Genomic DNA, 288,358 nt, shown 5'->3' with positions numbered 1-288,358 from the left:
TCTTCTCCTCCTCCTCTTTCTCCTTCTCCAGAATGAGATGGATATTTGAATGCAGTTTGCTATGACCCTAATCCAGGGAAGAATCTTCATTCAGGAAATCACTTAAAACACACAGTTAAGCACTTTCCTGAATCAGGGCCTATATCTTCATTTTAATAGTGCTTTCATGCAGGTATATGTTGTTGAAAAATAAAAATCTGAAGAATGTAGTTTGTTTCTAACCTGCTGGAATTTTGCAGCAGTATTCTGTTAAGAAGGATTTCATAAGTCTTTATTCTTTAAAAAGGAAACTGCATAGACCATTAGATTATGAACCTTTTACTCCCATTGGAAATGGGACTAACTGCTGTCAGGGGACTGCTCACCCATGGGCGAGAGGAATTATCCATCCGGCCTTCTATTGTTAAAATAAAACACTCTCTGCTATATTTCTTGTCTGGTGCACTATGTGTTCTACTGAATGGTAAAAAAAAAGAAGTTATTTTATATAATTCCTGCAATCTACCTTATTTCAAAACTAACTAGGCATTTGTGTGCTAGGGGAAAAAAAAAGCAAAGTGCACAAATAGATTAAAAAATAAACGCACTATGTACACAATGTTTTAACTGACATCTGAAGGTATTTTCTTTATCAGGGTAATTGAATGATCTTCTGGCTGTGTAGTCCCTCAGCAGCAAGCCTTTAAGTAATCTAATTGTGTAAAATAATATAGCTTTCCCGAATAAGTTTGGCATTCTGCCATACTCAATCTGCCAGTCAGTTGTTCAGTATGCAGTACGTGAAGCCCTCGAATGTGATCAGATGAATCCTCTTCTTTTGTCTTAAATTCACCTTTCTGTTCACCATTTATAAGTGCAAATAAAGGAATTGAGCCAAATTCTGCTCTTAGTTACACCTGTGCAATCCCACTCAAGTCAGAACAGAAGAGCAGAAATTGGCCCGGTTTGTTCAGTCCTGCTTTGATAAACATGCAATACAATCAAGCAAGATAGTAGCTTCTTGTCTAAATTGAGTATAGTGTATATTACTATTAATATATAGTAAGTGCCAGCAGTGTGCAAAGTGCTGCAGAGATGCAGAAGAGTACAATCCCTTCTCTACATACAAACTTGCACTGGTTGAAAGAAAGAGGTGTAGTTACATTGGTGCAAATCTGTGGGCACATTCTTATTTCAGTTTGACAGTGATTTATTGCAGTGTGGTTTAAATCTGTTCCTAATTAACTTAAACTAAACCCAAATAAGGCTGGTTTAAACCAAAAGTGTCCACACATCCAATTTAACTAAATCAATTTATAAATCACATCTTCAGTGAAACCCATGCAACATGGAATGTAAACAAGCCCCAAGAAAGAATGAGGATTAGATTCTGCTGTCACCTGTAATATAGTCACTCCACTTTGGTGGAATTATTGCAGATTGACATCAGTATATGATGGAAAAATTTGGTCCAGAAAGTACAATCGAGATATAGTTGTATACATACAGTAAAGCACTGTGGACTTGTGGGTAAAACTTTCACTCTTGATGGAGTATTATTAATTTATAAATTTATGTTCAGTATTTGATGGATCATTAAAAGGCCTCATGGACAAAAAGTTTCTTGAAGGAGGGGTCCAGGGAGAGAGGAATTTCATAGAAACCAAGAGCCATGTGAAGTATCATACTGTCATCTCTTTACCAGGCGACCAGCTTGGCTAAACAGTGAAATGCTTGCTGATCTTAAATACAAAAAAGAAGCTTACAAGAAGTGGAAGATTGGACAAATGACCAGGGAAGAGTAGAAAAATATTGTTCAGGCATGCAGGAGTGAAATCAGGAAGGCCAAATCACACTTGGAGTTGCAGCTAGCAAGAGATGTTAAGAGTAACAAGAAGGGTTTCTTCAGGTATGTTAGCAACAAGAAGAAAGTCAAGGAAAGTGTGGGCCCCTTACTGAATGAGGGAGGCAACCTAGTGACAGAGGATGTGGAAAAAGCTAATGTATTCAATGCTTTTTTTGCCTCTGTCTTCATGAACAAGGTCAGCTCCCAGACTACTGTACTGGGCAGCACAGCATGGGGAGGAGGTGACCAGCCTTCTGTGGAGAAAGAAGTGGTTCGGGACTATTTAGAAAAGCTGGACGAGCATAAGTCCGAGAGTGCTAAAGGAGTTGGCAGATGTGAGCCATTGGCCATTATCTTTGAAAACTCATGGCGATCGGGGGAGGTCCCGGATGACTAGAAAAAGATGAATGTAGTGCCCATCTTTAAAAAAGGGAAGGAGGAGGATCTGGGGAACTACAGGCTAGTCAGCCTCACCTCAGTCCCTGGAAAAATCATGCAGCAGGTCCTCAAGGAATCAATTCTGAAGCACTTAGAGGAGAGGAAAGTGATCAGGAATAGTCAGCATGGATTCACCAAGGGCAAGTCATGCCTGACTAATCTAATTGCCTTCTATGACGAGGTAACTGGCTCTGTGGATGAGGGGAGAGCAGTAGACATCTTATTCCTTGACTTTAGCAAAGCTTTTGACACGGTCTCCCACAGTATTCTTGCCAGCAAGTTAAAGAAGTATGGGCTGGATGAATGGACTATAAGGTGGATAGAAAGCAGGCTAGATTGTTGGGCTCAATGGGTAGTGATCAATGGCCCCATGTCTAGTTGGCAGCCGGTATCAAGCAGAGTGCCCCAACGGTCGGTCCTGCGGCTGGTTTTGTTCAATATCTTCATTAATGATCTGGAGGATGGCGTGGATTGGACCCTCAGAAAGTTTGCAGATGACATTAAACTGGGAGGAGAGGTAGATATGTTGGAGGGTAGGGATAGGATACAGAGGGCCCTAGACAAATTAGAGGATTGGGCCAAAAGAAATCTGATGAGGTTCAACAAGGACAAGTGCAGAGTCCTGCACTTAGGACGGAAGAATCCCATGCACCGCTACAGACTAGGGACCGAATGGCTAGGCAGCAGTTCTGCAGAAAAGGACCTAGGGGTTACAGTGGATGAGAAGCTAGATATGAGTCAACAGTGTGCCGTTGTTCCCAAAAGAGCCAGTGGCATTTTGGGATGTATAAGTAGGGGCATTGCCAGCAGATTGAGGGGTGTGATCATTCCCCTCTAATCAACATTGGTGAGGCCTCATCTGGAGTACTGTGTCCAGTTTTGGGCCCCACACTACAAGAAGGATGTGGAAAAATTGGAAAACGTCCAGCGGAGGGCAACAAAAATGATTAGGGGATTGGAACACATGACTTATGAGGAGAGGCTGAGGGAACTGGGATTGTTTAGTCTGCGGAAGAGAAGAATGAGGGGGGATTTGATAGCTGCTTTCAACTACCTGAAAGGAGGTTCCAAAGAGGATGGATCTAGACTGTTCTCAGTGGTAGCAGATGACAGAATGAGGAGTAATGGTCTCAAGTTGCAGTGGGAGAGGTTTAGGTTGGATATTAGGAAAAACTTTTTCACTAGGAGGGTGGTGAAGCACTGGAATGTGTTACCTAGGGAGGTGGTGGAATCTCCTTCCTTTGAAGTTTTTAAGGTCAGGCTTGACAAAGCCCTGGCTGGGATGATTTAGTTGGGGATTGGTCCTGCTTTGAGCAGGGGGTTGGACTAGATGACCTCCTGAGGTCCCTTCCAACCCTGATATTCTATGATACCACTCTATCATTCTATGATACCAAGAGGAGAGAAGATCCTGTCTCCTAGCTCAAATGGAGAGAAAAGAAGCACAGGGTTCCAGTCAGGCATGGCATAGTCCCTTGACCCAGATAGAGATGGATGAAGACAATGCACATACAAGATCCTGTATATCCCTTCTGCTTGGCCCTGGGAGCAAACAAAGTGGAGTACCTCACTCTTTATCTGCAATCCTGCACTCCTTGGACCAAGGTGTAGAACAAGGAAGAACCCCCAACTTGATAAATACCATTTCCTTGGTCCAACTGGGTCAGAAAGATGAGGACATTCCCATCCTGCCCCACCCACCCCCACACCTTTTCCAGCAGGTTGTTAATTTTCACTCTCTTGACTCAAAGGTGGAGGAGGGGAATGGGTAAGAGAACCCCCGATGGCCCAGAAACCCCATTCTACTGCTTTAAGTGTCTCAAATCACTATGAGCCCAATTGTGGCACCCTTATGAGCATCAGTGGGACTAGCCAGAAGAGGAACTGCTCACCATTGTTTAAAGTTTCCTGTTATATTCAGCCTTGTATGTGAAAGTACATTACCTACCTGTAGCGGGGTGAACGCCCGATCAGGCCCAGAGGGGTTTAAGATAGCCCTGGGAGAGGGCTGGGGCAGGGGAAGAGCTGGGCTGATTGGCAGAGCAGCCGTAGCTGAGAGCCGCGCCCCAAACAGACCCAGTGGGCCTTATAAAAGCCAGGGAAGCCAAGAGCAGAAGAGCACTCTTGCTCCTGAGAGGGAAGGACCTAAGTACAGTACCTAGATTGGAGCAGGGCTGGAGATCTCCATCCAGGAAAGCCCCAGGCTGGGGCCTAGCATTAGGTCTAACAGGTACTGGGGTTGCAGGGGACAGCCCAAGGTTAGACAGGGGCAGCAGGTCCCAACCGAACCTTGCCTGTGATGAGTGGCTCATACTGCAGTCTGCCCCAGGGCGTGGAGGGGGGCTAGCTGGTGACTGGCAGGAGCTATGACTGAAGCAAGGTAGGGATAGTGGGTTGGGGGTTCCCCTGGGAGGGGGAGACCCAGAACTGTGGGGTACTGCCAGGGGGCTGCGCCCAGTGAAAGGGGCACTGGGGTCCTGGGACAGACACAGGAGCCAGCAGAAAGGTGAGATACCAGCCTGAAGAGGGCGCTCTGGAGGCTGGAATGCTAATTCCCTGAGATGACCAGCGGGAGGTGTTGCTGGTGAGTCTGCGCCCCATGACACTACACATAGCTGCATGAGGAAGTGATTCATTTTTACAAACAAAAATAAAATTAAAGAACAAGAACCTAAATCTATGGAAAATAAAAAAAAATAAGATCTCTCCCTGCCCCCCCCCCCAGACCCTGGATAATGAGGGACTCTTGTTTGATGGATTCTCATTATCGTACCTGAGGCAAAACTACATCTGTGACCCTCAGAACATGCTTTGCATAAGCCGAAGTAAAATACTACTTCAAAAGCACACAGTCTGAAGAGGCAGTTATTGTATATTACTGTCCAAGGACTTTTTCTTTTTCCAATTTCTGAGTGTGAAAAGGATTCGGATCACATCCAACTACTTATATATTGGATTCCTTGCCGAGTTGGCTTCTGGTGTATTAGATATTTTGCAAACAGCTATTGCTTAGGATCATCTTTGCCCCCTGCACTATTTGTTAATTAAAAATAGTTAAATCCCAAACACTAAGAAACCTGACCTTCCTATTTTCAGTTTCTAAATTCCTGTTTTTAATAAAATTTATTGAAAACTAAACATTGAAGTGATTGAAAACATTCAGCTTCTGATTCAATTTAAACACATTGGGCCAAGTTAATCTCTCCTGTAACTCTCTTGGAGTCACTGGAATTACACAAAGGACATTAAATTACACAAAGAGCATTAAAAATACAAGTCCTGCCCTAAATTGCTGGCAGACAACAAAGACCAGCAGAAAGGGTGTTACTTTTTTCATTATTGCTTATAGGGTATTATCAGACAATTATTGTTTGATGTACTGGAGAAAAAAGGTAAGTTTTAAGGAGGGATTTGGAGGAGGAAGGAGAGGCTGGGTGAAATACAGGTTCAGGGAGGGTATTCTAGTAATAGGGGAGAGAATGGCATGAGGTGGAGGAAAGGTTGAATTGGCACAACAGAATCTGAATGGAGAGTAGGGGGTGGACTGGTGAGTGGCAAGATGTAGGTGGGGAAGAACTGCTCAGAGCATTGAATGTGAGGATAAGGAGTTTGAAATGGATACAGAAGGAGATGTGGAGCTAGGGAAAGTTGAAAAAGGATTGTAATGGTATGTGGGAAGATGGCTGGAACAACGGGAAAGGGGAGATGAGTTTGATGGCAGCATTTGATACAGAAAAAGAGACTCAGATGTTGAGAATTTGGTCCATGATTTAGACTATTAATTCTAGTCTGCTTCCTGTCTAGTTCTTAACACTAAGAAAACCTTGCATACATTTGCAGTGACAATAGCAAATCTTTGTTCCTCCCATTTAACTTGCAGAATTTCAACATTTCTGACCGTTAACTCTTGTTACAACACCAGCATCTTTAGATTGCTTATCAGGCACTGATTGGTACAGTTGAAATGTTAGCTTTTGACAGCTCACAATAAGTCATCATTGGTCTTCATATATCTAACATTTTTGGACGCTTTAGTGATCCTCAGGGATTTATCTTGAATCCCATTTTGTTTTACTTTTCCTGCTCTTACTGTGTGGTATCATTCAGGCCCAAGGTCTCAGTGCCAATAAAGTATGATGATGATACATAGTTTTTCTTCTCTGTCTAGACTTCACAAAAGTGCTCTCAGTGCTATATGATTGTTTGTGTGACACCAGGGCTTTGAAGTCTTTACATTTCCTGAAGTTAAATGTCAGGCAGTTTGAATTATTATCTATTGGTCCCCTGCAGCATCCAACTGATTTGTCATCTTTGACAATAAGTCTAAAAGTAGAGTGCTCAAAACCTTTGGGTTGCATTTGAATTGTCTTGCTGAAAGATTCAACAGTGTCCTCTTCAGTCTTTACTTGGATTCAGTTTTATTGAGTGAAGCCTGCGAGGCATCCAATTTACTCAAAAGGGTAACTTCTAGCCTTTCCATTGCCCTAGACAGAATGGTCAATGGACAATTAGCTTCCACCTCCAAAGCAGCAGATTCCACTGCTTTATTTCTAAGAACAAAACTATGGTGACACTACAGTCCCACTGGCTTAAAATGCAGAAATAACTGGATCTGGGGGCAGAGGCTTAGCTATCTATAGTGATCAGACATCAGGTCACACATGCTTTCATTGCCCTTTATCTTGTTGACTCAGTTTCCCCCTCCTCAGGTATTTGGATGCTCAGGCACATTAGTGATTGTAGCATCTTGACCCTCAGGCCAAAGCAAAAGAGTCCTCCCCTTCCAGGATCAAAGCCCAGTTAAAATTCCAAACAAAATGAAAAACCCACAGTCTTCTCATCAGTCTCTTCACTGGGTCAGAGCCCTCCCACAAGGGCCTAACCTGCCGTCGCTCATCTCTGGCCTGTAACAACACTTCTGGACTACAGTTTCCTCTCCTAGTCCTTCCTTTGTTGCCATGGGCTTCCACATCACTTCCTGGTGGCACTGAAGTGGAGCCTGGGGCCTCCATCTACTCCAAGGTCTAACCCTCAAACTCCAAACCCAGCATTACTCTTTCCAGTGCAGCTTCTTAGTGTCTTTTTCTAGGCCATCTATCCAGTCTCTTTTCTGTAGTCCTCTGCCAAACTGCTGCTGTTCCCCAAGTCTCTCCAGGCCTCTCTTTGGCCACTGGGGGGAACACCACACCAGATCTTGTCCCAAATATGGCTGGGGGTGGGGAGAATGGGGATCCAGGTTAAGTTCCAAGCTGGGAATTGGGCCTTGGAGGGTTCAGCTCACCCTGTTACAGAATCTCTGAGGACTCAGTGTGGGGAGTTGACTTGGAAAAGGCAGAAAAGATTTTCTTTTGCTGCTGCTCACTTGTCCTCTTCCAATAATACAGGGAATAAGTGACAAGAAAATGGTAAGAGTAGGGCCAGCTAGGAAGAGCACAGTAGCAGCACAGCTCATGGGTAGCCCAGTGTTGAGCAGAATCTGTTGGATCCATTATACCCCCAACTCTTACATGGTCTATATTTAACACACAGCACTTAGATACTAACGGAATGGAATAACAATTATGCAATTAGAGTAATTCTGTATTGCTGTAAATTCTAACTAGTGTAACTCTGCCACTCCCCTGTTATTCATGAGTGGATCTGCTCTCACACTCAAAACTTTAATTTTCCTCTTTCAGACACTCTCAGCACCAACCCTACCAACTCCAGTTTATCCAACATGCAGTGGCCAGGTCTCCCACCTGCACCTGAAAGCACCAGCTATGTCCTGAGAAATCTTGACTAGCTTCTTGTTCATTGTAGGATAAAGCACTAAATATACATCCTAACCTTCAAAATCTTTCATGGTTATAATCCCCACTTCCCTAAACGTCCTTCTATTCTCTGCCCGTTGCATGTACTACTGGAAGGCTACACCTTTCTGCTGCTCTCCCCCCGCGCCCCACCTTCCTTGTAAAGAGCTGATGTAAAGAGCTACCCAAAAGAAGCCATTTGCAGCCCACAACAAGTAATTTTATTGATCAAAACCCAGGAGCTATGCTACATATTCTTAAACACCACTTACGGGCACCTTATCTATTTACATATATACGAACACAGAGCATTCTCATGGCATTCTTGTTTCTCCACAGCAAGCACAGTTCCTTCTCCAACTATTTTCCTTCCTACATAGAAAAGCTGTCTTGCACCTAACTAAACTACTCTTCCAATTCCAACTCAGGATCCATCTTTCCCCTGCCCCGTGACTCCTAAAATTATCTGTAACAAAACAATCACATCTTATATTATTATTCCTGTGCTTGCCTCTTTCTCTTCAACTTGGCCTTTCTATTACCTGCAATTGACTTATAAGGGCTAAGTATTTTTCTTATGTTATTGTTATGACACAAACATACAGTATCTTCTAACCTACACATGATTCTTGTAATTATGTGTATGGATTGCGGTCAGCTGGGAAGAAGCTTTTGATATTTCTCAGTGAAAGCAGTTCTTCAAAAGTAAATAGAATTGTAGTATGTTTCTCATAGATGTACAATTATTTTACTTAACACTGTTTGCTTGTGAAAGCACACAAATGATAAATGTAAAATTTCATTATAATAAATATATTTGTATTATGCTTATATTCTCAGGGTGAAGTATTTTCTATGCTTCTGGTAGAGTAATAATTTCATTTTTAGCCATTATGTGCTCCCCAACTAAGGCCCACTGTCAAAGTTATGGTACAGACTTCTGTCCAAGAAGGAATGTCTGTGGCTCCCATCCCAGTTCATCATGGCCTCTCCTTAACGAATGCCCAAAGCACTCTGACTACCATGAACTGAGTGCACTGCATACATAATACTTACACAATTTCTGCTTGGTTTAAGAAAGAGAGAGACCAGAAGTGGGTCCTCTTGCATGTGAGTACAGAACTGTATCATTGCACCACCTGTACAGCCTCTCTTCCTTTTATCTATTTGTTACTGTTTTATATTTTCTAATTTAAAATCTGTAACTCCCTGATTTTCCCAGTTCAACAAAACACAGTGTCGCTGCTAATCTCTTCCTCATCCCTGAACAGCACTCAGAGTACATGAAAATGTATAATCCCTGCAACCATACTACCTTAAACTGTGATCTTGTCAAAATTCATAAGAGCGACTGGATTTGTATTTGAATGGCAGGTCTCTACAAGAAACCCAAGTGAGGCTAGAAGTTATGTTGGTAAATCAGTAGGTGGCACTCTACTTTCAGAGGGACAAATTCTGCTCTGATGCACACTCCTCTCAGCCCAATTGAACTCAACAGGTGAAATTCAACCCTGCTGTAAGAGGCTACAATTTGGCCAAATAAGATCACATAGTATGTAAAGAGGGCAGAAAGTGGCCCAATGGCAATGCTAAATCAGTATCCCAGCTTTGTGTAGGGAATCACTCTAGGGGGAAGTGCTGTCTTTTGCATGAGATGTAAAACTAACATCCTTGAATGTTTGTGCCATCAAAGATCCCATAAGACTATTAGCAAGAAAAGGGCTGTTAATCCAGGAGTCCTGTCTGAATTCTAATTTGGACAGTTCTTCCTCTATAAATTCCTTCTGTAATTCCAAGTGGCTATGTTACTATTCTTGAGATCATTAACTACTAAGCTGTTAATTTATGTTTTCCCCAGAAATGGCTAAGTGATTTCTAGACACTACATATAGTTTGTACAATCTGTTAGGTTAAAGTTTGTAAAGCACTTTGCGATCCAGTTGGATGAAAGCTGCTATGAAAATGTAAAATTATTATTAATATTCATTTAGTGGGTCAAAATATGAATTTAGAAAGAGCTACTAAAATAAAATCTGTGTAACAGTAATATTCAATATTATAGATTTAAACAGATTTTTCACCTATCACTACAGCAATGGGGGGCATGGATCAGTGTTCATGTTGCACTCCCCGTTGGTACCCAGCTCAAGCCAGGGAAGCTAATGATCCAAACAGTGGACCGAATTCAGTGATATGTGCTGGTCACATGCCACCTGAGGCATGTTGCGCATATGCTAAGATGACTACTACAGCTACAGATAGAACACAGTGTCTCCTCTGGTGTAATCATGTATTTAATCAAGTCCTCTGGAGGCATTAAAAAGGGCTTAAGTCAAAGCAGGTGCTAAGATAAAAAGTTCTCTCAAAAATGAGGTTTTCAAATTCTACTTGCAACATCTCACATTTCACACAGCTCTGATCTAATGGACCATATTTAGAGTTTATTTTTGCATCCCAGATATCATCCCCAATCCTCTTTCTGCTCAATAGTGCTTGGCAAAACTTCGGGGATGGGGGCGGGCAAAGATAGCTTTAAATCCCCACTTCCCTCAGCCAATTCTTGGATCGTGCCTCACTGGATCATCAAAGCAGAGCAACCTGCACTGACGGCCAATGGCCACACGGGGCTGCTACAGCAGCCAGGGATCTGCAAGACAAATGTCAGTCATGGACATGCCTTTTTTTCTTGGCCACATTGGATAAAAGCCAGGAGCCGCATAGGAGCTGCAATGGCAGCTCTCCACCTTCCACAGATCTTCTCTTCACTACATTGGGATGATTCTCCCATGGCTGTGTGGCACAAAGCTGCCCTTATACTGGAGAGAATCAAGCCCAACATATGTCGCTCTGACTCTGTGTGGTAGCAAGACATCTAAAATGGTTTGAAAAAACATAATGAGGCCCCTGGGCACTGTACAGCAAACCCAGTAGTAAAGAAAACATATCAGTCATTTATTTTTAAATACCCAATAGCATTAACTCCTTTTAGGGACAAAAAACTCTCTTAAAATACAAAAAAATCAATGGCAGTTTTGAAACTCAAAAAGCAGATTCATTAAAGAAGATGTGATACCCAAGATGAGTTCTCATGCAAGATTTCAGTCTGGAATATTTTAGGGCAAAATGATAAATCTATGAAAATAGAAATTTAAAATGGAAGCTCTGGCTACTAGAGTCGTGTTAAGAAGGCTTCCTCCATAATAACTATTAATTTCTGAGCCAGTAGTCATGTATCAAAGCAATTAATATTTATAATCATTACTCAGTGGATTTCATAGATACAATGGAAATTACATTTCATATTTTAAAGATGCATGTCATTGGGTCAAATTTATGTCAGGTGTAATAAAGGACATCTGGAAATCAGTGTAAACCCTAGGATGTATTTGGCCCATAAGGTTAACAGTCTGATTAAATAATATCCTTCGCAAGTGCCTGCTTGCTATTTATTCACACACCCCTCATTTTTAGAACATCCTGAGGATGGCTGTGCACATGAGGTTAGGTTAATATGGACTACATCAACTTTTTTTTTTTTTAAATACTCTACCTCTTTTCATTCAAGGGTCTTAGAACATGTTACAAAGATTCATGTACAAAGTATCACAATGCTCCCGGGAGGTATGAATTAGAGACTTAAAAACGAAGTGGTTAGCATCGTTGAAAAGGCTTCTGGAGTCTGTAGAATTGTAATTAATTCTAGGCTTGGGTATTTCATAGGCCCCCTATTCTGGACCCAATCTAAAGCCCACTGAAGTTTATGCAGCACAGCAGTTTGTTTAGTTCAATAGGCTGGGATTTTCAAAGGACAACAGATGCTGAAAGCCCATTGAAATTGGTCACCTAACTCCCGTAGACCTCTTTGGAAGTACCACCCATGATGACTAATTTGTCTCCATTTTTATATATTTCCTGGGAAGCATCTATATTTTATATTAACTGGCTCTAGTGTCAAATTCTGTATGGCCAAGTAGTTCATTTTATCATCCATGTATCATTGTATTATGTGGTGCTATGATAAATTCATATGCTATTTCATACATATATTTAGCATACATTGATTATATAAGTTGTAGAATTATAGAAGTATAGGACTGATACATATTTAGGAGTGATGAGTGTGTGTTTGCTAGAAAGTAAAGCATGTCTGGAATGCAAAGCATACAGGCTGAGAACTGTAAGGCTGTTTGTTTAGCCATATTAGGCCATAGAATTAAGGATGCTTGACATGAGTGAGTGACTAGGAATAACCCTATGCCATCAAGATCACTGCATCTGGTCTGCCAATAGGTGAGATTCCAGAAAAATGGATTGTAATAGACCAATGTATTATCCAAGACCACGAGATGCCCAATTGTAGCATCTTCGAGTGTTGTGTGTAGATGCTGATGAGACTAAGAGGAACTAAGAACAAACTATGAAAAATGGGGTATCCCAATATTAATGGGGTTTGGAAGTATAAATATGCATAAGGTGTTAGGTGTGGTCACAATTACAATATAAAAGTGGGTTCCATGGTTGGATAAAAGTGGGAAGACCCAAGGGATGACCCCATGGGAAACCGCAGCAGGAACCATCCCTCCAGCAGTGATTGTCTATTGGGAGGTCCATCAGACCCTAGAATATCTTTGAGAATGTCAGTATGACTACAGTTATAATTATTGTATAGGTTTTTGTAGGATTTTTATATGCATGGGTAATTGTAACTTATTGCTTTAATAAAACTTGTAGTACAGATAAGACTTTGTACTTGTGATTGTGTCTGTGGTCACTATCCTTGGACTTCATGTGTTCATATAGTCTCCAAACTAAGATCAGTACCAGAGGTTATTTTCACTCTGAGCTTGAAACTGTAGCAATCAGAGCTGAACCCATGGTGGTGTAATACGTCACTAAATTCACTTTAAGCAAAATAAAAGGCTGGCCATTGGGTCCTGTTGTTCCTTAGCTGGAAAGGAGCATTGCCTGGTAGGGCACACAGTGTTAGTCCTCTGGTGGTGAACAATGTTTGTAACCTACTAGCACTTGCTTCTGCTCACAACATATACACTAGCTGGCTGGAGACCAGATCACACCACCTTACCTGCTGACTACACGCCCATGGTGATATGTGGTGTAATCCTGTACCGATACAAGTCAATGGAGTTATGTCATTAACTTCAGCAGAAGCGCGATGAAACCCATGAGGCCCAGGCTAATGTATTCATCCTTTCTCCAATGGCTTTCAGGTGCTATGAACAGCTCCTTCTCTTCTGGTAGCATGGGAATAAGAGGCTCTGCTTTCCATCTTCCTCCTGTAAGTGCAGCAGGATTTTGCTTAGTGTTTCAGGACACAAATTTGGGTAGTACAGATTGTTAACCTTATCACTGAGTTCCCCAGAGCAGGATGTGTGTTTAGTCTGTCATTTTGTTTTCTGAGCTGAAGCTAAGTTAGGGCATGCTCATTGATCTCTGTCTCTCCGGGTACTTCTAAAATGCTTATCAGCATGGTACCAGAGCTGCTGCTGCTATTGGCCTAAGATTCCGTCATAACTGGGACAATGCTATATTTTGCTTGTGATTATAGATGACCATCCTAGAAAATATTTACAAACAGAAATATGTAATATATTCATAAATACAGTGCCATGCAGTGCAAAATGTGACAGCCATGCAGAACACACCACTGATATTTGCTGTCTCTCCCAGAATTTCCTTTTCCTACATGCAGGAAGTCAATGATGTCAACCTGCATGACAAGTGAGAAGGACTTAGTTGTCCTGTGATGATTATATAACTTTTGCAGGATTATCAAGTCCCCCAGACTTTTACAGTGACAGCACTATAGTTTTGTTATGTATGTGCTATATCTTATTTATACTGTCCATGTTTGGAGTTCTTCCAAATGCTTCTGGTTTGATGCACAATTATTTAATACCGGTTACTGATAATAACAAACAAATATGCTGATCTTGGTGAGAGGCAGAAAAAAATGTACAGTACAAAGATATACAAATTTAAACAAGGATTTTGTTTCTGTACCAAAGAGACCTAAGTTAGGGACCTTTGTCCTTGGATTTATTAGTTTTCAGCATCACTCCTGTTTTAATATTCTTTTAGACTCAAATTCAAATGCGCAGGAATTTGATAAACAAAATGTAAAATACTGTAAGCTACACCAGAGGATACCGTTGAGGCCAGACGAGCACATTCACATTTCATTTCTGCTTTTGTCCAGATTGTTGACTGGAACGTGAATGATTTTTTTTAAAACTTCTTTCAAGATAAAAACATGAGTGGATCTTAATTTTTAAACCAAAGGGGTTTATTATTAACGTAACTGGATTTGTCTAAAGAGCTGCTCCTTCAAATCTGCCTTCATAATCAGATGAGTCATTTGTTTACTTCATTCCTTTTTCAAACCTGCAAGGGGGTTTCCAAGCTGTCCCTTTTTCAGCAGATGGAATACTCCTATGATTCCATCCCCATAGCAACCACAGCTGCACCAGGCAACCAGAGCTCTGTTGATTTCTACACCACACGTGAGGTCACTGGAGCCTGCAAAATCTTCTTTATACCGACCGGTGTCCTCTTTGATTTAATACAGTTTAACATTTGATTTGACCCATATCCCAGAAAATATAACACACATCTTAAAAAATATGGCTGCATATTTAATCCTAGAAAGTGTAAGGATGAATGATTTTTTAAAGCAAATAAATGTATAGCCAATAATAATTAATATAGTAGCAATTATATTGAACTTTCCATTTACAAAGCAATTTATAAACAGTATTTAAAGGAAGAAATTTTATTTCAGTCTTGTACAAAAGTAGTAGAGGCATCACATTACCTTGTTTCAAATGAAATTAAATCAAAATCTGATGACCATTATGTAAATATACAGTACTGCTGTTCTGCTCAACTAAATTTATTTATATTTTTCTGAAAAAGATAGCTAGTCTTAAACAGACTATGAACTAGAACACTAAAGATTATGTGTTTTTGGGGGTTGGTTTGTTTAGGTCAGTTGTATTTTCCTTTTATAAACATAAAATTGCAGTCTGTGACACCTTTCTATGGCTTTATTTAACGTTGTTGTAACATGTCAGTTACCATTTATATTAAAAATGAACCATTATCCTCAAGTGAAATGTTCTCTTCTGGTCAGATAATTCCCGGATAGAGTGATTGTAAATATTCTATACCAATGACAGCATTTGTTAATGCATTACATCACCTTAACACCCTCTCTTTGTTATAAATTGTTACCAAATCCTCTTCAAGTGACAAATTGTAATATTTTTAAAAATCATGTGTAAGACATAGATTTTACAGAATGCAGATTGGGTGAAGCCCTGACCCCACTGAAGTCAATGACAAAACACCCATTAACTTCAGTGAGGCTTGGATTTTACCCATAATTCCTTGCGGAAGGAGCGCTTACATAGTAATGAAGCTGTGATAACTTTTTTCCCCTGTGTACTACAACTTTTAGTTCTAGACACCATTCCTGTATATGGAGTCCAGCAAAACTCAGTGCAGGCTGTCAGAGGAAGCATTATGTCCAATCCTATGTCCCTATGTAAAATACAGATGTGAAAAAAAAGGCGAGAATTCTGTAGGATTTGAAAATTTACAAAATATTATCACCATATTTCTATTGGGCCTGGACAGATGTGTCAGTTCTTTGAATTGTGTAACACAAGGTATTCATGATAACACCAGATACTATTAAAAGGCATTCTAGATTGACAGTATTTCCCTAGGCATCATGCTGATTGTTTATGGCTAACTGTAGGGTCCATTGACTTTTGTATTGATAATTTTAGATATGCTAAGGTTAGTATTACACAAAATGATGTGTGTGCAGCAGATGTGCACACAGTTGCACTAGATTAAAGTATGATAGATTTAGATTTCACATCTGTTTCCAGCCTAACAGTGTCTGGAAGATTGTAAATGTGTGCACTATTTAAAAAAAAAAGAAAAAAAAAAGACCAGTGTTTAGATGACACAGGTTTCTAAAGTGTAGATGAAAATTGTTAAAGAGAAGCAATAATGGCACTTTGTGAATTCCAAAGAGATAACAACAACTGGAACTATGCTAGATTATGTCATTAAGTCTTCACAAGTCATTTTAATAAATACTTAAAAAGGAAATGATTTTATTAATAATCCTTGGACTCACACATGCACACAAAGGTCAGCAATTAGATACATACACTGTCAGGATTATAACACACACAGCATTTGCATATTAAACATTGCACATGAGTCCTTCGATTTAGGTTTGTGTTTGGATGAGGCTTGGGAAAGTCTGGCAGTTGAATGAGTGAGGTTATTATTTGCATTATAGCAGTGTCTAGAGACTCCAGCCAACATCGGGGCCACACTGGAATAAGCACTGTGCAAACACAGAGTAAAAGACAATCCCTATCCCAAAGAACTTCCAGTCTAATCAGAAATAAACAGACAAACAATTGTCAACCCACATCTATATAATACAGCACTGGCCACTGTCAGAAGACAGGAAACTGGGCTAGATGGGTCTTTGGTCTGACCCAGTATGGCCGTTCTTATGTTCTAACATATCAGAAATAGAGATTTTGTTATTTGCATGTTCCCCCCGCCCTTTTAAAATTTTCCTGAACCAAATCCTCCACATCCACCTGCTTCAGCAAACCCCAAGAGCCCTCCATTCACCCTGCTCACACCACAGAAACAGCATTCTGGTGCGTGTGTGTGTGCGGGGGGCGCGCAGGTGGCAACCAAAAAACCTACCAATCTAGTCAGAAGTGTCTAAAGGCATGTTCACTGGCTGCTTCTCTTCCCCCAACCCCCTTGCAGGAATGGGTTGTGCCCACTGGAAGGGGACCTAGGATAATAGGCAATAGGTTAGCTAAGACCTGAGTCAGCTGAACTTCGAACAAATTGAGTTGTACTTCAATAAGAAGCTTTATTAACTGAAGCACTTAACAGAATTCCCCAGGGCAGCAGTGCCTGGGGGTTCCCTGGCAGCACTGTTCCAATTATCATTTATATAGTGGTATCACCTAGAAGCTGCAGTTAGGGACCAGGACCCCACCGTGCTAGGCACTGTACAAACGCAGAACAAAATAAATGTTCTTTGTCACAAAGAGCTCCAGTGGAGTACTGATGCTCGGGCAGGAGTGAGCCCAGGCACCAGAGCTGTTACGGAAACACTGAGTCTCTGCCTGGATAGCTCTGGCCTCTTGCTGACAATACAGGGAGTTCTGGGCAAACCCCGACCCACGGTAGAGCTAAGTGAGGAAATCTCAGAGGGTTTGTTTTTTTAATTGCAGGAGGAAAGTAATCCAACTCATGGAGTTTGGGGGGATTTGTGAATATTTTCACAAATACCGGGGACCTGCATGAATACCCACGAAAAAACAAATATGACCTGGCAGCTTTATTCACGAATCACTGTGCATTACATTCAACCCACTATACCAAATGTAATGGCATGTGCCTCCCACATTTAAGATTCCTATTCACCTCTTCTTTCTGAAGCTTACTGCTTGAATTATTATAAAACAAGTCTCCCAGACAGTCCTTTGATGTGATTAGAGAGGAGATATGGATAGAGCTGAGTCTGAAAGAATGACCATAGACCATGCTATTTATTTAGTATTGTTACTTTAAGAGATTGTTTGGACACACTGTCAGAACTGATCCAGGAAAATCTATCTCAAGCATTTTAGGAATCGGCTAAGTGGTGATCAGCAAACATTAGAAAAAAAAAGCTTTCAAAGAAAGCAAGGTGTGTAACTACAAAATAAATGAATGAATGAACACATACCACCAATCTCAGGGCCTCTCCATACAGAGGTATTAGTACCCAGAATGATATAAAAATATCCCCTGTATAGACAGACACCCCTCCACTAACTTGGAAGGCCCCTATGAGACCTTTAAAGAAAAAAACATGTCAATTATATTTGAACTTTTCATTGCTGTTTATTATCCAAGGCCCTCATGACATTGCAGTCAGACCCGGAAAATGAAGATTTGAACACAGAAATTATATATGTATATAGATAGATATAGGAGGCAGTACAATCAGGTAAGTACAGTATGTTGGAATGAGTTCAATTAGAAATCAAAAAGAAGATAGACACTCCCTTGCAATTAATGTCACTTACTGAAGTACAGCCAGTAGATTGATGGCTCAGGAGATGTTGGAGCTTTTCACCTTTATTTTGCCAGTTCAAATCTACCTCAACTCACTATTGGCCCAAAAGTTGTTGGATACAGGTTCTACATTCCCAGCCCACTCACCCTTTGTACAAGATAGTGTGTGAAATGAGTAGACACAAAACAAAAAACAAACAGAAAAACTCAGTGCAGGACTCCTTTAAACATTTTGTTTTGTCAAAATCAAAGTGTTTCCTGTGAACACGTCAATTCAATGAAATTTTAATATTTAATATTCTATTATACTGTCCAGAGACTGTTGAAAACAAAATGTGTATCATCTTATAGAAATGAAATGTTTTTACCTTATCAAAACAAAATATTGAAATGGTCCTGAATTGAATATATTTTTTTTTTTGAAATTGTGTGTCATGGAAAATTATGGCTTTTCGTTCTGATTCAAAATTCCAGTTTCTGACCAGCTCCACACAAAGGAGTTTGGAAGATTCATTCTTTTTCAGAGTGGGTAATTTCTCCACATCACTATACCACCATTAGCACTAATTGGTATCTTTGTTGGCAGTCTCTTCTGAGAGACCAAGAACTAACACTCTTAGAGAGAGTATACTGTTCTTTTATTTCTTAGCAGGTCTCTTAGCGTGTCAGGATTGAAGCTTGCATTGTTATTTCACAGGAAGTTACCTAGTCTGTGATTGAACAGAAGACTTTATAGGGCTGTCAGTTTGGCACCTTCCATCAGCACAAAAGAAAACAAAAACAGAGAACAGCATTGGATAACTGAACACAGAGTGCTGTGTTAAGTGTGACATGACTAATAAAATACAGTTGTCAAAATGGCCAATTTTTGGACCAGTCAAAATCTAGCTAGATTTTGACTGATACTCCTGCAGCTCAGATCTGCCTTTAAGGCATTGGCCTGCCCCAGTAGGGGTTCTGGGAGGCACTGTACCCACAAGCACTGGGGCTTGGGAAAGCCAGCCTCTGATCCCCTCTCCCCAAGAGGGTTAGCATTCCAAGGAGAGCAAGTAAAACAACTGAAGCCAGCCTCTGCACAGGTGCCTCTGTGACCTACCTTTACTTACGAATCCACACGCAAGGGCTGACCATGATTCGGCCCAAAAATCCCTGTATGTGAAGAAAAAATGAAAGGCCTCACATAATGAATTGATATAGATTTTCATGTCTGCAAAAAACTTAGGGCCTGATCCAAAGTCCATTGACACAAAACAGGAGTCTTTCATTGACATTGATTGGACTTTCAATTAGGCCCACCGCAGAGCCAGTTGTCTTAACCATATAGAGCAACCGTGGAGAGGAACTGAGAAACTCAGAAAGAATCTGTATTCAGATAGCTATATTTGTAATCATGCATTATCATTTATAAAACACCAACAGTCTACAAGGATCCTCCAAGCTAATACCATAAAAGACTGCCACAACTAAGTCAAAATGGGGAAAATTTGGTGGTATTTTTCCACCCACCAAATAAGTTCCACCCATATGAGTAGTAAAATAAAATGCTGCTCAAAGTAGATTGTGCAGATGTTCAAAATACAGTTGTGCAAATAGCCTAGTGGAACTCAGAGAGCTGATCTGAGCTTCCCCTCAGTGGGGCTTGAACCTGCCAGGGGCTTTGGTAATCTGCTTGGACTTGGCTCTTTCTCAATTAGGCAAAATTAAAAAGTAGTAGTATGTACTTCCCAAACACCATCCACTAGTGGCACCAAAATGAGGTCTCATAAACATCTGTAAGCCTCCCTCTTGTCTCTTGTATGAGAAATGAAATAGATAACAATAGTTGACATTTAAATCATCATCACTAGGAATCTGAGCTAATGTCCTCATTGAGAAGAATGGGGCAGTTCTTGCCTCTCTGAGCTGTTGTTCCAGGCTCTTAGCAGACTCATCCAGATACATCTAATTTAGTTTTGCTCAGTGAACAGTTCTGATTTTTTCTGCACAACCGTAACAGCTAAAGACTTTTTTTAAAAAAAAAAAAACTTCAAAGCTGAGGTTCTGGAGAGTAAGATAAATTGCTTCCATGCAGTGCAGGTACGCTGTACCACTTTGCACCAGCCGTATCTGAGCCCTGCCCAAATGCATTGGAGTAGGGTCTTCATAAATAAAATGTATTAATATTAAACAAATATATCTAAATTTGACAGTTTTTTAATTTTGGGTTTGATATATAAAATCCCAGACCCACACAGTGTGGTACTCTGTCCTCCTCTACTTGTGGCTGGGCCACATATGGAAGTTGAAGTGTCAGTTACAGCCTTGGCTAACAGAGTTGGGAGTGGGACTCATGTTTTCAGTTCAGAGGTCCCATCTTCAGTCTCTGCAGCAGATGACCCACCCAGACAGCTTTTCTTTATATATATTTCAGTCTTTTAAAGAGGCATCTCATTCCAAAATTATAAGATTTAAGCATGCTTTTGCAGTTAACTTAAAAGGCTATGACAGCAAATTTTGATGCTTTTATTTTTTATTGTAGAAAACCTCTTATAGTAATAATTTTTTCTTAATTCCACAACACATTTTTTAAAGAATATGTCGTGTTTACTGCTGCACAGACAGAAATGCTAGCTGATAGTACAGTGATGTCTCCTTCAGACAAATTGGCATTCATCATTCGAGCAGAAAAATAAATTAAGTGCAACATTTAGATTCTCTACATGATGCTGTTAAAAAGCAACAAAAAGACAACAAATCTTATGTCAACTATTGAATATAGAAATGGGATAATTGAGGAAAATGAATTGCCTACATTTGTACAGTCATATAATTCAGTATGTACGTAGAAGTACGAGAGTTTAATAGTTTTTGTGGGGATTAGCATTATGCTTTAAAAAAATTGGGATCTGCTTTATAAAAGACAATTTTAATGAGAGTACCAGCCAATTTAAATAATTTAATTAAATAATGTAATAAATTAGAGTAACAGTGTTATTAGCACTGAAAATTTAATGACGATTAATTTTGTTTTGCTTCAAACTGTTAAATTATAATAAAGCTATATCTCACATTTCTATAATGTCATCAACACTTCAACCTCTGCAACAGCAAAGTACAGGAATTGAAGAGTATTGTATCCATCTGAAATGGGAGGGGGGAATTATTTCACAATGCACTCCATTACTGAGTTTTCACGTATTCGGTCTTGATCTTGCAAACACTTACTATGGAGCATAGTGCTTATTATCACAAGTAGTCTCACTAACTACAGTCATCATCATCAGATATTTTACATCACCCCAAATGTATGCTAGTTACCTATCAAAAAATAGAAAAATATACAATTTTGAGTAGTTCAAATGATTTCTTCTGATGTGCACTGCTGTGTCAATACTAAATTTCATTTATCACCGTGCTGCCCATTCACTTAGCTACGTTTAGAAGTTCCTCACTCCGGCCTATCCTAATTAATTTTGTGTCATTTTGTAAGTTTTGTCACTGTTCAGCCTCTTTTCCAGATCACTGATAAATATATTCCACACTGATCCTAGTACAGAACCATGGGCCAGCCCCACAATTAACCTCTATCTCTCTGAAAACCCATCACTTATTCCTACCCTGTGTGGTTGTGGTGGTGGCCATATGTCCTTGACCAGGGGTTCTCAAACTCCATTGCACCGCAACCACCTTCTGATAACAAAAATTACTACATGACTCCAGAGAAGGGATTGGAGCCTGAGCCTGCCCAAGACCACCTCCCTGGGTGAGGGGCCAAAGCCAAAACCCGAGCCCCAGGCCAGCAGCGCAAAGCTGAAGCCTGAGGGCTTCAGCCTCAGGCAGAGGGCCTGTAATTTGAGCCCTGCTGCCCAGGGCTGAAGCCAAAGCCTGAGCCCCACCACCCAGGGCTGAAGCCAGCCCTGACAACCCCATTAAAACAGGGTTGCAACTCACAGTTTGAGAACTGCTATCCGAGACATAACTCTGACCCATGATAGTGAGAAGCAGCCAACTCGCACCCAGCCTCTGATAGGACTGACAATTTTAACAGGCAGAAACTGCTTTCATAACTTTGGGAGGGCTGTGGAAAATTTGTTTCACCTGCTCCCCCACCAACTTCATCCATTCCTGTCCACCATAATCGCACCACTCCTCAAAACACCAGCCTCATGGTTTTGGGCAGGGTTAAGCCACATGATTTTTGGAATAAATCCCAAACTTAATTGACTTATTTTATCTAAGGAGTATGTGATCCCACTGCGGAATTTGAGCCCAGTTGCTCCTTCCTTTCCATCCTAGCAATCAGCTCACGGGGTTTGCACTGGGGTGCATCGCTTTCTGTTTTCAAGGCTTTTGGCAGCACAGGCTGGGGCATGTAATCATCAGTGCTCTGCATGGCTACAGCTATAGTATAACACTTATTGAGTGCACTAACAAAGCTGATATAGTTGCCAACATCTGAAAAGTGTGCAGGGACAATTGTCCAAATAAGCCAGAGGTCTGGGAGATGCCAAGCCCCTAGCCACTGGAGGGTTGTATGTGTATCCTAGTGAATTTTAGGTTATTTGGATGTGAATATCGTAATTATATAAAGGTTGAGGTTCACAATTATCAGAATTTGTGGAGCATATACAATGGACAGAAGCTCACAATGCGTACAACATTCTGTTCCCAATGATATGGTCTCTCATCTGCAGCGTTCTAGGGAGGAAGGACAGAGAACCTCAGTGACGCGTTTGATCCCCTTCCATTGGCATCTTCCACGTGAGGCTGGAAATCCTATTACTCCCCTCTGCCACCTTTAAAAGACATCTCTCCTCTTCTCTCATCCCAGGGGATAGGCACTTCTCCTGTACTGTTTCTCCACTGGGGGCTTTGGACTTTTCACCTCTTTATCTATCCTGTGGGATTGAGGAACTGGCATTTGCACTGTCTCCATCTACCCACTTTCCCCTTGTCAAATTCTACATCTTTGTCCTCTTACCTCCTGTATCCGTCTATTTCTTCCCCTATCTCTCCATGCCCTTTTACTTTCCCTTTAGCCTCATCTCCGTGGCTCTTGATAGTCCCACCCTCAATATTTCAGGTGCAGTACAGCTCAAAACAATCTATTTATGTAGCTCCTGACATTTTCACATGTGGCATATACAGGTGGCATAAATCCACAGTTGATGCCTGTGTTCCAAATGTTCTCAACAGAGAAACTCAAACCTAAGAAAGTTCAAGTTAACACTCTTTTGGACTGGCAAGTGACTCTGACAGTGTACTCCCTCCTTTGCCACCAAGAACCAGTCATTTTATGAGCAGGAAAGAAGGTGACAAATGTAGTAAGTGGCAAAGGTAAGTAACATGATGCATTATCACTACTTAGCAGTAGTACATTCAGTCAGAAGTGGAAGCACAACAAACTTGATAGGGAGGAGAAAGGTTGTACTAGCAAGGTAAGTGTGACAGAATAAGTGGATCACAGAGGCTGAAATTGGGAAGCTCCAACCAGAGACAGACACCCATACACACAGACACAAAGATAGAGGTAGGACAACCAAACGTGGGGGCCTCAAAGACATAGGACTCAGAAAATAGAGAGACCATGCTTTGGTGGGTCTAGAAGGCAGAAAAAAATAACCCTGGAAGCATGTGTATGAAAATTTTCCTTCATAACTGTAGTTTATCATACGCTACATAAACTCCTTTCAACACCACTATGGAAAGGTTAGCCTTACAAAGTTTATTCTGTTTTGAAACGTTCTACCAGTTCAGTAATGTTCTCTATATTTAAAATTCTTTCTGAAAATTGAAGAGATGATTTCATAAGTGTGATCACCATAGCTATAGTGTTTGGCAAAGCTGACACCTTCTAAATATATTAACAGAATGCAGGATTTCTGGCTTTTACATACACCTATTAATTTGACATACATACAGAAGCCTACGTTAGCCATCTCACTGCCTATGTCCGGGGCAATGCCTTAGTGAAAAGCCCTGCCAATCTGCCACCCTCAAGGGCTAGGACTATCACAGGAACTTTTTTCTATAAGCTCCACCTTGCATATTAGTTTCTGACTAGCAATTGTCTCAAACTTGATGCTGTTTTACTTGTTGGAGTGGAGGAGGAACTCCTGTTTCTTCATCCTTTTCTAGAGCTGCTCAGTTGCTATGTTGGGTAATTCTCTGCTCAGCTCTACAGATGGCTGAATGATATTTTGGTAATAACTGATTCAATGACTTTTTTCTGTCAACGTTGAATGATTCAATTTTTTTCCTTCTTATTTGACCAGCTCCACTATGCACAAATTGCCCTGCGACTGTGCCTTTTATTAGGCTGTGCTGGACATCACTCCTGTTTGCCTACCTCATCCTAGAGAGTATACATAAACCACCTCTTGCCAACACCTGCCCACTACGAGTTCCATAGCCACTTGCCTGATGCACTGTGTGACTGGGGTGGAGATTAGAACTGCTGCTTGCTTCCTATGTGTATTTTCTCCTTGTTCACAGGCACATTTCCAGCCGTTGCCAGCAGGTACAAGATTGTCCCCACAGTGCACTGTTTATTCTTCTAACTCTTAGTCAGACAGCCTGACTAAAAGCCTAACGCATCTCCCATTAAAGTCAATGAAAAGACTCCTATTGACCTCAATGGGAGAGTAGCTGTCCATGAATTTTGTTACATAGTTTTAAATGAATAACACTGTAGTTTTCCTTGCTTGAAGTTGGTCATCATATTGTAATTTAATTTATTGTGAATGAAAAATAATTGGCTGGTAAATTTGAACATTTTCCTTAGCATGTAAAACTGACTTTTGTAGTGCAGAGAACTGTGTTGAGAAGCTTCTATATAACTGGAATACAGCACAGCCAACAGCTGTTGTTCGAAAGGCCTGAGGAAAAAATCCCAGACACTTATAATAATTCATCTGACCTACATATTTTTGTTACATGATATAAAATATATTTAGCAGCCAATTTGCCAACTTTCTTTTGCCTTAATATAACACTGATTATTAACAAAAATATATCACATATGCAATTCTTATGTTTAACATTGTAATTAACTGCTGTTCTTTAATAGTCTGTATATATCATTCACCATATATTTGAACTCTAGATGTTGAAGACAGATGGACCAGCAGATGGACCTTGGACAGGATTGGGTAAAATGTCAGTGATAAAATAACAAAATGAAACACAGTAGATTGAAGAGGGCATTCAGCTGAAAAGCTTGTCTGCAGAAATGGGTTTTATTCAGATTCATTAAAGTACACATCAACTAAACAGTTTTGACATTTTCTGTTTAGCAAATCTTGAACTCATGCAGCCTTCGCTAACTCTTTTGCAGATTCTTTTGGTTGAATTTTCAAAAAAGTGACCTCTATTATTATGTTTGCACCTATTAGCTTGCACAAAAAAATCTTAAAACATTTGCACATGCAAATAGGTAATTGTATGCCCAGGCACCAGATTTGCACTTGTGATTTGCATACACATATTCAGATTTTGAGTATACAAGTCAATGTGTGTGCAAAATTTAGGGGCTGGCTAAAAAAAATAGCACTCAAGGATAAGCATGAAAGCGGACAGCCTGTTAATTTCTGAGTGATCCTAAGGTGACTTAGGCCTCTGATTCTGCAAAGACTTTGTATGTACTCAACTTTACTCATGAGAGCAATTGTATTGACTTTAATTGGACTAGTCTTGTGAGTAAAGTTAAGTGCATGTGAAAATCTTTGCAGGATCATACCTGTGGCGTGATATGTATTTTTTTTTTCATTAAACGTGCATCAGGAAGCAAGGCAGGATGGGGCTAAGGTAGATTCTAAGTAGATGCCCAGCAATGACATACAGAGAGTTAACTTACACGGTAATACCACCAGGATAATATTTTCCTGATTTTATAAAGTTGTTAGTCTATTCTTTGAGAAAAATGACTTTCAGCATGATTCTTTACCATTGTCAAATGACTGAGATTTAGGTACACACAGAAATATTTATGATCTCAAGCACAAGTAACAAATCTTTGGAGATACAAGGAAAGATCATTTTTCACAAGGCTACTAGTTGCCATGCATTTAACAGGTGAAGAGACAACAAATACTTTCTTCTAGGGGGCTGGGAAATAGAAAACAATTTTTGTGGAAAATTTGGCAAATTTGAAATCATTTTCCATTTTATGGAGTTTTTAAATGATTGTTTCATTTCCCAAATATTCTTCCCTTCAATTTGGACATTTGAGATCAGGAAATATTTGAAATAAAAATGTTTTACTATTTGACACGATTTTATTTTACTATTTAGAAGCTTTGTGTCCTTAGGATTGCACCCTAAATAAATAGCATAAACTCTTTATTTTTATACATTTGCAATCACTCGGTCAATATTTTTGTCACCATTTTGTTAGCACCCTGTAAATCAAACTTCTGAGACCAAATTAACTGAAATCACTAGTGTTACACTGGTATGAGCTCAGAATCAAGAACCTTTTTCAGTCTTTGGGGTATCCTTGGGTCACGTTTTCAAGCTTTTCTCTACAACCATGAGGGCTAGAAACTTACCTTTTTTAAAAAAATGAATTCTCACATTCACAGGACTGCAGGTGGCTTTAAGAAAACCACCAAATAATGTGAGACTCAGGATAATATTATGAGTTGGCAACACTATTAACTCTAGCAGCTTGTATGTAAACATTACAATACAGTTTTTTTAGTACCTGTATATGGAAGAATTGGCAATATCTCACTTTTATAAGGTGATGCTTAGACTAAGAGAACCTATGATGTTCTACAGGGGGAGAAGAGAAGACTTTTTATAATTAAATCTCCATTTTGGCTGCATGTTGCATTCGGAGCTGAATGTTACTATCCCAAAACTGGCTTCACTCCACAACCCTAGCAACCCTAGTCACCACCTTGAGCTTTCTGCATGAGGTACCCAATGATTGGATTAAAAATGACTCAAGCGGCCTGTCCAGATTTCTTATTGAATAGCTGGACCAGATACAGAAGCCAGATCTACAGGGTTCTACAGCAGGGAAGAATATCATTTCCACCGAATATAGCTACGAGTTATTAGCTTCCTCCCGTAAAAAGTTCTGGCACCTCATATCATTCTAAATTAAATGAGAATGCAAACAACAGTAGGATTTTCAATCTGTAAATCACAGAACCATACTAGAGGAACTAATAGGATTTGAACATGACTCATGAGTTGCATTTTGAAGTTCCTGATTATTATTTTGAAATGTCACATTTCTTTGCAGCATGGAAGGAATTACAATCTTAAAGACCTTTAGCTTTAGGTAACAGCCCAATTTAGGAAAATACCCACTGAAACTTTAACATGATGTAGAGAGACTTAAAACAATGCAGGAATGTAATAAGCCAAAGTAATAACTTTTTTTTGAAAATTTTTATAAAAAATGTAGATTTATAGTAAAAATATAGCCATGTTTATTTACAATGTAGATTAATAGTAATATAGCATATACTTAAAATGTAGATTTATGGTAATGAATAAGGCTGTCACATTACTATGATTTATATAAGGAATTTTTTTTATAAACCGTGTAACTATCATACAATGTGTGTGTCCATTGTGTATTTGTGTGATGGTTCTCATGGTCCTCAAGGGACTGTGAGTCACCTTGTTACCCCATGCCCCCAAGACTTGCTTGAGGTAACTGGGTGAATGGATACAAAATGCTTCTCCTCACCCTGTTATACTGAAACAATCTTTTGTCTTTATTCATCAACACCACCATCTCATCTCTGACATAATGTTCCTTTCATACCTCAAGGAGCTTTGCCTGTCTACAGTTGCCTCTGATGAGTTTCCATTGGCTGTTCTGTGATGGGACAATGGTAGATAACTGAGCCTTGCATACGCTAGCTAGCCAGGGAGGGGTAGCAATTCCCTCCTGCATGACTAGGCTGTCACCAATTAATATCACTTTCTAGTGAATCCCGTTAATCTTAAGGGCATACACTTCAATATAGTTACATTATTCCTTAAATATTACCCATGCACACATCACACCACAGCTATAAACATCGATAAATTGCAAGTTTTCAGTGGAGATCTTGCATGTTGCCCTTTATGGACAAATACCCTGTAAGAAATGTATTTGATGCAGTGAGTTTATCAGGTCTGAGATGAGAGTTGTTTGCAAAGAACAGTGGACCCTTTGTTGTTTGCAAAGAACAGTGGGCTTGTGTGTCACAATCTGTCACACAATCTCAATCGTGTCTCTGATTTCCTATATTTGATAATGAAAATGGTTAATAATTTTTGGTAATCACTGTTAATGGGACTCAATATTAGAACTATGGAACGTTGTCTAGCAGTGCCAGCAGTTCTCAAGTGAGTAGAATAATAGATTCTTGGACATTAATAACCAAGTAGTCTTAGCTATTAGCTATAAAGCAGAAAGGCTGTCCCCTCAGCCATCCACGGAGTGTGCACACCTACTGCACGTTTTGAAAATAGAAAATCCTCTGGTTAGCTTGCCTCATGGAATTAGCATAGAAAATCATGGCTCTAGCTTTCAGACCACAGAAACCTCATATAGATATAAAATTATGCTAATTTGATATTTTAATCCCAACAGGTTTTTATATAAATTGTAGGGATTAATATATCAAATTAGCATAATTTTATTCTTCATTGTTTAGTGAAAGGCCCCGCTGGTTTGTTTGGGGTTGTTTCTTACAGTGAGCATTACACCCCATAGTAATAAGCAAATGGCACTACTAATCAAACCCATAAGGTAATTCTGACATAGAGATGGTAAATGCTGATTATCAAATTCATTTTATTAGTGAAGGTACCACATTATCTCTGCTGGCTTAGCAGTGAGGCCGAACACACTTCCATTGCTTAAACAACAATTCGAAAGCACCTAATTGATTTGGAGGCTAAGTTCCATTGACCTTCAAAGAAACTTAAGTGCCTAGATCCCTTTTGAAAAATGGGATTTAGGCCTCATCTAGACAGGGCGTCAAGCCAGGATGTGAATGAATCTACAGCATACCAGCTTGCTGTGAACCAACATCCTGCATAGACACTGCTACAGTGCAGTGGAAGTCCTGGAATGTGGCCCAGGACAGTCAGTGAACCGCAGCAGTGTCCACATAAGGACATTATTATGTAGCAAACTAGTGCACTGTAGATTCATACCTTGGCATGTTACTCAGTAACTTGCCATGTAGAAAAGCACTAGCAAAGGTTTTCAGGCGTAGCTATACAGCTTTAATTCTCCTAGTGGAGGTGCAGTTTACACTGGCAAAAAGGTGCACTCAGGGCCGGCTCTACCTTTTTTGCTGCCCCAAGCGGCGAAGCAAAGAAAAAATAAAACAAAACAGACACTGAAGTGCCACCGAAGAGGAAAAAGTGAAGAAGCTGCCGCCGAAGTGCTGCAGAGAATCCAAGCGCCACCCCAAGAGCGGCCGGAGCGCCGCCCCTTCGGATTTGCCGCCCCAGGCACCTGCTTCCTTAGCTGGTACCTAGAGCCGGCCCTGGGTGTGCTCATTTGCCAGTATAATTGCATCTACACTAGAAATTTTGCTGGTATAAAAATGTCTTAAAAACCATCACACCACAAACCAACATTACAATACCAGCAAAAGGGAAAAATCTGGCTTCAGGCACTTCTGAAAATTTTACCCTAGCTGTAATTTCTAGTATAAAAACAGAAATGGACCATGTTTTGGTAGGGTTTAGAGACAGCTCCAGATTCAGATCTGAATCTGGAGCTGAACTCTGCATCTTGAGCCAATTAACATTGTATACAGCCTTTTTTCTTCCTACAGAATTCTTTACACCCTTTATGCAGGAATTACAAACTACCTAGCGGTAACTCCTCATCACCACTGAAACGTCTGCCTAAGGTTGAATAGTGAAACTGTTCAACAGCACCCAGAAACATTATACAGTTATTTAGGTCAGGGAGAGAAGTAGAACACAACACACAGCTGAAAGTGTAGGAGTAATTTAGATAGGCATGGTAATAATTACTCAATTTGGAAGGCAGCCAGGAGAATGGGATTAACACACTACTTGTAGGAAAGGGCAATGAGATCTTTAATTACCATAAGAGCCGAACATTAGTGATGTGAGAATATTCTATTATTTGGATCTTCATATATGGGGATGTTAGCACTAGGGAAATATTCAGACCCCCAAATATGAACAGCATCCAACTGATTTGAGTCCCATTTCTCTCCAGCAGACCTTCCCTTCTTCCCACACTCCACTCCAAAACCCCAAGAAAGGTCAATCTGGAGAGCCAGTGGCAGGAAGGACCATCACGTGTGGATACACAAGCACCCACCCTTTGCCCGCCTTTGTATCCCCATCTGAGCGTGCACCTACTACCCTCCCATCTGCTATCCTACTGTGATCTCACCGTGCATACCTCAAATGATTAATTGAGGGTCAATCACTGCTTGCCATCTAGTGACTTATATATAACATCTCCCCCCTCCCCACCAGCTTCGGAAACCCTACCTGCCAGTGACAAACCTGGTGATTCTTCTACCTACAGAACAAAACATTCTCACGTGCCCCTTATGTCAGTTGCCTCTAACTCAAGTGGTTTCCATCATATACAGGGTTTAGTTTGGTTCAATGGCTCTCAGCACCCCCACTATACAAATTGTTCCAGCACCCCTGGTCAGCAGTTCACTCTGCTTATGGTTGGAGGAACAACAAAGTACATTCAACAGCATGTTCCACCATTGCTATCAGGATTCTTGTAGCAGAGCGTACACTGTACCATGTCTCTCTTTTCTATCAGTGCTGGAGGGAGAGTTGAACTTGGCCTACAGTGCATAAGGCAGCACTGCAGAGGTTAAGTAAAACAAAAACACACAGGGACAGATTCTGTTCAGTAACACCCGTGTCATAAGTATAAAGGGAAGGGGAAACCCCTTTGAAATCCCTCCTGGCCAGGGGAAAGCTCCTCTCACCTGTAAAGGGTTAAGAAGCTAAAGGTAACCTCGCTGGCACCTGACCAAAATGACCAATGAGGAGACAAGATACTTTCAAAAGCTGGGAGGAGGGAGAGAAACAAAGGGTCTGTGGGTCTGTCTATATTCTGTCTTTGCCAGGGATAGACCAGGAATGGAGTCTTAGAACTTTTAGTAAGTAATCTAGCTAGGTACGTGTTAGATTATGATTTCTTTAAATGGCTGAGAAAAGAATTGTGCTGAATAGAAAAACTATTTCTGTCTGTGTATCTTTTTTGTAACTTAAGGTTTTGCCTAGAGGGGTTCTGTTTTGAATCTGATTACCCTGTAAGGTATCTACCATCCTGATTTTACAGGGGGGATTTCTTTATTTCTATTTACTTCTATTTTTATTAAAAGTCTTCTTGTAAGAAAACTGAATGCTTTTTCATTGTTCTCAGATCCAAGGGTTTGGGTCTGTGGTCACCTATGCAAATTGGTGAGGCTTTTTATCCAACATTTCCTAGGAAAGGGGGGGTGCAAATGTTGGGAGGATTGTTCATTGTTCTTAAGATCCAAGGGTCTGGGTCTGTAGTCACCTAGGCAAATTGGTGAGGCTTTTTACCAAACCTTGTCCAGGAAGTGGGGTGCAAGGTTTTGGGAAGTATTTTGGGGGGAAAGACGTGTCCAAACAGCTCTTCCCCAGTAACCACTATTAGTTTGGTGGTGGTAGCGACCAATCCAAGGGCAAAGGGTGGAATATTTTGTACCTTGGGGAAGTTTTGACCTAAGCTGGTAAAGATAAGCTTAGGAGGTTTTTCATGCAGGTCCCCACATCTGTACCCTAGAGTTCAGAGTGGGGGAGGAACCTTGACAACCCATGAGACCCCTCTGAAGTCAATAGGGTACCAAGGATTGAATGGGGCTGCTAATTGTAGGTGCTCATTGACAGGAAGGCATAAAAGTCATTAGTATTAGTCACACAACTATACTGAGGGAGGAATATACCCATAGTGTCATTCATAGAATTCCTCTGATGTTTGATAACATCTCTAAAAATTTATGAGAACTGTAGGCTGTTTCCCTAAAAATAGCATCTTCTGCTTTGCTATCTTCCGCAGTAGCTGACAGGATTAAATATATGATAATTCCAAGGAGACCTCTTCATTTGCATTTAGTCTAATTCTTAGAATGGAAATTTGGTCAGGTTTTTAGAAAGTCTGATCCAAAAAGGATGATGAAGTTAGTGTATTATGTAGCAATCTCTCCCTGTGGACACAGAAATAATCAAATTGGTAGTTGTGTAAAGAGAGGCAGTGACCTTTCTTTTATAAATGTGAATTATTCTTTATTTTTATATACTACAGTTACACCTGGAGGCTCCAACCAAGATAGGGCCTCACTGGGCAAGGGACTGTACAAATATGTAATGAGAGACTCTGTCCCAAAGAGCTTGCAACCTAAGTAGAAAACACAGACAAACTGGAGGAAACAGAGGAGCAAAATAACCTATCCAAAGTCTCACAGAAGGTCAAATGATGGAGCCAGGCTCAGAACTCACTTCTTCTGAGTAACAATCCAGTGCTCAATCAACTGGACTACACAGGCTCTCCATTAGTCAGAACTGTGTACTCGTGTACCCTATATTTCTCTCATGGGTAACACTCCCAGTGAAGTCTGACACCTGTGAAAGTTAACTGGAATTTAATCCTCAGCAAGGAGTGCAGGATCAAACCCTGAGAACATTATATCATTTGAATTCATTACCTCTGGCTAATATCTTGGATCAGATATCTGCTTCTTTAAATGATTAAAGTTCAATTGTCATAGTTGCCATGTGTGAAAGCATTTGTTGGGATTTTGTCATGCAAGAAACATTTGCAAGGATTTTTAATATCCTTGGCCAGATTGCTCTCTGTGCATATTTGTTATTCCCACATCTTGACTTTTAATAAAAATGGCTAAGCCACTACATCTGCATAAGACAGAGACAACCTGTTTTTGACTTTCATTCATTATTAATGAATAGGATGTCCAGTTATTTATTAGAACTTTATCCTTTTCACTTGTACACATCTCTCTTTTCCTTTTATACACACAAAATGAACCACCCTCACACAATGAGAATTATGGAATAATCTTACTTTTAGTTCTGTGTACCCATGTGTTCTGAAATGGCTTTTTCTTAGTAGAGGATTTAGGATACTCACATACATTTTGAAACCATATTAAGTTTTTGTTGTCCTCCAGCCCAGTTATTTACTTACAAGCCGGGAACAGGATTCATAAATAAGATTAGAATTCTGTTAGTACTGAGAATATGATCAATCATAGCACTTGTCTTTGCTACAGTACTCAAGCACTGGCTGCTTCATCTCATTTTCATACACATTATGCACTCATTTAAATGTAGGACACGTTGATGCCTGGCACACATGAAGGGACTCAAGATTTTTATATTTTGTAGGGCCAGCTCCTCAGGGGGTGTAAATCAGAGTAGTGCTGTTGATTTCATTGAAACTCTGCTGATTTACACCAGCTGAGGATGTGGCTCAATATTTTTGTTTTTAAAGACATTTAAGGATATACATTGTTCTATAGTGGTCACAATGTATTTTGGACATTTTCTGATATACAAATCAAGGCCCTAAACCTGCAGTAAGCTCTATGCCCCTCAGTGCCTGCTCAGAGTCCCATTGCCTTTCTTCAGGCTCCATGTGGGAACAAGAGTCTGACTGCGGGGAGCTGCTCCATGTGGACATGGCAGGGCCAGATTCATCCATTATTGGACCCTGGGCAAACCCCTGACCTGTCCATTCCACGAGGGCTCCCTACCTCCCCTCTTCTGGCCAGCTTTCCTATGCCACAAATCCCCATACTTGTAGCTGGTCTTAATGCTGATGCTGAGCAAGTCCTGCAGGCAGAGCAGAAGGGACACAAGCTGTTGGAACCAGGTGAAAGCCAGGGCAGGCCCTTACAGGGCCTAATTTGAGTGAGTGGCATTATGACATGGTACCTCGGGTCAGAGCAGCACTCAGGTTGACCCCCTCCCCACAAACTGGGCCCTAGGCATGTACCTAGGCTGCCTATGCCTTAATCCAGCCTGCCACGTGAAGAAACAGATCTCATCCTGCAGGATTGTTCACCCAGAAACTACAGAGGAAGGATGGTCCAGGTTAGGGTGCTAGCCGAGGCTGTGGGAGACTTGCAATCCGAGCTCTGCCCTAGTCTTCTTGCATGGCCCTGGGCAAGTCACTTCATCTCTTTGCGCCTCAGTTCCCCATCTCTAACAGCACTGCCCCACCTCCCTGTGGGGTTATGTGGCTAAATACATTACAGACTGTGAAATGCTGAAGTACTATAGTGATGGGAGCCGTAAGTTCTTCTGATAAAGAGATGGCAATTTTCACAAGGCTAAATTCGCTTATAATTCTAAAAATAAGAAAACCTAAAGTGTTGTGCATATTGCTGAAAACAAGTTACATTGTTACCTTCCCTCCTTCCTTCCTATTCCCAGCCTGATGTCACCCCACCCTGTGCCTTGTATCTAAAATATGTGATAAATCAGGACCATTATGAAGAGAGAGGAATAAAAAACTATTTGGATCCTAAAAAAAGAGTAAATGTAGTGTGATTTGGTGTCTTATAAATCAATCTAATCTTCCTGAAGAAGGGCAGTCTAGCAGATAAAGTACAGGACCAGGAGTCAGAAGAGCTGGCTGTTTCTGGCTTGAGCACATACCTTTGTGTGGTCTTAGGTAAGTTGCTTCAGGCTGTTCTAACCACAGATTTTGTACCAACTTTAACTACATTGATTTCAAAAACAATATAGTAAATATGGTGCAACCACCTAGTGTGGACACAATTATACCAGTATAATGGGGCTTTTATTACCATAACTTATTTCTGTACATTTACTGGTTCTAAACTGATACAGTTATAGACATACAAAAATTGTGTGTAGACGAGCCCTTAGTCTCTGTGCATCAGTTCCTCACCTGTGAAACGGGGATAAAAATACTTAACTATTTGTATAGAGAGCTGTGAAGCTTTCTAGACATTAATGAACTATGACTATTTAGTCATCAGATGGCAGATGCTTTGAGAGTGCAAATTATTATTATTCAGATGAGAAGTTAGTAAGCCAGATCCTCAGCTGGTGTAACTCTGAATAGATGCACTGAAGCTACATTGATTTATATCAGGTGATGATCAGAGGAATTTTTTTAAATAAATTATTTTTAATAGGAATTAGTTTATTACAGTTACATATAGTTTATTATAGTTATATCTCTAAAGTATCTACAGTTGCTAGGATATGAATCTTTGAGGCATAAACACTGATTTTGGAAGTAATTTCACAAAATGCTAAAGGAACCGCCTCAGAAATCTAAGTAAAGAATAAATGCTACTGTTAAACCAAAAAATTATCTTTTGTTGCTATTTCAATGACTTATTTAAGAAGTTCCTATTTCATTTAGAAAGTGCTTCATTTGGTTTCTGTGCTATCAAATCTATATGCAATTTTGTGTGCAAATGACATTCTGGATAATACTGTCTTACAAACTTGGGAGACAACCCTGCCATACACCCTCTGCATTTTCAGGATCAAGCACACAATTATCTATTAAAGATATACGAGCTGTTTGCAGTGCAACCAGTTTATTTGAAGTTAGGGGGGAAAAAAGATGTAAATAGTTCCATGAGAAACATTCACAATGAACTTCACACTTACTCCAGGGCAGCCTGGGCTGGAGGTCTGAAATATACTGCAACTAATGATGAAAGATCTTCATACAGTGCAAAATGTGTGAACTGTCCAAAGATTGAGGAAGAAGTCAACTGGCAACATGAAGAAGTAAGGAGGAGACTACTAGGCATTTCCTCCCTAATCACAATCTTCCTCTACCAAGTTAAATAGTGGATCTAAGTTAAATAGTGGATTCCTGGAGCCTTTTTGGAGAGAAGGGGATCAATTGATGAATACCAAGGCCTCCTCCACATATGCAGGGAGACATAGAGGTTCCTTTTGGATGCTAGAATTTGAATTCAGGCCTCCAAGCAGCAAACTCTCCTGGACTGATTTGTTTTCAACGTAATGCAAATTGAAGTGGAGGGTTCACATAGTGAAATCCATAATGAACTCCGTCCTGCAGGATATGCTTAGTTCACTTCATAAGACTGCTTTGTTCTCGGACTTTGTCTAAACAATTTTGGGCTCTTATTCAGAGTTGCCTCCTGGGATGCAGAGAGTACTCTGAACACCCATTGCGGTCAACTGGAATTGAAGGTACTCAGCTCCACACTGAAACAGGCTGGTAGACATTAAAGTCTGTTCTTATTTCAAGGCATGAGGGAGTTATGTACTTAATTCACCTGCATATTGATGCAGAGGATAGACCATTAAGTAAAAGGCAGCTAAAGGCAATTATTCTGATCATTAAAAATTATAATCAGAATATCTTTGAATTTAGTGTTATGCTACAGATACCAAGAGAGATGCGAATAATCATAGGCTTAGTCACCTTTCCAGTTTCAAGGAGACTTGTATTAGACTTTGGAGTATTGAGTAAACCACCTCCAATGACTTTGTAGTATTTAAACAAGAAAGGTTTTGCTAAGGAATGTGACTTGCTTTCACAAACAAACAGAAAATGGATTCCAAAAATCTTGGGAAAGTTTGCACTAGTATTACAGCTGCATTTCTTGCATTATTAATTATGTTTTAGGAATGAAACTTTCACAGAAAAATAATAACACCCTTTCAGCAAAAGACAATGGCTGCAGTTTTAATTAGATGAGTCTGAATTAGAACCCTGGATCCAAACATACTCCTCTAGCAGGGGCCTTAAGTACATCACAGTAAACCACATTACCAGGTGCTTTCCTTATGTTAGACTGATTCACATATAAATCTGAAACAGATAAACAAACAAAACAAGGAAAAAAAAAGTGTGCTACTCCTTACATGAACTGAAACACTGTTAAAAACCAAACTATATTGTGGGACAGGATTCTAATTGATTTAAAAGTCACCTTTCAATTCAGATTCTGATAGCTTTTCATACACAGACAGTGTTGCAGTCTCTTATTTCTCTTACATTTTTAGAAGCTTTTCTTTTCTTGTTTGACAGAAAGAAAATATCATGCAAATTATCTTTCTAAATCACTCTCTTTAAACATTTGCCTTCTTTTTCATGTTTGTCACTGACCTACTGTAGACCCTCTTTACATGAAAAATTACTCAAGCACTTCTTCCACATCAGCATTCATTAGCAGCTAAGGGTTCCTGGCACACAACGGGGGTTTTGCCTATTATGCAGTTTGGGAATGTTCTAGTCAGAAAAAGGGGCAGATAATGAGGACGAGAAATACAAATCTATACAATTTATATCACCATGCTCTCTTTTCCCTAGGCAAGCAGTAATGGGGAAATTTTTCATAAATCTGGCTTCTTTTTGTACACTTTTTATTGTCTTAAAGATAAATATCTTTGAGTCCTACTTCATGAGCTGTTATTCTATTTCCCATTTTCTTATATGGGCTCTGGTTCATTAAGGTACTTGTTGCACATATTTAACTTTAAGCATTGATTTCACCAAGGCTCAGTATGCACATAAATGTTTGCAAGATTGGATTATTCATTAAAAATTATTTGCTTACTTCAGTTTGAGCAAAAGAAAACATCCACATTTGTAAAAAGAGTCAAAATGCAGTAAAATAATCACTGCAGAAAACAGTCTTCCAAGATTTCGGAAAAATGGGTTCCAACAAAAAGGATTTCATCTCAAGCCCCCCTGTCAGTGCTGAGGTGGATAAAAAGTGGATGTCCCTCAGAGCTGAAGCTGGCACTGGATAGAGGCAAGTACACAAAGTCAGGATAGAAGGTGAATACCTTGATCCGGAAACATCATGTGAACTGGTCTGAAACAGAACTACAAGGAAGTCAGTGGTGCAAGTGTCCTATGCTAGATAATCACGTTTTTAACCAGGAGGATTATATTACTTTTGTAACCGGTCTGCTAGGTGGAGCAGGCAGCAACCGGGTCCAGGTTCAATGTCTAGGGGTTCCTTTTCAACAGTACAACAGAGAACTGACTCAAGCCACGACCCAGTAACCTTGGAAAATTACACATCACCCCCGGGGAACTTCTGAAAGCAATACTTCCCCACTCGCAAGCACAAAGTCTGAGTGTAGAAAAGAAACTTTTAATGAAAGGAGGGAAGTCACCTGACATTAATTAGGGAAAATGCCACACGTGGGATTCATAATCATAACACTGTGAGCAGGACACCCACTCCAGAGAGCGTGGGGGAGTGCCTTCCGCCTTAGGTTCTTGAGTTCTACAACCAAAAGTTCATTTTCTGTACCCTTCTCTGCTCCCTCACCATACCCCACTCACAGTGGTTTTCCTTGGTCAGTGAGGACCCAGAGTTCAGAGGTGCATATATGTGAGTTCACCTCCCACCTGGGGAATAAGGTACCTTGCTTGTGCCTGCACTAGCTGGCCGCCCCGCCAGCTGCAGTTCCTATCTGCTGGCCATCCTGCCAACCACTCGTTGCCTCACCAGCCACTAGGTCGCTGGCTGGCTGTCAGTCACCCTCTGATGCCACCTGCCTCTCTGCTGTGACCTCTGCACATCAGTCTCTTAGTAATTTTCAGCTCTTTGCAGGCTGGGTAGAAACACTGCCCCATCCCAAGTGATTTCAGCTCTCATTTGAGCACTTTAACATAATAGAGATGCTCCTAATAAAGCCTATTTAGCTCTTTCTTTGAACAGTGGGGAAGAACAGATTAAACCAAAGTGGTGACCTTAGAGAGAGTCCACACTTCCTGGCTGGCACACCAGTCTCCACCCCCTCTTAGTGTCACAGGGGTCTGGATTTGAGTCCCTGGCTTATTGAGGTTCTTTCAACTGAGGGTGACCCCCTCATTTGGGACAGGTTAAGTACAGTTCTGCTCCCCTTTATTCATACAATAATGACAACAACATTAGTAACAGCATTTCAGTACCCCTGCATTCAATACTAACATGATTTGTAACCCAACACCTGCCAAAGTTGATTACTTTGAGCAACACCTCTCTATCTACTGGATATCTAAACAAAGTAGGTGTGTTCATATAAATACAGTTTGCTCCTGAAGTCTCTTCCCCTCCCAGCTAGCTGTCGGGGAGAAGTCATTCAGACCCTGCTTACACTTACAGTGAAACCTCTTCAGTGACTGCCCTTATTAGCAACCTAATTTCTTTAGAGACTTCCCCAAACCTATTGAGTGAAACTATATTCCATTTTTATTGGAAGGCAAATTCTTTCAAGAAACTGATTTTTGTTGCTTCATGGAGAGGTGCTGATACCCAGGGCTTCTATATGAATGAACCTTTGTTCCCAAATCTGGCAGAAATATGGGTGATGGCACCTAAACTTCTACCAAGGGGAAGTAAACCCTGCTCCCCCACCCCCAGCATGTTTTGGGGTAATCTCTGCAATGGAAAATATCCCATCCTGTGACTTTTCATGCAGGGGCCAGAAGGCAACAATCCAGCCTCTTGTTTAAAGAGCAGCTAATAAAGGGAAAATGTACACTAAGTGCTGGGAAACGGCAAGGTGAAGGAGAAAGGTTAGTGCAATACACTCCAAAGTTTGGGTAAGAAGGTGAACTGTGGTTCTAAGAGTGACAGTGGTGGTAAACACAGGAAGGGAATACCCAGAATGAAGAGATGGGCTTTCAAAGCCACTTCAGTCATATTGTTTTGCATTACCAGGCTTATTGGTCTTGATGAAGTCAATGGGAGTTCACCGAATGTTGATGAAGTCAATGGGAGTGATACAGATTATCAGGTCCTTAACAGAATCTCAGCCATACTACACCTAAAGGGCACAAACCCTTGAGAATCCCATAACACCACCCATTGTTTCTTTCTTCCTTGCTTTGCCCATGTACAATGCACATTGGTAACTTTTAAAATTATTTCCTCCTATCACTTTACAAGCACTCTGTTCTTAAATGTCCTGAGTCCCCCCCCACCCTTTTCTTGCTATTTTGTTTCTAGAACACAGCAAGAATGTCAGATGACATGCTTAAGAAATTTCCCCAATCAAATTGTTCTTTTAATACAAATCAGCTTAACATTTCCCATATTCCTTCAGAATAGCATATTCTTTACATTTTGCAGACTTATTCCAACATGCTAAAACTGTTTTCAAAAGTGACTTGTCAGTTTGAAAAATTAGCCTTACTTACCATGCTCTCTATACTGGAAAGGAAAGCTGACTGGTGTATCAGCAGCAAGTAGCCGAGCGTTTCTATGATTAAGCCTTTGAGTTCACGTCAGAGCAGATGAAAAGATTAAAAGGCTTAAATCCTTAATTTTTTTTTTTATTCCTAACTGAACTTTAAATATTTAATGATTCTTAGAAGACTTTAGGTTTTTATATCTTTTTCAATGGGTATCCAAACCCATTGAAATCAATGGAAGGACTCAGTGAGCTTTTGATTGGGGCCTTATCTTGTTGTCTTCTTCTGAAGTATCGAGTATTGCTGTTGGAGGTAGAATACCAGACTAGATGGACTAATTGTTTCCTCTGTATGAAAACATTGCTACTTGCACTTGGCCTTGGCATTGTCAACCAGGAATAATAGTATTCTAATTAAACAATATTTTTCTACACAATCTAAGATACCGGCTAGTATTTTTATGCAAAGTGCTATTGAAAAAACAAACAAAGAAGGCATGTGCCATTCTCATTTTAATGAAACTCAGTTTCATAAAATAATCCATAATAATAAAAAAATCACATAATGAAACTGATGTCCAAATTGCTCAGAGAATGAAGTTCTTATCAGATAAGATACTCCACTAACCACAGATTCCTTTACTAAAAAAGTCCCTTTGAAATCAACGATGTGGTCACTCTCCTGATTTGTAAAGGAACTTGCATAGTAAAAATGTTATGTGATAATATTTTATAAAAGAACCATACAAAAAGGGAAAACATGTTGTGAAAACTAACCACTCTGCCTACGTGTTACCAATTAACCTCTGGAACATAAATCACTCAGCAAATTCATTTTTCATAAATGCTTTTATTTAATTCTCTTTAAAAAAATCAAAATAAACCAGGCAGAGGGAAAAGTGGTTAGAAAGGGAAAGAATCATAATGTGCTGAGCATAGACTGTGGCATGGGTAGGTTGGGGGAGGGTAGGTAAGAGGGTAGGTAGGAATACCAAGGTGACATGCCTACACTTAATTATGTTCTAGCTATTTTTACTATCTATAAGGATCCATAGGAGGCTCTGACTTATGCTGGTCAGCCCCAGAATCTTTACGTCACCTTCGCCTGCTACCTTCTTTCCTGTGACTAGCTCAGCCTCAGACAAAACAGAGAATTGGGGCCAAGATATATAATGGAAAGCATGAGCAAGCGTTAAAAGAAGTGGCTTCCCCAGCAATGTGATATTTAGCATATTTTTTCCAACAATTACTTTTGTATTTTTTCCCTTTTTTCAATTAAAAAATGAAAAGCGGTCAGTCAAAAAGGTAAAAAGAAAACAAAACCCAGACGCCTTATATTTTTCTGAAGTCTCTTTCAGCAACCATGGTATATCATATTAGGAATCTTGCATCAGCCTGATTGCTACATCCCCCACCACATACAATATTATCATCTACTGGTCTCAAGTTTGTGTCTATTAAACAAACAGATTTAGAGGAGTTGCACTTAGCCTAGCTCCCCAAAAGTGAGACAAAAGTTCAAAGACAAAGAAATCGCATGTCACATATGAACAGCCTATCTAATTATCTGGCTGAGGCAATAATGTTACATTCCAGCAACAAAACAGCATTTAATTACATGGGCATGAATATTACAACCAGAACGATACTTAGAATACACACAAACCAAATGCTGGCATAATCTTTTCATAATGTACTTAACAGTCACAGTAACAAAATTGATTTGTTAAAATGTTATCTCACAAAATAAAAAATATTCACTAAAAATACCAGGCCACATGTTCCCTCCCTGGAGGAAAGCCCATGGGAAGGGGAATTATACTCAAGAAACATTGCGGTTTACCTACCAGAGTTTCTTTTGCATTTTTCTCTCAAAGAAAGGGGCTCAGGGAAACCAAATAAATGGCAAGACCAGGGCAGGGGGGCAGAAATCTATGGAATGCTAGGCTATGGAGATATGGTGAAATCCTCTACTCTCACAGTGAAATCTATAACAAAATGCCCATAGACTTCCATGAGGCCAGGATTTTCACAAAGTGGTCATATGAGAGACCTGGCACCTTCATAGTACTCCCAGACATTCTGTTCACTTGGCAGTATGGCTCTCTCAGATCCTCTTAATTATGCTCTGGGGCCTATTTTTAGTTTGTACCTTCTTCCATCCTCTAATGTTCTGCAATATTCCATGTCTTGCCCCTCTAGTTACATGCTTGCAGGACCCATTTCAGACATTTAGAAAGGAGGTGTCATTCAGCATGAGTTCTAATGGGTCAACTAAGAGGAAAGCCCACACAGGATGAATTCACACAAAAAAGGTAAATTGCTCAAAGTGGGAGTTAGGCACAGAATGGTAACCTACTAACAGAGATAAGTGGTACTAAGTACAGATAACTGAAAATGTTAGTTAGACAATGGACAGGAGATTGCAAACAGAGGAGTTACAAAAAATACTGGCCTTGTTTCTCTTTTCACTTGCCTTACCCTGGTTTAACAGCCATGTAGCACTACTGGCTTAAATTAAGCTATTCTTGATTTGCACAGGTGCAGTGAGAAGAGAATCAGGCCCCTGGAAACTGATAGGTTCCAACAAGTAACAAGAGATTCTGAATTAAGGAAGCAATAGCACTTGTAAAGAATAGCATTGAAGAACCTCAACAGCTTGATGTGCTATGTTTCTCTTTATGCACAAAGACTACAAGGGGACAAAATAAAAGTTGAAGGGAAAAGGTGGAGATGCTGGACTGTTAGGTGAAGTTAGAGGTAGAAACAAAGGAAGCTAAACTACAGAGAATGAGGTGTTTCACCTTTGTTAAAATGGAGGAGGCTAGATGGTAAAGAACCCAAAGAAGGTCAATAGTCCAGCCAGTGAAAAAGAAGCAGGGGCTGAAAGGGAGTCATCAGCAAACAAAGAGGTAAGCAAACCTAATTAGTCACTCATATTTGCTTAAAGGCAGGCTGGGTGGAGGTGTGGGGAGTGGAAAAAGACAGGCATGATGAGTCAAGGAGTGCCCAGACTAAAAAGTAGCCTCCAGTTTTAATTCATCTGGAGCAAAGGGCAGATTTTGCAGCAAATGATTTGGCCAGAGAATATAGGCTCCAGGCTGCATGTCTCAGACACCAGGTGCCATTTTGCACATGTTACAAGCAAGCAGAGTACTTCCAAGTTAAACCCAGTGAGGCTCCAGAAACCAAACAATAGGGGGTATTAACATAACAAGAACTCTGGATCTTTACGTTGCCCACAGAGACCAAACATTTCATCTCCATCATCATGATCTCTCTCTATTAGTGCAGGACCACTTGTCTATTCCTATATTGCTTTTCTCATCTCTCTGTTATTTGTGCTGCTGCTGCATATTCACCAATGTCCACAGCATGGTTTGTATAGGGGGAAAAAATGGCTAACTGATGCGTCCTAGATGCTAAAAAATCTAATGTTAATTAGGTATTGCTTTTTAAAACTACATATAATATTACTTTACACAAGTGTCTTTAGGTTCTTAACGGTGAATAAGAAATGTGGAGATATGCACTCTTCTAGGCCCTTTTCTCTCTTAAAATATATAGTACTTTACCACTGCAGGAGCACAAGTCTGTCATTTCCCTTAAATCATCCTGTGCTTTTAGTGTCAATTCTAATTCTGCGGGGCTGCAAATGACTCAGTTGTCATAGGAGACCGATTTAGGCATGATATTGCTTGCAAATGATTTATTTCCATAAAATACACAAGTCATTTTCAAACACATAAGTTTAATATGCTGGGTGGGGGAAGCTATCGAATAAAGAGAAAAAAATCTTAATTTGTATGAGGGATGCTGAGAGAAAATCTCTTGTATTAAAAGAACTACTGATAAACTGGGTCAAGGCATTTTCAAATTTTAAAAGGCCCATATGATTAAATAATTGGAGTGGGTGGAGGAACAAAATAATGCTACACCACACTGGACCTGCAGTCCATGAAGTCTAATGTCTTACCTGTCAGAGCAGCCAACACTTTATCAATCAAAAGAAGACATTTTCCCCATCCCATCAAAACCCTCACTGAACCTGGGCAGTTGTGAAAAGTGATATAATCCACCTTTGATATGATAGAGAATCAGACTATGAAAGACCAGCTTAACTCCCTAACCTTCTTTCCTGTCCCCTGTGAGATAATTTTGGATTCCCTCATTTTCCCCTTTTATCCTCCACATCCTCAAAGGCACTTCAGAGAGATGACTTAATTTCCTGCCTCAGAAGGAGGGCAGGAGGCAGCTGTCTCTGTGGTGTATCAATATTACAACTGAATCAGAGAAAAGAGGTCACTTGAGAACAATACAGAATGCTCCCATTCCCCCTGGACTGAATGAATTTCATCTGCATACTTCCAGCTTCTGCCAACCCAGGAAACTCAGGCCCTGAGCTCCGACCTTTGAGAACTATAATAGTACATTGCATTGCTGTTAGACTGCTAAGCTGGGCCATCAGGTTTAGTTTTGGAGCTTGTTATTTTTTAAATCCATGAAGCCTACCATGTTGTTTTTCTTATTAATTTAATGGGTTATTGTAGGGAAATTGGTAATTACTGGAGATCAGTTCTGCCAAAAGCTGATGGTGAGGCCTGGTAAATTTCACACTGTTAGAAGCTAAAACAAAAGCATTACCCCGTATAATAGCCCAGGAGCATTTGCCTCCAATTCTCATTGTTTCCCTGGGAAATAATGGTTTCTACTAATTATCATGTGCAGATGTAACATGGCATACAAATTTGCAAGTATCTAGAATGAAAGGTAACAGTTATGCCCTCAGGAGACAAGATGTATGCAGGTTAGAGCTGATAGCGGGGAAGTCATGTGACGTAGGCTCTTCTCCTGACTACCTCAATAAGATTTGGAAACCTTTTGATTCAAGGCCTCTCGCTTACTGACCAACTACCGTGCCGCAAACACTGCCCTTTCTTTCCTGTGGTTTCAGGTTATCTTGGCAGACTGACAGCTTATTGTCCTATCTCCTCAACCCATCAGCCACTAAGAAGGTTTCCTTTTTCAAGGGTCAGCTCAGAGGCCTCTTCCATCCCTCGCACTGCTCTGTGTCGTCTTTACTTTGAGTACCTTATTGCTCCCATTCTCCGCTGTGGGTAAGGCTCTCTGACCAGACTACATCTCCTAAGATGCACAATGACCAGAGACTTCTATGACACTCACCACTCCCACATCAAGCAGGGAGAAAGTGATTGTTGTCATCATGGTGCGTTCTCACAATCCCCTTGTGGATCCCCAGTACCCTCTTCACCCCTCTGGCTCTCCAGTGTCTTTCTCCTGCCTTCCCAGGTGAACAGTGTTATGTTTTTATGCATATAAAGAGCATATTCAGTCACTGGCGGGGAAAGTTGAAACAACTGGGTATTCCAGAGCCCAGAGGAAGCTGCCTCAAATATGAGGAGGGCTTCTTTGGGCTCTGGGAAACCATGCCTAGTGAGAGAATTCCTAATGTGATCTGGAAAACTGCTCAATTCTGTAAGAGAAAGGGCATATGGTTACTTCCATGAAGATTCCAGTTTTAAGCATGGAATAAAATCTACACAAAATGGGAGACATCTGGTGAGAACAGCTAATCTCAACAGATTTCTATCATTTTGGAATGTGAGTAAGAACAGAATGCAAGACTTCAATGACATTGAATCCCAGCTCCATCCTTTATATTACATCAGCTTTGAACCTGAACTTTGATCCTTTGTGTAAATTTAACACAGATCCAGATTACTGTCCATCTCCAGTCTCTATTTATGTATGGCTCCCGACCCTTCCCAGGAGATAATGTTCCAGTCATTTTCCTGAGAGGTTGTCAAAATTTTTCTTCTACCTTTGCATGTTTGGAGCATCATAAACAATTCATCTCCCTCCTTGGCAGTCACACCTTTCAACTGCTTGTTGACAGTTGTCATATCCTCTTCTTTGACACTATTTAGCTATTTTATACATATTTGATTCTTTAGATCTTACCCCTTAAATCAGTCCCTCCATATCTTTAATCATTGGTGTTGAATTCCATTTAAAATGGATGGAATGTTAAGATGTGACAAGCACACTCCATCACATTGTATAAACACCTCAAATGGGATGTTTCCGGATAACAATATGTAGCTGGTAAGGATAATAATAGGATTTCACACTGAGAACCCCATGGAAATAACATTTCTGTTATGGAGATTGCCCCTCACCATTGCACAGGTGTATGGGCTGGGGGTAACCTCCCCAGTTGGCCCCCACCCTCCCTACAAAAGGGCTACAGACGACAGCAATTCCTGTTCTCTGGCGAGTGCAGGGCTGTCTCCCAGTGGAGCAATCCACCCCAGATTGGACAGGGAGGAGGGTCCCTTCCCTGCTTCACACCACAGACTGGGCATGCCAGGGGAAAGACATCATTCTCACTCCTGTTCTACATGCTGTCGAGGAAATTATGCTTTCCCCTGGGGTGGCTCCTCACCACACCCGGAATGAGTAAGTGGCTAAATGACACAACCTGGCCTTTTGTGTTCTTATTTCAATCTGATGGAGCACTTCTATTCCGATGTGCACTCATCTGACAGCAGAATTTGTCGATTAATACGTAAATGGTCAAGTCCCAAAATTCAGATCTGGCCTTTGAATCCCGAATTTCAGGAGTATTTGAATCCGCAATTTGGTTTTGCCCTTTATAAGGATAGGAGGCATTTGCAAATCTGCGCTTCAGATCCAGGTTTGGATTTCAGCCCCTCCTGTAAAATATGAAGCTTGATTTGGATTAATTTCTATGCATTAGAAATACAGTATTTTAAAACACCCAAAAGCTTAAATTCTAGAGAAAAATGCCATCTAAAGAAAGCCTGTAGGGAGCATCCTAAATGCTCAGATTTTGTGCACTTTTCATATCTCTGTGTTGCTATAATCCTTTTCCATCATCCTTGATTGTGATGCCACAGAAGTTGTGGGAGGATGTTTTTGTCTGTCTTTCGATGGCTCTAGAAATTCATATGCCTTCAAGAGAACCAATTCAAGGTGTTCATGTATATGTTACAACTACAAGGCAACTGACCAAAATAATTGGGAGGTTCCCAGAATCCATGAATGAGAACACTTCATTGCCCGCCTTCATTTTTAAGTGCCTTAAAAAAAATGAGAGAGAGAGAAATAGGGGATCAGAAATGTATAGTGGAGCAAGTCTGTTCTTACTATCAACAGGAAAAACCTCAAACTGAAACTGCTTTGTTGAAGAAAAATTACGTGTTACCACTCACTTGGGGATAGGGGGTGGGGAGGGAAGAGTTCCATTGTTTACATTTTGCTGCATGTACAGCATGAGGGGCTGTGACATTTCATTCACAGTTGCATAGAAACAGACTTTGTGATGATGAGGTCTTTTGAGTACACACTGCTTAAGAATCTAAAAAAAAAAAAAATACACAAGGAATGTCTGTTTCTTTATCAGAAATAAATGACCACGTGAGAAACATTTTGCATACATCCAAGAATATTTTTGACTAGTTAACAGCTGAAATCCATAGGAATTATTTTAAAATAATATTGAAAGCTTTATCCCCTGGAAAATGCTGTGGCTTTCAATTTTTCATAGCTCCCTCTTGATAGACTAAAGGTAAATGAAAAGTATTCCCCCAGCTGCATTAAGGTAAAGTAGGATTCATTCTGCTCCAGTTACTGGAAAGACCAGAGTAGTGGAAATAACTGAACTCAAAAATCCTACGTAATATACAACTTCTTCAGCTTCTGTAACCTAGGATGCTTTTCTGAAATCAGGATCTTCAAAAGCTCCTAAAAAATCCTAACCAGACCAGCAAACAGTGTTCCTGTGACTGCATAAAGCTGCAGTGGAATTATTAAGCATAAATCCTTTTCAGGATTAACTATTTATTTGACAGGCAAATTGCTACTGGTTATCTAAAGGAACCATTTTACTGAACACAAACATCAAAGAAACCAAATCCACAGTTAAGGAGAGTGCAATGAAAACTTAGTATTTATAAGAATTGTTGTTATCCACTAAGAGAACATTCACCCTCTCTGAACATGGCTCAGGTAAACAAACATTGTACAGTAAACTAAGCATAGGTTTGGGGGACAGAATGCCCCTCCCCCACCAAATGGCCTTAGACTGCAGCATAGCTTGTTTCATGCAGCTATTCAATCTATGAATTGTTTTCCATCATCCACTCTAAGGAGAATGCCAGTCAACAATACTGAACATTAAATGTTTAGTGTTCATTGGTCAGCTGTCACAGGGGCAGGTTAAAACATAACTAAAAGCAGTACTTATAAAGTGAAGCATAGCCCAGATATACCATGGAGTGTAGCAAAGAGGAAAAGAGTTATATGAGGTGGAGCTGCAAAGGTCAGTCAGGCAGAAAAATACTACAAGGGGACTTAAAGGTATCAGATGTCCGAGTAGAAATAAAATTTGATTCACCTTGAAAAACTGCCAGTCAGTATATTGAGAGGAAAATTATCCAAAACATGTACTTAATTGGTGTTAGAAGCCTGGAAAGTGGTAAGGTTGAAAGAGACCTAAGTGTAAGAATAGGCGATAAATCAGGCATGAGCATGAAATGTGATATAGAGGCAAATGCAAGCAAAAGTCAATATGATTTTGCGTTACATACAGAAAGGGATCACCTCACAAGGCAAACAAAGTCCCCCTCTATATAGCTCAGGAATGACTGTGCCTGGAATATGGTATTCATTTATGGACACTATTTTACCAGCATAATATTGAGAAATTGGAGGCAGTTCAGAGAAGAGCAACAGAAATGAATCAGGGACTGACGGAACTAATATGTAATGTCAAAATGTGCTCCCTCTCTTTGGGAATAAGAAAGGGAAAACATACCAGAAATTAGTACTCACCTGCTGAAAGAATGGAAACTGTAGCAAACAGTAACCATTTAGAAAATGGCTGCTTTAGGGCCACAGCTGCTCAGCTCTTCTGAATGTAAAGGGACAGTCCCTGCAATGGCAACTGGGAGGTGAAGTGCGGGGAGGTGAAACCTATAAAAAGGTTAACCTGAACTAGAAGGGTGTTGTTAGTGAGAAGGTAGTCACCTAAAGTAGGTGTAAAAAGAAAAGGAGTACTTGTGGCACCTTAGAGACTAACCAATTTATTTGAGCATGAGCTTTCGTGAGCTACAGCTCACTTCATTGGATGCATACCGTGGAAACTGCAGCAGACTTTATATATGTGTATATAAAGACTTTATATATGTGTATATATATGTGTATATAAAGTCTGCTGCAGTTTCCACGGTATGCATCCGATGAAGTGAGCTGTAGCTCACGAAAGCTCATGCTCAAATAAATTGGTTAGTCTCTAAGGTGCCACAAGTACTCCTTTTCTTTTTGCGAATACAGACTAACACGGCTGTTACTCTGAAACCTAAAGTAGGTGTGTCTCTTGTGTTGCATACCATTCCTGTATCACATGGAAAGAAAGGTTGAGTTAAATATGCATAGTTTAGCTAATTGAAGGCAAAAGAGCAGCACAATAACCTACAGATACAACATATTTAAAGGTAATAAACATCACTGAGAACGAGGAATTTTTAGTATAATACACATGTATATCTAGGTCTAATGAGAGGAAAGGAAAAATATATTCTCAATATCAGGAAAAACCTTGAGAGTAACATTCATTAGGCTGTAGAATACAGCCTCTAGGGAAGTGGTAGAAACACAATCACTTAACTCTTAGAAAACCAGATTGAACAAAACTGTAGGGAACAATGATATACTGGCAAAGGAATATTCAAAAAGGTCTTCTCTATCCTAAATGTCTCTAATTCTGTGCTTATTATTTTGAGTGAAATAAAAAGTGCATGACATACTCAGACTACATGCATAAAATTAAAAAGGAATCATTTTTAAAATCTATCTTCATTAATATATGAGCCTTGGTGATTTCCAGGTTCGATTTAAATCTGTGTTTATTTTAGCCACGTTGTATTGTGAGTGTGTAGTTAAGGTAAGATACTCCAAGGACCGTGTATTTATTTAGCTGATATTTTTTGCGTGTGTAGTGTCTGGAGTTAATAAAAAGGATATCTGGAAGAGCCTGGGAAAGAATCCAACAATTTCTTATACTCCCAGTTGCCTACTCTAAGCACTAGATAATATTTTCCCTAGTGATACACCAAGATGCAATAGCAATAATGATAAACATCGACTCCTACTAATATGCCATCAGTGAGGTTGAGCAAAAATATCTTGGCTTAAACAAATAAAATGTATAATACTATATAGTTGCCTTTGTATGTCATGAAACTCTACAAGAACTCAAAAACCAGCAGTAAGATCTTTTGGTTTCTAAAGCTGGTTGGTGACTTGCTGTTTGCAAAATGAGCTGGTAGTGCAAGTTCACTCCGGGTATATGTCACTAGCACCACTGAATCTAGTTGGCACTCAATACGTAGTTCCTACATAGCCCTTTTCATAAGTAGTGCTCAAAGTGCTTTAGAAATAAGATAAATATCATTATTTCCATTTTACAGAGGGGGAAATTGGGGCACAAGGACATGCGCATCATCAGCCAGCATGATAGCAGAAAAGCCAAGAATAGACTTCCAGTCCAGGGCTCCATCTACTAGGCCACACTGTTGATAGTCTCAGCAGAGAGGTTAAGGATTGAACTGGTACAAAGTTGTGGGGTGAAGCACATTAGCTGAAGCATGGGGGAAGCTTGCCTTGTTGCTTTCTATAGTGTGTCTGTTCCATGGTCAGAGAACTTTAGACTGAGGCTGCCTAATGGATATGGGTACCCAATTCCCACTAAATGAATGGAACGAAATCCTCCAGGTAGCTCTGAAAATCCTACGCTTGGTTTCCAGTGCTATCAATCTGTCACCTTTCACAAGCACTACATTCATGGAAATAAAATAAACAGTTATAAGGAATGCTGACACAAGACACGAAGCAATATGTCCCAGAGGTCGTTAAGACTGATAAGCCAATTTTTAAGCAGCGTGGAAGGGGTTGAAACAAAACATCGTATAAAAACGTTCTCTAGAGGTTCCCAGGATAAAACACTGCCTCTTGTGTAGTGTGAGATCCCTCACCCCAGAAGTCTTTGCATAGTAAAATCTTCCACTGAAGTCCTTGAGCAATTGTCTCACACAAGGAGCACTGAATTGGACCCTTTCTATGTTCTCTTACATATTAGGACATCCATGATCACTTTATTGCAAAAGAAAGGGTTATGGTACAAGAGAGTGCACTCTAAGGCTAATATAATAATTTCTGTAATTGCATTTTCCTCTGTACTTGATATGATTGTGTTCTTTATGCTCATGCCTTCCATTAAGAGGCATTTCTGTAGGAATGAGTAACAACTGGGAACGCTAATGGCATTCATCTCGTTTATCTGCTAAGTGTGTTGTACGCATGGATGTCTGAGAGAGGGTTATGTTTTAATGGCTATTTGAATATAGTGGATCTTAGCAGTATATTTAGACAATGTAATATCTTATGTATCATATGCTTTGAGAAGTAAACCATGCTTTTCATCATCAGGTAATTAATATCATAGTTACATTCCTCAGCTCTCCATTCAGCAGCACCCACTGTTTAACAATGAGGACGTTAAGACCATGAAAAAAGCATCATTGGGGGGAAATAAAGTAGATTTCTCTGACTGAATCTGCTACAGCCCAAACTATCATCACTCTAATGTCCCAGGGATTCATTTCCTTTGTCCCCTGGGAAGATTCCTTTTAGCATATCAAGAATATTATTTCTTTGGAGTTCCCGCGATGCTGTATCTGTCATTTATACCCAGTCACTTTAGTTACTGTTGTGGGACGAAAATTTGCTTTTAAAAATAATCAAAAGCTATTCCAAATATTGTTACTAAAACTACAGCTCCCCACCTTACATTTCACCAAGGAATTCCTTTGGGACAGAACAAACTAACAAACACGCTCCTTTTCATAATTACCAAACTTTTCAATTGCAGCTTCTGCATGTTTAAACACATTGAAATATTGACCCTGCAGTCTACCTCACAGCAGCTTGCAATCAAGTGCCATTGCCTCTGAAGTAGAAAGCAAGGTTAATTTTCTCCTCTTAACCTCTGTGGAGAAGCTAGAGGCAAGTAATGTTCTCAACAAAAGGCGGCCAGAGAAAACTGTTATCCCACCACAAGTAAACAAAATGCTTCAAAGAGCTGTTACTGTAACTGAAACAACAGGAAAAGAGGAAAACTGTTCAAAATGCAGTTCTAGATTTTATCCATTCTTCACTGAACACCCTAAAATGGTTCAAGAAATGAAGCAGAAAAACTCCTTAGAGAAATATAACACTCATAAAACAACTCCATTTCCAGGAGCAAGTGAAGAGTTGTCACAAGTGAATTGTTCCTTATACTCGCTCTTGGGACATTCACCACCTGTTTATTTTCTTCCTCCTTAGACCAAAGAAACACTGAGAGTAAATATAAAGGCAGGAGCTTCTTGGATTATAGCCTGTAGCCATACAATCTCAAGCTGTGATCTCATCAGCTCTCATAAATTAAGCAGGGGATGCTGTGCCAGAGCTTGGATGGGCAGCAGCTAGGGAAATCCCGCATACTATAGTAAATGCTGCTTGTAATTCAGACGGGGGCACTCTCTTCTCTGAGGCAGAACTGAACTGGTGCCTGGCTATAGTGTTTAGGGAGAATGTGCTGCTGGAGTTTGGTTCTGACTCCTGACCATTTGTGGTCCATAAAAGACAGATTTTTCAGCTCCGTGCCTGCAAAAACACATGGACATTTGGATACACAATTACCATGGTTGTTTAGATGTAAAATTGAGATAATAATAGTAACTAGTTGCTAATAACTGCTTCTTTGTGCAGGCATTGCCAAAATAGTATGTGCAATCATGGCAAATGTGCACACAGCTGTATGCACATGGTTCTGAAAATCTGGCCATAAATATCTCATGGCAATATTCAGAAGGAAGAGTATTAGTCCTAATGATTTGGCCATATATCAACTTGTATAACTGCATTCTGCCTAACTACACGTCCTGCTACAGTTTCAGGGCAGTTTTCTTCATTTCCCAAACTATGACCTGCTGTTGCTTTGTATTGTGAAATAGTTGTTGCAGAGCCCCACATAGGTAGGTAGTAGAAAAACCAAGTCCTATATACAATTGTTGCTACTAAAGTTTGTGTTGCACTTTGGGATTCCTTTGGATGTGGAACACTATATAAATGTCTAACAGTAACTATTGGAATTCAGCGAGTACTATTGACCTCTATCATCTGAAAGATTGGTTGAAAATTTTCAACTGAAATAGCTTTTTGATGGAAAACTTCCACAAAAAGTGTCTGCTTTCCATGGAAAATGTTAAGTTTTCATAGAAAATTTTGACTGAAAACTTTTGGTCTTCATTTTTTAAATGACAAGTCACAAATTTTCACCCAGCTCTAGTATTAACCTTTTTTAATCCTGATCCTGGTCTGGTGATTGAACCCAGGAAGTTCAGTCTCTCACCCTTTCAGCTCTTCTGCCTGCTGCATCTTTATTACAAAGTTTAAGTTCACAGGACAGTGTTTCTAAAATTGTGGTGCAATGCAGACCATAGTGCAGATGGAGTGTGTTGGGAAAGTAATTCATAAGAAAAGGGGTCTTATAAAGGGGTCCAAAGAGTGAAAAAAGAAACTTCAGTGGGCCTACTCAGCTGTGAAATTAAGCATGTGTGTAAGTGTTGACGGGATGGGGATCTAAGTCTCTTCTGTGCAGAGTTGCCCTCTTATGGGAACTATTTCTTTGCAGGCCTTTCTGAGGTGTCCTTTTGAGTTTGGCAGAGCCAAGGAGCTCTGATCCTAAGTAGTCATGTTGTACCTGGATATTGCATCTCTCAGCTGGTAAGTGTTCTTAACATTTGTAATATTTCCCCTTTCTTTTCTCTGATGGTACATGCTTACACAAAGTGACTCCAAGTTCATTAAAATTAATAATTAAATTAAAGGCGGAATTGTTCCCCATCTTCTGCAGATTGTCTGGAGGTGGGAGAAATACAAGGCGCAGGTTCTGCTTGTCCCTTGCCTTGTGCCTTTATGCAGCAGCTGAGTAATATTACAACCCCAGGTTCCCTTGAGCCCTCTGGAGGGCCAGGGGTACAAGCTGCCCTCCACAGCCCCAAAAGGAGGTCAGCTGAGCATTTGCGGTGTGGTTGTGACTTTTGGATGTATAATAGTGACATAGATGCTTGAGGTTCTTTACTACTCAGCCATGGCTGCAGCCTTCAAATAAGCAACAGGGAACCTTGTCCATCACTAATTATTCTCACACAAAGAGTTTCTATACTATTGGGTTCCAGGAACATCTGATCCTCTATAGGCATATATATCAAGTCATAAGTCATATATATATATACACACATGACATACATGCCTATTTACTTTTATCAGATATGTTAGTGGGGCAAAGGCAGGGACAGGGATTTAACCATGTGGAACAGCTTGCAGGATCGGAGCCTAAGTTCCACAGTATATTATTGCTTAGTTTGTTTTTTCTTGCAAGTGCTTTACTATTTGAAGTCCTAAGGCATACAGTGAGAAATCAAAGCCTAACGGGCTTTGTCCTGAAGCTGTACTCAAGATTGTATTAAACCCTAAGAGGCAGTGATATAAAGAGTGGTGGTGTTTAATACTGCTCGAGATATATTAGAAGTTGAGGTTTCAAAGTAACATTCTGAACAGATCTTCCTCTTCTGTTCTGTGTGTGTGGGTTTCCCTCCATTTACTTTTAATTATTACTGTTCTAGATTCCTGTGCCTTGCAGATTAGCTTCATGGAGTGTTTTTTCTTTTTGAAAAAAGATTGATTAATTGGTGCTACTGTATTCTGTTGTGGATTTGTGTCTGTAGATTATGCATTTTCACTCACATGTTTATCAAAAGTTAATACATTGTGTAAATAAATTAGCATGCACCTTTTATTTATTGTATTCCAGTTGACACATCCATTTTATTTGGTAAAATAATATTTTGTTGTGGGGGAAAGAGGGACATGATTAGTTGGCAATTAAAAAACAAATTCACAGTATGAATCCTGACTGTGTTGCCTACATAAATTGGGATATCTTCTCTAGTTGAAGTACGATTGATAACGACATAAGAGGAATGAGTCAGAGGAGAAAAATGTTTTCTATAAAAGTGAGGGAAACAAGGTAGACAAAGTAATACCTTTTACTGGACCAATTTTGGTTGTTTGAAGGGACAAGCTTGAGGAAGAGCTCTGTGAAGTTCAAAAACTTGTCCCTTCCAACAACAGAAGTTGGTCCAATAAAAGTTATTACCACACCTATGTCTCTCTCATAACCTGGGACTAACGCTGCAAACATTCTATAAAAGTGTAACTTTTTGGCTACAGCCTACACTTTATGGTAGTTATCAGTGATGAGCAATTTGTGTTCATAAGTTCTTTGTCCTAGAAAAGATTGTTAAATGAGTTCTCATAAAAGGAAGATTTCAGCTGATCAGCATCCAAAAATAAATATACCACTGTGGTTTCACCACCATCTTATGGTGAGTATGGCGTATCACCCTTTCTTACCAGCTACCCAGGTGTCTCCCAGAATCCGTTGTGTGACTGAAGAACAAATAAAAGCAGGCCTGGACTAGAGTAGGAGCAGGGGTCGTTATTTGTGGGGGCTGGGACAGCAATGAGAAACTGCAATGCAAACCTGGTACTTTAATGAATGTTATGAAAGGCCTCTATTTCCCCTTTATTAGACACACTCTTTTTCCAGGTCTCTTCATTGTAAAATTTTAACAGTTTTAGGACTCATCTACACAGAGGTGTAATGCACACTAAGGGGTTGTGATTCGTAAAGTGCACTCGCATGTTGTGCATTAAGTGGTCCGTGTAGACCCTGCTGGTACATATTAAAGGTTCCCTAGTGTGCATTAACATAGTGCAGACTAGCCAGTCTATATGGGCCAACTAATGCGCAACCCACTTGTGAGCTTTAGAAATCACACCCCCATAGTGTGGATGGCCCCACTGTGTAGACAAGCCCTTTTTTTAGATTGAAAGGGTATCTGTGCTGTTGTAGTAATTTTATCTCCTTGTGTGTCTGAGCTATCTGTGTAGCATCTAGGAGGCTACACCAGACATGGACTGTCTGATTTATTATTGCTACCACATCATTGCCCCAACTGTCTTGCTTTGGTGACAGTATGGTAACCCTGTATGACAATATTGTCCCCGCTGCTCCCACCTGGTCTTGTGTCCCTGCAATTCATTTGTCAGGCATTTGCAAACACAATGTATCCATCCCAAGGTGCACATGGGTGGAAAGGCATAGTCAATAATAAATCAATAATAAAGTCAATAATAAAAATTACTAGTAACTCCTTGAGAAAAAGGAGCTGTGTTTGGGGCTACAGATTTAGATAGTCTGCAGTCCCTCCCTGGAAGGAGGGACTTTGGGCTAGTAAACCCAGAGAGCTGGGGGTGTACTAGAAGACCTAGGAGGGAGTCCTGTGAAATTGCAACAGGGGCTGGGAGAAATCAGCCACAGTTGCTAGTCAAAGGGTCTCTGGACTGGAATCTCGAGGAGTGGGAAGGCCCAGGTTCCCCTACCAGCCCCTGAGGAAGTGGCAAAGACTGGGCAGTGGAGTAGAAGACTGCCTGCGACAGTTGTCCAATAGGACTTGACTACCCTACAAAGAGATAGCACCCTGCATAGAGAGGCTGTGGGGTGTGAGAATGAGCAGCAGATGGGGTATCAGAGCTGGAAGGAGATAATCCCCATAGCAACCAGCAGAAGGCTACTTAACAGTGAGTGAACCCCATGATAGGGCCTTAGGGAAGATACTTACTATTTTAATTATTACAAGTTTTCTACACTACAGCTGTTCTCCAGTAAATCTGAACATCTTGCTATTGTCTCACACAGTGTCTGCAAACTTTTTTTTCAGCGTAACAGCCATGTTAGTCTGTATTCGCAAAAAGAAAAGGAGTACTTGTGGCACCTTAGAGACAAACCAATTTATTTGAGCATAAGCTTTCGTGAGCTACAGCTCACTTCATCGGATGCATACTGTGGAAAGTACAGAAGATCTTTTTATACATACAAACCATGAAAACTTTTTTTTAAATCAAACATAAGGTATTACAGTCAGAGTTTATGATTTCTGATTGAACCTCTAGTTAAGTTTTATGAGGGTGGGTAGAGAGGAGAGGAGAATCTTGACATGGGCAACATAATGAATTACTTTTCTGTAGATCATCAGAACACGTTTAGTGAGGAAATTATATATGGTGAGCAGTCATTTATGCATTACATTCACATATGAGCATGGGGAAAATCACCGCATTCACTATGTAGAAAATAATATGGCGGCCACATCCTCTATATGTAGAACTTCCTTGGGGTTAGGGTGACCAGACATCCTGATAAAATTGGGACTATCCTGATTTTTAGTTCTTTGTCCCGTGTCCCAACCGATGTACGGTCTGGACGCCATTTGTCCCGATATTGCGGCTTTGGCTGCTCCGGTGTTTTTTTTTTGTTGCTTCCCCCATGTGTCTTGATATTTTGTCCGTTTCATCTGGTCACCCTACCTGAAAACAGTGTGAGGACTGGAAGAAGGGACTTAAAAAAAGAGGGGCTTAGGTCAGTTGGCAGCAGCCTTGTGAGGAGGAAAGACCTCCAAACTTCAGCCACTCTCTAGTCCAGAAGCTGGAAATAGGGGCTACTCATGTGACCATTGCTTGTCTGAATACCTTGAGTGAAAGGGGACTCAACTGATAATCCAGAACTCTTACCAATAATTCTCCAGTGGATGTTTAACTGTAATGGGGCCTGCTGAGAGTCCCTAGAAGGAAGAGAGGTCCACAATGGGCTGGGGGTGGTGGTTCATATTTTCAATGACAATAACCCTAGAAAGGGTAGACTCCTGTGGGACTTAGCCAGAGAGCTGAATCTCCCGTGGCTGGACCTTTGTCTTTTGACTGCTGGATGCTGAGGACTGGAGTCTGGAAGAGTTCAAGCCCTTGACTCACCCCAAAGGGGGGGGGGGTGCATGTTAAGCCAATCACATGATAGCTTGCCTCAGTGCAAAATCATGAGGTGTTTTCAGTGTTCTATTTGCATTTTGTTGGTTCTTCTGAGAATATTGCTATTCCTTCTTTAAATCGGAAGCATGAAGCCAGGCAGAATAGGGTTGGGGAAGCTCCTAAGCAAATATTTTCTAATGAAAAAGAGAGAGATGGACTTTGCAGATAACTGTTCCATTATTCTAATGAAGGTAGAACGTTAGAAAGAGATTCTGTGATTCTTTATATTGTCACATAACATGTACGCTGTCAAGTTTTTAATTTTCAAATTCATTATTAAAATGTGCTTTTCCTGCTTCACACGAAGACCAATACACGATATGGGAGCATGGTCCAAGTGTAAAGGGTAGCATGGGAAGGTTGGAGTTGCCTCTGGAAGAAGGGGCAAAGGGATTAGCTATGAGAGATAAATTGGCTGTGACTATAAGGTTGTGATTGGGGAAATAATGAGATGAGAGACTAGTTGAAGAAATGCAGGAGGTATGTAGGGCTTTGAACATGATAGGGAAGGAGTTCAGAAGTCAGTCCAGGATTTTAAGAAGAGGGTAACATGGTCAGAGCAGCAGGTAACTTAACTTTAACAGCAGCATATTGGATAGTCTGGAGAGACTGGATAGTCTGTTTGAGTGGAGGAGCACATAGTAGTTATAGGGATGGAGAGGAAAGGAGGGATTTGGGAAATACAACAGAAGCTACACAATTGTTTACTTAATTTGTTTGGTAAATGGCACATGCTGCCATGGGGACACAAAGATATAGAATCAGTCTGGTGGATATGCTCAGATGGAATGCTAGAGAGGAAGAATGAGGAGGTCCTGACCCAAGGATTCCCAAGGAGGATTGCCACGGCTGGGAGCAGATTGTTGAACTAGTCAGAGCCCCTATGGCAACACAATCATTAACTGAAGTAGAGAATTTGTTAAGAGAGCCTTTTCAACCAGGTGAAGCATGAGGTTGGTTGGTTGTTTTCCCAAGTTAATTACAATTGTTAATTGACTCTTACAGTCACCCAGCTAAATATATTTTCTATGCATGTAGATTTCTTGCTTCTATTCTTTCATTTTTCATTCTTTTTTGTACTTTTTTTCAAACAAGAGAATGTGCATACTGCAAGAATAAAATTCTACAAAGGTCTTCTGATTAATAAGTGACTAACTATATCACTTTACCATCCATAAATTGTACTTTTAAGGATGATATATTAATGCAACATATTGTAATAGTCAGATGGATCAATACATCCAGTGAGTCTTATGGTGTACAACACCATATTTGTCATTCGAAAAATATTCTTTAATATTACACAGACTTTCTGAAGTTCAAACAAGGAATATATTATAACTACATTAAATAGCCTGACACTGTTCATACCGTATATTTTGCTGTTCATATGTACCACTGCCTCCTAAAAGCATGATTAAGAGCTTGAAGGACACAAGTACATGATAACAGCAAGTTTACAATTTAAACATCTTCTTTTGGGCCTTTCCATCATTTAATAGCTCTGTGGGTACATCAAGTTCTTGAAGTTTTACTAGAGCTTTTCTGCATTTTACTGAGTGATTGAGTGATTTAATTGTTCTCATTCTTGCACTTCACCAAGCAGGAGACAAATTGTGAAGTGAAACTCCTGGAGTCCTTCAGATCATTGAACTCTCCCCTCTGCCCACATTGGCATATTTCAGAGTCCCTTGGGTCACTGAATGGAATCTCCATTCCCTTTACAGCTTATTCAAGCTGTGCTTTCATTTCTGAATTGATCTTCTCAGAGTTCCTATGGAAAGAAGCATCTGGGCTTGCCAGTGGTAACCCCTAGCTCTAGTCTTCGCATCCAGTCCCAGTTATCTTCCATAAAAACACAAGTGTTATTGATGGAGCACAGAAAACAGAAAGATATGCTTCCAATGAAAGGTGATTAAAAAATGCCATGGTAACTCAGCAGGGCACTGCAAAATGCATCCTTCATTAGATCCCAGGACACTCTGACAAAGTTTTCCTTTTTAGCTAAGCAGTGTGGTTGATCTGTCTAGTTCCTAAGAAACCAGATATTATCTGTTGCTTACTTCACCCAGCCCCTGTCTGCAACCTCTCTTTCCTGGATTTTCATTTCATCCATTGTACCCCCAACCTACTTGTGCCCAACCATTACTGCAGAATTTTTCCCTGTTAAGGCAACAAATGGGATGTAGTATCCTCAGAGGGTCCATGAGCTGACACGAATAGAGTTTTGTAAGAGCTGTGCAATTGGCATCTTCCCTCCAGCGACATAAATGACACCTGTGTCACAACTGATCACCACCAGAGCAGAGAGCAAAGTTACCCAGATCTCGCTTGCCCTGTCTCTTACAGCTGATACGGGGGGTGTGGGGGGGAAGACACAGATGGTGTAGACTTGATGCTTCTTTTTTTTTTAATATGAAGGACCAGATGAGTGTGGAAGCATTAGAGTGAAATTGGTATAGTGTGAATAATCCTCTACATGGTGAAAGTTTTCTTGTAGTGTATTTTAAAGAGATACGCATATCAGACAAAGCTCTTTCTGAGTTATGCAACCAATAAGCCTGTGAGAAACATTCCTGTCAAAATCTTCCTGTTTGTTTGTTTTTAAGATCTATTAGGAATGTCATGTGTAGATCTGCACTATTTCTGAAGTAAAGCACTCAAGTATCCTGCATACATCATGTGTAGGTTGTTGGGTTTTTTATGAAAATGGCCCAAAGGCTGGAATTCAGACTCAGGCTTATGCTCATCTCTTCATTAACTGCTTGAATTGCACTGTCATTGTTACTAATAGACAATAATACTCAAAATGACACTATTCCAAAACTCCAAACAACTCTGCATTCTGCAATTGTTAGCTTTAAATAACAATGCTTTGCTTCATCATAGCTGTCCAGCATGGCAATAGGGGTATCACTGTTGATATTATAGTAATGAGAGTGGGTTATGAAATAGTAGGCAACCAATATCTGAGATTGTCCATTTATCAGCTTTAAAAACCAATTTGTGGTGAGATAATCAGATAGCACTTCTCTGTTCTGACCAGCTAAGGAAGTCAGATTGGGGGATAATGCACAAAAGAAGCATTTCGAAAAAAAGACTTAAAATCAAATGCATTTGAAAAAGCTGCCAAGAAGAAACTCACGTTAATTACCTTTCATCTAGAAAGTTTAAAGCAAGCTCTAAGTTGACCTCTAGGTCAGTCATTTTGCAATAATACAAATGCCTTACTTAAGGAATATTTTAATATTGCAAGATGGGAAAATATCTAGAAATTTTTACTGTAAGCGTATTTCTACAGCTACATTATTGAAGAGCTAGAAACTCAAAACACATTAATCTCAAGAATCAAAATTAGATCTAAAGAAGGTTTCTACAGAAGTCTTCAGAATAGAACAGCAGAAAATTTGCCTGCTTCACTGCTGCGGCCACATGGAGCTACTCTAACTAGCTAAGCTGTCTTACCTCAAGCAATTTAATCAGTCCTTACGATCATTATCAAATGCAATGCTTTCAATGTGGGTGTAAAAGGAGGCTCTCTGAGGTGCCTCCCTAGCTGACTTGAGGCCCCTTGCCACACCCAGTTAGCACCAACAAGTCCCCCAGTCCAGGCTCCAGCCTCTCTGGCTAGGTCTACACTACAGACCTACATCAGTATAATTATGTCACTCAGGGTGTGAAAAATCCACACTCCTGATCAACGTAGTCATACCAACCCAAACCCCCATGTAGACAGCTATGCTAATGGGAGAAGCTCTCCCGTCCGAGTGTCCTCACTTACGTGCTATAGCAACACCGCTGCAGGATTTTAAGTGTAACTGCTCTTGATCTTTGCAGTGGGCCCCACCCTTGCAGGCCTACTTACTTTATTTACAGGTGGGAGTTCAGACTCAACACAAAACATGCCCCTCTCCAGGTGAACACCCTTACTTCAGGGGTGCCTGGGATCACCTTTACTGGAGTCCTTACAGCCAGGTAGCCAAGCCAGTCTCTCCCTACCAGACTTACCCCTTGGGTTTGCTGGACTCCTCACAGAACTGAGAAGTCTCTGGCATGGGGAGTTCCTCCTGCTGCTTCAGGAACCATTCCCTTCTCAGAGCTTAACCCTTGAAAACTGCAACGTCCTCCTTTTAAAGCTCTCCTCCCTACCATGCGTGACTCTCAGGCCAGAGGGCAGGGCTACCTTAGTACAGAGAGCATCCCCAGCCCTGTCCCTATCGGTGTGGGGTTTATACATCCTGTCACAGGGGCAACACAGCAGCAAAGATCCTGCGCTGACAAGCAATTGCCTCTGGGATGATGAGGCATACATTTAATAAGTATAAGAGGGAGGTTATGGCTGGGACTAAAAATTTATGTCTTAAGTGTCTCAGGTGAGTGCTTTGTCCATTCAGCTAAGCTAGCAGAAACTCTTTTAATACCTGACCCAGAGTCCTTTAAATTGCATTTATAAAGAGAAATACCTAAAATGCTATTCTGTCCCATTTCAGACATTAGAACATTAGAAAGGGGCTCTGAAATTAGGTATCCCCAAAATGGCACTAACCCTGAGATAAATGTGTGTTGGATGTTCAAAGCTAAGTGTGTGTTATACAACATTTTGGCACCTGAGGCGGGGAGCTCAAATGACGCCCCCATGCCCCCTCTCTTGAGCCAAAACTTTGAAAGGTCTCAATTCTGCCTTCTTTCTGTTTTACTCCTCTCATGGTACTGCTCTGCTACCTACCCCAATAAAGGAGAACTAACAACTTAAAATGCCTTGTTCAAAAATTTTAAGTAATACTTACATTTGCTGTTCAGGCATTTGAAAGTTAACTTTTCTTGTCTGCATAGTAAACACTGGCATTTTTATCTGTTTGAATAATCAAAGTGGTGCTTTCTGTGTCTTCTTGGTTGCAAAGATTTGAACTGCTTCCTAAAGGTCCACAGTCTGGGCCAGCTCATGCTCTGTTGAGATGGTTGCAAGGCCAACCAGCCTCTCCTGTGTCCTCTCCTGTGGATCTGGATATAGATACACACAGAGCAACCAGTAACCAGGTTATCATTTTCACAATATTTTTACAGCATATATGAAGAAAGCTGTGACACGAGTGAAATATGACCCAGAAAAATTTGAAAAATTTACAACCTGCCATTTCTGAAAATACAACTATAAGTCATCACCATAAGTCTATCTAGGTTTGACACAGAAGTTTACTCACTGAGCTATATACCTTACATTGGAAAATGTAATATCGAAAACACAACAAATGTTTGTACTTCTGCTGTGCCATCTACCTAATCAGCAACCAGATCATCCTGTTTCACAGTTCTTTGACTTAATGTACTGTAGTAATATCATCACTGTGCTAATTGATGGGGGCTCTTTCAAAGTCCACTATGATGCTATGGGGATGTATAATTTACTGGCTATGGCTAAATGTAAGATGCATTCTGCATTTTTCTGTAGGCCTGGCCTCTTTTCTGAATATGGATTTGAATTATAATGCCAGATTGTAACTCCTGTGACCCTTGGGGAATTTTGGATCCAGATTTGAATTTAGCATCTGTGTTTAACTCTTTAAAGGGCTGAATCAAAATCCTAAATCTGAACACCTCCTAATGTTAGGCTAGATCAAACTATATACAAACTGTGTGACTCCAGACAAATTGTGTTTTTTGGGGAGGAATAAATAACCCTTCTTCAGGACCTGAGTGCAACAATATTAAGCCATTATGTGGTATGAACAAGTAGAGCTGGCCGAGCAGATTTTTCAATTCATTTGCAATTTTGATGAGTCAAATAACACTGCATTTTGGGTTAAACTAAATCTTTTGTTTAAAAAAACCCAAATATTTTGATCATTTTAACACCCTTGATTTTTTTAAAATTAAATGAAAGGAAACTTTGAAGTGAAGTAATTTCAAACAGAAACATCAAACTATCTTGTCTGGAACATGTTGAAATGAAACTGATTTTTTTGGGCTTTTTCCAAAACAGACAGTTAGATGAAATCAGCATGATTTAGTCTTGCTGAATCTGAACAGCTTGCCCCCCCAAAAAAGTTGATCAAAAATGTCACCTAGCTCTATGAATGAGCCAAGCATCTTGCACCATAAATTCCCCGTGTCCCTTTGGTAATACTTCTATTCCCTGCCCACTGGAAAAAATGAAAGCCTTTCCTAAACCTGTGGCTTCCACATAATTCTCTGCTGTGCAGCCAGCCAAACCACTCACATTTGGTCTCAAATGTACATTTGTATCCAGACAGTTTAATTGACCTTACATTTTAATGGCATATAAACAACTCAGGAACACAGTGACAGAGTCTGCTCTCATTTGCACCACTGTAATCCCAGAGTAACTCTACTGTGTCAGTTTGAAAAAGAAATTGAATATTTCATGTTTATAATTAACCTGAAACATAGCTTACAAATCGAAAGAGAGAAACTCAGGACATGCTTTAACATTTACACCCTGTAATTTGGTTAGGGTTGTGCTGTTGAAGATATGAAAGTAATCTGTGCTTAATATCAGCAGAATAGTAACAGTAGAACAACAGTCATTACCAAGCTTGAAGTGAATTAGTAGTGAAACTATTGTGGCAGAAGCAATATTATTGTTTACCAGATTGTGTAAATGATTGGCTCTTGATATTAAAGTGACCTATGATATGAAAGAGCTCTTTACAAAAACTTTCATTTTCTTACACAACATTAAAAAGGGGAGAGCCAGCACAGTACCCAACGTCACTATAGAAAAGCTGACTCAAACCAGTAGTGGGGCGATAAACATACACACAATCCCAAGAAGCTTCACCATAAATGTGTTACATAGTGGATGCAGGTTGCAGCTGGTGTGGGGTGGATAATGTCCTTGTTTTTCCTTAGGGTTTGGCCAACATCTTCATACTTGGGTTCCTAAAGTTAGGTTCCTAAATTTAAACTTAGGCACTGTAATAAGAGTGGCCTGATTTTTCAGAGGTGCCGATCATCACCTTCACCTTTCATTGCTATCAAAGGGAATTGATCTTTTGGAGGAAATGAGGAATGGAAGGGATTAAGGGATATGTGCATGTGCATATGTGCACACATAGCAAATCTCCACCATAATTTTATTAAAGATGGTCTTAAACCACAAATTTCAGAGTTAGAGCCACATCAAGATTAATCCCAAAGTTTAGGCTGTTTGGGCTCAAAGTATGAGAGCAGCAAAATTTGGATCTGATTTCAAGCTCAAATTTCAAATACTCCTAAGGTTTATGGATATAGGGATCTAAGGGTTTGGTTTGAACCCATCTCAACATAGTGTAAAAAGTATAATGGTGATTAAAAATCTCTGTTAAGATAGCTGTGTAAGAAAAAATGCCTTGATGAATAGGGTTAAATTGGATTTTCCAAAATGTCAGTAACAATTTGTGCATATTATTCTTTATCTGCAATATTTTTTTTAAAAAAGTTTTGATCTTAAAAACAAGGAAACTTGGTCATCCTAACATTGTTTTTCTCTGAAACTCAGAAATTTTGGATTAAAGATAAATATTTCACTCAGGATGAAATCCTGCCCTATTGAAATCAATGAAAGTGCTCTTATTGACTTTGGTAGGGCCAGGATTTCACCTCTTTTCCCTTTCCCCCAATTTGAAATCCTGTGGGCTAAATTTAGCCGAAAGCATGAACATGCATATAATGTTTTTTTAAAAAATCCTGAAAATTGGTCTGTATAATGGAAGCACATCAACATGATAGCAGCAGTTATTAGGATTAGTTGTTATAAGAACTAAGACTTCAATAGGAAAGTTCTAGCAATTTAAAAAGTATCTGTTGTATGAATTAGATTCATACAAATGATAAGACAGTGTGGTGAGTTCAGCCTGATCAAATGAAGTAAACCATTTTTATCATCTTTCTGCACAAGGGCAGTCAATATAAATCCCACCAATACTGGGAAAGCCACTATACAAAAGAGACAAAAAGGAATAAAAAAATACATTGTGCTAAGTGTTAAAAGAACTGAACAGCTGGCAAAAGGCTAAAAACATCTGTTTGGCCTGAAAATGATTGTCGATCTGGCAGGCATGGATCTAGGCCAAGAGCACTGACAAAGGTAGCACACAACTAGAGCCATTTGATTAATTCAATGCAGCCAAAAATGGGTGGAGAATGACATTAAATATATATTTCTTGGAATTTTGTATGCACATGGGACCTGTCTTGTTCATTGCTAGATGAGATAAAGTTAAATTGTTGGCAAGTAAAGTAATATGCACCAAGAATGAGTTCATTAATCCGGATTAGTTGTTAAAATCAGTGGGAGGTAGCATTAGGAAGAGGAAGACCTTTAAGTTTCTGGGATGTATCTTCTGAGGAAAATAGAACCATGTAGTAACATGCTATAGCCTCAATCCTTCAAACTATGGGGCCGTGAAGGGTTAAGAGTTAAGGATGTCCATCTACGTGTGTAGGACAGGGGTGTATATTTGGTAATCTGGCAGAAGAATACATTTAGAAAACTGTACAAGCAAAGCCCAGACATGAGATGTATTTTATTTATATTTTTAAAAAGTAGGAGTCTCCACCTTGTTAACAGTTCAAGATATTGGATTTTATTTAACATAACAACTTACAATTACCATTCCCCAGAGGACTAGTTACCAGGTTTATGGATCTCATGATGTACAGCAGAGTTGCAATAGCAAACCATGCACACATTTCATATAGCATGATCACATTCTCTAAACTGTAGGTGATAAAGAGTAAACCCCTATAGAATTCTGACTTGGCTTCATAATGATAAAGATGTCATGCTTCATTATAATTATGTTCCATTAGTGGAAATCCTGCTTCATCTTCCAGAGGTCTCCAGATACAGTGGAACCAGTGTTGTGTGGGCTGCCCACACAGGAGGTACACATTCCCTTTCGCATGCGGGCTCCTAGTATGCTTTCGTGCACAGAGGATAGCTGTAGAGCAAGGGGGGCAAAGCTGATAGATTTATTGCTACAGAGATTAACAGACACTGCCACCCGTGGAACAGGACTGTGGGAACTATAGTAGTTTGAAGCAGTGGCATAGCCAGGACGGGACATTTGGGTAGGTCCCTACTTCAGCTGGGTGGGCAAGCTCCCGCTTCCGGACCCTGCTCCTAGGGTGACCATGTGTCCCGATTTTTATAGGGACAGTCCCAATATTCAGAGTTTTTTGTTAAATAGGTGCCTATTACCCCCCCCACACACACACACACACCTCCTGTCCCGATTTTTCACACTTACTATCTGGTCACCCGACCTGCTCCTCAGCTGGAGTGCTGGGCAGGTGGACAGAGCAGGGTGAGCCCCTGACCCCGCTCCCCAGCTGGAGGGCCGGGCGGAGTGGCGTAAGCCCCCGCACCCTGACCCCACTCCCTGGCAGGACCGCTGGGCGGGCGGAGTGGGGCTAGCTCTGGACCCCACTCCCTGTCTGGAGCGTGGGGTGGGTGGGCATAGCGGGGCAAGTGCTGGGGCTGGAGCAGAGTTAGGGCTAGGGGGTGGGCCTGGATGCTAAGTGGGTGGGCTGTGGCCCACCTGTGGCTATGCCCCAGCCCACCTGTGGCTATGTCCCTGGCTTCAAGACTACAAGTAGGTGCCATGGAGTAGGTGGGATTCTAAAGTACAGATTCTATTGGATTCCTTTCTTTCCCACCCCTCATTGTCATGACCCAATGTCTCAACCCGGCTCTTCAGTTTGGGTGATCATCACGCTCCAACCCTCCACCACCAGGCTTATTGGCATCACCTAGAACTAAGACTCCTTGAAGTGCAGCTCAGATAGGAGACTCCACCCTTGGACTCTGCTTGGTTGAATCCCAGAGATCCTGATTGGCTCGTTCCCCCTACTTAAGCCAGAAGGAGGAACAGGAAGTTGTCTGTATAACTGGGTCTCACCCTGCTTTGGAATGTTCACCCAGTGCTACCTGCTCTTGTCTCCTGGTCCTGACCTCCTGGTTTCCTGACTCAGCCTGTTTCCCGATATCTTACTCTCAGTTTCTGGCCTTCTGATTCTGAACCCGGACTGGTGTGGGGTGCCAGCCCTATGCTAACCACTAGGCCTGGCCACCGATTTCCCAATCCTACCGTTCATAGAGAAACCCAGACCACTGCACCGCCACTCAGGCTGTCTTATAAGTCAATGATTTGTCCTTCAGGCATTAAGGCCCCAGTTCAGCAAAGCACTTTGAATCAGGACCTAAATAACAAGCACTGAGTATTCTATCAATATTCCCACAGTCACCCACAATAAACTGTATTATGATGTGTGTTGATTTGGTTACTTGTTTAGGTTACTTGAAGAAGAGAAGTGGAAAGAAGAATGTAAGCTCTTTTGGACCATCTTGGCTGTGTTTTGTGCAGTACTGGTCCCAGTGGTGTGCTACTACAACATACCTAGTAAATAATAATGGCTTGCATGCCAAATGGTTTTAATTTCTTCTAAAAATATATGTCAAGTTGTCATACATAAAGAAATATATATCTTATAGCTATGTGAGCCTATAGACAAAGTTGCATGTGTAAATATTCACAAAAAGAGAATTTCACCTATGTACTTGTGTTTGCACCAGACATCCTTGTGCACTCCTCCTTCAGTGACCAGGAACAACATTAGGTGACTTTCTTGACCGATTGTAGCCAGCTAGGACATTATGAATAATGAACACCACACTACCATAGAAAGCTCTTTGTGCGTAATCAGCTGAGTAAAATAGATAGAATTGAATAATAAATAAATAAATAAAGTGGTCATAACTTTTGGTCACTATTGACCAGGGCTTGATTGGAACTAATAGGTTAGCTGTGAAAGGATCTGAAGCTCATTGTTAGTCCCTGGAGCCATCCAATCTTCCTGCTGTCAGGATTTCACATAAGCAGCCCTTCCTTTCTCTCTCCCCACCCCCAACCAGCTGACAAGCTAATATAAATGGTATGAAACAGAAGGGCTGGGGGGTGGAGAGACTGATTCAACGTAAACAAATTAGAGCTGTTGACAGTGTGGGTGATTTTGAGAAGTGCATTTCCATTAAATTCACAGATACAAATCCTGACAGATAACAAGCCACGGTAATTTATATAAACAAGGAAAGAGGATTAAAAATGAATGGATGTTAAAATCTGACAAGAATTGGGTTGTTAGTCCAGCACAAACCATTCTGGCTATACGGGTAGAGAACGTTAGAAAACACCTGCCATTATAAGGCCCTCTAAGATTCCCATATGAAAACATGTTCACAGCATGTCACCACTACCCAGTCCTAGAAATGTTTCCTTCTATTGAACATGTTAAATTGCTATGCACCCATACAATTATTCCCTATAATATCTGAAATACATAAGAGAGACATTTGAGTCCCCATAGATTAGATTGTAAGGTCTTGAGGGAATTTGACAGCCTCTTGTTGCGACTACAATAAAAATAATCTATAGTACAGTAGATATGTTCCACTGTTCCATTAATTCAGCAAGCAGAAATGGTGTAAAAAAAACAAAATTAACCATCTTCTCTTGTCTCCCCTTCCCTGCAAAAAACAACAACATTCCTATATGACATTTCTTAGTCTTTCGGAGCAGAGCCTGCAACTCTTACTTGTGTAAATATAGACTGCGGGATCAGTTCTTCAGGCCAAGATTTCCAGAAGTGACTAATGAATTTGGGGGTCTCAATTTCTGAGGGTCTAACTGAAGTTGCCTTAAAAGGAACCTGATTTTTCAGCAAATGCTGAGCACCTCCCTTTGAAAATCAAACCCCTTTATGATGTCCCAGCTGGAACCATAAAAATGGAGGCATCCAAAATACCTGGTCACTTTGGAAATCTTGACTTGTTTTTGATAATGCTGTGTAAGGGCACAATCCTGTTCTGTGCTGGAGGCAAAGGGAGTTGTGGGTGCTTAGGACTGCATAGGCTTGAGCTAGTAGTGATTACGGGAAGTAGGCTGGTGCTTCATCACTTGGAAACTTTTTAATCATCCAGTGTTTCATACAACTCAAGTTGAATTTTAATGTTTGCATGCTGTAGGTTCAAAGGTGATCCACTGATAATAAATTCAAAATTACTCCCTGCCCCTGGGCATGTCACAAGGTGAATATCCATCTGTTTTATCAAAAATTCTAACTTTTCATTGAGACTGAAAGAAATGGACACATCTATTCAAAAATTCAAGTTCCTGTATTTCTTTTTAATGAATACTATTAATTATAAATTTCTAGCCATCTGGTGGTTGGGATGAGCAGTAGTGGGAACAAAAGGAAGACTTAAGAGGGATAACAAAGAATTCTTTGGGAAATAGTCTCTGGTACAGAAATTTTATTTGCCAAATGATTCATCTTGGTTTAACAATGGCACAGCAGTTTGTAGCCTGCAGTGGTTTTTATTAAGAATGGATTCACTCTTCTTTCTGTATCCTATGCAATTGAAGAACATTTATTTAAAAAAAAAAAAGCCACAAGGAAAGCCAGATGGCTGAATATCAGCACCTGAAATGAAAACAAAATACTCAGCAATGCATGTGTTAAATACACTTTTTAACTGCAGCGTGTCCTAGCCAGACTGCTTTCTGTATTGCTTTGCAATTTGACTTTTTATACTTGTTTTGCATGTAGTGATCAATCTAAAACAGAAATATGGCTATTTGCTTTCAGCCCTCAAATCACAGATATGGAATTCAGATTCTGGTGAGGAGTCATGTTCTAGGATAGTGGAGGTCTTTGCAGATAAGGGAAGAAACAGGTTTGTTTTGTTGTTCTTGCAATCTGAAATTATACTTTTAAAGCTTTGGAGCTGGTCAATGAGTTTACAGGTAACGTTTGACAGTGTTAAAACATATTCTAATGATGGTTTTACTATTATTTACGTCTTTCATCATTAGTACAGAAAGCCTTTCATCTTCAACTGTATCTATGGCATCCTCGTTATCTGGTGTCCTGTTTTGAAAGACAAAGAACAATTCTGGAAAACACATGTACAGATAAGTGTATGATGCCATCAGCTGAAAAGCATAGTGACTATATATAAAAGCATCAATGTGTTTCTATAGAAACCCAGCCAAATCCTTCAGCAACTTACAAAACACCCAGCAGGGATCCAACACTTCTTATCTGACATATCCTGTTCTGGAGACTCCAGTATAGCCTAACTTCCTCTTTGGTGGAATAGCTTTTTCCATTTCATTTTCCCTTTAATTTTAGACCTGAAGAGTTTTGGAGGGATATTCATCGGTGATGTTTAACGGGGCATAACATAGATTCGTATGCTCTGTTATACCCTCCTCAGAATTCCTTCAACTCCCTTATATTCACAGACTGATGAGTGAGTATAAGGGAATCTAAGCTGGTGTCACCTGCAGGCCAAAGTGCTGAAAGAAAGCATAGTAAGATGTACATTACAATAGGGTGCGGACTATTACAATTTATGCCTTGTTACACATGCCTTTCTTTTGGCCCTGCAGTGCATACCCTTATGACAACTTTGATGTGCAAGATGGAGTGGTAAATTACACCCTTGTAAGTTGCTGTGTGTCTGTCTGATTCTCTAGTAGGATGCACCTTATCTGGTCAATTACCTATGCACATGCATCTGTGGATGTGAAGAATTTAGGACAGAAAGGTGTTAACCAGGACTCAGATCTTACCTGTGGTTAACTGGATGTGCTGTAGGTTCCACACCTCAGAGTCCCCACACAGCAGACTCGTTCCCCCAACCACATCTATCAATGGAGAGAAAATTAAGGGAAGGATTAACTATAAAGCAAACTGGTTTATTAAACAGTGACTCAAACAGGAAACAGTAACTTATTGGACCCCCAGCAAAACAATACACAAAGGGCATACAGGTACAGGTTGGCACAACAAACTGACATAAAGTCAAGGTCCCAAACCCATAAGGACAAAGGAGAATTTACTACAGCTAAGGTACAGAGGTACACAGTATACTACACCAGGTTCAGAGGAATGGACCAACGACAGAGGACATCACGGATGGAATACATCAGGACATCAAGGTGAGGACACAGGAGTTCAGGATACAGATAAGATAGGAATCAATCAGGAACTGATAGATGGAACTATGGAGTTTGGATCTTCTTCTTTGGTCTTCTGTAGATCCCTTGAAGTCTTGGCTAGGACATCTACTGCGCTGCCACCAGGAAGGACAGCCTCTCCTCTCGGGTGCAGCAGTCTTTTATGCTTTCCTATTACTAGGCAGATCACAGGCCATGTGATCCTTGCTCTTTCCTGCCTTAGAGAAAAAAAGGCACCAACTGTCTCAGGAAGAAGCTTACCAACATGGTGGACAAACAACAGCTCCTTACAAACAAAATGGCGAAGTGCCTAAACAAAATGGAATTTGCAGTTTTTTCTCTACAAAGGGACCTCCCCAGTCATGGAGTCCAGTCCCCTTTCACAGGCAGCATCATTAAATACCATTCATAAAATAATCAAACATTGGCTGCCCCAGGATCAGGAGAACAGAAAGATAGGTCAGAGTTCCCCTCCCCCATTCAGACATTCAGCCTACAGTCTCTAACTTGAGTCTAGAAAGAGATTAGGTAGGCATAATATATACACTGACGGAGCTAGAATGGTGTATTATACCTTGGAAAGATCCTACAGAATTTCCCTGGAGTGAATCCTGATTTATACTGGTATGAGAGGAGGATCAGGCCCTTTGTGACTGTCTGAGGGATAGTGACTCCCAGAATACATGTAGAGTCCCAGTTCTGACAGGCCTGGTTAGTAACTCTCAGTGCTCTACAATTAAAACAGAATATATAATAAAGTCAGGGCTTAGTAGAAAAATACTATTGATGTTGATATTAATGTTAAAATGCATGAATGGTTTGTTACAGATTTTTTTGTCAAACACAATATTTTATTAACTGAACTAAAACTGGGACTTTCAATCTTCTTTTGCAAAGTATTAGAATTTCACAAGAGGGTTAAAATTTTTACTTGAAACCCTTCCTGATCACTGCTTATTGGTAGTTTCAGATTGGTGTTATCAAACTAAGTTTTCATAATAGAGAAAATTATAGGCAGGCAGCAAATATGTAACAGCTGTTTCATGATATTTATAGACTTTACAGCATTGTCTAAAGTAATTTGTTCTAAATTTTCAGGTCAGCTACAGCTAGCTCCATCTAACTCATGCATGTGAACATATAGGGCACGATTCGCCCCTGGCCTCAGTAGAGTTAGTCCTGATTTATGTGCCTGATTCAAAGTCCTTATAAATCAATGGAAAATCTCCTGCTCATTTCTGTGGGCTTTGGATCAGGCCCTCTAGGGGAGAGGATCTCCACTCCAGCTCCAACCCAAATGTCTACATTGCAATTGTATAGCACCACAGCCAGAGCCCCACAAGCCCGAGTCAGCTAATGCTGGCTAGGCACAGGTGTTTTATTGCAATGCAGGCATACCCTGAAAGTCCTTTCTACAGTGTAGGCACACCTCTAAAGTCCTTGATTGAAAGAAAGCGGGGGGGGGGGGGGGAGATTTTCACGGACTGCTTTTAAACCAACATGAATTTAAGGTTTGTATTTGTTCCCCAACACCTTAGATAAAGGTGACCAGAAACCTGGGAGAAGGCAAGAAGGAGCTCAGGGCACAGCCAGAGTTGACGGACCCTGATCCAGCTTGAGGGCCCCGAGCTGGAACCCAATGGTGTGGACAAGGCTGGGTTCCCCTACCACCACCACCCTGGACAGCCATAAGAGCAGAGAGGGTTTTCAAACCCCTGGGCACCAATAGATTAACAGCCCCGCCAGGCTGAGTGAGTTCAGGTGTACATCACGCCTGGCCAAGAGGGAGCACCATTGCACCGAAGCACCAATTTACACATACACTGAACTGGTCAGGCCAGCTGGCACTTACTGTCAGATATCAGTGAGCCCCTTGCATTGGGATACTGGTAGGGTTCCCCTTACAAAACTGCAGGAGAGTTAGCCACTGGCTGACCCAGAGGCAGCAGGTCAGAGCCCTCTTTCCTGGACAGAGTGTCTGCCACCATATTTTCATTTTTAAAAGAATTTTGTTTCTATCCCTCAAGTATGTGGGGGAGAAAAGGTTTGAAAATGTGAACTGAGCATAAACCTCTCTGCTTAAGTCTTCAAACCACCTCCAGAAGCCATATAAAACCAAGGAGGAAATCACCTGGTTCCAAATCAAACTCCTGAGAACAGCAGATCCCTAGCCATGCTTCTGTCACTGCCAGGTGGGTGTAGGAGCCACCACCATCAATCTACCCTCTGATGTGGTTGTGGCTGTTGGGTGGCCCGCATGGCACTATCATAAATATAAAGGGAAGGGTAAACACCTTTAAAATCTCTCCTGGCCAGAGGAAAAACCCTTTCACCTGTAAAGGGTTAAGAAGCTAGGATAACCTCGCTAGCACCTGACCACAATGACCAATGGGGAGACAAGATACTTTCAAAGCTGGAGGGGGGAGAAACAAAGGGTCTGGGTCTGTCTGTGTGATGCTTTTGCCGGGGACAGAACAGGAATGGAGTCTTAGAATTTAGTAAGTAATCTAGCTAGATATGCGTTAGATTATGATTTCTTTAAATAGCTGAGAAAATAAGCTGTGCTGAATGGAATGGAATGGATATTCCTGTCTTTGTGTCTTTTTGTAACTTAAGGTTTTGCCTAGAGGGATTCTCTATGTTTTGAATCGAATTACCCTGTAAGGTATTTACCATCCTGATTTTACAGAGGTGATTCTTTTTACTTTTTCTTCTATTAAAATTCTTCTTGTAAGAAACTGAATGCTTTTTTCATTGTTCTTAAGATCCAAGGGTTTGGGTCTGTGGTCACCTAATTGGTGAGGATTTTTATCATACCTTCCCCAGGAAGCGGGGGTGCAAGGTTTTGGTGAGGACTTTGGGGGGAAAGATGTTTCCAGACGACTCTTTCCCAATAATAAACCCAGTTAGACGTTTGGTGGTGGCAGCGAAAAGTCCAAGGGCAAAAAGTAAAATAGTTTGTACCTTGGGGAAGTTTTAACCTAAGCTGGTAAAAGTAAGCTTAGAAGGTTTTCATGCAGGTCCCCACATATGTACCCTAGCATTCAGAGTGGGGAAGGAACCTTGACAGGCATTATGCCCATAGTCCCAGATTTCCTTAGAACCTGACCCAGACTATCAGGATGAAGTAAGACACTCATCCTTGATACTCAGTAATAGATACTCATCCTTGCTTGTCACTAGACAAAATGCCAGTGCTCAAAATGTGAGTTTGAGGAGGGAGAGATTGGCATGAAATGTTTGTCATGTTTTCTTGATTTGCATGAAGGAATATTATTAATGCAATACCTTTATTAACCATCCTTTCTCTAAAAGTTTTTTCTAACTCAGCTAGTTATATTTTTTCCCTGCATGTTTGACTGATTCCCTTCTTGTTTTTTTTATTTTTTTATTTTAGCCTACTGTTCTTGGGCTTCACCCAGTGGTTTACTTTTGTCATTTTATTAAGCACGTATTCAGTAGATTAACATCTTGACATACTTTCTAACCATCTACTATCAGAAGGTGATATTTAGTGCAACTGTCTGAGCTGAGACAAATTCAGAGTGGATGATTTCTGTAGCCATAGTATTAGCAGTGACCATGTTACTTCAGTAGTATAGTGAGATTGTGGGGCCATGATACTCACATCCCCTCCTTTGCTGGCTCTTTGGAGCAAGATCGTCATGGAGAGACCCCTGATAGAACAATTCCTCCAAGACAGTGTGTCCTGGAAAAAAAAATGGCCAAAGGTTGTGGCTGTTGGGTGGCCCGCATGGCACCCAATCAGATGAAGGAATCAGATGAAGAAACTCTCTTTTCCCAAATCACAGACCTCCTTTCCTCAGATCTGTTTCTCTTTACTCCTCCTTTGACAGTAGAGGCAAATTCATAGGAAATTGGAAGTAGCTAGCAGTGACCTTCTAGTTTCCCTCCAGTTTCTATTACTCAGGCCTGGTCTACATGGTGGGTGGGGGAGGTGGGATCGATCTAAGTTGCGCAACTTCAGCTACGTCAATAAGGTAGCTGAAGTCGACGTACTTAGATCTACTAACTGCTGTGTCTTCACTGCAGTAGGTTGACTGCTGATGATCCCCCATCGACTCTTCCTATGCTTCTCGCTCCGGTGGAGTACCGGAGTTGACGGGAGAACGCTCGGCTGTCGATTTATCACGTCTTCACTAGATGCGATAAATCAACCCCCTCTGGATTGATCGCTCCGGAGGTAAGTGTAAACATGGCCTGGGTGTCAGCTGGGGATCCAGGTAAAGGAAACTTGAAAGATATTCAGGAGGAGACCAGAGATGGATGATAGAGTGGAGTCAGCATCCCAAACTGACCACACCACTCCTAAAGTGTGTGTGTGTGTGGGGGGGGGGGGGCAGTGTAAGACATTGTCCAGGCTTGCCAGAGGAAGGCAGTTGTGCTTTATGGCGGGGGTGAGAGGCAGGAGACTAGGTCAGAAACTACCGCAAAAAGGTGGGTGGTGGTCAGCTTTGCAGCACTGACCCACCCCCTGGACATGTAATGGGTGGAGGGCTTTAAAGGTGCAAGCCCTGGTCTTGGAAATCCCCTTCTTCTCACAGCAGGCAAGAAGGAAGCACCCAGCCCCCCTCCCCTTGAGGTGTGATTATCAGGTGGGGTTTGAACCTGCTGTGGGTTTGAAAGTGGTTTCTGTTATATAGAAGGTTTACAGTTTGGTTCAATGGCTCTCAGCACCCTCACTATATAAATTGTTCCAGCACCCCTGGCACTAGTTGCTCTTTTTTTAGTGGGGCTGGGAAGGAATTTTCCCCTCACTACCATATTGTCTTCGGTGGAGTGGGGTTTTTTTCTCCTTTCCCATGGTGGGTGTCAGGGAAGACTTTTTATGGTGAGCACAAAAGGTGGTAGGCTAGATGTTGCAACTTATTTTGTAAGCAGGGGGCTGGACATCCAGTGCAGGTACTGCATAAAATCAAAGACTATCAGGGTTGGAAGGGACCTCAGGAGGTCATCTAGTCCAACCCCCTGCTCAAAGCAGGGCCAATCCCCAATTTTTGCTCCAGATCCCTAAATGGCCCCCTCAAGGATGGAACTCACAACCCTGGGTTTAGCTGGCCAATGCTCAAACCACTGAGCTATCGCTCCCTCCTTGAGACCATTACTCCTTGTTCTGTCATCTGCTACCACTGAGAACAGTCTAGATCCATCCTCTTTGGAACCTCCTTTCAGGTAGTTGAAAGCAGCTATCAAATCCTCCCTCATTTTTGTCTTCCGCAGACTAAACAATCCCACTTCCCTCAGCCTCTCCTCATAAGTCATGTGTTCCAATCCCCTAATCATTTTTGTTGCCCTCCGCTGGACGCTTTCCAATTTTTTCACATCCTTCTTGTAGTGTGGGGCCCAAAACTGGACACAATACTCCAGATGAGGCCTCATCAATGTCGAATAGAGGGGAATGATCACGTCCCTCAATCTGCTGGCAATGCCCCTACTTATACATCCCAAAATGCCATTGGCCTCCTTGGCACACTGTTGACTCCAGTGTCTCGTCCACTGTCACCCCTAGGTCCTTTTCTGCAGAACTGCTCCCTAGCTATTTGGTCCCTAGTCTGTAGCGGTGCATGGGATTCTTCCGTCCTAAGTGCAGGACTCTGCACTTGTCTCTGTTGAACCTCATCAGATTTCTTTTGGCCCAATCCTCCAATTTGTCTAGCTTCCTCTGTATCCTTTCCCTACCCTCCAGAGTATCTACCTCTCCTCCCAGTTTAGTGTCCTCTGCAAACTTGCTGAGGGTGCAATCCATGCCATCCTCCAGATCATTAATGAAGATATTGAACAAAACCAGCCACAGGACTGACCCTTGGGGCACTGCCAACTAGATATGGAGCCATCGATCACTACCTGTTGAGCCCGATGATCTAGCCAGTTTTCTATTCACCTTACAGTCCATTCATCCAGCCCATACTTCTTTAAATAGCTGGCAAGAATACTGTGGGAGACCGTGTCAAAAGCTTTGCTAAAGTCAAGGAATAACACGTCCACTGCTTTCCCCTCACCCATAGAGCCAGTTATCTCGTCATAGAAGGCATAGGAAGGCATGACCAGATAAATGGCCTGGTAAAGGACTTAAAATGGGTGTGCTGGTTAAAGGAATGGAATAGTAGGGGGTTTGGGGATCCTATGATTGGAATGGAAAGGAGACAACCTCCCCCCCCCTTTCTTGTAGCCCACCTTAACCCTCCTATGAGGAGGGGTGGATAGTAAGGTCCTGGCAATGGATGTGCTGAAGGGACCTGGATGGAAAAAGAGGGGGAGCTGATGAAAGCCCCCCAGGTAGTTATGGAATAAATACTGTACACTTTTATCTGCCGGGTAGTCCCAGACATCTAATAATAAAGTTGCAGCCTGATTAAATCCATATCAAGTGTCTCCTGTCCTTCTTTCGATATAGCTGGACAACACATAGTTAACTGATACGAGAAGGGAATGGAATTGATCAAGTATGTAGCGGGGTATTGCCCTGGCTGTATTGCCCCAAAATTATACTCAGAGGTGAGTTGGATGCTCATATGATGGAAGTATTTTCCCCAGTACTTCTGTTAGCTTTCATGCATAGGGTGCCTAGGGCCTCCTAAGGTGTTGCTTTAGTTTTTGAAGGAGTTTGCTGTGGCAGAAGGTTTGCTTCGATTGCTGTGTATGGAAATTCTTAGTTTCATGGCTCTCTGAAATTATCATAATTGGTGCCTACGCTTTTCCTGCAGAGATCTCACTGCCATTTACAAAGGTGAGACGGCATCATTAACCACAGGTTTTGATCATGTGATGTTAAGAGCAAGATATGGTGGCCAAGATTTTCAAAAATGGATGCACAAAATGAGGCTCCTAAATTCATATTTGGGCAGCTACATTAGCAGCTCCCATTGAAGTCAACAGTATATTTGTGACTTGTACTGGTCATTCATAACTGGTCATTGTAACAAGTGTTAGAGGTACTTGTATGCAATTGATAGTTTTTGATATACATGATGTAACTATGGTATATAGTTAAGTCTTAGAAAATGTGCTCCCTCCTTGTAGACAGTGTGTACAGAAACATACATTTCTTTGAGTTCATGCAAGACAGTTGCTGACATGCTTGTGTTACTGGTGCAGCAAAGGGGTTAAAGAAGTCATAAAGGATGCTAACATCTTAGGTTACTGCTCAGAGAAAGTTAGTGGAAAATCTATATCAGGGAAAGGATTCCTGTACTCTTCCAAGTGGGTCAATGCTGTCATGATTTATATACTTTGATTAGTGCCAATCATGTGAGATTGTCTCAAGAGTGCAATGAGTTCTGCACATCAAATGTGAGAAACGTGTTCATTGTCTTTTACTCACTTACAACCTTTTGCAAACAACTGGTAGCTGGTATTGTCATATATCAGCCAGGAGAAGAGGATGAAAGGTTCTTTCTAAGGCTGCTGTCAGTGTCGCTGCTTGAATTACCAATGGTTTCTGATAGGAAAAATGAATGTGTAAGAAATCTGTGACAATTATACAAGTGATATGTACGTGGGGAGCGGGGACAAGAATGCTGTTGCCAAAACTCTATCCCTTGAACTAAAGAAGAAGCTGGTGGTGCGGTGGCAGCAGAACCCTCATTCCCTGGGTGTACCAAACTCTAGAGGACAACATTGCTCTCTCATGTATACAGGGCCAGTGTATTTGGCAGAGTAGGGAGCGCTCAAAATATTTTTAAAATTGAGGCCATAGGTACCAACTCTGTGGGTGCTCCGTGGCTCAAGCACCCATCAAAAAAAAATTAGGGGCTGCTTAGAACTGCAGGTCCAGATTAGTCTTTTGTGGGCCCCGGCGTCCAAACTGTGGCCCCGCTCTGCCTTCTGCTCAGCCCAGAGGCCCCGCCCCTGCTCAGCCTCTTCCCACCAAGGCCCCACCCTCACTCGGCCTCTTCCCACCGAGGCCCCACTTGCACAGGGGGAGGGTGCAGAGAGGAGCACCCCCTGGCAAAAACAAAAGTCAGCCCCTGTAATTGGAGCTAAGTCCTAACCCCCTTACTCCACTAAGATGACTCATGTGTAAACCTTTCAGCCAATGCTCATTTTAATCTAGAATGGATGTGTGCTTTGAAATAAACTAATTTTCATAATTCGGGATTGTAGGGCTTGTAAGAGAAACCAAGCACAGTCAGTGGACCTTTGGTATTGTGTGCCCGTTATGTTGCTCTTTGTAACTGTGACCTCGGTCAGGTGACGGGGACCAAGAAATAAAGTTCCGTTTGTTCTCAGCACTCCTAAGTGTCACACCCTTATCAAGTACCCTTTGAGTTAAATCATTTAAAATTGTGTAGTAACAACATTTTGCTCTTTCGAAATTAAATACAAATCCCATAGTCTGTGTTTTGCATTATTGTCTCTTCTTTAATCCCTTGCAGATATTTGTAATTAAAATAGTAAAATATCTGACATCAGGAATGTTAAACTATCTCAGCAATGAAGTGGAATGAAACAGATGAATAATGAGAAGCAACAGATAAGAAGTAATAATGCCCCTTTCATTCTGGAGTTGATGTATGCTCACAAAAAGTTCAAGTTGCCTTTACTATTTCATATCTTCTCTCTGAATCATTGCCATGATTAAAAAGAAAAGCCCCACAAAAAGAACATTGGTTCTTAGATTTCTGTTTAAATTATGGAAAGTTTAAACTTCAAGGCCTGCTTTGCTGAAGATTAGGGAGTACTTGTGTGTGTTCTGTGGAATTAAATTTAGAAAAAAAAAGTGCATGGATAATAGACGAAAAAGAGAACTTTATGTATCTTTCTTGGAATTGTTCATTTTGAGGAGTGAATCTACGCAGCTGGAACAATATCAGAGACTGTTTCTTTTTTCATTTATTCAAGTGCTGGCATCAGATGCCATTTGGCTGATGGATAGGGGTTGGGGTGTGTGAGTATGTGTGTGTGGTAAATGTAGAAACTATGATTGTTGAACAAAGAACATCGAAGAGGAGGTTTAGAGGGGTTTCCAAGATAGTTTCCTTGGGCTGCATGCTTCTCTACATGAGAAACACTTGTTGGATCTATAAGTCTTTGTGAACCAGATTCCCCTCTCACACCAATTTTACAATATTAGTCCACTGACTTCAGTGAAGTTACTCTTAATTTATCCTAGTGTGAGACGTCACTCAAATGCTATATTATTTAGCATTGCTGGCCTCTATAAGATCTCCCCAAATTCTGCCCCCCCTTTAGTGGGGCAAACATTACTGCCCTATGTCCAAGGCACTTGTCACTGTTGGGCATGTTGGGGAGGCTTCGGGATTTACCCCCTAGGTATATGAGAACTGACTTTGATATTAATATTGTAATATTTATTTAGCATTGTTCTTAATTAACTGGAAGCAGGGATAACCAGCCCATTATATAGCTTTGCACTGGATGCTAAAGTGGGAGGTTTTGCAAGTGAGACACAGGATCAATGCAAATGGACCTTCAGGAAGAAATAAAAACACTGGGCTTCTCAACATCCGAAAGATGTCAACAAATGGGGGATTTCAGAAAAGTACAGCCTGAGTGTCTGCAGAGAAAGATCTAGAGGTAAGATTATAGAGACTAAAGGTGAGTAGCTTGGCTAGACAATAGCTGAGGTTGTGTGGAGGGGAGTATTTCAGTAAACTAAACTAAAAGTACTTCAGATATTTGATAGGCATAAACGCCAAGGAAGTGAGAAATTATGTAGAGTGTTGCAGGGAGTTATAACCTGGAGTGATGGGATAAAACCAAGCTTAGGAAAATGTAGGTGTAACTGTTGTCTTTTCAATCCTCAGTGCAATGAAAGCAAAACCTTTTTGAACATTGTCACAAAATGGAATTGTCAAAACATCAATTTTTTAAATCAAAAAGTTCAGGTTTTCAATTTCTCTCTGCCTCTCTCTCTCTCATCACTTCTGACCAGATAGCTCTGGGGGGAAAAATCCTCCCCAACTAAAAACTTCATCAAAACTGATATGGCTCAGCAAAACGTTTTGGCTTTAATGGAATTTCATTTCACTGAAAACATCCAGCTAACTCTAATTATACCCTTTCCCTTGCTTTGTCTACTTTGGTCTGCTTTGGTCTTTCAGATTGTATGCTCTTTCAGGAAGAGAACGTGTCTCCCTCTCAGCTAGCACATTTTGGAGATGACTGTAATCTAAATAATAAACAGGAATAAGCATAATTTTCTTTTCTAGGCCTGTGATACTCATTTTGGGTCTTCAGATTGATTAAATCTGTGAACAGTTTAGAATACTAAATTTAAGGTTGCTTGAAGATATGATTGTATCTGTGCTACTGTGTGACTTTTGCCAATTAATCCAGAGTCATTAGTATTATCTTGGATAAATAACTGAATGTCAATGGTTTATGAAGCAGCAGGTTAGAAACAGGATACTGCATTTACCATTGACTGTGCACTGTGATAGCCAAAATACTCATTTCTTTTCTTCTTCTGTATCACCTGGTTTACATGTTGGAAATAATTATTAAAAGCAGAATCCTACAAACAAAACAAAAAGGTAACTGATGTTTGATATACAAACTCAAGGCAAGCAAGAAGCACATTATTATAGGCTGGTCTATTGCTCCTCTTTCCCCTACATCCTCTTAGAACAACAGAAGTCAACTGAATTATTATGTTTGTAAGCAGTTTAAATGCACAGTTATTGCAGCGGTATATGCACACAGTCATCATGTGCACGCTTGCTAGTGGAGTTCAGTTGCTTAGACTCTTCTAGGCATGGGTTTTGTCTTCATGTGTCTCTAAATGCCATTCACACCAGTGATGCTATATAATTTATAATGATAAATAATTATGGACAATTCTACTTGAGCAGCAAATACTGAGCCTTGGCCTTGTGGACCTTAATCTGTTAAAGTTACTAAAGGGTGGACAACGACCATGGGTGCCATTGCTGGATCTTCTGTGCCCCACTAGTAGGTCATTTTATCCCCTGTGCTAGATGTTTGGCCATTCACCTGCTTGAATCAGCAATGGGTCCAGCAAGAGCTACATGGTTTTTTCACATTGTTGGTTCTATAGACAGGCACGGTTTGGAATTACATAAATGAAAGCAGTTGACATGTTGAGAATTTACTTTTTTTTTTAAAAGAAAAGGTTACATGGATAGCAATACTAGTTGAATAATGTAGTTTCTTTCAGGCCTGGAATGGGGTATGTGAAATCCTTAACTGCTTCAGGTATATTCTATTGGTTAACTCTTTTTGACCTGAGTAGTTGGCCAAAATTCAGAGTCTTGCCGTTTTTCAGTTAGAAGGAGAAGTTGATGCTGGAACCAGATATTTCTCTGATGCAATCATGTTTATTTTCAAAGCATGACAAAGTCCTATTTCTCTAAACACAGCAAGAATCAAACAGCAGGAGACCATTTCTTTGCTGACAGGTCCAAACCCCTTTCTAGCCAGCACTCAGTCCCAAAAGCTCTCTTAGCTTTTTCTCAGGACCATGTTCCCAGTGCTTTTTCTGGCTCTCTGGTGCTTCCTTATTGCCTTCTCTCTCTTTTTCTCTGATTTTCATTCCTCTATCTCAGTCACAAAAACCTTCATAAAATAATACCCTGAGAAATCCCTCTGCCTACATGTGCCTTGCATGTGCCTACGTTTTGGGTGGCAGCTGCTTTTGCTTCAGCTATCTGATTCCATAAAGGAGCTTAACTGCTTCTTACGTTTATCCCAAATGAAGGGCAGCTGTTACACCCACTGGTTTCAACAAGGTTTAACCCACCCCATAACACCAGTTTACAGGATTCTGGACTGGAGTGGCTGTACTTTCACTCTGTCACCATTATACATTTCCTGTAAGAAGTTTTGGGGATTTTTTTTGGTTTGTTTTTACTATGCATTCAGTTTTCCTATTTAAGGCATACACCTGCTTGTTATAGCTTCATGATAAAGAAAAGCTTGTCAGTGTTAGAAAGCAGGTACAACACAACTGGTAAACTAGAAAATTAGGCTCAGCATATTTGGTGTCATGTAATCACACAAAGCCCCCAATCTTGCAAAACCCTGTGTATGTTCTGAACTTTATGAAAGGGAGTAGTCCTATTGAATTCAATGGAACTACTCCCAGGGTTCAAAGTTAAGCACATCTATGCAGGATCAGAACCTCTGTTTTCTGCTTCTAAAGTTTGTGGATTCTGTGCACAAAAACTGGGCATCAAACTACAACTTAGTTCTTTTAATTGATAATTCAATATGCATAATGTACATAAAATGTGTTGGGATTTTCAGTTTATCCAAATACATCTGGTAAAAAACTCTAGCCTCCCCAAAAGTCAATCATTCTTTATTCAACACATTACAACTCTTTTAAACCAGTGAGCATCTTACAGCTTTTTGTTGCTGAGTGGTAGTCCATTTACATGGCCCAGATTTAATTAGTTCACATCAAAGCTACATAGCCTCCGAGTGAGAATAAAGTTGACAGACGAATAAGTTCAACAATTAGGTGGAAGTTAAATACTCAGAATGTTGCCAATACAAGCACTAGTCAATACCATTGTGAACATATTGAGAAATATAATGGTGAAACCAAGAGTTAAATTGTAGATTAGGCTTTAGCTCATATGGCTTTTTTCCTGTCTGTATAACCAGTGCTTTTTGTTTTTCTTTTCCCTAGTTCTCCATAAAATGTTTAAATATGTCTTTAATGTTTCAAGGACTGACATGCAATATACATGAACATGTTAAATTTGTAATGAATTTGACATGCAAAAGTCTGCATTACAATAATGAGGAGAGTGTGGCTTAACCATAAAGATGTCAGGGGATTCTGAGCTATTAAGGCTGAACCCTTGTCCTTAATTGACCCTGCAGTGTCTAGGAATTATAGCACATAGCACAAAACATAACCCACTGTCCCAAATCTCCAGAAAAGACAATCCTATCATGTAAAACATGTTGGTTGAAAGGAGTCAGTTATGGACAAAGCTTCAAACTGCAACTTTCACCATATTAGTTTGAGACAGACCTCCACAATTATTTAGGGATTTTTGTTTTGTTTTGTTTTTTGTAGATGAAATAACTGTACTAATGTTGAGAGAGAAAAACATCTTGCAAAATCACTCAGTATATTTTAATGTACATTAGCAGATGTGTACGTACTTAGAATATAATGGCTCAAAGTAATGTGTATCCATATTTTACCTCATTTGAACCATGTATGTGGTGCCATGTAAATCCACGGATAAGTTTTCAAGGTGATTAGCCAGGATTTAGCTCTGTGTGGGTGCAGGGGGAAAAGGTCTAATGGAAATGTTAACAGACCATTAACTAGAGTATCGCTAATGGGTGGTATAATAGATAGGGACATTTTTAATTGTAAAGAGGTTAATTGGTATTCCACATTTGCATTCTTTAATTCCTTCATGGGGGCATTTTCAGCACATCCATTGATAGGAGTAGCTATTATACCAAGACAGTACAAAGGATCACAATATTTTAATGAAATGGGGGGGAGGGGGCTGCAGGAATATGTTAAACTGTCATTATCCAATTATTAGTTGTCTGTGGTCATGGAGATCTGACTTTCTTAATTGTTTATCTAGAGACTGACCAGGAAATGAATGTTTCCTTGGTGGTTTCCATAGTAATCAGAAGAATGTAAACTATTCACAAAAAAAGTGAAATGTGAGTTTTTTACATTTTACTCTGAACTTGAAAATGGCTCCATTTTGCCAAAATGGGTGCCATAATTTGTAGGTGTTGGTGCTAAAAAGGAGCTCCCTTTTATAGTGAAAAATAGCCTTTTCTCATGTGGGAAAGGACAAGTTTAAAGAACGAGAGGGGCTATTAAGTTTGTACAAATTTCTATGCAAAATCAGATAGTTTCTTATTTTACATAATAGCAAAATTTGATGGATGCAAAATCTTTTAATTTGCCGCTTCACTGCACCAAGTAGACCATCCTCCACTGCCTCTTCAAATCCACTGCTTAGACCACTCCTTTCTCTCCAAATCCAGCTCCCTGGACTCCTAACATCCTTCCCTCATCAAAAAATATAGGAGCAAAAATAAACGATGCTAATTGTAATGCCTTGTGTGTCTTCCTGTCTTGAAAGCGTTCTCTTTGTCTCTTATCTCCCACTTTCCTCCTTTTCTTTCAGCTCCATTCCATTCTCCTTATGTTTCTTCTTGTGGGTTTCCGGACTTTTTTTCTCTAATCCCCAATGTGTTTTGTATTCTCTTTTCTCAGGTGTCTCCCATCTTTTCCTTCTTCTGTTTCTCATCTCTTTCCTCCCTGTCTCGCTCTGATCCATTTCCTTTTGGGTTATTTCTACTAACTAAAAATTCCATGATGTTTAAAGAAATTTGCCTACAAGTCTCATTGGTGTCTCTGGGATGTCCACAGCTGACCCTATAATATGGTCCTAAGTATAAAACTGGTATAGAGTTCCAAAGAGATCACAAAACTGCTGTGCTCCAGCAAAAGTGTGACTGGATGCTAGGCATGGGATCAAGTAAAATTAAGTATTGTCCCTTGTCCTCTATAATAAATGAAAGTGATTCTCAAGTACCTAGTGCTCTTCCCCTTTTATTCTCAAGGGTTCAGGGAGAATGTGTGTCTGAGAGGACATAAGCTTAAATGTGATGGCTCACAGCATGCAAATCAGGTGCTTAGTTATGTGCTTCTCTCTTTGGCTTCAGGCCTGCTACTAGGACAAAGTAACTTGATGACTGCTCGTCACAGTTTCCGTTGTGCTCATACATGAAACCCTCAATGCCTGTGCTCTACACTCAGCATCAATGAACCTTCCTTTGCCATGTTAACCACTGTTTCGCGAAGTGTAGCATTTCCCTCTGGCAGGGAGAGCATAAAGGACTAGCTGGTGCGTGAGGGGTGTGTGGACCATCTTCTAAATTGTTCTCTAGTTTTTCAGCTTTCATTTTTAAATGAAAGCAAGTCTTTCACTGTTATGGTTGTGAAGAAAGCCCTGAAAATGTGAAGTGAGGTTAACTGATTCTGAGCTGTCTGCCTGAGTTTGCAGAAAGCCTGAAACAATAGCTCCAAGATTTGAACTTTTCTATTCATTTCAATGGAGTCTAACTTCCAATTATGATTATTTAATTGTCAGCATGGTTAACTATGCCATTTCTCATCAGTCTGGAAGAGAGGAGAGGCCATACCTGAGAGGCAAGGACATATATTATGAAGATTTACACAAGCACATAACTAAGATGGGTAGTCCTTTAACAACACATGGCGAGGTTGCAGCTGAGATTCAATTAGTTTAATTTTCCAGGAGTGGGGTTCAGCTTTCAAGAGCTTGGATAGCACCAACATAAACAGGTTTGTAGCAACAAATATTTTATACTAATTTTATTGTATACTTCTGAAAACCAATATTATGCTCTAGCTTTTTTAAAAGGTAAGGTAAATTAGATTGAACAAAGTCTAATAAATAGCCTCTGTTTTAATTTCATTATAAAGCTAAATGCCTATTAAAAATAAATGAAAAGTGGAGTTTAGCCAGAAGCAACAATTTCCTTTTAAATATCTTTAAAATGTAGCAAAATTGATCAATTATTTACTTAGTCAATGCATCTCTTATTTTTGTCTGTGTCTAGAGAACATTAGTACAAGATGCTGTCTCTTCCTTGAGCTCTTTCATTCCTTTATAATCCTACCATGTTTGTGTTTATCTAGCAGCCTGATACTTTGAGGTATTGAGCAACCACAAATCCCATTGAAGTCGCAATGGATGCTGGATACTGTACAAAAACTCTAGCTAGACAGGACTTAGTTTTCTACAGAGCTGCACAAAATATTTGTAGATTGTATTAAGATCATAAGATTTCAAGTTTGAATACTTTTTTTATGAAGGCATATTCAGGGGTCAAACGGGAAAAAAGAAAGTGGTATTCTTCTAAACTCCAGCCACAAATCCATCTCCACCAATGTGAGACAGCAAAATGGGATTTCATTCACAGTAGACAATGCAGGTGTTCAAAATATGATTGTGTGATCTGTTGGGTTTCTCAGATTTGCTTTTCCCTCTGGGGTTCAGAATATGGCTATTTCTCCCTGGGGCTTGGGTGCCTCTGAGCACTCTGGATGATTGGCTCTCCTTTGAGACTCTGGCTATGCGTACACTCTGGAGCCTGTGTTGGTATAGCATGCTGGTACAGCCCCCTAGAGTAGAAGCCACTAACACAGACAAGAAGTTTTTCTGTCACCTCTCCCAATGACATTAGCTATACTGACAGAAACACTGTTCTGATGGCATAGCTGCATCTACACTAGGGTTTTTGTCAGAATAACTATGTAAGCCAGGGATGTATGTTTTGTTTTGTCCTGTCCTCCCCCGCCCCCCACTCCTAGCTATGCTAGAGTAAGTTTTAAGTGTAGCGAAAGTCTCAGTTGTTCACCTTGGCTCCCCTCCTTTTCTGTGGTTCAGTAGCGGCATGTTACAGACTGAGGAAAATAGACAAGGTTGTCCTCTCATGAGCACCAATGAATCTGTGGTGCCGAAAGAGATTGTGCAGATTTTCATAATATGATCACACACCTCTCCTTCCTTACATGCTTTGGTCATCAGGGAAATGGTTAACAGTGTTGACAATTAAATTACCATCTTTTATCCACATTAATAACTAACAGAGAGGAATGTGGTAGATCATACTTCTCAGAGCTATTGTTCCGGGCTCTCTGAAAACTCAGGCAGGCTTGACATTTTCAAGGCTTTATTTGCAACCATAAGCGCTGGCGGCTTAGTCTGATCATGCAATGACTTAAGCATACAAGTAATTTGGTCAAGAATATTACATATACACATAAAGTTAAGCATGAGTGAAAGTGTCTGTAGGATTAGGATTTTACACTTCTTTAAAACAAAAACTGAGATTCTGGAGAACTGTTGTGGTGAGCTGGCCTAATTGAAATCCTGTGTTAAAATTTACTTTTTTGATACATGTTTCAGGATCCTATATAGAAATGTGTCTTTTCCAGCTTTAATAGATTTTTGGCAGGAGCTCATGGGGTCTGTAAGTGCTACTTAAAGCATTGAACATACACTGTCCAATAATTAAAGGGTTTGGATAGCAACCTTGAATTGAATCTAGTTTAAGAAAGAAATCCATTGTCATTGAAATCCATTAGAAGAAATTAAAATGGTCAAAACAATGAAATATTTTACAGCACAGTTCAGTTTACAAACAGCCCCACTGCCCCAGATGTCATGTAGAATAAATTGTCTTAATCAGGACACGATCTTTGTGGTGTATGCAAATACATGTAGGGCCTTGTTCTTCACTCCTTAATCAGGCAAAGCTCCCCATCGATTTTAATGGAAGGTTTGCCTAAACAATAAATCCAAGATCAGAACAACATGGAAAACTTGATCACTGAGGGACAATGGGACAGATTTTGAAAGGCACAAATGGCAGTTACGTTCCTAACTCTCCTTGACTTCCTAGGTGAATTAGGTGCCTAACTGCTATTTGTGTCTTTGAAACTACTCCCAGTGCACTGAATAGTGTCTTGCTGGGATGTGATAACAGTGTGATATCTTGCACACCCTAAACTCCTATTGACTCATTGGATGTTGAGGATAGTCAGCCTCTTGCAGGGACAGGCCTGACATGTAGCCAAGGCTAGTTTAATTTTCCAAATATCAGAAAGACGGAAGAGATGCAGTTCTGCTCCCATGCAATGCAAAGTTTGCCATTGCCTTCAATTGGAGCAACACAGGGCCCAAGTAAGATGAGCTTATTCACATTTACTGCAGGTTTTCTCATTGAAAGGTAGAAAGAAACTGTTTTTTAATTTGTACTTGTACATGAGCCTGCAAGCTCTTACAAGAGTAGTTCCAACTGACTTCATATGGCCTACTGCTATAGGTAATGACTATTCAAGTGAATTAAGCTTTATAGAAAGAAAAGGAGGACTTGTGGCACCTTAGAGACTAACCAATTTATTTGAGCATAAGCTTTCGTGAGCTACAGCTCACTTCATCGGATGCATCGCATCCGATGAAGTGAGCTGTAGCTCTCGGATGCATTGCATCCGATGAAGCTCACGAAAGCTTATGCTCAAATAAATTGGTTAGTCTCTAAGGTGCCACAAGTACTCCTTTTCTTTTTGCGAATACAGACTAACACGGCTGCTACTCTGAAACCAAGCTTTATAGAATTGGATCCTCTACCTCCAGAAAAGCTTCTCTTCCATTCTAATTGTATTTAATAAAATGCAAGTAGAAGCATATAATAAATATACTCTTCGTGTCTGTCTGTCTGTCTGTATGTACAGCAATAAAGTCTGAACATTGCATCGGATAATTCCATAATTCCTAGTGTTGCAGGCAGAGGAATTTCTCTGGCGCCCCCTGCTGCTGCGTACACATCACAGGCAGCAGTTTCACATGCTGCTTTCTCTGAGTGTACAGCTCAGCATACAGAAGCAACACTGTGGGACCCTCTAGTAATATAGTTTGAAAGTCAATATCTCAGTTAGTGAGCTTTTATATCATCTCATCAGAGCAAAGAGGAGGGTAGGAATGGATATTCTGGGACTACTTTGACACTAAAATATTTAATATCTATATACTGTAGTACGTAGCATTTACAAATGATAATATTTTCCTTCGATCTTACGTCACAGTGTAAACATGATTACAATGTTGATGTCAAGTTTCCTCTTACCTTTTTGGTACATTGTGTAGTAAAATTCAGTGCAGAATGGAGTTATTAGGTTTTCACTGAACTATATCATTTGCTTAGCATGGTCAGAGACTGGTAGCAACTGCCCAATACAAAATCAAAACTCAGCATAATTTACATTCAGACAGCTAGCACTGACTTTTGTGCGTGTATGTTCATAAAAGGTTGTTGCAGGTTTTTTAAATGTGATTATGCAAATTAAGATTTAGAAATGCCTGACAATCAGTAATTATATTTCTCTTTTCACTGAGTAAAGTCCCTTTCGGGATTCTGTCTTCTTCCTTAACCCTGCAGCTTAGCTGCATTTGCCCACCTAAAAACCTCAGACAGCCTTGCTGTGATTAACTAAAGAAAGGTGATGTAACAGAACGGAATGGTCCATAATATAGACTGAAGCTTTCATTTGTTTCCTATGCTTTCCCCTCTAATTAGCCTACTGGTGTTCTTAAATACTTATTAACTCAGTTTGAGCTTAAATAAACTATAATAGCCTTCTTCAGTAGAAACAATATGCAGCTTTCTGCATCCCAGGGGCTGTGTGGAGATGCAAATCTTTATCCTACATCTGAAGATGACATTTGCGGACAGCAAAGGAATGGTGATACATGATTATTATTATTTATAGTGTTGTAGCTGCTAGGAGCCCCAGGCATGGACCAGGCCCCATTGTGCTAGGTGTTGTACTTACACAGAACCAAAAGACAGTTCTTGCCCCAAACAGCTTACAATCGAAGCATAAGACAAAACATGAATACAGACAAGGGGGAGTACAAGGAAACAGACATTATTGATCAGCATGATAAGCTTTGGCCTCAACACACAGCAGTCTAACCATTGTCATGGTTTTTTTTTTTTAATAAGTATTATGGCATAAGAGAGTTGGAAGGATTTGAAGGAGGATGAGATAGTTTTATTGATTAGATGGTGCCAATATTATGCAAATTCATTTTTGTAGAACATTTTTCACATTGCAATTGCCCTTGTATTATACGTTTTGTTTGAGAAAGGGTTGGGAATTATACATTGAATTCTATTTTCACACTAACAATGACCCTGACATATGTTTTTGGTATGATTGTTAATTCAATACATTGTTCTGATAAGTTCATTGTGAAAAAAATATGTTATGGATGGTTTCTAAGTTGCAAGATGGTGTTGTTGTCCACAGAGAAAGTAGGTGGTGGGAGGGTTTGGAGGGGAAGATTAAGAGCTGGTTTAGCTATGCTGACTTTGAGCTGATGCTGAGATGTCAGAGAGAGAGGCTGAGATTTTAGTTTGAACAGAAGAAGATAGGTCTGGAGTAGGGAGAGATCTGTGAATTGTCCACCCAGAGAAGGTAGTTGAATTGGTGTTTGCAGATGAGATTGCTGGCAGCAAAGGAAAGGGGAGACTTAGGAATCTTGGGTTCCATTCCAGTCTCTGGAGGGGCGTGTGTCCTAGCGAACACAGACTCTTCTGCCCATTCCCCTCAAACCTGACCTCATCTGCTCCATCCTCTCCAACCTGTCTCTTCCCTGCCTCTGTCTCCTTGTCAAAGTTCCATTCTCCTTGACTACCCAGTCTCCAGGCTTTTCACACTCCAGTCCCAGTCTCCTGGCCCAACCAGTTCCAGTTTTCATTCTCCTGGTGCCTCAGCTGATCTGTCTCTTCCCCCTCCCCACAACTGACTTCCAGTCCTCATCCACCTCCCTGGACTAAACAAGCACTTCAGTCCCCCTTCTCCAATCCCTTCCTGGCTCCTTGCCCTAGTCTCTCTCCTTCCAGGCTGCTTGCCACAGTCTCTTTGCCCAGCCAGTCACATTTCTGCCTCTGCACTGCAGCTCCTTGTTGTACCTGTCTTCCCTCCCTGTCCTCTCCACTGGTTCTAGTCCCAGTCTCCTTGTCTCACCAGTCCCAGATTCCTTGTCCCTCCAGCTCCTTGTCTGACCTCAGTGGTTTCCCACTTCTCACCCCCATTTCCCTCACTGGCTCCTGGTCCCAATCTCCTTGCCCAGTGTGTTCCAGAGAGTTTCTCACTCCCTCTCCAGTCCCAGTTTAAAAGTCTTTCTCCAATCTACTCCTTTCCCTCCCTGCTGGTCTAGTTTTTGACCTCTCAGCATTAGACTTAGTTGCTTTTCTCCTCCATGATGCCTAGGCCTGGGTGTGTGTGGGGGGTCACTAAGAGCACATTAGAGACAGGCTCATTGCTCTTATTTCCAGTGCCTGGTCCCAAGTAGCTGGGAGCAGCCATTACGGGTGAAGTCTAGCTTTGCTTCTGTTTCCCTGGGCTAGAGCATGCTTGGTCACTGTGTAGGGATGGCATGTTTGGCATGGTCTCTCTCAGCTAGCAGCTGTGAGGGGATGAAGCATGCTTAGTTGCTCTGTAGGGGTGCACATGTGCAGCCCGGTCAGCGCTAGGAGCTGAGAGAGGCTTGAGTATGCTCATTGAGGATGGAATCTTCTGAGTTTTTTTGCTGCTAAAACCTTAGAAGTTTTTACTGAGCATGTGCAGATGGCAGTTTTTCAAATATGTCTCGCTTGGCCAAGTTTGGAGAGTGAGTCAGAACCACAAAAACCTGTAAGCAGTTTGTCCTTAGCTTTCCCCTTATGTCAGGGAGAGCTGGACAGTCTGCCCCACTCTGAGTGGTCAAATAGCCTGTAAAATGAGCCTTCCCTTCCCCAGAGAAGCCCTTTGCTTGATCTGCTGGCTGCAGACTTCGGGCTTCTCTTGGAGTCTGGAAGGAAGGTCAGCCCTTTGGCAGAGCAGCCCGCTGCTGAGGCCAGTCCTGTTCCCTTTATACTCTGAGACCTTCCTTACTCACGGCAGCTCTTCCTCTGGGCTTGCAGTTTCTGGCAGGTATTGCAAAGGGGAGCTGATCTCAGTCCCCATTTCCATGGCAGATTATTAACCCCTTCGTGCCCTGGCCTACTGTGGGGTTTTCACACCCGGTGGCATGTCCTTAGTCTAACACAGAGTACGCTCAGAATGCTGTATAGTGGAGACTGTGGGCTTTTGGTAGGTGGAAGCTCAGTGCATATAGATCAAATTAATTTTAAAGTGTGATATTCAGGTAAGATGCTGTACAATAAGTGACCACCAGAAATGTGGCACACAGCAACATCATGAGGGGAGTATTACACTTCAGAACTGACTGATGTGATGCCCATATGCATACCGTTTTCCACAGGAGATCTGGCCATTGAAATGTTGAGCAAATATGGTTTTGTGTATGCTCCAGTCTTGACCATAGTCCCTGTCATCACTAAGGAGTGGCAGCTAACCACTGCATGATCCAGGTTGCAGTTCAGTTTCTTTTTAAAGCTGATTATTGTATCTCCCTGTGAGAGAAACACACAAAAGAAGTCAGATGGGCCTGAAATTTTTTAGGTCAGGTGTGCAGCCAGGGTAGAATTTGGAAGGGGGGTGGGGGGGATATGAAGTCATTTGAACTAGGGATTCTTGAGCTGTTAATATTTCAGAAGTCTTCTCACATATTTTTGCCTACATCTCACTTAAAAATAGTGAGCAGGAGAGAAAAAATACATCCCTAGTTTCTCTGTGGTGGGAACAAGGGCATACTACCAAGAAAGGTGCACAACTTGGAATATTAAAACATTGAGTGACTCGTTTTTTGTACTCCACGCTACTGCCCGCTCTGTGGAACACGGGCAACTACTACAGCTTGGAGTCTATGGCTGAGTTGTCAGCTGATGTCCTGACAGTTTCAGCACCAGCTCTCCCTGTCTCTGTCCCCTCCATGGTCCCTGTTATGCTCAGACTGAGGAAGTGGTGTGGAAGCTCTATCAGGAGGACAGCTAATGCTCAACTCCACCAGCAGCTGTCCCCAGCTAGCCAACCATAGATGGTCCACCAGACTGGGACTTGGTTCTTGAAGCCAGACCAGATCCTCCAGAGCTGGGGGAGTATTTCCTGAAAAGGGGAGCGGGGGGCAAACAGGCTCCCTTCTCCGCCCTTTGAACCAACACAAACAGGCTGGATGCTTTCCAGGTTTATAAGCAGCAGTGTGTTATTTACTAGTTCCCCTCCAACAGTTCAAGAGTGTACAACCTTGTGCAGCAACATATAAATGGACATAAACTTCCCCCTTAGCCGACACTCCAGGGAGGGAGAAGAAATATCTCCTCATCCTGAGATCCTGTATCTCCTGGCCCTGGCCAGCTTCCCCCTTGCACTTCCTTCTGACTTTTAACTGTTCCCATCTGATAGGTTGATTGCTCTCATTAGCTTGTTAGTCCCCTGCCTAATTTAGCCACTGAGCACCCATCTCCACTTAAGTCTACTCCAGGGGGAAAGAGTTAGTACCAGAGTGCTGGGTCAGCTCTAGGCTCCTAGCTCTCTGTCACAGGTGTCATGGATGGAAGTGGCAGAGATGCAGGGATAGAGACGTCCCTCTACCCTGGCAGCATACTTCTCTCGCTGCCTCACTCCCCACACCCACGCATAATCACAGGACCTCCCTGATTGTCCCTCAGTTATGCCCTTCCTCCAGCCTTGGGGAACGTATTCCCTTTCCCCTAGCCATTCCATTCCAAGGCTCTCCATCACAACTCTGCTCTCCCAGTTGAAGCTCACGCTCTGACGTGGGCAGAAGCTGATTCAAGGAGGGAGCTGCTAGTTCTGCTCCCGAGTCAGCTTGAGGGACATCTCTTCTCTCCTGCCTTTGGGGACAGAGTTAAGGTTGATCGAGATACTGGGTTGTAAGCATTCCCTTGGCTGTGCAGTCCCTGGTTTTCTCGGGTTTTAATAAGTTTACAGTGAGGTTCTCTTAGAGGTACATGGAAGGATCTTAAATGAGCATGTCCTAGTTCTCAAGTGCAGAGTTTGAGGGCTCTGAAATTCTGGAAGAACATGCAGAGCACAAGGCACTATGATCTGGCAGCGATCTTAACTCCACTGTAAGCGAGTGGACTGATCCACCACCAGAGGAAGGGGAAATAATGCTCCAAACAGCACAATCCCAATTCCTCTTCTCGGGAAGTTTCTTTATGAAGTTAAAAGCAAAAACACAGCAACCCAAACACTCACTGCCCCTCAGGTTCTTGTCCTAGTCCCTTTCTCCGGATGCTCATGGTCCTTACAGCCCTCTCCAGCTGGCTCTTGCTTCCTGCAGGTGTGTCGTTTCCAGGCCTTCCACCTGACAGGTGCAGGGTCTCTCCCAGTCCTCTTCTCCCCCCAGGTCCCTCCAGCCTGCTCCCTTGCCTGACAGCATTATATGAAATTTCCTGTTGGGCACATGACTAAGAGGCAAGCACATGACCTAGAAACTATAGCTCCCAGTTTTAAAGGATCCATAAACTGTAACAGGTGCAGTGGGATGCGGGCGTGCACCCCAAACCTGAGTGTCCTGGCACAGCCACCTTCACAAAGTACATTGTAACTGAATTATTTATTATTACTGTTTAAACAATTTTTAGTAGCATGTGCTTCTCAGGCTGCAGCTCACATATCAAGTTATTCCACTATTCAGGAAGCTTACAGTTAGCTTTTGCTCCAGTTAAAGCTTCTGGGTGCATATCAGAAGTGCCTAAACAGAGCACACTCCAATGTTCCAGCAAAGACATAATGAATCTGCACAAATTATTCCTACCAGTAAGGTATGTGTGTGTCCTGTCTAAGGGGCTGCTTATTGCTAGTATTTAGGTGTGTAGTAATATTGCTTTTGCAGTGTATATGCACCAATTTGATGGGAGTTTATCCAGTGAGCCTCACTTCTTATTTTTTTCTAAAATTACTCAAACATTAGTATACTATTAGATTTAAAATTCACACAAGGTAAAGAAGTGACTGATTCAGTGTGCGGGGGGGGGGTGCAGGAAAGGGGGGAAGGAATTGAAGTTAGACAACGGTGTAACTTACATTCTTGTGTACATTTTGACATCTCCATTTTCACTGGCTTCACGGTTTAGGACTGAGCGCCTTTGCTTTGTGTCTGATCTAGCAGCTTTGAGTGACAAAGATGAGCTGCATTAATTCAAGGAAGAGCAAATAGAAGATGAGCAAATAAAATTATATGGTGAAAAATTAAGAAACACAAATAAAAGTCTTCCTTGAGAAAGTAAGTTTGCAAATTTAGGGAGATATAAAACTGCATAGTTATGTTCTGGATATTGATAATGCAGCATGCTGGATTCGAGTGCGTCTCTCATGGGGGAAAAAAAAAAAAAAGCAAGCAGCATACAGATCACGCTTATTCTGTCCAAGCAGGATAGTTTTGTTCTCATGCAATGGGAGCAGGTGGTGGAAGGTTGTTTTGATGAGGTTAAAAAGCTCCTCCCATCTTTCCCCAAGCAGCAGCCTAATCTGCGTCAGCAGTAATTGTGTGCCTTGCACTGCTTTACAGTGAGGGTGAGTGCAAAAGATATATCAATATGAGGTATCAAACTGAGACCTAGATGTTCCGTTGAAGTGGCTGCTCATTTCCTTGAGCCATAACATGGGCTAAAGGTTAACTTACACATTCTCCGAGGAAGAACAGGTTTTTTTCTTTTTTTCTTTTAAGGTGTGTGTGTTTCATATTCTTTCCTACCTACAGAGGCTAAATATGATGTACGGTGTTGTTCATGCAGATTTTTTTTCCACTGGATTATTTGCTAATCAGACTACAGTACAGTGGAGATAAGAGAGAGATCTGTTGCCTAGATAGGAGGCTTTAATGAACAACTGAACCCCCGGGAGCTGAAATCTGAAGTAGAATGATGCTGTTTTCTGGTCTCTTGTCATTTCTTCACTTGCTTCTTCTCAACCGTTTTCCAATGGGCCTAGTGAGCAGGAACTATCCAAGGTACTAGAATGCTGGCTGCTTGGCTGCTGAATACAAGCGGATTGCAGAAAGAGAGGAGAACCAGATTACTACTTATATCAGAAGGTAGGCTTGCTCTTTGTTTGAGAATCCCTGATTAATCAACAGCAGCATCAACAGACTAAGGCAGCTGGAGAGAGCAAGCCTGCCTGTAAGTCACGGGGGAGAGAGACGATGCCACAAGCTAGACTGCTTCAAACCTTCTGTATCTGAGTGGCAATGAGAGAGAGAGCATCTTTTCTGCTGCAAGAAGCCATTTGGATAGGATGTTTTCTATTCCTTTCTTTCATTTATTTTTGTCTCCACAGAATACATTCAAATGAGGCACCTTAGCAATCTCTGTGTTATTGCATATGACGGTGGTGTAATCTTCTACGTTGTAAAGTGGGTAAACATCATCCAGTTTCTTCTCAGCTGGACCGAAAGCAGGGTGCTATTTGTACCCTCCCATTATCTATGCCCTCTGTTCTCTGAATGTGGATTTAAAGAAGCAAGCACCTGTCTTCTCTTGCCACTGCATTTTTAAAAGCCAAACTTTAAAGGCCATTTTAATCCTATACCAAGAAGATCTTTAACATACCCACTGACTTCTAGTGATGCAGAATTCTACAATCTGGGCATCTTTGCCAACAAGATTTAATGCACTTTAACTGAAGAAAAACTGAGCCTAATTGCAAGTCTGTTTCTTATGGTGCTGAAATATTCCTTCAGACTGCACTGAGATAACCACAGGAAAGGGCTTTTACAGACAAAAGTCACCTTTGATTATTGCACTTAGCAGTCCCCGTGGACTTAAATTTTGGTATGTACATGTTTTTAAAAATTCTCTGAGCATGTTAATAGAATACAGTGCTAATTAGAGAAGGTTAAAAAAAATTATACTTACAAAACTGGAATAATTTGTAGTCAGGGATGTCTAATGCCAAAGTTTGCTTATCTTTTTTGGCAGATTAATCAAACTATTCCTCAACTAAACAATGCTGTAAATGTATCTCAGACTCTTTTATGTACCTACACACATTAGCTATGTTTATAATAGGAACATTTTGAGCTGGATTTTTCATTTGTAAAAAGCAGAGCTAAATTATTAAAAACATTCTTTGCTATATTCTGATGTATTAATTGATATGATTCATAACATCTGTGTTAGTTACTTATCAGACATGCCACACTATTAATATTTTACAACATTTTAATACATTACTCTTAGTAGTAAAATCTCCATTTCATTTTCTTAAGGGAGGAAAAAAATCACATACAAAAGAAGCTCTTTCTTTCTTTCTTTCTTTCTTTCTTTCTTTCTTCTGAGTTCAAATACACATATATGTTTGCCCGTAATGTTTTTCTAATTCTCCCCAGTAGTATAAGGATAATCTAAATCTCATAATTACACCGAATGCTTGCTGTTACGAATGCAGATTTGTTACATTTTAATACATGTATTTTGGATGAAACATATTCTATCTTTTTGAAAAGGCACCTTGATCAAAGTGTCTTATTGCAAAGTAAACAACAGCTCTCTAAATTCTAAAGCAGAGAGGAGACATTGTAGGCAATGATCTTTCTGCTGCCCAAAATGCAGCATGAAGTGACTCAAATTCCAAGGTTTTTGTTTTTTTTTTGTTTTTTTTTTAAACTCTTGATCAAATGACCTTTACACTTGAAAGGTGAAAGTTTATAGCCACAGGATACTTTCTTAAATATACATAGCAGTTTTTTTTTATTCTTCCCAAAGAGCCAGTTTTAACCTCTTCAAGTGAAGGTTTTAGCATCACTTAGCTTCTGTGTCTTTCACTCAGGTGCTGGTGCATATCACTCATATTGTGCAGTGTAATGATGCAAGATGGATAGTATGTAATCTTAGCAAAGATAACTTGTAAAAATTATTTGCATTTAAGACTAAATTAGCTTCTATTTAATAAAAAAAAATGATCAAACTACATGGTACGACTTAGGAAAGCCTGAGTGCCTAATTCATAGAGACTTTGCTCTCTATTTGACATTAGAATCTAGTGTAATACTACTTAGGCAAACAACATGCCTGTTCATTATTTGCCTTTTATTGATGCATTGCTTGTTCATGCTTCTCCTTTAAACAATTAATCAGATCAAATATTTAACATATGGAAGCTTGCCTGGCACAGGGGTAGAAATATTATGAGAGGTATAGAAGCGATTTCATGGAAGGCAGCGTCTCTTTCCATTTGCTGATGTATTTGCAGTTGCTTCTTTTGGTGAGGGAAAAGTATACTGTCTACCCCCTAATACCATGAAGCCTTTATTAATGGGGCTGTAGTCAGCAGTTTGTGAAAATCAGATGTGGTCTGTTTACTTTGCACTTATTGCCTGGCAAGCTACTGGAACACTGCAGCACAAACTCAAAGGGCAGGGTGGCAATTTAGCATTCTTGATCTGTGCAAAATGCTTTTGAAATGTTGCATTTTGCTGAGATAGCTGACAAGTAACACTAGAGTGAATGGGGTGTAAAAGAGAGGAGCGTGAGTATGCAGGGAGTAAAGCAGGAATGAAGTGGAATACATATCCCCCACGAATCCAGGGTTGGATTCATGACATGTACTACATCACTGTTGAGTTCTGTCAGCCTTAGTCCTCCTATGTTTAAAAAAACAAAATGCCTCCCATTGATTTGAGAAGAAAGCAATCAGCGCCTTTGTCACTATTTAAACAAGCTCTTTCAGTTTAACATCAACATTGCCATTTTTCAATGTAGCACAGCTGCATTTTGAGGCTATCAGGCAGGGTGAAAAGCAACTGTGAAGATTCTTGGGGTGGCCTAACCATGAATAAAGGTGGAGCCACTTCTCTGAATTTTACAACATAGCAACAGCATGATATTACACGCAATCACTGCACTTAGTAGTCTGACTTTAGCATTCCTCACACATAGATTGTGCATTTTCTGGATGGTGTTAGTTTTTTAATACTAGGATTCTGTATATTATGCATCAGATCAAATAGAAATTGTATTTCAAATGTATAAAGATATACTAGAGTATGTCATAGCAGCTTTGTGAAACACCGTGCATTATTTACCCACATTTTCAGAAATCACATCTGAAGTATTACAATTCTCTTATATTCAGTCCTGTTAATAGGCAAAAATCAGTCAGGGAACTGCTTGCACTTGCCAGTAAACTGTATGCATTTGTAGAAGAGTTGGCAAAAATCTAATTTAATTTCTTTCATGCGGACAGCTGATTGCATGGGCAGTGTCACTGTAAGCTTCTCCATGTTGCCCTCATAATGTCTCTCAACTTTGACTTGGAGGAGAGAAGAAGGTGATGAGACTTTCAGATCTTGATGTTTTTTGAAGAAGGGGTTATCCTGCCCGAACTGCAAAAAACTGTCCTGCTAATGTACAGCGATTAACTTCCAAGGCCCTCCCCAGAATGCTTACTCATTGATATTATGGAACATCAATTTGTTACATTTTTGCATTCTATTCTATTGTGTACATTAATAAATATAATGGTATTCACAGTAGCATAGCACATTTATGGGGATAAATATTGGACCAGTCTTTATAGGCTTGCCAAATCATCCAGCATATACAGCTACACTTGAGAAAATGACCAGATTTATTGTAATTGACACATTTGCCTTTCATGTAATTTTTATGAAATGAAGTGTATGCCTTGGATACCTTTTTAGTTATGTCCTCACTGTAGGATGGATTGCCAAAAGTGCTCAATGAAATCAGTGGCATTGACTTATTACCATTCCATACCACTGACTTCACTGGGAGCAGAATTAGGCTGACATTTAGGTGTTTTTGAAACAGCCCCCTCCCCATGTATATATATCCACACAGAGAGGGGTGGAAAGTGGTATAAGAGAATTTTCCAAATTACGCGATCTCCATGTCACAATTAGCCAGTATTTTCCGGATTCAGAAATCAAATGCACTGAAAGCAAGTTGATTATGCAAGTGGCCCTGTGAGTCTCCTCCCCTCATCACCAGCTAATTAAAACTCCAGGAGCACTATATGCACAACAGGGGTGACAAAATGTTGCCTCACCTCAGGCTTACATTACATATTTAGTGATTTACAGATGTGTAATCAAATGTAAATGTACTCAAACAGAATACTTGCTTGACTTTTCTCTCCTCTGATAGATGGCTGGAAATGGTTTGTTGTCTGAGTTTACCAGAAATTAAAACCTTTGGTCAGCAGTTGATCAGGGTTGTCCACAACCTACCTTACCAAGAGAGAGTGACAGACCATGTATATTATGACTCAAAGGGCCACATGTATTGGTTACACATTCTCACCAGTCTGGATATTCAAGTAATAAAATGTCTGAAGCGCCACAATTGTGCATTAACAAAAATCAGTCTGTCTTATTACACTGGATAGATTAATAAAGTAACAATGTTTACAGTAATACGTACTCTAAGCTTTGACTGGTCCCAGCTGTTTGAAGTTTATGCCCTATTTAAGCATGGCAGATAGAAGTTTCAAATACTGGCAAATGCCATGAGATTGCAAAATTCAAAAATTATACCAGATACTGAGGATCTGATCCAGCAAACACTTGCTACTGATCTCACAACTTATTTTAATATGTAGTGCCACGGATGTCAATACAACACACTGAATCCTTTGGGACTAAGCAGACAGTGATTTGCTTAGTATAAAGTGATTGCAGGAGTGGGCTTCAATGGGACTATGACAGTAGTTAGAACTGTGATCAGTAGTGTTTGCAAAATTGCATCCTTAAATTGTAAACTGTTTGTGGCAGGGAATGTGTCTTATTCTATGTTTCTAAAACACCAAAGAAATGTACAGTGCTATCTACATGATCAGTAATAAATAGTGACTAATACAATAACATAATATAATAAAATATCTGGCCACTGCATACAGCAAAACAGAGACTCATCTCTATTGAGCACATGTATGTTTGCCTTCCCCATATTGCTTTGACCTCGGGCTTAATATAAATAAAAAATAAAATTCTTCGTACCATGAGCCTTAGCTAAGCAGCTCTTTTATATTGTTTAATGCCTGCATATTTTAAGCCTCAGAAAAAGAGAACACGGAATAAGATGCAGTAACCAAGTCGTGTGGAGGACATGTAATAAATAAATTAAGTTCTGCATGCCTCAGTGAAAAAGATCAGAATAATTCTCCATTTAATAATTCTTTAGGGCCTGATCCAAAGTCAACTGAGGTCATTGGGAGTATTTCTATTGACCAATGAACTTTGGATCAGCCCCCAAAACCTCATCAACATATAGTAAATATATTCTTCAAGGGTGAAATTCTGTCCCCAGTGAAACCAATGGCAAAACTTCCTTTAACTTAATGGAGTCAGGATTTCGTGGTTGAATGAACCTTACCTTAAAGGAACTCTATTACTACCCCATGTGCTATTGTTTTATGTACGCTGAAAGGGTACATGTATGCAGCATTTTGGACCGAATAGGAGCAAGCCTTCCAGCCCAGGTCAACAGACTCAGGCTAGGGGGCCGAGTGTTAGTGCTCTAAGAATAGCTGTATAGACAGCACTTTGAAGTTGCAATCTGGCCTGGAGTTTGGGCTCTGAAGTCCATCTCCCTTCCTAGGCTTCAGAACTTGAACCGCAGCTTCCAAGCGCTCTCTATACAGCTATAGTTAGAGTGCTAGCTTGAGCCCTACTACCCCAAGTCTGTTGACCCAGGCTGGGAGGCTCACTCCCACTTGTTCCAAAATGCTGTGTAGACGTACCCAGAAAGTGTTTGGCTAAATGAAAATGACCTTAAAATAAGGGAAGGGACTAGATTCTAAATCTCTAGTTAAAAGAAAACGAACTCTGGAGACGGAACAATTCTGAGTCTAGTCCTGTGTTCCATAATCAAGCAGAATTTAAATTGAAGGCAAAAGGAGGTTTGTCGGAGTAAGGGCTGCCATCTCATGCCCTATAGTTCCATAACTCACAATATTATGAACGTAGCCATGTTGGTCCAAGTTCACTTCTGTTGAAACACCAATGAAATTACACAAAAACAAGGCTGCCAAGTTGACTCTGCTCTTAGATCCTTAAAACAGGTGCTGATCCTGCATATTGTTCTATGCAGAGAGACTCCTGTGCCCACACAGAGCCCCAGTGGATTTAAAAGGGAGACTTCTGCATGGGTGCAGAGAGCTTGCCTGCAGGAAATAGATTGCATGACTGGGGCCTTAGTCCTTTCTGACTTTTAAGATTTTAACTGCCCAACTTTAATGTTACTCTAAAGTAATTTTTACATTTATATTTTTTGTTTTGTAAAAAAAGGGAAGTAAAGGCAATGAAATTGTATTTAATGGGACACCAAAAATATTTCCATCTGAAACCTGACTTACTTTTGCTACCAGTAACAGCTAAAATTACTAAACAGAAAAGAATATTCTTTTTGGTTGGTGGGGAGGGGAGGACCTCTACCTTTCCCAGTTTGGTTTCCTTTGTGAATTTGTCTCATGGTCTGGGCTGTGCCCACAGGTGCACAGTGATTATTGGAATCTATTAGAGATTTTCATTTTGGGTTTAAAACTAATAACTGTCCACATCAGAATTTTACTTATCCAGGAGCATGAAACAATGCTGAAATGGGCCTGGAAACATAACACTGTATAACAATGAGAGGAAATATTTTGATGCTAGTTAAACAGTGGATCCTATGCTACAGTCCACGTTCAGACAGAACTCCCATTGCCTGCTCAGTAAGATCAGTTAAGGTGTTCTCACTGTCCTGGCATTGTTCTTATGCTGCATTATGGTTACATAGACTCAGTCCTTGTCTGAGAAATGATACCATCCTTCCTCCTCATACAACCCAGACCCTGCATGACTTTGACAAGTTACTTTAGTTTTTCTGTGCCTCAATTCTCCCTCTGTGAAATGGGGATAATAGTACTTCTCTCATTGGGCATTGTGAGGATAGATACATTAAAAGACTGTGAGGTGATGGAGACTATATGAAAACCTCAGACAGAAAAAATGTTCACACTTTATATGAAGATTCTATTTATAAAGGATTGACAAATGGTTAATATATATGAATAAATAACCAATTGTTATAGAGTCCAATAAATTGCTTGAAACTATGGCTTACAACCCCCTTATGTTTATAGCCATATACAATGCATGCTACTTATGATTAATATGTTACAGTCATTTATTAACTCTTTTTATAAATGGCAATTCAAAGTGTGATTTAAAAACATTAGAAAATAATAATAGTAAAAAAATAATAATACTGACCTAAAGTAAGCTCCTTACTCCACTGTGCTGAGCACTGTACAAACACAAAGGGACCCAGAGTCCTTGCCTTGAAGAGTTTACAATCAACTCAAGGACTCAAGATACAATTTAGCGAATGTAATAAACAATTGGAAGGGGAGGAGGGAAAGGGGAGCAGAGAAACAGTATTAAGATCACACGATAACACAAACTTACAATGTCCATAACCTGATGGTTCTGGGTAACTTAAATGAAAAGAGGTTTTTTTTTGTTTTGCCTTGTTTGCTATAAATTTAGGTAGGAGGCTGGCCTCAAAAATATTTCCTGCCAAGCGCTGCAAATTGCTGGTGACAACATATTATCTGTAATAAATTGTAAGCTATTTGCTCACTGATTAAGGTATCATGTGTCTTTCAACCTGCAGGAAGTGTTGCTTTCCTTCGTCCATTATCTCCTGCAAGATGATGAGTTCTAATCAGGAGGAGGTCACGTTGGGCACTTTTCTCCAGTATATTGAAGATATGGGGATGAAGGCCTATGATGGCTTGGTTATACAGAATGCATCAGACATTGCTCGAGAGAATGATCGCATGAGGAATGAAACAAACCTGGCTTACTTGAAAGAAAAGAATGAAAAACGCCGAAAACAAGAAGAAGCAATAAAACGGTAAATATATCAATAAAAAGAACATGGTTTGCCAGGAAGTGGCCATGAGAAAATAATCCCATTGACTATTGGCTTCAGCTGTATGGTCCATAAAACTGATTGAAAAGTAAGGGGCCAGACCTTGAGCTGGTACAAATCAGCACAGCTCTAGTAACATCTCTGTAGCTAATGCTGATTTACACCAGCTGAGGATCTGGCCCCACACTGAGCTGTTCATCTCATATGTTTTACAGTATGCATGAATGACAGAGTGGCTCTGTCCTCAGAAATCTGAGAAAGACGATACTCTAAACTAACAGAATATATCTCTAACCAAAGGTATGAGTTTGGGACCCTCACCAGTGTGATTTCTAAATAAAAGTTAGATTGATGTGAATTAAATTGCATTTCTTGGGAGAGTTAGGAATTGATCCTACAACCACTTTCAAATATGTAATTTATGCATATGAGTAATCCCTCCAGTGGAACATCTTGTGTAAAGTTAAATACATTCCTATGTGTTTGCAGGATTGGGACATTAGGGAATATTCCTTGTGGCTCAAAATAGATTATTCTTGATTTGATGCTTTTATATAAAAAATTTACTTTAATAATATCAGAGAACTCAGATAATTTATTTGCTATTTATGGCATCTCTTCATCATCCTGCTCTCTCTGAAGCCATCAGAAGCTTTATCATTCATTTCAATGGAAATGGATTAGACTCCATATATGCACAAAAGGTCTGATTCTGTAAATATTCTATATACCGAACTCCCATAGATTTTAATGTGCAGTTTAAGAACAGAGTGCTTACTGGATCTAGCCTCAAATTCCCATGGATGTCAATGAGAACTATGAACTTTCACGGACAGGAAAAAAGGATGAGCAAAAGACATATTTACATATGCAAATCTGCCATTGATTTGAGGGAAAGGACAAATTGTATAAATACAAAACACGCATCTAAGTGCTAAACTTGCATATGCAAATGAAGGATTTGAACACACACACAGATAGGAGGCCCTTTGACTATTTCCCCCAGTGTGAATCTTCAGCATAGTAATATAAGTGATTAAATGTTGCAAAAAGTACCTTGCAGTGTACAGGTAAAGCAGACCTGCTGTGCTGCTGAACGTTCCAGGGACACCTTAATAGTCCATTAATTCTGATGGAATGTTAATAGAGCAATAGAAGTAGATCTGGCGCTCCGGGGGGAAAAGCAACAAAAGCCAAAATTGCGACGGCCATGTTTGCTGATGTCTTTGGATTTTCTGTTTGAATGCTCCTTTTGTTTTTGGGGAAGGGGGAAAAGACAGTGTGACATGGTAGGCGAACAGCGATCCATAATCAAACATGTGCATTTTGGAATCTTTTGAGGGTAGGATATCCTGACAGGGATTTGTGGGACATACTGTATTTAGAGTGCTTCAGAATGTTTGGGAGTGGAGACCGTAGTTTTTTTGGTGGTTCAGCTGTAATACATATGACGTTATAAGGTTACATTAACTGGCCATAAGGAAAGCAGGTTAGTTTTCTGTTTTGGTTTATGCTGGTTGTGCTTTTGTTTAATTTGTGCCATCTTGGTTTCCTTTCTGTTTTCTCTATGTAAGCAAACAAGCTATATAATGTATATATTTGTTCTTTCCCTCTCTCGTACACTCACTCACTCACACACACACACAACTTACCCACTGTTGGATTTTAACAGGTAAATATCTGTGCAACATATTAACACAGACAGTTCCACAGACCTCACACTTGGGAAGGAAGAAAAGACACAGAAGCCACATCTGCCCGAGAGGAATATTGCCAGAAATGGCCTGTTGCTGCTAATGCTGGCTGATCTCCTATGTTGGGTGCCCTGGAGCTCTAGTGTAGATGAGTTATTAGTTACTAGCACCCCTATTCACTGTCACCTACATGCCATGGCAGCAGGCAGCCTGTCGAAAATAAAATGGCCCAGGTGGAGCTGATCCTAGCAATAGGGGAAATTTGTTGATAAACTTCCCTGGTGTAAACAAAGAAACAAGGAAACCACAAGAAAGGTGTTAATGTCTTGGTTTTGTTTTTAGTTAGTGGATGGCAAATAGAGCATTTGGCAAATTGTTTCAGCTGGGGAAAAAAGGATTTTTTTTTTTAAAATGTCAAAGTCATTCAAACCATTTGGACACTTTGTTTCGGTGATAAAAAAAATAAAATCACCAGAGTCAAAATGAGCCAATCGTTGGGGTTGTTTTATTTATTTATTTAGTTAGTTTTTAATTTTTCAATTCAGCCACCAAACAATCAAACTGTGCCCAGAACGACGTGGGTGTGGAAATGAGTCCATCCTGGGCTGAGGAAACAGGCCAACCACCCACAGCCAGACCATCCTTCCCAGATTTGTGTGCCAGGCATGGGTCGGTGGGGTAAAAATCTCTCCTTTCTCAGGCAGAAAGGAGTCAGGGGTGTGTTGCGTGGAGGTAGATATGGGGATGGATTTGCATCATGCCACCCAGCGGTCTTTCAGGAAGGATAATAAAACCTGAGGCTACAGTACCATTCTGATGGAGCCCTCCTTAACAGCAGGGATCCTCCTCGGGGCTGTTGCTGGCTTCAGAAGTGCTTGCAGTGGAGAGACACACCCAGGGAGCTGGTATGTCTGAGGGGCACCACATCTGCATGGAGGCATAAAAACTCTTTGAAAATGGCCCTGGCCTCTTTCTGAATGTTCCATGGGCTGGGAAACAAGTTATAACAATTTCCTCAAAGGAATCCTGATGGAGTTTTCCTTTCCTTTAGCTCCCTCCCACAGGCTTCCCTGCACAGAGTCTGGGGTGGGAAAGGGGGAGGGGCTATTCTCCCCTTTTATTAGGAGAACTGAAAACTGTGATAATCTAGAAGAAATCTGACTTGTCTAAAAGAGCAATGACATCAAAAGCCACTTAAGTTGATTGCTAGCAAGTCTGCTCCCTGTTGAGACATCAAGGGATTTATCCAGTGCCATGTTCCCTGTTGACAAGTGGCAGGCATAAAATATGGCATGGGATTATTAGTTTCCCTCTTTGTTTCATGCCACTATTCTTAAGTATTTGCACTATTAACTCTTTGGACTTTTAGATTACTTTTGGTTCCTGCACATGTGATCTAGAGAGCGACAGAGGTTGTTAGGGAACACATGCAGGCATAAAATCATGAAAAGACCAGAGACTACATGAGGAAGTGTGCCAAGGTAAAAAACTCAAAACAAATATTATGGTTTGGTTGAGAGGTGTTCATGACTGAGGATACAATTTTCAAAATAATCCCTGGAATTCATAATACCATTTTTGGGAGCCATTCATTTTGAGTATAAAATGATTCTTTTTAGAAAAAGGTTGATCATGGTTGTTAACAAAATAGGATGGAGTAACTTATTTATTTTCTCAGTTCCATGGGTAGAACCTTTTAAGATAAGTAAAATAGTTCAGTGAAATGCATTAGATGGTGCCAGTGTTCTGCAAATACAATGTGAAAAATGACCTACAAAAAATTAAAATGCTCTTGTATTATACATTTTTCTTGAGAAAGGGTTGGGAGTGCTACATCACATTGTATTTGTGCGCTAACAGTGGCATTGATGTACCTTTTGGTATGATTGTTAATTCAACACATGTTGATACGTTAATTATGGAAGAAATATTTTATGGATAATTTTGTAATTATCAAGAAATAAAGAAATAAAACATGCCTCATACTGAACTGAGCAAAAATTTAGTCTCTCTCTCATTTTGCTGGACCGAGTCAGCTGATCTGATCGGAATTTTTGACCTAATTTTAGCCCAGTATTTAATGGTTATGTAAAGAAAACAAGGATAATGTGCTGAGAAAGGACTGCGATTAAACAGTAAATATGTGTTCATACAAAGTTAGCACCTACTTTCTGGACATACTGATTTCTTGTATCTTATTTTTCTGGTCTTACTATTTTATGGTAGAGACAACGTGGATGAGGTAATATTTTTTATTGGACCAACTTCTGTTGGTGAGAGAGGCAAGCTTTCGAGCTTACACAGAGCTCTTCTTCAAGTTTGAAGGCTGGTCTATCCAGCATGACATGAAACTATTAGCGGTACATTGCCAGATTGCCTACAGAGTTTATGTGTTATGAATACAACGTTAAGAAGCATTACGGCTTCCATTAGGAATCGAGTTGCAATGCCGGAACATGTGTCTTAGCCACTCTTAATAGAAAACAGTGCACCACCTACTGGAGGCAGCACTTCTGTGACTAAAACACCTGGTTGCCTCTTCTATTCAGGGTGCCCGGGGGGAAGGTTGAGTATTTTGGGTTTATCCTCAGGCACCCATGATGGCAGGCATTTGCCTGCCAGCTCCTCCATAGTTGAAACATAAATTCAAAAGGCTTTAAGCCTGTTAAACTTCCATACCCTTGTCCATGCTACCTTGCCCTATATAAAAACTCAACTGGAAAGCATTTTTTTAAAAACATGCATGAATTCAAATTCTCATGTGAAAACTGAAATAACAGTCACATCAGCCATATGAAGTCTCTGGGGTTGCATGACATATAAATTAGGGTAAAAATGATGTCTGTACATTCAACAGTTTTGTCCTACAGTCTTCCACGCCTCAGCTGCCAATTCTATAGAGAATATTTTTATCTTGATGCACATGTAAAAATGTAACTCCCCTCATGCTAATCTGATGGTGTGAGTGACCACGAATCTCCACCCATCAAGAGTTGGACATAGCTGTAAGAGTATTTCTTCCTGTTTCAAGCAGTTAACCTTGCTCGCAGACCATTTCTAGCACTGTGAAATGGCATTGTGGAAAGCTTTGTTTTTGCTTGTTATTGGAAGTAAATAAACAGATGCCGACATGAAGGAGGAGCTTTTAGTAGTGCTGTTTTGAGTTAGAGCTAACAGATATGGGCCAGCCAGCCAAAAGCAGAATTAAGCTCTTCTAATAAAGAAGGAATTGTAATGAACAGCTGTCATCCTAACCTCTCTTCCCCATGGCAGATCACATATTGAAGACTAACCCATCAGCAAAATGTAAGATAATATTCTCTCTCTCTCTCTCTCTCTCTCTCTCTTTCAATATGTATTTTTAAGGGTGTGGAGGCCCTGTCTGTAGTTTTCAATGGTTATGTCCTCAGGTTTCTTTCTAAATAGGACATAGGACATCCTTCAGCTAAAAGGTAGACATTTGTAAATGTATGTAACTGCAAACAAGGATGAAAAATATTTTGGTCCATGGGTTTATTTACTGCTAAACGCTCTATTTAGCAGAGAAAATGTGTAATCTTAGAGTAACAAAATAGTGTGCATGGACATGTTAAAGTGCTTCTACCAAAATGTTTATATCAGAATAAAAATAGCCTAAGGAAAGTCTTTTCATTACCAACTTACAGTTCACAATGAACTTAATTTCAGTAATATGTTGATATTGAGAAAATACTTTAGGCAAAAGAATGCATACACTTGTTTTTTTTTAAATAGTAAAAATATTTGCCAGTCATTGAAATTGTGCTCAGTCAACTACACATTTCAAAATACATGTTAGAATATTCATGCTCAGCAGATAACGTTTGCAGCCAGACCTCAAGAAAAAACACAAAAGTGGAATAAATGCAGCCATTGTGGGTGATAGGCTCAGTGAAAACATCTGCAAGTGCAGATATGAGGTTCTGTTGAGAGGTTGTTAATTATGAGCTCATCAGTTTATTGCTTTACAATACAAGGTTTACCATTCAGTGACAAAGGAGATTTTCTGACATAACCTGATGTTTTAATCAAGAGGCATGTGCTGTTGAGGAACTTAATCAGTAAAAGTTCTGATTTCTTCATGATTCTCCATTACATGCTGTATAGTAACTCTGTGGAATTTATACAGGGATACAAGTCATATTATGGTGGAGCTGGTCCCAACACTGTAGTTAAGGTTCTGTTAGAGATTTCAGTTTAACACAGGACTTTAAAAACTTTATTTTGTGAAAATCTCAAATCATTTTATGATCCCATGTAGTTCAGTTAGTGTAGCAACATCTTTTCTACCCATAGCAAGTAAAATATTTTCCCTGTTGACCTCTGCATGTATTTTCTTACATTTATAAGTAAATAGATGAGATGATCCAGCTGACAAATCCTCCTTCCCAAATACTCAGACCCATATGGCTACCCACATTAGTACAATACAAAATAAACAACCCCCAAAGCAAATGTATTACTATTGTCATTCCTGAAATATTACTTTAGGGCAATCTTGCAAAACAAGTCAATATTTACCAGCTGAGGCAAACAGCTACTTGCTGTCCGTTACTGTGACAGCACTGCCAACCCCAAGTGATCAAAATCAGAAAACAGAGAAAAATAATCACGAGATTGGTAGAAAAATAACGAGATTCATTTCAAGTAAATCTTATACAGTTTTGAGGGTCTCTTTCTTCTGATATTTAACTTGTAATGTGAACAGGTGAGCTCCCCCAGTGCTCGCCACCCCACAAAGCCTAGTTGTTTCGATTTGGCTTCCATTAGCCATATTTAAAAGGACAAAAGAGGAATGGACATAGATGGCTCAGAGGACTGGTAATGGGATACAGGGCCCTTCCTCTTGAAGTCACTAGTTCAAATACAGCCCAAGTCCATAATGGTTGAAAGTCATTGCTACCTGTTTGCTGTGTGGTAACCGGTGTGACATGGACTGCTGGCCTCATTCCAGTTTCTGTGGCTAGATGTTCTAGTGGCCAGATGTTCACATTATAACTTACAGCCTGGCTAGCACTCTTGGCAGGCTGAATTATCATGGAGACTTCCTGGCTCCATCATTCTTTATGGTACCCTACACATCATGACTGAGGCATATTGACAAGTCTCTCAAGAATTTTCCACGGCCACTTTTAATCCCTTGTTTTTCTGCTCCTTTCTTTCTACATTTCCTTGCTATCTCTTGCTTACATTTTTAAAAAATATAGCCAGGGTGTTTCTAATCTAATGCAGAAAATGCAGAAATGTTTTAAACAAGTGGTAGTGTCCCTTATGGAGAGGGCTATAGAACTTAATAGAAATGAAACCACTATAGAGCAATAGAAATGTTATAGGGTTGTATACAAAGTATTCTAAACACGTGCAGAATTTATTAGAAAATTAATGAATTTTTAACCATTGTACAGAATTCTACAGACAGGAGATTATAAAGTGAAGAAATTATATGGGTCAAAAATAGGATAGAAAGGTTATCATTATCTATTAAATTCCATAGGACTTTTCCAGAAGGGGATTTAATGTTATCAAATAGAGACTGGGCAGGAAAAGAAGGAAAGCATATTTTCAAGGCTGCCCACTTATAGCCTTTGTAGTGAATTCAGAATGGATCTCATTAATAAAGAAATACCTTCAGTAAAACAGCAGAATCACATACATTAGCAATTAGTCCAGTTCAGCTGGAAAAATTGCTTTGTAAGTGTTGATCTGCTACCATTAAAAATAAATTCACAATTTCAGTAATATATTCTATGGTGAAGTTCCACTGACTCCTGACACACAGAGTCATTGCATGTGGCTTGAACTATAATGGTTATGGGAAAGGATGACGCTGCCCAAGGAAGTAACAGTTGCGGAAGAGAGGCCAAAAAGAACTCTCTGAATCCATAAGCCGTAAAATGCAGTCAGTAGTGAAGCACACAAACACACACTTATGAGCTGCTGACAAACCGGTCGCTTGTACATACAACTGGGAAAGTGCCACTCAACACAGGGCAGGGGGAAGAAACAGAACCAAAGATGTCTGATAACAAGGATAATATGAGTGGATCGTTTTTATGCCTTATGAAAATCCATCATTTATAAACACCTAGATGTAAGCCTGAACAAAACTGAAGCAGGCAAATTGTTTTTGAAACACATTTCAGGTCATTCCCTTTTTCAGGGCTGTAAATTCCAGCTGTACTTTGCACTCATTAATAATAGAGGGGATTATGTCACATCCCACCCAACTGGCTGATAACTGTGCTCTCTCCTCTCTCTAGACATTAGCACCCCTCAGATATTTCAGGTTATAAATATTTTCATTACGATTTATTTTTAAGAGGAATTGGCTTGAGTACACACTATGGTGCCTTGATAATCTAATCAGTGAGTTTATTTACTTGTGACAAGGAGAAGGGGGCCCTGTTTGGACATGCATCAGAAAAGAAATTATTGTAGCACATGCCTGCTCTGCAACAAAAGCCAACATATGTCAATGGGTGTTACTTGTGTGCTGTGTGCTAGGTGGAGGACTGAAATTATATGAAAACATTAATGTAGGGGAAGGTTCATTTTTGTTGTGCATATTAGATTTGTATGTGATTGGATTAAAATTTGAGAAATGAGAGATTAAAGCAGAAGCAGATTTTGGAGGGGGCGGGACTGCATGGTTTAGAAGCTAACCTTTTCTTCCTCTGAGGTTTTCCATTCCAATTTGGCTTGAAGTCCTAAGTAAACTCAGTTTAAAGGTGTCAACAAAATTCCCTGTTGAAAATTGTCCTCGGCACAAACCTTCATTCATAATTTAGTGCCAATGACAGTCTCCTCTTCGGAGAGGCCACAACTCAGCTAACATGAAAACAGGATGACTTCTCACCTCCACAGAGTCAGAGAGGTTCAGTACAGGGTTGAAAGTGCTGGTGGACTGTTGTAGGAGAGCTCACACTGCAACTCCCTACCCAGGGTGCTGCATAGCCTGTGAAATGAATAAATGAAATGACTTCAGCTTCCATAGCAGAAGTCCAGTCAAAAGCAGAGAGTTGTTGCTATTTATTTCTATTGCAGCAGTGCCTAAAGACCCCAAATAGAAATTAGGGGCCCATTATATGAGGCACTGTACAAACATATAATGCAAAGACAGTCCTGGCCAGAGACAGCTCACAATTTAACATTTAGACAATACACAACAGGTAAAAAAACCTTATGATTTAGGGGTTAAACGACTGCTCATTTCCAGTTGTATTGTAGTGCAGCATTGGATAAGTTAAAACAGTTCCCTAGTTGCTGGGATATACTGAGGAGTTCCATCTAACAGCTATTGTTTGAATAGCTTGAAATCTTAATAGAAAGAGTTAATAGGCACCTCTAGAATGTGTCCATAGTGAAAGAGCTATAAATATCTAAAACCAACACTGCTATTCTTGGCTGGAAATGAGTTACATTAGGCAATCATAATTTTAAAAGATTGAAAATATGAACAATTGTATGGCTTGCTACTAATTAATAAAATTTACCTACATTTAATCCATTCCCTCTTCTGGTGGATTATACAGGACATATCTCACCAGTAGATTCTCTGCTAACTGAGGGCACTTCAGTTATTAAGTTGAGATCACATGTGCTATTAAGTGAATTGCTTGGTGCAGCCTTTCCCTGAATGCAGTATTTCATACTTTGGCTAATTTTATACTATAATTTAATTTCTGAAACATGCTTTTACTTGAATTTTTAAAGACAAAAGGAAATGAAGGTGCAGTGTCTCTTACTATTGGAGTAGGATCATTTAAAAATGCAGTTCATCAAGAGAACACTCTTCTATATTAAACGTAAAGATTATTGTGCTTCTCTGCATGCTGTTGAGGGACAGAAAATTCCTGCTATATGCAAAAAGCTCAGGGCTGAAAATGTGGTGTTGGTATACATCAGAAGTTATTTTTCTCACGCTCAGCATTATAACACCAGCAGGGACAATATCGCAGTAGTCCCAGATTATGTAAATCAGAAAAATCAGTAAACAAAGAGACTAATTTAAATACATCTGCTGATACCAAAATCACATTAGTGCAAACTAACTGCGATTTAATTTTCCCAACTTTTGGAAGTGATATGAACTAGAGGGAAGTGTCAGCAATTTTGTAATAAGCTAAAAGTTGCTGTTTTGCAGGGGAAAATTTGCTATTTACTTCCAGAAACAGTTCTCTGTACTTTAGAGATGAAGATGAATATCAAGGTCTAAATACTATATGGTTTGAAGTTTATCTTCGTTTCAGCTCAAATCCGCACAATCAGCTCTTAGTTTCATGATCAGCGAGCCATCTAGATTAGAAAAGTGACAGGGGTGTCAGTTGGGTGGACATCAAATTTTTTAAAAACAAAACAAAAAACCAGAAGACACTAAAATTCACTGTGAATAGAATGCTATATTGTGTAGTGTGCTGTATTTTAGTGTTGTGATCCTTTTAAATCAGGACACTGAATGTAATGATTATTTTCCCTTTTATTGCTATGGGAGAGAAGGTAGATTGCACTCCATGAAAAGGAAACAAAAAAATATGAATGGTAGGAAGAGCAGAGTTTATCCTTTTTTAACACTAATTGAGAAAAAGGAAGGGGGCTAGAAGTACCCAAATTCCCAAAGTATGTCTAATAAAAGGAAAAAAAAACCAGCAGCAGCTTCTCATTCCCTTACTGGGTTGGGGAGGCGTCTGCTCATTCTTTTGCCTCATGAGTCAGTAATGTGCTCACCTCCGCTCAATGCAGTGAGTTCTTGTGCAGCTGGCCAGAAGAAAAGAGTAGTTGTCTCTTTAAGGGCTCCGCTTACAACAAGTGTTAAAAGAGGACAAGTGGGGAAAGTTTACAGGGATAGAGAGTACAGAAGGGCAGGAAGTAGCTGGACAGACAGGATGGGGATTGTGTCCTTCCTGTTGACCATCAGTAGGGGTATTTCTATCCCCATGCAGGCCTGGAGAAGCCTCCTTCACCTGGATTGGGCTGGCAGCACCCACCTACACACCCATGAAATTTGCAGAAGGACCAGGTTTCCTCAGGACCTGCTGTGGACATTATGCTAATCACCCTTACAGAGGTCTGCTCAGGAACAAACATTTTACTGCTTTTGGCGGGGCCTGCTTTCCTCCCTTCCCCCGCATGACCTGAGGGGCCCGCTGCAGCCAGAGGAACTGCAGCCAGAGGAACTGTCAGCTCCTGCTCTGGCCCCAGGGCCAGAGGAGTTCTGTGCCCCTGCCAATTATTGGAGGGGTCTGTGCCCCTGCTTCCTCCCTCCCCCCTCCCCCCCCCGTGCACTCCTCAGCACCATTTTTTCCTGGGCGACGGGGGCGGGGGGGGGGGGGGAATTTTTCCTCATCACAAGAATGGCTGAAGCAGGGTGACAGGCTTATTTTTTGTTTTGTATTCCTGACAGCAGGTCGAGGACCCAGTAGAATGAGACAGGAGGTTAGGTTATAATTAAGCAACTTAGTACATAAACCTCGGGGTAGATGTCCAGTGCAGGTACTCATTATGATCATTGGATAAAATAGATTAGAAAAGGATTGGAAGGAAAGCATCCCTTAATGGATCTGAGAAAGAGAGTTTTGGGCTCCTATATCTGGTACAGTGAGGAGACCCCACTCCTGTTGCTGGAATACTAGTCCAGTTGTAGTATCCACTGGAATACTAGTATTCAAGAAGGATATTGATAAATTGGAGGGTTCAGAGAAGAGCCATGAGAATGAATACAGGATTAGAAAACATGCCTTGAACTCCTTACATCTAACAAAGAATAGGTTAAGGTGTGACTTGAGTATAGTCAATAAGTCCCTTCATTGGGTAATATGATAATGAGCTCTTTAAACTATCAGAGAAAGGTATATAATATGATCTAATGGCTTGAAATAGAAGCTAGACAAATTTAGACTGGAAATAAGGCATGTTTGTTTTTAAAAAGTGAGGGTTATTAACCACTGGAATAATTTACTGGAGTCGTGGTGGATTCTCCATCATTGAGAATTTTTAAATCAAGATTGGATGTTTTTCTAAAAGATCTGCTCTAGGAATTATTTGGGGGAAGTTCTATCGTCTGTTTCATGGGAGGTCAGATTAGATTATCACAATGGTCCCTTTTAGCCTTGGAATCCATGAATCTCTCCACTTGCAGCTGGACTAAAACCGCCAGCTCATTTTGCACTGACAGCTGAAGATAAATTAGATGGTAAAGCTTTTGGAGCCAGATTTACAGAGGTATATAGGTGCATATAGATGCAAATAGGCACCTAACTCCTATTGAAAGTTCAGTTCAACATGAGTTAAGCATGTAACTCATTTAGGATTTTCAGAAGTGACGAACCTTCTGTTTGCATCTTTGGATGCGTAAATACCTTTGTAAATCTGGCCCTCTGTTACTAATGATTTAGGCCATGTTCAACCAGTCAGCTAGAAGTGAAAGGCTATGTAGTCCATTATCAACCAACTGAATTAGCCAGTCTCCTAACTTTAGCATCAGATGTTAATGAAATTCCATGATGTCTCTTAGCTACATTTCACACAAGTTTCTCAGAGCTGACAGGCAGTCAGTGGATTACAATGGTTAAAAAAGCTCCTGTTGAACTTTAATTTTTTAAGATATGTTTTGGTCTTGTTATAGTACTGAGAAATTTGTGTTTTCTCCCAGTACTAATTAGAACCATGTTTTGGTAGCTAGAATATTATATTTTAGTGTGCACTTGAAATGGGAAAACACATTGATATTCATGTATTGTAAGGTGTATGTGTCAAAATTACATTATTTTTGATCAAACTGGTAACTTATAATTTAAATGGCTTCAGTTGGAAATTAAAAACTGGCTTTATCTGTATTACACTGATTATTACTGAACAGATATTTTACTTAAAATTCCATCAGATTCATATCCAAACTTAAGCCCGGACTAGAAATGCTTTTTCATACAATCATATTCTTGCAATGTTAATTTGAATTCTGAGGCATCTGTCATGGAGCAGATCAGAAAATTGCATATGTATTTACCATGGCTACCCTTGCATCACATGATACATGTGCTAGTTCAGAGCCAAAGAACAGAGTAGCTTCTTAAACACACAGATGCCATTTTGTCATGTGATCTTTGCTATATTTGGCAGATTTTTTAAAGGGGAAAAATGTCAGTAAACTGACAGACCACCAGGGTTTTGCTTCTATTCCATGCTTTTTTACTTGGAGATCTCAGTAAAGCAACATTTTGCAGTAAAGCAACACCCCCCACTCGACTTTATTTCTTAAATTAAAACCTGGAGGACAGAGGTGGATGGAGTCCTCTCTTTCGGCATTTTCTTCACTTCCATTTCACTAATACAATGGTATTTCAGCAACATTTCTTCAATAGGATAAAACACTGACCATACAAAGGTTAATAGATTCCATAACAGGCAACATTGTGCCATTGCTTTTTAAGTAGAAAGGCCCTTTGATTTCAATGGCACTGCAAAGGGCTTCACTCACCACAGGAGCACCCCTTGTGGCCAGGCATGGTATAGCAGCTGTCTTTCAGTCTGCCACCCCCTGCTGACAGTCATTCTGGTGGTCTCTCTTCCCATAACTCAGCCCTCTGGCCAGGTCATGATCCAATGTAACAGAAAGCCCAACATAAAATAGTCCAATATCCTCACAAAAGAGGGCCTTTGACCTCAACTCCAAGTCCTTGGTCCTCATACCCTTGTCCCCTCCTCCAGACTCAAGCCACCTTGTCAATGGCTGGTAGCAGAACCCAAGCCCTCCCACTACAGTTCCAACCCAGGGATCTATAACCTGCAGCCAAAGTCTGTACAGTCCCACTCCTTGCTGCTGTTTCCCTGGAGTCCTTCCTATCCAGCCTTTCTCAGACCTTCTTCCCTCCAACTTTTCTAGGTTGACCCTTCTTTCAGAGACCTCCCCTCAAATCCCATAACAAAATTCCAGTATAAAAGTATATATATATATATAAAAACAACAATTTCAGCCCTCCTCAGGCTTGCCCCTACAAGCTTCTTAAGTTCCCCTTACTCTGTTCCTCCACAGAACCCCTCCCAAGGTTCTCTCTATCTGGCAGTTCAAATCCTGCCCTTCTTTCAAGGTGTGCAACCAGAGCATGCTCCAGCCCAGTAGCTGCTTTATACCTCCCCAACTGCTTGCCAGCCTTCTCTACTCCAGCTAGACTCCACGGGCTTATTCTTTCCCTGTGGGTTTCTTTTTCTCCACCTCTATATTCGCAGAGAGTGACTGCAGACTGTCTCCCCTGACAGTCCCTTCTGCTCTCAACTATCTGGCTTCATAATCACCACCAGTCCCTCCCTAGCTGGGCTTCATCATCAATGAAACCTGGCTGTCTCTCTTTGGAAGGTGCTCTCGGGTATGTTAATTGGCCTCTCAGGCCCACATTAACTCAGTCAGGGCCTGTGTGGGGTACACCCCATCACAGGCACTTATACTGCACAACACTTTTCAGGCCAATTTTCTGCCTTCAGTTTCACATGTAAAACCCTATAGATTTCAAGAGTATAAACGAGGTCAGAATTTGGGCCTTTACTTAAGAGCACTTTAGGAACATTAAGGAGTCATTATCAGTGCCAGGTCATGTGCTAACCTGCCAGGACAAACTTCAGAAACCCCCACAGGCTTCTGCTCAGAGCACCTGCATACTTCCCTTAAAATATCTGTGAGGACAGCAGAGAGTGACTTTGCAAGTCCCCAGCCATTCTTTTGGAGCATTTGAACCTCCATGGTGCTCCTGTCCTTGCCCTTCTTTAGAAGTTATGCTGCTATTGTTTACTTCCCTTTCCCCATCTGCAGCTATGCTTACCCATCGGAAAGAGCAGGCTGGCAGATTCAGAGGGGGAGTTACTGCTGGTCTGAGAACTGGTAACTTATGAAGGAAGCATGCTGCAAAGACAGTCTGCTCTTCCTTACTGTCTCTGCTCCCCCAAAGGCCCCGAGCCCCTAGAATGTACACCTGAGGGCCTTTGTGATGTGTAAAAGGTCAGCAGGTGGTATGCTGTTGAGCTACTAGTCTCCTGCCTCTGCAGGGACAGAGTCTTTACTGCTGCATTTGTCATGCTACACGTTGCATAGTGGAAGGAAGCACATGGCCTATAATTGGTATTTATGGCCACTTAAAACCTGCCCCCTATTTGACACAGATTTTTTCTGTACTGCCTATACAATCTACACGGGGAAAAAAGTCAGTGAAGAGAATGAGATCTGACTGAAATAGTGTGCATTTTTTATTCCCGGTTTAATGAGGACTTTAATTTGTTTGGCCAACACTTTGTTAGTATAAAAATATATCTCAAAGTGTGTACATTTGACTAAAATGAAGAAGTGGGACTTAGATCAGACATGCATCTGCACTTGAAGCAGTATATTATTAAACAGTAAAATACGAGTAAAAGCAAAAAGTTGCCTGCCTTTGGCTTTATCAATTTAGTGCATTATATACAAAACAATACAGTGTATGATTGTCCTTTTTGATTAAAGTTACAGTCACTACATATGACCCCATAGTTACAGTGGAGGAGTTAAGTGGAGCAATGTGCTGCATCAACAAAATGAGGGAGGAAATTTGGCAGAGTGACAAGAAGGTATAAAGAGTTTGTTAGTTTAATTAATAAAAAAATCAATTATTTGGCCTTTTGCTTCAGCTATGCAGCTGTCATTTAGCTCCAGTTATATAAAGGCAACCCATTTTACAAAGAGGACACCTTTCAAGTCCCTGTATGCTGGAATTAATGATTCTGGTGATTTGTAGTGTAGCTTTTGAACTTGAGGAAAGCCTGTTTTCGATTTTCAATTCAAGTCAATCACACTTTCATCTTTATTTCTCAAGCAGTCACATTTATGTGGAAATGTTTTTAGTTAACACCAGTGCATAGGAAGCTGCTTAAACCCTGGTTTCCTTTTTTGTTTTTCGGTAATCATTTTGAAAGTGATCCACAATGCAATAGCATGAGCTTGGTCTAGGAATTAATTTGCAAGTGTACTTGTACATTAACACGGTCACTTAAAGGGCAAGCAAATGTTGTATTCATTATCATGGAAAAGTTGAAGATCCTGACACTGACACACACATTTTTGCTAGGGCTCAGAAGCAAAACCAACATTTCACTAAGGAGACATTCTTTAGATACACCAGAATAAGATAGTGCCTTGTTATTGAGTAAGGTGATATACTTTAGAATGCTGCTTTCATAACACCATGGGGTGATTATGTCATTATTTATTGTCTCCTTCAGGTGTTTCCTTATTAATATCAACCTTGTAGGGAGACAATTTGCAGGATCATTTCTTGATTTGAGGCATTAAATAAAGCCAAGAGTCATTCACTGCCCAGATTGTCGTTAGCAGAAATTCATCAAAGATTTTGGACAAGCCAATTCTATCAATAAAGACACCACTGAAGTTGAATCCTCGTATTATTAGCTGAATTAGCATGGGGAAGAGATATTGAGTCTTTTACTTCTAATCAAAGGGCCAGATTTTCCAAAGTGCTCAGCACCCATAAGTGGTGCTGGATTTTCAAAGGAGATCACCTACCCCTTATCCACTTCCATTAAAGCATTCATGCACATGCATATGCCCCTTTTTCCTATTCCAGAATTCAGAACCTCTTTTCCTTGGATTTTTTTTCCTCATCAAAAGAATTATACTATAAAGGTTACTATAAGGTTACTGTCTCTTTTTGTCTGAAATTAAAACTATGTGAAAGGTTATGTAGTCCCATGACAAAATATTCTGAGTAGTTGTTTCCTACTCGTTCACTCATTTGTCCTCAATCTGTTTTTCAGTATATTGTTTTTCCCGAAAGTTTACAAGCCAGACAGTATCTGTCATCAATAGCTCCTTTCTGTGACTTAAAGGGCCTCATCCTAGGAGTTCTGTGCAAGAAGGGCTTGTAAGATTGGGCCTAACATTTGCAGATAAATGTTACCAACAGAATATATTTTTATAAATCCTTCATTTCAAAACATTGAAGGCTGCTAAGAGACAGTTATGTAATTATCCACCACATAGTTTACTATGAAAGCAGGAAAATTAATGGTTAAGGATTAGGACCTTACCTCATCTCCAGAAAAACAGAAACCTATTTTTCTTACCAAATATAATATAAATACCTCAACCACTTAACTCTGATCTCCACCCCTTGGCTTTGTTTATCTTGATTCTGCTATCTACGTATTTCTTTTAGGTGTTGTGATGGGATAAGTTTATGGGTAGTATGCCTATTGGTGAGGTACCTGAGTCACAACACTCCCCCAGTCTTTAGTATCACACAACCAGTGGTCACGCCAGTGTGGTGGCAGTTTCCTTTCTAGTAAATAGTACTCAGCCCTCCAGCCAGGTTACTAGCTGAGTCCATCCGCTTTCACCATAACAGAATCCAACCAAATATACAAGTCCAATATCCCTTACAAAGGAAGAGAATCTTCAGCCCATGTCTATAGTCCCCTATGGGCTGTGACCCCTTGCCTCATGTCTTACAATGCCTCTGTCACCCACCCACCCACATCTCCAGGTGGGAAAGGGTTTGTGTCCCCTTCTTATGAAGCCCACATCCTCTCTCTCCACCAGGCTCTGGCCCAGGGCCCTACAAGAGGCAGTGATATCAAACATACACAAGTGCTTAATTCCTACCACTAACCCACCCAGTCCAGAACATGGTCAGAAAGCCTCAGGAGTCACAAATAATCCACTAGATGATGGAGTGAAGGGTTCCCTATGACTAGGGGAGAGTTAGTTCCTGGGGTAGTTGCTAATGCTGCTATACAGACTTCTCCCGTGCAGCCAGGGCTTCAGGTGTGCCCTTACTCAAGAGCTCCCAGGGTAGCTCTCTCCTCTTATCATATCTGCTCCTTTCTGACCAGTCTGGCTCTCTTTTAAGCTCTTCCATCAGCTGCACCCAGAACGGCTCCTTCTACCGCACTGTGGGGTTTGTATACCCCATCACAGATGTACTCTGGTAAATATAATTTAATACCACTGATGGACTGTGGAATGTTTTGGTAAAGTACTTATAGTTGCTCTTTCCTCAGAATAACATATTCTTAGTTTAAGAGTAATAGTGTGTAATATTCTTGTTATGAAAATATTACTGACGTCTGCAGACTTGCATGTAAGCCTGATCACCATGAGTCATTGCTGTGTGTGCATATATAACATCTGTTTCTTTCTCCAAAGGATGTTGTGTTGAGTTCATACTTTGAGACTACCACTGATATTTATTTTGAGTCAGAGTTAAGGTTGTATTGCAATGAAATATACATTGCTCAGTAAGAAAAATGTGCTTGTGCTTATTATCTAAGTAGTGTAAGATTTATGCTATCCTAAACTATTCATTTTCTTGGATTTAAGTGCACGAGTTTTGTAAATGAGGTAACTTTTTTGTTTCTTTCTGAAACTTTTTTCAACATTTTCCATTCTTTTTTCTTTTGTGGAGATAAGATGCATCTTTAAAAAACATTAAATGCACAGGATTGAGGCGTTCATCAGATTATTAAAGGAATAAGCAGCTCTGGCCAACCTAATAACGTCTTGAAATCGGGTGACTATATGTCCCGTTTTGACGGGGACAGTCCCTTTTTTAACCCCTGTTCTAGTTGGCAAGAGCAAATGGGACAAATGCCCTGTTTTGCCAAAAAAGTAGGGTGTGACCCTGAGTGGGGCGCAGAGAAATGTACGGGGGGAGGGGGATGGATGAGCAGCAACATCAACCCTGCATGGGAGGGAGTGCTTGGGACAGTGGCTGGGGCCTGGCCAGCCCTGTGCTGGCAGGTGGCAGGGGGTCTTGGGCCAGCCACAAGTGCAGGAGTTAGAGGTAGACATGGCGACAGGTAGGGGTGGGGTGGGGGGTCTCAGGCTGGCTGGGGGCCTTGAGCTGGCCCCATGCGGGGGCGTGGGGACTCATGCCAGCCCCACTTGTAACGGAGAGAGGGGAGACCTTGGGCCGGCCCGGCATGGGGTGGAGGGAGACAAGGGCCGCGTGGGACTTGGGCCAGCCCTGGGCAGTGTTCCATTTTCAACTTTGGGAAAATATGGTCATCCTATCTTAAAAATAATATTCATATTGCCTTAGTAGTTTTGGAATTGTGGCAAGCATCTGTCAGTGACCATGCAGTACATCATTCCAGAATCTTTGTAAGGATCATGGAAAGCACTCAGTGATGACAGAGTGCTGTGTAACAGTAGCATATTGCCCAGTATCTTTGATTTTGCCATAGAAAGAATCTACTGAGGACAGAATATATTCTCTGGTTTCAGAGTAGCACCCGTGTTAGTCTGTATTCACAAAAAGAAAAGGAGGACTTGTGGCACCTTAGAGACTAACAAATTTATTTGAGCATAAGCTTTTGTGAGCTACAGCTCACTTCATCGCATGCATTCCGATGAAGTGAACTGTAGCTCACGAAAGCTTATGCTCAAATAAATTTGTTAGTCTCTAAGGTGCCACAAGTCCTCCTTTTCTTTTTGCGAATATATTCTCTGTTAGCCTTTGTTTTCCACTTGTTGGCCCAATGTATTGTCTAGAGCAGGCCAGAAAATGGAAAACATTTTCATGAAAAACTTGTCCTTGGTTTTCATTGAAAATTTTCAAATTTAGATATTTTTCAGCCAGCTCTTCTATTACCAAGCCACTTAGGACAGCTCCTTTGTGAAAGCCAATCTGCTCTGCTTTTAGGATGATCCAATGTGTATCCAAGTAACATCTGCCCTCCCAGCTCTTTTGGAGGAGTCATCCTCATCTCCCTTCAATATCAAACTTGTTTTCTGATTCTTTTGCTTTAGGAGGTAGCTAGGTTAAATTCTAATTAAATCCATCTTTTGAAATCTGCATCGCAAACGAGAAAGCTGCAGCCAGAATGGTCCATTTCACATGTAATCATCTTTTTAACTTACACTGATAGCAGCCCCAAGGCAGCGCTCAGCATAAATAGCCAAAGGATTAAGTCCCAGTAGTCGTATTATGAATGATATCCACCAAGCAAGTGTCTTGTGGCAAACTGTCTGCTAGATCACAGGAGCTCAAAGGGGACTTCCTGGTGGTTGGTTACTTTCTCTTTTGGGACTGTTTTCACTTGCTCCTATGTGTGAGCTAGCCCACAGACAAAACAGCCTGCTGCAGTAAAGGAAGAAGAATGTCAGCTAATGAAGGCTAGGGAAAAAGTGGTAAGTTTGATTGCTTTGAAAAACACACATGTTGTGTTTGAACACAAAAAGAGGTGAAACTAGGGAGACTGAAAACACAGTTATTTTCTTCATGCGTTTTTTTTCATTGTAGTTTACCTGTGCTGTAAACAATTACGTTCCTTCTCGCTACACTGTCAGCAAAAACTCACCGCTTCAGGGAAATCATATCCCCTTCCCTACTTTGAATTAGAGATGTGCAGTTATTCAAAAGAAATAGGAACCTACTTGGAACTTAACTCTAAATTTGAACAGCCATGAGCCTATCCTCCTTCTACTGACTTGTTTGATAAAATCATTTTCATTTTCTGTGTGTGTCTACAGTTCTAGCAATCCATTCAGCTCGCATTTGGCTCTTGAAGAGCATTTACAATGCAAAATGCTTATTTCACAGAATTTCCATGGGAAATGTCCATTTTCATTATTGGTGGGGGCGGGAGGGAAGGGAGTTGTTGAAAAGTCAGAAACTTGAAAATCAGCTGTTTCTCAAGATTTGCTCATTGCTGAAAACTAATAAAAACATTTTGGGGTTTTCTATTTTTTAATGAAAAAATGTTGATGAACAAGAATTTTTGTTTTTATTATCATCAGTTGTTCATGTGGGGTGGTGGAAAAAAGCACTTCTCAGATAGCTCTACTGTTAAGTGCATCAAGAGCATACCTATCATTATAGACACCAAACATACAAACTCCTTTGTTAAAGAAAAATATACACACTGAATATCAATTTTGTAGATGCTATATATAAACAAATATTGTATATATATATAAATTTACAGTTCTTTCAGCATGCAGTACTTCCAAGACACTTCTTATTGTGTAACCACCAACTGCTTTCCCACAGCATTTAACATAAAAAGAACACAAACAAAACCCAGATGATGAGATCACAATGAGTGATTCAAAGGTTGTCTTTCCTTTTGCACATATTCTCTGTTTTGAGATGTTTGGGATATTTCTGTCTTCCATTGTTTATTATGAGGTCCAGCCATTTTACATGGTGTTTATCTGCAACAGAGAGCCAATAAACTTTGATGGGATCTTTGGCTCCAGGAGGCTGTTTATGTTTTTATTGAATTCAAAGAGGCTAAATCACCATTCCATACACACACACACATAGGGAATTAGCAGTGTCCTGAGCATACAGGTTTGCTGCAATAGGCTATTTGATTAGATCTTGCACAACTTGAATGGTATTTTCTTATGATGTGTCCTCTAATGTTATCTACACTCTGTTTTTCTTCTTTGTCCTCACTGTAAACCTCTGACTGCATGATGTATTCCATATTTAAACACCATAGAATAAACCTTTTTATGATTTGAAATAGCAATTCATACACTCAGTTTTCTACCCCTTTTCTAAACCACTTTCATCCTTCTACACATGTGATTAGATCATGGCCCTTGGCACTTAAACAGCATAAGACGCTTTTACTTCAATTGCCAGGTGAAATCTATTACTAGGAATCAATACTACTGTACCTGATGCTTTTAAAAATACAGTTCATTTTTTGTTGTTGTTTTTGGTACTTTGTCATTTCTGCTGCACTGAACGGAACTGCATTAACTTAGGTTAAACAATGCTTAGTATTATGCCCATATTCCACGTGACAAGTAGACAAGCTTTCCAGAGTTTGAGCCCTTATTTTCACTATATCTGACTCTCATTCTTAGATCCTTATGTAAATTAAGTATTGCAGCCCTAAATTCAGGGGTGCTGCATAACAGCAGCTAACTCTCTGGAAGAAAACTTGGGGTTGAAATCACCCCTGTACTATGGCTATTTTGTGCTGGCTCTGTGATCTCCCTTAGGATGCATGCTATAAGTAAAAGGAGGCATGGCCAGGCCAATTTTACACTTCAGCTATTCCCCAGCTGCTGCAAACCCCATAGGGATATTGCAGCCAGTGCAAGATAGGGCTGGCTTAACCAGTGCTGCCGCCAGACTAGCCCCTGGCAGCTCAAGGACCAGGGATGTGAAAGCTGCCAGCACTCCATTCTTTTGCCAGGCATCAATGCAGTAATGATTTCAGACATAATCTTCTTATCTTGTGTTTCTTTCAGAGGGTAGGAAAGACAGGAAGGCATTTCCTTTGATTCCTTGCAAAAAATTCTTCCTTTGGATGCAAACCAAAAATAACTCCATACTTGCCCTCTAGAGGCAGACAGATAATGGTAGAAATAACTCCATGCTTCCCTTCTAGAGGCATGGTGCTAATGACAGTACATCCAGCAGCAGTAGTAGAACAGAGAAACCCCAGTAGCAATAAAACATCATTTTGTCCCTGTAAGTTACTGGAGGCATTTTTGGGAGTAGTAAAGAACCTGCACACCTTTAGCCAAAAGAGAATTATACTTCATTTATTTGCACAAAAATGTAATGTATCCTATTTCATATATATTACATTTGCAACTACACATAGCATCATTTTAAAAAAGCTAATATCAAATAATGTAGGCCTTGTAGCAGGGTAGCCTGCCCATTAAATGAAACTGGGCTCAGCACTCCTGTTCTAGTCCACATGCTTCCAATTGGGCCAATTAAGAGGGCAGGCAGCATCTGGGGGCTATAAGAGGCCTGGTGAGGAAACAAGTGTGGGAGTTAGAGTGGACTGGTTCAGTGAGAAAGGGCAGGAGATGAGAGCTGCTAGAGAAAGTGGTCCCTGGGAAATGTTAAACACAGGAGAGCAGCAAGAGGGGTTTGCTGGCTGGCATCTTCAAGCCAAAGAGCCAGGAGCGGAAAGTAGGAGAAGCAGCAGAGGGAGATGCCTGCTGGCTCTGACCTGGAGACAAAGGCAAGAGAGGGGGAACAGTGGATGGGTTTACCTGCTGATGTCTGCTTGCTGGAAAGTTGGACCCTGGGGAACAGTGAAAGGGCCAGGGGGAGTGAGGGATGCTACCAGCAGAGGCTGTGGGGGTTCTTTCTGGGAAGAGTGGGATTTCACTGGAGAAGGAAGGCTGGAGTGGCTGTCCTGGCAGAGAGACAGAGGAGGACTGATAAAGAGTCTGGGTGTGGCAGAAGACACCACAATATGGTATGTCTTATGTCAATGGCCAGGAGGATCTATGATTTTAAAGGCTTTTTGCACTGGGGTGATATGGATTATGCTTTGGGATTTTTACACTATGTTTTATTAATAGGGTGACCAGACAGCAAATGTGAAAAGTCAGGACGGGGGGGGGGGTAATAGGAACCTATATAAGAAAAAGACCCAAAAATTGGGACTGTCCCTATACAATCGGGACATCTGGTCACCCTATTTATTAATAAACTATGTATGAATAGAAGATAAGCTTCAATAGAGTTACTGGGGGACTCAAAAGGGAAACTGAAGTGAGGGACCACTTGCAGGGCTGTCACAAGGGGGTGTTTGGGAGGAGGCCACAGGGCTGTAGGCTGTACAGCAATGGAATCTATTCTAAATGGCTATATTATTTAGAATGTGAACTCTTGGGGATGGGGGCTTATCTCTTATGTGTATTTAAATCACCTAGTACAATGGGGTCCTGATATCAGTTGGGCCCACAAGGGTCTGCATCAAACAAACAATATCAGTTACAAGAATTGACTTTTTTGGTATGGAATAATACATAGCTCTGCAGCAGTTTAGAATGGTGTCTAATAAACATGCATGTTGCTTACCATAGTTTTTGCATTACATCAGTGACTTCTTGTGTCATAGCAGAAACACTGTAGTATACTAGATAGCTCATTAAAACATTGGAGAAACCAGCTCTTGTGTGAAAAGAAGAAAAATCCAGACCTGGCTGCTGCATGAGAACTTGCCAAAATACTACCTCAAGCAAAAGGTTGCAACTCATTAAAATTCTACTCATTCTATGCTTGAAGGAACAACAGAAAACTGAACACAAGAATGTGAGGGCAGGTAAATATCTCTAATCTCCACCGACTGGAACGCTGCAGCCAGTGGCCCCTTACCAACTACCTGGGCTGCTTGCTTGAAGAAGACTGACTAGAATTTGAAGTCAAGAGAGAGATTGCTGCAGACTCTTGAAAAATAGATTAATCTTTTGGTTTTGAAATTTTGGTTTTTCCAGATACACTGGGGTAACTGGAGACCTGGAGGAAATGGACTGTCTTTCTGTTTTGCTACTTGCAGTCATAATTTTCCCCCCCTTCTTTCTGAAGCTATTATTTCTGGAAACAATCCTTCTGGCACTGACTTTACAGTATCTGAGCTGCTTAATTGACTTTACAATATCTGGATAGTTTTATGTCTAGTGGTGTGATGTCACTCCTGATTGTAAAGCCATTTAAAAACTGACACTTTCCAGAAGTAACACATTAAGCAAGGTAGTAAACTATCTGACCTACTTGAGTAGTAGCAGAGCGTACCCCTCCTGGCCCCCTCTGAAACAAGCCACAGTTTCTTTCCATGACTCCAGTCCCACAATCCTTTTCAACTGCAACAGACTTGGGGATCAGAGCAGGGCAAGAAACGGTGGGTGGTTTCAGGTCTGGTCTGAGTGGAGAATATTTGCACTCCTGGCCTAGCATGCATACACACACAAGCTACACACACATATTATTAAATATACAAATATTTTTATATTCATTAGGAAAGTGGCACATTCTACACTGCATATGCTAAACCGATTGTTTACACATAAATGGGGGCAAGAATTAAGCAGGCACTTTATGAGCCATGTATGGGGCTGCCATTAATCCATGCATGGATCGCCTATCAGCATGAATGGAATTATACATGCGATTGAGAGAAGTAATCATTACTTATGTATATCCTTTTGACTGACACCTTCTTTATTATTAAGAGTTCACTGTTGTGAAGATTGGCCAAAGTTACCACCTGGTAATATGAGATACCGGAGTTTTTTAAAAGAAGAAAAATGATACCAAAAATGTGGTTGATAAATATTAACTTTTTAATGTTTGTAAACGGAATGGCATTTTCTCTTTTTACTTTCAAAACAATAGAATTCTACAGCCCACACTGCAGGAAACAATATATACTGCAAGCTACACCTACAAATGCTAATTTGTACTATTTCTTCTCATGGTTAGGACAAGGGAGGAGAAAGAGCCTACAACTAAGACATCCATTTAATTTGTCACTCTCATTTCCTTGTTTTGTCTGAAAAATATCTTCAGTGAAATTCGGCCATGTCAGCCTTTTTGCTATTTGTTTATCAGGCATAAAAATGGACTTTGCTCTTTATCAGTCATAAAAATGCCCCAGGGGCGATTTTTGCCAGTTTTATGAAAAACATCCGGCAGAAGCTTGTTTCTTCTCAGCTAGCAAGGTATTGCTTTCACTGCTTTTCACTACCTCAAGCGATCTAATTCTAATCTGAGTGATGGTGGGGCTAACAGCCAGGAGACTGGAATACAGCTCACTGTGTGACTTGGGATTATCTTGAAAGCTACAAATATGATCATCAGACTTTTCTGTTCAAAATGGCGAGGCATAACAGGGTGGCTTGCCCCTTAAGGGCTGGAGCTAGTGAATCCTGATTACAGAATGAGCCACACCTGAGAGAGATCAGGGGGATTGACCTACAAAGAGCAGCAGGAGGCTGTGACAAATGGGGGATAATGTTCCATTCTAACATCAAAATATGGAGTATTTCAGTCAAAACAATCGGCATTGATATGTTCCCACAAAGTTTTGTAAAATTTTCTCATGGAACACTTTTTGCTTCTACCAGCTCTAGCATTAATATTAGGACAATAATTAAGGAAGTATTGTGGAAGTAATCATGATATTTATGCAGTGTTGTTACAATCCACCATTCTGTCCTTTTGATTTCTTCTCCCTGGATGAAGAGCTTTACATTTATTAGCCCCCCACTAATGTAGTCACTCCAGGACACTTTGATGTTTTGGTCTGCCTTGTGTGTTTTATGCTTCCTGTGTTGGTGACCACAAGAAAATTTGATCATGGCTGAATTTTGACGAAAGACATGAAGCCGCAATGAATAAAGACATTTGGTTGGTTTAGTTTAGATGGTCCTAAAAATCTCTAAGAATTCTAAAAGAGGCCTGAATTGTTCTATAACTAGCAGTAAGAAAAATTGTTTGAAGACTGACGGAAATAGCTCCATAGGCCACTTTGATGTACTACATGGACCATCCATGATCAACAGATCCCAGTTTGAGAACCACTGTAATAGTCATCTATCTTTGTTTCTTGTTGTTGCCCTTTTGGAGGGGAAACAAAAATGCCAGAGAATAAGAAAAGAAGGAATATCGGGAAAAAGACTAGCTAGCAAATGCAAGAATCAAAACTCGTGAAGTCCCTTCTATGAAAGGGAAAGAAGCAGAGGTCAGATATAATTCTATGGCACCTGCAGCTTCTTAGCCTGCTGTGTGCCCATCAAATTTCTTGGTGTAGTGACTGGAAGCTATTTCTTCTCATCACCTCTGAGCTACCAGTAACCCCCACATGGACTGTCATCAAAGGAAGGAAAAAGAGATCTGAGGTTGAAAAGAATTAGTGTTTAAACATTAACTTAGTGGTATTATGACAATACAATTTTCCTTCAGCCAACTGCTGGTGTTAGGATGATAGGAGAAAAGGAGAAGTTAAGGAAGGCAACTATTTAAAAATTCACAGAAAGAATGAATTGAGGATTTGTTTCATTTAAGCATTTTTCTTTTCATGCATTGCCTTCTTTCATTTGGGGCCTGAAAGCAGTTCTCCTACTTTCTCTGGGCATTTAAGGGAAAGCAGTTCTCCTACTTTCTCTGGGCATTTAAGGATTATGCTACCCAATTTGTTTTCACATAGGGGGTGGAGGTACTGGCCATCTAAGCCATACTAGATCAAAGGGCAAGGCAGGGATGATGGGCCACACATTTGGAGAATACTGCAAAGCCTGATGGCCAATGTATCCTTCCCTAGGTAGAGGGGCTGCTATTGGCCAGTCCCAGTAATTCCAAGGGATGCTGGGATTGGCAGGCAGGGTCCTCCCATAGAAATTCGGCAGAAGCAGGCTGTTCCTGCTTCTCACCTACTGCCGCAAATTTCCTGACTTGCCTCCCTTGTAGATTAATGGTTACACTTTTGCTTTTCTTGGCACAGGGATGAGGACACTTTGGGTAACTGCAAGGCTTTGGGGCACATGCTATTGTATGAGTACATTTGGGACTTTAAAGCAGCGGGGCTCTCTTTGTTGCATGGGCCTGGATGCCACAATGTGTGAGGGCAGGTGCTGAGGTTACGTTCATTTATAGTACTTTTTTCCTACAAGATCCTAAAATTAGGCAGTTTGTCCTGGAGGCAGGGGCTAGTTTTCCCTTGGTAGAGTTTGAATGATTGGGTCTTTCATACCCACAGAAGCTGAGGGAGAGAGTAAATGCCCTGTCCTGAGACCTGGGCATTGATTGACTTACTGTGCTGAAAGAGTTGAGAGCTGCAAGAATGCCTGAAGTTGCACTGCACACTTCTGGGTTACTTGGTATAGGAACTTGCAAGGGCACACAGGGCTTGGATGCCTTTGGGTTTAAATGGGCCAATTACGTTTTGGACAGTTAGGAGACTCAGGATTTGAGTATGGATCTGATGAGTTTGGGGCAGCTGTTGCCTGACGCCTTTCACACCTGCCAAGAAAGACTGCCTGTACGGGTTACCTTGGGCAGGCTCTAATTCTGTGTGTCCTCAATGGCCCCTTCCGTTCACAAGCACTATCTAGCTATTGTTTTCTATAATCCTCTTCATTGTCGCACCTAAACACTAAGTATCAAGGCGTATAATCCTATTTTCTTTAAAGTTACAATTCAAAGTTGGGTTACTCCTCTGTCTTCATATTTATTACAGCCAGTCAAATACCAGAAGAATCGATTTGATGAACAAATCATTTGGCAAGCAGTGGCAAAATGCTTCAATTAATGACTCTGATTAATACTATGTGACCAGACTACTTAAAGATTCTCTGTTACTGCACAGTATGCTTGTCCTTCACCTTCCTGCTTGCTATAATTGACACTTATCCTCTTCCCCAGGTTCTTGCCATTACTTTTTACTTTAAAATAATAAAATACATCTCTGATAGCTCACAGGTCTGAGCATCCTGAGAGCCACCTTGCCTCCAGCAAGATAAAGAATTGTTTGTGCTTAACTGTGTGTCAGTTCCCTGACACCTCCAATCTGTTACTGCCCAAGTACTCTCCTCTGGGCTATGTCAGCACTTTCTTTGCCTTGAGGTCTAACTGTAACCCTTCTGCCCGTCAGAGTTGGCAGCAACAAGGGCCGGGTTCAATATCTAGGGGATCCATTCCAATAACACAATGCAAACCGGCTCGAGCCCCCACCCAGTGACCTGGGACAAATATATACCACCCCCGCTGGGCGCCTCCAAGAGGCAATACTTCTCCTCTCGCAAGCACATAGTCTGAGTGTAGCAAAAAGCCTTTTAATAACAGAGAGAAACAATGTGGCATTATGTTAGGGAAACACCACCAACAGGATTCATAACACAACCCATGAGCAAAAAAAAAAAAACCCACCCCAAGCAAATTGGGGCATGCCCTTTTCCCTTTGGTTCTTGAGTCCAGCAACCCCAAATCACCCAAAGTCCCAAAAGTCCAATGACCCAAAAGTCTCTGTCCCTGGTCAGGGCAGCCCCAGAGTTCGAATGTTTATCTGCGGAGCTTTACCTCCCAACCTGGGTGGAGATGGGACGGGGGTAAGAGGTACCTTACATGATCTGAAGCTGACCGCTCCATAGCTTCGCTCCGCTCCGCCAGCCGCCCCACGAACTCCTTCGCTCAGCTGCTCTCCGCTCCGCCAGCCACCCCACGAACTCCTTCGCTCAGCTCCGCTCCGCAGCCCACAAGCAGCTCCTGCCATCCACAAACTGCTCTGCGTCAAACTACTTCACCAGCCTGTCCACAAGGCACTCCAGCCATCCTGCAAACTGCTCCACAATATATCTTCAAGCTCCCCCACTACTTAACACAATGCTCAGTGATTTCAGCTCTTAGGTGAATTCAGCTTGTAGTAGGGGAGCCCCAGTGCTAGTGCACTGTTAGCCCAAAGTGAGCTCAGCAGCCTATAATTAGACTTCTAATGAAATCAAAATTAGCTCTGATATTCTACAGTAGAGAGAGGAGGAAGTGCAATTAGCATGTAAGGCCCTCATCAAGGGGCCCATGCCACCAAGTATTAATACTTGTCCCCAGCCTCTCTCAATTCACTCCATTTTGGAACTTTGGAACCCATGACCCTTGCCTAGCGAGTGCTACTTAGTTGATGGTGAATCCCTCCATCATAACAAAAGGCCACATACAGTTCTAAGCACGGTTCCCATAATCAGGGTAATAACAATATATTCTTCCTGCCCCAATAACAGAGACACTGGGGATCCCACAGCAGCCAAAGTGACCATTTGGGCAGCTATGGTCTCATTCTAGGCAGGGTGGGTGTGCCTATGCAAATGAGATCGGCCCGTGAAGTTCTTTTCCACAGCTTGCCACACCTCACCACCAGATGTCAGGGTGGAGCTCATCCTGACACTGCTTACATAACAATAGATGTACCCAGTCCTCAAGGCCCTTTGAAGCATTCCCCTGTAGTGTCCAGCCCCTTCTCACTGAACACTCATCATTCCCAGGACTGCTGCCCTCAGGGCAACAGTGTACACATCAGCTTAGTTAGTTCAACTCAGAAGCAGCACTTAATTTAGTACCGCAGCACTGAGATATGATTGTAAGTATATTATCAAGATTTACAAGATGGTGAGTAAACAACAGGTTACAAACAAATTAAAAGTATAGTGCTTTCTAGTGACTAATTTAATAGGCTAACTTTTGGTCTAAAGAAGTTTCTCACCCCAAATGTCCTTTGCAGCATTTCAACCAAGGCTGGTTGTGATCCCATTTTCATGAATGTTAATTGTGCTGCATGATTACTTCCTTGGTGCAGAATAAAAGGATATGTTTTGCCTTCTTCTTATAATCCCCAAAGTTCATTGTCTTTTCCCAGCCACAGGACAACCCCTGTGGTTTATTCAGTGATTTCCTGTCATCAACTTTGTTGATTTTGTTTGTAAATGAACTTGCATTGTGTTGGCTTCCAATGCTTAATTTGCAATGCAGACCCAGAGAGACAGGTGAATATACATCCATTATCTGGCAGAAACCTGTTTGTCCGCCCTGCCTTGATACAGACTTTAGGAACATATTTTCAATATACATACATAACTCCTTGCATAATATATATATTTCACAATTATATCAATGACTAGCATGATCCTGGCTGTCATTTAAGATCTTAAATGACAATGTGTGGTGAACCAGAATGTACATAGCAGGATCAGGATATTCTTGTAACTCCCAGGCACTGAGCATTTTAGGGACACAGTATTCTCTTCTTATCCAGACAAAACTTTCCCAGGCCTTTGGATAATCAATTTGTGGCACATAGGGTGGGTACAATTCAAAGGCTGCTAAAGTCAATGGGGTCCTTAACACTGACTGCAATGAACATTGGAGAAACCCAGCCTATATGTCTACTACCTGGAGAAAAGTAATTAAAATTATGAAATTCCATCCCATTGTCCTACTGTTAGGCCCTATCTATGCTACAAAATCATTTTTCAACATGGTTGTGTAACATAGTTATGGCCAAATCATGTTATAATCAGGTTGGAGAGCTATGTCTGTGCATGGTCAGACCCCCGCCCGCCCCCAACATCATGGTCTTGTTGGAGAGCCATGTGTGAACTCTGATATATAGCTAGGTTGAAATGTTTACCTAACACTGTTTATTCTGTCCACACAGGTAGGAATCAACACTGTTAGCACCAGCTGTAGAGAGTTGTTTTGATGGTAAAAATAGGGCCTTACATAGCAATTCCTTCTTTCAACCCATAGCTTCACCTGATGCATTTCAAAAAAGGATGAGATGATACATACCATATATTGGTAAGAGAGAGTATGTATAATACATAGGAAGTGGATATGGCATTTGAACAAATTAAAGCCAGGTGTAAAACTGGAACTCTCTCTTCACCAGTCTCTGAGACACAGACTTTTTTTTGTACCCTTGATGAACATTATTTTTGAAGCCATTATGAGAGACAGAACAAGTATTTAATAACTTCACTGATGATAAAGAACTAATCACAAAAACATGGAGCTATTAACACATTCACTGCACTCTCCAAAAGTATTAAACTTATTGAACCCTATGAAACCTCAACTCTGTGCAATTTTAAAACCACAACAAAATTCTGGCTCGCTGAATTCAGACATACTAGCAAGAGTTTGCACACACTGTTTTAGAATTCAGTGTTAGGGTCTCCTGGAGAACTAACCTTACCCTGAACAGATTGAATGAAATGAGAAACTTGCTCTCAGACTAGGACTGCAGAGGCTGTAATATAATGAGCAGCTTTTCTCACATGTGGCGAGAATGCCCTGAAGTTAAATTTTTGAGGGGATTAAGTAGCCAAATACTGAATACAAATACAGTAGCTTGAGAGCAATTTGTATTATCTCCTCTGTATGACCTGTTGGGATTTGAAGAAAACTCTACTGTACTTAAATCAGGATCCTATACAATAACTAGAGCTGGCTGCCTGAATTGTTATGGCAGAATGGTGTTAACCCTAATACACAGCCTCTGGCTAGATGGATTTCAAAAGTCTGGTTCATGTGCGGTGATGGGGATGGACTTCAGAGTGGAAAAGTTGATTAACTATACTACTGACTTGAATGTAGTACCTTGCTGTACTCTGTAACCTATCTCACTTGGCACTGTGCGGCCTCAGCTGGAGTATTGTGGCTAGTTTGGGGCACCAGAAAGAGGTGGACAAATTGGAGAGAGTCCAGAGGAAAGCAACAACTATGTTAAAAGTTTAGAAAACCTGACCTATGAAAAAGGTTAAAAAGTCTGGGTATGTTTAGTCTGGAGAAAAGAAGCCTGAGGCCTCACTGGATAAGCCTTCAAATATGTTAAGGGGCTGTTGCAAACAGGACAATGATGAATTGCTCTCCATGTCCGCTGACAAAAAGTAACTAGCTTAATCTGCAGTGAGGGAAATTCAAGTTAGATATTAGCAAAAACTTTCTAACTATAAGGGTATTTAACCTTGGAACAGCTTACCAAGGAAGATTATGGAATTCCTGTCATTGGTGGCTTTTCAGAACAGGTTAGACCAGGGGTGGGGAAACATTTTGGCCTGAGGGCCACACCTGGGTGGGGAAATTGTATGCAGGGCCATGAATGTAGGGCTGGGGCAGGGGGTTGGGGTGCGGGTTGCAGGAGGGGGCTCAGGGCAGGGGGTCGGGGTGCAGGAGGGGGTGCAGAGTGCGGGAGGGGGCTCAGGGCAAGGGGTTGGGGTACAGGAGGGGGGTGGGAGAGGGCTCAGGGCAGGGGGTTGGGATGTGGGGTTTAGGAGGGGTTCAGGTTGTGGGCTCTGGCCCGGCACCACTTACCTCGAGCGGCTCCGGGGTGGCAGTGGCGCACAGTGGGGCTAAGGCAGGCTCCCTGCCTGCCTGCCCTGGCCCCACGCCGCTCCCAGAAATGGCCAGCATGTCCGGCAGTGGCTCCTGGGAGTGGGGTGGGGCAGGCGGCTCCATTGTGCACTGCCCTGGCCTGTGGGTACCACCCCTGAAGCTCCCATTAGCCATGGTTCCCCATTCCCGGCCAATGGGAGCTGCAGGGGGTGGTGCCTGCAGGCGAGGGCAGCGCACGGAGCCCTCTACCCCCTCCTCCCCCAGGGGCTGCAGGGATGTTGTGCCTGCCGCTTCCAGGAGGGGCATGGGGCCACAGCAGGCAGGAAGCCTGCCTTAGCTCCACTGCACCATGGAGTTGGCAATCCCGCGGACTGGATTGAAAGCCTTGACGGGCCAGATTCGGCCTGCAGGCCGTAGTTTGTCCTCCCCTGGGTTAGACAGACATCTGTGGGGAATGGTTTTAGTGTACTTAACCCTTAAGCTTGCATCAGTGTCGGGGGATGGACTAGAGGACCTCCTGTGGTCCCTTCAGCCCTACATTTCTAAGACTGACTACTGTACCAAACCTTTTAATCAAACACATTGAAAAAAGATCTTGGACCAAGGAAGCTAGCACACATCGAGAAACTTCTCCCCATATTAAATGGGCATTGCTGAGTTGCTTCTTTTGAAAACTAGCTAATAATTTTAACCGGATTTCTGATTTAATTTTTGTTCATAAAAATATTCCTCAGGGATTTTCTGTTCTCTTTCAGGGGTCTTTTGGGTAGGCCCAAGAATACCAAATATATTGGTGCATATGTTCTGACTGCTGCTTTTTCATTTTCTGATTTGCTGCTGCTGTTTCTCTTCTGGGGCCTGTGGGGGAGAATGCATGTAAATTTCCCACCCAGAGCAGTGCATCAGAGGGAGGTACTCAATAAGAACATGAGACAGGAAAGGTAATTGACTAAAATGCAAAGTGTTGTCAAATGTGCAAAGTAAACTAATCAAAATCTTTTCTCTGATCTTCCAGTCATAGAGACCTTAGTAGGAACAAAATCTTCAGAGAAAAATGTGATTCTCAAGTGTCCCTTTTGTAAGCACTAACCCTCAGCTAAAGTTGATGTAGTCTAAGATTTGTGTGGTGACATAAATACAATGTTAAGCAATTCATATAAAAAGCTGCAGTTAGAGAAACACATCTTCTTCAACAGAGTGGGGCATCTATATGCTGTGGAGCAACTTTGGACCTACTTTGATTTTATTGCTGTTGCACAGATGACAAGCCATAAATTGATTCCACAACTTTACATGATATGTTACTACAAAATCACAATTTGCCCTGAAACATTTAGGGCTGTCATCAGCCCTGGTGCAACTTTATTTACTTAATAGGTTTACACCAGGGATAAATTTGGTGCTGTATGTTATCTGTAAGAAAGCAAACAACTATTTTTCATTTCCTGGTCTGGTTTGTTTACAAATTGCCCATCATACAAGGGTGCTGTTATAAAAAAAAAAAGTACCAGAGATCCCTACTCATGCAAACTTCCATTAATCTGAGCTCCCTTTGAGTAGTATTTGACTAGTTAATGGCTAACCAAGAACCTACATGCTATCACACTGCTGTCAGTAGCAGGACTTACAACAAGTGAGACAAAAATGTCACAGGCAGCGCATATCTCATAATAATACTTTAGCTTTCCTTAGGACTTCATAAGCAAGTGACAAATAAACCATACAAACCAAGCTCCCTTTCTCAGCACCTATATTTTGCATTGCAAAATTATTAATGGTTTTTTATTGTACAGAGTCGTTCAACCAGAAGGAAGGTGAAAGTCCATCTGGAGAATACCTCCTGCTTGATCTGATGCAAGTACCAGCTGTCATGCATCTCCTCTCCCTCAAGGTGTGGAGTGACTGAAGTAACTGCTCACATTGCGTGCAATGGCCAGCATGTTTTATGCATTCTTATGTTCAGTCAGGGAATTATGAATGTCAAATCAAGGCAGTGTGCAACACATGCCATGTGACAGTAATCCTATGCTCAATCAGCTGCCATTTGTACATGAATATACCATAGAGGGACCTCTCATGAGAGCAGAGTATTTTTTTGAACAGCAGGTTTGGTACTCCACACCTGGCTGGATTGTGTCAGAGCCCAGTGGGGATGCTCAGGGAACGAGGGCAACATGGAGGGTTTGTCTACACATAAAGCACAGCAGCTGCACTGAAGCTGATGCGCCACTGTAGTGCTTAGCGAAGACACTACCTACGCCTATGGGAGAGCTTCTCCTGTCGGTGTAGGTGCTCCACCTCCCTGTTGACGTAACACTATCTAAACTAGGAGCTCAGTCGGTATGACTGCGTCCACACCCCTGCGCGATGTAGTTATACCAACATAAGTCTGTAGTGCAGACCAAGCCAAAGAGTCCTTTCTCCCATTGTGACCATCATGAAAGGGGTAGACAGCAGTACCTGCAGTTTGGAGGAATACAGGAACTCCACCTTTCCTGAAAAGATTGGGATTGCTTACCTTAGAAAGAAAAGTAATAAAAGGAGACATGATAAAAGTATATACAATAATGAGAGAAGGTAGAGGGAGAATGTATATTCCCCCGGTCTCGTAACACAAAAACAAAGGGGCATTCCGTGAAACTAAAAGGTGGGAAATTCAAAACTGAGAAAACGACTTACTTTTTTCACACAAAGTGTAATTAAACTGTGGAACTCACTGTCACTGGAAGTTGTTGAGGCCAAGAACTTAACAAGATTCAAAAAGGGGTGGGATGTTTATATGGATATCAAGAATATCAATGATTATAATTAATGAAATTTGTACAAGGGATATTAAGCCTCATGCTTCAGGGATTGAGCCTATTTCTAAACAATATGGGGGGCAGTTTATTCCATATCTGCCTACAATGGGGTTCTTACACATTCCTCTGAAGCATTTGGCACCGGTCACTGTCAGAAACAGAATATCAGAGTGGATGGGCCTCATGTCTGATCCATTACAGCAATTCCTGTACATTGTTTCTGTATACCACATGGTCTGCCAAGCCTACCAGAAAAACCAGCGTGTGGCTGGATATATCCCTTCTATTGATTGATTGATTAATTATATTCAGATTACTTGGCTAAACTCGCTGCAGAATGAAATCCTCTAAAAATGCAGCTACAGTGTAAGTGCATAACTAAATTATTAATCCATAGATAGAATCCACTTAATAAACATTTTCAAGTGACTTTCTGTTGTAACTTAAAGAAGAGCTTTAAAGTTACTGGCAGTGCTCACTCATAGTCTCTCTCTCTCTCCTTCCTGGCCAGCTCACTTTTAAATCATTTCCTTTAAGAGCTAAGACTGTCAGGGCTATTTCCCGTCTATGAAGGATTCTCTGACAGATCAGCTTTATCCATATTCACTCTTCAGGGTCAGAGTGGGTAGAGTGAGTCCCAAACTGTCAAGTTATAGCCTTTGGTAATTTAGCCTACTGTGTGGTATTAGAATTGGTTCTGGAAGGAGTTAATAACATGCTTTTCTGAGCACAGCTTTGACAGACAATCCCATAGAAGGACATACTCTAGTATTTGGGGAAAAAATAGCTCATCTCATGTCACAGAAAGAAGAGATCATATTTTGCACGTGTGACTATTTGAAAGCCCGTTTGTTTCATTTACGGTAGAGATGGTTGAAATTATTGGTGGAGAATAAGGTATTTGACAAATTCAGCCTATTTTTCTGTTCATTAATCATTAGTGAATTGATCCTGATGTCTACAAATGTATTTGTTTATTCATACAGATTCACAGAATAGCTTATACAAGTAAATTTTAGCCTCTGGGTACCAGTGAGTTGTTTGTTTTCTCTTTGTTGTTCCTAGTATGTGACCAGTCACCTGAGTCACATGGTATTGGTGCTGCTCCTGATTGGATGACTGAAACTTTTATATAGATTTGCATTTATTCAGTATTATCTGTTAAAGAATAGTGAATATTCTTGCTCATATGAAGCTAAGAAGATTCATACCCCCATTTAGCAATCATTTGTGTAGTAAAAGCTCATTCATGAACAGTGACTAAAAAGGGTAAGGAATATGGGAGAACCAAATAGCTGTTCAGAATTTTGAGCAAAAGTCCATGAACACTTCTTGCAATATGACCAACTCTGTTTAAGAGTCATAAGTCACTAACCTTTCCGTCTTATCAACCTGGGCTCTAATTCCACACCCCATAATCCTGCACAGGCATCTGTTTTCATGACACATCCCTGCCTTTTTCCACCCGGGTTGATGCAGGTGCAATTTTTGCCATACTCCGTGAGAGGCAGCTTTTTGAAAATATGATCCATCTCTTATTCAAAGGGGAAAAGCAGTAAAATGCAAAAATCAAAAATCACTCATACATTAAAGGCTTATTTTGCATGAGTCTTCGACACAAATACTGAATTGGTGTCACAGTAACTATGTAGGTAGTACAATACATAAGGTTATGTCTGTAGTCACTGTTGGATTTCAACTGCCAGAACTAGAATTTTGGGGAACTTTCCTTTAATCTGACCTCCTAAACTGGTGGACAGGTTATTGAAGTAGGAATCAGGAAACCTGGGTTCTGTTCCTGACTCTGCCACCTACCTGCACTGTGACCTGGGGAAATCACTTTGCCTTTATTTCCCCTCCCACCATTGCCTGCCTTGCCTACTTAGACTGTGAGCTCACTGCAGCAGGGACTGTGGCCGCACTTAGCAAGTCCTTAAATCAACTTTACCTTGCTGCATCCTGGGCTGGAGGATTCGTTCCTCCCCAGCCATCCTTTCTGGGGTGAGTTTTGTTCACCTCTCCTTTCACACTCTGAACATACAGTCCTAACAGCTGAGTCTCATTCTCCCTACTCCATCATATGCATTTGATGGAGTTATATAGTCTTGTACGTGTGTGTGTGTGTGGGGGGGGTCTTTGAAGGTGGTAGAGTCCTGGTAGAGGCTAGCAGCCAGACCGGTGCCAAACAGCAATGTTCCCTCTATGAAGGAAGAGGCAAGTTCTATGCTACCTTCCTTCCTGGAACCAGCCGTCATTCTCTGAAAGAGCGGGGAGCCCTGCCCAGTGCCATACAAAGTATCCTAGTCCAAGTCTTGAACAACCCAATAGCTTGGGGTCTTTCTGGACATCGACTGCTACCCCAAGACTACCTCCTTTCTCGCAACAGCTGCCTCTGTTCCCTGGGTCTCTGTGTGGAACAGAACTCCTGCAGTGGGATAACCTGGTCTCCAAGTTTCCCCCCACTCCCCAGTCTTAAAGGGTCATTATACCTCATTAAGAGGCTGCTAGGGACTACTATAATACTACAATAAGAAGTAATAACAGGTTTCTTCCTTTGAACACCTAGAGTTCTGTCCCAGTGTAATTCCAGCAGTCTGTAATAAAAGATTGAAAATAATTTCTCAGGTTTTCTCTTCATTATGGATTTGTCAAAAAGAGCAGATAAAGTCTTTCTTTACAACTGTTGTTGAGATGTAAATTTTGAGGTTAGACCACTTTCTGGCTGATCTGTGTAACTGACAAATTCGATATCAAACTACATTTTGTGGAAAAAAATAGATCGTTATTCAGGGTAAGTCGCAGCTTGCCAGAATAAACCTTACTGTGAATTGAGATTTCAGAATTTTAGATTGCAGAATTCTGACATGTAATGAAAATTTTTAAAACAGTGAATTTAGAAGTGTAATAAGAAATCTTTCCAAATAGTATTCCCACCAAATATCTGTCAATGCATCCATATATTTTCAGTGAAGAGTGAGATGAATGACTGGATGGCTCAGAGGAACTGTGATGAGAGTTAGAGATTTTCTGCTCTAACACACTGGCTCAGCTTGGTCGTGACCAGTAGATGTCCCATTATTTTTATACCACCAATTGACAGTTTCGAGGCCGATGTGAAATTAATTGACTTAATTGGTACAGTTCGTCGTGGAAAAAAAGTTCACTGTCATTACACAGTATTAGTGATAGCCCTGAACTAGATCTTCATCCCCTAAAATGGTGGATTGGAAACTGAACTTTTGGTTTTGGCCTGAACCAAAACTCTTCCAAATTCATACAGCCCCGAACTCTGGGAAAAACTCAGCTGAGGATCTAACTTTGGATTTAAATTTCGTAGCCTTCTTGACACTCTCATTGGCAGTGCCAGTTACTGAGCGACAGAAACAAAGTTATGCTCTTCAAATGAAATCTGACCAATAGTTCCGGAAGAGCAGGATTGAACAGATGTGGAGAATACTTTCTCACACCTACAAATCTGTCTTCTGCAGGGTGTTTAAGTGGGAAAAACTTCTGCTTGTTCTGTCAATGTTGTACCTGAGTTGTGGATGGAAGGCTTCATTCTCAGGGTATGTCTACGCTGCAATGTCTACGCTGCGTATGATTGTTGACATACTAAGCTAGCTTTAATCTAGCAGCGAAGCTGCAGCAGCCCATGAGTTATTGCCCATGACTCCTGGTAGTCTTGTACAGCAGTACTGAAGCATGAACTGCTGCAGCTTTACTGTTGATTCCAGTGGATTAAAACTACCTCGAGTACATCTACATCTACCCTCCATGATTACAGTGTAGGCATATCAGTTCTGCCAATCTGCTGCCTTTCATGAGTACTAAATTCAGGTGAAACAAAATATAAAACCAACCCCCCCCCCCCAAAAAAAAGTCTAAGCTAACAGGCCATAGCACTTTCAGTTCACCTTCAGTACAGTACATTTAATATGTACCACAATAATGATTACAATTGAACAGATGACTCCATTATGCCATATGCCTTTTTATTGGTCTCCAGGGAGTGTTTGTAAGTACACAGAGATAAATGTGATTTATTGCTATCATGATCAAGCCATGTGTGTCATATGGCAGGCATAAATAATACACTTAGAAAAAAAACAACCTTTTCCTTCATTAAGCAACATTCTATCAAAACAGCACACAGATCTTTTGTTGTTCTAAATTATATATATATATATATATATATATATAAATATGTGAAGCAGAGGATCAACATTCCATAAATAATAGTTTAAGTTTATTTTATGAAATGTGGAAATCCCAGAAGAAGTATCAGTGTTTGTCCTTTGACATACCGTGCTTAAATGATAATCTTTCCCTTCTTCTCCTGCTTTACTGGGTACTAATCATCTGTGTAATTGAATTGGCATCGCTTTCACTGCTAAAGCTATCACTCAATATCTTTTAGTAAATGTTGCCATCCTGATGTCTGAAAAATATATGGGCTGGGGGTTGGGGAACCTCACAGCTGGAGATTCTAAGATGAGAGGTCTCCATTATTCAATAAAAATCTGAGACAACAGAGCTTAGTTCATCTCTTGTTCATGTTCTTGCTTCAGGTTTTCTTTTCTGGTGTTAAGCACATTGTAGAGTTTGTAGGTTGCATGCTTAAAAATGCATTTATAAAGATGTTTAAGTGGCAGAAAAATATTTCCAATACATTTTGCAAGTTGAAAAATATTTTTTTTATTAATTTACCATCAGGCAAATAAAGAGACCATAGTGGTGGTGATAGATAGACCCTAAGACTAGCTGTTCCCAACTTCTAATATTGGTGCTAAGAAAATTTTACTATGAATTTCAAATCCAAGGGACATATGTCCAATGCTTAAAACCCTTGTTTATGTGAGGAATTCCGTAGAAACACTAACTTCTTCCAGGGCTTGATCCTGCACCATTCAAGTCAATGGGAGTTTTCTCATTGACTTAGATGGGAGATGGATCAAGCTACCAATGAGGACAAAGAAATCGTCACATGGTGGAAGCTAAATATTTTTCTGCATAAATTGAATGAAGCCAATGAAGAAGAAAGTGACCCCTAAACAAAGAATGAATAATTACCTTAAAGTCTGTCCAGGGACTGTAGCTGTTGCAATTGAAGTTGATGGCAAAACTCCCTTGGGCTCAACTGGGGCCAGCATCAGACCCCAAAGATGTTTTCAGCATTTTAAGATTAAATGTAAATATCTTAGCCATTATTGACAACCCATCTTTCAGGAAACCGACCACTATTTAATCTAAGGCTGTGTTTACATTTTATTAATCAATCAGAAAATATATCTGACTTCCTTTCTCTACACAGATCTAAGCTGATACTATTCAGAGTGATGAGTACCTTCCCTTTTGTGTGTAATTTCACTTGAGAAAGTAGCAGAGAAGTTAAGCACTTCAAAGAGACTGAGTCACAGCCCCTTAGCTACTGTATAATTAAACAAAAATGTATTGATGTAGGTTCTCCTTGATCTTTAAGTATGAAAACAAAACAAAAAAGGCACATTCTATATTCATCTCATCTAAAAGAGGAGCATTACCCTTTGCCATTTTGCTGAAAATTGGATCAGTTTGGTATGAAAAAGGAGCCGCAGCTATGACAGGAAAATTTACGTGCAGCTACAGGAGGGTACAAATACAATCTGCATTCTAATTGATTAAATTGTGTGGATGTTTGATTAACAATTACTTGGCCAAATGTGACCTTTAAATATAGGACAGAAGATGTGTGCAGTGACTGGCAAGATTTAGTGTGGTGTTTTAAGTTGCAGACAAGGGGACACCTTGCTTGTCCCTCTTGCTCAGCATGTTTCAAATAGGTTTTAACTGTAGCAAATTAGGTATAGCTGCATGAAATGAAAACTACCATCACCCGAGTTTGCCAGCTTAAACAAACAGATTCAGCATGTTATTTTTAGATATCATATGAATTTAAGTATTCCAGCATCATGGTGGGAGAAATGAAGTTAATCTTCCTTTTAAAGAGACTTGTAATGTTTCCATATGGGGTCTGTTCTAGAAGGATATGGAGTTTCTGTTTTCCTTATGGTAGGGTTTGATTTTTTTTTTTTAAAGCAAATTGCTATTTAGGGCCAGATTTTGCTACAGTGAATAGATCCTTACTCCAGAAGTAGAGCCAGTGAGCCAGATCCCCAGCTGGTTTAAACTGGCATAGTCCCATAGACTTTACTTGAGCTATGCTGATTTATACCACCTGAGGATCTGTCCCTTTGACTTCAGTGGGATTGCCCAATGTGAGGGTGGAGGGGCATGATCACCTGGTAAGATACCATGGGGATAAAGGCTAGGGTCTAGAGAAGAATAGATTGTGTATGAAATAGCATATGTTACGTAAGCTACAATAGGCTGACTCTTATATAGGGCCGTGGAAAGTCAAATCAAACCCTAAAAGAGATTTTTTGTATGTAACATTTTGTTTAGTTTTGAACTTATAAGATAACAAGAAACTTGGTTTAGATGGGTTTTTTTTATGTTAGAAATGTAATTCATTGTATATAATATCTTGCTACACTGTTAGTGTTGCTGAGTTATAGGTAAAGCATTGTACAGGAGTGAAAAGCATTTCATATAGTCTGGATATTATTATTATTATTATTATTATGATGTGTAGAGCAACAGTAAATTTTAGTGTGACAAAACCCAACTCCTACAAACTGTCTCCATGGGTTGGTTAAATGTCAGAATGACATGGACATCAGTGCCATTTTCTGAGTTAAATCCTGCCCTGTGCTCTTGATTCCTGTGCCCTCAATATAGGTTTCAGGCATCCCATAATGTAGAAATCTCTTTTCACACAAAGAACCTGTCCAAAGAAATGAAAAAAAACTAATGATCTTAGATGGGTTTTCTCTAAGGAAAATGTCTTTAAATCTTTTCAGCTTTAATTAGGCAAAATTCCTGCATTACATGTCTGTAGAACCCATAATTGTTAACATTTTCATGGGGAAATAGATGAGGGCGCTGGCATGGCAGCCTTGGAAAACTGCAAGCAAGCACAATCTGGAATTCAGGCCAATTTGATTTTAATGACTGGCTGACTTAGTGGCTCTTATGAAAAATAACGTAATATGTTGTACGAGGAGAATGCTTCAGATACGCCCATTTCATAACTGGAAATAACCTCTGACTCTTGCCATTATGAATTAGATTGTGCCATGAAGACACACGGAAGGACAGTGCTTCAGAAAGGGATTGCACCTTTCAGGTAGTTTGGCCTGCTTCTCCCTCCAATCCCACTGATATGTCCAGCTTGACCCAGGTGGTGGCTCCATCTCCACCTTCACCTCACTCCTCTTGGGGCAATGAGCGCTCCTTGCACCTTCCCTACACCAGACAGAGTGAAGGCCTTCTTATGCCATCGTTCCAAATCTGATTCCTAGCAGAATGTCAAAAGCTCTTTCTTTTTCTGTTTGGTCACTCCTAGGTGAAGAGACTTACATGATTATTTCCCTGGAGGAGTGTGTATGTGTGAGGTATTTACATGTGTATCTTCAAACAATAACAACCTAGCTTTCTGAATAGCTCTCAGCCAGTGGCACTGAAACAGCTTTTAGAGTGGGGTGCTGAGTAGCACTCCCCTTGCCCCATCCGCGCCCCTCACTGCCCCCTAGAGTTGGGGCCGGGAGCAGGGCTGCGGCTTCAGGAGGCGGGGATGTGGATGGATTAAGGGGGCTGAGGCTTGGGCCACAGCTGGAGGTGGGTGCGGAGCATCAGGCGAGGGCCAGGAGCGGTGCCCCAGCTGTGGAGCTGGCAGCCTGGACCCTGGGTGCGGGGTCGGCAGCCAGGACACCAGGCCAGCAGCCAGGACCAGGACCAGCAGGGTAGGCCCGGGCATGGGGCCGGCAGCCAGGACCCTGGCTGGCAGCTGAGACCCCATGCAAAACCCGGGGGTGCTGCAGCACCCCCCCGCGCTCCTAGTTCCTACACTTATGTTCTCAGCCTGATTCTCATCTCACTTACACCAGGTTGTAAACCAAGGTATAGCTTCACTGAATTAAATGGAGTTATGCTATTGAATTGTCATTGCTGTGTAAAACTGATACGAAATCAGACTGTGTTGGCACCAGGGAGTGAACAATTAGCTGAAAGCTTTCATTCAACAGCAGGATTCACTGTATGTTCCTCTGACGTGCCATGGCCGAGACTTCTGGAAGGACCCATGTTGCTCACAGACAGCAGGCCTACCAGGTGAGATAAAAGAAAGATCCCACTGGTAATACATCACATCAGCTTTTTACTTACTAGTTATAATGGAATTTATTATTCCAGTTTGTTACTTTAGCTCATTATTAAAGAATTCATTAATAGGCTTTAATCTTTACTTTTGGTTTACAATTCATTATCCTCCTTAATAAAAATAAGGATTTCATCAATTGATTTATTAGACTTTTCTGAGAAGCATCAGTCCCGTTTCGTCCCAGGCTCATATTCATAAAAATGACCCATGGTAACAGGAAACTGAATGACTAAAAGAAAAGGAGGACTTGTGGCACCTTAGAGACTAACAAATTTATTTGAGCATAAACTTTCGTGAGCTACAGCTCACTTCATCGGATGCATTCCGATGAAGTGAGCTGTAGCTCACGAAAAGCTTATGCTCAAATAAATTTGTTAGTCTCTAAGGTGCCACAAGTCCTCCTTTTCTTTTTGCGAATACAGACTAACACGGCTGCTACTCTGAAACCTGTCGTGAATGACTAAACACATGGTCATTAAAGTTATGATGATAAAGATATGATGTTTCAACAAATGGAAAATACAATTATTTGCCTCCAAACCACCCTGATCCATTTACTGATTTATTTATTTTTAAAGTGCTTTTCCTGTTATTTATTTGAGGAAGGGGAAATTGTCATGATTTTATTTCGTAACTTTTACTGTTCCTTGTAAAAACTGATAGACTGCTGAAGATTTTCATTTCTCATAAAATTGTAATTGGTCTTTGAAAGTAGTTAAACTACTTTCCTCCTTTGTACCACCCTCCCCCCCCCCCCCACACACACATTACAAGAGATACAGGTCAGATCCTCAGCTGGTGTAAACTGGCATAGTTCTCTTGACTTCAGTGGAGCTAGGGTGATTTTCACCAGGTGAGAAAGGATAAGATGGGGGAAGAGAGGCAACTCTGACAACATATTCAGTGATGAGAGACAGATACTAATGGGATGCCCATGCTCTCATTGACATCCATGGGATTTCTGCTGCTTACTTCTATGGCAGGCGGATACACCTCTACAAATATTATATTCATTTGGACATTTATATACAAATTGATAGAGGTTTATCATTTAGATTAAAATGATTTTTGTTGCTGCTGCTGCTGCTAATTTTCTGTACCATGCATTAAACGGGTTTTAGTAACCTACTAAATGAATGACATTTGCAATGTCCTGTATATCTGCAATTTGCTTTGACAATCTTCTGGACAACTGTTCCAATGTTTCCTAATTTTTTACCATTTCTGATTGTACCTGCAGGTAAGGCTTTTCAAATTCTTCAATCACTTTGTGGGTGACATTATTGCCTATAAAAGAGAAGGAACAGGGGTTCTGAAAGCTTTTCCATATACCTCTGTCAATGTATCTCAATTTGTACCTGTAAAATACCCTCTGACTTTCTTCCAAGTGGCTAAAATACTTTCCAAATACATCGTCTCCAGATGGCTACATTCTATCAGATGTGTGGCTTGGATCCTCCACTGTGACCTTTTTTAATGTTAGGTTTTGGCAGCATTGTAAATACACAAATTAGAGATGCTTTTTTTTTTTTTTTGCTTAATAATTTATTTGAGTCAAGATATCAATCATTCTTTATTGCAGAATCCGAAAGCAATCATAACCTAGTAATAGAATAGCAACACTAATTAGCTGGAAATAAAAATTTCAAAACACTTGATCCTAATTAGGAATGTATTGGTATTGATAAGTTGTTAGCCTGACTCTCCTCTCAGTTACATTGTAAATCTGGAGTAACTCCAATGAAGTCACAGGAATTGAAGTAGTGTAAATGAGAAAAGACTCATACCTTGTATCTCTGGCTGCAATTTGGAGCTAGCTCCATAGATTGAGTTTAAACTGCTTGATTTTTCTGCTAACATCTTCAGTTCATTTATTTCACACTGGATATCTAAAGCATATACATTTTAGCAGCTATCTAATTCAAGTAGTGAATCTGGATATGCTATGAAAAATTCACATCTGTTTTGGGACTTATATACATAAAACAGTGTGTATGTAGACAATATAAAAAGTAGCCATAAAAATGTAATATTCATAAATTTGTAAGTAAAATAAAATTATTGTTGATGTACATGGCAAATGGCTTCCAGATTCCAGATCTTCACAATGGCCAGTTTGAAGTTATCCAAACCCTTTTAGTCTCTCTTTTCCTTCCATGTTTTCTTTCTCCATTTCTTCTCATTCCTGCCTTCAAAATCAATCAATCATCTGTCCCTGTGTCTTTCATTCCAAACCCTAAAACCTTCTCTTCCTGATCCTAAATATGTCCTCAGTGTCCCTTAACTCCTCCTCTAGCCCAAACTCTCTCCACTTCTAGACAGGTTGCCTAGTTCCCAACGAATGCTCCCAATTCTGTAATCAATGGCAGAATTAGGGACTCATTATTTAACACTTGTGTAGGGACCATAGAAATGCAACAATGTTGTCTTTTATTATTTGTGAGTAAACCAGAATTAGAAAAATAGGAACTGATTTCATTAAGAGCTAAATTCAATTGGAGGAACAAAACTAGAAATTTTCGGTTTATTCCAAATCTACCTTCCTCCCCACCCCCATAATATTGAGCTGAGAAAATAATTCATAGCAAATCATAACTGACAAATTTTTGCTTTTTTCCTTGCTGTGAATTGCCTAACAGCAACTTACAAATGTATTCATTATATGTTTATTCATTATACAAATTATTTGTTGGCTAAATTCTACAAATAATGCTTGATCTGTTAAGCAGTTTGTAAGCAATTTGTTTTGAATATTTTATATTCAAGATTTCAGTCTTTGTAAACTGTGAGCTCTTGGAGACTGGAACTGTAGGTGTTGTTTGTTTGACAGAGCATAGTACAATGAGTCCCTGATCCCTGTTTGGGGTCCTTAAGTGTTATTACAATATAAATTATTTAATAATAATAATTGTGGCTGGAATCAGGTTACATGGTTGGTCTATTTTCTCCTTGCCTGGATGAGCGTGAATCTTGGTGCTAGCTTTCCAGTGTAAATATCCCCATTTAGGAGTTCAACATTTGCTGTCCATGAATATTCTCTAATATTCCACCCTAAAGCTGCTTGAATTTGTACCAGAACCAGCCCCAGAATTAAGGTAAGTGTGCATGCAAAGAGCACCTTTTTGTGATTGCCCTCCCCCCAATGCACTGAATACCAATGAGCTGCAACTTGGGATTTGGCCTTGTGACTTGCCCAGAGTCACCCAGGGAGACTTTGGTAAAGCAGCAGTGTAACACGAAACTCCTTTCTCTTGACCAGGAGCATTAACAAGATGACCATCCTGGACAATTATGAGCTTTCCTTTCCATCTGGGTCTAGAGTGAACGTCTAAACTCTATTCACCTATTGTAGTATCTTTTACCATCTTGATTCTTCTGGTTTTGGGGGATATAAGTCTGGTCACATTACCCTTACCTACTCATTAGCACAATTAGAAGAGGCTTATTCAAGAAGCACACAGATTCATCTTGACATGCCCTCTGTTTGTTCATTTATTTTGTTGTTGTTGCTAAAAGCATCTTATATAAGCAAAGAGCACATTCAGCACTTTTCTGAAGAGATCAAGTGCAAAAACCCACCCAATAAAGGGGAGAACTAGTCAAACCTTCAGCATGTTTTGGGTTTTGTCTTATTTCTGTTCTGGAAATTCTCAATCTAGTCACTTTGTCATTTGTCATGGTGACCTTCCCCCCCCACACCCTCATTGCCTGTTTGCTGGTATATTCCCTATCATTGTGCCGTTTCAGCATGCCTACTCTTTTTGTGTTCTCTGTAGGCTTTTTGCACTAATCTTACGTGAAAATCTGCTGTCAGAATGTCATTAACATGCATGTTTGTGACTTCTGAATCACAATTTAAATTTTTTAATTGGTTTAAAAAACCTTAAGGTCTATAGTGCCATATGCAGGGATTTAATCACATATCTTATCTGAGTGGGGGTCATGCAGCTATATCTCCACCTCTTACGCTGAAAAAATCTCAAATGTTCTGTGCATGTTATTTTACTCTTAGGATAAAGGCTAATCTGCAAGTATTTAAAACCTGGGAGTCTAGTCAATTAATTGAGGCTACAGCTAGGCCACTAGTTGTAATAGGAACTACTATGTTACAGAGAAGGGAAGTTTTCTGGTTGCTGGAATGTGAGGCAGGTCAGTACCCTTGGAAAGGAGTAGTTTTGGCTTTTGCACTTTCTCATGGAAAACCCCATTTCCCCTGGCCTGCTTTCCTGCTGTGACCACTTTTCCTTACTGCCAGGACTTCACAACTTCTCCCTCAGAGAGAGGGTGGGCTGTATCTGGACCTTTAGATTCCCCCCTCCCTGCCACCCAAAAATGATTACTGCATAGGAGGGACCTGGTGAGTCTGTTGGATATTAGACCTGCCAAGAGTGACTTCCCGCAGTAGAGGGGAGGCAGAGTATTAGGATGCTAAAGGGTCTACTAGCACTCATGTGTGTTGTGCTCCCTCATAAAAAATGAGAATATACACTTACATCTCAAATTCAATTTATTTTAGCTTAAGAAAAATACAGCAACAGTATTGCTACCCCCACATGCATCAAAAATAATGAGTTAGGCCCCCCAAAATGATTGGCTTAAAAATGATATTTTTAAAAACAATACAAACCTTTGGGCTCACTCTTTGCCTCCTGTTTTTCAGAACTTTTAGGGTGCACTTAGGACACACTTTCAAACTTTCTTCCATCAGCATGAGAAATAGAAATTTCCTTCACTAAAAAATGAAAGCTGAGATTCTCAGGAAATAACATAACTGCAGAAGCTGGGGCTTTAAGAAAAACACTCAATATCATGAGACATGATAAAATCATGAGCTTTGGAAACAGTGTAGCAAGACAGAATAAAAGTAAAGTCACAAAGAGAGAGCACAGTGTGTCTCCCCTCTGGTGCAGGTTGTAGTCACACTAAGAACAAAATGGCTACTGTCTTGGCATATGGGCAGATTTCTTAGCTATTTAAGGTCCAATATTCAGAAAATAATGACAGAAAAGTTTAAAGCTACAGAAACCTCACAAAAGGCAGCCAACAAGAATAATCTCAGATTTTCTGTCTGCTGTGCCAACTTGACCTTATCTCTTATCTTGCCTACATAGCAATAATATGGATGCTCTGAAGTTCTTTTGAGAATGCCTTTGCTTAGCAAGATTAAACATATAACATCTCATACCTGATTTTCTTTCCACTGGTGAGGAAAGATCATGTTGTTGGCAAGAGTTTGGCTTAAATTGGCAGAAGTAAAGGAAACCCTGATTGGAAACAAGCATTGTCCTTTAATTCAAGGAGCAACATCCTGGCCACACTGAAGTCAAAGGCAAAGTTCCATTGACTTCAATGGCACTAGGATTTCAGTCAGGGAGCGTTTACCTCAGGGAAAAGGAAAGTGAGTTTCATGGTACAAGTTTTGGAAAGGAGCCTCAGCCTTAATTTACAGGTTTGCAAGGTGGGTTTAAATCAGGTCCCTTGGCATTGTTTAGTAATAAATACGTAACAAATTACTGAATATTTTTTCAGAGTAGCAGCCGTGTTAGTCTGTGACTTTCCAGGGAAGATTTTTAGGTTATAAAATGTGCAACATATGTGTTACTTAAAAGACTGGAATGGATTCTTTGCAGTTTGATCTATAGAGTAAATACATATTTAATAAGTATTTTAAATCACTTATTGCACTACCCAAAAGAGCTACTTTTTTCTAGACATTAAATCAATATTTGGATAGTTTCAAAACCATTTATTATTCATCTGAGATGTCAGAATGGCTTATTGTGCCTCAGTCTATTCCTGTAAGCAGACATTTAGAAAGTGCTATGCAGTTCATTGGAAGAATAGTTAAGACAACTTGTTGACAGCCATGTATAGGGAAACTAAAATGACAAGAACTAGTTAGTTTGGAATGAAGAGTAAAAGGAAATATAATAGAGGAATGATCATATTCCCTGTGACTCTCCACCTTTCCAAGCAAATTTGATTAATGGGATACAGGAAGCTTTCTGGGTTGTCCTGTTTGCACTTTTCTATAATATAAACCAGAACATTTAAAACAGATATATTAAAAATAGTATCTAGTTTTAACATAGTTAATCTATGGAACTCACTGCCATGTGATATTGTTATGGTAAACAGCCGAAAGCCTTGTTAAACCTATAAGATACATGGTTCTCTGAGAGCATAAGAAGCTAAGTAACATTTTACATGCTGCATTCAGGAAGTAACTCTGCCCTCAGTACAGGCAGCTGCAATAGCTCATATTAGTAACGTTTTTGTTAAGAAAATAGTAGTGTTTAAAAATGGCTCTTTTATGTTCTCAAACTTTCCCCCTCAAAATGCTAAATATATATTCAAACCCAATTGCCTGTCAGATTGACTTCTCTAAATATCTTATTCATTTTGAGATGTATGAGCACACGCAATCATGGAGGGGCCCAATTTCTGAAAACACTTTGCTCAAGTGCATAAGCACTTGGAGGATCAGGCCCTTCATTATTAGCTTCTTTTACAAAGATTTAAAACTGATGAAAGCAAAGTTTTGAGAAATTTTTCTTTTATAATTAAATACACATATAAGGAGAACATTTGACAAAGGTAAATGCCAACTATAATTTTCATCCAGGACTTTCTATGACATGGTTTATATGAATGAACTCACATTGGGGAATATATTGGAGATGTTGATGCCCCTATCAATTTATATTTGTCTTTAGCAATGTTATTAACATAACATGCCCCCCACATGGTTTGAGGAAAAAACCACAGCCTTCCAACTTAATGATCAGACATTTACTCCTGCCATAGATAGTAATGATTTATCTGACTTTGACCATCTTGTAAACATCATAGTGCACAGGAATCAAGCAGAGAAATACATAAAACACATCTTTATTGATTTATAAGTACAATGACATTTACAGTGTGTGGTTGCCCACAATAACTACCTGCAATTTGATCTGAGTAGGGATACAAGTTCTCAGGCTTTGCCTCAAAAATAAATAAGAGCTGCAAACTGGAATTCAGGGAAATAACGATAATTGAAATATTCTAAAGCAGGCATTGTTCTAGTTTACATGTGTTGGACTCAAATCAACAGATCAGCTCAGTACTTCAGAATATTTATTTCCCTGTTCTAAGCAAAGGGATGTTACATATGGTATCTCAGATATCATAGTATCCTATCATGTGATAAGAGCCGACTCTTTGGAATCACAGCCATTTTGGCAGATCTTGTTCTAAATCTAACTCCACTTTAGTTCATGTGAGTTTTAATGTATTTATCAGATCATTAATGGAGATGGACCTGAATCACCAAAACGCAGGATACATGCATATGTGAACTCTAAGACAGCTTTGATCCAGATGTGGATCAAACTTCATGCTGGCCACTATCTCTGTAACGGTCTTAACCCAAATCCCAGATTCAAATGTATCCTAACCTGAACTTTGTGGCTGTTTGCCACATCTAGTCACTATAGCAATCCTGTCCTACAAAATGTATAATCATTTCAGTGTTCTAGGTACTCATACAGAGAAGCAAGCATAGGTAGTTTGGCATTTATATACATATTAAAGCTGGAGAAGGTTCTGGTCCATCTAAACACTGAGATTGCCATCAAGTCCACAGGGGGGGAAAACATTTTTCTGCCTGCACTGTTGCTAATTTGTAGTCTGATGGAAAGAGTCCCATTGACTCCAATGGGGTTTGGATCCAGGCCTTAGAAAATACCATTTCTCTTGCCATGCTGTAACAACATTCCCAGAAGCACTGGTTTAACAGTAGCACTGAATAATAGCATAGTGGGGGGTACAAGCAGAGAAAAGCAGATGGCATTAGAAAATAGCTTTTTATTCCAAGGTCTTAAACATAGTCGCATAGTCATGGCAAAGTATTCATGGTCTCAAAACACCCATTTCAACTGAACACCCATTTCCTTTAGCAACTCTGTCATCAGATTGCATCCCATTTCCCCCACAATTCACTTAAGCTGCTTTTTTTAGAACACACAGTTTTAAAAACGAGCTTTATGGTGGTGATTTCTGTAACATTTTTACTCAGCCTCGTTGCATGAGTTTAATTCCAATGTCAGTGTGCTTCAGGGGCTTAGAGCTCTATCTTGCAGTCTTTTCATAGGTAACATTCTTATTTATGTCAATGTGAGCTTTGCCTTTGAAAGGACCATAGGATTGGACCCTTAAGGCCCTGTTCTCTGTTGCAGCCAAGCTCTACTGGGGAGATGGGGGACATGAGAGAGCTGCTTCCCTCTCCCTGATCTTGAGGGAAGGTCTGCATCAGCCATGGTCCCAGTCTCAACAAGACTAAGAGCAATTAAGGGACTGGTCTAACTTGCACGCTGGCATAGGGTTTCTAAGAGTATGTCTACACTGCAGTGTAAACCCAGAGTTCAAACTTAGGCTCAAGCCTAATCCCCTTTCCATCTACCCACAAATAATGCTAATCCAGGGTTCAGACCAAGGATCCCAGGACCCCCTGGGAGTGGTTCCAAGATGGGACCCAGGATTCAAGCTGTATTGCTTTGCAGTGGAGATGTAGCCCCACTGGACTTGTGCTCTGTGAGTTTGCCAGAAGTATCCCCCCAATCCCATGGAATTACTTTCTTTGTCCTCTGGACAGTCAAGGTTGGTGGACAGTCAAGTTTTCCAACATTGCATCATGAACGAAGGGCTACAGAAGCCACATTTTGGGAGGCCGCTAGGAAGGCTGGGATATGAATGGTTGGATTCAGGCCCACATAATGCAGTGTAGATGCTCGAGCTCAAGGTTGGGACCCAGGGTTCAACAATGCCTAACCTAAGATTACAAATGAGTGTAGATGCTCAAGCCCTAGATTAACAGACCCAGGGTCTGTTAAACTCGAGTTCTACTAACCCAGGGCATTGCACTGTAGACTCATTGTACTCTAGTCTAACAGACTCTATGCCAGTGGAGGAGAGGCACATGCTTCTACAGCTAGAGGTGGGCAGTTAGGACAGGTATTGCCTCTGTCAGCACAGAATTCCCCCATACTAAGGGAATTTCTTGCTGGCTGCATATAGACAGACTTAGGCCCATTTGTGAAGTAAAGGGGCCAGCTCTCAATAGAGAATCTGGCCCTTAGTACTCAGTGTGGAATGAAGCCTTTTAACATATTTAATGTTCAAAAATCAGCTTCCACAGGCACACAATAAGTGTCTTTAGTCAAGTTTTTCATTCAGTTATACCCAAACTAGGCTGAAAAAATCTCACAATATAGTAACAGTTCTTCTTTATTGTGGGTAGGGCGTGACTAAGGTTAAACCAGAAGCATAAAGACTAATTAGTCAGAAATGCATTATTGTAAATATAGCTTTTTTTATAAGTGTCTAACCATCATCTCCACTTCCAGACTTTGTTAGAACCAGTAAGTGCAGAGGTGAGTACAAATGAAAAGTGATGGGGGCAGAGGAAAGGATGATCAGTAGTTAAGGTGGTAACCTGAGAGACCCTTTTTCAATTCGCTGGTTTGAGGATAAATATTTCAAGATTTTGAGGCACTCAGATACTATGGTAAAGGAGACCATAAAAGTACCTAAGATAAATAGGGAATTATCCTAAATTTCTCATACTTCAGAAAGGGCTTAGTTGGAGTTTTCAGAGATTGATACTTTATGAAAAATTAGTTCATTCATCCCCACTTTCTAATTCCCCCATGAATGATGGTGATACTAATGTTAGACTAATATTAGGCCCAAAGTTTCATACCAAGAGCCCCCCTTCTCTCCCTATAAATTAACAGGTAAACTCTTCTCTAAGGAAATGTAATAGGCTCATTGAAATAATAGTCACTGCTTTCAATCCAATGAAATTTCAATCAAAGAGTCTTATTGCAAGATAGGCGTAACATCAAAACCTAGACTGTTATGCATTGCTATAATACAGAACATCAAACTGTCTCCATTAAAATGTACTGTCGATACTATCGTTAACTGTGCATTGACAAACTATATTGTGTCAATGATCCAATTTTAATAGGTTCACATTTTCACCCAACACAAAACTCCATAAATGCTTTTTTGGACCAGTTTCAAGCTGGGTGTAAATATTTAGTAGTATTAGTGTGTCCAGGTTCCTCTGTTTCAGTCCATCTGTACTATGGTTCTGGCCACGAAGCACCCCTTAGCATGCGTACCATATTCCCCATCTCTGACTGCAAAACCAAGTAAGCCTCCTGCTTTGTTCCCCCCCCACACTCCAAATCCTTAACAGCCCCTCTCCCAATTTTGGCACATATTTGTGTAATTACGATGAAAAGTGTACCAGTTCAGTCACAGTGTACTTGTCTATCCTTTACCATACATTTCTTTCATCACGACAGAAGTACCAAACACTCCAACATTGTCATTACATACTAGATTTTACTGTGCTGGGGCTATGTCACTTTGAGGGGTGTGTACGTGTGTATGTTTATCATTAGAGAATGTGTCTCACTGACCTCTTTTTGCCTGATTTGGCATGTGCTGGAGAACCTAGAAAGATGAAAAGGGATGGGATGACTAGGTAGCTGCAGATAAGCCAAAAGCACATTCTGTCCTCGCACTTCAGTGTGAGACCTCATTGCAGGCCCCCTTTATGCTCTTAGGCTAGGCCTTTCCTGAGAGACTGCCGTTGTCAATCATGTCAAATGGTAGTGAATTCTATTTTGGCTTTGTAATGTCAACAACATTCTGCTAAATTAAAATGACTCATCATGGCTTGAGAGACAAGTGTTCAGATACATAACTGAATTGTAAGGGTGAAATCCTGGACTAGCTGAATTCAACAGGAGCTTTGCCAGAGAGGAAGACTCACCCTACGGGTAGGGTGCTACCCTGGTAGTTGGGAAACCTGAGTCCAACGTCTGCTCTGCCATAGACTTCCTGTGTGACTTGGGGCAAATCACTTAGCTTCTTAGTGCCTCAGTTCCCATTCTGTAAAATGGAGATAATAGCACTTTCCTATTTCTCAGGGTTGTTGTGAGGATAAATATATTAGTGTGGGAAGTGTTCGGATACTATGGTCATGTGGACTATAGAAATACCTTAGATCAGTGGCTCTCAACCAGAAGTACACGTACCCCTGGGGGTACACAAAGATCTTCCAGGGGTACCTCACCTCATCTAGATCAGTGTTTCTCAATGTCAGGGTTATGACCCCCAGGGGGTCACAGGATGGGTTTAGGGGGGTCGCAAGTGCAGGGCTGGCATTAGGAGTTGGCAAGCAGGGCAGTTGCCCGGGGGCCCATGCCACAAGGGGCTCCATGAAACTAAGTTACATGCTTCAGCCCCCGGTGACCGGTTTGGGCTTCTACCCTGAGTGGTAGGGCTCAGCTTCAGACTCCTGAAAGTGGTACAGTAGTTGGGAAAGGTGAAGAACCACTGCCTTAGATAGACCTCAGTGGGACCAGGATTTCACCATGAATCTTTTCTGCTCCATCCCTTTTCTCCATTCCTTCCTTTCCCCAAACTGATCCATCCTCTGATTTCTTGGACCCAACTCCAGTACATTCGATCAAGTACAATGAGTGCCCCAGCTGCATCTCCCTCTAAGCCCAGTGATTCCCTTTATTTCTCTTGAGGCGCCTCTTTCCTATCCCTTCTTTCTAAAGTGATAAACTAAGGTGAACAGATCTGAAACACTATTTGAACAGAACAGAAGGGAGGGGAAAAAAGGACAACAGAAGAGATGAGAATAAATTCAAAGCTAGAAACAAGAAAGAGCAGTGGACTATTCTCTCTGGGACGCCCCTGTGATATTTAAGCCTCCTGCTGCATGCAAACATTTCATTAATATACTGAACAGATGATGACTTGTTGTTTTCCTAAGCCAAACAAATTGCTGCAGTACATTCTTGAAAATTGGCTAGGCATGTAGTTATAAAATACAGTAATTACCAGTTGGATTTCTCCTTCACTGTAGTCGGAGGCTTTTTACCCAAACACCTAGTTTTACTATTCTTTAGGTGTGAGGTAGGCTGGTTTTGTGGCTAAAGCCCAGGACTGAGAAGGAGAAGAGTTTGGTTCTGTTCCACAACTCTATCTCAGACTTGCTGAGTGACAACTGGGCAAGACACTTATTAGTCATTATTATTAGTTTTTATGACAGTGGGGCCTAGCAGACCCAGCCACTAAATTCTGATTGTACTTCACAATGTACACACAGAATCCCTGACTCTAAGCACTTGCAATCTAAGGCAGACAAAGAGTGGGTGGAGGAAAAGCTAAAGTGGTTCGCTCATGGTCACACAGCGGGTCAGTGGCAGAGTCCAGTTCTCCCAATTCCCAATCCAGTGCTGTGTGCACTAGACAACACTGCCTTTTCCTACTGGTCTCAAGTTTGGCACGCAAAATGAGTGGACACTTCTGAGAATGTAATGTACCTTCTCCATGTTGTTTCTGTATCTTGAAAATGTGATTAATAGTTACTAACCTATTTCATAAGATTAGTCACACGGCATAAGTCATTAACATTTATAAATAGGCTTAGCAGAATTTGATTTTTATTTTTTATATTTTTGACAGATAATATCAATGTTTATTTGAAAACAGTTTTTTTAAAGTTTTATCCATTTAAATTTTCACAGTTGCAGGAAATTATGGGGGTGTCAAACAATTGTTTGATTTTAAATCTCAGCATATACGGTCTTTAAAGCTTTATAAGCCATTAAAACACAAATTGTCAGCATCACATGTCAAAATGTACAAAGTAAATATCCTTCAGTCAACAAATCATACTCAATTTTACTATTCATTCACTAGTTCCTTTGTAACCAGCCTAATTCATTAGTCTAAGCCACTGGATTTTTACTTTAAATTCTTCAAGTGCATTTTTCTTTCTTTGCCGATCTGTAAATTTTGATTATTGATGAAAATATTTTTCATAGGTTTGTGTGTGTACAGTGAAATCAACATTTACCAATTTAAAATCTTTCAAACCAATTTAAAATCTCTCAAACCTTTACAAAGCTCTTGGAGAACTTTGCACTTCTGTAATAGCCTCCATCCAAAGTTTTCCATTACAGACAGAGTGCTTATTTTCTGATGTCTTTCCCACAGTAGCTCTTTCTATTTTAAAACCTAAAATTTACTTGCTATAAATTGATGGTTGAAATGATAGGCAAGACACTGCTTTATATCTAACCTGTTTTTTCTGTGACTGAGTTCAGCGTCTTTCCCTTTGCTGTGTGCTTTTGTAGGGACTTACTCTTCGTCACTGATTCCATTAGCAATAAACAGATAAAATGTGCATGATGTAAACTTGTTAGCCATGGTTTAGCTCCCAGAATATTTTATTCAGCAATATGAACGTTCCAGAATTACGAACAACCTCCATTCCCAATGTGTTCGTAACTCGGAGGTTCTACTGTATCTAGAAAGAGTGGGTAGAGCTGGCTGAAACTTTTCTGATGGAACAGATTCCTTTTGTAAAATGGTGTTTCATTGAAACTGAAACGTTCTGTGGGAACTCGTTCATTTCAACAAAATTTCATATCGGAAAAGTTTGAAAAGTAAAAGCATCTATTTAAGATAGAAGTGTTCTGTTATGACTTTTTTTAGAACACAACATTTTGGTTTTTCATATCAAAACTTTTTGAAACATATTTTACATTTAAAAAAAAGTCAATTCAAATTAAACGTTTTACTGAAAATGTGTTGATTTTACCTGAAATGATATTGTTTTGAAAAATTCATATAATGGGAAATCATTCTTTGTTTTCATTCTGATCCAGAAATGGAAATTCCGGTTCCCACACAGCTCTAATTATGGGACCCTGGATGGAAATAAACACAGGTATTAGAACTGAACTAGGGTTTTTCTGGGAAGTAGGAGTTCCAAGCTTTGTTGGGACAAGGGATCGAATAGGGATGTCTATAGACGGTGCAGTCAGTGGGGACTGAGAGCATCACAAAAAGGACAAATGTGAATGTGGTGATGAGTTATACAAGTTTAGGGCACTAAGCTGGACTTGACCTCTGGTTCCAAAAGCAAAATGCTAGTGACTTTATCCACTTTGACACATGGGAAACAAATGTCTATCTTTTCCATAGTCTCTGATATTACATTCTAACACTGCCTATCTGAATTGCCTCTGTTAAAGCTGTAATGACTGACTTAAACCTTATATGAAAGTCATGTCTATGGATTTTTTAAAAGTATCTTTAACTGCTGTCATAGCCATGTCCCATCATTAATAAACAGGGACTTTTGGTCTTTAATTTTGCTCCAGTATTTTCTACTTTGAATAAACTAAAAAGTATTTATAGACTATTTTTTTCTTTTTTTGACTTCTGCTTCAGTTCGTCATTTTTGAGGCCCAAAACAATTTTATTGTATCTCTGTCATATGGTGTGTATTTCTGACATACCGGTGCATTTCTAGCTGTCATTTTGTACTATTTGCAGTATATAAGTGGGAAATTCTAATAACGGGCTCTAGCATCTGTCTGCTTCCCTTTTTTTCTGTTGTGCACTACATGATTCCATTGAAGACATTGCCATGTTTTTCTCCTGGAGTTAATCATTAAAGCCAGTGCTATTTACTTTTACTACATTTTAAGGTAGTATATCTGCTCCTAGCACAGATTTCAGGTGGTCTGACATTCCTAGTGTATTTGCTGAATGAAGAAAAAACCCTGTTCAGGTCTGAAAAAGAATACTCAAATACAGCTATCACAAATCTTTTTGTTGATGTGGGTCTTCTCTGACACACATTGATTGCCTGTCACACTCTGTAAATCAAAAGTATGTATGTGTGTGTTCCATAATACCACTGCTGAAAAAGAATCTAATTGTTCTTCCACTCAGCTTGAAGGGGAATAAACACACACTAATGAGCATAAGCCTAAAGGACTCATAAGTACTATAAAAATTATAATTCATATTTATTTTTATCAGCAACTCGGGAATCAGAGATATAGACATGGAAAAAGCTCATTAGACCACCCAGTTTCTCACCCTAACAATGCAGAATGCTATTTCCCTGGTGATATTTTCCAGCATAGTGTGTTTTCATGATATATGGGGGTCCTATTGCTTCAGTTAATTTTGGGTTTAAATCAAGAGTGTTTTGAAGAAATTGGTAGGTATAGTGATAGTAAACTACCTGTCCACACTGGTAGCTGTGTGTACCTACAGCTGTAATATGAGTCCAAAATGTTGTTGGTTTCAACAAGATTTGCAAGCAAACCTTTTTTTTTGAGTTTCCTCTTCTCCCCTGAGGGAACACTTGGGTTCTAAATTCAGGACCAGTTCAGATTTTGCCTTCAGCATTACTCTCCCTGCATTATGGCTTCCTATGGCTTGCTGGTAGGTCCCTTTGGTTTGCCTTCCAGTGTAGAATGGACCTGACTGAATAATGGCCTAGGTGGCAGGGAGGGAAGCCAATCTTGATGTGAAATACCAGGAATGCTAAGGAAGTTTGCCAAGTTTAACTACTCTGTACGTCCAACGGTTAAATGTATTTCACTTTATGGGGATTTTATAGTGGTAGGGGTGCCACCTCTCATACTTTTATCACAAGTCTTGCAATATTTGGTGGATTTTTTCGTTAAGCCTCCACTTCTGGAGGCCTGGGGTTAAGTGAGAATCTCAGCTTTCATTTAAAACAATGGGGAGTTTTAGCCCTCATGGTTATAGACAGAGCTTGAAAATGTGATCCATGTTCATCTTAGAGGCTCAAAAACTGGAAGACTAAAAGTACCCAAAATTTATTATTTAAAAAAGATATGATTTTAAAGACAATCTCATGATTTGTTTTGTTGTTTTATTTTTTGAGACCTAACATAGGATTATTGAATGTTTGGGACTGGTAGTACTTTAGTGGTCCCTCTTCCCTGTACCTCTGATCTTCCTGTTCCTGCCAAACAAAGCATTAATTATGCATTAAGCCATAAAGTATCCACTTGGTTTTACTTAACAAAATGGTTAGCCTTTATTTAGTATACAGTAGAAAGGAATATCCAAGGGTGGGAGTCTACAGAACAATACACTAGTCTAGCCACATACAGAAACTTACTGTACCAGGTCTCTACGTATAAACTCACTATCTTCAGATCTCCAGTTCAGAAGATAACACACACTATTCTACAGATGCATTCAGGTCCAGCACTAGTGTGTAGACTAGGAAATGACTTATATTTTGATCCTCCAGTATTCCCAGGAGTACATCTGCTCACATGAACTCCAGTTTAGCCCATGTATTGTCCAGAACTCATTAACCTTTTATTTACTATGTTTGATTATTATGCAAAGTTCATGTGTGACACTGGACTACAATATATTTGCTTGGAAACTGTTTTTAGCCTCCATGTACACAGAATATGAACAGAGCAACCATGGAAGGAACAGGACATGTATACGCATAGGCCTCTCCAGCCTAAGAAATTTCTATCTAACTCTTAAAATGATTTGCTTTTGGGACATCCTACCAAAAAGTAAACGTTCTGCTGCCAGTACAAGAAAGAGCACAGTGGTAGGTGTGCTGTATTACAGTAGTTATTGTCTATCTGTGCACTAAGCAGGGGGAGGGAAGAAGTGTTTAGTGGTCTTCCTCTAAACAGAGAAGCTATAGGACTCCACTGTAACGAATGCAAAGCTGAGTCTCTGTTGAAGCTACTGGATGGACAGCTATCCTTTAATCCTGACTGACCTGGCCTGTGATACCTAGTGTATTCACACAGGGCCTCCTTAAATTCTGGCCTGGATTAAGACATCATTGAATAGAACATATTGCTGCAGGGTAAAATTTTCAAAAAGGCCTAAATCCCGGAAAGTTTTGCCAGCAATCTTGCAAAATTAGTAATAAAAATAATCCTTAACCCAACAAAAAGAAAAAAAAACAATGTTGTGCTCTTTGATACCTTTTTTTTGTAAAATGAGGCTCAGACTTCATTTCACTACAGCATCCCAGTCTGTTCTGGGAGCAATTTCATACCACCCCAATGCACAGCAAACATTCTTTTGGAAAGTTCAAATGCGGAGCATACATAGGTATAATTCAACTATTGCCATGACTTATGTCCCCTTCTGGTGGGGTTGTGTTTTTTTCTGGAATACTTGAAAAAGCATGAGCCTCACACAGACTTTCACAGCCTGGAAGACAACACTTTTTGTTGAATTGGGCATGGATTTCATGTCGCTGCAGCTTCGCAAGCTGTACTGAAAACCCTTTGGGTTATATCAGAAGGATGCCAGTCAGCTACAGTAGCTTCACTTTCTTTCCATTTGCAGGGGCAATTTCTGAGTAATAGAAATTCAACACATACTGCTTTTTTTCAAGGTAATCCGCTTACCTGCAATTATTATAGCCATAGCCGGTATTTCATTCCTGACCGTGAAGCTCTATGTTTAAGACCCCGTAGGATTTGCTTCAATGGACTTGGGTTCACGCCTCTAATACTTAAGAGAATAAGCATCCCCTTTTCATAGCCTTTGTGAATACATAGGAGAAGAACATTTAAAATCAAATGTTGACTTTGCACATGCACAACTCTCATTGTTTTCAGTGGGAGATGCATGCATATGTCAGCAGGCAGAATTGGCTTCTTAATATGAATTTTATGCTGGAGCATTATGGTAAGTACATGTAAATGACATGCAGTCCTTTGCTGGGTAGTTTCTTTCAGTGAGCTAATTTAAATCGGTGAGTCTTAACCGTATTCTCACATTGTGCCATGTAATTTTAAATCAACTTTGTTTATAAAAATACAATTTCTGTTTCCCCCCCATTTTCTTTCAGTGTAGGTGCTTAGTTTATTATAACCATCCATCTGACAAAATTGGCTTAGTTATTGGCATCCATCAAGGCAGGGAAAGATTTCTTTTTATTTTCAAATGTAGGCATAAAGTATGTTAATATTATCTTGTGGTGATAACTATCATTTTGTTACAAATAGATATGCCATGAAGAGAGCTGCAGAGAGCTGTTCATTGGGAAATTTGAATGTTAGTGAACAAGACCCTGCAGCCCTTTAGGCTTGGATGCAAAGTGACTCTGAAAGCTGCCAATATTGATGTACAGTATTGGATTCAGTTGTTTTATCAGCCTGAGACCAGTCAGAGCGGGAGAGTGAGAGAACAGACTCTATTTTCAGAATCATCTGAGATGCATTGCACATTGTGCATTGCATTCTGTATAATGTCCATATATAGTCACACCTCTGAAAAATGTGCTTAATTTTCAGAGGTTGCAGTAATTTTGCAAGGTACAAGAAGCTGGTAGTGCTGAGATATGATAGATTTATTTCATATGGTGGTATCAAGGAATGAATGGGTATTTTGCTTCAAAAATATAATGGGCCAGAGTGTGGATGGTGCTGCTGACATATTCTGGCTATAAAGCCATGATAACGGGCTCTGGGAGAAATATTCCAGTGGAAAGGGGATTCTCTGGTAATGTAGAGACACTACATTTTCCTCCTAACAGTGAATGGGATGTGACCAGGGTGCAGCCAGGAGGTGTCTATGCTGGGGACAATTAGCAGCTGTAGTAAGTCAGAGCAGCTGTCAGGCTGTTCTGACTACGTCTGCAGATCAGCCCTATATGCAGGGGTCCCATGATCCAGGGAAGTACCAAGGTGGGCTTTATGCCACCTTTGCAGCTCCTGCGAACTTACACTGTGCCTTTCTCAGTTATAGATGAAAATCTGGCCCCAAATTTTTAATCACATGACTTACTACTAAAACACAGCACATCAGCGATTTTTCGTTTTAAAGTTGAAAGGGATACCTGTGTATTAAGGGTCAGTTTTTAATGCAGCATCTAAAAATGCACCTGAAATATTTGAGAGCACACCTGTTTGTGTAGGCAAAACCCCTGGGGGCACTAGGACCCAGGTAGCATTCAGGGCCGGCTCTAGGTTTTTTGCCGCCCCAAGCAAAAAATTTGCCACTCCAAGAGCGCAACTGCCAAAGCAAAAGAAAAAAAAAAAAGGTGGCCGGAATGCCGCCCCTGGAATTGTGCCACCCCAAGCACGTGCTTGCTTTGCTGGTGCCTAGAGCCGGTCCTGGTAGCATTCCACTCACATGGCTTCAAGGAGAAGCCAGCCTGAGAAACAATTCAAGCAGGGAGTGGAACCTAGGGATACTGATGTCTCAGGCTATTCTCTGCAGTTTTCACTCTGAACATTCTGCCATTGGCTATTTGCTCCAACCCACTGCCTGCCTTTGTTTTTACTTTCCTGCTACATAACCCCACTGAAAGGGTTTAAATAGCAAGACAAAACTAAAGAAACCTCAGAATGAATATGCTCTTTGCAGTTAGCCTGCTGATCCCTCTGTTTTTATGCTCTAACCCTTTTCCCTACCTTTTCTCTGTCATGTCTAGGTAGCCTGAATCTCTTCAGGGCACAGACTGTTCCTTATTCTATTGCTGTACAGTACAAGTGGGGTCCAATTTTCAGTTGACCCCTAGGCATTACCATTATAAGCATCATTAGTATTTTAAGTAGTAGTGGTAGCAATAGTGGTATACAAATATTATGAGTCTGATTGTGTTCTCATATGGGTTTCAGACTGATTCAACTGTGTTGACTTCAGTGGAGTTTCCCCTGCTTTACAGATCAGCTTTGTTGGGCTTCTGAAAATCTCACCCTACATCTTCTGCTGTGGGAACTGACATGCTATTGAAAATCCTTAATGTTTCCCTTTGTGCTTGCTACTTGAGCTGTATATTTGAAAGGAAAGTAGACTCATATTGATTAGATGGCCTTAGAAAAGTGTCTGTAAATCATTGCTGGAAATAAGCCTGTTGCTGGAAAGGCTAGAGACAAGGTAATACCTTGGCAAGCAAAGCACGGCTCCTGTGTGCTTGACTTCCAAATCCCACTTCTGAGAGCTCCAACATGTTTCCTTTGTTTGTGCCAAGTCTAAAGTTTTTCCAGTATCTGATCCAAAAAGGAAGTCTTTATTCCTTTCTATAAATTTCCTCCCATGAGAAATTGTTTTATCTATCTAAGAATCCTCTGTCTACTGATCCAAGCCATAGAAGCATTGTAGCAGCTAAAATTCACAACTAGAGGCTTTCATATGTTAACTAATTTACATATTTCATTTCAATAATTACTTACTCATTCATCCACATGCACCCGGGCATAATAGATACTGCCCCAACATGATTTTCCATTGAAAGTGTACAACTTTGTCAAAGCTCCACCCATTTCTGATAAGGTGCAAACATGCATTCCATTAAAGTGAACACAAATTTGCACTCGGCTTAAATATTGCATATGGCAGGTTTCTAATCTGAAATCACTCTCAGACTCTGAGGGAGCGTATGAGCTCTCATTTTTTGGCTTTTAGCTGAGCATTTCCCATGAAAAAATTTTAAAACGTAGCCAATCAGAACCCGCTTCACTGATGTTCATTAAGCTTCCCCTATGTTCAAAAACTAGGAATATTTTTAGGCTGTGTCATAAATATAAAGGGAAGGGTAAACACCTTTAAAATCCCTCCTGGCCGGAGGAAAAACCCTTTCACCTGGAAAGGGTTAAGAAGTTAGGATAACCTCACTGGCACCTGACCAAAATGACCAATGAGGAGACAAGATACTTTCAAAGCTGGAGAGGGGGAGAAAACAAAGGTTCTCTCTGTCTGTGTGATGCTTTTGCCGGGACCAGAGCAGGAATGCAGGTCAGAACTCCTGTAAAGAGTTAGTAAGCAATCTAGTTAGATATGCGTTAGATTCTGTTTTGTTTAAATGGCTGATAAAATAAGCTGTGCTGAATGGAATGTATATTCCTGTTTTTGTGTCTTTTTGTAACTTAAGGTTTTGGCTAGAGGGATTCTCTATGTTTTGAATCTGATTACCCTGTAAGGTATATACCATCCTGATTTTATAGAGGTGATTCTTTTACTTTTTTTCTTCAATTAAAATTCTTCTTTTAAGAACCTGATTGCTTTTTCATTGTTCTTAAGATCCAAGGGTTTGGGTCTGTGTTTACCTATGCAAATTGGTGAAGATTTTTATCAAGGCTTCCCCAGGAAAGGGGATGTAGGGTTTGGGGAGGATTTGGGGGGGAAAGATGTTTCCAAGCGGGCTCTTTCCCTGTTATATATTTGTTAGATGCTTGGTGGTGGCAGCAATAAAGTCCAAGGGCAAAAGGTAAAATAGTTTGTACCTTGGGGAAGTTTTAACCTAAGCTGGTAAAAAAAAAAAAAAGCTTAGGGGGGTTTCATGCAGGTCCCCACATCTGTACCCTAGAGTTCAGAGTGGGGAAGGAAACTTGACAGGCTGTTTTTTATCTGTCTCTAGATTGTGACACTGAAGCATCATCGTCCAGGCTTGAGGGCAGAGCAGTGGAGATACTCCACCTCAGTGAGATATCACACAACGCTACACCCCTGTAAGGGGAGCCGTATAGTACTCACTTGTGTTGCCAGCAAGCCATGGCAATCCGTGGCTCCACCTACTCTGTCTCTTTCCATCCCTTTAGTGGCACATTGCATTTCCTGAGGAGTAGTTGGTGAGCAGTTCTGCCCAGTACCTAGGAGAGCTGCATATCTTTATAGAATCCATTTATTCAAATCAAATTTGCTGTAAACATAATATACCATAGTTCTATTTTAAGACTCTTTAAGTACCTTCTCTAAATTCCAATTATAGTAGGTTTCCAGTGCTGTTATTATGAAAATAGATATCAGCAGGGGCATGGTAAGCCTTTCCTTTGAGAGAGAATATTAGACCTTTTATTCAACCCTGCTGTGAACAGTCTTGATTAGAAGACTAAAAATGTCTGCTTTGTAACCCATCGTCCAGTGTGTGTGTTATGTATCTCCTTTCATTCACACTGAGTCTATTTCAATGCCCAGTTGCTTGGCATGGTCCTTTAGGTCAAGCTGTATAGACTAACACAGCTAGTGCCAAAGTTCCCAGTTCAATCCCCAGTGGTGGCCAAGATGGTGAATGTCCGGTGCAGGAGTGGGAGGCCCTGGGAGGGCACTGAGGGCTAGTTGGGGGAGCTGGCAGGAACATAGGGGCAGCAGGGGAGCTAGGGGTAGCCAGGGGGCAGGGAGTGATTCTCTACAGAGTCTGTACCTGGCTCCTGCTTCCAACAGGGGGAATCGACTAACTGGGTGGCCCTGCTGCCTGACTCTACGCCAGGTTCTCAGCTGCTCCAGACCTCATGCTGCCCTGCTGGGTCTCGGCTGCAGCATCCCCAGCTCCATGCTGACCCACTGCCAAACGCACGTGGCACTGATACCTACCAGCTTGTAGAATGCTCTGCAGTCAGGGAGGGAAAGGAGCTGCCTGGCCCGGGCTGGCAGAAGTACCCCCACCCCGAGTTGTCAAAAAAAAATCTGCTTGAAGGCCATGGCTGTCACACTTTCACAATAACAATGTGTATAATTCTGCTAGGATTCCTGTGGCAATGTGATCACAGCTAACAGTGAATCATAGAATCATAGAATATCAGGGTTGGAAGGGACCTCAGGAGGTCATCTAGTCCAACCCCCTCCTCAAAAGCAGGACCAATCCCCAATTAAATCATCCCAGCCAGGGCTTTGTCAAGCCTGACCTTAAAAACTTCTAAGGAAGGAGATTCCACCACCTCCCTAGGTAACGCATTCCAGTGTTTCACCACCCTCCTAGTGAAAAAGATTTTCCTAATATCCAACCTAAACCTCCCCCACTGCAACTTGAGACCATTACTCCTTGTCCTGTCCTCTTCTACCACTGAGAATAGTCTAGAACCATCCTCTCTGGAACCACCTCTCAGGTAGTTGAAAGCAGCTATCAAATCTCCCCTCATTCTTCTCTTCCGCAGACTAAACAATCCCAGTTCCCTCAGCCTCTCCTCATAAGTCATGTGTTCCAGACCCCTAATCATTTTTGTTGCCCTTCGCTGGACTCTCTCCAATTTATCCACATCCTTCTTGTAGTGTGGGGCCCAAAACTGGACACAGTACTCCAGATGAGGCCTCACCAATGTCGAATAGAGGGGGACGATCACGTCCCTCGATCTGCTCGCTATGCCCCTACTTATACATCCCAAAATGGCATTGGCCTTCTTGGCAACAAGGGCACACTGCTGACTCATATCCAGCTTCTCGTCCACTGTCACTCCTAGGTCCTTTTCCGCAGAGCTGCTGCCTAGCCATTCGGTCCCTAGTCTGTAGCTGTGCATTGGGTTCTTCCATCCTAAGTGCAGGACCCTGCACTTATCCTTATTGAACCTCATCAGATTTCTTTTGGCCCAATCCTCCAATTTGTCTAGGTCCCTCTGTATCCTATCCCTGCCCTCCAGCATATCTACCACTCCTCCCAGTTTAGTATCATCCGCAAATTTGCTGAGAGTGCAATCCACACCATCCTCCAGATCATTTATGAAGATATTGAACATAACCAGCCCCAGGACCGACCCCTGGGGCACTCCACTTGACATCGGCTGCCAACTAGACATGGAACCATTGATCACTACCCGTTGAGCCCGACAATCTAGCCAGCTTTCTACCCACCTTATAGTGCATTCATCCAGCCCACATTTCTTTAACTTGCTGACAAGAATACTGTGGGAGACCATGTCAAAAGCTTTGCTAAAGTCAAGAAACAATACATCCACTGCCAGTGCTGGCATGCAATATCTAAGAAATCAGCACTGATGTTGTAGGTAGAGATGGACTCAGCTACAACCCAGGATCACTCCCAAACTTTGTGCCTGCAGGGAAGGGAAGATGCTCATACACATGTTAAACCTCATGCTTAGGGCTTAAATTCTCATGGAGTATATCCCAGAGCCCACTATGCCCCCACCCCAATTCTCCATGGTGGGGAGGGGGAAAGAGGGGCATGTTCCGGGGCTCAGGACTTCTGCCCCATAGTAGATGGGTGTGCACCACAGCTCAGGGCTTTAGCTGCAGGGTGGGGATGGGGGCTTGGGGCTTTAGCCCCATGGGGCTAAAATATTTACCGGAGGTCCACTCCGGACAACTCTGGCTGAATTTAATGCTCATGCTACAGGACTTTAGCTTATCTCTAATTATTACAGGTCAGGGTGAGACCTAATTTGGAAACCAGATTATCCCACATCGGCCTACTGAGAGGTTCTGACAAAGAGGGATCTGATCCAGTATGGATATTGCTATGTCCTATGACTCAAAGCTAAACTCCTCTGAATTGAGTGGCTGCCCCATATCTGTAAAGGGAAGAGCCATAACCCCTGATTCAAAATCAATTTCTGGCTCTGGAATCAAATGTTCTGAGCTCAGACCTATCTCTTCATTTTAAGATGTTTTATGTGTTAATAGGGAAACAACTAGTAGAATTACATGCTAGTCTGCTGGGAAATGATTTTGCTGGATATATAATATAGCTCCAGAAAGAGCTACATGAATCCTCTCTTGCAAATGGTATAATAGCACAAACCAAAGGAAACTCCTATGAATCATCTCAGTAATTTCAGCAGGACTACACATGTGGGTAAGGGAGATAACTTGCATGTGCAATGTCTGCAGGATCAAACCCTATGTTTATAGACTTGACTTTGATAAAAAAGGAGCCAAGCCTAGCAGTTCACAGCAGTACTGAGTGCTGTGTCATGAGAGACCTGACTTTTTGAGCAGCATCTGATCTCTTGCCACTAAAGATGATGCATATGGCAGAAGTAAAATATTTCATTGGCATGGAAGTGTGTGTTTGCTGCTCACTGGATCAGCTGCTCCTGCTGGCCAGTACAGCAAGTGACACTGGGGTTGAACTTTGTTTCTCTTTACTTGAACTTCAGGTCTGTGTATCAATGTTACAGGTTTTATTATCTTCCAGATCCTGGTAAGATGCTGATGTGGGATAATCAGGCACCATTAGGACCTTTGGTTTGATTGGGCTGTAGCATGGTGCAGACATTCTATGCTTGGGAGAGGATGGGAAGGGTGAGACAAGGAATGGGGTTGCTGAAAAGAAAATGCAATTTAAACTAAAAAAAAATACAAGCAGAATCCTTTCAATTTGGAAAGCTCCTGCTGTTCGTGTGTATGACTAACATGACGTAGCTCAATGTAAACAATATAGTTGTATATTATAGCACTGGTGTGTGCATTTCCCTGACTCCATGGTTGTGATCCTAGCTTTCCCGCCCCCTCACATCTATCACTATTACATCTCATGGACTGTTGAAATCATGTTTGAGGATAAAAATAGTGAATGCCTAAAAACTGAAGATACTAGTTCCAATTTACAAATATAATTTATGCTAATCTTGAAAGGGCCTTTCTGATACAAAGTTAAATATGTCATCCTAATATATACATATGTAATTTATTCCGGTGGGGAACAGACATTTCAAAGCCACTTCAGTCCTTTATCTTCAGAACATTTGATGTGAACAGAGAATGTGCATATTAATTGGCATAAGAGTAAACAAGGGGTTAAAATATCCTAAAATAAGTTACTGTTTGCTTAACTGTGACAATACTAATTGCTTTGAGTAATACATTTTTATTTATTCAGTCAAGAGAATGCCTCTAGATAGCACACACACAGTTCTTGAGTCAAATATTAGCACTGTATCTACAATAGGTCATTTTGTTGTCTTTCAGCGTAGTTCATTTCTGTAACATCTTCTTTTTTCCCCCGTCTCTGAATTAATGTATCTCGTTGGACTAGACTGATCTACTATGGAAAGTATACCAGCTGGGTCTATAGGCTTCCTATGGTAGCAGGCTTTGCAATGATTTGTGGTACACTACTCCACAGATACACACTCCTCTGGGTCTTACCATTGCTGAGGCCCACAGCCTGGATTTTCCCAGCTAACCCAAGAGATGAATCAGGCCAGCAACTGCTATCAAGTGTCTCTCCTTACTCTGAATAAGGAGCAGTACTACTATAACTTCCTTTGGGTTGCCATAGCCAGAACAAGAAGCCTCTTTTTATAAAGGCAGAGCACAGCTCTTCACGGCTTGTGAATGACAAATGTAAATGCAAAGGTTCTGTGTGAATAATAGAACACCTTGCAATTCCATGGCATCTTCAAGCTAAGAACTGCAAAAGTAGTGTTAAAATATCAGATGCAGGAACACAGAAGGAGAAAAATAGATCTCTCTCAGTGGATATGAAGTGCCTAAAATGAATGCTTGTGCCTGAGGCATGAAACCAATAGATTATAGGTCTGAACTGGTAAGAAGGGCTCAGGGAAGAAGATGTGACTTTACAGTATTTGAACATCATGGGATTTAAGCAACCACAATAATTCTGAATCCCTCCAGCTTTACTCAGAACTGTGATATTATAAGGTATTTGCAGTTTCTAAAATAAATATATAAATCACATAATTGTATTAGTTTGCTGTACAGCATTTTAATTACATTTCTGCAAGTAACTCGTGATGTAATTTCCATAGAGCAAAGTAACAGAATAACTTTAAACCCATTATTTGTAACACACATTAGGGGAAAAAAAGTGAGGTAGAAAGACTCCACAGTCTGACAAGCAATGTCCAATATTAAGCAAATGCCACCATTTCTGTTTGGCCAGTATTTCTTAATTAATGTAAATTCTCTGCCTTCAATATCCAACTTCAGAGTTAAGAAGCTTTTTATTATGACTGACTAGTTAAGCAAAGTGGAATCAAAAAAATAACCAGTACTCTGTAGGGTTTTATTTTTTGTTCAGGATGTTGACCCCTTTATACACTCTTTTATTTATTGTTGTTTGTAATAAAATAAGTCATAATAATCATAGCAAAGCGCTTCAGTCGCCCCTTTCATCTTTCCAAGCATCTAAACATTAACTAAATTATACTCTGAGAGAGAGAAAGATCATTTCACCCACCAAGGAAATGCAGCTTCTTCTAGGGTAGACTGTGGCAGCTTTTCAACAATTCTATATCAGAACAATTCTATATCAGTTTGAGTCAGAAAGTGAAGACTGACATATTCAGTTGACAGTATAACAGTGGCTCTGAACCTTTCCAGAGTACTGTACCCCTTTCAGGAGTCTGATTTGTCTTGTGTACCCCCAAGCTTTACCCCACTTAAAATCTACTTGCTTACAAAATCAGACATAAAATACAAAAGTGTCACAGCACACTCTTACTGAAAAATTGCTTACTTTCTCATTTTTACCATATAATTGTAAAATAAATCAATTGGAATATAAATATTATACTTACATTTCAGTGTATAGTATATAGAACAGTATAAACAAGTCATTGTATGATATTTTCATTTGTACTAACTTCATTAGTGCTTTTTATGTAGCCTGTTGTAAAACTAGGCAAATAACTAGATGAGTTGATGTATCCCGTGGAGGACCTCTGCTTACCCCCAGTGGTATTTGTATCCCTGGCTAAGAACCACTGCACTATAATACATGGGTAGAATTTAAATAGGCTGAATATGATTAGCTGAGTAGTTATTTGGCCAGGACACCAGAGCTATCAACCTAGAGATGGGCAAACTATTGTTATTAATAGCATTTGCTACACATTTAGTCTGTTTTTTAGGTTAGTGACTTCTAACCCTGCCTTGCCTAGTTCTGACCTCAACAAGGACTTAGTTGAGATGGCAACCCTGAATCTGAGGCCACAACTTGGCCCACCAAGTTCTGAGTTCAGTTGTGTTCAGAGTTCTTGTGAACTGAGGTTCCCTCCTTTCCCTGTTGTCAGATCAGCTTTATTCATCATCTATTGTTCCTCAATCCGGGTGAAATCCTGGCCCCATCAAAGTCAATTATAACACTGATATCATCGTGTTTAAGGCCAGAAGGAATCACCAGATCAACTAATTTGACCACCTGTGGATCGCATCACCCAGCCAACACTGCATCCAGCCCAACAACCAGTATTAGACCAAAGTGTTTTTGCCATCTGGAGACTAAACAATTATGTGCCACAAACAGACAACAGAAAGGACTGAGGTGCACCAACACCCTAGGCCCCTAGGGAATTGATTTTGTGAGATAAACCTAGCTGATCCTAGCACTGACTTCAGTGGGGAAAGGATTGTAGTCTACGTATTTAACCTAGCTTGAAGAATAATGACTGTGCATGTTTTAGGTACTGCAGTTGAAGTCCACTAGTTTGCCTTTTAATTTAAGATAAATCCTGTCTTATATGAGTGTTGGAATTGGACCCTAAGTGTCAAATTGTGACCGTCTCTAGGGGAGTGAGAGAAGGCAGGAAGCTCTGTTGACCCCTAATTCATCAAAGAAGGAGGTGGCTAGTGTTCTGGCAATGTTCAATGGCCCAAAACGGGCATGGCCAGGTGAGCTGTAGGAAGCGCACATTACATACTTAACCACTATATGTCCTATCAATGTCCCACAGTGCATCTCCAGCTCCAAGAGCCATCACTTTTTACTCTGTCTATAACGTGAGTGCTTTACATGATTAAATGTTATCACTGTGCAATTCACCCCTTACCTTAGTTTTTGCTGACAAATGTCCAGTTTTATTTTTGTTTTGTTTTTTTTAACGTTACTTGGGCACATTTTTTGCTCTGTCATAGAAGCTGTTGCACCTAACCAGTTCAAATTGAAATTTCCCAAGGGAATAATCCAAATCTGCATTTCCATATATATTAATAAACTGTAACATTTTCAGCAACTCATATAATACACATTTGAAATGAGAGAGAACCTATTACCAGTACAATGGAGAGCTCAGGCACTTTCCTGTCAAAAGTAATGGGGTGAGATCATCTACACAATTATTTCTAGTAGCTGTCTCAATAGTCCTTTATGCAGCAAAGTATGTATAAATCTTTCTCAGTCCGCTATGCTGTAGCAGGACATTCTAGCTCCAGCCAGCTCCTCCTTACAAGTTGGAGGAGTACATAAATAAATCCTTTAATTCTCTTCATAGCTCAAGGCATTGTAATGTTGGAGACTCAGGTTCCAAAATGACTTCAGTGAGTTTGTTTGTTTGGGGGGAAGACAAAGGTAAATGGCAGGTCCAGATAATTCTGATTTCATTTATACTGGTATAAATCTGGTGTGACTCTGTTCACTTGGACAGAGTTATTCTGGATTTTAGCTCATGTACCTGAGATCAAGATTTGGCTCACTGCCTCTAGCGAATGGGAGAAAAGTGCCAGGCATGCTTCTAAAGAGCACCTACTGCTGTGCAACTAACAATCGCCTCAATAGTGTGAGACGGGTATTAACCTTTTGTAACCATGTCATGTAACGGGGACCAGGAACAGAAGGCTAGTCTTTTACTAGCATTCGTGTCACATCTTTGATACAGGTGGTAGCTTTAGAAGAAGCTGTGGGCTTATTCTGCCCTTTGGGGAACTCCAGGGATTGATTCAACTTTGTGTGTCTGCCCTACTAATAAAGGCCATTTTGGTGGTTACTAGTGTACATGTGTAAGAATTAGACAGAAAATGAAAAAATGTCCTGTGGAAAAAATGTCCTTGCTTGGGACACATCAGGTTTGTTCTGGCTATTTGTGTTCATACTTCTGTCTTGCTATAGGTGCAAACACTGCACACCTCCTGCAGGGGCAGGTCTTAGGAAATCTTCAGTAGTTAGTATCATGAAAGCTGTTCAAGGGTAAACATAGTAGAGGTGTAAAGTTTACTATTTAACTGGCATGCAATTTATTGCATTGGTGCTCTTTGAGCCAACGGGCGGGTGCGTGAGTAGTTTAATATGTCAATGTAATTTATGGCACTGGCATACTCTTAGCCGTGGGTGGGTGCGTGCACTCATGTGTGCGCGCGTGTAACCAGTAGTAAGCATCTCTTTCAAGAGTAGGTGCTGATCGCTCGAAATTTCAAAGTGACCTCCAAATGCCCATTTCTCTGCCAAATAGGAGACTTTCCAGAATTACTATACTATAGGAGTACCAGAGCTTTTAAAGATGGGAAAAAGCCCAAGACAAATCTAAATCTTTTGGAATGTCAGTCTATGATGACTTGCAGATAATTTAGAAGTAAATTTGGCATATAACAAAGATTTGCAAATCTAGAGGAAATAGAATTTTTATTGGGGAGTGTAAGATCATTCGAAGGGATGATAAAATCCACAGGCATTTTTCCTGGTCCTTTGTTTTCTTAGACAAAGGGGAAAACCACCACCACAATGAAAGTTGTGTACATTAATTTCTGAGGACAGAATTTGGTCTATGGTATACAATCTAAACATCTCTATATGGAAGTGAAATCATTACTTCTGATTAGTATATTCTATTCAGAGCATTGTATACATAACAAATGTGCCTATATATTGTAACAGGGTCAGGCCGGATGGCTAGAGGAGAGTAATAGAAGGTAGATATATTAGCCTCAGGTTAAGTAGGTCCCTTTTCCCTGGGTAAGGTAATAGGGAAGATTCCAGAACAATCAGGAACCTTCTGGAGACAATTAAGACAGACAGGCTGATTAGAACACCTGCAGCCAATCAAGAAGCTGCTAGAATCAATTAAGGCAGGCTAATTAGGGCACCTGGGTTTAAAAAAGGAGCTCACTTCAGTTTGTGGTGTGCTTGTAAGGAGCTGGGAGTAAGAGGCACTAGGAGCTGAGAGTGAGAATGTGGACTGTTGGAGGACTGTGAGTAAAAGCATTATCAGACACCAGAAGGAAGGTCCTATGGTGAGGATAAAGAAGGTGGGGAAGTAGCCCAGGGAGTTGTAGCTGTCACGCAGCTGTTCCAGGAGGCACTCTAGACAGCTGCATTCCACAGGGCCCTGGGCTGGAACCCGGAGTAGAGGGTGGGCCCCTAAACCTCCCAACTCCTGGTCAGACACAGGAGGAGTTGACCTGGACTGTGGATTCACAAAAACAGCCAAACTGAGGGGGGCTGTGAAGCTCCAAGATGAGCAAATCCACCAATAAGCACAAGACCCACCAAGGTAGAGGAGGAACTTTGTCACAATATATAAATACAGTAGAATTAAGGATTAAAGTGGATCTCCTACCTGCATCCTTCAATACGTTTAAATGGTAATCCTCTTTAAATGATGTGACAGGCATTTTTTGTTGTGGCGAATCAGAGCATTATACTATCAGAACAATTTATGGAAAGATTAGTTGATCATTTAAATCAGCCACCGGTTGGTTGGTTGATTGCTTAGTAGTTTTTAATTATTAATCTTCAAATTGTGGAGGAAAACATCAAGTACTACCTTTGATTTTTTTTTGCTTGAAAATCCCTCTGGAATCGACGCCTGATTCAATAATAAGTTGGTTGTAAACATGTGCTAGTTTATATATATGTGCATCACTGCCTCTAATGGATGGAATATGTCAAGACATGTTCAATTTCTAGCCTTTTATAATAGACTCTTCTTCTAGTGGCTGGAACTTAGAAAAGAGGGGAAATAGTATTGTGAACTAATAGAGATTCTCCCTGAGGTCATGTGGTAGGCTGCTGCTTTTGGAGCATATAATCGTCAATGTGCTATTATCTCATCTGGTACACAGTGCGTATTTGATATAAGCTGTAGCTTATCATCTCAAGAAGTATGTAATTAAACAAAAAAAGAGGTGTTCTTATGATTCCCCAGAGATCAAAGGGAGGGAGGGCAGCATAATGTGATGCACAGGGCTTGCTCAATCCTCAAGTGAGCTGTAGAAAAATGGCCTTAGCTTTCGGAAACAGAGGTGTATTAATTTTTCAGACCCCTTACTCAGTATTATCCTAATGAAGGATCACTTCAAACAGGATATTAAAATGGGTGCAAGTTAAACATTTTACCCACTGACAATAAGTATTGAGTGGAAGTTGTATGTATTGTGATGAAGGCCATATGGTTCAGGTGTATGTAACTGAGAGTGTACGTAACTAGCTGTCTGAATGGTTTGGATATCTGTTACAGATATAATCCCCATTCATTTTATTGTGTTGCTGAAGGTTTTTAACTGAAACAAACTGTGTTTGCATTCCAGAAATATAAGCATAAATAAGAACTGATAAGTACTGCAGAAGAAATACTGTGTGCAGAACTGTCATCCCCAATGCGTTTCGGTACCGGTCTCTATACATTCAGATCCAAGTCAGCTGAGTTTTCCTTCTCATATACCTATGATTTACTTAAATTATTCCGGGTTATTTTGTCTCCTGAGAATCTGGACTGCATTCCCATTATCCATTCATCTTTCACACTTCTACCTCACTACCTTGTTGCTGCTCCCATTGCAGATTCATGTAGATTTGATGGGATAATAAGGTGGAGTTTACATTTCCCTGTATGAGAGTTATTTTTGGAGCATTTTTCCCTTGCATTCTTTTTATTCCAAAGGGATTGACTAGACCCCATGATTTTTATTTCCTGAGATGCATGTATGTCTACAGTCATAGAGGAGTACCTGGAAGTACAGATCAATCCATGGTGCTACATTTCTAAAGTAATACCCTTTTTTGCAAGACCAATTTTCTCTCTTCTTCCAAAAGATTCCTCTTGAACTTCTGATGTTTGGGATTTGTCCTGTGGGCAGGTTCTTGTCACACGGCTATAAAATCTGAGCTGAGTCGAAGTACTACTTTTAACGTTTCAAGCGTACAACCATATATCAAATACTAGATATAGACACAGACTGATAAAATGCACTAATTATATCTCGCCAGATGTTGTTCTCACAGCATACAAAATTTAGAAGTCAACTGCTTGTTACCCTAAAATAACATGGGATGAGCGTTTTTTAATGTTTTATTATTTTATTGTTTGTTATTTGCACTATGGTAGCACCTAGGGAGCCTTGGACACAAGCCAGGACCCCACCGTGCTTGGAGGTGTACAAACCCAGAACAAAAAGATGATCCCTGGTTCAAAGAGCTTACAATTCTGTAGAGTCTTCAGATCTTCATGTGGGATCAGTAATAGAAAATGCTTGGGATATGGCAGTAAATATAGATTTTACATTGTAACTTGATTTTTGACTTGACAATGATTTCAGTGAACATCCCTATGAAATTGTATAAACCGGAGATAAGAGTGAAAAAAGCCATGTAGGAAACCATTTAAAAAGAAAAGTCAGAGTGGGAAACAGAAAAATATATTTCAGATAAAAAAGTCAAATTAACTACTTAAAGTAGTGTTATTTTAGGGGGGGGGGTTCAACTGTTTTATAAAAATATAAAAGCAGTATTTGTAGAATTGCAGTAGCTATTTCATAGTTAAAACTGAAGCTGATTTCCTATTATTACTGATTTTTAAACCTCACCCTCTAACTACTTCAGAGAGAGAAAGAGAGATTCTTCATGAACATTTGCCTACTGCATCTCATCCCAGAGGTGACTGTTTCCTGAAAAGGTTGGTAAAAATCAGAAGAGAAGTTTTAATGCTGTGATGATTTGAAAAATTTACCTGACATTCACTTCTGAAGGCTTTTCTGTGTTGGCTTGTAATAGCTACAGAATGGTTTGGCCTGGTTTGATTTTTAGCCTTGCTGAAGAGAAAAATGTATCTATTGCTGAAGAGCTAGAAGGGAAATTAAAAAGTTTTAAACAGCTTGTGATACTCCACACTCCACAGGATATATGGGCTCATTAAAGCAGGATTATAAAATAAAGCCAGTGGGTAGGTAGGTCCCTTAGAGGAAAAGAAGATCTGGCCCAAATCAGCCATGACACACCAACGAGTCTGGAACACAAGAAAGAATTGTAAAACTGAAGGACGAGTATACTATCTGAAAGAGGGGTTGCAAGTTAAGGACATGGGCTTTCTCCATCTTGTCAATGCCAGTTTAGGTGCCTTTTTCTTAGAACTGGTCGGTATTTTTGGAATTAAAAAAAAATCATGTTTCAAACTTTTTGAAAAATAAATAAGAAAAAGTATTGACATTTTGGGCAAAATTTCCTTCTCATGCACACAATTTTGGACTATCTACAGAGCTGGTTAAAATGTTTCAAATTAAAAAAGGAGGAAAAAATTAAAATTCTTAATTTTTATCCCCTTTTGTTGACCATCTCAAATCTCCACCCTTTAATTCCAAAGGCTAAATCCATATCTCAGTTATACTATTTTAGATCAGGGTACCTCTTTGGACTTACTGTGGATTTACACCATTGTAACTGACCTCACAATCTGTTTTTATTTTCATTGTCTCTGATTAAGTTAGCTAAGTGCACAGATTTTTTTTTTTTTTTAAAAAAGACTAAAAAATATCCTCTACCCTCTCTACCCCACGCCATGGAAATGTATATCACTGAAACTTTTTTATGTAAAAGCTTTTATGATGAGATGTTGATTATTAAATATTAATGTCCTGAGGCCCCATTTGTAGGTGCTGTTCAAATGCAGGTAGATCCCTTACCTGAATGTGTATGTCTTTTCTCTTACAGCATAGGTGGAGAAGTCGCGAGAGGAAATGAAGGAAGCTATGTGGGCAAACATTTCCGGATGGGATTTATGACAATGCCTGCTCCTCAGGACAGACTGCCGCATCCTTGCTCTAGTGGCTTTACCGTGAGATCCCAGTCTCTTCATTCGGTTGGGGGTACCGACGATGAAAGCAGTAGCTGCTCTCGTAAACAACCTCCACCAAAACCTAAACGAGATCCCAACACCAAACTAAGCACCTCATCTGAAACGGTCAACTCTGGAACAAGTAAGAGTGGGAAACTACCGGACAAGACTGAAGGTAAATAATACAATTTTTTAGAAATGTGGTGTTAGAGAGACCCAATGTTAAGGTCAACCTATTAATAAAGTTTTCCTGAAACACTGCAAATGTATTACCTGTAGTTTAAGTAACTATGCCAGTACCATTTTCCTAGACAAAGTTATATTACAAGAGTACTTACAAAAGTAAAGTCTCTCTCTCTTTCAGAACTATAGCGGTAAAAATAGATGCAGAGGTGGTGTATATTGCCCAGAGGCAATATTGGCTTTTGTAAGGAATGGTAACACAACCATGTCATAAGTATAAAGGGAAGAGTAAACACCTTTAAATCCCTCCTGGCCAGAGGAAAATCCCTTTCACCTGGAAAGGGTTAAGAAGCTAGGATAACCTCACTGGCACCTGACCAAAATGACCAATGAGGAGACAAGATACTTTCAAAGCTGGAGGGGGTGGGGGAACAAAGAGTCCTCTCTGTCTGTGTGATGCTTTTGCCGGGACCAGAGCAGGAATGCAGGTCAGAACTCCTGTAAAGAGTTAGTAAGCAATCTAGTTAGATATGCGTTAGATTCTGTTTTGTTTCAATGGCTGATAAAATAAGTTGTGCTGAATGGAATGTATATTCCTGTTTTTGTGTCTTTTTGTAACTTAAGGTTTTGGCTAGAGGGATTCTCTATGTTTTGAATCTGATTACCCTGTAAGGTATTTACCGTCCTGATTTTACAGAGGTTTTTCTTTTACTTTTTCTTTAATTAAAATTCTCTTTTAAGAACCTGATTGCTTTTTCATTGTTCTTAAGATCCAAGGGTTTGGGTCTGTGTTCACCTATGCAAATTGGTGAGGATTTTTATCAAGCCTTCCCCAGGAAAGGGGGTGTAGTGCTTGGGGGGGGGGAATATTTTGGAGGGGGAGATGTTTCCAAGTGGGCACTTCCCCTGTTATTTTTGTTAGATACTTTGGTGGTGGCAGCATAAAGGTTCAAGGACAAAAGGTAAAAGTTTGTACCTTGCGGAACTTTTAACCTAAGCTGGTAAGAATAAGCTTAGGGGGTCTTTCATGCAGATCCCCACATCTGTACCCTAGAGTTCAGAGTGGGAAAGGAAACTTGACAAACCATTATTAGATTAATTAACCTAGAAGGATTCTTGCCTTTTCCCGATCTTCCCAATTTAGGGCAAAACCTGTGCCCGCTCTTTCCACCCCAACCCCTCAGCAGAAATAGTGAAAAGGAGGCAGGGTACGAGGTCCTTCCTTCTCCACCAAAAACTGTTTAGGAGGGAACAAGTTATTAGGATCTTTCCTTCCTCCCCTCCAGGCTAGAATTGTCTTTAGTGGAGCAGGAGAACTAGCTATGCTCCCTACTGGGAGACATCAAGCTAGTTCTGCTTGCTAGTGTGAGATGTAAAAGGGATTCCTTAGGGTCAGAATGACACAGATTATTTTTAGTCAGTGCTGGTCTACTCTCACTCCCCACATTACATGTCTGGTGTGGTATATTGCTCTCCATGTCTGTGTCCATTGGGGCTGGGTTGTGGTCAGAAATACTTGTTGGGTTTGCTCATGCTATAACCCTTTTTTAACCAATCAGATTTTAAAAAGGCAATAAAAAAATTTCAAAGCTCCTAGCTCAACTGGCTATTTATAGACAGAGATTGAATTAGAGCATAGATTTATATCTCACATGTGTTGATAGGTAAAACAATCTGAAAATGGAATTTGTCATGCATATTCCATTGTGTCACTCTGCCCACAGATCCAAATCCAACTTCTAACACTCCAAACCCAGTCTTTAAACTGCTGCCATTTAAAAAACTAAGCTGTTTACCACAATTTTCCTTCATTTCCTCCAGAATTTATCCCCACAGTATTTCACTGGCCCAAGGCCCAAAAGAGACAATAGTCAGCCTTGTATCACTGACAGGTCTGATATCAAGTGACCTTTCAGCTTTTTGTGCTATTGGATCAGGGAGGTTCCACTATGGAAAATTATGAAACACAGCTGTTGTTTTCTATAAACACATATAGGATATTTTGCAAAGATGTTTGCACAAAAATGTTGCAGGTATACTTTAATGGCAACTCATGATAATTCCAACTCTTGTCTATAATCTGGCCCACTGGCTAATTTGGAAGAAAATTAATTTAACTTCCCAGGCAACCACTGGAGAGAGTTGTCAACATCATCTTTAATACAATGTGTGTTTTCTTTTTATTCTGTTCTATAATGATCCATTTTGAAAAAAATGGTCGGGGTTCTGTCTCGTGACCCACTTTCTCTTCTGCTTCCTGATTCTGGTGAAGTCAAAATATTGAATCTGTCACATCACAATAATTTCCATAGCAATAGATTTTTTTAAATATGACTCTGACAGTAAATAGAAGAAACTTGACTGGAAGTTAGCAAGTCCTTCCTTGTTTAAAACATAAATAGCATCAGAAACAGAAAGGCAGTGGCTCCTTAAATTGCTTTTTGTATAAAGGTTCTTGTTTCCAAATTTGCTATAGTGTAAAAATCTTTTTAACTTGTGCTGTCACACATTAGCCCAACCTCATTATATAGCAATGTGATAATGCTCCAGTGTGTGTTGTCTCACAGCATATTCAAGTTGTCTGTGATTTAAGGAGCAATTTCTAAGACAGAGAAATTCCTGTGACCTCTCTTTAATTTGATTGGTATGTTTTTATATCTCTGTGTACACTATCAGGCTATATTATTCCTTCTTCTCTCCGCCCCTCCCCTGCCCCTGACTAATTAAAGGGCCTTCATCAGGTGACATTTGTTCCACATGTTTGGATTTATAAAACCCAGTTTTTACAAAATCTAAGGCTGTCTTTCCATGGAGATTTAAACTTCCAATAGAAACAGCTGTTTTGCATCCCACATCATATCATTGCCCTAGTGCTTGGCAACCTGAAAGAGAGATTTTAGAAAGTAAGCTCCTTCAGGGTGGGGACATTATCTTGCTTTTTGTCTTGTATGGCACATAACAAATATAAAGAGGAGTGAAACTGACTGATGTATTTTTACTGCCCAGGTTTAAAGAAATACAGAAGGGAACAGAACAGAATAAAGAGTGACTGTGTAAGCTCTTAGAGACAGGAACCCTCTCTTTCTTCTGTGTTTGTCCGTAGCTGGGGGGTCCTTGGCACTGCTGCAATACAAACAATTAAATCGTAAAACCAGTGAAAAGCAAATTAGATTTTAAAAGATGCAGAGACAGGTCATTCTTGAAAATCCTCACTTATGGTGCCCATTTAAGTGTGTGCGCGTGTGTGTGTTTACCTGAATGTGAGGCATCTACCCTGCTGCTCTGTAATTCTGTCTGATAAAAGCATTTCTTCTGCTCAGTAACCTCTACAAGCAGTCAACTTGTGGAGAATATGTAGCTTTGGAAAAAGGCAATTAATACTGTAATTGGAGTTGTTCAAAAGGCAGTGCCTCTCATAAATTCCCAGTTACTTACCCACCCAAGCTGCTAACCACCTGCTATGAGCTTGAACTGTTGCCACATGAGCTAAACAGAAGTTGGACTGAAATGGATTTAGAGCTTTCAGTAGCTTTATGCAGTTCTCAGTTCCTTTTGTTTTCTACATTGGCTAATAATTTATTTAAAGAATGATGTTTCCTGGCTTATAACCAGCTTTTTCCATCCTAGCTGTGTGCCTGTTAATGGAAGAAATATGTCAGAAGATCCTTATTATGTAATGCATTTTTTCCCATTCCAGCTTTCCCTGGCTGTTGCTTCATATTTCAAGGGCAGTGTTCTTCCCTGACTACTCCTTGTGTAACCCTATAGAGTCTTGTTGTATGGATATAAATCACGACAGCATTTGGCCCTCAATAAGTATTCACTCCATATACCTAAGTAGCTTTTTCTGATATTATTTTGCCAGGATCCTCACCCTGCTGCTAAGCTGAACTACCCTTAAACTACTTACAGCTAAATTACAGCTCTTCCCAAGCAACAGCTGTGATGCAGGGTTGCAAAGGTGTAGCATCTAAGTGGGAGTACTGGAGACAAAGGGGGAGATTTTCTAGATGGCAGTTAGGTGCCCAACTCCTGCTGAAAATTAATGGGAGTTGATTCCCTAACTAACATCTGTGCCATTGAAAATCTCCCCCAATATGCCTAAATAGGGCAGAGGTAGACACAGTGCCTTCAGTGGGGTTTGAAAAATGCAGTCACTGCTTTAAAAAACAAAAACAAAATGCAGCATGTATTTCTCCGTAGCTCCAGTCTTCAGGCCAGAAAGCCACATTGCCCTTTCATTCAGGGATTGCAAACAGCAGGATCAGGTCCTGCCTGATTTTGCTGGTGAGGACAAGGAACATCTCCCTGTAACTATGAGTGTATTTGCCCACGCAGAAGCCAGCCACAGTTTGGCCCTTAAGGCTGCAACGGTTGCTTGCTCCCAGTTGCCTGGATTCTAACAGGAACTAACAGCAAAGAGCTCAGTCTAACCACTTGGTTAGCTCTAAGATATGCCGTCACGGGTGGTTGTCTCCTTTGCTTATTTTTAGCTGAGGTTGCCACTGCAGGTTTGGATCTGCAGTTTCAGTAACCACCTTTCTGCTGCAACCCCACTTTCCGCTGGCAGACTCCCAGAGCTGAATAATTTTCCTCGGCATTCCACGCCACCTGCTATCTGCTCTGGTGTATTGTCTGGTCCCTCTGGTCAGAAAAAAGTGGAACAAAAGCAGAAGTTCCAATGCAGCTGTGATAGCTTTCTGCCAAGAACAATGAGCACAATGTGATTTTTTTCTGAGGAATCTGTAAACAAGTTTTGAATCTATACAGGGGTATCTTCTACCACTCAAGGCACATATGCATACTTATTGATGTTAATGGAAGTTACAAGCACCGAATGGAGAACAGACCATGCAGTATTAAAAGACATGACAATCTTGTTGCCAGCTAGGGAATTATTCTGTGCTGGGGAACTGATGATTAGTACTGTAGCTATGACAGATGAGCCTGCACTAGGATTTGTGTGCTTAATGGCTTTTTTTCATTTGATGAAATCACTTTATGCATTTCACATTTCTATTTTGTGCGTGGACATTGATCATTTACTTGGGGTGACATTCCACATGCAAGAAGAGCACGAGATGAGAAATACAGCCTGCCTGCAATATCCATAAATGTATTTATTACACTTAAGTTACATTATGTTTAACCTAGTGTATAGGTACACATAGCAGATACCTTTTCATTGGGTTGTTTGCACTGCAGGGAGACATAATAATGGGCCTTCTCACAGTATTTCCACTAGCCATGAGCTGAAATTCTGTGATAAAACCAGATCTTGGATTATTTTAGTCTACTGGATGTCTCCCTAAAGCATTAAAAGCCACTGGAAAAACAAAGCTTGGTTTCCATTGCCTCATTGCTAGAGCTGACCTGAAAATGTTGAAAGCAATGGTACTACTCGGGTAAGGGTTTGCGGGATCAGGTCAGAATATTAAATCCCACACATATCCTTAGAGCTTATCCATTGTAATACCTATGTCCTGTAAAACTCATGTGGAGCTACAGGAAAGAGAACAGAACACAGCTGCACTCATTATTCTATAGAAAATAAATTAGATTTCTATCCTGGTACCTTTTCCCTTACCTTCTTGTTCAATTAAGCTCTAATTCTACTCCCATTAAAGCTAATGGCAAAACTCTCATTGAATTGAATGGAGCGGGAACTTAAAAGCATTTTCTTCCTAAAGCCTTGATCAGGCAAAGTGCTGAGCACCCTCAACTCACATTGAATTCAGTGAGAGTTGAGGGGGCTCAGCCAAAATGAGCCTTAAGAGATTTTGTGCCAGACTCCTAGTAAACCTACTGCCCATTCTCCAGTTTGTCACTAATTTCTATCTAATCACTGTTTGAATATAATCTTCTTGGTTGATACACAAAGTTGCCACTTTCATATCATCCACATAGATTAACACTGGGTGACATCAAGCAGCATATGCCTGACATGCTGCAACTGCGTTTGGCACTTCATGCTTTTCAGTTTATAAGCATGCTGTAAATACAGCAAACAGAGCTATGTTGGGAGAACGCACACTAGCAACAGCTAAACAGAACACATCCTCATCTCCACGGGGTCATAATGAGATAGAATGGGACTTTAAAAAAATGCAGATGCAAATGCCAAAATGACTTGGTGTTTGTTTTACTGATTCTTCTTCTTCTTGTCTTGTCCTCAAACGGCTTCCCACCATGTCTGTGCACATGTGATTGCCTGATCACTGCACTCTGCCAGGTCTCTGGAAGAGCATTCATGCACAAGCAACTGTTATTGCAGGAGATGCTTCATGTTTCTGCTGCAGTCACAGATCCGGGGGCCAGTGATGTAGCCCCACTTGATCATTGCATCTCTAGACCAGCCAACTCCACTATGGCATTGATTAGGACCATGTAATCCAGGGCTGATCTGCACCAGGTAGGTCCTCAACTTCTGGGAGCTGGAGCAAAGAGGCTTACAAGGTCGTTCTCCACCTTTGTTTGCCATAACTGAATACTTGTCTGTTTGGGTGACAATGTTAGGGGTTTAACAATGGCATGATAACTTTGTTGTGACTTCAGTCGACTTGGAGCCAGTGTCATATAGTGGATATCTTAGATCTGCACATTAGCTTTTGTGTTCAACTCTACTGTAACCTCCTGGAGTATATCCGGAGGAGCAATACCTGTGCGAACGTAGAGGCTGTTGATATGGGTAGTGTGACGAAGTTCCTCCTCTGCCTTGGTGGGTCCTGTGCTTATTGGTGGATTTTCTCGCCTCAGAGGTTCACGGCAGCCCTCAGTTTGGCCACTTTCGTGGCTCAAATCTGCCGTTCACTCAGTTAGCCTCCTCACTGGCCAGCATGGGGAAAGGAAGAAGAACAATCCCCACAGTCTCTGCTGATCCACCTAGTGGATCAGGGAACAGGCCAGAGACCTTCCCCACTGGTGGAACCCACCGTCCAGTTCAACTCCTCCGGTATCAAGTAGGGAGTTGGGGGGATAGAGGGGTGGGGGGAACCCGGGCCCACCCTCTACTCCGGGTTCCAACCCAGGGCCCTGTGGATTGCAGCTGTCTACAGTGGCTCCTGTAACAGCTGCGTGACAGCTACAACTCCCTGGGCTACTTCCCCATGGCCTCCTCCCAACACCTTCTTTATCCTCACCACAGGACCTTCCTCCTGATGTCTGATAATGCTTGTACTTCTCAGTCTTCCAGTAGTACGCCTTCTCACTCTCAGCTTCTTGTGCCTCTTGCTCCCAGCTTCTTGCACGCACACCACAAACTGAAGTGAGCTCCTTTTTAAACCCAGGTGCCCTGATTAGCCTGCCTTAATTGATTCTAGCAGCTTCTTGATTGGCTGCAGGTGTTCTAATCAGCCTGTCTGCCTTAATTGTTTACCAGAAAGTTCCTGATTGTTCTGGAACCTTCCCTATTACCTTACCCAGGGAAAAGGGACCTACTTAACCTGAGGCTAATATATCTGCCTTCTATCACTCTCCTGTAGCCATCTGGCCCGACCCTGTCACAGTAGGCAACGGCATCCTGTAATAAATCAGCAGGCAGTATTGTGTGCAAGATCTAGCTTCTTTGTGTGAGGGGATTGTACCCATGCTGCATTTGTGTGTTCATCAGAGGAGCAGCAATGTGCCAGTTGATCACACAGTGGATCGGTCTGCACCCCACTTTGATGCACTTGCTGCGAATATTGGTTTGTATGCTAACTTTGGCTTTCGTTTTCTCAACATGGGTTCTAAAAGACAGTGTGTGTTTAAGAGTGACACCAAGGTATACAGGAATGAGTAATTTTCATTCCAAGCCAGCTGATGTTGAGTTCACATGTGGCCTCTTGGTTTTTGAGATGGAATGCACTGCTGGTTTGCTGCATAGTACTCATATAAGGTGTTAAGTACATTCACCTACTCGCTACTATTCCACATTCCTTGTGTAGATAAATCATCTTGTGCCAGAGCAGCTTGGCTGGTCATTTGTGTAGATGTTGAATAATGTAGGTGTTGAGACACTACTTAGTGGGAGGCCATTCTTCTGTTGTCGCTAGTGGCTCCATTTGACACAAAAGTTCACAAAGAATCTTCTGTTCTCCATCATTGGCTGTATTATCTACATGTGGTGGTGGTTCTTCATTACCGTTCATACCTTGGCAATTGTAACGGTCATTGCTTTGAACTACAGGCGTGTGAGCTGGAATACACAAGTTCAAATTCTAACTCAGTATACGTTCTGGTTTGCTGGTTTCAGTTGTTTGCACAGGATTGCAAGAGAGACCAAAATCTGGATGACAGTACATTTGACCTCTTTGTTGTCAACAAATCAACTGAAGACCATAATTTTGTGTCCACTCCTTGGTACGATGTTATAATTCTTGTCACAGCTTTATTGGTAACACCTTTCGGAGACGATCACGAATAATATTTTTTCAGTAAATATTACTCAACTGGTTAGCATGTAAGTTACACTTGAGTAATTCCAGCTTTTGAGAGGAGTAATAGAAAAATAAAAACAAAACTGCATGCATCTAACACTAGGCTTAAGTGTGCCACTAATGTATGGCTCTGTGTTCAGGGCGTGTGTGGGCGGGGAGGGGAGGTAGAATTGGTGGAGCTCAGAGAGGAAGTCTGCTATGTAGAATCCCTCCGGCTCTCCAAAGGGCACAGGGGGAACACCAGGTGCTGCTGGCACCCCATACCAGTACCACTTTGTGTGCCAGTGCAGAGTGGGGAGCAAGACCACTCCCCAGACTTACTTGCCCCTCCCCATTGCCCCCCCCACACACACACCAAGGGCATAGGGAGGGAACAGTCCCTATGCTTCTTTGGCTACAGCTACACTAGGCATGATATCCCTGCTCATGTGCACACACTCACACTTGCATACTCATTGAGCCAGCATGAGTATAAATAGCCGCTTAGCCACAGTAGCACAGGTAGCAGGAGCGGAAGCAGGGCTGAGCCATGCTGAGTACAAACCCACCTGAAACGTCCCGGTCTGTACTTGGCATGGCTCAGCAATGCCTCTGCTGCTGCTACCCCATCTACAGTGCTATCTATGCTTGTGCTCGTGTGAGAATGTGTACACGAGCCGGGGAATCCCACCCCAGCTCACGGTGCAGATGCAGCCTTTGAATGCAGTTGAACCTGGCCCTTTATCATTATTTATTTATTTATATATTATTTATTTTCCAACAGCATCTAGAGGCCCCTGCTGAGACCAGGGCCCCATTATGCTAAGCACTGTATAGCAAAAGACACAGTCCCTGCCTTGGAGAGATTACAATCTAAATAGACAGGGCAGACAAAGCAGGAGAGAAAGGAAATAGCCATCACTGCTTTGCAGGTTAAGAGGCAGCTTGCAGAGATACTAAGGCCCAGAGCTGCGAAGGTATTTAGGTTCTAACTTCCACGGAAGTTAGGAACCTTTGTGGATCTGGGGCTTACATGACTCATTACAGTGCGTTAACTGCAAGCTAATCCTTCCTCTCCTGTCCTAAGGCGGGCCTTGCAAGAAGAGGAAGGCTCTGAACATCCTCCTTCCTGCCACACCCATGGAAGGACTTGACCCATTGTCACTTCCCTGAGAATACAGTAGCTGGGCTTGTATATCAGTCCTGCTCTTTGCTGAATTTGATTCTGCCCCAAGTGCAGAATCTGATTAACTGTCTCCTCCATAGGGACAGTGTGACTGAATTAGATTTGTGTTTATAACAATGGTTTTGAAGTTTTGAAATGTTTGGGTTTTATTACTTAGGGTGAATAAATACTACAACAGCAGCAGCAAGTCCCTCAGTCAGGGAATCACGGGCCCCACGAAAACACTGGAACAGCAATGAAGTTTACTCTAAAGCTGCCAGTAATGACAATACCTCAAGCCGAAGCACCCCTATGGAACTAGTTTATGTTCTTACATGTGGGCTTTTAAAAACACAAACACAGAAGTCACAAATATTGATCCATTGCTCTGAATTATTTTTTTGGTTTGTCTTCAAAGCTGAGATGAGTGATCTTGACAGCAAGTATAGGATTCTATTTACATTCAAACCCTTACGCCACGCAAGCAATTAGTCCCATTGTAATTAATGGCCTAGTGGTTAGAGCACTAAAGCAGGACTTAGGAGACCCAGGTTCTATGTCTGGCTCTGGCTCTGCCACTGGCCCATTGATTGATCTTGGCCAAATATTGTCCCATTTCTCTGCCTCATTTTCGCTATCTGTAAAATGGGGATAATGATACTACCCTCCTTTATAAAGCAGTTTAACGTCTACTAATGAAAAATGCTGCATAAGGAGATAAGTGTTATTGTTATATATTACTCGTGTAAATTAGGAGTAATCACCAGATCAAAGCTGTGCAGGATCAGGTGCTAGCATAGTGACCTCTGGAACTGCAGCAGTAAATAGATGAAGAAAGACATTCTGAACAGAAAAAGAAGGGCACAGAAAATCCCAGTATTTGGAGTCTCTCACTGCTGGCAATAATGTACTATAAGGAAGGATTTGGGTTTTGTTTGTTTGTTTTGATTTGTTTTTAAAAACTCTCTCAATTACTATGGAAACAGAAGTCTATAGAGATATAACAAAAGAGGGAGATTTTTTCAAAAATTGCTCAAGATCTCATTACCAATATTCCTGTTGATGTCAGTAATGCTACCCAATGCAAGTAAGGTGGCAAAATCTGGCCGCAATCATAGCCTGATCCTGCAAGATACTTGGCATCTCAAGCGAGGTGTTGAGCACCATCAACTCACAGTGAAATCAATCATAGGAGGTGCTAGGAGACCTGAGTTTGCCTCAGTGGTGGGGCTGCTCTGTACCAGCCTTTACTATGGACTATGCCTAAATGGCATAGTTGAGTTCTTATTAAATAAGAGCTTCATTTTTCAGTAGCAGCAGAACGAGCCAGGTTATAAATACTGTGCAACAGCTAGTTTCCTTTTTCCTCTCACAGCTTTAGGACCCAAATCTGTGAAGCAGTTCCTGTATTGGGCTGATTGAATTCAGTGGGAGCTGAAGGCACTTGGTGCTTCACAGGAAGCACCTTATAAGGCAAAGCTTCTTAATCTGTGGAATCTTGCTTGCCAGAAGAGAAGCTGGATCATTGCTGTAGCTGTCATTGCAAAGCCTTCATACTTGGTATCTGCTAATACCATAGCTTTCATACTTGGTATCTGCACAGTATGTGGGATTCCTGAAGTGGGGGCAAGGCATTATTACGACCTGAAGCACCAGGAGACACATCTTCAGATAATGTAAATTGTCATAGCTCCATTGTCTTCAATGGATCTGTCCCAGATGTCAGATGCAGGGTTGTTCCTATTCAAGACCATGCCAATGGCTTCAGTGTGAGCAGTTATGTGAAACATACCAACTCTATTTTCCAGTTTTTCTCCACATTGTGTCCTTCGTGTCTGTTCTAAGTGAATAACGTTAGCATCTGAGGTTTGAATTTTTAATGGGTTTTACGTAGGTAGGGAGAAAAAAACATCTAGTTCCTTTCAAAATGAGTTTGTGCTGTGCAACCAATTTCAAGAAGGCTGTGCCAACAGCAAAGATAGTTGAAGGATAAGGGGGAAAATAACAATGAACTTTGTTTCTGTAATGAGCACGTGGGGTCAAATTCTGCTTTCATTTACATCCAGGCTACCCCATTGACTTCAATCAAATAAAATGAAATCAGTGGAGTTGCCTGGCAGTAATTCAGTCAATTTACAATGTTTTGCTTTCTCCTTTGAGCATCCCAGATTCTGAGCTGTTCATATGAAAGAGGCTCAGACTTTAATAAAAATCCCTGCTCGCACCATTTTGGTGCAAAGAACAGCTTTACATGAGAATACTGTGGTCCTGAGTCTCATGTACACTAAAGCCTCTTTGCACCACTCAGCAATACACAGGGGCCTTAGAGTGAGCGTGAATGTAATTTATGCCCCCTTTATGGTGTCGCTAGAGTGCCAGAGCAGAGATTGGGGAATATATTTAATTTCAGAAACACCAAAACATTCTTGCTGTTGGAAAGTTTTGGTGTTTCTGAAGTGAAATATTGAGAAATTTCAGTTCTGTGAAAAATTTAGAGTTTTTAGATTTTAAGACACAGTTCAAGATAATAACTTCTGAAGGCTCAAAATTTTTTGTGGAACTGAAATTCCATTTCCCAGCCACCTCTCCCCAGCATGCTTTTAAGCCAGGCATTTTGTCTTGCTATGAATGCAAACTGAAAGGAAAAAACTACATGATATGTCCAGGGGAAGAGAGGGAGACCTTTCACGTCTACGTCCTGAGCCTCTGCTTCTTTTATCTAGGGGCTGCATTTTACTGTAAGGTTGGGGATGCAGTAACCACTGTGGAACAGCCACAGGGAAGGGAAAGGAGGAGGAACCAGCTATTCAAATGAAAGTCACTTTCAACACATTCTTTTCAGCTGCAGGCTAACTTTCTTCTCCCTTCCTCCAGCTGTTGTGGAGATAGACATGGGGAACTTTCCCTCTGTGCGGCTCTCCCTCTTCCAGTTGAGCACTGTCTAAAAGTATACCACCAGCTAAAGAGCCCCGATTTACACCAGTAAATAAGAGAGATCCAAATCAGGCCCTTGCTACCTATAGTAGTTGGGTTGAACCTTAGTAGTAGTTGAACCTTAAAGTGAAGGAAAGCAATTACTTACAAATGGTGAGTGCCAGAATCAGAGAGATAATTAAGTTTATCTGAGAAAAACTCACACTTGGCCACTCTTAATTCATATCCTGTCATGGGAAGGAGGAGGAGGGTGGAGCCACCACTATGGAGATGGAACTGAAATGTGAAATTGCTTTGAGGGTCTTTTCTTAAAACTGATTACACTGAACATTTGAGAACTGCTTAGCCCCTGACTGCAGAGATGTTATATCTGCAGGCTGCAGATCCCTGTGAAGTGCAGCTGAACTGTTCTAACAATGCTTTGTTCACTTCAACTACCATTATAATCACCCCAGAAAATGCTCAGTGACAACCTGCAGAATCTGTTGTTGTGGGGTTATCCTGTGTCCTTTTGACGGAGACGGGATAGCTCCTTTAAATGAACTCTTGGTCAGTAGGTATAATTCTCCTTCCTGATGCTTCTGCTGTTGCAACTCAGCTGGCCCTTTTGATTGGCATTGTACTACTCTCATTGTAATTCCGCCTTGATGAAGTCTAGGTGTCAACACAGAAGCCTGTCAGAGGTGTCATTCATCCTCAGCAATGTTTTTTGTTTTTTGTTTTTTGTTTTTTTTTTAACAAAGGCCTCAAGAGAAAGGCTTGTACAAAGAGCACAGAACTTCTGTCTGGGGGTTACTGGAAGCTGCTTGTTCTTTGACACCAGTTGAAAGCGTTTAGGAAGTGCAGAAACATTTCTAAGGACTGCCATACCCGTGCAACAGCCAGAAGTGATTTATTGCAATTTACAATCCGTAATCTGCCAATCTGGCAGCCTCCTTTGATGGGCTGAAGTTATTTTGGAAGTTTGGCAAGCATATCCTGAACAGTGTAAATGAATGATAGATTAGACATCAACCATGGCATCAGCAGATGGAAGATGAGTGAATATAAACAACTGGTAGAGTCCCCCATCTGGTGGATGAATTCTCCACGCCTGTGTCCCCTTGCACATGATCACCATTGAGTCCCTGGCCAACTACCAGGTGAGCTGATAGGGAGCGTTTTCCTGGCCAAGTCAAATAACTGAACTAAATGTACTGTCCCTCAGATGGAATTTACTCTTTGTATATTTTGTATTTTTCTCTCGCTCCAGTAGTTGCATGCAAGAGTGGCCTGTCATCTTTGCCAACTGCTGAGGCTGTCCACTGGTTGTTCTATATGAGTACACTGAGACCCAGTGTTGCAGTTTCTCTACATTGCAAAATCCTCTTTGCAATGGCAAGACCCAGTGGGCCAAATTGAGGCCTTGTGTAAATGGGCAGTCAGAAGAGTTGCACTTATACAAAGGCTGAATTTGCACATGCGCATGTGTATATTGTGTGCTTTACTGTGTCCGAGACCAAGGTTCAAAAACAGCCTGCCATTTTCAGAAATGTCTAAGTGACCTAGTTCACTCAGTCTCAGTGTGAATTTCAATAGGATCAAGGTGCCTAAGTCACTTAGATGCTTTTGAAAATGCTCAGCTGAGTGAAAAGTGATCCTTTCCCTTGTTAAGCCAGTGGAAGTTCTACTAAGCTTGCCTTAGCAAACTGCATAGCCTATAGAAAGCTGCAGACAATACTACGGCACAGAACAGACATTTTTGTAAGACATTCAGCAAATATGATGATGAGCATGAGATAGCCAGCTAGACAGAAATAGATAAGAGATAGCATAGGGAGGACATTTGTCCTAGAGCTGGGCGGTCATGACACTAGCACAGCTCAGTCACGGTGGGGGGAAAAAGGCTGTTTTTAGTTAGCCTCTTTCAAATTCTTAATTCTCATTATGAATTGCAGTTAGTTTGCTAGTAACTATGAGAATATAGTGATATCAGTTAATTTATAGTAGAACAGTAAATGCCCTTAGCTTCGTGTCCCTGGTGACAGTGAAAATACATGCTGATTTCAAATTTAACTGCTTTACTCTTTTGTTACTCCGTAGATGCTTTTCCATACTCTCATAGTGGATGTGATGAGAGGGCATTTTTTTCATTCAATGCTCCAACCAGTTAAGCTACTGTACAACATCAGCCTTAGGCAGACACTGCTAAAATACAATAGCAGACTAGTTACTAAAACCAACAACAAACAAGCACATATGTTTTGTAAATTGATTTCTTTCTGAGCATGGTTCAGTAGTTTCATTTGCACATGCTTCATGTAATTCATCTAGTGATACTTGTTGTTGATCATTTTATATACAGGTTATATAATCTATAGCTAGAGGTCCTCCAGATTATAGTACAGTTGCACTATTTTCATATCTGATCACTTTAGTCCTAGTCAGGTTAATGCATATTCTGTAGAATGATGTAGTTTATGGATGTACCATCTTCTGAAGACACTGGCGTGGACTCTGCTCTTGATTATGCTGGCATAAATCAGGAATAATTCCACTCATTACACTGGAATTGTTCAAGGTTTACACCAGAATAATAGAGCATACTTTGAATATATTTGGATATAGCAGCGATATTCAAAGAGGTTTTTTACCGAAATCATTAATCAGCAACGTCTGCCCATAGAGGGACTCTTAAACATCCACTTTTTTATTTGCCAGCAGTTGTGCCTGGTCCGTCATTTCCTTTCTGGAGAAGGAGGCCACTTCAAACTCACAATTGTTTTAAACCAAAATGAGATTTTTTTCCCCACCTTTGATGGCATTACGTTGCCTGAAAACAAGAGCTCTCCACAGCATGAAATAGTACAGAAAGGCTTGACAGCATAAATGTTCCATTTGTTCCCCAAATATTGACTTTTTATTTGTCATTTGCTTGCTCACTGTTATCTCAGTTTTCTGGACAATTAAGGTTGGTCAGTTACTCAGTCTTGAAGGGATCTAGGATATGCAACTCACATTTAGAGGTACAAGGTCTGTAGTTGAGAGGGGAATCAGTTATTTTACAATATTCTGGGAGTCTTTTGTAAATTCTTCATTGTGAGAAAGGTTAATTAATGCAGCTCATTATGCCAGAGAAATGCACAGAGAAGTAGAGGTCTAGTATGGTTGAAAGGAGAAGACAGCCTGTAGGTCTGATGCTCCTAGGCCTTGAGTATAGGAGGAGTGTCCCCTCCAGCACAGAAAGCTCTAAGGCCCAACCTGACAGAGGCATATCTTCAGGCCATGGTGTTTATCCAGTCTTTGATATGTTGATGCAACATTGAAGGAATTGTTGGATTAAATGCAGACTCAAATTTACTATCAAGGGCCAAATTCTGCTCTCTTTTATACTGCTGTTAATTCTGGATTATCATCTCCTTTTGAGTAAATTGGTTTACACTAGTGTAAATGAGAGTAGAATTTGGCTTTAAAGAGGTGAAAGAAATTATGACCAAAATCTGGGATGTAAACATTCTTGAAGAAGAATGTACCTTAAATGTAGCCTGAAGGCACCTGAGGCCACTGAGGGTGTGTCTCCAGAGCCAGTGGCAGCCTGCGGCACCAGGCCTCTGAGCCCAGGCCAACAGACGTGGGCTTATGGGGCTCACGCTACCATGTTCAGAATAGCTGTGTGGGCAACGCTTTGAAGTTGCACCTCAGGCTGGGGCTTGGGCTCTGAAACCCGTCACCATAATTGAGAGCTTTAGCTCCTGCCCAGCCGCAACGTCTACACAGCGATTTGAGGTGCTGAAGCACAAACCTGAGTCTGTTGATGCAGGCTCGGGAGCTTGCTGCCACAAGCTGTGTAAAGTTTCCTCGATTGACATCAGAGTGGTATTTTATGAAGCGATCTTTCAGTCCCCTCACTTGACTGTGCTTGAGTCATTCTTGACCCACCCACACAAGGGCTAGGAAGGGAGGGACATAGATTATTTGGTGGTGGGGGAATGTATTTGTAGCAACATTAAATTTCTGTCAAAACCAACTACTGCTTGAAGGGCCTTTACACTGAGTGCCCTTTTATCTGTTGTCCCTTCCTCTCTGTACTTTTGCTTATTAGCTTGTTTTTAGAAAACTGAAAGCTGGTCCGTGTAAAAAAAAAACAAAAAAACAAACAAAAAAAAACCAACCCTCATGGACAATAATACTCTGAGAGCCAGCTTTGGTTGGTGACAAAGATATGCTCCCTAGTGTTAAAGCCAAACCAGAGATGATATTTAGATGGTCATGTCATCTGCCGAAAGACAGCTTTGTATGTTTTATTGATGTTAACAGATCAAGAACTTTTGCTATAGCAAGTTCCTCAGAGAGGAAAAGACGGATGTTCAACAGAACGAGTGTTCAATATACATTGTCCAAGCCTCTTTATTTTTTACTATTTGTGTTACAATAATAAATTTTGGGCCCATTGTGCTAGGCATGGTATAAACACAAAATAAGGAACAGTCCCTGCTCCAAAGAGCTTGCGGTATAAATAGACAAAGGGTATAAGGGGAAACAGAGGCATGGAAAAATGAAATGACTTGCCCAAGGTCACACAGCTGGTCAGTGACAGAGCTGGAAATTTAACACAGGTCTCCTGAGTGCCAGTCTAGTGCTCTGGAACGGGGTGGGCAAACTATTTGGCCTGAGGGCCACATCGGGTTTCCGAAATTGTATGGAGGGCTGGTTAGGGGAGGCTGTGCCTCCCCAGACAGCAAGGCGTGACGTGGCCCCCGCCCTCTATCTGACCCCCACCCCCGCTTCTCACCCCATGATGACCCCCCCCGGGACCCCTGCCCCATCCACCACTCCCTGTCCCCTGACTGCCCCTGGAACCCCTGCCCCTGACTGCCCCCTGCCGCCCCATTCAACACCCTCTCTCCTTCCTCACTGCCCCCCGGGGATCCCTGCCCCCATTCAACCCCCCTGTTCCCCGTCCTCTGACCATCCCGATCCCTATCCACACCCCCACCCCCTGACTACCCCTCCCAAACTCCCCTGCCCTCTATCCAACCCCTCCCACCCCCTGCCCCCTTACTGCGCTGCCTGGACCACTGATGGCTGGCATTGCTACAGCCACGCTGCCCAGTGCACCAGGACAGGCAGCCGTGCCGCCAGCCGGAGCCAGCCACGCCGCCGTGCAGCACAGAGCACTGGGTCAGGCCGCGGCTCTGCAGCTGTGCTGCCCGGCAAGAGCTCGCAGCCCCACCGCCCAGAGCATTGCGTTGACGGAGCAGTGAGCTGAGTCTGCGGGGGAGGGGGAACAGTAGGAGAGGGGACAGGGGCTTGCCTCCCGGGCCTGGAGCTCAGGGCCTGGCCAGGAGGATCCCGCAGGCCGGATGTGACCCGCAGGCTGTAGTTTGCCCACCTCTGCGTTGGAGCATGCTGCTTTCTCAATACTGTCTCATGAAGAATACTCGCCAAATTCATCTACGGTATGAATGAAATTAGAGACACACACATCCTGGTCCAGCAATGCACTTAAAGTGACATGTAACTTTAGCCAGGTGAGTCATCCCATTGAAGTCAATAGGGGCTACTCAAATGCTTAAACTTACATATGTGTATAATTGATTTGCTGCTTTGGGGGCATATTTTGTTTGATTAAATGGTGTATATGTTATAATAGAAGAAAATAATCTGTGACCTACAGTTTGATATTCAGTAATTACAGGGTTTTAATGAAAGGAATACTATAGCCTTTTGTTCTGTGGGTCCTTTCTAAGGAAGACACAAATATAGCCTGAGCAATTCCTATTGCTAAGCAAATATAATCTTTTAAGGAGAAAATTTTTAAATTTGTAATTTAAGCAACTGGAAATCTTTTGTTTAGAAAGAAATTCTGCTTTAAAATTACATTTGATGTGGCACCTTTTAAACATTGAAAGGTAGGAGTTTAATTGTTTCATGTACTTAATTTTTTTCTTGCAGTGGGCTGAACTGCACAGTACATTGACTTTGTGTGGGTTGCAAAATCTGGTAAACAGCTAAGGCACAGTAGAAAATGACAAACTCGTTTTATTAAAAAAATTGTCCTTTTTTCCATACACTGAGCAAATAATGAAAAGAAATGCCACAACATGATTTCATATTTCAGTCTCTCCTTAAAGAGGAAAAAGACTTCAGAAGGATAGGATGACAAGAAGCAGGCTGAATTTCCAAAATTAACTGTGAAAGGCAGATCATTTAGGCATGTCTGAAAGCTATGCATAACCTTTGTGCTACAAATATCTCATTTCAAAAATGTCAGACTCTGCTTATTCAGGAGGGCTGCCAGTAGGCTATTTTAAGCTTCTTGTTTCTAAAGCACAGCTGCCTCTATATCTTGGTTTATTAGCCATATTTCTTCATTCAGTCATTGGAGGTATTAATAATGGTGGTAGAATTCTATTCAATATGGGAGATTTGATATCAAAGTAGTTTTAGATTCGCTAAAGTTCTGGCTTATTTCTAAAGTTTAGCAGCTGATCACAGTGGCTCCTATCCTCCAGCTGTGACTGGTTTGGGCTGTTTCAACAGGACAAAGCAGCACTATAGCTAGGAGATCCAAGATCCTACAAGAGGATCTTGTAGGATCCTTTGAGCAATTGGGACACCCCAGATGATGTAGAACCACTATAGCAACTCCTAAACCATCCCTCACCCAGCCAAGTTCAGAGTTCCTGCTAGGCTTTCAAAGGCTGCCTACCAGCACTGTATCCATTTTATCTATCTGCAAAAAATCTCCATAGCTGATATCAAAGACAGTTGGATCATGCTGATTCTGCTGTATTTTGGTCTTTCCGATGCTGGGATCGGGGGAGGATTTGGTAGCAAAGTACCAAAGTTGTATTTCCTTTTCAACTAGCTGTGCAAATGATAGTGTGATGCTTGTGATAGTGTGATGCTTGTGGTTACAAACCAATCACAGTACACAGTCCAGACACTGAATATTCAATCTTCAATCTCAAAATTGTTTCTCGTAATCCTGTTATAACCAGGAATAGTAGCTTCAGATAGTCTAAAATTGTTCTGTTTTTGCAGTTTCTCAAGTATTTTTAACTGTAAGCAATACAGTTGGTCGGAAGACCATTCCTAGAATCATTTTCTGATGGAAAATGCAATTCCAACAAAATCAAAATGCTTCATAAAATCATGTCAATGTTGCCAAAATTTTGTTTCAGAGAACAAAAGGGGGGAAAGTTCCAACAATGTTGAAATGCTCCATTTTAACATTTTTCAGAAGTGAAAAACTTTGTTTTTTTCCTTTCAAGATGACTTATCTTGATTTTTTTAAAAAATTTTGTAATAATATGAAAAAGTCAAAATCAAAATGAAATGTTTTGATTTTTATCAAAACAAAATATTTTTATTGGCCTGAAAAAAATTTTCTCCTGAATGTTCTTTCAAAGAGAATTTCCAAAGTTTGGGGTTTTGTTTCTAATTGGAATGAAAACAAATTTTGAAATCTCAAAATCCTTCATGACACAGAATTTCTGTTCTCCACAAAGTCCTAGTAAATAATTTTTTCTAAACCTTAATATACCAAAATTTCATTTTAATACATCCAATACAAATCATCCATCCAGGAACAAGGTGCACAGGCCATGCTTACAAGTTGGGGTGACGGTATCCTGGAAAGCAGTGACTCTGGAAAGGATCTAGGGGTCATAGTGGACAAGCAACTCAACATGAGCTCCCAATGTGATGCTATGGTAAAAAGGACTAACGCGATCCTTGGAAGTTTAAACAGGGAAGTAGTGAGTAGGAATAGGGAAGTGATTTTTACTATATGGCAGTGGTGAGACCAGCACTAGAATACTGCATCTAGTTCTGGTGTCCACATTTTAAAAAATGGTGATGGGAAAATTGGAGTGGGTGCAGAAAAGAGCCACAAAAATAATTCAAGGGCTGGAGAGGGCAAAACTTAAAGATCGCAATCTGTTTAGTTTACCAAAAAAAGATTGAGAGGTGACTTAATTAGTGTATAAATATCTTCACGGGGAGAATCCTGGGTACTAAAGGCCTTTGTAATCTACTGGAATCTATAACTGTAATCTTAAGGACAGGCATAACAAGAGCCAATTGCTGAAAGCTGAAGCCAGACAAATTCAAATTGGAAATAAGGCACAGATTTTTATTACTGAGGGTGATTAGCCATTATAACAAACTGCCAAGGGAAGAGGTGGATTCTCCATCTTTTGATATCTTCAGATCAAGACTGGATGCTTCTCTGAAAGATATGTTTTAGCCAAACACAAGTTATTGGTCTCAATCCAGTAGTAACTGGGCAAAATGTAAGGGCCTGTGATATATAGGAGGTCACACAAGAAAGGCTTTAAATTCTAGGTATCTATGAAAAAATCAGAGGAACGCAGGATGAGACTGTCATGGAGTCACGGGGTCTGGTCTATGCCCCAGCCTGTCACCAGTCTCCTGGGAGTGACCCCCTCCTGTGCCAGGCCCCGAGTTCCACAGGGCAGGCCCGTGGCCTCCAAGACTGGGCAGTTGGCACCAGCAATCCCTCTCTTAAGCCACAGAGCCCATCTTGGTCAAACAGTGCCCTGATAGGCCAGCCAAGCTGTGAGGGACTCCATCTCTGGCTCCCTCTCTCTTTGTTTCCTCCAGTCTGGGCTCCTGAGTCCCTCCAAAAAGCCTCCTTCTTCCAGTCACCTGACACCTTGTTTTTCAGTTCAGTTCCCAAGTCCTCCCAGCTGGAGTTTCATGCAGTTGGGTGTTGATTGTTCAGTCATTGTGGCATCTCTTTGTCTCGCTGGAGCGAAAACGGAATACACTGCATGGGGCTGGCCTGAGGCCCCCCACTATCCCCTGCATGCAGGGCTGACCCAAGATCCCCTGCCACCCACCTGTGTGTGGCTGGCCCAGGCAGAGCCACTCTCCCGAGCCCGCCCTCCCACACAGAGCTGTCACTGCCATTTGCCCCCTCCTCCCACATGTTCCTCCACATCCTGACCCCACTTTTTTGCAAAACTGGGCATTTGTCCTGTTTGCTCTTGCCAACTGATGATCAGTTAGCAATGCCATGTACAGATGGAAACTGAGGCATGCTTTAAGATTCATAAAAATATTTCAGAAAATTCCCACTTTGCCACAGTAGAAGATGTGAAGATGAACAAATGCTGGAATGTTTAGAAACGGTCCCAACAGGCTGAGGTGCTGAGCAGCCACCACTCCCATTGACTTCAGTGAGATTTGTGGGTGCTCAGCTCCTGTCAAAATAAGACTCTTAACAGCATGATATGAAGACCTGATCCAAAGCCCACTGAAGCGTATGAGAGTCTTTTCATTGCTGTCAGTGAGCTTCAGATCAGGCGTTTAGTGCTTAGAAGTAGTAATAGTAGCAAGGTAGTGATGGCAGGTTAGTAAGAACAAGTGACCGGTGGCATAGTAATCCATGTTGAAAAGCATTTAATTATTCCATGCTTATAGCAGACAACCCTGCAGTGTGTGTGTATCACCAATGTGTCAGCCATAGCTGCTTTTCATAGGAGATTGTGTTCCCAGTAGGTATGCTGAATGCTTTCCCGGCCTGATAAATGTCAAGTACTAAGGCAATGCTGCCTTTCCGCTCACAGGGATTGCCAAATAATCTGCTTTCATTAACTATGGGACCTTGGCAGAGCTCCTCGTGTACAGCTATCCCTGCCAAATGTTAGTTATACATAAATTTGCAGACACATTGTCTGCGCCTTTCATTACAGTTGCACAGTTTTCTTAATTGCAGCATTCTTGTGTTCCGTCTACAATTCTTTGAGTCGTCGTCTATAAATAGGTATTTCATGATTCTGCAGCAGTGGGTTTTGCCACAAAGTTAATCTCTTGCTACAGAAGTGTGTTAAGCCTTTCCAAAATAATGGTAACAATAATTAATAATAATGATAAGCCTGAATCATCATGGTGTTATTTCAGTTTGACACCTATATGGTGTTAATTCAGTTTGATACCTATATGGGGTACAGTATACTCTCATTCAGTTGCAATGAAGTCTGACTTCATTGACATTGAATGAGAGTACACGGCACCCCATATAGGTGCGTAGTAGCTTCCCTGCTCCCTTTCTTACTCAGAGGCCTCTGCTGTCCCATCCCGTTCCCCCCCACCACCACCAGTTTATTTGGCTAGTTTCTCTTGTGTCTTATAATACCACATATTCCTGGTAAAAGTAATATATAGTAGGTTCCTAAATTTACAAAAAAACAACATTTTATAAAATATTTAAAGTCCTACAGATTGCTGGGGATGGGGGAAAGCATCTAAATTATGTGTTGCTATTCTACTACTAAAAAAAACCCTGCTTCACTTATTTAAACTATGGTAGAGAAAAAATAAAATAACTGTGAAGGAAAAAAATCACCCCATAGGTATTTATCTTCCACCCTATACAGCAGGGTTGGGTCAGCTGACCTTTCTGTTGATAAGGGCATCATGTGCCAGTTGCAAAAAGCCTGCATGTCACTGTAGTTTTGTGTGTGTGTGAGAGAGAGTGTCTTAAAGAGAAGCAAGGCCTTCCCCACAACTCAATGGAATTCCTCTTTTTCTGTCTTAGAGCTGGTTGGAAAATTAAACCAAACATTGTTTGGTCACAATTTACAGGTTTGTCAAATAGTAAAGTTTTGTGGAAACGGTTATATTTTGATAGACTCTCTACTGAACACTCTCTCCTTACTAACCTGCCGTCGCTACTGAACACAGGGAGCGTTCCATCTGAATCCCTGTTTCAGTGTTTCCAAAACAAAATATTGCAGCATTTCAAAATATTGAAAAAAACTTGGACGTTTCAGCTCTTTGTCCCAATTTGGGTTATAAAGTTCCAAAAATTCAAACATTTTTACAGATGTGAAATTTTGTTTTCTGGCCAGCTCAGTCTATTTGTCTGTATTGTGAAAACTTTTGTATGCCACATCGGATCAATTCCAAAATTGCAGGGAAAGTTCTATGCATCAATGGCAGAAAGAACCCAATGATTTTGGTGAAAATTGGAAAAATGATAGGAGGGAAATTAGAGACACACAGAGTCCCTTGCAACTGGTTAGCAGACCCAGGAGCTTCAAGCACCTTTGCAATTGTCTAGAATGGGTTGCATTAGCAACTTTCAGCATTCCATCTCAGCTCTGCCCATCCTCCCATCTGTGGGGGACCACACAGCACCTCTGGCAGAGAGAATAGGGGACACAGGTATGGGGGGAAGGACAACATGGGGGATGAATATCCCCAGCCATGTGGCAGAAGAGGGAATGTGGGGGTACTCAAAGCTGCCATGGTGAGGAAGAGTGAAAGGGGGGAAAGGAGGGATGGGGAGACTGGGGATAGTGGTATGAGGGAGAAGAATATGTGTGTGGGTGGGGGGTGTAGACAGACAGTGGTATGGGGGATAATAGGAGAGGGAGGGAACACAAGTGAATTAAATTAAATCTGAGGCCACTTTACTGATGAATGAGAGCATTGGCACATGAGTATAATGTACTTTAAATTCACACCTTGAGTTAATTTAGCATAACCTTCCTGAGTGTCCCTGTGTAGCCATGCCTTCAGGAGTCTTACAGAGTCAGGCTCCAAGTTCCTAAGGGTTTGGCTGCACCACTGTAGCGCTTCAGTGTAGACACTCACTGCAGTGGCAGGAGGGCTTCTCCCATCGTTGCAGTTAATCTACCTCCCTGAGAGCTGGTAGCTAGGTCAATGTAAGAATTCTTCCATCAACCTAGTGCTGTCTACATCAGGGGTTAGGTCGGCTTCATTACGTTGCTTGGGGTGTGGATTTTTCACCCCCCTGAGCAACATAGCTGAGTCGACCTCACTTTTCAGTGCAGACCTGGCCTCTGGCTACTACACTACGGAGCTTATGTCAGCATATCTGTCAGCCAGCCCTCTGGTATAGATCTGGCCTACACCACCTCCCTGAATGACAGTAGCTATGCTGACTGAAGCATTCCATCAGGGGTGTGGTTTTTCACACCCCAATTGATATAGGTGTGCTTGAATAAATTTGAAGTGTAGACCAAACCTAAGTTACCTCTGAAAATGTTATCCAGTGTCTGTATTCTCCTCTATGCTAACATGAGGGTCATCTTGCTGTACCCACCAGGGCTCTTTGCATTCCTCCATTCTCCCCACTCACACTCCCCATTTGCCACCCTCCCATTCCCCTCTGTTCAGGGGCTCCCTACACAACTCCATGCCCATCTTCATGCCAGGGGCTCTGTGTGCCTCCCAGGTTGCCCCCTTCTAGTGAGTAAGCTAAACTGAACTAATGCCACTTTACTTCTGAATGAGAGCATTCACACAAGGGCCAATGCACTTTAACTGATGCACTTTACATTCACACCTTTAATGAATTCAGCATAACTTTCTTGAGTGTCCCTGTGGAGACTTGCCCTAAGAGACTTTTGGAAATGAGATTTAGCCTCCTAAGTGAATGCCTACATCAGTGGTTCCCAAACTTGTTCCGCCGCTTGTGCAGGGAAAGCCCCTGATGGTCCAGGCCAGTTTGTTTACCTGCCGCATCCACAGGTTCGGCTGATCATGGCTCCCAGTGGCCGCGGTTCGCTGCTCAAGGCCAATGGGAGCTGCTGGAAGCGGCAGCCAGTACCTCCCTCGGCCTGCGCCGCTTCCAGCAGCTCCCATTGGCCTGGAGCAGTGAACCGCAGCCAGGCTGCGATCGGCCGAACCTGCGGACGCGGCAGGTAAACAAACCGGCCCAGCCCACCAGGGGTTTCCCTGCACAAGCGGCAGAACAAGTTTGGGAACCACTGGCCTACATTATAGGAATTATCCTGGCATATAGCTATGCTAGCATAACCCCACAGTGTAGACGCAGCCTATAGAAACAAAAAGGGATACTATCTCCCTGCATCATAGTAGTTAGGTCAGTGAAGCATTCTTGCATTTGATCTAGCTGTGTTGATATTGGGGTTTAGGTTGGTATGGCAACATTGGTCAGCAATGTGGATTTTTCACACCGCTGACCAAGGTAGATATGTTGACCTAAATTTTCAGTGTAAACCAGGCATAATTCATTTAGGCCCTTCTGTAAATTTTACTCCTGATACATTTGAATACATTGTAGTACAACTTTTATGGGTTTGAAAATCTGGTTAAGTTCCTATTTCGTCCCTTCCTCTCAGAAGAAATCCTTTTTACCCATTATACTTATCCAGATACTACTGGCTTGAATGTGGTCTCAACACTCAATATAAACCCAAGTCTACTTATTCTTAAACAGAACTAGCAGTCTATTTAACTTGAACCTTTATTACCACAGCTTCCGTTAGGGAGTTAGAGGGTTGGACTAGATGACATCCTGAGGTCTCCTCCAACCCTGATATTCTATGACGGGGCATATGTCTTAGCAGTGAGCAGTAATGGTGTCTTATGTAACAAAGCACAAGTATGACAAAATAGCGATAATAATATGCTAGAATCCTTCCCCCATAAACAAGACAGTTCAAACACAGGCCATAATGCTAGCCTCTCCTACCCCAGAGCTGGGATCATAAGTAGACTGTCAAAATATGGTCTTCTGGCTGGCAGAACAATGTACTGTTGCTGACTTTAGTAGTGCATTTGAGGCTGAGCTTCTAGAAGGGGTCCTTTAAGTCCACAAGTGCTGCCTGATTGATTTAAAGTTAGAAACTCACTAGATGTTTTTCTGAGGGGTCAGCAGAAGGTACTTGGAAAATTCTCTAAGTGTAGAGTTGACAGTATCACAGAGAAATACAGTATAAGTAAAATTCTGGAAGATTGGCATGTTAAACTGAGCTATGATTTAGGACATTTAGAGCTGTGGGATACATCAATAAGGTGTCAGGGTTTTCAACATAGGGGAGATATTTATTCTACAAGAATAGAGGTAAGGGCTAGGATTCTTGCTGATTTTTTTGCAGGTGAGTTGATTAAGTCCATTTAAGAGGATAAACTGACTTAACCCCAACCTTTAATGAGATATTTATACAGAGAGACCTACATGTAATTTTCATGTGTATGTTTCTTGTTGTATCTGTAGAGGATAGTTGCTATTAAATCTTTGACTTTTCATATCAAATGAATTTCATCGTAATATTTCAACTTGTAATTTCAAAAACAGATTTATGAATTGTTTCCAGATTTAAACTACTCAAAAGGTTCAAATCATTTGAGATGCTGAGTCCCTTCAGCTTCCATTGAACTCTTGGCATCTCACAACATGGAATCTAAATGATTCATTAGAATGATTTTGAAGATAAGTATTACAGTACTTACATTGCAGTAAGTACAAATATACTTCATCAGTGGGACTAAACATGCACTTGTTATGCCCTCTACAGAATGGTCTTATAAATATAAGAGTCTTGATTCATCACTGTGTTACTCTAGTGTTATGCCTCTGTCACTCCAGTGTGATTGTCTGGGGTCTTAAAGTTCTTTCATGTTCATAAGAAGTACATTCCTAGGTACAACTGTTGTCTCTCCAGGGTTTTCATAAACTATAGTGATATTTCAGCAGAGTAACATTTAAATGTGAAAAGTGCCCTGTCCAAAGTGCCTGAGAGAGGGCAACCCTTGTGAGAGGAAGAAGTGCTCACTAAGAGTATAATTGTGGCACACCGTAGCAGGGTTGGGAAAGGGAAGGGCATGTTTTGAATGGGCCATTATTTTCAGTTGGGTTGCACTAGAATAACTGGAGTATTGCTAAGTGAATCAGGCCCCAGAAATCCATTCTAGAATGATAACATTGTAAGAAAGTCTGTGTCCAAAGAAGTTTAAATATTTTTGATGAATTTATATTACATTCTGTTTTCAGCATCGGCCAAACCAAGACCCCACAGTGATGAATATACCAAGAAGATCCCTCCTCCTAAGCCTAAACGAAATCCAAACACTCAGCTAAGCACATCTTTTGATGAAACGTACATCAAAAAGCATGGCCCCATGAAGACAACACTCACTAGGGATGCCTCTTTATTGCAAGTCAGCAGTCCTGCCCCAGACACAGAAGAAGAAGAGCCTGTTTATATTGAAATGGTTGGGAATATACTAAGAGACTTCAAAAAAGATGAGGATGACCAAAGTGAAGCAGTCTATGAGGAGATGAAATACCCTATATTTGATGATGTAGGCCAAGATTCAAAGTGTTCATGTGAATATGACCATCACAGTTGTTCTTCTCAGTGTGCTACTCCCACAGTGCCTGACCTAGAATTCACCAAGTCCTCAGTGCCATCTACTCCCAAGGGCTTGCTTTGTGATATCCCCCCACCATTTCCAAATCTACTTTCTCATAGACCTCCACTACTGGTGTTCCCGCCAGCACCAGTGCAGTGTTCCCCAAATTCTGATGAGTCTCCTCTAACTCCACTGGAAGTCACAAAGCTTCCTGTATTAGAAAATGTGTCTTACATCAAACAACAAGTTGGAGCTTCTCCATCTTCACTGCCACCTCATACACCAGGCCATCAAAAACCGGAGAAAGACCAGACAGTATCTCATGGAACTACCACTCCTGGGCACTCCTCCTCACCTCCTCATCCTTCTACCTTATACAGAACACAGTCTCCACATGGCTACCCTAAAAGTCACTCTGCCTCACCCTCTCCTGTCAGTATGGGTAGGTCTCTTACCCCCTTAAGCCTCAAAAGACCTCCACCTTATGACTCTGTACATTCAGGAAGTCTCTCAAGAAGTTCTCCATCAGTGCCTCATTCTACAGCCAGAAACACGTTGCAAGAAGGGGGAAAGATGGTAAATGCCTCGGTCAATACCTACGGGTCATCATCACAGAGTGGTTCACGTTCTAGAACACCAACCAGTCCTTTAGAGGAATTAACCAGCCTCTTTACCTCAGGACGAAGTTTACTGAGGAAGTCGTCCAGTGGCAGAAGATCTAAAGAGCCTGCAGAGAGTAAGTTTTCAATACACTGTTTAACTGTCTCATTTACAGCATTATAACTCTTGTCATATTTTATTAAATCAGAACTGTGCAAATAACCACATAACTCAGCAACATGAATTATATATGCCTATTCCATTCCAGAGGAAAGTTGATTACCGATGAAAACTGCTTTTATATTTCATGTTTTTATTTTATATATCAAGGTTTCAAAGCTATTTGTCCTGTGTTATGAAAGCTTGCAAAAGAGAACTGTAAGAGATTTAAGGCCCAATCCCTGAAAGGTTTTAAAGGTTTCTGTTGTGGTGCTGAGTTCTGTCCAATGCCATTGAAGTGCCCTGAACTCACATGGAATTTATACCTCATGGACTCAGGCCCATAAATACTTAAATAATGTTATAACATGATAAATGTCCTAGTTGTTTTCAACAAAAGAATGCCACACCTTTGTTTCCTGGCTAACAGTCTCACCCTTAGCTCCCATTAGCTTTGAGGCTGCTCAGCATCTTGCAGCATTCTGACCCTGAGACTACACAAGGTGTAACTCTAACTGCAGTTAGCAAGGGATGAACATCCATAAGGGTAAACTTGGCACAGATATTAGTATGTCCCCAAATCCTTCAAAGTCAGTGAAACCAAAGACAGGGGTTAGGGTGGAATTTGGCCCTAAGCTTTTATAGATGAGTAAAGTCAGTGAGCTTGATACGATTTCTCAGTTTATTACTTTGATATCTTGAAGCCCGAATAGCTCAAATGCTTTTATTTGAGAATAGCTGATTTTGTAGCACTCTATTGTATGTTTGTACTTATCATATATTATACCTTTTTGGCAGAGATGTAACAAAAAAAGTTCCAAATTCTGTGCTGGCTTTCATCCTAATAAGTGATGGTAGTTAGGATGTCTTCAGGCTACCAACGTTTTATAGAGAGATGGGTCATTTTCTGAACTGCTTTATAATCTGTGTATCCCCCTGAAGTCAGCACTTGATTCTTCTGTTGCTGACAGCAGTTTTACACCTCCCCTTGGGACCAAGTCTCTTCTCATGTATATGAGTGTACATCAGGAGTAACTCCTTTGAAGCCTATGGATTTAAAACCGTGGCAGTGAGAAGGGAATTAGGCTCAGTAGGATACACAGAGTATAAGTCAGTGCAGAAATTAGCCTGATCCACCTACAATAGTTTGTCAGCCTGCAGACATAAATGCATTGTATGAAAGCTTAGTTCCATGATTCAGTAGTTTTGCCACAAATAATTACAGTAATAAAAATACAATAACACCAGGTTTGTGTGTGGGATGGAAACAAATTTGGGTCTAGAATGAGAAGGTTCTTGTAATAGGGGACAAATATGGAGTATGTTACAACATTTAGGAATAATTAAAGTGAAGTGGTAGAGAAACAGTGGAGGAGTAAAACTGGCAATAAACATTATTGTTTGTTAATAAGCAAACAAAAATCCAGCACCATCCAGAGAATGAATACATTCTAAGGTTCTTTCTTTCAGTGTGCATAAGAGAGCTAGCCTTAGAACCCTGAGAAATTCTCACAGTGAATGTGTCATTAGTTCCAAATGCTGAAATTTCAGGATCTCTTTATGCTGCCATTTCACAGATGACGCCATAGGTGCTGGAACTAGGGGTGCAGGGATGGGGGTGCTGCAGCACCCCCTGGTTTGAAGTGGTTTCTATTACATACAGGGTTTACAGTTTGGTTCGATGGCTCTCATTACTCCCACTATACAAATTGTTCCAGCACCCCTGGATGACCCCCCAAAAAAGTTTTCTATAGTCCACTTGACTGAAATTAACTGTAGACTATCAAGGAGAATTTCAGATATGAATTTAAAGCAGATCCTGCCCTTGAGATCTCCACAAGAAGCAGCTTTCTTACTGGCTGCCCTAGGAATATTTTGTTTGCTCTTCCAAGGGGAGAGAAAGTGCCTGTTATTGGCCATTAGCAGTGAGAGAGAAGAGGAATTAGAGAAGCCAAATTTGGTTCCTTTAAGGACAAACCATCCATGTTATGTAGTGAAGCTAACAGCAAAAGACTCTGGAGTGCTGCTGTGTAGGGGAAGTAAACAGACTGTCAGTCTAATCCTGCTTTACTTCATGTGGTATTTACAGTATGATTTAATCTTCTGGGATTACCACAATAAGCAAGAACAGCGTTTGTGCTCAGATATTATAGCAATAGAAATCACTGTAGGATGACTTGTAACCAAGTATGAGATGAGCAATATCTCTCATGTAATTCTACAAAAAAAAGGGGGAAAAAAAAGAGAGAGATCCACGATAACACAATTAGAGTAAATTGTGGAGTTTGAAAGCTTGTGACCAAGCTTGTCACATTTTGTGGTATATAATAACACACAGTGGAAGACAATGTAGACTAAACTTGTCTCCAGATGTATTTAAGAAATTTTACTCATACAAATCATGCAGAAAGCCTGAGGCTGTCACACTATTTTGAATCAGGATGTAATACTCAACATTTATTTGAACAAGAGAAGAGCAAATGTAATATATGGCAAACCAGCACTGGCCCTTTTTTCTTTTTGCAAGCTTAATGTAATTTAGTCTGAATGAGTTTCTGGAAACCAGATGGAAGTAGAAAAAAAAGAGAAAGTTGTGTCCATCTTATGAAATAAGAGCTCAGAAACTAATCAATGTGTAGTTTGAAAAAATATATATATTTATTCTTGGCACATCTCAGGCAAGATTCTCATTGAAGCCTACGCAATTTGGCCCTCTGTGACTTGTTTGAAGTACTCACTGCTAAATGTAAGTTTTAAAAACTGCATGATACAGGATTTTGGATTCAAATTGGGCGTAGTAGGAATGTACTGTAGCAATTATGGAGCAAAGTCGACTCAGCTACATGGTTGCCACTCCAGCTGAATTTGGAAATGTTGAAAAGTTTCATTTCATTTCAAGTAGGCTCAACATTAAGCTGCGTCTGCCTGAAGTGCTGCAGGGCTGTAGTTTAGATGCTTCTGGTCCCTTTTGCTCTATGCTCTGGAATCCCCAGCTAAACTGCATCTCCCATGATCCACTGCAGCAGATCAGCCAAAGGGGAGGCTGCTGTGCATCATAGTAGTGTTGCCTAGGGAAATGGGAAGAGGCTATCTTTCTGAACTGTTGGGTTTTATTTTAGCTTTAGAAGAGGAAGGAGCCTCCTTTGTAGGCATAAAAGTGCTCACTGAAAATTGGCTGGAGTGGTCCTATAGTTGGCTGCAGTGGTCACTGCAGTGCTGATGAGCTCCGACTCTCATTAGCCTCCCAGGTCTCTTAGGATATGTCCAGACTGCAATGTCAGCCCAGAGCTAATAGAACTTGAGTTGGCAGACCCTGGGTTTGTTAACCTAGGGCTTGAGCATCTACACTCATTTGTAACCCCAAGTTAGGAATTGTTGAACCCTGGGTCCAAACCTGGGGCTCCAGCATCTACAATGCATTATGCAGGCCCAAATTCAAACACCCGTATCCTGGACTTTCTAGCACCTTTCCCAAATGTGGCCGCTCTAACCCTTTGTTCATGGTGCAGTGTGGGAAAACTTGACTGTTCACCAAAACTGCCTGTTCAGAGGACAAAGAAAGTCAGCCCAAGGGATTGTGGGGTACTTTTGACAGACTCACAGAGCATGCTTTCAGTGGGGCTGCAGTTACACTGCAAAACAATAGGGCTTGAATCCTGGGTCCCAGCTAGACTCAGGCTTGGACCATCCACTCCCTTGGAGCCTTGGGACCCTGTGTCTGAGCCCTGGCTTAGTGCAATTTGTGCATAGACTGAAGGGGGGAGTTAAGCTTAAGCCTGAGTTTGAACCCTGAGTTTACAGTGCAGTGGGTACAGCTTAGCATTTCTCAAAGTCTTCAATGAAAGCTGTTCATCCCTTTATTACCATATGCATCCACTTCCATCCCTGATAAAACCCAAACGTCAAAAGTACCACGCGTTTGTGTGCGCGTGTGTGTATCTGTGTGCGTATGTATAAAGACATTTAAAAATCATGAAACTCTTGGCAGGAATAAGAAAAATATATTTAGCAATGTGATTCAAAATGGTTTCAAAATAGTTCAAAACTAGTTTGAGAAATAGAGACGTCTGCTTAAATGGTGGATTTTACTACAGAAAATCTATATAGTATGTGTCTTTTATAAATCTTTTGTAAAACTGTAGTACTTTTATTTTTTTAAAAGATATTTGAAATCTTTGAATTGCTCCCTTAGCCACCTTTAAATCTAACTGCTAAAGCCTTCACATTTTATTAAGGCCTTCAGTTTAAATTACTGTAAAATCTCTGATTTGGGATTATAATTTTTATTCCTGATTTTATGACAAATATATTTATATATAATCTATATTTATATATTTACAATTAAACTGTATAAACCCATCAGTATTTATAGCAATTTAAGATACCCTCTATTTAGTTTTTAGGTTTAGAAATAAGTTACTTAAGGGATAAATTTAGTTAGCTAAAGGGTAACTTTTTTAAATTTGCGGTGGGATTTTCAAAATTTCTAAAGAGATTTGGATGCTCAGTTTCTATTAATTTTAAGAGCAAAACATAATCCAGTGGAGTTGTCTGCTTATACCAGGAATGAATTTGGCCATTCATTGGGATTTTTATGTTAGTAGCTACATTGTGGCCAAAATTTTCAAACTTGGGTACCTAAAGAGAGGGTTCTAAAGCTATAATTAGGCACCTAATTAGATGTGATGAATTTGAAAACTGCTGTGCACTCAAACATTCCACTGAAACCAACTGGAGCGCCAGTTCAGCACCTTTTAAAATCATTTCAGAGTTTTTATTTAGATACCTCAACAGGGAGACTAAGTGTAGGCACCTAGGTTTGAACATTTTGGCAGGTATGTATCTGCTATTTGCTTGGACTGAATTCTGCAGTCATCCTGCATGCATAACACTCCATTCAATCCATTTATCTGGAAGGGCTGCAGAATGAGGTTGGTATCTACCCATAAAAGAAAACTGCAGGAATTACGTCAACCTAAGGTCAAAAATCATTTATGTTCCCAAATCTCTGCCTGAAACAGACCTCAATTATACATCTGAAGATAGTGCAATAGCAATAGAAAGTCTGCTAAAACTCCTCTTTCGGGCTAAAACTCCAAAGTCAGAAGGCCTGTGAATTGGAACTTAACCATGTTTTGGGAAAGTGAGCAATCTGGACAAGTGCAGATTTGAATGGAGTATGAACCCACATTCATTAGGGCCAAATTCTCACTTTGAATCCACCAGACATACAAACTCTGATATCCTGCCCTTTCTACCTACGGGGACTCCTAATGACTATGGCAGGAGTTTACCACACTTAGCTTGGACGGCCATACAGATCTAACAAGAGAATTTTGCATTTAGCTTGGTCTGATTAATTTCTGTAAACTTTCTTTTCCCATATGCTCTTCTGTCCGACAGGGATCCAAATCCATATGCTAGCTCCTTGGAAAGCACAAGGATGAAAAATTCAGCTTTCTCTCTATCACTTTGTGAACTAATTCCTTGGCATGTAGCAGATTTGAAATCTTTGTGGGTGGATGACGGCAGCTTGGAATCTGAATAAGTTCATTTTTAAGGTGGTTAGCCACCCCCCCATATATGTTGTCTGAAAGATTATAATGAAATTATAATCCACAATTCAGTAGACACCAAGAAGGATCAGAAAATCTGTATAATTATCTAAATCTTTGGATGCTTAACTAAACCTCCAAACCTTCTGAAAATAGTACATCACACATTTCCTTCCTGTCACAACTGTACAGTGAAATGCTCCAAAGGGCAGAAGCCACAGACTCTGCAAGACCCTGTGGAGAGGGTTGCATTACAACTATTATTCATTGCATACAAGAGTCTTACAATATGTGCAGAAATTCACAAACACACAAGTCTTTTTAGCAGTCACTACTATAAACTACAACAAGTTCCCATTAGCTTGAAAACATGCATATAAACACGAAGCTCTTATAAATTTACAGTAGGAAAGAAGACCATTAATAAATAGAAATAAATAATTTGCAAATAGAAATTGCTAGCCCTCATTGTGGCTTTCAATAGCATTTCACCCAGCTAAATCAAATGGGCTGAAATGAATGAGTCGGAAAAGAGCATTATAGATACAACTGTATTGTAGGTTTCAGAGTAGCAGCTGTGTTAGTCTGTATCCGCAAAAAGAACAAGAGTACTTGTGGCACCTTAGAGACTAACAAATTTATTATAAGCTTTTGTGAGCTACAGCCCACTTCATCGGATGCATAGAATGGAACATATAGTAAGAAGATTATATATATACACACATACAGATAAGTTGGAAGTTACCATACAAACTGTGAGAGGTTAATTAGTTAAGATACGCTATTATCAGCAGGAGAAAAAAACTTTTGTAGTGATAATCAAGATGGCCCATTTAGACAGTTGACAAGAAGGTGTGAGGATACTTAACTTAGGGAAATAGATTCAATATGTGTAATGACCCAGCCACTGCCAGTTTTTTATTGTAGTTTTAACTGTGCGTGTGTGTGTGTGTGTATGCGCGTCTCACTTTGGTTCTGTGTTATCATCATGGTTGGCTACATATCTACATGATGACATAAAAGACAGGTATACAGAAAACAGCATGAGAAAATCTGAAGGCTGTTCATTTCTCTAATTCAGTCTGCATTAAGGATGTGGATAAGACAGATACTGCATATGCTCTGGGCAAACTGAGTGATTCAGTCAACATAACTGGATACAGTGGTCATGCTTAAATTCTTGCCAATTGCATTAGATAACTGAGTAACCCAGGATAACCAAATAATGTGCTGCTCTTTGCAGCACTTCCCTTTAATTCCTGATGGTAACAATATACTATATATTATAGGGATGCTGCCAATTTTTAGGTAACATTAACAATTTATCGGAGCTGGCAAGGTTAATTACTGTACTTGGAGTATGAGTACTTAATTCTCCCTACCCCACTTTCCTTAATGCTTATGTTTATTTTCATTTGCTCTTTTCTCCCCACCCTTGTATTCAATTCCTTAGACATGCCTTTGCCTTCTTGTCTGTTGGTAAGTACAGGGCACACTTTTGAAAGAGCACAGCACCTGCCATCAGACCCAGATTTTCATAAGCCTTCAGCTACCAGTTAGGCACCAGAATCACATAGCCAGCTTTTCAGAACAGCTTCAGCATGTTGGGTACTGAACTCTTCCCAAAATCTGGCCATCGGTGTCACAGTGGGAGTTGCCGGGTGCTGAGCACTCTGGCTGGGGCTGAGATGGAAGCTGGACTCTTTTGAAAATCTGGCCCTGAGGTGATAGACTCCTTGTAGTATGACCACTGAATGACCTCCGTTTTGCACTATTGTAACTCCATTCACTTCTATAAAAGGAATTAAATGGAAGGAAAAAGAACAAAATGGCAGAACGGGACAGAAAAAAAATGAAGAAAGCTTGTATTTCAGCTGCTTATGTATTTATCAATAAATATGGAGGAGAACCTGCACAAGAATGGGCCAAGAAGGGAGGCCTTCAGTGGAGCTTGAGAGGAGCAGAAAAATTAGTGGCTTATTATTTGAATGAAAGAATGTCTTTGTTACACACAGACATTAAAGTAGAAAACATATTTTGAAATGACACGATAGTTTCGTTAACTGAGACCATGACATTGTCTCCTCTTCTACTTCAGCAATTTAGGCTCATGAAAAAATCAGATTCTCTTGGGACTGCTACAGTATATAGAATCGTTGAAGAAGACGTAATTTCATAAATAATTCCTCAGATTTTTTTTTATAAACAGCTGCTGCTTCTGACTGATGTGTATGGACCTCAATCAACATTTCTTTTTAGGAATAAAAAAAACAACCCTTAAAAATCTATAGTTAAAAAAGAAATTGAGTAAAGTCTGTCTTCAACCTTTTGGTCAAGGTTTCACAAGGTTGAAATAGGCTTTATTTTTTGTTTATTACATATACAGGTAAGATATGGGTTTTCTTGGCCATATTAAACATGTTTAAAGAAATGGATCTTTTAAAAATAAATTAAATTACTGGCACCTACTCTGGTCTGTATTTAATAGACGCCACTGATAAGCAAATCAACACTTGCTGCATTTGAAGACCTGGAGTTTAATTATTTGCTCCAAGTTTTGAGTGCCACTCATTTGAGTGCCACAGAACTTTCTAAGCCACAAAAAATTATGTCTGTGAAAATTAGACCTCTAGGGCCAAATCCTCAATTGTTGTAATCTAGCATATCTCAGTTGAAATCAATGGAGCAGTGTCAATTTACACCAGCTGTGCATCTGGCTATTAGACACAAATCTGACATTTGTAATTACAAAAGCCCATATTCAAAATTGTACAGTCATCTAGCAAAACTGGCAATATATTATAAATACTGCTTTTTTTAAAATATGTAAACTGCAGAATGCACAACAGATTGATGTGCGCCTAGAAATAATAAAAATAGAAGTAAAAACATTTAACCTTGTGCTGTTTTCCAGAAATCCAAACATGCATTACTTTCAGTCAAATTGCATAAATACAATCTGTTGAAATTTATCTGAGTCCTTTAGAGTGGAGAGATAAATATATGGTACTCATATATTCCTCAGTGAAAATAATAATGAAGTAATAACTAGCATTTTAAACCAAAACTAACCAAAACTAGCCAAAATTGATCACTTTGGCAAAGCAGGTCTGTCTGCCGAACACCTAGGCAGGATAGGTGTCTATGCAAATAGGGTCTGCTCCTGAAATCTTTTCCCCGGTGCATGATCAGATGTTAAGGGAGAGCTCATTCAGACCATGCTTACGTACACGTGTGCATGCGAGCTCTCATCAAGCTAGTATGAGTATTAGTAGCGTAGCCCTGATAGCAGGGTTGTGGCGGCAGAGGCACGGATGAGCCACGCTGAGTCCACACCCACCATTTTGAGGCAGGTTTGTATTTGGCACAGCTCAGCGGTGCCTATTCTGTCATTCCCTGTGCTACCACGGCTCTGCTACTATTTATACTCATGCTAGCTCTCAGCGTGACTATGGGTACTAGAGCAGGAGAATCATGCCCCTAGCTCACAGTGTAGATGCAGCCTCTCTCTTTCAGAGTCTGACCTTCCGTTGTACCTTCCTCTGGGTATGTGACAGTGTGGGCAGTCCCTCTGGCAGGCTGATCAGGGAATCTTCTCCTCTGAGAGTGTTAATATGCTTCTTTTAGGACTTCACAGCTGTGCCTGTACACAAAACTGCGTACTTTGAGTTTCATACTTGTAAGCTGGGATAGAATTCAAGTGCTTCTGTAGTTTCAAGACCCCCAAAATTCAAAGTACAGACCCTCCATATTTTCTATATAATAGAAAATGTTCTTTAGGACCAGCATGTTTATAACACAGATTTTCACAGATCAGATACAGTCCATTGTAGGGACTAGTATATATGTGTGTGTCTATTCAGAATACAGTCAAAATTAGCTTGTTTAAAACAAATTGTAGTGAAGAGAGGTAAAAAAAGCATAGCAATTGTACAATATAGAAAGTAGAATGATCATTTTTGCATTTCCAAAGGCAACCAAGCTGAAACAATTTCCCCAATTTTACCATAAGCAAAACTTAATTTTGCTAGCAAATGTCTGCTTTCCATTTTCAAAATTAGAATGTGTACATCAGAGCTACAGAAAGTCATCGTTAAAAGAAGACCTTTCCAACCCTTGCTCATGATCTGAATGCTACTCCCAGGATCTCCTGAGCCACTGTCACTGCTTCTTGACAAGAGACTGAGGTTAATTAAATGCATTATCTGGACATCTTACACTAAAACAAGTTAGCTGTAGAATCTGTGTTATTGTAAGAGAGAAGACGGTGGGAACTGTGCATGGGGGTGAAAAGAACAAAGAAAAGAAGTAAGTTCCTGCCTTAATTTCTGAAATCCTTGCAACACTTGTAGCTACTATTGCCCTTCTTAACGTTTCTTAAAATGTCTTTTCCATACCAATCTACATAATAAAGAATAACAATTTATTGGGTTGACTAAGTTGCTTATACATGAGCTTTGAAGTATCTCGACTTTCTAGAACTTCTGATTTGAGTCCCAGCAGCGTGATCCCAGTCCTTAAGTGCAGTCATTAAAGGACTGCTCCAAAGGCCAGGGAAGTCAGAGGAAAGACTCTCACTTCAGTGGGTTTTGGATTAGGCCTACATTTTGGCAATGGAGTAAAAGGGCTTTACTTCTTGTGTGAAAAATTTGTTCCATACAAAAAGCCTCTCTGACTCAGCATACTCGTATACTCAGACTATAGATACTAATATGGGGGATAGGGAGAATTAGTAAATGTGACTAGCTGGAACATTACACATAACTTTTGGCCCATTGTGTCCCCTTAGCTACCCACAATCTCTCCATAAAAAACCTGCCAGGAACATCTTACCTCAACACAACCAATGACATGGGCCTATCATGGATGGGCAAACCTCAAATGTTCAGAGATATTTTATTTGGTTTATCCAGCTCACCTTGATCTGGATATTGAGCTGGAAAACTTGTGGGATTTCCAGAACTTCCTGGGTTCAGCTGAGGCTGGAAATAGAAATACAGGAACACAGAGAAATAATAATAATTTATTATTACTGTAATAAACAAGAAAGGGTCAAGTTCAACTGGGCTTTAATTTTGTACAAAGGGCCAAGCTGCTTTTAGTAATGAGTGAATTCATCCATCCATAATAATTATTTGGTACAAAAATTAACATGCAATTAACATCCAATCATGCATTAAGTGGGAATAGGAGAGCTATTGATCATCTAACTTCAGCTGAAAGAAAAAAGCCTCATTGTTTGAAGCAGACAGACACGGGTAAACCTTATTCTGATGTGTGATTTACATCCATAATTTAAAAAAACAACTTGTTTTGGAAATGTGAATCTACTGTAGCACTGAAATGTATTAACTCAAGATAAAGGGACATAAGAAAGGCAGCATAATGTAGGTGTTAGTTTGTGACTGGGAGTCAGTAAATCTGGGTGTTACTCTTTGGTCTGCAATTAACTTGGACATGACCTCACAAACATTTTCACATTGCCTAAAATTAAGCACATATGTTAAGCTTGGAAGGATCAGGATGCAAATTGGTGCCAGATTTCCTTACTCTTTAGTCATGTGCTTCAACCACTGAACTGTGGTATAAGGAACAAAATACAAACAGAACATTTCTGTTAGTAATGAAAAGGAGGTGCTCTCATTGGTTGAAAAATTAAACCATCAAACAAAAACTAGCATTAATAAACGTGGTATACTCAAAGCGGTTAGAAAAATTGCAATTATTTTCCAGAAAAACTTTGAATAAAATCAAACAATGTTAGTTTCAGTTGAAAATTTTCATAGACTTTTTCATTTATCATCTAAATGAAATTTTTAAAAAGTGTTCAGATTTTATTTGATTGAAATCAAAATTTAAAATTTGTTTTTTTTCATATATTTGATATTTATTCACCTCTTCTCTTTTCACCCTTTCCCAACTGGTAAAGTGGGGGCGGGGGAGAGAAAAAAGGAAAAATATAAAAGATGAAAAAAAAATTAAATTAGAACAGAAACATGAGATTGTTTCAATTTCAGTATAAACAAAATATTTAATTAATAACTAAATGAAAATAAAAATGTTGTTTTGACCAAAAAATGGAAAATTTCAACAGTAAATTATTCATGTAAAATGTTGGTATAATTCAAAAAGTTCTATTTTGTTGAAAAACTATTCAACTAAAAATATTCAACAGCTCCATTAGTTTCTATTGAGAGAGACTGCATTTGCAAGTGAGGCTGTAAACTTATACCCATGAAGTCTGTGCACTCACCTTTTTGTTAAAGTGACCCTATAATTCAGCTTCACCAAGTCAGCACCACTTTCTCTTGTGCTGTCCCAGGATATCTGAAATGTCCTGCTTTTTCACTTCCGCTGTCAAAACATTTTCAGTTGTTTTTGAGTGGAGATTTTTAAAAATAAAAGTAGAAAATGTTTGTTCAAGACTTATTATTTCATTCATAGATTCATAGAATATCAGAGTTGGAAGGGACCTCAGGAGGTCATTGATTGGAATGGACCCTGTGCTTACCAGGAATCCATCCAACAGTGATGAACAGTGTTTGGAGCAAAAGGAATTGTTGAATGAGTGTAGACACTAACCAAGTTCTTTTATTCAAAGTGAACGTTAATACCAATTATTCATTCAAGCAGCAAGTTGTTGGAAAAAATCCTTCACGCTGAGGATGTAGGAACATAGTTATTACCAGACTGGATTGCACCTGTGGTCCAGTATCCTTTCTATGACTGGGGCCATTACAAGATGCTTCATAGGAAGGAAATCTTGCAGTAGGCAGTGGTGGAATCATCTGCCCTCCACATTAGGTCTCAAATAGTTAGAGGCTGGCTTAAGACCTGAAGCATGTGGTTTGATATTCCTAAGTGGCAAAACAGTCTCTGAGCTCCAGAATAATATATGTATCTATGTTAACATCTCACAACCAACCATTTATTTTCAGAACAGTATAAACCACAATATATTCACAGTAATTTCCAGCAGTTCTTTCTCACAGTAGAATGTGCATTATTTCAGCCCCAACAGCACCACCCATTGATGAGTTCACAGCTACTATTATTTATATTGTTACAGTATAAAGAGACCAATCCCTACTTTCTTATGCTAGATTACTATAAGAGTCATAGAGTTTAAGGCCAGAAGAGATGACCAGATCATCTATAGAGAGAAGAAGACACAGTACCTGCCCCAAAGTGTTTACATGCTAACACTTCAATCCTGAAAAGACACATGTGCTCAACTTGATTTCAGTACGACTACTCATGCTAGCAAAGTTTAACACATGCAGGATGGGATCCAAAAAAGATAAGTCAAAGAAATGATAAAAATAGACAGACAGCAACCAAGAAAAATGTTTAATGAGGTTAGATGCATGTCTTATTAGTTAGGTCTTTACATTTGCTAGTTTTAGTTTATATTAAATTTTAAACCTTATTATTTATTGTAACCCATGTCTTTTTCCATTTCTGTGGGCCAGATGTGATATACTTATTCCCACCGAAGAGTATCTTACTCCACAAATAGTCCCACTAAAGTCATTGGCACTACTCTGAAGCTATTGCAGTTATGAAATAAGGTGCTTACCCAATAGGAGCCAAGCTGTCAGCATCTGGCCCTATTTTTCTATTTGAAAGCCATTACCTATTTTTTTAAATGTATCTATTTTTCTACTTTTGAAAAATGTTACCTGTTTTCTGACTATTTCTATTATTGTCCTTCCCTGTTTTCTTTTTTTTATGTTTCAGCTTTAATTCTTCCCTAATTTCTATTTTGGAATGACCCTAATGCTTTATTTTTTATTAACCCTTCGTTTTCATGGAATTATCATCCTATTTCTACTTTTGATTGTGTTTTGTATAAATTCGCCCCTGCCAGTGCCCTCCTTTACTCTCCTACATCCCCCAGAATTTCCCACTTGTGGCCTTGAGGCCTAGCTACAGAAAATCAGCCAAATAACAGGTAGCCTCCAATTCTAAGCTTCCAAAGTCTGTCTGCCCCTTCCCTATTCCATCTGTTAGCAGGCAGAGTACATATCCACTGTATTTAGATGTGAGTAAAAACTCACATTCCAGAAGCGGAGCCAGAATTTGAACAGTGGCAGAGCCATGGGTCACTGGTGGTACCACCTTCATTTAAAAAAGCACCACACATAAACCTAAAGGCTGCTGGGGTGGCGGTGGGGGGTGCCTCCCTACTAGCTCTGCTACGCTCCATTCCATGGGCGCCTATGTTGAATTAATCATTAGATGCATTTCAGTCTTGTCTCCTTGAATGTTGGGTGGTTTCTGAGACTCTTTTTCAGGCACTCTATTGATTTTGCATGGAACTAGGTCAGAACTGCTTTGAATTGAGCTGCTCCAATTCTCACTTAACTGTAAGAAATGAGTATTAAAAATTGATATGAAAAGCAAACTTCTGCTTAATTAGCAACCAGATAAAGACAGACTAGACAAGCCACAAGCTTAATAAAGATCAGAAAAAGGCTTTCGTTGGCACTGTAATATATTCATAATTGTTTGTTATAAATATAATTTCTTAAAGCATTGAATCTTTCCTTTTACAGAATTTATACCCAGTTTATTTTCTCTGTGGTGTTTTTGAATATATATTTGTACACGATGGTCTGCGCAGATCAGACAAATAAGTGCACATCAAGAAGGAAGTATAATACTTTGACATTATGAAGAAGCATTCATTCCAAGATTTTAAAGTACCTTATAAAGATGAGTAAAATTTTATCCCCAATTTACAGATAAATAAATTGAGGCACAAAGGTTAGAGGTAGGATTTTGAAAAGAGCTTGGCATTGGCCTAACTGTACTCACTCTGGAGTCAATAGTAAAGCTCCCCTTGACTTCAATGGAAGGAAAGTAAAGCCAATGTTAAGAGCTTTTAAAATCCATCTCCAAGTGATTTACCTGGTTTCCACATCAATATCCCAATCTTGCAAAGACTTATGCACATATGTTTCTTTAGGTACCGTGAGTAGAAAAAATTATTCCCGGGATTAACAGAGTTGTATGCTTTAAATGTTTTTTTTTTTATATTTTAGATTTATAAAAGACAGAAAAAAGAAAGAATGAATAAAACATGGATTATTACTTTATTAATTACAGATTACAGAGAGAAGGTTAGCAGAGCAACCCTCATGTGTAGTTCCTTCACACTATTGCTTGTTTGTCTCCTTAAAAATGATTCTGCTATTTGTTAGATAGCATTACAAGAAGAAGCCATCATGTCCTAGAATTAATATGTGCTTAAGCAGCTTGTGGCAGGCTGGCCACATAGAGTATATTTGTTGCAGTGATAGCTTTTTAGGTAAAATGTGTTCCCTAGCTCCAATTGTCAAATTAGTTTGGTCTAAACAGTGGCTGATTAGCTGCGTTTCTCAGGTTGTTTAGAGCTTACAAGTCCTCAGAACCACAAATCACATCAAAACTATGCACCCATTAAGAGATCTTTTATAATGTTCAAACCATACATGTCAATTATTTAGAAAATGTGTACTGCCTAAGAGATTTTAGCTGCCATCTTTCTCATCAAATGAGAAGGCCTGGGATTTAGGTGAAATAAATGTGGAAAGTGACCATCTCTTAATATTGAAATACAGTGATATGTGGAAGTGCTTCAAGCATTTGAACGCCGGTATGGGAATCTCACTGAAGGGGTATCATAAATATTTAAAGCAACAAATGATTTATTGAAATTTACATTTTATGTACATTTTATTTTGGGTTAAGAATTATAGACCAATAAAGACACTTTCCATAATGATGTTCAGTTTTCAAAATTCAGCGTTTGACTGTGAAAAGATTTACCTTTAGACATGTGATTCAAGGAACTCATTAACACAGAGCTTTTATGGCTTTTGCTACCTCCAGCCATCTGAATGAGATAATAACAGCATAGTATATCTTAAATCCAATTTGCATTATTTTGTGTCATTTAAATAATAAGTGATGAGCCCTCTGTAGAGTATATGTTACCTACTGTCAATATGGGTACACTAAGCACTGAAGTCCTTCCACAGCTTTTGCAGGATGGCACAACTATTCCTTTAAGTCTTGGCTTGTCCCAGCTAAAATTATCAACCACCCATAAAAGCATGTGTTTTGCCTTAGATAAATAATAAGGTTATCTCAATATGGGTACTTCACCATGGCTCCACATGTGTGCAGCTTTCTTCTCACACAGTATACATTGCAGGATCAGTGCCTGAGGCGTTTATATAAAACAATGAGTACGTTTTTAACTAGTGTAAGGGCCACTGAGCTGTGGTCCATGGAGTTCCATTTGCAGTAGCGTAGAGTAGTGTAGAATGGTAGATGGCATGAGACAGCCCAGATAACTGTAGAGCTGTCATAGTGACCACAGAATGGTTCCAGTTATGTTCCATGGCCTGGGAGGGGAGCATTCTGCCCCTCTCAAACCTTCATTGGGCCAGTTAAAATTAGTCATTCTTCACATGTAACAGGAAGTATTATGGTGAATTTACAAAAACATGGGATTTGAGGGAATAATATATATATCCATTATAATCCTGTATGATTATAAATCAGAATATGACATAAGAATTCCTTTGGTCTTAAATTTGCAGTAAATATATATATTATTAATAATATATAAGTAAAATTTTGAAGCTGAAATTATTCCCTCTTGTCATTTAAGTAAAGTAGGGCCATCTTCAAGATGAGGTGACTGAAAATTAATTTTGCCATGTACTTTATTGTTCTTGACATATTACAAAACCAGGTGAAATCAAATATTCCAGAAGGCCATGGAAAATATCAGCATATTGTTTTTCTGACTGTGCATCAGTGTTACTGATAAGTATCATCCAATAACAATGTTTGGGGCCTATAATGGGCTGCATGAGATTATAGTCTGATCCAATCTGCTTTTCATTTTTAGGATTTATTAATTTTTAGATAACCTCAGAGCTGAAGCTCCCCAGGAAAGGATGGGGAGTGGAAATATATGAAATCTAGGCTGACAAGTGAAAACGGATTTTCTACAAAATCTTAAGAAATAAAATGAGACCAGATCTTCAGCTGGGGTAAATTGACATAGCTCCACCAATTCCACAGCAGCTACACTGTTTAATACCAGCTGAGGAGACGGTCCTATTTTCCTCCTCATAGTATTCCAAATATATAAAACACTTTTCCTTAGTGCTGACTAACAAAGACTGACTAATGCAGATCAACTTTAGGACTGTTCAGCCCTAAGACATTCCAGGGCAGATTTTAGCTGGTAGAAACTACTATAGCTCCTACTGAAGTGAATGACCGTTTACGCCGTCTCTCCAAATTAACAGAAAGAGCCTGACTCTGAAAACACTGCTATCTATAATGTTTATGACCAGATGTGGTGCCACTGAAGCAAGTGATTTCACTAAGGCTGCTCATGGTTTTTAGTATTATGCACAGTAGCAAGTTTGCAGGATCAGAGCATTGCATTGCATTGCACCTCTTTTCACTCTTTTGCCAGAGTACTTTATAACATCATGCAAAATTGATTGCCTGTTGGGTCTCATTGCTTAATCAGTCTGTTTTAAATTGCCTTTGACTATTTCCACAGCTCAGTTTGTTTGCAGAAAATTGCTGCCATTTGATTCAGCTAATAGAAATAAGAGGTGACATTCAGAAAAATCATTTGCATCAAGTAATAAGTACAAATGCTGCTCTGTAAAGTGAACTGAAGTGTTTTTGATCCCCATTGTTCCACATGCAACTGGAGTGCTTCTTCTGTAACTAAGGGATGACTTTGTCAGTGTGTGAAATTTCAAGTGGTTGTATTCAATCAGCAGTAAGAAGTCACAAATATAAAAGGCTCTCACTAAAATAATCAAAGCATTTACAGTAGCTATTGAAAGATATGGTGAATTAGTTCTTTTGAATGCTGCAATAAGATGAAGGAGTTTGGGTAAAGTTACATACGTTCTTTCCATAACTTCAGTGTGCACATTTACTATTAGTTAGGACCTGAATCTATGAGATTACATGTGCCCCTCTCAATTTCTGTTGGTTTTACTGGAAAATAGGCACTCAGAACTTTGAAGAAGGCAGTCAGCTCCTCCCAGGACTCGACCCTTATTCAGTGTCTTTGGTTTATATTTCCATCGAATTTCTGATATTTGTTCTCCTCTTCCACTTTCCCAGTAACATGGCATTTACAGGAATCACATGTTATTAGTTTATAGATATATTTCTGCTATAATTATGTGTAAATGTTAAATGAATAAATCCCTATGTCATTATATTTCTCTACATAGCTCCTTGCACTACCCTGCCTCTCTAAGAATGCATAAACAAGGCTTGGTGGCAGACATTCCATGCTGAAAGTCCCTGAAAAGCCTGTGTCATGTAATATGGATGCAAACTATTCTTCAGTGCTCTCCCTATGTAACCTTTTGGGTTACAAAGCAGGGGCCTTCCCCCTTATGATATTTCTCTATTAAAGTAGGCGGTCCAAAAGTTCAAGGAAGGGCAGTAAATAGTTGTTAGATTTTGAGATTATAGTGCTTTTGTGATTACTCTAAATATTCTTTATGTGAATCGTCAGCTTGGAATTGTTTTGTGATATTCTATTGCTTTTTTGTTACTGTGTCCTAGGACCTTAACGCTTGGGGATGAAAAAATTTTCCTGTCAGAAACATTGTTAAAATCCTTATACTTCCTTCTCTTTTCAGTAGCAAGCTTATAAACCAACAGTAATTCATATAGTATCTTAATGATTCCATAACGTACAGCATACCTGCTCATTAGAAATGATAAATTTGTCTTCTCATTAATGTTTTCTTGAGGGATTTTACAAAGAAAATGTTATTTTTCTCATAAACAAGTTCATCAACAGATTAAAATATTAAGGGACCCAAAATCTAACCGGGTATCTTTGTTCAAGGTACAATAAACAGTTTTGTGTATAGTTGTGTGTAGGCATTGTGTACATCTCTGTCTCTCTCTTCTCCTCCAAATTATATAGATAGTTAAAACTGTGTTTACCCTATAGTGCTCCACACAGCGATGCTGAAGTTCAGAAGGGCCAGCATTTCCATTATAATCCCGAATGTTTATAAATCAGGAATATGCCATAAGAATACCTTTGGCCATAAATCTGAAGCATAAAATTCCAGAGGGAATTTTTCATCAAATAAGAAAAAAAATAGATCAGCAGGCTTTGCATAAGTGGATCAAATAGTAATTAACTGTTGTGTTTTAAGTCTCTTTTAAATGCTTCCCCTGTTTATGTTTTTGATACAATTCATTCATAGACCATAGAAAATAGAAATGGAAACTATCTGTTAATTCCATTGAAGGTGAGTTAGTTTTGAAATACGATGCCCCACCCTGTTGATGGGCCCGTCATAGAAGAAATGGGGGAGGAGCAAGAAGGGGCTCTGGACAGAACAGATAGTTACCAGGGATGGAAAAAGCTGCTAAAACCCTGGCATCACTGGGGACACCTGCTCTCCCATTTGTCTGCCTTCTCCGCTCCACAACAACTCTTGTGCTTGCAAATGGAGCAGCCACTAATTTGACATCAGAGGGATTATTCAAGTGAGTTGTATAAGCAGAATTTATCCCATAGATTATGCTACTGGCATACTAGAAATACTTAAATTAGTCAGGCACGAGAGATTGTATGTAGCTTCCATTAATGCTCCTGGGAATCACAAGCCCATCAGCTGAACAATACAAAACCTTAGGAAACAACTTGCATAGAAAGAGAGAGAGAGTTCTAGAAGGACCAGTTTGCAGGGACGAGACAGCCATAAAGAATTCAAGGTAATTTCCTAAATGTTAGTTTTAAAAATATAATTTAAAGAGCTTTGATTGGGGCATAATTTTTTGCACAATAAGTATTTTCATAAAATATTGTAGTTCAACAAAAACAAGTGAATTAAAAACTGCCAGTTTTACCCATTTCTCTGATTGTGGTGGTCATAACTCAACCAGAGGGATAATTAAGGATGATCGCTTTTTATACTAGTCTGTTAAAGAATACCATGGTATGAATTTAATTAAAATGCACTAGATAATGGAATGTGGACTTTGTATATTTTGTAGAACCACTAGACGAGTTGAAGATCAGGAGCCACAGTACTGAACCACTACCAAAGTTGGAAAACAAAGAGAGAGGAGGTCACCATGGGACAACTTCCTCCAGGGAGCCAATAAAAGCTCAGGAATGGGATGGAACACCAGGACCACCAGTTGTGTCCAGTAGACTGGGAAGATCCTCTGTTAGTCCAACAATGTTGGCAGGAAACAACAGCTCAGGTATGTGGGAGTTTGTTTCACAAGCAGAGCAAGGAAAGAAATCTCATGATACCATTACAAATATAGGGCCCAATCCTGCAAGGAGCTGAGCTAAAGAAATTGGAAGTTGAGGGCACTTAGTGCCAGCTTTTTAAAGGTATTTAGTTGCCAAAAGATGCATATAGGTGATTAACTTCCACTGAAATCAGCTTTTCATCTATTGTGCTAAATTCTTATTGAAATCAATGGGAATTAGGTACCTAGATGCTTTGGAAAATCCCATTAGGCACTTATCTGCATCTTTGGGCACCCAAATATCTTTAAAAATCTGTCCATTAGCACCTTTCAGGTTCAGGCTTTATATTCCCTATAGCTGTTTTCTCTATTTAGACAGAATTAGGTCCTTAGTAGCTAATGATCAAGAATAAAATTGTACCATTCAAATATTTGAACAAAATTTGTAAATTACACATAATTTTGAGGGACACTGTGGCTAATAATCCTCCAGATTTCACTTCATATGACAATAATAAATTCAAATGTCACATAAGATAATGAGTAGAACATGCTGTAGCATAAACAAAACTGTCATATTGATATACACAACAGATGAAAACAAGAGGTCCACTCTTTTACGCTTACATGTAAATCAGTCCAAAACTCACTATAGATTTCAGAAGTCAATATTAGTATTCATCAGTGTTATTAATCACATTAACTATTATATACATTTATATATATATATATATAATATATATAGTGACTTGATATAATCCATTGAAATAAAAAAAACCTGCCTATATTTTGTAAAATGTCTATCTAAGCTGAATATAGCTGGCACATGTATAACACTATGAATAATCAATGCAGTGTTACTTTTTTTAAATGTGACAGATCACTAAAAAAGAAGTTTCGTGGCCTGTTTGTTTGCCAGAAATATCCACTTTCATAACAATTGACATAAATAGTTCAGTAATCTCAGCAACAATCTTCTACAAGAGTAAAGACTGTGGATGGTGTCTCATACCGAAACTGATAAACAATAAACCATTTCTGCAGAAGAGATGTTTTTGAGTGAATGGTAGCAGACATTGGTGTCTACATACTGTCATAACAATAGAAGTATGATATCTCTTCTCACTTAAAACACTACTTCAGCGCATGATAAAAGAAGTCTTGCTTCCCAGAGACAAGAAGCCTTGCTTGTTGCTCTGACAACAAGGACTCAGTAGAACTGTAGAACTGTACAAACTTTGCCAAGATGACAAAAGGTTTGCAGCAATCTTTCACTCACTTTTTCCATTATAGATTTCTGTAGTTACTCTGCACTACATTCTGCAGAATATTTCTTCTGGTAGGGAAAAAAATGTCTTCTTTATAGATCCAATCCTGCATACCCCTCATCAGTGTAAATTGGCAAAGTATACCTGGCAAAGTATTTAGCTATTTTTTTTTATTTATTAGGATTTTTTTAAATGTACCTATTTATTACGCTGGTGAGTAAGGGTTTGCAGGATTAGATCTTAGGAGTGGTGTGGTGTTTAGATGTTGCTTGTAATTATTAGAATTGGAAGCACTGGCTGTTGGGAGTCTCAAAGGACAGGAAACAGGAAGGAGGGAGGAGGAGTTGAGAGGCTGGGAGTAAGCTACAGAGGGTGCAGCAAAGTGAGTAAGAGAAAAGTTTACCTTTATAGGGTTAGAACCTGTGAATGTTTTAGATAAACTCAAGGGACTTTGTCCTGCACATTATAGTATCATTTACACCAGTGAAAGATTCTACCAGATCAGAATGCCAGGACAGCACAGACTCAAACCCACGGTACATACCAAACTCTTTAGTCATGCTAGACAATAATATTGAACAGAACCAAGAAAAAGGAAAATTAATCAGAGGGACCCAGTCTCTGTCCATCCCTCAATATGAATAAAGCATAAACAAAATATTTCACTTCCATCCAGCCCTTATGCAGAGGCTGCTGTGGGGGACTTCATTCATCTCACAGTTAAATCATGCAAAACACTCACCGGCTCCAGTCCTAAATCAGCATAGCTCTCTAGACTTCAATGGGTGTCAGATTAGGCCTTACAGTAAGCTACCTGTGGCTGTGTCTTGTCTTTTACTACAAAGACCATCAAAGCCTCAGATGGCAAGTGCAATTGTTAGTATTATACAAATATTTTATTGGCTGAATTAAGCCTCTTTCTTCCCCCCAAAGAGTATCTTTGTGGTTTTTTCAAATGTATTATTTACTACAATTCCTTTGAGTTGCGCACCCCGGTGAGCCATATACATTTTTCCCTGGATGGGATCCATAGCTCTTGCACCAAAACATAATTGACTTTTCCTCATTGTGGCATTTCATTCCCAGTGCGGCACACTGTCCTTGTGGATTGCAACTGTTGCAAACAAACTAGAATTACAGTACAATGAAAAACAAAAATTAAGGTTTAGATTTATCTGGATAGGTACAGGTACATTATCAAGTCAATGTGATTTATTGTATGTACTGTTAGAACTGTGCTGGGAATCTGGGACCCAGATTAACTTGTTCTGGGGTCTGATTCCAATTGTGTTTATAACAGTTTTACACAGTGTAACGCCACTGACTATTTCGGTGGGTTACTCTTGATCTACACTGGTGCTAGTAAGGTTGGAATCAGAGCTCAGGCCTCTCCAGAAAAGATCATGGGCCCTTTTGGTGGGCACACAAAGTTTAAATTACCTTAGGTCACTAATTCCACCTGAATAACAATTTTCACAGCACTGGATCATTCTCTCATCTATCAAATAATTTCTCAGGGACATTTGCACCCTATCTGCATGATACCGTTTCTCTCAGAGAGCTCCATTTGGAAAGCATTGTCAATGATCTTTTACGCACACCAGCATTCAAAACATGTCCTTGCAATTTCAGGGCAAAGTCACAGGAGGTTTACAAAATGGGAGGCACATGTAATTTAACTCCAGGAGTTTTGAAGAACATTTTCTGGAATGTTGCTCTCTTATTGCTACTATGTAGCATTTTGCATTACCACCTGCTGCGAGAGAGAAGCATTTCTACATTGCATTTTAAATAGTTTATAGAACTGGTTGTTGGGCGGAGGGGCGTTGTTTTATAATCGCCATCTATTAGAAGCTCAGCCAACACATTTAGCATTCAGGCTGAATACTCTGCAGATGATCGGGAAAGGAATGCGTATACTGTACTTAATCAGAGTTTGTGGTTAGGATTTCAAAGTATAATCAACTGTTAACCTCAAGCGCTATGGGAAAAACATTGACACACACAAAAAAGCCCCTTGGGAGGCCGAAGAGATATAGGGCCTGATTCATCCCTGCTATCATGGCGCGGGAGGCAAACTGTCCCAACCTATGCCTGCTTCATCCAAGGAGGATTCATCCCCAGGGGAATGGCAGGCAGTAGCAGAGCACTCTGAATGGCAGGCAGTAGCATTCTCCAAGTGAGGGTAGCTTTAAACTGGCGGTCTGTGCTCCATTAAAGTCCTGCTGAAAGATGACCCCGGGATGCAGAGATGCATATGCAGTTGAAAATAAAAGTTTGCTTGTATAAACAAATCTGTGTTCATAATACACAGTTCTATCACTCCTTCCTAGATGACAGTGTATAGGCACCTGCCTACCCCTATAGAAGGAAGTATATTTTTGGATAGAATACAAAGGAGACCCAATAAGCTGTGGAGAAGGTACATGCATATAAAAAAAATCTTCAGATTGTGACCCTTTACACATAAGCACTTCACCATTTTATGGCATATATGCATATTCAGACCATAGGAATTGCCATATCAGATCAGACTAATCATCCATCTGGTCCAGTGTCCTGTATCTGACTTTGGCCAGTGCCAGCTGCTTCACAGGAAGCTGCAAGAAACCTGTAGTGGACTATTATAGAATAACCTGTCAATATGGGATGTTTCTTCCTTGTTCCCAGCAGTTAGTGGTTGGTATATGCCCTGAAATGTAAGGGTTTATATCCCATCAAATTTTTTTTTAAATCTATGTAGCTGCAGGTGTTCTTTTTAGCTCTGTATAAATGTCTAATCCTGTTTCTGAATTCTACCAAGATATTACCCTCAATGATACTGAGTTCCAGAGACTTATCATGTATGGTATACAAACATTTCTTTTTAAATGCACTGCTCTTAAGTTTCAACACTGAATGCCTCCTGATGGCAGTCTCATGTCAAATATTTTTAAGAAAGAAAAATATCAAATGATTTCTTCCTATACAGTATTAGAACATTTCCAGTTATATTACAGATTATTTATATTTATTAGGAGACCAGTGAGGTTACGTCAGTATAACAATAATAGATGAAATTCGTTTTAAAATGTGCATGTTCAGTTTTTTTGCATAGGATATACATCTTGTCATGTCTTATTGTTTAATTCAAGATGTGCTTCTTGGCAGCAATAATGCATAAGCAACTTCTATTTTCATGTGCAAAGGAGAGACTGCGGCAGGATAGGAAGCGTTTCTAGTGTGACAGCCAGATAATTTTTTTTTAAATTAAGATTAGGATAGGCAGAATGATGACTCCTTGGGATGCATAAAAGAGATCTCTTCTGATCAAACCCAGAAATAAACATCCTGCAGAACAGTTGTGTAACGGATGAATGCAGGAAACCACCTCTTGTTGTTATAAAACAAATCTAAATCATTTCAGAAAATTCTGGCCTTAGAACAGAGATGTCTGCTATGTTAGCAAAGAATACACCCTTAATTGAGGACAACGGGCTATGCAGATACTCAGCATCTTTGAAGATCAGGTCACTTATAAATGAGCATAAAATTAGATTTAGATGCCTAAATTTAGGTGCCCCCATTTGTTAATCTATGCCCTATGTTTTTATGGGAAATCAGGGTTTGCTTCTTAGACACTGATCCTACAACATGATCCCTTATGTCCATGTGGAGTTCCACTGATATCCTGCTCAATGACTTCACTGAGAATGAGTCTGGCCCTTAGTGTGTACTTCATTTCACATGATACAATGTGAAGGAACCGGCTTTTGAAGCTGAGAAAACTATCACAACAAACATTTCATCAGTAAATATAGCAACTAAATATTTTCTAAATATTTGTCTTTGACATAAATAAAATCTTGAAAACAACCCACTACATTTTCAACATGATCTGCTGAGTTCAAGTCACGTGATGCCCATTGATTACAACAGGCATCTCATGGCTATTCAAATACATGGCATCCTTTGGCTCCCATCTAGTAAAGCACTTATCCATATGCTTGGGACTTCCCTAGCATAGCAGGAGATCCTCAGGATCAACTGTCAGCAGTTGAGTGGCTAGTAGCAATGTCACACGGCCACTGTCTCTGTGCTCTGAAAGGAATTTTGCACTTGGAATGGGATGTGGCCTTTGGGACAGAATTATTTAGAACTCCAAGTTCTTACCACCCCAGAGATCCATGTCAAAGCACACATTCCTCCAGTCATGGCCAAAACTGGCTCCTGCTTTGTTGTTAGGCACACACCTGGGGCTCAGCGAGGTTATGTTAGCACTTGACATTGATCTGTCTCCACTTCAGGTTTGCCATCATGCTTTCCCTGGAAGCCAGCCCTCCTCTTTGCTGGCAAACAGTTTGGGACCCCTTGGGGACAGCAGCAGAGAGTTTTCAAACTAACTCTGTCTGTTTGCTCCCAGAATCAGAATGTGCATGAAGCCACAGAGCACTGTAGACAAGTTCAAATTTGTCATTTGAAACACACAGCTCAGAAACTGAATTCACTGAAGGGGAAAGGATGCTGGGCATCATTATACACAGAGTCCTCCTGCAGCTGTTAGGGGACCCTATTCAGAACTTCTTACTCAAGAAAAATGCTCATTGTACTCCAAGTCTGGTTAGCTGAGTACAGGGAATAAGGAGTACACAAGGGACAAAAAAGACATAGCACTGGATACACTGAATATGGTGTGGTCAGCTGTGCAGACAATATCTGACGGATCATTTAGGGAAAAAAATTGCATTCCATTCCACAGCATGAAGAAGTTAGTCACAGCAAAAATTTCTGTTTCATGTTCCCAATTGATTCAGTGTAAAAATAATACCATTGATATCAATGGAACTGTCCCTTAAAAAAGAAATTCTTATTCACCTAAACTTCTGGATGTGAAAAAGCTAGATAAGCATTGATTGGAAACTTCCCATAGTAAGAACCATGCTGGAATTTGCAATAGTTTCTGACACTTGAATATATTGCCAGGGAGATAAAAGAAGAAACTAATATTTCATCTGAGTTGGATGGATTTTATTCTTTGATGCCAGATGAAAGGATTGTCTTTGGCAAGGAAACAATGGGCTCTCATTGCAGCAAGTATATCCAAATTGGAAATTATGACATTTTTCTCTGCTTTCTCAAAGCAAAAAAAAAAAAAAACAATTCAGAAGCAATGCCTTGGAGTTTTTGACATCAACAATACTAACCAAGGTAATGCTGGATGGGAATCTGATTTTTCTTAACATAGAGACAGTGTAGCATCTGTCCTTAACAGATAAACAAAACAAAAATAAGCCCCAATTTTTTCTCCCATGGAAATCAACAGGAAAACTCCAGTTGCTAGTGTATATTCTAGTAAAGGAAAAATCGGGGGCCTTGCACACAGACAGTGTGAAGAAATAAATGATTTCAGATGTATAATAACAAATTATCTCAGAACAGATCTAATCAACTGAACAGTGTACTGTCCTCATTCAGAAAGGCAAAACATCAGATTATGTACTGGTGCAGGCTGCCAGCTCTCCTGGAGACTCCAGAAGGAGTTGTTTGGGTAAAAGTGGGTGGTGGCAATGGAAGGAAGGTGGCCTGCTGACCTGCTCAGAAAATGAAATGGAGGAAGTGACCCAGCCAGCAGCCACTGCAGATCCTTAAAGGCCAATGCTATGGAGAGGTGTGTTCTGGTCATCCAGCGGCATATATAGAATGGCATTGGGGGAAGATGTTCTTAGCCAGACATGAGAAAGCACATGTCTCTCAGTCAGACATAGGCAGATAAGATATATGAGAAGATGCACATCAAAGCTAGACATGACAGACCATCATCATGGGGAGATGTGTGCCTTCAGATAAACTTGGGCTGATATAAACTGTGAGAAGACACGTCTTTTCAACCAGATGAAGGAGATGCATTATTGTTTGTATTACAGCAGAGCATAGGGATCCCAAATAAAATCACAGCACTGTTGTGCTGTGCAGTGTACAAACACAGAGTAAGAGACAGTCCCTGCCTTGAGGTGTTTACAGTTTAAATAGACAGGACCGATAAAGGGTTGTTGGAAGGGATATAACATACAAGCAGAATAAACACATTCCTCTGAGCCAGACGAAGGCAGACCAATGCCTGGAGGAGACATGGGCACTGCAGTTCTTTCAGGGAGCAACATTTCTCTCAACCAGAGATGGGCAGATCAGATTCCCAGAGAGATATGTTCTTCTAAACCAGCTGCAGACAGACCATTAGGTGGTAAATTTCTCCCAGCTCGGTATTTATCCTGGGATCATTGCAGTAAATTGAATTGTAACTCAGTGGGAAATCTTCCAGGAAATGTCTCTGGGTAAAACCAGGATAGGGAAATCAAATACTTCTGCATCAAAATTCTTTTCAGGTGCCTGAGATCTCTCTCCTGTTTCATAGTGTCCTTCACTTCTGTTAATCACTCCTACTTGGGGAACACACAAGCTGGAGACAACACAATGCAACCAACTTCACAGACTCCATTGCTGAGGCCTGTGTCATGCTATTAAAACTTGAAGTTTCTTCCCTCTACTCTGTGTTCTGCGGCTGACCTTGACTCACTGTCAGCTACTTTCAGATTTCTGTGTGGCCCTCATGACATCACAAATCATGATGTCTTGATTCTGGAAAATCTCTAACTTCCCATTTTCCCCACCTACCCCATCACCCTCTCCTACCTTTGTCCACTTCCCCAAGAACTGTGTCTTCTTTGTGATTTCCCTCCGCTTCCCTCAGCCTCACCACCTTTTTGTCCTCTTCCACTATCTATCCCACTCAGCCGCTGAATGAGGGTATTGGACCACAAGTTACCCCTCTCAATCACCCCTCACCAATCACTGCCACATTATGCAAGTGAGAGAGTTGGGCACTGGGACTGCCACAGCGTGTGGGTGGAGGGCAGAAGGAAAATTGGATGTGCTTCCTATCTCCGCTGCTCATTGCTCTACTCTTCAGCCTCAGAGATGCTCCTGGAAATTAAAGAGGTTGAGACAGCGAGGTGTGGGGAGAAGTCAGTTCCAGGCCTCTCTCTTGCCATACTGGTGGCTAGTGCCTAGAAGACAACTTTTATTTATGACTCAGCCAACTTCCCAAGACATTGTCCAGGAATATGTGCCTGAATTCCATACCTTGGGAAAGTTCTGGGGAGGTTGGCAGGCAGGTGAATGGCACTTACAGGACCTCTAGTTCTCTATGTCACCTCAAGTGTCAAGTTACTCCACCAACATCAACAATCCCATTAATTGGGCATATGTCTTCTTTTCTCTCCCTTCCTAGAGCCTAAAGCAAGCTGTAGATTAGGTCGATCTGCATCCACATCAGGTGTGCCTCCTCCATCAGTTACTCCTCTCAGGCAAGCCAGCGATCTCCAACCCAGCCAGGTACCATCGTTAGCCAATCGTGAATGACTTCATGTGATGCAACATGCCAAATGTTTCTCACCTCTGTGTCTGTCATTTGTTACAGTAAATGATTTTTTGTGTTTGGTTTTACTTTTGTGCGTGTGCGTGTGTCTCTCACTGGCAATGAAATTCTATCCTTCAAGGCTGGTAGAAATTTCTTTGCTGTGAATTCTTAAATCTTTTTTGTCTCTGATTTCCTTCATTCTGTAATATAGATGTAGTGAAACTATATATGTATTGGTTGTTTTTTTTATTTTTTTCATGTTTTGTGTACTTTTTTACTGTCTAAAATTTATCAAAATTTGATAAATTTAATCTATGTTTTAGTGTGTTTCTTTTAAATGTCTCGTCTAAAGCACTTGCACCAATGTTTGTCAAAAGACTTGTACATACCTTTTAACTTCTGCCCTGTTGTACTGTAATATTTGTGCCAGTCTTACATTTGTTTTGAGCTTGGTGCATGATTGTATTACACTGTGAATTATCGTTGTCCTTAAAATTGCTCACACGGCAAGTTATTTTGTTTAAATATGGCAGCTAGCCTCTCTTCAACCTAAGGCCATATTAGTGCTAATGGGACTATTAAATGGTCTGCTGTAGTTATGTTTATTGTAAATTGTAAAAAAAAAAATGCAAAAAATTCAAAACGAAACTAAGAAAAAACCCTACTTGCTTTAAATGGAGCTACTTTTCTCAACAATACCAAAAATGCCCAATGGACACTTGACAAAGAAATCTAAGTATCTGAACACGGCAAATGAGACCTATATTAGCAACTGGAGAAAAGAGATGAGAAATAAAGACATGGCCAAATGCACATGTAACTTTGTTTTGTCTGCTAATGTGGAGATCCTGCTCACTTCAGTGCACACAAGTGATGAGGTGTTTTACTAATCTTCAGAACTAACTACAGAGATTAGTAATAGGGGCAACGACTGCATTTAAACATTGCATTTATGTCTTCCATCAAACATGAAGCATTTTGGTATTGAATGGTTTTCTTTTATACTTATATATATTATTTCTGTTTACTTAGTTGTGATTTTTCAAATGATCAGAAAGGAATAAGGACCCTACATCTCATTGAATTTCAATGAGATGTAGGGGCCTAACTCCCTTTAGGGCCCCTTTGCTATTCCCATACTTAATTGCATTGCAGCTCTGTGAGTTTCTGCAAGAAGCTCTGCTCTAACTAACGCCTGTAATGCTGGTGTACATTGGCACAGCTAATGGAGCTGTGCCGATTCACTCAGCCTATTTTCCAGTAACATTCTATTTGGACAACTGAGTCCATATTGGTTGAACTTCTCTAACTTTGCTTAACTGAAGTAAGAGCTGTTTTATTACAGTAGAACCTCAGAGTTACGAACCCCAGAGTTACGGACTGACCGGTCAACCACACACCTCACTTGGAACTGGAAGTCTGCAAGCGGGCAGCAGCAGAGACAACAAAAAAAGGGGGGCAATTACAGTACAGTACTGTGTTAAATGTCAACCACTAAAAAATAAAGGGAAAGTTTAAAAAAAGGATTTGACAAGGTAAGGGAAACTTTCTGTGCTTGTATCATTTAAATTCAGAGAGTTAAAAGCACAGTAAAGTTTCAAAACTGTATTAAGTCAATGTTTAGTTGTAAACTTTTGAAAGAACAGCCATAATGTTTTGTTACAAACTTTTCAGAGTTACAAGCAACCTCCATTCCCAACATGTTCGTAACTCTGAAGTTCTACTATAATTTTGTGTCCTGTTGGAGATGATGCCTAAAAAAATCTTACACATTACCAAAATGTATTTTAGATAAGCAAATTAATGGTGACTCACAATGACAAGCTAATTAAATGATATGTTGAGAGTTCTTTCTTCTACGGAAAAAAATCAGAGCAATTGCACTTCTGAATATTTTTGCATGGCCCGATGTATATGTAATATATGATTTATGATTGATCAGGGTGCAAAGCCAATGCAACACATTGCTGGTTACTCAGTCACAAAGGCACCTTGAATGTTATAAAGGATTTTTAGTATCTCGGTTCGGATTTAAAAAAAAAAAACAATAAGCCCTGAAAGCAGAACTCTGTGTGATGATAGAGATAAGGAGACTTCCAGAAGCTGCAGCCAGGGTTGATTAGAACTGTGGAGAAAGGATTCACTTCACTCTAGAGAGAAGAAAGGAATAAAGATGACAGGAAAAAAATTCAAGTAACTAAAAGACGAAGATTTTGCTAACAGTGTAGTATATAGTGTGTATAATGGCTCTCCCCCCAAAAAAACCCCTGCTACCCTAGTAATAGGCTTCGATTCATATGAATCTTCCCTTTAAACTGACCAGTTGGGAAAAAATAAAGCACTGGTGTGCCACAATACTCTATTATGATGGTATAATTATCAATGAGAGGGCTTGGTCCTGCTCTCATTGAATGGCAAAACTCTCATGGACTTCAAGGAGAAAAGGATCAGGCCCAGAGTTTCTAAGAGCAGTTAACTGCATATTACATCGCACCCCACAAGTGGGGAAATTAACTTCACAACTCTGTCGTAGATATTGTCATCTGATATTACCAAGCATTCCCTCACTTATAGTACCACTGCTTTCTGTGGCTCTGATACAAAGCTTGTTAAAGTATTATTCTATTCAGTTCTGTTGGTTCTTGGATCAGGCCTTATAGAGTTATAGTCCATCTCTTTTCGGTCCTCTGGTGTGTTCCATATGAAACTCTTTACATGTTAGAAACTTCATTCAACCTTTTTTTTAAAAATGACATAGTAAAAATATCTTGTATTGCAGGGAGATTTTAGAGACTATGAGCCAAATTCAGAGGTGACAACAGTGGGAGGAGAGAGTCTTAGTAGGCATCCGCTGCTGTTAACTAGTATAACTTATACATTGATGGAGTTGGAAGGCAGGATTGCACCAGGAAGTGCAATTGACAGGAGGGTGTAAGAAGATGTAGGATAAAGCAAGGCCCTGGGGCAATAGAAAATCATGCTGAACACTGCTAATTTGTAATGCTGTATGGGAAGATGGTCAGGTATGGGTGTGTTTGTTTGGGTACCTGTGAGAACAGCAAACATGGCAGCCATAGAGGGTGAGTAACCTCATTGGCATGGTACCTTAAAAAGTTGTTTTTGACAAATACCCAAACAGAACTCCAAAATCACTGGTTAGTGTTGTCTCATCAGCGTTGAAATACCTTGCCATTGCATGAATGAAATGAAAAGCCAAGCCAAAAGAAAGCAGTGAAGATAGATAGGAGGAGCCTTAGCCTAACTGAGTTCCCAGGGAAGCCAATGGCCAAACTCTCACCGACATGAATGGTGTAGAATCAGGCCCTAAGTGGCGGCGGCAGGAAAATCCCACTGAACTTCTCCAATGAGAACCAGGAGGAGAGGATGAAAGATAGCAGTTATATTATGTACACAGACATCACTGGGATTTTTTGTGTAAACCCTGGCACAACTCAGTCCCTACTCTAGAGTCATATTCCCATATTACCGTGGTATGCAACACCCTGGGTCAAGTGAAATGTGTGTGAAGAAGGATAGGGGCTGTTAGCCCACTGGAAGTCAGATCAGTTGTGGACTAGTGTAGTGGTTCTCAAAGCCAGTCCGCTTGTCCCTTGGCCCACGCCGCTTCCCGCAGCCCCCATTGGCCTGGAGCAGCAAACCTCGGCCAGTGGGAGATGCGATTGGCCGAACCTGCGGACGCGGCAGGTAAGCAAACCGGTCCGGCCCACCTGGGGCTTTCCCTGAACAAGCGGCAGACCGGCTTTGAGAACCACTGGACTAGAGGGTATTATAGTCCTATGCTATGGTTGTCTTAGAGTACTGAGGCTGGTTTTCCCTAACTGCACCATAGCATTGGCAGCAACAGGCTTTCCCAAAGATCATTCAGGATTAAGAAGCAAGGAGCTTTGCGTGGCATCCACCCTAAATGTGTGAGGTGGGGATAACCATCACCCAGTGCTCTTTGCAGACAAGGCCCCAAGAAAGAAGAACACATAGGAAAAGAGACAGACTACTGCGTTAGCCCAATTATCCCATATGTTCATGGACTTGGGTGATGCTCTTGAGTAGGAATAGATCCTAAACCCATTAACTGATTTCAGGTAGGTTCACGTTTGCAGCTGAACATTTCACAAAACCCTACCTACGTTATAATATGATCTTTTTTACACCAGGTGGGGAGGAGAGGTCTAGTGGTTAGAGCATAGGATGAAAAGCTAGGAACTCTTAAATTCTAATCCAGCTCAGACATTAACTATTTGTGTAATCTTGAGCACCTAAATCCTCTGCCTCACTTTCCTCATCTGTATACTGTGGTAATAATGGTGGTTAACATATTTCAGAGGAGTGTTGTGATGACTGACTAGTTAATGTGTGTCAAGCACTTTGAAGATTGAAAGTGCTTTATAAGGTGCTAAGCGACATTTTGATCTCACTGTATGAATAAAACAAAAATATTTCTTCAACAGGCAGAGACAAAGTAAGAGACTGGCCTCTGATGGAGAACAGCTATAAATTAAATAGTGCAGTAGGGAACAGGAGTTAAAGAAGCAGGAGGTTGGAATAGGGGATGTAAGGCCAGCAACCAGAATTCTCAAAGAGAAAGACCCAAAGCAAGAGCCATGTAAAGGCAAGCCCTAGCACTCAGCTAGGTAAACCAGGTGTGCCCTTGATCATTTTATAATTATAAATACAGTAAAGAAAGATAGATGCTGCTGAGTAGCTGGGTAGTTTAAGGGATTCTGAACCTTTCACCATTAAGTTGCCATTTGAAATCCAGTCTAGATTGGAAGTGGTCAAATGACCATGTAGTGTGTGGCCTACTATGTTGACTGAGTTACTGGCTTCAGTTCCTTGTCTACCTGACAAAATGCATCACCATCACGTTGGCACCAACTGGCAGTCTTACTAGAGAAGTTAAGCTTCCAATAGACAGAGGGTGGGGTTTTCAAAAGTGTCATGGAGCACAAATCCTTAGTGGCAGGTCAGTGGTATTGTTGGGACAAGAATCCATGTGTCCTGACTCCCTGTGAAGTGCACTACCTATTCCACCTCACTGCCTCTCAAATCTTTCTCTGAAGTCCTTGGGCAAATTCTGCTGGTGTCATTCACGTCAGTAGACCCACTGTAAATGAATGGAGCTCCCAGTATGTGTAAAGCCAGCAGGATTCAGATTTAAAGGGAAAAAATTAGATGAATGGGGTTTCAGTATAAGGTTGCTCCCCAGCCTCATCTCACTCGTCCTCATTTTAAAGGAATATAAAAACTCATGTCTCACGTTTGTCTCAGGATAGTGAAGAATGAATGGCTTCACAAGACCCGCCTTATGTGTCATACACATACACACATAATATGTTATTTTGGGTACAAAAGGATGCACTTAAAGTGAACTGCATTGCAGATGTTAGATTACTGTGTATGAAGGGATTTTTTTCAAATCTTATTTTAAATTTACATAAAACATCACTGCTAGGTCGTTACTGGGATCCTTACAGACATAGTTTAGTTAAAAAATTAATGTGTGCAGTCTTGTTTGTTAACAAGGAAAGAATTTCAGATACCAGTTTAAAAAATAGCAAATGTATCTATTGCCAATTTGTGGCTCCAAATGGATTTTGCAAACTGATTTTTGTTCTTGTTGTTAGATTAGGACTATTATAGCAAAATTCCTTGTACTGAGTTGCATGTTTATGGCAGTTCTGTTAGCACATATTAATAAAGAAAGCCCATTCCCTGAAGGAATAGAAACCCTTGAGGAAAAAATTCTTCTTTAGTTCTGATGCCTGTATTTCATCACTTTTGCGATGCAGAGCCTTCTTGCGGGCCTATTTTTGTGAACCTTGTACCTTATCTGCAAATGTGCAGCATCCTTCATGCTGTCAGTTAGCTGTTTGGTTTGGTTTGGTTTTTTTCTTTAGATGGAAGACAGCAGTGTAGCTCCTATACTATTGTCTCCAATCTCTGGTTGGTGCATAAACCTTCTAAATTCTGGTACCTCCCTGAATGGGGTTGGTAACAGGTATATTCGATGTAAGCAGAGTAAGAATGTTTAAATTTTCCAGTAATGATCATAGTAGAATTCAAAAGCTGTGCCAGGATTAAGAATAATAACTCGTCCACAAGAGGGAGTAAAGTCACAGGACATCTTTGTCTACAGGAGCCTAACTTCCTTTTAAAAGAAGAATTGAGAAAGCACTAGAAAATTACACAGTGCTACAGGAAACACTCTTGCTCTGAACTTTTAATGGCTCTTCTCTCAGCTCAGCCCAGTTAGCAAGGTAAATAGTTAAGCAGAGATAGTGGATGTGGTGCAAATAAGCAGTCTTCCTGCCATAAAGATGATGTCTACAACAGGTTGCTAGTTGCTACAACAGGTTGAGTGACCTTCAGTTAATCCCTTATTCTTTTCTGCTTAAAGCTCCCATCATGTGGCCCTTAGGGCTTCTCCCAAGAGCACACAATGCAGAGTTCATATATCTCAGTCCTGGGTGAGAGAATAACCCCAACCTCCCAATATCCCATGCAGGGGAAGGGTTCTCTCATTCTCTCCCTGGTTACTTTACTACTATAGTAAAGGAAAGATGGAAGTTCACATGCTAACAGCATAGGCACAGCTGTCATGTAAAGATATACACACCATACTTCCCCAAAGGAATGTATCCATTAGTAAACCCTTTTAAAATCAGATTTCTATGGACAAGAATTTTAAAATCGGTGCCTAAAGTTTTGAAACTGGTGCCTAAATCCATATTTTGATATCTTGGGGTCTGTCTACACTGCAGTCAGAGGTGTGACCCCAGCACATGTAGACGTAACAGAGCTAGCTTTGATCTAGGTAACTTGAATAACAATAGCCACAGTGAAGCCACAGTGGCACAGGGGGCAGCACAAACTGTGCAGCCCTGAGTGGGACCCTGGTGATGTACTTGAGCAGCTATCCCCTGCTGCCCCAGCTTCACTACTTTGTTGCTGAAGCTCAGGTATGTCTACATGTGCTGCAGTCATGCCTCTGATTGCACTGTAGAGAGGGGCTGCAGAGCACTATTTGAAGTGGTGGGGAGGGGGCATAGATTTGCTCCATACAGTACACTCACTGTGGCAGGGCTGACCATGCTGTGGATCCAGCATGCTTATTCTGCTGCTGCTCTGGGCACTGCTCACCTCCAGTCTCTACTTCCACCATAAAAGTTGGGCTCTAGCTATAGGCAAAGTAGGCAGCTGCTTAGGGCAGCAGATTTCTGGGCAGCTGCCTCACAAGGCAAATTTGGCCCAGCCGCCCCATCGCAATGGACCTAGGAGGCCAGTTGCAGTGCCTCTCACTCCCATATGGCCTGGCTGCCCCTCATCACAGTTGGCATATGAGGAGGTTTTGCCTAGGGTGTCAGATTGTCTTGAGTGGCTTCTGCATAAAAAGTGGTCAGGCCATGGGGCCCCTGGTTATGTGTCCTATGAGTATAGACATCCCCTAAATAAGTGATCTGGTTTCCAGAACTGCTGAGCATGCTACACTCTGTGTAGAAAAGATATGCTCTGGGAGTTACAGCTAAAGAGAACAGACCTTCATGTCCTTATTCTTTGGTTGCATAATTTTTTTACCTACTCAGATCCAGTCTATCCAGGCAGAATGGATAGGGCTAATGAGCTGGAAGAACATTAGATTAGCTGAACGTTGTAGGGGCCCTTCCCGATCCAAAGACATTTGGGGGAAGAAGTTTCCATGGAGTCTGTTCTCTTGCTAGGGTGCCTGGTAAGAAAATATAATGTACACTTCACCTGTAGTGTGGCTTTTCCTAGGGATGGCCAAATTTTTCAAAACCAGGGTTAGGCTCCCGAGTGACCTGATTTTCAGAAGTGGCAAGTATCCTGTAGCTCCTCTTGAAGTAAATTGGAACACTTTGGAAAATCAGGTTACTTATTTAGGTGCCTAAATATTTACTTCAGAGCATACCTTTTAGCTCCTGTTCGTGAAAATCTTGCTCCCTGTACTCTGCAATCCCACAGTGAAGGAATGGGCTGCATAATCCACCTTGCACTTCAGAATGTTGCAAATCAGGTTTTTTTACTGCATAATCTAGTCCAAGTTAGTGGTGCTAATTTAGTTACATAACTTTATTTGCATTGTAATATATGGAAGCTTTGTGATGAATTATACATCATAGGGCCAGATTTTCAAATCCCCTCCTCCATTCTAGTCCCAGAGTTATTTGCCCTTGCAAAGTTACAGCTCCAGAAATGGAGGCCTGGTTAAAGATGGGCTGAAAATGTTTTCCCCCAAATGTATCTTTGAACTGTATTTGAAAACCAAAAGCCAAAAATTCCTCCCCATAACTGTCAACTCCAAACCCTACTATACCACCCCTGTGAATGGTACTAAGCAAAGGAGCAGAAAGCCCTGATACATGATAAAAACCTGAAGAAGAGCTCTGTGTAGCTCCAAAGCTTGCCTCTTTCACCAACAGAAGTTGGTCCAATAAAATGTAGTATCTCACCCATCTTGTCTCTCTACATCAGTGGTTCTCAACAAGGAGTACATTTAACCCTTGGGAGTACATAGAGTTCTTCGAGGGGGTTCATCAACTTATCTAGATATTTGCTTAGTTTTACAACAGGCTACATAAAAAGCACTAGCGAAATCAGTGCAAACTAAAATTTCATACAGACAATTATTTGTTTATACTGTTCTGTGCATTATACACTGAAATGTAAGTACACTATTTATATTCCAATTGTTTTATTTTATAATTATATGGTACTAATGAGATAGTAATGTATTTTTATGTCCAATTTTATAAGTTTTTAAGTGAGGTGAAACTTGCGGGTACACAAGACAAATCAGACTCTTGAAAGGGGTACCGTAGTATGGAAGGTTGAGAATCACTGGTCTATATAATAATGAAGAAAGTTAGGTGCCTTTAAAATTGCAAAAAGAACGAGGAGTACTTGTGGCACCTTAGAGACTAACAAATTTATTTGAGCATAAGCTTTTGTGGGCTAAAGCCCACTTCATCGGGTGCATGCAGTGGAAAATACAGTAGGAAGATAATATATACACAGAGAACATGAAAAAATGGGTGTTGCCATACCAACTATAACAAGCGTAATCAGTTAAGGTGAGCTATTATCAGCAGGAGAAAAAAATCTTTTGTAGTGATAATCAGGATGGCCCATTTCCAACAGTTGACAAGAGGATGTGAGTAACAGTAGAAGGAAAAATTAGCATGGGGAAATAGTTTTACTTTGTGTAATGACCCATCCACTCCCAGTCTTTATTCAAGCCTAATTTAATGGTGTCCAGTTTGCAAATTAATTCCAAGTCAGCAGTTTCTTGCTGGAGTCTGTTTTTGAAGTTTTTTTGTTGTAGTATTGCCACTTTTAGGTCTGTAATCGAGTGACCAAAGAGACCGAAGTGTTCTCCGACTGGTTTTTGAATGTTATAATTCCTGACGTCTGATTTGTGTCCCTTTATTCTTTTACGTAGGGACTGTTCGGTTTGGCCAATGTACATGGCAGAGGGGCATTGCTGGCACATGATGGCATGTATCATATTGGTAGATGTGCAGGTGAACGAGCCTCTGATAGTGTGGCTGATGTGATTAGGCCCTATGATGGTGTCCCCTGAATAGATATGTGGACACAGTTGGCAACGGGCTTTGTTGCAAGGATAGGTTCCTGGGTAGTGTTTTTGTTGTGTGATGTGTGGTTGCTGGTGAGTATTTGTTTCAGGATGGGGGGCTGTCTGTAAACAAGGACTGGCTTGTCTCCCAAGATCTGTGAGAGTGAGGGTTCATCTTTCAGGATAGGTTGTAGATCCTTGATGATGCGTTGGAGAGGCTTTAGTTGGGGGCAGAAGGTGATGGCTAGTGGCGTTCTGTTACTATCTTTGTTGGGCCTGTCCTGTAGTAGGTAACTTCTGGGTACTCTTCTGGCTCTGTCAATCTGTTTCTTGGACTGATGGCTCCACCTAGTGGCATCTATAGAAGTTGCTGTGTCTTCTAGCTGTCTATTTTTTGGTGTATATTTGGGTATGCTGTATACAGTAAAAGCTGTGTTATTCGGCCCTGTACCAATCGGAAAGCTCTACAAACCAGCATTTCTAATCTTCGTAGAAAGTCTGGTTTATAGTCCCGTTGGCGCAGGGCCGGTAGGCTTCCTGCCTGGCTCCACGTGGCTCCCTGGAAGTGGCAACATGTCCCTGCTGTTCTGGGCGGAAAAATGGCCACGACGGGTTCGGAGTGCAGGAGGGGATGTGGGGTAGGAGGTTGGGGCATGGGAGGGGTGCAGGGCACGGGCTCTGGGAAGGAGTTTGTGTGCAGGAGGGGGCTTAAGGCAGGGGGTTAGTACGCAAGAGGGGTTTTGGGGTATCAGATCCAAGTGGCACTCACCTCGGGCGGCTCCCCTCGAGTGGCAACCTGTCCCTGCTGCTCCTAGGCGGAGGTGCAGCTAAGCAGCTCTGTGCACTGCCCCCTCCTGCAGGCGCTCCCCCCACAGCTCCCATTGGCTGCGGTTCCCAGCCAGTGGGAACTGCGGAGCCAGTGCACGGGGCGGGAGGCAGCATGCAGAGCCACCTGAGCACTCTGCCCCTGATGCAACAAGGTATTTAAGCATGTGCCTAACTTTAAGCATGTGAGTACTCCCATATTGCGTCAGCCACAAGTCTAGCCCTTGTGCCTCAGTTTAGTCATGAGTAAAATGGGTACAGTAATAATTACATGCCTCAGAGCATTGTGCTTATGCTATAATTAATCAATTTCTGCAATGTGCTTTGATTTCCTTTAGAAGAGCAAATTATTAATTATTATTTATTATTTTTTATTATTGTTATAATTTTTTTAAAGCACCTGGACAAATATTTCTCTAATGAATTCAAATTTCTATGATTTGGGATCTCTGCTTTCAGAATTAATATATGCCCCCTATGCCTCCTGGAACATAAACAGTGCAGCGGTACTTTTTTGTTTATATTTCTGTCAGGCCAAAGCTTCTATATTCCCACAGCAATACTGTACAAAAGTGCCAGAGGAGTCAGTAAATAACCCACAGTTGTCAGGCTTCTTAAGAGGGACTGGTTTCCTGACTTTCACACTTAATGAATTCTCTTGTTGAAAAATGAACACAAATCAATCAAGAACGACAAGGATCCATAACAGATCACACCAGCCCTATTAAACCTCCATGATATAAAAGAAATAGAGTCGTTAGAGGTAGGTGGAGAACTTTCTGAACTGAGGTATTCTGTCATCCTGCTTGAATATGAGGGAAATGGTAACTGTAAAAATTGATGCTCATAACAGAATTGATATAGACTTCATAGTAAAAGCCATTTTGATCATTCAGTATCATAAATCCAAGCTGGAGATGGTTCCTGAAGGATATCAGGAAGAAACTGACATCAGCATGTTGCTATCAGGGTGCTACCAGGGTGAAGGGACTACAATAAAAGGGCCAGGTTCCTCCAGCCTTACTCATGCTGAGTAGTGTCTAACTCCTCAGGGAGCTACTTTGAGACAGACTGTGACCTCTCCTTTTCTCATGTTTGTGAACAATTACACACAAGTGGTCTCACTGAAGTCAAGCTTGTCCATAAACTTCAGAGGAGTGGGGCACTTATTATTATTACCCCTTTGGGCCAAGGGCTTAGGCAATATTTGGGGCCTTCCAGGATTGTTTCTGTTAGGAGGAAAAATGGACGATACAAGTCCAGGGTATTCTTTGGTACAATCATGTACACAAAGGTCTGTTGCCGTGACCACAGTAGGAACAAACAACAGCAGGCAGTTTCCTTGCTCACAAGTTTCAAGTCTGGTCTGCCAATCAGTCCTGTGCCCCAAGGAACACCCAGTCCCTGATCCCTTACAGGGCCATGCTTGCGACTGCTTCTGTTGAGTCTGCTTGTTTTCTTTCTCTAACATATACACGCAAACAAACCCAAAGTCCCTGTGTCTGCAAACAGGGAACTACTCAACCCTCACAGCTTAGCTTCTGATCAGGCCTTGCCATGCACCTATTACCTTTAGCAGTGGCTTCTGTTGTTTCCAGCTATCTCACTCCATAAAGAGTCTTATTTGCTCCTTGCATTTAGCCTAAATTTAAAGAAGCATGATTAGCGCAGCCATCAGCTTTAATCCGATCTGTGGCTGCCTAAATCAAAGACCACTTAATGGCAACCATTAACACCTTCCAACATAACATTATTTATTATTTGTATTACCTTAGTGCCTGAGAGCCCCACTCATGGGCCAAAACCCCATTCTGCCAGGTGCTGTACAAACACAGAACAAAAATCCCAAAGATGTCACAATCTAAGTACAAGACAAGAGGCAACAGATGGATACAGAGGGGATTTGATGGGTAAGGATTGCAAGATGTGGCCCACAGACCTTGAGAAAGTTTGATGTACTATATACATCCTGCCCGAAAACAATACATGCAAAGAAATTCAGAGGGCAGGCTAACCCACCATCTTGTACACTTCTTTCAATTACATTTTATACTCTGCTAACACAATCACACGCAAATATTTTATAGTTTTGTAAGTTCTAAATATCTGAAAATGCAAACCCACATGTACTGTGCTCTAAGCATGTTGTTATGTATTATGGGTCATTCCTTAACTGTCCTTGTTGTGCTCAGTGTTTGGAGACCTCTTCAATATCTGTGGAGAAGAGAACAAACAATATAGATTAATTGTGAGTTTCCTTGGTTTGGCAGGAGTTTCTTTTTGTATATGATTGAGACTCATATGGCTGATTGTACAATCACTGGCGACTACACCAGTAAGAAATTCTTCAGGATGTATATTGAGGAGTAGTCTGTGGCTTTTGCCTCAAGCCCAGTTTCTGGGATGGTTTAGGGAAGGAAATGAAAGGCTAGATCCCTTTCCTGCTTCCCCTTTGCTCTAATTTGCTGCTGGTCTATACCCCCATGCTGGTGGCTGTGCTGGCTGATGCACTGGGAAGCCTTGGCTATGCCCATTTTCCCCCGCTGACCCCTCCTTGGCCCACCTGCTCCACAGGCAGAACTGTGGGGATTAGAAGGAGGAAGGTGGTCCAGTGGTTAGGACAGTAGCGTAGTATTTGAGACCTGGGTTCAAGTCCTGGCACTGCCACAGATTTTCTGTGTGACTTTGGTCCTCTCTGTGCCTCAGTTCCCCATATTGACAATGGGAATAATAGCACAGCCCCATCTCACAGGAGTTTTGTGAGGTTCTCAGAAACTACTGTAAGGGGGGGCCATTCAAGTACCTAGGATAGATAGATAAATGACACACAGCACCCACATACTCCTATGTATTTGGATGTAAGGATTACCAAAATATTTCTTATTCCCTCTCATGCCCCTAAGCAGCTCAAGTAACAATGTAACCCAAAATGACCCAGAGACAAGGGGAGATTTTGATGGAGCTCTTTAAGAGGTGCCTACAACAACTGTGAATTTAAGTCAGTGTCAAAACTCCTACCGAATAGGGTTTGGTCCTTAGCAACCAGGGATTTCTCAATGAATTTGTCTAGCCTCAGAATTCATGTGAAGTATTCAGTGTGGGTGGGTTTAGTAGCAGACAGCTGCATCTTCAGAGAGTTTGCTCAGTGCAGTGTCATGAGAACTTTCCACTCTGCAATGCTGCTTCCGACAAGCAATGCCGTGGTACTTTAACTTCTTGTACTTTAACTTCCAGCTCAACTCAAATTGAGATAAAAAGGGATAAAAGCCATTTTAACTAAATCTTGGGAGGGGGAACCTATTCTCATTAGTTTATTTGCTGTAGCACTTGGGAGCTCCAGTCATAGACCAGGATGCTATTGTGCTAGAAGCTGTACAAACACAGTTCTTGCCCAGAAAGGCTGGAGCCCCATTTGAAAGTCACGTTGTTCTGACTGAGTCCTTGCCAGCTTCTCCTGGAAGGGACACAGAGCAAAGGGGTGCATGTGATGCAAACAGCCTTGCCGTTTGAGCTGCATTCGCAAAGCAGCAGTGGTTCTTTGGAGCTGTTTTTGCCTGGCGATGCTTTTGGGAGGCTGCCATTTGTGCTGTATTCAGGGTAGTGAGCCTGAGCCTCTTCTCACTGTCACTGGAATGAGTCACAAATAACCCCACTGAAGCCAGTGGAGGGAGCCTGGTATGGAATCCTGTCAGTGAGAGGAGAGTCCAGGTCAGTGATCCACTGAAGCAGCCAGCCCAGAGGGAATCCAAGCCAATGTGTACAGGATTTCCAGCCTAAACTTCACCTACAAGATCTGACTGCTGGAAAACTGGGTTTGTTCGGTGCTGGACTCTTGAACAGCCAGGACTGTGATCCTGTGCAAACCAGTTTTGACCAAAAAACATGGTGAATTTGTTAGTGAAGCTTGTAGAGATTATATTCTCTACAATGAAGCACAGTTGCCACCAGAGGGAGCTAGAACAGCAAATATTAAATGGATATTTTTCTCTGATCGAATTTAGTAGGAAATTGGAGGGAGGAAGGACAGGGCGGGATATCACAGAAAAGACCATAGTATAACTGTGCCTCACATCGAATGGTTGTGTGCAGTAGATATTGCAAGACTGCAAGAGGGAATGGCTTGGGGTGGTTGTCACTCAACCCTTTGAACAGTAAGCTAGTTTGTATCTAATTACTGATGGAGTTGGGGGAAGCCCTGCAGGCCTTAGAACATTCCTAACCATGTCTGAGCTGCTGGGAAAGGCAGGAACCCCAGGAGCAGGCTAGTTAGGTTGTGATTCTATCCTGCAAGCACAAGTCATATCAAAAGAACTCTGCTTCCAAACGTGCTCTCTCCTCTCCTGGGTGTTTGAGATGCCATATGAACACTTGCCCTACCCCTCCTCCCCCTCACCGCACCCTTCCACCTGTGCATCTCTCTCCCTACTCAGAAATTGAGAAACAACCTGAGCTCCTTTTCTACCCCCTCTTCCCCGGCACCACCCACTGAACTGGAGACTCCTGAATTTAGACAGGTTCTGAGGAGACGTATTCACATTGGGTTTGCGGGGAGGCTGCTGCTGGTTTCTGGGCTGATGATCTGCAGGAGATGTGCCTTCCTGGGCTGCCTGATAGAGCTCCTGGAGATCTATGAGAGAAAGGGCCAGAAGAGAGTCACCTGTCTGGCTTGGAGGAAGAGGGTGCCGGGGAGTGCTACATGTGACAGGGATGGGGGCATAGGGAGAGCTGCTGGTGGTACATAGGAGAAGGAGATGGGCCTGTGTATGGTCAAAAGCAGAGGTCAACTGGGGCCACAGGATTCAGATTTTAAGGCACCCTCTAAATTTTGAGAGTGTGTGGATTTGGGATTCCAGTCTGGCCTAGTGTAGACAGACCCTAATAACAACATTCAGACCCAAGTCAGTATATCAGCTGTGTCCACTCAAAATGTGAGCAATGGCTTGGTCCCATTCCTAAGCAAAAGTTCACAAATCTGGGATGAGCTTTGAATAATGAAACCTTGGGATTCATAGCATGAGTTATGCAGAGCGCTAGAGATGTGTAATGTTCCCTGTATCTAGGTTAACAAATTTATTTGAGCATAAGCTTTCGTGAATTTTCCACTGCATGCATCCGATGAAGTGAGTTTCCACCGCATGCATCCGATGAAGTGAGCTGTAGCTCACGAAAGCTTATGCTCAAATAAATTTGTTAGTCTCTAAGGTGCCACGAGTACTCCTTTTTTTTTTCCGGATACAGACTAACACAGCTGCTACTCTGAAACCTGTATCTAGGTTGTCTTTCTTTGATCTGACCACAAGAGGGAGCAATGGGACTATTTTAAAATCTTTTTTTCCCAAGGACAGCTATTTTGCATGCACTAAGGAAAAATTCTACTGTGGGCAATCCAACTAAATAGCTGTCAACATTTTGGAAGCACACAATGTGAAAAAATTTACTGCCTTAGGAAAGGTGCCACATTGCATTATGCTGAGTTTCCGCTTGAAATACGGGCTTTACGTATCAGAGAATTAGTCCAAAATGATACAAATCGTTACAAAAAACAACCCTTCCACAAATGGTGGATTTATTAAAAAATTGAAATAGATGCAATCACCAAATCTCTCCAGAGTCCAGCATCCTTCACCTCATGGGCTGAAATCACTGTCAGAAGTGCCAAAGTCTTGTGACTTTGACAGTCTTTGCCAAAGACTGTGAGTCTTGCCACTGTTTTCAGTAGATGCAAAATCAGACCACTGGCCTATGGAAGCTCTGGGTGTACCATACAGTTGAAGTAGGTTCCAGGGCCCCTACTGCAAAGTATATAGATTATGGGTCTATTTATGCCATCTCAGGCATAAACCTGGTGTAACAGAGTGGAGAAGTAGGCCTATATCAGATGATAATCTTTAGATTTTGTGTGGGCGGTTTACTGTCTATAGAGACAAAGGAACATGTTTTCAAAGCTGGCCTTACCCTTGCTTGCACAAATAGAGTGTTTGCACATTCAACTACCGATTTCCCTGTGCATATTTTATTATTTGTGTGTGCAAATGACTAAATCACATTGAGATGCCTTTGAAAATGTGGCCCAAAGTCTCTGGGACAGGTTTTGGAGCAGGTGATGCCTGTGGAAAGGGAGAACTGACCATCCAAGCAGGCTTTCAGAAGGTTTTTCTCTAGGAAAGAGAATCAGTTAAGGGGACAGGAAGATAAAATCTTGAGCTCCTCAGCCCTTTTGCCTAGCATCCCTCAGTGACCATTTGAGGCATCTCTCCTTATCCCCATCCCGTCTCAAGGCTCAACATGGCTGGTGGCCATTCAAGAAAAATGGATATTTGGGAATTAAGATGGGGTGGGGGAAGGTTGCTCTACTCTTTTAAGATTTGTACTTATGTTTCTTAGCTGAGGTTTGAAAACTTGAAAGCAAGCACTGCTACCTGCAGGATGTATGTCCCCTAGGAGTAGAGCTGCTTAAAACTTTTCAAATGTAACTACATTTTGACAAAGAAAGGGACACATTTTCACAGTGGTTTTTTATGAAAAATGTATCCCTGCTTTTGACCAGCTCTTCTAGTTGTGTGATGAAGCCTGGAGATAAGCCATGGTATTTTCACAAGGGAAGGGGCAGATCTTTCAGTGGTCTCCTGGAGGTGGTTGCTGTAGCATTACCCAACTGTGGGATTTCATTCATCGTCACAGACTATGGGAGTTTAGGAAGCTTGTTTCAATCCACTTGTAATGCTGTATCTCTCTTTGGTAGGGACAGGGGTGTGTTTTGCAATACATGGGAGACCCAGGTAAAAAGTTGACAGCTAGGGAAAGCTGTGTGGCTGCATCGGTCCTTGTAGAGGTTAACCAACGATAGGTTTGGTGAGCCCTGATGCAGCACTGTTTGGCCTGTTGTGCCACAACTGGCAAGGGCACTACAGCCAATCTGAAGTAAGTAAAAAAATCAGAAGACAAATCAAAATCTACCAGTGAGGTTTATTTCCAACCAAAAGGGCAGCCAAATCCAGCTCCTAGCACACAGCCCGCATTAAAGCATCATTGCAAGAAGCATGGTGTCCTGAAATGGGCAAGGACCTCACCAGAAATATAGGATAAGCAAATCAGCCTCTTCTGTTGATTGCAGTCACATGTGATGCCCTTAGTGACCGTCAGGAAAGGGCAGGGTGGGAGCTAAAACAGTAACAGGGGGATGGGGAGGAGGCAAGCAGCAGGTGAGGAGTTCTGCCACTAGGTGGCGTGTGGCAGTAGTGATCTATACCAAGGGCCCTCCGGCTGTGTTTATTATGTAGGGTTTTGTGCATGCTACAAACCAGTGGCTGGATTTTCAGTTGATTGTTGGAAAATCACAGTGTAAAAAGGATCACATTTTAGCGTATAGCTCGAGTAGAAAGAGGCCCCAGTGCAGAGGGCCATCACAAAGCCTCTATATCACAGAAGTCCCATTTAATCACCAAAGCAAACTGGAAGGCTGGTCCAGTGGTCACGGCGGTGACCAGGGAGGCCTGAGTTTAAGTCCTGCCTTTTCCACAAATTCCATGTGTGGCCTTGGGCAAGTCACTTAGCCTCTCAGTTCCCAGTTTGGGGATAATAGCACTGCTCTACCTCCTTGGCTGTTGTGGGGATAACTACCTGAAAGATTGCAAGGTGCTCAGAGACTGAGGTGCTTATGGCCCAGGTTACTGCAGATAGATAGCTGTAAGTCTGATCGGGGTCCTTTGCAAAGGGAGGAATTTCAGCCCTGGGAAGCTCTGGAAGAGATTATGCTTCACTGCGGCACAATTCCTCTCAGAGCAGCCCAGTGTCCAGGGAGCATTATAAAAGAATGGAGCCTGCTCCCCCTGTATGGTCAGCTTGCTCTTTGAGCTCTTCCACATAGTGTGGTCCCAGTCCGTTGGTGCACTGGGACTGTTTTATGCTGCTCCAGCTGTGCAAAGCAGCCGCAAAACAGCTGGATGCAATCGAAGGAAGATCTTCCTACACAGGGAATCCCTTAGATAGTGTAATATGTCCCTAGCACCTGATGTGCCACCCTGTCATGGGTAAGTAGGTAGTGTGACCAGAAGAAAGGGAGCAAGGCCAAGATATGCTTTCCAGGCTGCCATCAAAGACCCTTGGGGCCAATAAAAGCCAACACAAATCAGAATAGCTTAAGGGACCAGTCCAGTACAAGGCATACCCAGGATTAGGGAAGTACAGGGTTGGTTTAAAGCCACCTTCGCACACCCCACAACCTCTGTACCACTTCTGAGTGCTTCTCAGCTCAGGATCTGGCCCTGTGCTTTCAGATACACAACCTATCTTGGATGATATAAAGATCTGTGATTCACTTTTATTCATTCACATAACCGTGTTTATGATTATTTAGTCACCTTATTAATTGAATGGACATAAAAGCAAAAGTGAGAATAAAGAACCTCACCAATAGAAGACATCCAGATTGCTGAGATGGGGTGAGATACAATTATTGATGATAAGCAGCCTCAAATTCTTATTGTTTCATTGGGCTGATACTGTTAGGCTAAACCTCTTGAGGCTTGTGAAATGCATTTATGAAATCACTTTCCTGTCCTGCCTATACAGAGAAATTAAAAATTAACTAGAGGTGCTTCATCTACTATTTAACTGCTCTTGGAGCTTTGTACGTGGTTCTATTAAAAATGGAAGTAACTTGCATTCAAAATTTCATTTCATTATACTGTAATTTATGCTAAGGAGAGAGTAAAATAATATGTTATGCCTAAACATTAGTAAGTTAGCTATAATTGAATTTTATCTTGCAAAACTCCTTGCTCCTTTAGGGAATATCTCTTTAAGGCGCCCTCTTATAACTGACTTACTCTCTTAAAACCCCTTAAATTAATTCCAGAATTTGTTCTGAGACTTTTGAATGCAACCAATTTGTTTAATCATGTTAACAAGAGAAGTAGTGCCAGGACAATAACCATTGTGGTATTTATTGTAAATGGTGTTACGATCACTACTGAAAACACTGTGCCTTGGTTTTAAACAAAAAACAAATAAAACAAAAAGCAAGCAATTTCCTTTTTTTCCTTTCTGTATTTATGTTCAACTCAGGGCAAGAATTTTACAGTATTCATAAAGAAAACAAATAGAAATTACAAACAACGGCATGAAAAGAGAATTCATGAAAGCATGGATTTATATATAGGCACCCTCTGTAAAGGAACATGAAGATCCTGTATTCTAGACAAAACCACCTTATTTGTCTGATCATGCACATTTCAGCTATCCCCATGCACTCTGTTGTCTTGCCTTTTTGTATATGAACTGAATATTCTGTACCATGTTTTTCTGTTCTAATTGCGTGATGCATAAAACATGCCACAGGACAGGAAATTACATCATAAATCACTCAAATTTGCTCTCATAGTTGTCATGTTTTCATCAGAGTCCCTCAATGTTTGTATAGTCTTATACAGTATATTGCACTTACTGTAGTTGTATAGTATCTTGTCTGTATACTGTATGCACATAAATATGTATATTCACCCATGTATGTATGTATAGTATGTTTATATATCTATGTATATGTATGTGTGTTTGTTCATAGTCTTTCATTAGAAATATATGGCTATTCATATACATTAAGTGTACATTGATTGCAAAGAAGTATGAATGCCAGCACCCACTTTTGATAACTTACTTTTACCCTCATTTTGTCTTGTTCAACTATGAAAATAAAAATGTCATGTATTTTAAATGAGAACTTTAACAATGATTATTTTTCTATTGCTTTACATGTTACTGTTCCTTAAAAGGTATTTTATTGAACCTAAGTTTGCAATGCTGACTCTGTTTCTCCTAGACTCATCTTTCAATGGTCATTTGTGATTGAAAGGTGTTTGGAAACATTCTGCATTTTGTCCATTCGGTTTTTTTCATCTTGTGTTCATCAAGTGTTTCCATTTGCAACTAATGCTCTCAGACAATTGGGTGCCAATCCTGCAAATGCTGACTTGTCTCATGTGAAGAGTTCTACTGAACTCAAAGAACGACTTACGTGCATAAAGTCACCCACATGCATAAATGTTTGTAGGATCAGGGCATTGGTCAGTTAATTACGCTGCTTTTCTAAGTGACAAGGTATTGTTTTCATTAATATTTTGTATTCTTCATTTGAAAGAAACTCCTTTTCAGTGCAGTGGAGTTTTAGGATCAGGTAAAAATGTCAGTCACACTTTACAGTAAGAATACATTTATAAATAGTTTACAAAGGGTTAATAAATGCTGACGAGAGGTTAAAAGCATGTTGCAGACTAAAATGTGTTATATAGATGGTTACAAGCTAGTGGTTCCCAAACTTTTTATGAAGGCGACCCAAACAACTGTCTTTTTTGTGACGCACTATTACATAAATGCACCCTCTGCCCCAGCACTGCGATTCTAGTCCCAGCCGAGTACGGAGGGGAGGGTCTGGTGAGGGGGTGGAGAGCGAGCCCACCCCGCACTCACCCCCTAGTGGTGGCTCCTGACCTGAAGAGCTCCCCACTCCAGGTGTTATGATCTGGCGCATGGGGTCGCAGCGTCACTCAAACTGCTGTGACCTGGCTTCAAATCATCTGCCAGATCACAATGCTCAGAGCAGGAAGAGGAATCCAGGAACCACTGCTGTGGGGAGAGTATGGGGTGAACTCACTCTCCAACCCCTTCCCCAACCCAGACCCCCAACACCAGGTCCTCCCTGCCACACCGAGCCATGAGAAGTTTATGTTTACCTAGGACCTGCAACCCATCTAGAACCTTCCCGCAACCCACTGGTGGATCAGACCCACCATTTGCAAAACACTGTATTAACATACTTAAAGTGGAGCATGTGTTTAAGTGCTTTACTGGATAAAGTCTTCTATGAAGAATTATATATGCTTACATAAGCCATATTTATTTTTAAGTGTGGCAACTTTGTTGCCATTTAATGCTAGTTTTATTATTTCTCTTCAGGGATTTTGTCCAGCTGGATTGGCCTCAGTGAATAATAAGTTATTGCAGCATAGTGTCAGCAGCTACTTAGAAAGCTGTTAGAAAGAAGACAAATCTTTACAAAGGAAATACTGAGGAATTTTTAGAATGTTTTACTGGCAGTAACATAGGCATCATTGTGAAAGGCCTTCATTCTAAATGAAGTCACATGCAAGAAAATCTTTCATTTTTAAAGTCAGAGGGTGAAATCCTGACCCCCTTGAAGTCAACAGCAAAAGTCCCATTTTACCCATAGGCTATAATTGAGGGGTCCCAGGAGACTTTCAAGGAATGTTTTTTTCTCATGTCTTTTGTCTCAACAACAAAGATCCAATCATTTAAAAAGGACACATTCCATAACTGTACTTGATGTTTATGGATTGCCATAAATCACCCATGCATTGTATTTGGTTACTACATTGTTTAACAGTTCCTGACGTAAATGGTTGTATAACATTGCCCTGAGCCAAAATCCACGCTAACGATGGTGGTGAACTGGCTCCTGTACACTATTTTAGAAATGTTCTTTGGGATCCTTCAGAATGAAACATACTATAGCAATGTTGGATAGTAATATCTTCCATTCAGCACTTTTATAATTAAAGTATATCTTAGTAACTAATAACACATGGGATACCTTTGCCTTTTAAGCACAATTCTATGCATGTAGAAAGACGGATGATATTCCCACATGCCGAAACTTTGCCAACTCTGAATAGCTCAATGTTATCTTTCACTCACACATAATGATTCATTTAAATGCCTTACTATCCTACATTCATTTTTTCCCATGATATAATGATACCATCCTTGACAAATGATGTTCACTTTAAAAAACAACCATGGACTTGATTTGGCCATAAGCAAAGAAGAAATGGAACAGAACACAGTGCTATATTGCATATATGTAAGACAACTTTAGAATGTGAGACCCCAGGCCTGCAGATTCTTGTACAGGCGCATGGTCCGATTGAGTTTGTGAATTTATCATGCTACATGAGCAGACCACCAAGGAGTTCTGACTACCAGGACTTTATCTGTGGAGGCATTTTCTCCATGGACTAAATATGCTAACTTTTTCTCTTTCATCTTCAATCTTTAAATGATTGTTTTTAGACAAGGAGGAAGCCTTTTGTGTCCATTTTGTTGAGAACATGTTTTGTTGAGAACTTTATACAAACATAAACATTTAAAGAAGAAAAAGAGACTTGTACTCTCAATTTGGAGCAATAATCAAGATTAGCTAAATCCATATGTACGTTTGAAGGAATAAATCACAAATAGGTTATTATGCATCATTTTAAGAAAGGCTGGTGATAAAGAGCATCATTATTATTAATTCATTCCCATATTTGATAGTGACATACTACAGTTCTAATTCCAGTGCTTGAGAAAGAAAAGTGTTGCTCCTGGGACTGAACCTTCTCTCACAGAAGTCACTGTCAATTTTGCCACTGATATCAATAGGAGCAGGGGTGGATTAAGATTAAACTGGGCCGAGATCCACAAAACTTGGCCCCTGCTTAAAAATCTGGAGCTTCTCTGGACAGTTTACAGCACCTGTATCAGAGTTCTGGAAATTTCAGCTACTGCCAGCTTCTCTCCCTTCTCTTGGGTCACGTGGTAACATGACATGAAGGATCGAGGGGCACCACAATCCATTTCTTCCTCCCAATGGCTCGGTCTTGTTCCTTTTTAAGTCAATGACAAAACTCCCATTGGCTTCAATGCTGCAGATTGGGATCTGGGTCCCTCACTAAGTGTATGTGTCCGGCTGCCTTTTGCTGAGTGACTCATTGCTATATCAGACCCTTCCCTAAACACAGGGGGGTGGGTCCTAAGAATGTAAGGGTCCTGCCTTAGACAACCCTTATTAACACATGGAATCTACTAATTCAAATGGGATTAGATGCATGAGTAAGGATTGTGGATGTAAGCAGTGTCAGGATGAGCTCCACCCTGACATCTGGTGGTGAGGTGTGGCAAATTGTGGAAAAGAACTTCAGGGGCCGATCTCATTTGCATAGGCACACCCACCCCGCCTAGAATGAGACCATAGCTGCCCAAATGGTCACTTTGGCTGCTGTGGGATCCCCAGTGTCTCTGTTATTGGGGCAGGAAGAATAAATTGTTATTACCCTGATTATGGGAACTGTGCTTGGAACTGTATGTGGCCTTTTGTTATGATGGAGGGATTCACCATCAACTAAGTAGCACTCGCTAGGCAAGGGTCATGGGTTCCAAAACTGTGTGAATGGAGAGAGGCTGGGGACAAGTATTAATACTTGGTGGCATGGGCCCCTTGGTGAGGGCCTTACATGCTAATTGCACTTCCTCCTCTGGGCTTTGTTCCTTTCCCGGGCCAGGTGGTCACCTGATTCCTTTGTTCTCCAACCCTTCAGCTCTCACCTTGCAGGGGGGGAAGGGCCCAGGCCATTAGTTGCCAGGAAACAGGGTGTCGGCCATTCTCTGTGTCCAGACTCCTGCACACACATGCCCTCTAGGGCTCTGCAATGATCATACACCCTTACTCCACCCCCTAGATACTTAAGAACTGCCTAGGGGAAACTGAGGCACCCCCACACTATTCAGAGGAAACATTAAGAACAGTCCCACTTCGTCACATCTCTCCCCCCTTCGAGATCGAACTGAGCGGGGTCACTTTAGCCGGTGACCTGGGGAAGTTCGAAGCCACCAACGTTCCCATGGATGCCCCAGCATCTCTCCCATTCCTTGGTAGGAGTTACACCAGGCCCTTCCAGTTTCACGCCCTCCCTTAGGTCAGGGGTGGTCGATAGCACTCGCAGGCCGCATGTGGGAAGGTTTATGCAGCCCATGCCCTTTGGCCACCCCAAGAATGTCTCCCCATTGACCATCACCTTCTGCTCCCACTGGAGGTCCGGGGGGCCTGGCCCCAGGAAACTCCACACAGACATATAGGTTGGGGTCAGGAGTGGGAGCCTGTCCACATCCCCAACCATCTGGCTGACGGAGTCTGTGGCCTTGGGACCCAGCAAGGGAGCTAGACACCGGGGCTTTTCCGCAGGGTCCCCCTGGTTCAAATCTCCAGCCTGCTCAAAGGCAGTGAGGTGGCATCCACACACACACCCCCCTTAACCAGGGGCAGCAATTTAGTCTCGAGGTTCCCTGCGGAACTGGCCCCCCGGGGTCTATCCCCACTCACCCCTGGGAGGTCCCCTAGGCCTCTCCGCTCCCCCACCGCCAGTTCATGCTGCTGCTGCTTCTGCAGCTCTTTCTCGGGCTCTCGCTGTCTCTCACAGTCCTCTTGCTCTCTCATGGGTTGTGTTATGAATCCTGTTGGTGGTGTTTCCCCAACATAATGCCACATTGTTTCTCTCTGTTATTAAAAGGCTTTTGCTACACTCAGACCATGTGCTTGCGAGAGGGGAAGTATTGCCTCTTGGAGGCGCCCAGCGGGGGTGGTATATATTTGTCCCAGGTCACTGGGTGGGGGCTCGAGCCGGTTTGCATTGTGTTATTGGAATGGAACCCCTAGATATTGAACCCGGCCCTTGTTGCTGCCAACTCTGACGGGCAGAAGGGTTACATGTATGTGAGTAAAAGCTAAAGGCTCAGGCCCTTCTTATTCTTAATTACCAGGAAATAGATTAATTAAATTCAGAAAAGTTAAACATGTGTTTTCTTTATACTATCCTGCTTCTCTTCCAAGAGCTGAAATTCTGATATAGTTTTGTTTCTAGGCACTGCAATGTAAATGCTGTGTGGTAATAAAAAGTCTCTATCTCAATCAAATTCAGTAGTGTCTGGGTAGCCTGCCCCTTATCTCCCCTTCGGCGGCCCTAACACAATATTTCATTTCCCTCTTCATTTTCAGGGTTAACAAGAAGATGTATCACACCGTTTGCTTGAGCCCTGTGTTTATTTCTTAGTTCTGGGGAAAAGGCATAGACTAAGGTTTGGTTTTCCTGAGTGGCCTCAATGTGACTGCGGTGTATGTTTCTCTGCCACATAAATTAGATGTCATAAGACTACTTTATACATAACATTTGCTGTTCTATAATTCTTACTTTGCACATTTGTAATATTTGCAGTCCATGATGTGTTAAATAACACTATGTCAGGTAATACATTTCAAACCATTTGTTTAATAGCTAGATTAGCTTTCATAAGGAATAGTCATGCTTCTAAATAAGTTAATACCAGGTCAAGAAGATCTGTGGCACAAGAGTGCACTTAATGTATTTATTAGCATGAGAACTGAATGAAGGAATGTTAATTTATCATTCAAGAAGTTTGTTTTATTGAAAAATACAGTAACAGTCTGAGGGTAACTAGTTAATTTGACATTAAAGACCAAAGGAAAGCTAGTTGAGGATTACGTGCTATGTTTGCTTAGTATGAAGTAACTGTGATGGTTAGTAATTGGAAATCTGAATCATGAAACTGGAAGATTGAGATCAGATATGCTAAATGGTTTAAACATTGGTTAATTAAATTTGAGAATAAAGATTATTTGTATCTGACACAATCTACTGGAATTCCTGAAGTTCCAAGTACTTTTGTCTGCTCTTGTTGTTAACCCAGCATTTAAAGACAAGACTATGTAACTTACCCTATCTCTATTTTTGGTAAGACCCATATTTTTGGTAAGATACAGTACATCAAGAGGTTTCTTTTTATGTTATATCAAATTATAAGTCAAGATTTACAGCAAATGCTACAGCAGTTGTTATAGGGACATTGCGTATCGTTTCTAGTAATATCATTTGTATTTAAAATGAGTTTGCAGAGTTTTAGGACCACAGGATTTACCATAACAGAAAAGACTGTTGGTCTGTTTATTACCTGCCTGTATCAATGATCACAACCTGATACTTCAGAGGAAGGCAAACAACAAAGTACGTGGCCAATTGTGCAAAGTTGTACCTAGGCTAAAATTCTTTTAATCATGGTGGGCCTGATTCAAGCAAGATATTTAAGCTTTATTTAATATTTAATATTTATTTCATAACTTTAATCACATAATTATTCCCCCTGAAGTTGATAACATTTCTTATGTGCTTAAGTATCTTGCTGGATTAGGGCCCATATCATGATCTGAACAAGCCCTGAAGAATGATTCACATAATTTTACTATAAAATATCCCTGTAGCATAAACTTTGACATACACACATACCTTTTGTAGTGTTTGGGGGGCGTAGGGGGAGAGACAAATAAAACTTCACAATATTTTTTCCATCATGATGTTAAAATTATGGCTGTGGCCTGGGGGAATCACCTCCAGAATGTACCGGAATGTACAAATCTGCTTAAAAATATATACCCTCTATCACCTAGGTACTAGAAACAAATAGACACCATTGTCATAGGTTTGTGCTTCATTGCCATAGCAGAAGGAGCTCAGGTTAAACTAGCAAATTTTTATTTGCAGATCTGCGCTAGCAACATTAAAGATTTTGGTTCATAAACAAAAACACCAAATAGATTCATGCTGGCTTGTATCCCAAGGGAAACACAGACAGAAAAGGATAAAAGCATTAAGAAAACGAGAATAAATGTTTTTTAAACTTCCAATGTGTATTCACATATGTTAATCAGACATATGCTGCTATCAAAATCTATATAACAACTGCTTAATATAGTCTATTCATAGAGCTTTATTTGGTTCTTTTTAGCAGGCATCATCTCTTTTTCAGCTATTATGGCCCCACATCCCTCTATGTTTGGACTACACAAGTCAAACATCAATGGAGAGGTTATTCATTGTGCTTATTGGAAGGGAGCATTTGTGAATACTGGAGGCAAAGACTTTTCTCTGGTTATGCATAATGCAACCTTTGTATTTGTGACTGCTATGTAAGCATGTGAATGCATAGGTAACACTGTAGCATGAACACTGATGTAACCAAGGGCTGGCTCAGAATGCTGTCTAGAAAAGATCAAATAGAGGTGCCTTCAGCTCCCGGGGGAAATTTATCACATGCACTAGCCATTGTGCGGAGAGCACCTGCTTTCTCTGTTCACTTGGTGTGCTTTGTGCATCCCTGCATATATTGTCACTATTGAGTAACACTGTACTAATAACCAATTCATGTTTGAATATAACAACTGTGGAATAACTGATTAGCCAGTGCAGAGCTAAGCAGATGACTGCATATGCTGGCCCAAATTCTGCTCTCATTTATGTCGGTGTAAATCCAGAGTAACTCCATGGTAACTACTGGTAACAACATGTAACTACATGGTACTACTCTGGCTTTATACCTGCAGAAGTGTAAGTGGAATCTGATCCTCCCAATACAGGTGCCGTGCAGTGGTTTTAGTAGACTAGCCAAATTAAACCTTTACAACATAATATAAATGTTCAAAATATCTTTAAGAGACTTTGCTGAAACATTTGCTTTTATTAATATTTGTTTTAGCAAACCGCTGGTGACACCCTGGCCCAGTTGAAGTCAGTGGCCAAACTCTCATTGACTCCAGAAGGATCAGGATGTCACCTTATGTCTTTCTGAAACAGGATGGCTGCTGAGTTACTGCAGTGAGTGAATCCTGCTTGTGAATATAAGGTGAGGGAATCTGTGTTATGTCAAGCCAAGTGTGTCAGCTCAGAGAATGTGAAATAACTACTGCTCCATAGAATAGCCATATCCCACATGCACCAGTGGGACCCAGACAACATCAGAGGTCATGTGATTCCACACCCTTCCAAGTGGAAATACGTCAGTTGACAAGATGGCTGGAAAACAAGAGAAAGTGCCACCTAGATTCTCAGTGGGAAAGAGAGTGTGGAGACTGCCATGTCAGAACAGGCAAGTGGGGAGGGAGCAATGCTGAGCCCATTCTCACTTCCTCATAGAGGATGGTAAGTGGCTTTCAGTAAGCCTTTCTTCTTCATCTATTATTAGCCTGATGGAAACCAGTAGCATGCTTCGCTGTATTGAAATCATTTGTTGCACTGTTCACAGACCATATTACATAGCTTTGTTGCTTTGTTTTCAGATGCTGAAGCCATTTCTAATCACTTCAAAACAATGTTGTGGTTGGTTTTTAATTTCATTCATTCTAAGATCACTTTGTATATCCTTACATTAAATGTTGGACTGTCATTTTTAGTATGGTATATGGTAATCATGAAGAAAAAGGGTATATCTGTACATGACATTCATGATCACATAAGCATTATTTGGTTTTCCCCATACTTCCGTAAATGAAGAGTCAGCCCCACTGCCCATCCAATAGGAGAGGGAAGAAAACCTCAAGGACCAGAAGAGAACAGCCTCTTCCTCAGCCTAATAACCTGTACAGTTACAGCAAAGTAAGTGTGATTATACAGTACTGGGGAAAAATTATGGAAACACCCATTGAAGTATGGGCATGCTTATTGGCTAGAGCTTCAAATACCACCTAATATTCCAACCATATTAAAAACAAACAAGCAAGCCTCCCAACAGCAAAGACTTCCCTGCTGAGAACATAAGAAAATGGAACATTACATAATCTAATCTGTTCTTCACAATGCCTTGATATGAGCATTAGTAAGAGATGCTCTATTTGGATCATGGAAAAAGTTCACACAGGATAAAAAAGGGTCCAAAGTATGAAATATACCATTGGTTGATAATGTTTGCAATTTTTCATCAAAATTTTAAATAATGAAAATAATGTCAACATTTTTGGCCTGGTTTGTGACCTGCTGTAGAGCTGGCTGTAAAATTTCAATAATTTTTTCATGAAAGTCAACAATAAAAATTAAACCAGATTTTCATGAAGTTTTTTTTGCAAATTACATCCTATTTTTCAACCAGCTCTGAAAATATGATATGTAGGATGAAGCTAACCCCCGTGCAGAGAACCAGCATGAGCCTACCTTACGCATCATTTAATCCGTCGAAACAGAACTCATGTGGGACTTAGGGGGCACATAAGCCTTCCCTATAGGGGTGAAATTCAACAACAGATATTACCTGAACAGACAAAGTTACTATGCCTAATAGAGAAACAGGTTCACAGACCTGATACCGAGCGTTTTTCATTTTATATGTTCAGTCCCGTCTTCCTTTCTCTCTCCCCCTCTCTTTCCTTCATGCTTTTGCTTTTGTTGGATATGGTTTGGTATGTACGTAACTTGAAGGTGTTTCCATATTTTTTCAGTTATGTATATGTATTTACTAACTACTAAAGAAGTGTTTGTTTAGTGTGTTAACACAATTTATGTCTTGTGTTATATGTTGAGTGTCCAGACTCTTGAAAGTCAGCAGAGAAGCATCTCATATTAAAATACAAGACTTTGTATCATTTACTGACAAAAGATATGGGGGAATAACTGTTTCTAATGGCTATAGCTAATGAGTGATGAGGGCTGTATCTAGCAGTAACTGCTTAATATTATTAGTCGGGATGTCAAAAATATTTCCTTCTGACCTTATTCCACACATGCTTATTACTCCCTCTATCAAAACAAAATTAACCTGCTTAGTTTAACAAAGGAAAAGAATTGTTGCATTCATTGTACTTATTTTTCTTGATTTAAAAATCTTTTTGTTGTTGTAATTAATGCCATACACACCCTTACCTGCCTTTCTTATCCATCTATCTCATTTGTTTGTCTATCACTCTGGAATATAGGGCCCTGATCCTTAGTTGATGTGGGTGTAAGCAGCCGCTTAGGACTCAATGGAGCTATGCCCATTTATGATGGCTGAAGTTCTGCCCCAAGTGCTTATATTCAGTCATCTCCCTGTCAAGAAATTCATGGTTTCTAAGTGCCCTGGTAATATTCTCATAATTCTTTCCTGACCTTGTAGCTTTGCCTTCTGACTCATGACTGTAAGTATTATCTGCTGCAGTAGAAGCTTCTAGGAGAACATTCCCTATTTTACTTTAAAATTCTATTCTGCTTAGATTCTTATACCATGCCCATCACTCAGCTATCTGAGCACTTCCTTGAGTTAAGAATAAACAGTTAGCATTTTGCTTCCCTTCCTTCCTTTCTCTTTCAATAGCCTATATTTTAAAAAAAACATATATGTGATATGTAGCTTTGTAAGAAAGCAAGGTCAAACTATGAGTTTTGCATTTGTACTGGAAAGTATTGATGTTTGTGTCATCGTTAGTTCCTGTGGGAGTGAATTCCACAGTTTTAAACCCACCTTTTAGAAAGGCCTGTCTCCAGCTCATTAGAGTTTGTCCTGATGGAAACAGCTTTGTTATGAGGAATGGATTGCCAAGAGTGGTCAAAGTCCAGGAGAGTGAATGAAGCTTTTAGGCATCTTGAGCCCCTTGACCATTTAGAACCTTTAAAATAAGGAATGAGACACTCTGATGTGATGTTCTATCTAAAGGGAGGCAGTGGAGTGCAGAGGAAATGTGCTCGTAGTATGCCATGATTCTGAGGAGGTGTATTCTGCACCAGTTAGAGTTTTTTCAGGGCTGATGCTTTCATGTCTAAAAACTTGCGTTGCAATAATCCAAGGAAGCATGCATGGTCAAAGCTAAGTGTCAACAGTAAGGTTGAGATGCAGTTTCCTAACCACTTGGAGGGGGTAGTATGGATTTCTCACAGAAGCAGGCATGTCCAATATTAGCTATGGCAGTGAGAAGTTGAAAAAAAATTGGTCTGTGTTGATGCCTTGTGGGCACACATCTTTGACTGGCTGATGCATCACTCTGTTAGCAAGCTGGTTGAAGTGCTTCTTCTACTCGTCAGTATTACTTTCATCTCACTAGGATTTAATTTCTGCCTGCTCTTCCTACTCCATGTGCTACTCTAGCTAAACACTGAGATGGCTGGGTGACAGTGGTGTTATCATGGGGTGTGAACAGCAGAGTTATGTCATTGCCATATTGTTGACATGTAGGCGCAAAGGAAGCCTCAGAATTTCTCCTATTGGCTGCATGTGAATACTGAATAAGGCAGGAGTTCTACAGAATAGAATGGTGCTCCACAGGTGAAGGGGGTTTGGTGGCAGAGGTACAGTTGCTCATTACTGACCTTTGGATGCAGCATTGAGGAAAGATTCAAACCATTTCCCAATGCTACCCTAGAACACTGCGACCTTTCACAGGTAGGATATCAGTATTCTCTGCAGAGAGGTCCAAGAGTATAAATATCCATCCTATATTATTAATAGCAAGATATCCATCAGTCCTACCACTGCTATTTCTATTCAGTAACCCAACCTGCAATCTACGTGGGCAAGATCTAGGATATTAGGTGCAGAGGCCAGGAATTCCCATATACCAGAGGAAGATGTAAAGGAGCTATGGCTGCTATTCCTGTCCATAAGCTGGTGTAGCAGCTGCTGAGTACTATACAGGCACCATTTAAGTCAATGATAAAACTCCCATTGACTTCAGTGAAGCCAGGATTTCTCCCTTCGTCACTAGGCAGGTCTTCATTATGAGTCTGAATACATTTGTTAAGGGTATTGGGCCTGTGGCTTCTCCCTTGCTTGGGAGGTGGAGCCAATCCTCCTCACACCCCACACAGCATGGCCACATAAAGTCTAATTATTTAGGGCTCTCCTGAATTACAACTGTCTGATGTGTTTGAGGTGTAAAAATCCCTTCCATAATGCTGTTTTGGGGAACCAAATCTCTCCCTCTCTTACTTTCTCCCCAATTCCATCTCTTTGATGTAATCACCTCCGTAGCTCATGACTAAGTTACAGACACCAAATAAAACAACAATACAATTTCTGTTCAAAATGAGGCACCCTGAAAGTTGCCTCCTGTATCAGCAAAGAGTTTTCCCGCATGTGATTTCTGCATTAACATGGATTTTTAAATTTCATTCTTCATCATGGCCCTGATCCGAAGTCCACTAGAATCAATGGAAAGCCTCCCATTGACTTTAAGAGCATTGGATCAGGCCCAATATCCTTAACAAATGCATTCAGATTCATAAGGAAGAACCTGTGTAGTGACAAAGGGAGAAATCCTGGCTTCATTGAAGTCAATGGGAGTTTTGCCATTGACTTAAATGGAGCCTGGATGTCACCCAAAGCTTTGCAGGGCTTATTAACCAAACTTTTTGACAGTTTGCTGCAGTTCTTTATGAAGATTAATGAATTATCATCTCCTCTGCATTCCATATCAGTGAGACAGAATTTTTCCACATTGAGAGTTTCTGTCAGGAAAAGAAAGAAAGGAAGACGTTTGTAAGAAAGGTATAAAACCTCTCCTCATCAAACTTCTCCCATGAATGATAGTTTTCCTTTTAATGTAACTCCATAGTTTTATAATTTATTTCGACAAAACAATATCATTAGAGTTTAAAATTGGGAAGTATGGTTTCTCTGAGCTGAAAAAAAATATATTATTATTTCCCTATTATAGCATTTTGCAAACATTAATGAAGTTAGTCTCAACAGCTTTGGGAGGTAAATACCAATACATTTTTACAAATGAGAAAACTGAGGCACTAAGGTTAGTTGATTTTCCAAGATCATCCAGAAATCTGATAACACAGCTAAAATGGAACCCACATCTCTTGGCTCACAGGCCTTTCTTTTTAACCACTAGACTGATTTCTTTTTCAAAACTTTCATGATAGTTTGCCCCCTTCAGAAATGGTATTTGGAGTTGAAGGTCCCAAGCTGAGATCCTCATTCTCCCATTTTCAAAAACCTTCATATGTGGCTTTTTTAATTTGCTATTTCAGGGCATTCTAAAAGGCATATGGTCATATAAGGAGCTGAACGTACTCCTGTATAAATTAATGGCAAAATTCCCATTGACTTCCATGGGTGCAGGATCAGGCCCTCAAAATGGACTGGCCTTTTTAAAATGTAATGTTTACACCTAAGGCCACATTTTCCAATTTTGCTCTGACAATGTTGTTCAGACAATCATTTGGGCACATGATTTCTCCCATACATTTTACTATTCACATACTTAAGCATCATGCTTAAATGTTGTGTGCATGCAAATTACCATGAATGGAGGCCCTCATAGAAATGATTATGTGCACAAAATTAGAGGCCTTATTTTGACAACTAGGCCCTAAATCAAGCTAAACCAGAATGCCATACCTCTCCATTTTTCTTCTTTCCCACCCAGTTGTTTCAGATCTCTGTGACTTATTTTTAATATAAACAATGTTTTTATATATAATATATATGTTCAGATGTGTATACACACACACACACACGTCTAATATTATCATATGATTATTTTATTATTGGTCATATGGTTTTGGTTGCGTAATGCAAGTTGTGCAATGTGTTTCTTTACAAAAGCCTTAAATGTGTTGCAAATATATGTTGGTCAAGGGATGACACAACTTGTGGTAAATGATCTTGCTTAAATAAAGGATACCGGTATGATTTAGATTTGTTTTAGAAAAGCTTACAGGCAGGTTTCTTTTGTCAAATAATGATGTAAGGCTGATTACAGAGGACACCAACTTTTCTTTCTTGGCTTTCATACACATCATTTATCCTGGAGGAGAAACCTTTGCATGCTAAACATCAAAGAAGCTGAGTATCTCCTCTCAGTGAGTTAAGGGCATTCAGATATCTCATAGATTGGACATGAAGTAAATTGCTCTTTACGAACTATTCATCTAGCTCTAACCAATACAAAAGAATGTTGCATTCTCTGTACTTGAGTTTATTTTAGCTCAGTGATACAGGGAATTCCAGAGCTGTTTTGTGGCTGCTAATATGCAGACAAATTCTGGAATACCATTTCCATCTTTAGGGATTTGCAATTGGTGTTTTACTTTTTAGGATGTAAAGATTCAGCTTCAGTTCCTTCAAAGCATGTGAAAGTCTTAATCCATTAGAAAATATCGAACTAGGCAAACTCTAATAGAGCACAATGGGGCGAGTGTGTGGATGAAAACATGAATTAAATTTATTCTTGATAGTAATGGTATGTGCTGATGATGGCTTTCCAGTGCATTACAGCTGATGAGTATAGTATAAGGCATACATTTCATATTAGAACTTGCACTGTTCCCTTACTGGGTGGGTAAAAAAAAAGGGTATTTCCGCATGCCTGTAAGTGAAATCCACTCTCAAGTGTCTGTTCGGTCAAACTCTGCCCAGATGCTGGTATGCAGTCATATATTTTGGATATTCTGTTTGACGAATTGTGTGCAGACTATGCGCCTGGCCTGCCACATTGAGGGATCCAACAAAAAAGAAGACACAACTGTGTATGTAATAAAATATTGCACTTGGACAGAGTGGCAAGGAAAACTCTTAGTCACACGGGTTCGGATCCAAAGTCCATTGAAGCCAATGGGAATCTCTCCACTGACTTCAACAAGCTTTAGATCAGGCCCAAAGCGCTCATAACAAGTCTAATAACTTTGTTGACTCACCATGACATCTGCCATATGGAGTCTGTCGTAAATGACACAACACGCCTAAAGTGAGAGCCAAACCCTCAAATAGAAATTGCAAAGGAGATCAGGCTCCTAGTTGACTTTTAACTTCATTCAGTTCAGGAAAGGTATGCTGTACATATGTTACCTGCATTATTCTAGGTTAGCAAGAATGTTCCATACCACATCTCATATCTAATCTGGTTTAGGATTACACTGTCATCAGCTCTTCCAAAAACAGTACTGCACAAAATCCTATCCTAAACGGAAGTCAAGGTGAAGAATTTGTTGTGTCAGTTTAAAGGAACATGGTTTTGTCTGAAAACCAGCATTGCAAGTAACAATACTCTTATTGAAAGTCATTTGTAAGCAAAATATATGGGTTTCTGTTTTTTTCAATTTGTCTATTTTGTGCGACTGAGATCACTGTGTGCATAATTAATATTTCTGCTAGGTCTGCCTGCTTGGTTACTCATTTTCTCCTGTTTTGTGAACTCAGGGGCAGGTGCAGTGCCAATTTTTTTTATTCTTTCTCTCTCCCTCTCTCTTTTTTACTGAGTAGATTTCAAATTAACAATTGCCCATTGATATCAATGGAAGGTTCTCCATTGACTTCAACAATGACCAGGGCCTTTGTGCTTTTCTAAACTGTTGTTTGCCATACCTGGAGGTGAAAGAATGCCCATAGATTATGTTTACCTGTATAAAGTTAATTGTAAACAAACATTTCTTGTGAAACTTAAAACGTATTCTCCATATTAGTTTACAGTATATACATTTTCACTACAAGTTCAGAAGAGCCATGAAAACTGTGCCTCCAAATTTAGCCTCACAGTTATACAAGGGCAACTGTGCGGTTAAAGGCATAGGCAAAATACACATCTTGACACACAAACCAGCACTTTTATATGCACATCAAGTTTGCTAAAAGCAGAGTTACCTGATCTGTGCACACAAGCAGATGTACAGCAAGGATATGCTCAAAATCCATTGATCCATTTACTGACACATTTGAAAGTTAGCTGTTTAGGCCCCAATCCAGTGATGCACTTCATACGATATTTATGAGTCGCCCCACTGAACTGATAAGAAGCTATTTCCCCTGACTTCAGCAGGATGACCCATATGCTTTTAACTAAGCAAATGCTTAACTGCTTTGCTGGATCAGGACCATAGTTTGCAATAGAGTGAATGAATGAAGATGTTCAGATTTAAAACAACTTTCTGCTTTTTTGTTAATGAAACACTTCAAAGAACAGCATAGGTTAAACCATCTGACTGGAATAGGATTCATTAAATCATACAAAAAATCCCAAACGTATTTAGCTTTATATTTATATTAACACCACAGTTCTAATGTGACAAATTGGATTTGGCAGGCATCATAAAACATGGTTTTGAGTGGATAGAATTTTTACCTTCAACACTGCAGGATATTGGTAAGATCCATGTGCCTTTTAAAGATCTATATTATTTAAAATCCAGAAATAAACAGCCGTCATTTGGCAAAAACAGTTACCTTATTAGCTTGCATTAGGCTTGCAATGTTAACAAGGATTATTTTTATTTTCCCTTTATGTCTTTGTCTAGTATATATAAGTAGATTTTTGTGTTTATTCCTTTTAGTGCATAAGGATTTTGTGTTCATAAAATCATGGATAATGCTTCACAAACATCATGGTAACCACAAGGAGCCAACACTCTAAATATAATCTATGGCTAAGCAGTTATTTGTATGCATTATTTTTTGATAGGTGACATGTATGCAGTGGTTGCATGGGGACCATACAATGCTGGAAATGATTGAGAAAAAGCGTTGTTTGTGCAAAGAAATAAAGGCTCGACAGAAATCAGAGAAAGGACTTTGCAAACAGGACAGCATGCCCATTTTGCCGAGTTGGAAGAAGAACACTGGGACCAAGAAATACAGCCCTCCTCCTTATTCCAAACAACAAACTGTTTTCTGGGACACAGCGATATGACCAGACTGTTGCTGATGCCATCACCACAATGTTGTAAGATGCACAAGTAGCCTCCTTTCTTAATAAGGCAATGCCTGTGACATAAAACTTAATCTGCAGGTGACGAACTACCTAGTGAAAAACATACCAATGTGGTGCTCACCTGTCAATTTAAAGGAAAAGTATAGATTTCCAGCTGATTAAGGCATGCATATTTATTAAGGATTTTTTTGGATCCAGAAGATATTGAAATGTAAATATTTTGCCAATCTATTGAAAACACCTGAACTAATACACTGTTTAAAATATATAATTCAAAAATTTATGAAGAATTTTACTATATAATATAATTACTGTTATATTGTTTTATTAACTATTTTATATGTGGTATCCTAATGCTCTTTTTTGTTGTTGTCATTTTTAATGATCTTACCTGCCTAAATTTGGCCTCTGTACAAAAGCATGTGGTTGTACTTTTGTTTAACAAGTACAATGTACAAATCAACCTGGTGCTAGGGCTGTAGAAGTTCACTAGAGTCATATTCATTAGAGACATCCGTTGCTTTTGTTCTTCTGGGAAAGGTTTTGGCAGGAAGTAGTAAAAACTGTAAACAATGCAAATAAAAATGCTTAATTTGGATGTCCAAATTGCATTAAAAAAGAGTTGTTCTGCATCAGATTTTTGGTAAATTTACTATTATAAATTGCCCTTCTTTTTATGTCAATCTGTTATTAAAGTCTCCAGTGATAGTTCCTAGGCTACATTTGGCTAACCAAGTAAACAAAATTTACTGCAGAAAGGTCTAAAGGCTCTTCCTTCTTTTATTCTGCTGACTAGAGGAGACCATGGTTCACTGTGACTAAGAACTGTACATCACATGATAATGAGTTAACCCATTGTTTAGCAGGTTAAAACAGTGGCAATGCACCCATGATTCCTGTCCATATTTGTCTTTGGTCCAGAAAGTAAAGGTAACAAAATCTGTTTACATTATTTTTAAGTACCCCAAACATCCCTAGTTGGGTCTGTATCAAATTGGAAAGCATTATTTAAAAAGGCCTGACCCAAACTCCATTGACATCAATGGAAAGACTCCCATTGGCTTCACTTGGCTTTGGATCAGACCCACAGAGCACCTTTCTCTCACGTAACCATTTCCTGTTCCTGGCTGATCAGATAATTGGGTCATAGTCCTCTGTGACATCACACCCATCCTGAGAGAATGCTATGTCATGACCAAAGAATTATGACCTCTTGGTTTTAACAGGAGAAAGAGATGGCTTATATTGCATATGAGGGTGAGAGCTGTGCATTAAAATATCTTCCAAAAGAAACGCTTTAGGGTGAACAATATCCGTATTGCCATGGAGTGATAAAATGATGCTATCACATATATTTTGTATATTTAAAGTTCTATCGATGCTTCTGAAATTTGGCAGCATGAAAATTCCTCTTTAATAGTCCTTTAAAATTATATTCTCTGAGAAGAAAAAATGTGTTGTTTGAACTTATTGTCATATTGGCTTTTCTTTGAAACTATATTGCAGCAATGCCCTGGGCATCACTGCTGATCAAAAAAACCAAAAATGACCAATTTTAGTAGGGTTTTTTTGTAATCTATATTACTAAAGTTTGAGTAACGCTTTATCAGTAGTAGTTTCTTTCCAGTCTCTGAAATAATAATAAAGTTTTTAAATATTTTATAACTAATTAACTAATGTATATTTTGATGTCCAAATTGAGGATTTCTGTATAAGATAAACAAAAGTGTGTGTTCATATGTGTGTATGTATATTAGCATTATGCTATAATGTGTGTGTATATGTATAGGTGCATATATGCACACATACACACTCTCATCTATATACATACTGTATATATGAAATGTGTGTGTGTTGTTGGATATACAGAGGCTGAAATGGGTACAAAATTTAGATGAAAATTTAAAGAAGCCCCCACAATCCAAAAGACAGAAAACATAAAAACCACAAATTGTGAAGGAATCTTTAAATAAATCTTGTACCCAAAAGGCACCAATTGTATATTCTGCCTACTCATTTTTTTCATAAAAGAAAGAAAATGGCAGAAGAAAAACTCAAGAGATCTTGCAATGCTCCAAAATCTGCTGGAAAGAGAATGACTTGCTAGTCATGCGGAATATGTTGAGATAACAGGTTCATTACTCAGAAAATGTTTAGAATGGTGAAATGCATTATCTTCCTTGTTATGGGTGATTATATGCCAAGAGAAGACTTTCATATAATCAATGTGAGATTTTTTTTCACTTGGTCCCTTTCACAAACTGCACCAAATCTTTCTGTGTGTATGTGTTCAGTCATGATACTTCTTGTACACATTTCCTTAAGCAATTAGTCATTTTAAAAACTTTAATATTCCCTTTGGAAGTATTCCCCAAGAGCAGTTGTTCATCACTGACATTCATGCCTCCAATGGGAACATCTTGAAAAACCTTCAAAAGAGGCAACAATACAAACCTTTGGGAGAGAATAAACAATTTTATATACAATCGTTCAAGTTTTTGTACAGTATCCTTTTCATATTGACATATTATAGGAATAATTATCATGGTACTGAAGCATTCTGGTCATAAATAGATTTGCTTGACCATTTAAACTACCACAAAAACCACTTAGTGCTTTGCTTATATAGTTCAGCACCATAGTCATCATCCGTTAATTAGCCCAAATGCTTGCAGACCACCATTGTATCCCATGCAAACAATAGCTTATATTTATTATTGTTTGACGCCACATGAAAAATTAAAATAGAACTTAGCACTTATCTTCAAAGCACTTTACAAACGTGAATTAAACCACACACCTATGTGAGGAAGGATACATTTTATTTTATAGAAAGTGAGATTGAGGCAGAGATGCTGAGTGACTTGCCAAAGCCAATCAAAGCCAGAGCTAGGATAAGGTCCCTGTCTTATGCTCTGACCATTTGACAACATTATCATTAGGCAGAGTGCACAGCCTGAGAATAAAAGGTGAATATTCACTGCAGAGAACGTACCATCAAAATGGTGTCTAAACATTTTCTACATTCCCTATTGTCTCAGCAGTTTCTATATCACAGGGTGAATGATCGTATTTAGCAACATGTGCTCATTAAAGCTGCAGTTATATAAATATGCAATCTGAATATACATACAGGCCACATATCTACACACACTTATGGAGACTGTATATATGAAATTGTTTGGTATGCACTTACTTTGCTTTAAATTCCTAAAGTTAAACATTATAGTGTAGCAATTTGTGAAAAGTGCACTGTGATTTCAAGAAAGCACAGTAAAGTCACAGGTCTCGTTATTCTTGCACTAAAAATGTGTTTACGTATATTAGCAAATGTATGCTTACTTTTATTGCTCTTTTTAACAAATTAAATTAAATTAATGGTATAAAATGGTATTTTTCTTTTAGTGGACTATGGCATTATGTTTTTAAATTACAGGGTTTTTAAAGAAGAAGAAACCATTCTGTGTTCATTCCAATGTAATATGTTTACCGATATCTTAAAACTGAATGTCATATTGCTTTTTTTTTTCATATTTTGTTAGAAATGTCAGGTATGTGCCTGAAATTGTGTAGGAGTAAGGAGTAGCTAGAGGATAACTGTAATCATATATTATTAGCCATTTCTATATACACAGTATAAATACATAATAATTTTCTTTTCATTTTTGTACTTGATTTTTTTAAGTAAGATGTAATTAACTGTACTTTGATACTTCTGAAGTAATAAGATGTTGTTTGGAGATTCTGCTTTCTTTAGTGCATTGACAATATTTTACAATAATTTAGTGCTTATTTATTTGTGCTCCAGTGGAATTATAATAAAAGCAATAGTTTAAAATATCCTGCCTTTTATTTCTGTTTGTTTGGTATATAATTTAAAACTGCTTGTTTATTAGGATTTGCATTCGACACTCTCTTGAGGAAAAGTGAAATCATGGGCTTTTATATTTATTCTGATGAAATTTTTTAGTAGGGAGCAATTAATTGATCATTTTAATACTCTCTGGTTAGGCCTGGTTACGTGAATGCCATTAGTTTCATTCTCAACTTGAGGGATCACTAGAGCAATATTCTTCCGAGCCAAGGGCCAGAACTTGCCCAATGAATCTGCAAGCGGAAAAATTCCTCATCTCCTGATCTCCCCCTTTCTGAGTGGAAGGAGGAGTGTCACCTTGATGGCACTACAATGGTCTGCAGAATCCACAAGTGAGGCAGGGCAAATATGCATCATGTTCCGATCAACAGTGTAAGGAATCTGCTTAAAAGTCAATGCAGCCCCAAGTGATCCCAGCCTGTTGTCAACTTCAGGATCTATTGAATGTGAAACAGAGCCTCTGCAGGGGAATTCCATGGTGACTGTAGTGGGCAGGCGGGCCATGCCATGAAGATGTTGGGGATGGCCAGTCCTCTGTGCTCCAAAGCTGGTACAGAACTACATGGCCTCTGTATGAATGACCCTGGTCTTCCAGTATTGCCAATTCTTGCAATATTTTGTTAAAGCTCCAGATCCTGCAGTTCTGTGATTGACAGTATCTCCCATTTCAGTTAAAAAAAAAAAGAGTTCTAGACCTCATGGTTGCAAAGAAAAGCTTGAAAATATGAACCGAAAGGCTTTCAAACCAGAAAACAAATAAAAAGAATTCAACTTTGATTTTAAAAACTCTTTTAATTTTTAAGCCACTCTCATGATATCTGGAGAGCCTGACTCGTGATTTTTAAATGTTTGGGTTTGGCTATAATGAGATATGGGGTTCTGCAGGATTTGGGAACTGCTCATTTCATGAGGGGGTAGGCCCTATCCTTTCTGCTCCCATCCCCAACCAAAGATCTGGTGAAGCCACTATAAGGGTATGGCTTGATATTAAAATAGTTGCTGTCAAAGACATATTACAAGGAACAAGAACTAGCACTTCTTTGTTGGCCCATCGCTCCCTCCAGATTTTAAACTGGCAAAAGGAGTGTCCTTGGTAAAGTAGTGGTTCATTTTAAACAAAAAATCATTCTAATCAAGATTCTAAAAGTTTATGGTAATAATGAGTGATACACTTAGTATGCCGGAGGAAAGTATCCGTGTTTGTCATTTCAGCTTTGCTTTATGCAAAGTGCCTGATCCAACAAAAGTGTTTCCATTGATTTCTACAGGAACTGGAGCACACCCCGGAGGCAGAAGATCTAAAGAAGCAATTTTTGCTTCGAGAGCCATATGCAGGACCCCAGGATAAGCCATTTCTCTGCTTTCAGGTTGCAGTTGGGCAACAGAGCTACTAAGTGGCCATAACTGCTATACTGAAGTTTCGTTAGCTCCCTCTACCCCAGCTCTTGGGGGTGGACTCAATGACTTGGGCCCATATAGTGGAGTATCTCCACTCTCTCCCACCTCAAAGTAACCCCCATGCCCTCTGTACATTGCTTTTGTGTTTTAAAAATGATCTCTATAACCTTGGGTAGAGAACTGGTCACCTCTCTCTTGCAAATCAGTCTGGGTTACTTTAGCCTGTCACCAAAGTGGCCACATAGTCAGACATACATAGTCTGTCTTGCTTAATAATAAGTAACCTGCCCCCAGCAAGGCAAAAAATTGAATAGCTAATAGAGCGGTGATGGGCCAACATTACTCAGTACTACAGTGATAGCTGACAGAGTGTCGGCAATGAAACAGCATGAAGCTAAATAAAATTTACAAAAACTAGAGAACTGAAAAGAAACACTGCTCAAAGGCATGAATGAAAACATCTGGCAATTACTTTTTAAACCTAAAAACATCTCTTTTATGGGCTAGCTTTCCCTTTAAAACAAAATTACACACCTGTCACCTTTAAATTGAGATTTTTCTCTCTGTGACAACTGATTCTTCTCTTCATTTGTGGAGCATTTTTTTTTCATTTCCTTCTCTCCCTTTCTCTCTTTACTTTTCTGTCCAATTCTTTTCTTTTTTCGGATGTGCTTTGGGATCAAATTTGCTCTGTATATTTCATATATTACAATTGTTATTCACCCCCTTACTTTCTCTCTGCCCTATCCCCTTCCTCTCCCATTTATTTTTCCTTTTTTCCCTTCACCACTTCCTCTCCTGCTTCTAGGCTATCTTTCCACGTGAAGATGTGCACAGAAATCAGGAATAATGGTGGACTATCAACAGGTTTGTTTTTCTATGATAATATTTAGTGACACTATACTTAGCATTTATAAAGTATGTTTCTTGCACAGACTCTGAAGTACTTTACAACGTAAGTTAACTATAATTATATCCATTTATAGATGGGAAAATTCAGGTATAGTTTAATGGACTTGCCTCAGGCCACAGTAAATCAATGGCAGAGCTGGGAGCAGTGCCCAAATTTCTTGACTCCCAGTCCAATTACCCTAAATCGGGATCCTTCTCAGAATCTCAGAACTGATCTGCAAATTGCATTGGGATAGTATGTCTCTCTTGAGACTTCCATGAATTCATTCTCACTCCTGGGATGCAGATATTTCTCTTTCCAGTCCTAGCCTGAACCAGATAGTGCAGAGACATATAATAATGTTAAAAGGGTTTCAAAAGGTCTGATATTTTTACAAAAATTCTGAGAAGTTTTGTTTGGATGAACATTCTATTTTTTCTAAACAATTCCCCTATCTCCAGTTAAGAGTCAGGGCTCTGCATTTCCATGCTCTGTACACTCCCTGCTGCTATCCTTGCATGCTGCCATGTGAAAGTACATGGAGAAGACACAGGAACAGTGAACTCAGCTCTACACTGATTTCACAATACATCTTTATGGGAGGTGGCAGGGGGCAGCATATGTGCAGCAAAATCAAGGTAAGAAAACTTTTCCCACACTTCTCTGACCCTGGATTTAGAATCAACAACATGGGGATTCATGTTTGGGTTAGCTTGGTTGGCCCTTTGATAGAATGACTGAAATCCTGCAATGATATTTGACTAAGTTTTACACCAATAAAAATGATACAAAAATTAATAATGATTATAATGTGTCTACTAAAAAAGACAGAGTGTAGCCATGGCAACGCAAGAGGAGGGAGGAGCCACCCTATGTACCTAGAATCTTGGATGGTTACGTATGCAGGGCAGCTAGCCCTTCCCACCACTCGCACCACCATGGCTACAATGTCTTTTTAGTGTGCGAGCTCATTCAGAGATAACTTGGCTATCTCCTGAGTTGCAAAAATTACACCTCCAGATAGAAGAATCGCTATACCCTAAGTTGAAGACAATGAAACTTCTTACATTCTTATAGTTAACCATGTGGGTTAGTCTTTACAAGACTAGGACTTTCCTTTCTTTGTGTCTCAGTTCCCCAGCTATAAAATTGAACAATACTATCTCATTTCTGCTACTCCTTATGTGTATTGTCTGTTTAGATTGCAACCTCTTTTCATACCTCATACTATGTATCTGTAATTGCCTAGTGCCAGGAGGCCCTGGTCTTGGATGGAATTTGAAGGCTCTATAATACAAATAATTGATAACAACAATGAAAGGATTGGGTAATGAGAATCTTCCCTATTTTCCTTTATGTTGGAGCTGACTCAGCCTTTTGGTTTAGTTAAGTTTTTTTTAAATTTTATTTTATTTTAATTCTCCTTTCCCCAAATATGTTTTTAAACCCTGTGACAAATGAATCAATACATTCAAAGGGAAGAGATAAATTAATCATTTATCCACAGGGTTAAATCTTTGTTGACTAGATTTTTCCTGGGAGATCCTCACAGATGGGCCAACTGTTTTATGGCAGAAACCTTCTCTTGTGTCAGGAAGTGGGAGAGGGAGGAGCAAGGTCCACACCTTGTGATAGAGATGTGACACACAGGAGTCCTTACAAAGAGACTGAACTCTGTTTCCTGAGCCTAGCCAACTGACCTGCCTCAGGTTAATATAACACCTGTCATGATACAGCTCAGTATCCACTCACTCCACTGGCTACTGCTGCATGCTGGGCCTTTTCTTTATTTTAAAGGCATTAGTGGAATATGTGAAGTGCCCTTTTCTTTGGGAGGAATAGTGGTGAAGGACTGAAAATAAGTGTTTTTTGTTAAGTTTCATCTAATGAATCAGGTGGCCTGGAAGATAAATGGTAAATTTTAGGGACTAATAAAAGGAAGCCACTGAAGTAAATATTTCTTAAGCAATGGTGCAGTAAATGCGTGTAGTTATTTGTTTTTAAACCAACTTTAAAATCCTAAGGGGTATTTCTCTTCACCTAGCAGCATGTTGTGCATCATTTAGGAACTACTGTGGAACTATTAGGCATTGGTGTAGCTTTCTAGATATATTGCCTGTGTCTCGCTGGGACTCTTGATTCACTCTTCTCTCACAGCTCGAGTTTAGATGTAAAGTTCTTTTATTTACCAAGTCTCTAAATAACAGCTTGTTTCCCAAGTTTGGTCAGTAAGGGGACACAAAGGTAGGTTTGCCTGACTGCTCTTGGCTTGGAGGTTTGGAAGAACAGCCCATTTACTCCTAATTTATAATACCGTGGTCTTGGCCTTGTAGCCAGGTCTTTGGGGAGGGGGGGAGGGGAGAAATGTCACCAAAACTTAAACTGTTGAACATTAAATTTCCATTTGTTCAGAAATAGTTCTAAGCAAGAGATTGTGTTCAACACAAACTTTACTGTGACTCGTTGAAGTAGCCTCTATAAAGGTGCATGTGGGAGCTGATAGACAATGAGGCAAACTTTCAATTAATGCAAGGTTGGATATCTAGGCCTTGAATGTGGTGGATCACACAGTTTACCATGATATCACTTTTAGAGCATGGCACAACTGAATTATGAGTCAGTAGACAGCAGCAAGGCACAGCTGTAAAGTATGTGTGCCATCAAAGGGTTAATCTACTCTGGAAAAATTGCTAGGTATCAGTGACCTAACCTTAGGAACCCTGACCAGCCATTAACATAAATAACTGACAAATAGTCGGCCTGGTGTTTCATTGGTATACTTTTTTGTCAATCAATATCCTACTAACAGAGTTGTGTGTCTGCAGTTTTTCACTAACTATTCTTAGCTGGGTTTCTCTGGTCCAAATTCTCTATTGCCTTATAGAGCCATTACCATCTCCGCAAAGTAGGTGTTAAATGCTGCCATTAGGATTTGGTAGCATTTTTACATCTATTTTGAAAGAGTGTAAATGATCATACAGGGTACAGGGCAGTGGAGAATCAACTCTGTTGTCTTCTTCTCCAGCTTGTTTCTGTAGTTTCAATTAAGCTCAGTGGAATTTAGTTCTTCCCAAAAAGCATTTGTTTTTCTAACTCATCCATGTTTTTAGTGCCATTATTTCAAACACAACTCTTTTTCCCTATGGTATGTATTTAAAGAGTCCAGGTCTCCATGACCTAACCAATTTTCTAGACTCCCTCACAATTTGCTGAATTTTGTTACCCAATTTCTATGAAACAAAAATTTGTCACCCAATTTCTATGAAACACGTCCTGCCAGTGTGAGGTGCAATTATTTACCGAAGGAGGTTAATGTTTTCGCCCTGTCTCTCTTTTCCAACTCATCAGAAGCTTAATAATCCTCTGACACCCTGTACATTCAGGATAAAAGGTTTATTGGATGAATTATTCTCTGCTGAATCTATGCGACTGACTAAACACTATCCCCTTATTCAATGGTACATCACTGAGCACCAGCAAGGACAGCAGCACTCATTTACCACTGTGTCCATCCAGACATAGATCCAGCAACCTGGCACAAATGGAAGCATGCAGCCATGAACAAAGATGATGTATTTGTGAAAGGGTGTCATTATCATAGGGCCATTCAGACCCTTGTCCCAGCTGATTAAGGAGCGGGCTGTAATGTTGCTTCTGCACAAGACTGTGCCTCCGTCTGATAAATGTCAAATTATTAGAGGAAAATTATAGAAGTGCAGCTGCTATTCTAGATTGGCATTATATTCAAGAGGTTTCAGAACAGCATAAGTATCTAAGGGCTCTTGCCTAAACATACTCGAGTAATAACAGCATATTGTTTACTGAGAGGGGAAAAGGCTTCAGTAGAGCAGAGGAATATTTTGGATATATTTATATAGCTAATGTACATTTCTAAAGCACCCTCCCATCCTGTAGGCACTGTACAAAAACTAAAAACCAACTCAAAAGGTCAAGAGTGCCACAAGTAGGTTACTCTCGCAACTTGTTATAATCTTATAAAATGTAACAGTGCTTAACTTTCCCTGACCTCTGCCCAACTCTTCCTAACCCAGCCTGTCAAACAATCCTTCCCTCCCATCCTAGTCCATTCCCCCAATCATCTCTCCTCTTACCCTGGGAAAGCCTAGGAATAAAGGTACATCTGGCAGCACGTCCTGAAGGCCCTCAAATCTAGGCTCTGGTGGAAAAGTGGGAGAAACCCAGGACCCCTCTCTGAGAACGCTCTGCCTGCAGCCCAGTTCCTTTTATACCCAGATGGGGCCACCAGCTCACGCACCTGAGATGATCTGAACTGCCATGAAGAGAGACAGTCTTTCAAATAGGTGCGATCCAAATCACCTAAGATGTTAAAGATCAAAATCAACACTTTGAGCTTCACCCAGAACTTGCCAGTGCAGATCCCAGGTGGTATAACATGCTCTCTGCAAGACTGCTTGTCTTCAGCTGCATTCTGCTTTAGCTACCATTTCTGACTGGTTTGAGAGGGTAGCTCTGTGCCAAGTGCATTGCAGTAATCCAGAGAGAAAACACATAGTGGTACACATTTTAGTTGAAGATCCAGATCCATTGAAGCTGACACATGAAGGGGTAAATTACACTTCTCTGGTCTCCTGCATCTCATGGAGGAGTCAGCTGGGAAAAGCAGCCAGTGGGATTGCCAATGCCCTACCTCTGGATTTTCAGTGTGGTGGTGGGGAATATTACATTACAATTTGCATCCTGCTAGAGGAGGCCATGTTGGCCAGCAAAACCCACTTTTTGGGCGGTGTTAGCCTACTTTTGGGGCTATGTTGAGGGGATGACCATTACATTGTGAT

General features: G+C 40.6%; 1 protein-coding gene across 4 annotated transcripts; it reads left to right on the top strand.

Annotated features, from left to right (window-relative positions):
- The first annotated feature begins 97,391 nt into the window (after nt 1-97,391).
- NYAP2 (neuronal tyrosine-phosphorylated phosphoinositide-3-kinase adaptor 2) lies at nt 97,392-281,217 on the top strand. Of its 4 annotated transcripts, XM_048864244.2 has the most exons (9): nt 97,393-97,984; nt 98,227-98,720; nt 105,567-105,809; nt 183,461-183,759; nt 211,042-212,139; nt 231,782-231,994; nt 240,524-240,627; nt 269,255-269,356; nt 277,129-281,217. In XM_048864244.2, the coding sequence occupies exons 3-9, from the start codon at nt 105,604-105,606 to the stop codon at nt 277,354-277,356; spliced, it is 2,250 nt and encodes a 749-aa protein (XP_048720201.1). In that variant the 5' UTR covers nt 97,393-97,984; nt 98,227-98,720; nt 105,567-105,603; the 3' UTR covers nt 277,357-281,217. The 4 variants fall into 4 exon arrangements, with proteins under 4 accessions (XP_048720202.1, XP_048720201.1, XP_048720199.1 ...); XM_048864245.2 differs by lacking the exon at nt 98,227-98,720 and having other exon boundaries at nt 97,392-97,984; XM_048864242.2 differs by having other exon boundaries at nt 97,393-98,720.
- The last annotated feature ends 7,141 nt before the right edge of the window (nt 281,218-288,358 follow it).

The sequence above is a fragment of the Caretta caretta genome, chromosome 9, assembly GCF_965140235.1.
Source record: "Caretta caretta isolate rCarCar2 chromosome 9, rCarCar1.hap1, whole genome shotgun sequence".
Lineage (NCBI taxonomy): Eukaryota > Metazoa > Chordata > Testudines > Cheloniidae > Caretta > Caretta caretta.
The sequence above is the reverse complement of the archived record's forward strand: the minus strand, read 5'-3'. Positions and strand labels throughout refer to the sequence as shown.

Coding starts and splice junctions, on each gene's coding strand:
- NYAP2 (XM_048864245.2), top strand. CDS start 105,604: ATGATGAGTTCTAATCAGGAGGAGGTCACGTTGGGCACTTTTCTCCAG. Junction 105,810..183,460: donor CAAGAAGAAGCAATAAAACG/GTAAATATATCA, acceptor TTTCTCTTACAG/CATAGGTGGAGAAGTCGCGA. Junction 212,140..231,781: donor ATCTAAAGAGCCTGCAGAGA/GTAAGTTTTCAA, acceptor TATATTTTGTAG/AACCACTAGACGAGTTGAAG.